Raw genomic sequence first — 288,358 nt, 5'->3', positions numbered from 1 at the left:
TTCTCAGTCAAATCTTAGTTTTAACTTAGAGTCGGAGCATGGATCTGATATCAACCGGAGTTGGGAAGCAGCTGGCCCAGGGCCTTCTGTCCTCCCAGGCTTTGGGGCTGGCAGTCTTCTGCTCCTGCTTTGGACACTGGAGTCTTTTCCCAAGCTGCTTATGGTTTCTTCTGCCTAGATATCATCCCTCCTGTTTTTTCTAAGACTCTCTGCCTATTGTATGGATTTTCTTTCCTTTTACTTCCTTCATAAACTATCCAGGTTTTCCCAAGGACAGAGTTGCCAGGTTTATCATTTAAAAATAAAGGCTGCTTAATTAAATTTGAATTTCAGACAAACAACAAATCATTTTCTAGTATAAGTATATCCCATGCAAAATATGGAACCTATTTATATTTAAAAAATACTTTGTCACTTACCTGAAATTCAAGTTTTATTGGGCACCTAGTGTTTTATCTGCCAGCTCCCCCAAGGGAGCTTTGAAAATCTCTCCACCTTTTATCTTCTCTAAAGGGAGGAGGTAGGGGGCACTTAGGTGGTTCAGTGGTTCGCTGTCTGACTCTTGATTTTGGCTCAGGTCATGATCTCAGGGATGTGAGGTCGAGCCCTATGTCGAGCTCTAAGCTCAGCGAAGAATCTGCTGGAGATCCTCCCTCTTCCTTACCTCTCCACCCTCCAACTCGCTCTCTCTCTTTTTCTGTCTAAAAAATAAATGAATAAGTAAATAAACAAAGTGAGGAGATAGAACAGTAACCAATTTGAAAGAGAAAGAGAAAAATACAGGGAGAAACAGTCACATGTTAAGACTTCATGGTATCATCCTGTTAAAATAATTGTTGAATGTATATAAAGTGCTCATTTTCAAGCAAAAGAGAAATCTTCAATGGCAAATAGAAATTTTGGTAATCTCTCATAGGTAATTTGTATTTTCAGGGAAGTTGGTTTCAGCAGAGCTGGGAGGTCATAGAGAGTTGCAGTTAAGAGTGCAAGTTACAGAGTCAACCCTTGCCTTCTAAGCCTTATGCCACCAATAACTAACTGTGTGACATCAGGCAGCTCTCTTTTTTTTTCTGGGCTACAGTTTCCCCCCTCTGCAGATGGAGCTAATAATTGTATTCACAAAACAGGAATTTTTATGGGAATTAAATCATGTCTTGGGAGATGATAAGTATTCAATAAAAGGTTATTTGTCAGTACTCCTTCTACTACTAAATGGTTATCTCTAGTCAGTGTGTTGAGCATGTCTCTGGGAAACCAGGAAGCAACTTTTACATTTGATTATCAGAATAGTTGAGAGGATCAATGTGGTTGGAGCTGGATTTTAGACATATGGATGGTATGAACTTTGCCCCAGGTGCCCCTAGCCCAGTTGATTACCACTCACTTGACATGCATGTGTAATACACAGTTGCACAGAATAAGTCTTACTCTTCTGAGATCCAAGTGAATAGGACTCTTTTCACATGTATACAGGGTCTTTATCAAAATCAAATGTTGTTTTTAAGTGGAAATGTCTTTGCTTTTTAAGAAGTATACTGAGGGGCACCTGGGGGCTCAGTTGGTCAAGCGTCTGCCTTCAGCTCAGGCCATTATCCCGGGGGCCTGGGATAGAGCCCCACATGGGGCTCCCTGCTCAGCAGAGAGTCTGCTTCTCCCTCTTTCTCTGCTACTCTCTTTGCTTATGCTCTCTTCCTCTCTCTCTCTCTCTCTCTCTGTCAAATATATAAATAAAATCTTAAAAAAAGAAGTATACTGATGAGGTGCCTGGGTGGCTCTGTCGGCTAAGTGTCTGCCTTCAGCTCATGTTCTGATCTCAGGGTGCTGGGATCAAGCCTGGTGTTGGGCTCCCTACTTAGCGGGAAGTCTGCTTTTACCTCTGTCCCTCTTTCTGTCTGTCCTTCTCTCAAAATAATCAAATAAAATCTTAAAAAAAAAAAAGTATACCGAGAACAGCATGGGGAAATAAATGACCCCAAGACTCTATGATTGTGCTGACTTTATTTTCCAAATAAATGAAAAGAAAGACCGATTTTCTGACAAAGGAGTATTTTATGAATTTTAAATTCCTGCTAAAATGTAATCTTTTGAACACTTTTAAAATTAAATTAGCAAGTGTCTTTTATTTAGAATTTTGGAAATTTAAATACATAAGTAATCCTTGATAGTTATAGAAGAAAAAGCAGTGAAAATAAATACAGTAGGAAAAGAATCTGATTTTATGGAGATAAGCACTGTAAATATTTTGCTGTAGACATGTGATGTTTTGCTAATAAGTATATCTGTATAGTATATAAATAGAAACCATTCATATGTATTTATCATAAATATATGTTTATATTTAAATTTAATACTGCATATTATAGACAGTATACATGATGTATGATATATAATATAGTGTTAATTATTAAATATTGTGTAATAATAAATTTATTAAATAAATATTTAAAAATATGTATATGTAATCAGTGATTATATCTTATACAATTTTTAACCTGATTTTTAAAACAAGATTTAACTAGGTCTTATAAGTTTATTTTTTATATATAGGGGATATTAATACAAAAGAATACAATTATCACAGACAATCTGAAGTGTTCTGAAATGCATAGCTATATATAGGTGAATTTGCTCATCATGCTTCAAATGGTGTGCATAATATTTTAGCAAGTAACAAAACCACTGAATTTTTCCTAAGATGGTATGTCAAGTGGCCATAATTTTGTAATACAGAAATAATAAGAGAAGTTAATGTTCCAGTTAAATGTTAATACCATTATTCATTTTATTCATCTATTTGATTAGCCAGTTAGGTATCACTGGGGGCATTAGAGGTTCAGTGTTCATAGTGGCTAACCAAATGGGCATGGTGTATGCTCTTACAGAGCTCAAAAATATAATGGGGAAGGTAGATAATAAATAGGCAAACAAATTAAAATATAATAAAAATCTTTGATAAGGAAGAAAATAGTGTTCTTGGATTATAGATGATAATCTAGCCTAGGTTAGTGAACAGGGTAGGCTTAGGCATAAAACAGAGATAAGAAGTGTTGTATTTGTTTCTCAGCATTCTAAATCTCATCAGAAACCAGTGAGGAAAGTTTGCAGATATAAATATGAGACTCAGAGGAGTTAGAAAAACATACCAAGTTAATTCTAGTTGTGGTGTGGGAGAGCATTTTGAAGTGTATATTTTTGTTGTTTTTACAGCTTACCCACTAGAGCCAGTCCTGACAACTGGGGTTTGTGTAATGCCAGAGTAGCCTGGACTGATCCCTGGAGGTTAAAATCACCAGATGTCCATAATTAGTAGTGTCAGGCTCCAGTTAATCTTCCTTTCCCGTATTTATTTATTTACAACACGGCTCTGAAATGTATTTTTTAAAATATTTTATTTATTTATTTGATAGACAGAGATCACAAGTAGGTAGAGAGGCAGGCAGAGAGCAGGGGAAGCAGGCTCCCTGCTGAGCAGAGAGTCCAATGCAGGACTCAATCCCAGGACCCTGAGATCATGACCTGAGCTGAAGGCAGAGGCTTTAAACCCCTGAACCATCCTGAGATCATAACCTAAGCTGAAGGCAGAGGCTTTAAACCTCTAAGCCATCCAGGCGCCCCTGAAATGTATTTTTAATAAGGTAGAGAACTGTTGGCTTTAGGACAAATTTTAGAATGTTTGGAGCAATATACTTTAGGATTTTTCATAAACATGAATTTGGGCAGCTAAGCTTTTGGGAAGAAATAAAGAGCAGAGTTCAGAGGTCATCAATGCTACTAAGCTCCTTGGATACAGGGATTACTATGTAGGGCAGATCCATGTGCTTAGACAGCAGGGGGGCAGCACATAGAATCAGCACCCTGTAGAAATACTGCCACCTCCCCAAGCCCAATAGGAATCTAACTAAGGTATGCACCTAAATGGGTCCTCATATCCTATCGGTTTAGTGGGCTTTAGAGTACCTATGACCAGAACTAGTATCTTCCTTAGAAACTGTCCTAGATTATCTATAGTCTGTTTTAACACAGAAGTTTGAATAGGAGATGAAGGCTCAATATTTTGCTCTGTATGACAGCATAATCATGGTGTATTTGTCTTAGGTAACTTCTAAAACAGGTATTTTTGATTTTCTACCATGATTATAAACAAAAAGAAAACCCAATCAGTAGTTTGTCTAATTAAATAGTATATCTTGTTGAATCCTGAGGAAACAGATATTATATATGAATGACCAATGGCTGTACACTATCTGAATCCTGGAGGGTATATTTCCACCTGGAGAAGTCTTAGAAATGGTGGCTGTGGATGTCCTCAGTGGACTTTGCCCTCCTCTCTTGCTGTAGTTGGGGAGATTGAGGAGGAATCCTTAATACTCACTTTGGCCAGAATGCCTATGGAGAAGTCACCTCCCTTGTAGAGTGCCATCCTGCTGCTATTACTGAGAAGGTCACAACCGTTCATTAGCCATCAAGCCCCTTGCACTGACATCTACGCAACTGAGACACTTTCATCTTAATACTAAAATGGTTAACGAAATCTTTAGGGCCTAGAAGTGTGTCTTAGAAACCCGAACCTTCTTGTTAGTTGAGGGCAGGGCCAATGGGATTTTTTTTCCTTTCCTTCCTTCCTTCCTTCCTTCCTTCCTTCCTTCCTTCCTTCCTTCCTTCCTTAATTAGAATTGGCCTTGAAAACTGAAAGACCATTTATTGCTATAGCCTGGAAGACACCTGAAGATGAGCTGGTAGAATTCACTGTGTCACAGTGATTATGGACCTAGAGAAGTTGGGTGTTAAAAAAAAAAGTAGCAAATTCCATCCCAGGTCACCTTTAAGTAGATATTATAAATCTTTAAATACAAGTTACTTTTCTTCTCCGTGGGAGGCTGGTGGAGATTGCTAAGGTGACTCCCATTTATAAGGGGCTGGCGTGAAAGATCCTGGCAGCTATTGTTCCTGGTAATCAGTTCCTTCTCTACTGTCCTGAAATTACTTTCAAGGTAGTTCATAAACAGGTTTACAGTTATTTTATGGCTTGCTGTTTAATAGTACCTCCCGAGTCTGAATTTTGCTCAAGATTTTTTACCTTACCAACAGGGCTTAATTTACTGGTGCTATTAGACATGGATACCAAGTTGGAGAAAGCAGTGAGGTAGGTGTTTTCGTCCTGCACAAAGTGTATCTCTGGGTTTTTAAGCTCACATCTGTTACCTTGCATTTGGTAAGAGCCAATTCTGTATTTTTCTGAGGAAGAATACAATGTGATTTAATTCTAGTACCTAACCAGTACCTGGTATATGGTTGGCACCCAATGAGTATTTGTTTATTGAAAATTTATTAAAAAATTTATTGGTTACTTACTCTGACTTGGCATCATGTCATACACATAAAAGCAGTCTAGTCAGGCCACTGTATGTCTATGGATGAATGAATGACTCCACTCAAGGTCATTATTATCTGTGGAGGACCTCCCTTTACTCAAGTAGTGGTAGAACTACGTGGAATCAGGAGAATGAATGTTGGATGAATGGCTAACAACAAAGTCTAGATAAAATGCCCAGGAGGGAGAGAAGTAATAGTGGTAAACTTCATAGAGGTTATCTCTGTGTCCCGACAAAGTATGTTACCAACTTTAGAGTGCTGTGCTTGAATGTAAATGACATCTGTCACCTCACTCTGACACCAGCACTCAGGGAAACATTTAATATGGGAGCTCTTCATGTTTATTTCCCCAACATCATGAAAGGTTGAAATGTTTCTGTGTTTTGAATCACAGAAGTCCTTCGTCTTGAGTCTGAGTTTCAGCTGAGTCCCAGAACCTCACAACAGAGATCACTTTCTCCATAGAATAATGTGAGTTGTTAAAAGAGAGGAGAAAGAGGGAGAAGGTAGAAGAGAGAAGGAGAGAGGAAGGAAGACAGGAACAGAAAACCCTCTTTGTGATGACTTCTGGAATTCTCTAAATGGACAATAATGATGGGGTGTTATGCAGGATTTGAAAAAATGATGCAAACAAAGGATATGTGAAAACAGAGTCATTTACTTCTGATCTAATGGTAAATGAAAATATAAAATATATGTATATAAAAATATTTATAAAATATGTAAGTATTTACAAATTATTTAATATTTAGAAACATTTATAAGATATATAAAATATGTATTACCTATATAAAAATATGTGAAAAACAGTAACAACTGTGGTGAAACGCATACTTAGATTTATTTACTTAGCATTAAACGTTTTGTTATAGATCATGGAGAAATGTTTTAGCTCCTAATTATGCAGCACTGCTGATTCCATTTGATTGTGCTTATAATACCAAGGCATTTTGTGAGAGTATTCCGAAACAGCTAGTCTTAGCTGGTTCAAGGTCACGCAGTTCAACCCTGCATCCATATCCCATCAGAGGCAACCTAAGGAGAACAAAGACAGAGCTGACTGCTCCAGGAGGCACCACAGTGTTGGGGTACAGAGAGCTCAGTCAAGGCTGTGAATAACTCACGGGAACTGTGGGAAAGGCAGCTAGGGATAAACTTCTCCCACTATAGTGTTCATTGGCATTATGAAGCTTCAGGGATACAAGTTTACCTAAAGTCAAGTGTAAAGAGATGCCATGTTGGGATGTTGTATCATCTCTTGCCGGGATATGGCTGACTCTGCATTAGAATAAAACAAAAACAATAGCAACTAAATTCTGTTTTCTATGTCTTCCAAAAGAAGAAACCAGCAGTAAAAAATCTCTCTTAATAAGTTCAACTTAAAACACATAGTAGATTTATAATACAAGTAAGTTATTTGAGTAATAATAGTAATGATGAAGGCCAGACTAAGTTCTTATGATAGAAATGGTATATTTATAAAACATTCTTTTTATGCTTTCAGATCTAATTAAGCACTTAAAAATAAAAGATGTATTTATTTGTTTTTGAGGCAGAGACAGAGAAAGAGAGTAGAGGAAGGAGCAGATGGAGAAAGAGAGAATCCTCAAGCAGTCTCCATACTGAGTGTGGAGCCCAACATGGGGTTCAATCCCAGGACCCTGAGATTATGACCTGAACTGAAACCAAGAGTCTGACACTTAACTGACTGAGCCACCCAGGTGCCCCTAAATTAGCCCTTTGATATTGCATGGCAAAAAACTCTAGAATCTTTCTTTCTTTCCAGAAGAGATTCAAGGTTTCTTCTTTGAGCACAACTTTAATTCTTATTTTGGATCCTTCTGGAACACACTTATACATGAAAGTCTTAATCCTGTTGGTGCCAACAAGGCTGAAGTTGATGCTCAACTCATTGTTAAATGAAACAGAAAAATCCCTGACTTCTTTCTTCCTGTCTTCATAGTAGCAACATATTGGCCTCTCCATTGGGTCTGTCAGAAGTGACTTGGCTTTACCATGGTTAGGGTGACTATGCTGCTCCTTTTCGGATCCCTTCCTCTTAGGAGAGTGCAGATTTCACTTTCTGCTCACCCTCCTCACTCCCCCACTTCCGTGCACACTGGATTCTGTTTATTGTGTGGTCTTCAGATGCGATGGTGTGGTGTGTCTCTGTGGTCCAAGCACCTGCACTCCTTCTTTCCTTGGAGGTGACTTTGGAGTGGAGTGCATTTCAGCCCAGTTTCATTTCTGAAGCAACTCACATCTCAAATTCTGCCTTAAGTCACCTTAACCCAATTTAAAGCTTTCTTGTCCTCACAGCTTTTATAGATAAGCAGCATATGTCTTGCCTAGCCATCAAATCTAATAAGAGCAGACAGTCTTGTCTCTCTGATGGTTCCTGTGTAATCATCCCACATCCATGCGTCATCCAACATAGAACCTTTTGTCAGGTTAGGAAAGTGAAATTCATGAGTTTAAAAATAGAGGACATCCTCTGTGGAGTTGCAGCCACAGCAGAGATAGACTGTCTTCAAAAGGGGAAGACACAAAAGCGTCCTGGCTGATGACAGCAACACAGGATGAGCTGTGGACTCCTTTGGAGGCCAGTATCTAAGACCAACCGTCCATCTGGCACTGACACCAATGTCTTGGGCACTGATTAGCCTATTTCCTGGGCTGAATATTGCCCTTTTCCTGAACTCTTCAAGTGCTGTGCTTGTTGCTGTGCTTTAGACTCAAGAGTGTCGTAGATGTGCTTTTTGTGGTTATTGCATTGGCCTCCTTTGGTTCAGATGCCACAGTGGTGTCCTGATAAGAGAAACATTAAGGAAGAATAAGCAAAAATAAATAACAAATAAATAAAACAGGATGGAAATCACAGCATAGCACAATTGCCATTAGGATATTAACTCCATAAAGAGGGCTTTTTTAAGTGTTAAAAAGATACTATGTTAGCCTGTTGTACTGTCTTTTGCCAGTTGATAGCTGACTCTGAATTAGGATAAAGCGAAAACAATGGCAACTAAGCTCTGTTCTCTAGTATGTTCTCCGGAAGAACAGACCAGCTATTTAAACATTTCATTAATAAGTTCAACTTGTAACACATAGTTGATTTATAATACAGGCTTGTTTGAATAATGATGATGATAATAAAGGTACTTAGGATGTTATAAGCTAAGTGTTTTCAATGTAAGTCCTCCCTAAGGAGGCCTCTGAGGAAGGATTTACCATCCCCCCTTTATGGATGATAAAACTGAAGCTTAGAGAAATGACTTTTTTGAGAACACAGCTATTAAGTGCAGACCTTTTATGCATCAGCTGGTGTTTTATCAGGGAAGCAGAGTGACTTCTGATGGTGCTATGGAATAAATAACTTACTGCAGGGATCAGATCTTTGTCAAGTGTGAAACTTGGTGAAGTCTGAGGGAGGCTGTTGCCTCTGCATCTCTAGTCAGGGGCTTGAAGTCACTGGTGGTAAGTGAAGGGGATTTATTGTAAGGATGTAGAGATATCTTGTGGAACTCTGGCCCCAACAACTGCTTGGAATCAGTCATTGGCAAGTCATCAGGAACCAATGTGCTGGTGCGTTCTCTGTCTCTGTCTGTGTCTCCTTCTCGTTCTTTTCTTCCCTTCCTATCCCTCTCTCTCAGCATGGCCTTTTGTCTCTTGTTTCTCTGTGAGCATCTGCTATACCTTCTCTTCCCAAAGGCTGACGTGGTTTTCTTTTTTGTGCCTTTGGTGAAAGGTGAACACTTACATAGCTACCAAATGTATAGATTTTATATTAAGTGCCCAACAGAGAATGACTTGGGGCCATGAACCCTAATCTAGATTCTAGGGATACAGGATCTCATTGACCCAACATGGATCAAGTATCCAGTCAACTGTGACTAGAAAGGAGTACAGTGAGGACAATGAGGGTCATGAACGGGCAGCTACTTTCAAAAGTATCAGGTTACAGCTAGGATTGTTCTGGTACTATGTAAGAATGAGTTGTAGGAAGCAATGATGGAAACATGGAAAACACTTAGAACACTATCATATCTACTTGTTTCTTTCATTTAGGTCAGTGCAACAGTGGTACAGGTGGAGAGAAGTGGTGAGATTTTGGGTATTTCTGAAAGCTGATTTGCCTTGCTTCTGTAGCAGTCTCCTGAAACTGATCAGGTGAGAGGGCTAAGATATTACTTTTAAAGCCAATGTATTCATTTCCATTGAAAGGTTGCATTGTATCTGGATTTTCATGGTTTTCAGATAATGATAAAGTGGCTATAGAGATATAATCTGACTTCCACTTTCTGAATTCATGAAAACTGAAGATCAGAGAGATCAAGGGATTATGAAATATCTCTTTTAAATTTAATTATATTTTTAGCCATAATCTCTCATCCAAATTGCACAGATCTTTTAGGAATGTATTTAGAAAAGAAACTCAGTGATCAGAACTACACTTGACAGATTGGGTTAATCTTCAGTTTTTCAAGTGAATTGGGATTAAGCTAAATTATTCTCACTATAACTTAAAATAACTACTTTCTCTACCAAAAAGAGCAAGCATTTAAGTTGACAATCTCTTGGTTCTGATTCTGCAGATGTCTCTAGTTTGAACATACGGTGATTGTACTTACCACCTGTGCAGAAATTCTTGCAAACACTGGGGGATTTGAGACCAAATGTCAGCTCCAAGTTTGATATTTATTGGCTTCAGTAACTCTTCCTCATAACCTTCTCTCAACTTAAAATAGTTTAAGATTATTGTATTTGTCTGAGTGTTCATAAGAAAATCATTACACTGTGGTAGAGAATGGTATTTGAGCAATTGTGATCACTTGTTTCAATTCTGGAATATTATACTTTTCTTCGTCATCTTGGAGCTTTCTAAGCCACTAGCTCCTCTCCTTAATATTTGTAATAAATTTTTTTGTGTGTTTTGTTATTTTCATTTTTATAATTTCATCATCTTATATGAGTTTAAAGTCATTTACAAAAAGAAAAAGAGTAAAAGATTCTCCTTAGGCTCCAACACATTTAACTTTTAGTACTGAAATACTTTTATGCTGTTCTTATTTTATTGCATCTATTAATATTTATGTACAGTTAAATTCCCTTATAATATTTTCCAAGAGACCAAGCTTTAATATTATAGGCAGAACAATGTGAAATGTGTAATACAGTGAAAGTGGAGGCAATTTACAATGGTTAGCCTGCAGGTAAGACACTTCTTAGCATAATACATCGGAAAAAATATATCTCATCTTATTCCATAGACTTGAAATGACCACTATAATAAGGCAGGTTTGGGGAAAAAAAATGGTTGCTATATAAGCTTTAAAGAGAAGGTGGAAAGGAATTAATAGAATCAAGGGCTGAAATGGAATACATTGATTGGATGTTTATGGACTCATTTTGGTTAGGTGTTAAAAAATTTTGTATTTGAAAAAAATTTTTTTGTATTTGATCAAAGGGGTAAAGATATATTCCAATGAGTTGGATTTTATTTTTTTTTGTTCCTCTTTCTTAAATGTTAAACCTGAGTTGTAGGCATATTAAATAGTTTGTCCAAAGTGGCTTAGCAGTGAATCACTAAAGGAACTAGTATTATTTTATTTTATTTTTAAAAAAGATTTTACTTATTTGAGAAAGAGAGAGTGCATGTGGGCAGGGGGGAGGAGCAGAGACAGAGCAGGAGAGAGTCTCAAGCAGACTCCATGCTGAGTAGGGAACCCAATGCAGGGCTCCATCTCACAACCCTAAGATCATGACCTGACCTGAGATCAAGAGTCGGACACTTAAATGACTGACCCACCCAGATGTCCCTTAAGGAACCAGTATTAAGAACAAAGTGTTATGTCCTAATTCTTAGCTTTGCCACTATGTATTTGTACCACAGCAGACCAAGTGACTTATGTGATTTTTGGCCCATACTAGGTACTCAGTAAACACTTGTTGATTGAAACACCAAGCCACGGTTTTCTCCTCTCTAAAACCGGAAACATAAAATCTACCCACATAGTGGGGAAAACTTATGATCCACGTGAAGACAGTTGGAAGAGTTTCATGAGAGGGCAAATGAGTCATTTTAGGGATTTAGAATTTTGGTTCCAGAGCTCACTTGCCATGCTATTTTAAAGCAGAATGTACAACAAGAGAGGATGAGTCCACTTGTGGTTAGTCAGTATATATGGTTGTAGAAGATGACTGAAAATACCATGAAAGTTGTGGAAAGGAAGAGATTCCCTGAAGAAAAGAAAGGAAGAGCAGAGGGTGACATGAGCAAAGGCCATGGCCCTCTCTCTGCAGCGGGAGTCAGGGGGTCGCCTTGCCCCTTCGCTTTTGAGTTTTGTGGTGCTCCGCTTTTTCTTCTGCTTTTAACCTGAACATTTTCCAAAGGCAAGGCATCACGTCATGGGAGGTTGTGGGTTCACTGGCCGGTTAGAGTGCTGCCTTCATATCTCATTGCCAGCATATGGTCTATGGTGAATAACCCTTCCATTATTTGCACAGCTGTTGAGTAATATTACGTTAAAACATTACATGCACAATTATGTTCAATTATATAAAATGAATCTATTTTACCTAATGCTTATTCTCTAGGGCTTGCGTATCTTTAGTTACAGGAAGTTGAGTACAGAGTAGCAGATGGTACAACACAGTGTTTGTCAGCTAATAAATTTAAATGTCATGGCAGGCTACATTTTTTAGCACATATATCTATATATTTTAGTCAAATGCCTCAGCTTGCTTTTGAAGTACAGGAGCAACGGTACCAAACTTCACACATTTGTATCTTTTCTCAGTGCGATGATGTGATCGTGGGGCAGGAGGGCAAGTGGCATTAAGCCATAGCATTTTCTTTGTACTTTGGCCTCTCTGTCTTCCCCAAGGACACCACCTGTCAGAGGCACTCCTGTGACATTGCTCTCTGTCCTTTCTCTAATACTGCTCCTCTAGTTCCCAGTTCTTGCCACATGATAGTGATGCCGCTGTCACATCGCTCCTTCAGCCCTGTTTCCCTGCCCTGGCTGGGCGGGCTTTCGGCTGCGCTTCTCACATTGATTCCGGCAGACCCTTCCGTGGTGCCCTGGTAACCCTGCACTTTCAATCGGCATCCTGTCACTTTTGCGATGTTCTTCCTGTTCTCTTGGCTCGGGCTTTGCTTGGGGGAGGCAGGTGTTGATGTTTGACATCCGGACTAGGGGATGGTAGAGATGGTCCTGCTCACACTGAGAATGCAGAACGCCTTTCCTCCGGTCCATCCCCACTGCCTTCTGCCCTGAATGGAAGTCCTTCTTCCTTACAGACTGCTTTTCTGGGAGCTTGGGATTCTTACACTTTTCAGGCCATCCATCTCTTTTGAAGCTGTCTGGCCAATGGGACTCAGACTTCACTTCTTGGAGACTCAGGGTTTACCTTCTACTTGGATCTTAAACTTCCAAGAGAACGGCTTGCTTTTGAAATCATCTTGTTGCTTCCGGCCTTCAGATTTGGCAAATCCTTCTTCATCTCTGACTACATGGACCACAAGCTTTCCAAGCTCACATTGCCTTTGAAGTACACCAGAGAAGCATCCGGGAGAAGCTCAGGTTTGCACTGTAATCAATAACAATGTGTCTGAACCCCAAGCTGTGCTAGGCAGTCTGCCTGCCTCTGTTCTCTCTCCCGTCCCTGAGACCCTCTCAGAGCATCTTCAATGCGGGAATCACGGTACATGAGGACATTGACTCCATCCCCTCACTCTTCTTTAAACTACATCTGCTCTGCTTTATGGGTTATAAACAAAGCTCCATGGTGGGGGGTGGGGGGGGGCAGGACAGTGGGATGATTAAGAGCCCAAACCTTGGTGGCAGAGGTCTGGGTTTGAAGTCTGCTTCTGTCACAGGTTAGTTCTCTAACAGTCAAGTTTGTCCTTATTCCTAGCCTCAGTTTCCCCACTTAAAAAATGGGGATAGTAAATTCTGCCTCAGAGAAATGTTGTGGAAATTAAATCATTTCAAGCGCTTACCATAGTGCCTGACACAGAGTAAACAAAGAAATAAACAGTAGTTACTATTTATTACAATGAGGTACAATTCATTGGGAATCAGAATTTATTCCTTTGCTAAATCAATATATTAGGTTAAGAATGCTAACCAACATTCACTGAGCATGTGTGTGTGGCCCTTTTCTTGGGATACCTTCATTCTTCCGTGGAGTTTATATTCTAGAATTCTTGCAGTTATCTCAGGACTTCAGTGGACTTCTGGTGCATGAATCCCACCGTTTGGGTTGAGGAGTACGATCTCAAGTTCAAATGGGGCTCCACCACTTCTTCTTGTATGGTTTTAACAACTCGCTTGTCCCATGTTTTGGTTTTCTTATTTGATAATGGTGAAACTAACACCTTCCTTTTAGTGAGACAATAAAACTGAAAATGCTTAATACATGGTAGGGAGTATTACTACTCTCCGAACCCCACCCACTCCTTCCTCTTTTATTTCCTCCTTTACTTCCTCAGTTTCTTTTCTATCCAAACTCACTTCTAAATTTCTGAAATTCCTGAAATAGTGCTGTAAGTTTCTAGACTTTAAGTAGAAATTCCATACACTTTCAGTTAGAAGGATCAATGTCTGTTTAACACAAAGAGGATTAAACCTCATGCTCAGAGAGGGCAGAGATTTGACCTTGACCTTGTGTCTTTGTCCAGTGAGTAGTGCTTGTGAGTTAAATGCGCAAGGATGGTAGTAAATGCCTAATGGAGATTGCCTTTTTTTTTTTAAGTTAAACCTGTATTTGCATCTTCTTACTCTGCTCCCAAGTCCTAGCACATGCATTTCTGTATATTATTTTTAATATGGATAAATTGAAAAGAAAAAATAGATAACTATGAGATTTTTTTTCTTTTTTTCTTTTTTCAATCAGAATGGGTAGCTGTAGTCCAGAGGTTTGAATGGGTAGCTGTAGTCCAGAGGTTTGAAGGTTATGTGATGTGTTGTCCATGACGTGGAATCATCTAGAAGTCTGCTTTGACTTTTGCCTCATCCTGAGTACTGCCTAAGCACCGCCTTGTGTTTGGAGCTAACAAATATCTACACCCACATCACCAAGCTTTTGATTTTGTGGAGAATCTCCATTCACGTGACCTTGATGTTTTCAGCCAACTGTCCCAGGCTGTTAGCTTCCTGGGACTTCTGGCATCTGGCAAGCATTGCTAGTTTATGGTTGCTTCAGCTGAACGTGAACCTACATTTATTAAATAGAAACCTCATATTCAAACTTAGCAGTTTTGCTACAGGAAGGCAAGTCATTTCTTATTCCTGGCTGGGGATTTGGGAGGATATTAATTTTTCTATTATTGTTCCTCTCAGACCTTTCTTGCTTTCTGTTTTTAATAAGAGTTTGAATAATACTTTCAGTCTCCTCCCATTTCCTTTGGAAAATGTTACACCCCCCCCCCCCCCTTAAGGCTATGAATAAGTAATGATGGGGGGGAGGCATTGGGACTTGAAGCTAGGGAAGTTTGAAAGGGAGCAGTTCCATTTCAGTTCACTGGGAGACTGGTGAGTTGCTGGGGTTGACAGGGCAGTTGGACAGGGAAGCTTGGTCTGGACCAGGAAAGAGAGGAATCTAATGCTAGTGGAAAGGAAGCCTTGGCAGCATGAGAAGTCAGGACAAAAGAGACTCAGACCCAGACAAGACTGCCTTCAGAGTGCCAGTCTCAGAGGTACAGTCTGTGGCTGGAGGAACTGGGCACTGCCTTCCTGATGTTGGTCATAGAGAGCAAGTGTAGAAATGACCCATGAGGTATAGTGTTGAGAGGACATCACCTGGCATCAGTAAGGATGGGAAAAAGGCCGAGGGAAATTATTTGCCAGTGCCTTGATATGAGCTTAGGTTTGAATCTTTTGTTGCTATGTTCGAGAAAGAAATAGTTCTTTTCATCGTTCACAGACATTCTCCTAGCAATGTGCTTAAAAATTGCAGTGGCAGGAGACAAGAATATCCCCTGATTGGAAAGGCATAGTACAAAATACTTTAAGAGCCATTAAAAGGTTTATGCTTTGACACAGGGATTTCCCTCCTGGGACTGTCTTTTAAAGAAATAATCTGATGAAGGGACAAAGCTTTATGCACTATGATATTCACTATTGCATTGTCTGTTTTGGAGAAAATCTGAGAATTGCTTATAAGTCCAGTCCTAGGAAAGCATGAAATAAACTCATCAAATCAATGGACTGTCCTGAAACCCTTGCAAATTGTAATTGAGGGCTTTGTAGTAATAGTGGAAAAAATATTTGTAACACAAAAGGAAATCTAGTAAATGGTATTATACCTATGTCCAAAAGTGTAGCCTTTGTTACTCATGGAGAGCCAAGGATTAGAAAAACAAAAGTAGCAATTTTCTGAGTGCCATGGGAAAGTAGGTGATTTTCTGTTTTTAGTGTTCTTTAATGGGTATGCAACTAGAGTTGTTATTGTGTTTTTTTTTGTTTTGTTTTTGGTTTTGTTCTTATTTTTGTTTTTTGACCATGCTAAAGAGAAAGTAGGGGTTAGGTATGTGAACAAAACTTTTAGTGATTCTTGCTTCTTGAACTGGGCAACTAATTGAGATTTTGTGTAGTCTATTCAGCTACTCCTTGTTTTTGTTTTTGTTTTTGTTTTTTTAAGAAGCTAGAACCAGTTATTGGGGGAATTCCAGAGAGTTAGAAACAAAACCCCTTGGAGAGTGAAGCAAGCATTTGTGTTTAAATGTAATTGCAGCAAAAGGACACTGCATGTGGGGCAAGGAGCAATTTTCCAGAGGGAAAATTTGTTTTTGTTCTTGGAGATGTCAGTGAGAATACCACACAGTCTGCTAGATGTCAGCTTTATCTGAGGACAATATAATGGATAATGGTTCAAGGTTGACCTTGAACGTCCTTGAACGTCCTTGAGAATGTACTGAGACCCAAGGCTAACTCTGGTTGATGTAAGTGTAGATTCCTCTAGAGATTTTACAAATCTAGATATCCCAGTTATTGGGGAGTCATGGTCAGGTATATCTCTGAGCTGAAAGATTATATGCGCTTAGGGACAAGATTAGGTCTTAAAAAACCACCTAGGAAAGGCTGGTTCCTAGTCCAACCAGGAATATTGTCCACAGTATAAGCAACTAGAAGGAAAAGAGGTGAGAGGAGGTGAGAGAAGCTTTCTTGGAACAATGATCACCTTCATTCAAGGAAGTGTAAGTGGGGATGGACAGAGATGATCCATGTTTAGGAAGAAGGACTTGGAAGATCCCAGACCCCTCAGTGTGGGGTGAAGTAAAGCATGGCAGAGGGGGTGGGCGTGGTGGTAGTGGCTGTTATAATTATTGTGTTTCCTGAGGACACAAAATATACTTGAGGCAACACAGAACCTATGAGAAACCTGGGCCTGACATCTGTGAGTTGCTCCTCTAGGTCTGCTGTATCAGAAGTCTTTACCTGTACGCAGCCTGCGCATATATGATTGTACCATCATTTAAATGAACCCCTCCCCCTTTATGTGGCCCCCTCTGTGTGCCCATTAGGGGAACGGAGAGGAGGGAGCAATTAGATCATCTAGGTTAACAGTTTAATACCTTCACTTTTTTGAAAGAAACTGAAGTTCAGTAAAAGAAAACAAAACAAAATGCATTGAGCTGTGTTGGATTCCAGGAAAGTGAATCCTCAACTCCTCGCCCAGTGGCTGCTTGCCTCTGTCAGTCTTCGGTACCAGCCTGACAGTCACCAGGAGGAACTGGCATCTTTAGTGTTTGCTGATTAAAAATGTGGTTTCGGGAAGATGGGCAAGAGGTCTAACGTCCTGGGATATGCTGTGACCAGAGTTGGAGACAGAATGAGAGCCGAGATCTGTATTCCCCTGATGAAGCACAGCACAGGTGTGGGAGGCAGTCAAGTGACCTGGAGAGAAAAGAAAGAGGGGAAATCAGGGTGGTAAATGGCGATGGAGGTGCCATGGAATCTTCAGGGCCCTACTGGAGCATGAAGACTGAAATACTGATGGCTCAGGTTTAGGAAAGGTAGAGTTTGAAATAATAAGCAAGCATCCCTATCATTGGTGCAGCAAGACTGTGGCTCAGATGATCTGGCTTATAATCCGGAAGATTCTCACCATTCATCTGACCTCCTAGGGCCTGGGTTTCCTTTGGGATCTGAGGTGATGGACACTGGTCTTCAAAGAGAGGGCTTGGCCTCCTTTGAATCCTTTAAGGAAGACTCCTTTCCTCTCTTTTCCTTCCCACTCCTCTCTCTTTTTTCTTTCTTCTTTTTTATTCTTAGCCTTGCCCCAATTTGTTCTTCTGGTAGATACGATCACAGATGGGACCAGGATCAATTGTAGGCAGGAGGCCAGAGTGAACGCTGGGGAGAGGAGGAGGCCTTCTGTGGGAAATGTGGAGCCAGGAAACACGGGCCACGGATGGCTGGATTTCCATGCCCTGCGTTAGGCCATGGGATCGCACCATGAAAAGGTGAGCTGCAGACTTGATGAGAGCCTCTGAAAGCCTGGAGGAGTGAAAGGAAGCCAAAGGCCAGGCTTTGCTTAGTTAGGGCAGTGCTGAGATGGCTGTTGGCACAGTGCACTGGCAGGTTCTGGTAAGCTCATTTGGACAGCAGGAGAGAGAAAGCAGAATGTATTCATGAAAGGAGAACAGCTCCTGGTGCTTAGCACAAAGGGCTTTGTGTGCCTCAAGAAACGCTCAGACTGCTGGGGAGCCAGTCTGGACCACTGTGGCATCAGCCCAGTGAGTGGGATGAGCAGCGGATTGGTGTGCCTGGTATAGAGGCATACGAAAGCTAGAGGCAGACAATGCTGCTAGGAGTCTTGGCAGGAAAGCAAGTGCAAAATCCAAGGGAAAAAGTGGTCAGTCCTTCTGAAGACAACCTATGACCTCTCTTCCAGCACCCACCTCTTCCTCAAGGACTGACTTGCAGAATAACAGTTTCCTACTAGGGTGATAAATAGGTTGATAGAAAGAAAGATAGACAGACAGACAGACATAACACACCTGCCCCTATACCTTCTTGTGTTTCTTGGCCTCTGCATCTTGCCCCAAATTCAGGGTAGAGGCACAAAGTCTCAGGGAATGGATCCCTTCATGACAACCTGGCTGTAATGTTTCCCACTATTTCAGTGACTGCCACCAATTTCAGGAAATAATATCTAGTTTCTTCTGATATATGAGTATTTAGCAGAAGCCTGTGGGCTAGAGTTAAGTGGCTCAAGATAAGGTGTGGGAGTTCCACTGATACCACTGATACAGGCTACGATGTGACAGCCTCTTTGACTAGAACACAAAGGGGCCAAGGATATATGGAGATGGAACAGTTGGAGGTGGAATGTTGAGGGTTGGTCCTCCTACTGTCTACATCATATCTCACCCCCAGTCCTCCTGGTGAGTACAGCTGGGATCCCGGCAGTAGACAGAGGGAGTCTCTAACTTGCAAAGGAAGCAGGCCCATTCCTGGCAGGTACTGAGTTCTCTCAAGGCTGTAAATCTAACACACCAGGAGAGTGATGTTTATTTCCCCTTCTCACCAATAGAGGAACAGAAAGAACAGCTTTAAATGTAGGTCAGTAGGAGTCTGCTGGAAGGAAGGGAAGAACCGTCAACCCTAAAGAGCAATAAAGGCCCTTGTTTTCCAGTCTCTTCTGGACTTTGGACACTTGCATAGCACTGACAACAATAATATCTCCCCTAATTGCTCTTAATTTGTGCAATGCTTTTTCCATGTAGTATCTCGTATTATTTTTCACAATAACCTGATAAAGAAGGCATTATCATCTTAATCTCATACTTGATTAATTGGGACTAGAGAGGTTCTGTAAGTTTTTCAAGGTCATGCAGCTAGTAATTGACAGAGTTCTTCTTGGAACTCCAGTCAGTCTGAGTCCAGAGTCCGTGTTATCTGATCCAGTATAGAGCTCGGCCTCTCTTAGCTATTTATGTTCCTGACTCTGTCGGTCACCAGGAGAAAAGCACAATACTAGCTCAGAGCCAGTAGAAGCTCCTCTGGGCACTGGGACGATTGTATACCCCACTTTTGGAACACCATCTGAAGATCTGGTCATCATGTATCTTCTTTACTCTGAAACACCAGAGCAGTCCCCAGCACAGCAGCTGGGATAGAAAAGAGCTCATAAATTGTTCTTGGTAAGGAATGAGTGAATCAACCAGCAGGTGAATATTGCCTTTGGGAATAGTCAACGAGAATCATGCAAACATTTGAAGGATTTTCCACGGAGAATAAGGTTTCTCTCTAGACATTAGAAATAGACTGGCATATGGGCAGATTTTGGTTTCCTGCAAAAGAATAATTTCTGAGGACTGGAGTTGTCAATGGAGGAAATGGGCTGCTTCTGTTCCAATACTTGTCATGCATATTGGAAAGATGATTTCTCTATAGGCAAGGATTTGAGCAGATGGTCTCCAAGGTCCTCCTAATATTAACAGTCTAGTGTACAAAGTCTTGAAAGTGGATGTCATATTTTATGCCCTATCTAGCTAAGTGCTTTGGTAGAATTGTCGATTGAATAAATGAATGAATGAATAAATGCATGAATGAAGCTGGCCCTTGGGGCTCACTGCAGTAACCTGGAGTAGGTGTGTGGAGCACATTCTCCTCATCCTCTCCCCACATACTGTGACCTCACTTCCAACAGACAAGTCTGAAACTGCACTGCTCAGTATGGCCCTCCAGCGCTGAGGTGTTCTCAGGCACTTAATGCAGACTGTAAGGAGAGAATCAAAGTGGTGGGGCCAGGAAGGTCTTACAGCTCTTACAGGGGTGCAGTTTCCATATTGGAGGTAGGCATTTCTATTCCAAGGCAGGAGAGAGAAGCACAGCCTCTGGGTGACACAGCTGGATTGGCCTGGAGGAAGGAACAGGTGCACAGAAAGCTGTGTGCATGGCAGGAGTGATGGAAGCTAGAGAGTGGGGTCAGGATCTTATTGTCCTTGGGGTAACACCTGATGTTCTGGAAAGCCTTTTATGGAGATCTTCCTCCTCCACTTTCCAGGGCTCAAATTCTTTTTTTTTTTTTTTTTTTTTAAAGATTTTATTTATTCATTTGACAGAGAGATCACAAGTCGGCGGAGAGTCAGGCAGAGAGAGAGAGAGAGAAGCAGGCTCCCGCTGAGCAAAGAGCCCGATGCGGGGCTCGATCCCAGGACACTGAGATCATGACCTGAGCCGAAGGCAGCGGCTCAATCCACTGAGCCACCCAGGCGCCCCTCAAATTCTTTTATGGGGGAAAAAGCCTTCATTGTACGTTGTACATCAAGAGCTTAAAATGTCCCAAGCAAATGGCTCTTGAACATTATCTGGTTCGAGTGAAGGTGAACCTGTCTGAGGTACGTTGTAAAGGAGAGAAGTGGGGAAATGGAATATTCTGCACCCCTCTGCGAATTGGAGGAGAGAATACGTATACGGCAGGATGGCAGGAGCAGTCAAGACTTCCGAGGATGAATTTTTCTCACAGTATTGCCTCAGGTAGAAGGAGAGGGTTGAGATACTCCAGTTTGAAAAAGGTTCCGTAGGACTGACTAAAGAGGTGGAAATTTAAAAATGGTTTATGCTGCAGGATTTTCTCTGAAATGTTGGCCCTGTAAGCTATGGCTGGGAGATTTTGACCACCCATCAAGGATCTCATGGATTCTTGAGAGCCCTGTGCCCAGAGAGCATCTTCGATGGTCTCAGCAGATAGTTCTGTCTGGTCTCTGCTCTGGCCTCCCTTTATTGGAAGCACTCTGATCACTTCCCTTTCTCAAGGAGCACTTATCAGGCACCTACAGTGGCTTTGTATTGCCCACCAAAGCAAGTCTAAAAGCTTTTCCTGGCCAGAAAATGTAATTTCCTTAGAAAATAGAAATGTCTTGTAACAAATTTTTTTTAAAAGATTTATTTATTTATTTTAGAGGGGGAGGGGCAGAATGAGAGGGAGGGAGTCTTAAGCAGACTCCACGCTGAGTATGGACTCTGAAGGAGGGCTTGATCTCATGACCTTGAGATCACGGCCTGAACCGAAACCAAGAGTCGGACACTTAACTGACTGTGTCACCCAGGCACCCCAACAAATGTTTTTCTTAACAATTTTTTTTTTTGTTTTTTACAGATAGAGTCATAATTTTGATTTGCATCGATATGGAAACCCTATATCTGATACAAAGTATGATTACGTATTTAAGCAAATGTTACGAATGATTGGAATATCGATTTCCAAATTTAACCGTTTCCTTTCCAAGGTCAAACCATTCACACCAAATCACTGAAACTATCCCCATCAGGGCATTCACACAGTTAAGCCTTTTATTCTGGCTAATGGACCTCTAAGACTTCCAGTGGTAAGCCCTTTGCTGCTCAGGCGGCAGAGGCCTTCCATCCCCTCTCTCACCTGGCTGAGTCTGGACTGTCCTTCACACTACACTGCTCCATGCTGGTTGGCTTTTTCCTTGATCAAGAGTATCATCCCGGGTGCCTGGGTGGCTCAGTGGGTTAAGGCTCTGCCTTCAGCTCAGGTTATGATCTCAGGGTCCTGGGATCGAGTCCCGCATCGGGCTCTCTGCTCAGCAGGGAGCTTGCTTCCCCCTCTCTCTCTGTCCGCCTCTCTGCCTACTTGTGATCTCTCTCTCTCTCTCTCTCTGTGTCAAATAAATAAATAAATAAATCTTAAAAAAAAAAAAAGAGAGTATCATCCCTTCCTTTTTCTGCTCTCCAGATTATCGTCAGCCCTCACATTCTACCTGCTATCCCTCCCTGCTTCTGAGAAGCCTGCAGCGAGTCCTTAGTGTCCCTTCCCCTCGGCTCCTTTTTCATCCTAGTGCGCAGTTTCTACCACCCACTTCAGACTGGCTTTTTTCCTCCTTTCTGGTGCACACTGAAAATCCCGATGAGTGTTCTTCCCTCAGTGGAACAAGGGCACTTTTCACCTGGGGCTGTACTTAGCAGCCGTGCTTGGTGCTCTCTTCACGTGCACAGAAATCAATTAGTCTAACTCCTGCCCACCCTTCGTCTCCTTTCTTCACCAAGATGCGGGAGGGGCGCTCTTTACCTCATTGGTACACTGGGAAGAACAAAGGGGATGCAGGCAGCCCCGCTCCCCCTCCTTCTGCCCTGCCCCGCCCTTATAAAACCTAGCTACAGAGAATATTAATTCTTCACTTTTTCTCCAGGGAAAAATCTTCAATTCTTTGGGGAGTAGTGTGCAAATCTGCTTAATCTTGTGTTTCATTTTCCAGCATATGTGGCTTTCTCACTAAGTTACATCCTCCACTTTCATTTATATTGATAATAAAGGTAATATTTTGAGCCTCAATTTGCCATCTTATGGCTTTATCTTTAAATTTATTTAAGGCTCAGATGAGGGAAAGGGGGTGTTACCTATTAGAGACCTTAACACCAGGAAGTGATGGCCTTGGCGTATGTTCGTGGAGGCAGGAGACAACTATCATTCAGAGTGTGTGGTGATGGAGGCAATACCTCCCTAGGATGCAAGGATCTTGGACTTCTCCTGGCACTTCATAAGCCCATATGATGGGGACAGTAACAATAGGTAAGGCTGTTGATGGAGAGAATACCTAACCTAAAATTTATATTCTTAATCATTTGAAACCTGATCCTGGTCTCTCTGCTTCTAACTTGACTACAGGGGTCTAGTATTCAGATGGGCTGGACGTTGGCACCTTTGGCCATGGTGTACTCAAAGGCCAGCATCTCCCAGTGACCTGGGCCCACTTCCAGTTTCAAGAACAGCCTCTCCAAACAGCAAAACCTCTTGATCTCTTTTTGTCAGAAAGAAGAACTAAATGCACACAGTGCCAAAACCAAGATACCACTTCTGGCCCGGATGTTTGAGCAACACCAAATGAATGTTGCTGAAAGTTCTGTCTACCAAATGACCCTATCTGGGAGGTGAAGGTCCATTCTTGAGTAGTCGTATCCTGAGGCTGAGCTCATTCAAAATGATCTGAGATAGAGCTCAGAGGAACCAGGATCAGAACCAAGATCTCCGGGGGTGCCTGTGTGGCTCAGTTGGTTAAACATCTGACTTCAGCTTAGGTCATGATTTCAGGGTCCTGGGATCAAGCCCTGCATGGGGCTCCCTGCTCAGCGGGGAGTCTTCTTGTCTCTCTCCCTTTGCCCTTCCCCCCTGCTTGTGTTCTCTCTGAAATAAATGAAAATATCTTAAAAAAAAAAAAAAGAATCAAGATCTCCTGATAATAGTGTGCATATTTTCCTCTCTGTGTACTGCCTTTTTTGTACTATGGACATAGCTTCTTTCATTTTTGTTCTTGTTCATAGCATACTTTTAGATTAGAATTGGGCATTGTGCTAGTTCTCTATTTTTGTGTCACAAGTTACCAGAAACTTAGTGATTTAAAACAACACACATTTACTATCTCAGTTTTTGTGGGCCAGGAATTTTGACATGGTTTAGCTAGTTCCTATGCTCAGGGTCTCCCAAGGCTGCAATTAAGATGTTGGATGGGCTGTATTCCTTTCTGGAGCTTAGAGTCCACTTTCAAGTTCACATGCTTATTGGCAGGGTTTAGTTTCTTTGTATTCATAGGACTTAAGTCTGTTGTCTTTCTGGGTTGTCAACCAGGAGCTGCTCTTAGCTCCTGGAGACCCATTTCATTGCCTTGGACCCTCTGACAGTGTGGAAGTCTACTTCTTCAAGACCCGCAGAAGTATCTCTCTCTTCAGAAAGGGTTCAGTTCCTCTTTTAAGGATTTCCTTCTGATTAAGTCAGCCCTACCCAAGATCATATCCGTTTTGATTAGTTCATAGTCCTCTGGTTTGGGACCTTAGTTACATCTGCAGAGTCCTCTCACCTTTGCCAGATAATATAACCTAATCACAGGAGTGTCATGGGGTCATAGACATGACCCATACCTGTGTCCTACCCACATTCAAGTTAAGGGGATCCTTCAGGTTTAGGGAGAGAGGCAGGGATGTTGGCGGCCAGGTTAGAATTATGCTACCACAGGCTATAGATTGAGGAAGACTTCCTATGAGAGGTGATGCCTGAGCTGTGAGTTACTTGAGGATACATTATTCATGCTTCTTTTATTTAAATCTCTAATGCATAACACAGTGTCTAGTACATCATTAAATTGTAAGTTTTTGTTATGGAGTTAAATATACATACCAAAAAACCACCATGAGCATTTCTTAGAGATTTGATAAAACATTTCAAGCTGTAGGAACTACCACAGGGTCAGGTTTAGGAAAAAGCAAGGGAGAGATTATGATGCTTCTATGACAGTTTGCCCTACGTCATTGCCAGTGGGTTCAGAGACTGTCACCTCCAGACCTGGTTACTGCTGCCCATAGTATCACTTTCTAAAGCATCCTGGATACAATCTTCCCAGCAATCTTTTGATGGAAAACCCAAGGATTTCTACTGCTGACCCAGGTGACAATTTCTTGAATGGTCACTGGTTTATCTTGGCTCTCAGATGCCTCTGTATCCACTGATGTCCTGATACATCATGGATTATTACCCCAAGAATCAAGTGATACTGTTTTTACCATTTCTAGAATCCTTGAAGGAGAATTGGGATTACAGTTACTGTTCTCTAAACTTAAAATGAGCTTCAATCAAGAGGAGGAATGAAAATTGCTTAAGTCAGACCCCACAGCTAAAGGTAAAAAATGCCTAGATTCTCTGAAAACTTTAGTTTGAAAGCATTTCTAGTGTTCAGCTCAGCTAAAGGGAAGGGTGCTTTGTTACAGAATACAATGACAGCCCTGGAAAATAGCAGCCTCTATGGCTTGCTGACACTGGGAACATAGATGTAGGAGGGGGAATAGTTTTATGAAAAGCTACCTTATTTGGAAAAGTCTTGCTTTAAGTAAAATAGAAAAAGGGCCCTGAGCTTTGTAAGTTTGGAAATGAATAGAAATAGATATTACTCGGCAGACCTACCTAGCGTGTGCACGTGGGGGCCAGGAGAGGAGGATGGCATGGTGCTGTTTTTTTCCTCCACAGGGTTACAGATAGCTCAATCTGATAAATGTTTAGTTTAACTGTTGATCCACTTTCTATGTTTTTTCTGTGTCCTTTACTCCGATTTTTTTTTGCCTTTTCCAGTAATTTGTGTAGAAATAATATTATAAATGTAGCACTTTATTAAAAATAGAAATGGACACACACACACACACACGCACCACTTCAGCATGATGGATATTTAGGAAACTCCTGAAATGCAGCATCTTTGTTCCGTGTGTGTGAGAGTATGTGTGTGTGTGAGTGTGCATGCATGCATGCATACACACACACTCACCCATGCTCTGGGTCGAAGTCCTAAGAATTTCTGCTCTGCCTCAAGCAATTATCTGTCTTCCTAACCTCAGTCTTCCGGGTTCTGGCTTCTTTGCATGTTGTCTTGTGCTCTCCTTCATGGGAACCTCATCTCCTTAATCCAGTTTCATTCCCAAATGCATGCAAGTGCTCCTGAGTTTCATAGACTTCGAGGCATGGTTTTGGTTGGTCTTGTTGTATGGTCTTCACACTGAGTCCCTCCCTTCTCTCTGTCTTTTCCTGCCATTGTCTACCTCCTGAATTGCCTTAGAAGCTCCAGATTCCTCCTTCCGTCATTAAGCTTTTTTCTTCTTCCTCTAAGCCTCGGTGCCAGCTAACCCTTAGTTCTTAGTTTGAGTAGGGAGAGGTGGGTGCCACTTCCCACCCGCACACTTAACAGAGGTTTTTTTGTTTTTTTTTTTTTTTTAGACTTATTTATTTGTTTTAGAGAGACAGAGAGAGAGGGAGCACACATGTGCACGACGATTGGGGGTGAGGTGAAGGGAGGGGGCGAGAGGTTCTCCATCAGACTTCCTTCTGAGCGTGCAGCTACACAGGATACAAGGCTTGATCCTATTACCCTGAGATCATGACCTGAGCTGAAACCAAGAATCAGATACTTAACCAGCTGAACCACCTAGGCATCCCAAAGTTTCTTTTTTTTTTTTTTAAATCCTTTTCCTTAACATGCATTCCAGTGTCTGCTGTTAAGATTAAAACACTTTTCCAGGCTGATATGTTTGATGATATATATTATATGAGTATGTAAATATGTATATGTACAGGATACATATACATATATGAGGAAAATCCCAATAGAAAAACGGAAAATAGTCTCTTTCTCTGTCACACACACACACACATACAAAGGAAATACATCAAAATGTTAACAATGGCCATCTCCGAGTAGTGGGATTATGGGTGGTTTTTGTTTGCCCTCATCCTTCACTGCATGCTATTTTAACATTTATGTATGTATTACTTCACAATATAAAAAGCAATAAAAAAACCTCTAAAATGTAACAGAAAGAGTACAATGAGATACCCATAGAGCCTGCTTGCTGTCCATAGAGGTACTGCCCCAGTAAGCAGGGGAGGAGAGAGACCTACTTCTGACATAGCCTGTTGTGGCCTCCGGAGACCATTTCTCCACTTTCCATTCAGGAAGACAGAAAACTGACCATTGGCTTGACAAGTGGAGATCGTTGGTGATCTTGAAAGAACTGTTTAAATGCTTTGGTGGGAAAATTCTGATTTCTAAGTGGTTTATATATATAGTCTGCGAGAAAGTTGTTGACTTACTGTCTCCTAGGAATAGTAAGTCCCTTTAAAACCTTGAGAATATGAAACATCTTTATCTTTATTTTTCTGGATATGAAATTCGTATAATGTGGTCCACTGGAGTTGGTAGATAGGGCAAAATGGCCTCGTTGTGGGTTTTGGGATGCATAGAAATTTTTTCCTTAGGGAAAGGCACAGCATAACTTTCTTTCCTATAGCTGATACTCAGTGTTTATTTTTCTGTCACTGATGAAGGTGATGGTATTGATAAGTTGGCAAAATAAAATTGGACAGCTTTTGTACATGTAGGCACCTTGCATTCTGAGATGCCAGTTTCCTCTTCCTATGGAACAGAGTTTTTCTAAACTTGCCCTTAGGGTTAGATTCATGACTTCGCTGTCCTTGGTAGCACCAGCCAACTGGTCCAGTTGATCACTAAGCCATCCATCGTGCCAGCTGAAGTTCCTGTTTTGGGGCATTTTTGCTGTGATGTTATATTTAGGCAGCTCTCCCTCAACTTAAGGGAAAGCGGGCTTTTCTGCCTCAGGTAAAAAGTCACTTATTGGACCATTGTTTTTTCCACTCTGATACAGAGGTAGAAGCTGACCATACGCCATGGTGTCAGCTATGCAGCTAGGTCCTTGATCAGCCAACACGACACACAACAGGTTGAACAGGAGTGCCTACAGGTGTTTGGGGAAGATGCCATTGGGAGGAGACAAACATTTTATTTATTTCCAATTTTGACTTTACCATTTCCCCCTCCATCTTGAAAGTTAGGCCTAAAGATAAATCATCTCATTAGGCAGGGGCTACAAAAAGGTTATTAAAGATATTCTAGCATTTGACTTGCTTGGGAGTGATAGAATCCCAAAGTGAGCTAACCTCATTCTCTGATGCAAAAGCCCAAACCCAAGAGAATTACGGTGCTGCAAAAATTATGTAGAGAAAACCAGCAGGTGGCGCTGCTGCTCCATGTGTCTCTTCTGAGGCCCACAAATGTGCCAAGAGAAGAAAGTTGAATTTCAAATGGCGAAGTGTTTTGATGTCTGTGCAAGGGTCTGCTAAAAAGAGGAGCCCCTTGTTGTGTCAGTCCGAAGTAAGCTCCTTTTGGAAGGGGCTTAGCTCTTCTGACTTTGGAAACTGAAGACTTAGCTCCACCAAAAACAAACCAACAAACCAACCAAAAAAACCCAAATGAAAATCAGAGGGAGATTTGCAAAGAGCACAGCTTTCAATTCCCCCATGGAGAAATAAGGTTAGTGGTCTGGAGACAGCAAGCAAAAAGCAGCACAACTAAAGACGTTAGCCTCGGAGAGCCCTGAGGTTAATGTGGATGATAAGAGCCACAAAACCCTACTACATGCTAATTTGGTTTGTTAACTTATTTTTTTCCTCTGGACTGGATGAAGAATTCCCTTGAGCAACAGAGGTTTTTGTATCAGGAGATTAAGTAGCATAGAAAATTACAGCCCTGAATTTATGCCGTTTAAGTTAAGGTGGTGTCAGCGTTCCTATTTTAAGCCATTATTTTCAAGGGTGTGAGTTTGCTGGGACATACGGATTCAGTCCAAGTATCTCCTCAGTGCAGGACATGCGCAGTGTGGTAGACTCTCGTAGACAAGCAGAAACACTACAGGGGAGATGGGTTATAGGAGCTGGCTCCCTCTCACTCTTTATTTTTATTTTTATTTTTAATTAACATAGAATGTAGTATTAGCCCCAGGAGTAAAGTTCTGTGAATCGTCAGGCTTACACACTTCACAGCACTCGCCATAGCACATACCCTCCCCAGTGTACATAACCTCACCACCCTTTCCCTACACTCCTCCCCCTGGCACCTCTCAGTTTGTTTTGTGAGATCAAGAGTCTCTTACGGTTTGTCTCTCTCCCGATCCCATCTTCCCTCTCACTCTTAAACAAAAAATATAACAGAAGTGAGTAAAAAAATCCACTGCGGAAATACGTAATGAGTTAGAAAAAATGTTGCAAGAAGATTTGGAGCGCAAAGACTTAGTGCACATGTGTGACAACAGAATTGACAAAACACACACTTACTAGCTTTTAATGATAACTTAGGCCAGTGGTCTATGAACTGAGATAGATCTCCTTGAGACTGTAATGGCCCTAAAGGGTATCTGGGTAATAAATACATATTTTCAGAATTGGTTAGCCCATGGCCAGGAGCGTTACTCGGGAAGGCCCACTGGCTGGGTTATATGATAACCTAGCAGTGATAAGGGAGGGAAGGTAATAAACACCTGCAGAGGTTTTATTACGGTTCAGACTCTATTCTCTATATTAGTTTACTCCTACAACAATGCCTACAATAATCCCTGTACAATAGGATTTATTATTCCCATTTTAGAGATGAAAAAAAACACTGCTTCACTATTTGAGGTGAAGCAGCTTTCCTTGTGTATTCAGTTGGCAAGTGCCTGGGACTCAAACTCAGGATTATCTGGTCTGAGGCTCATAATTCCTTCTACAATAGCATCTCATGTATCTGCTCCTTAGGAGATATTTCATTTCCTTTCCATTGATCATTGTTTTTGACAAGGCTGCCTAATCTGAGTTTCCTTATCTATAGAATAAGGGTAATATCATCACCTTCTCAGGGCTGGTGTGGAAATCTCTCAGCAGAGGGCCTAACACACAGAAAGCACTGCACATCTGCTCCCTATCATCATTATTACTATTATTTTAAATATTTATTTTATTTTGTTTTTATTTTTTTAAAAGATTTTATGTATTTATTTGACACAGAGAGAGAGAGAGAGATCAAGTAGGCAGGCAGGCAGAGAGAGAGGAAGCAGGCTCCCTGCTGAGCAGACAGCCCGATGCGGGGCTTGATCCCATGACCCTGAGATCATGACCTGAACCAAAGTCAGAGGCTTAACCCACTGAGCCATCCAGGTTCCCCAGATTTATTTAATTTAGAGAGACAACCTGTGCACAGTGGAGGGGGGGCGGCGGGTGGGGGAAAATCTCAAACAGACTCTATACTGATTGTCGAGCCTGACATGGGGGTCGATCCCATGATCCTGAGATCATGACCTGAGCTGAAACCAAGAATTGAGGCTTGACTGACTGAGCCACCCAGGTGTACCTGCTGTCCACCATTATTGCCATTACATTTGAGATGAAATAGAGAACAAGGCTATGGTAAACAGTGTGCTTTGGAACTAGACCTTTCAGATTTAAGGGAATTATGCCACAGAAGTGTGAGTTTCCTCAATTTTCTCAGATTCATGAGGTGTAAGAATAGAGTGCATACATTGATTTTCCAGCCAATAAGTAGACAAAGACCAAGAAAGGAAAACAGGCATGGAAAATTGCATGTCAATACTCAGAGAAACGAGGTGATTGTGGCAATTGAGTGGAACCCAAAGAAGTCACGTATGTGATTATTGGCTGCCCTTAGGGTATCAGGACTGTACCTGTCTTCATGGTCTTTGAGTGGACTGGGAGGGGTCATGTAGATATACCTTCATCTCAGATCAGTAGGGGCCATTTAATTAATTAATTTTACTTTTGATTTCCTGTTTTTAAAATTTAAATTCTATTAGCCAATATATAGTACATCATTAATTTCTGATGTAGTGTTCAATGATTCATCAGTTGCATATAACACCCAGTGCTCATCACATCACATGCCCTCCTTAATGCCCATCACCCAGTTACCCCATCCACCTCTGCTCCAGCAACCCTCAGTTTATTTCCCAGAGTCCAGAATCTCTCATATTTTGTCTCCCTCTCTGATTTCTTCTCATTTGGTTTTCCCTCCCTTCCCTATGATCCTCTGTTTCTTATATTCCTCATATGAGTGAAACTTTATAACTCTCTTTCTCTGATTGACTTATTTCACTCAGCATAATCTCTTCCAGTTCCATCCATGTTGATGTAAATGGTAGGTATTCATCCTTTCTGATGGCTGAGTAATAGTCCATTGAATATATGAACCACATCTTCTTTATTCATTCATCTGTTGAAGTCCTTCAACAGTCTTTCCCAGCTCAACAAATCCTTCTCAACTTCTTCCACAGTTTGGCTATGGTGAACATTGCTGCTGTGAACATTAGGGTGCAGGTGTCCCTTCATTTTACCTCTGTATCTTTGGGGTAAATACACAGTGATGTAATTGCTGGGATAGGGTAGCTCTATTTTTTAACTTCCTGAGGAATCTCCATACTGTTTTTCAGAGAGGCTGTACCAGCTTGTACCAGTGTAAGAGGGTTACCCTTTCTCCACATCCTTGCCAGCATTTTTTGTTTCCTATCTTGTTAATTTTAGCCATTCTAACTGGTGTAAGGTGGTATCTCACTGTGGTATTGCTTTGTATTTCCCTGATGCCAAGTGATGCAGAGCATTTTTTCATGTGTCTGTTAGCCATTTGTATGTCTCCTTCGGAGAAATGTCTGTTCAGGTCTTCTGCCCATTTCTTGACTGGATTACTTGTTTTTTGGGTGTTGAAGTCCGGTGAGTCCTTTATAGATCTTGGGTACCAGCCCTTTATCTGTTATGTCATTTGCAGATATCTTCTCCGATTCCATAGGTTGCCTTTTAGTTTTGCTGACAGTTTCCTTTGCTGTGTAGAAGACTTTTATCTTGCTGAAGTTCCAATAGTTCATTTTTACTTTTGTTTCCCTTGCCTTTAGAGACATGTCTTGCAGGAGTTGCTGTGGCCGAGGTTGAAGAAGTTACTGCCTGTGTTCTCCTCTGGGGTTTTGATGCTTTCCTATCTCACATTTTGAATTTAATTTTGCATATGGTGTAAGAGATTGGTCCAGTCTCATTCTTCTGCATGTGGCTGTCCAATTTCCCCAGCACCATTTATTGAAGAGACTGTCTTTTTATTTCCTGCTTTGATGAAGATTGGTTGACCATAGAGTGGAGGGTCCATTTCTGGGTTCTGTATTCTGTTCCATTGATCCATATGTCTCTTTTTGTGCCAGTACCATGCTGTCTTGATGATCAGAGCTTTGTAATACAGCTTGAAGTCAGGCATTGTGATGCCCTCAGCTTTGGTTTTCTTTTTCAACATTACCTTGGCTAGTCAGGGTCTTTTCTGGTCCCATACACATTTTAGGATTGTTTGTTCCAGCTCTGTGAAAAATGTCGATGGTATTTTGATAGGGATTGCATTGGATTTGTAGATTGCTCTGGGAAGCATAGACATTTTAACAATATTTATTCTTCCAATCCATGAGCATGAAATGTTTTTCCATTTTCTTGTATCTTCCTCAGTTTCTTTCTAGAGTGTGGTTTCTAGAGAGTAGTTTCTAGAGTGTGGATCCTTTATCTCTTTGGCTAGGTTTATTCTTAGGTATCTCATGGTTTTTGGTACTGTTGTAAATGGAATCAATTCCTTAATTTCCCTTTCTTCAGTCATATTGTCAGTGTATAGAAATGCGACTGATTTCTGTGTATTGATTTAGTATCCTGCTGTGTTGCTGAATTGCTGTATTCTAGTTCTAGCAATTTTGGGGTGGAATCTTTTGGGTTTTCCACATGAAGTATCATATCATTTGTGAAGAGTGGGAGTTTGACTTCTTCTTTGCCAATTTAAATCCCTTTTATTTCTTTTCATTTTCTGATTGCTGAGGTTTAAGACTTCTATTACCCTGTTGAACAATAGTGGTGAGAGTGGGCATCCCTGTCATGTTCCTGACCTTAAGGGAAAAGCTCTCAGTTTTTCCCCATTGAGAATGATATTCACTGTGTAGGGTTAGCTTGTGTATTTGAGATTTTTCTAATTTTTTGAGAGAGCCTTGTATTGCAATGTACTTCCCTCTTAGGACTGCATTTGCTGTGTCCCAAAGGTTTTGAACAGATGTGTTTTCATTGTCATTAGTTTCCATAAATTGTTTTAAAAAATTTATTTATTTATTGGACAGACAGAGATCACAAGTAGGCAGAAAGGCAGGCAGAGAGAGAGGAAGGGAAGCAGACTCCTGGCTGAGCAGAAAGCCCAATGTGGGGCTCGATCCCAGGACCCTGGGATCATGACCTGAGCCAAAGGCAGAGGCTTTAAGCCACTGAGCCACCCAGGCGCCCCTAGTTTCCATGAATTTTTAAAAATTCTTCTTCAGTTTCATGGCTGACCCATTCATTCTTTAGCAGGATGCTGTTTAATCTCCAAGTGTATATTTATCCACAAGGTCCACCGCCACTGCCTGTCCTGATTATGGTGAGGCGGGAAGTGCTTCTGTGGAGGTCATCAAGATGCTTTGGAGGCAGAGTGCCTAACCAAGGGGATTAAGATTAGGTTTGCAGTCTGGAAGGAGGAAATCTTTGGTAGGGAAAAAGGAGGGGAAGTAGTAGAACAGAGACCAGGAGAGGTAGAGTAAGAAATAGAGAAGAGTAAGGAGAGGGATGTGTGGTCAAGAGTGGAGGCAGAGAATGAAAACTGGCCACAGGAGAACCTGCCCAGGTCTTATGTTTTCAGCCAGTTGTGAAGGAGAACATTTCTGCCATGGTTTCAACCTCACAAGGACTGTGTGCATGCACACACAAAGCCCATGAGCTTTAGAAAGGAGAAAGCTCAGAGAAAGAGACTGCCTTTACATGCCCGACAGTGTGTAAAGGGGCTTCTCCACTCATTAAACTAATACTAGTACAACACCTCTTCCATTTTCCCCATATTAGGCACGAGGAAAGGAAGATCAGTCTTAGGTCACAGAGCTAGTAAGAAGCTGAGCAAAGGTTTAAGCCTACCCCTAAACTTGACCTCTTTCTAACTAGGTCGATGGTAAGTAACCTGAGTTTTCATGGTCTTGCAAGATGTTGATAGCAGCACCTTTCTTGGTTATGAGAATGAAAATGGACAAGATTGCCTATATATAAAGCCCCTGCGGAGGAATTGTGCCTAGTAAATGCTTGAGAAATGTGAGTTTCTCTTCTCTGCTTCATTAAGCAGTCAGAATGTAGATGGCCAAATCCCTCCCAGTCACTTCCCAAGCTGGGCTTGAATCAAATCCTTGTACTTTGGGGGAGCAGGTTTTTTTTTTTTTTTTTTTTTTATGGGAGAAACACTTTAATTTTATGAAATAGCTTCCAAGAGACCTGGGGAGGTTGCTGAGAATCAAGTTCTGTTTCATTATAAATAAAAACAATAGAAGCTGCTGGACAAGGCAGGGTAATCAATTACAGGTGACTGTCAGGAGTTGGATTTACTGGGAAGCAATCTAGAAGCACAGCAATATTGAAACACAGTGTGAATTGTGTGTTCCTTAATGGCTCTGGCCCTCTGGATATGGGCAGATGTGTAGGATATGGGCTTCCTTTAAACTACATTATTCCACCTCCTGAGGGATTTCAATTCATCTCCAAGAGCTCATCTACATACCACGCAGGTCGCCACTGGTAGAAGTGTATCTCCTGAGCGGACGGTAGTAAGATTCGTAATAAGGAATCAACTCCTGTTTAATGCAAAGGAAACACAGAAGCTAAGTAGAGAACTGCAAATTAACACCATCTAGGTTAATAAGGCCAATGTTGACAGAGTTTAAAATTGCTTCCACAATTAAAGAACCCACAGAAATCTATATGTTTGGGTCTCCGCGAAGACACACCAGATAGTGATGAAGATTCTCTTGTTTTTTTTTTTTTTTTTTTTAAAAAAAAAAAAAAAAAAAAAAAAAGCTTTACTTCATACATTTTTAAAGGAAAGGGAGTGGTGTGAAATTACCAGAACCAGGTGGATACTTCCTCCCTCGTCTCTGGCAGCGACCTGTTTGCAGAGTGGCCTGGTAACACCATGGCTTTCCCAAGCACATTCAACTAAGCCTTAGCACAGGGGCTCCTGGGTGGCTCTGTGGGTTAAAGCCTCTGCCTTCGCAGGTCATGATCCCAGGGTCCTGGGATCGGACCCCACATGGGGCTCTCTGCTTGGCGGGGAGCCTGCTCCCCACCCCCCCATTCTCTGCCTGCCTTTCTGCCTACTTGTGATCTCTGTCTGTCAAATAAATAAATAAAATCTTAAAAAAAAAAAAAAAGCCTTAGCACAATTCGTGGCCTGGAGGAAGACAGCCTTCCCCCTCACCCCCTGCACTGCCCCCAGGGCTCAATGCTTTGCAGATTATAAGTAGCTATTGTTCTGTGGTGATGAACCTGCATTTAGCCGTCTTATACTCAGTAGAAGACTTGAAAAATCCAGTGAAGGCCATTGAGTGGCAGAGTGTGTGTTCCCACCAGCTTTGCCACTCCCCACCAGGGAAGGTACCTAGGGTCTTTCAGTTTTGGACTCAGACTTAGTGACAGTTTCTGTTCTCTGTTGACTAGAGACTCTTGCTTGGTAGCCATGACAACATCTGAGGGTCCCACCTGTGAGACACCATAGACATGGCGGGGGCTGGCCCTGACCCCTCTTTCCTAACAGAGCCTCTTAACAAAGAGTTTATTTGAATTGACTTACTTAACTTTTTAAAGTAAACATCAAATCAGCACCTTCGTAAGGAAGTGGACCCCCCCCCCCCATTCCTGGTATGCTTTGGGTCTTTTCTTAATATTTTGTCTTTCTTATGTATTAGTATTCCATTTGATTTTTAGATTTCTTTAATATAGTGGAATAAAAATAATACGGTGGAAAAAATAAAAATATGGTGGAATAAAAAAAAAATCTATTTGTTGCTGCCTATTTACTACTTTTGAGCTCCAAAAATGTGGGAAAGCTTTTGTGGGGAGTATGTTTTTATTATTTACCTGAAGTTGAAATTACATATTGATTGCCCGTGGGCCAACTCTGACCTGTGAATAATTTTTTTCATTTTTTAAAAATGATTATTATTTTAATTGGCGCTGACAGTGAGAATTAGGTGAGCTAGAGCTGAATGTTCTCCATCTAGCCAGTTTCTACCTCTTTTTATTCTCTCCCTGATGCATTTTTTAGTGTATATATATATTTTCTTAAGGTAAAGAAAATATTCCTCTGTACCTGCAGCCATCTCATTCATTGTCTCTCATGCCTCTTCCTGCAGGCATTGAAGCTTAGGATCCCTGTTGTAAAGCCTAATGGTAAGAATATGAGAAGCAAGGGGCAAAGAGTGAGTTACTGTGGCAAAGAGCAAGTTACCGTCCCTCTTTCCAGGCTGGTCCCCATCCCCAGCTGCCCTGAGTATTGGCTGCTCACAGCTCACAGATCCCCTTCCTGTCTTCCACATTGCTGGCAAAGTTACTGTCCTTTGAGACTCACGCCTGTCCCAACACACACCCCACAGCCCCCATAGCCAGTGACTCATTAACCCAGGATGCAAAGGTGAGAAGAGCTTTGCTGTGCAGCTTTTGTTGCAGAGTTCCCCGGGGATGGCACTAAAACAAGGCTCCACCTGAGGACTGGCTTGGCTCCGCTGCTCTCTCCACCCCATCCTGCACCCCTCCTCCCTGTCTCCTCAGGGCACCCTCCGTCAATGCCTTGTATGAAAATTCCTGCCTAAATCTTCTTTGAGAAATCCAGCCTGATGAGAAATCCAGCCTGATGAGAAATCCAGCTGTCTGCAAAGAGCTCCCGGGGGCAGTTGGTATCCTGTGGTTAACCAGCTCAGGTTTCCTGATGGGACAAGACAGAACCAGTTTTGAAACAGAATATTCTAAAATCCTTGAGCCCCTTCCTCCCCAGAATAATTCTGATTCCAGGAGTGGTAAATTCATTTTTACCTCTCATCCAGTACTATTAGATTAGGATTTCCTACTTAGAGGACTGTATTGGAAGTGATTCTGAAGTGACATGAAATGAATGATGATAAGGTCTGTTGGTCAGAATGTGCAAGAGGGTGGCACGCACACCCTTCCTGTCCTTTTCTGCAAGCCTCAGCTTGGGCGCCATTCTTTCAGGAAGCCGCCCCTGAACCCTCAGTTAAAATGAGATGCCCTTTTTCTGAGCTTCTGTAGCAACCTTTAGTTATCTATATTGTCACATTTCCCAAATTGCATTCCTTTTTTTTTTTTTAAAGGATTTTATTTATTTATTTGAGACAGAGAGATATATATAGAGAGAACATGAGCAGAGGGAGAGGGAGAGGGAGAAGCACACTCCTCCCTGAGCCAGGAGCCTGACGTGGGGCTCTATCCCAGGACACCAGGATCCTGACCCGAGCCGAAGGTAAATGCCCAAGCATCTGAGCCACCTAGGCGTGCCCCCCCCATTGCATTTTTTTTTTTAAAGATTTAATTCATTTATTTGACACAGATCACAAGTAGGCAGAGAGACAGGCAGAGAGAGAGAGAGGGAAGCAGGCTCCCCTCTCAGCAGAGAGCCGGATGCGGGACTCGATCCCAGGACCCTGAGATCATGACCTGAGCCGAAGGCAATGGCCTAACCCACTGAGCCACCCAGGCGCCCCACCCCATTGCATTCTTAATATTTACTGAAATATAACTGACATATGTATTTAACTTATACCATCTGATAGCTTTTGACATGTGAACAACCTGTAAAACCGTGCCCACAGTTGTGATCATCAACATTTACATCCCTTTTAAAAGTTTCCTAGGCTCCCATGTGATCCCTCCTGACATTCCCTTCCTGCCCCTCATACATCCCTGGATACCCCAAACAACCACTGATCTGCTTTCTGTCACCATAGACAAGTTTGAATTTTATTTCATTTTATTTATTTATTGTTTTATTAAATTTTTTTTGAGAGAGGGAGAGGGAGGGGAGGAGAGAGGAGAGGGAATCCTAAGTAGGCTCCACAGCCGGCATGGAGCCTGATGACATGGGGTTGACATGGGGTTGATCTCACCATCTTGAGATCATGACCTCAGCCGATATCAAGAGTTGAACACTGGGCTGACTGAGCCACCCAGGTGCCCCAGACTAGTTTGACTTTCAGAGAGTTTATTTATATAAATAGAATCATTCGCTACATGTTCTTATTTTTTGTTTGGTTTTTTTGACTCAACATAATTATTTTGAGGTTCATCAATATTGTTGTGTGTACTAATAGTTTATTACTTTTTATTTGCTGAATAGTATTCCATTGCATGGACGTGCCACAATTTGTTTACCCACCCACCTGTTAATGAACATTTATATTGTTTCTAGTTTTTTGTTATTATAAATAAAGCTTCTAGAAACACTCATGTACATGTTGAACAAATGAAAAGGCAAGCCACTGATGAGAAAATAATTGCAAACCATGTATCTGAAAAAGGGCTTTTATCCAGAAGATACAAAGAACCCTTAAACCAGAAATAGAAAGATGGCCTAATAAAGAAATGGAAAGAGATTTGAAAAGACATGTCACAAAATAAGATACGGAGATGATAAATAAGCCCATAAGGTGCTCAGAATCACTGGTTATTAGGGAACATTTTAATCAAAACAAGATATTCACTACACAGCTATTTGAAAACAGCTTGGAAGTTTCTTAAAAAGCTGACATCTTCCATATGATTCAGCTGGTTTTTTTGTTTTGTTTTTAAATAGGTATTTACTCAAACAACTTTGATTTCTGATTATTTGGATTTTTTTTTTCACTAGAGTGAGGTGTAAACATCTTAAAAATTGGAACACTTTTAAAAGTTTTATGTTATTGTTTTATTTAATGCATATATTCCTAGAGTCAGCTAGCATGTGTGGAACCTGACAGTTTGGGAGTAAGTTTAATCCTTTTATTGAAAAGTGAGTAGTGGAAAATATTCCTGAATTTCAGTGTCACTGGAGGAGGTTTATCATTTTCAAAAACAAAGGTGAGAACATAGAATTGTACCCTTCAGGCTCTGCCATGGTTTCCTTTGCATTTCTAGCAAGAGATTTTCTAGGGTCCCATACTTACTGACTACTACTCATTGCCTATCCATACACTTCCCAAATCATAGTGAACATCTGTAGGCTCTTGACCTGCCTGGTTTCCTAGTTTTTATGTGTAAAAGCCTGTGAGTTATTTAAGGGTAGAGTTTTGATTTATTTTTGCTTCTCCTCATAGCTTCCGTTTAACAATTTGTACATATATTTCCTCAACTAAATAAGGCAATTGCATGAATTAAACACAGATTGACATCCCAGGCATGTCTTTTATGTTAGGAAATATGGGAGCTATAAAAGAAGTAGACAATTATACTGCCTATATTCAATTTGTCAAGAGTATTGGCACTATCTCTAAGATTGGACTCTGAAAATTTTTGAGCAAAATCTAAAAGCTATTTTCCTCAGTGTAAATATTATTTATGCACATTATAGAACACATAGAAAATATGTTAAATGCAGTGTTAGTGGAAAAGTAAATGTGGTGCAACACCTTTCTGGGGGACAATTTGGCAGTCTACCAAAATTTTATATTTATCCACTTTTTTCCTAGTATCCTGATTTGTATAAGATCATCCTACAGAAAATGGTAAAAAAAAAAGCCTACCAGGCTTTCTCCTATGCACTTTTTAGTTGTAACTATAGGGAGCATGATTTTGTATCCAATTTTTTCATTTAACATGAGATTATTATAAAATAATCATTTCCTTGTGTTATTTCAAAGTCTTTTGCTTATTATTTTAACAGATAGTGTTTTATTAGTTTCCAGTGTACAGTATAGTGATTCAACATTTCCTGATGCTCATCATGACAAGTGTATTAATCTCCATCCCCTATTTCACCCATCCCCCACTAACCTACCCTCCAGTAACCATCAGTTTGTTCTCTTTATTTAAGAGTCTTATTTAAGAGTCTGTTTCTTGGTTTGCGTCTCTCTCTCCTTTTCCCCCCTTTGTCCTTTGTCTTATTTCTTAAATTCCACATATGCGTGAAATCCTATGGTATTTGTCTTTCTTTGACTGACTCATTTCACTTACCATTGTACCCTCTACCTCCATCCATGTTGTTGAGAATGGCAAGATTTCATTCCTTTTTTTTTTTTTTTTTTGGCTGCACAATATTCTGTTGTGCGTATGTATCACCCCTTTATCCATTCATCAACCAGCGAACACTTGGGCTGCTTTCATAATTTGGTTGTTGTAAATAATGCTCCTATAAACATAGGGATTCAGGTATCCCTTTGATTTAGTGTTTTTGTTTTCTTTGAGTAAGTACCGAGTAATATGATTACCGGATCATTAAGTAGTTCTGTTTTTAAGTTTTTGAGGAACTTCCATACTGTTTTCTGGAGTGACTGAAACAGTTTGCATTCCCTCCAACAGTGGGCTCCCCTTTCTCCACATCCTTGCCAATACCTGTTGTCAGTTGTGTTGTTGATTTTAGCCATTCTGACAGGTGTGAAAAGATATCTCATTGTAGTTTTGATTTGTTTTTTCCTGGTGATGAATGATGTTGGGCATCTTTTCATGTCTGTTGGCCATCTGAATGTCTTCTTTGGAGAAATATCTGTTCATGTCTTCTGCCCAGTTTTTAATTGGACTTTTGGGGGGGTGTTAATTATATATGTTCTTTATATATTTTGGATACTAACCCTTTATTGGATATGTCATTTGCAAATATCTTCTTCCATTGAGCAAGTGTCTTTAAGTTTTGTTGATTGTTTCCTTTGCTGTACAGATGCTTCTTATTTTGATGTAGTCCCAATAGTTTATTTTTTGCTTTTATTTCCCTTGGCTCAGGAGACATTTAGAAAAAAGTCTCTACTGCTGATATCAAGTAAGTTACTGCCTGTGTTCTGCTCTAGGATTTTTATGGTTTCAGGTCTTACATTTAGATCTTTAATACATTTTGAATTTATTTATTTGTTGGTTTAAGAAAGTGGTTCAGTTTCATTATTTTTTATGTAGCTGTCTAGTTTTCTAAACACTGTTGAAGAGGCTTTTTCCCATTGCATATTTCTTACTGCTTTATTGAAGAATAATTGGCCATATACTTGTGGGCTTATTTCTGGGTTTTCTGTTCTGTTCCATTGACCTCTACATCTGATTTGTGCCAGTACCATACTGTTTTGATCACCACAGCATTGTAATATAAAGAAGTCTGGAACTGTGATACTTCCAGCTTTTCTTTTCTTTTCAAAGATTTTATTTATTTATTGACAGACAGAGATCACAAGTAGGCAGAGAGGCAGGCAGGAGGGGGGTGGAAACAGGCTCCCTGCTGAGCAGAGAGCCCTGATGCAGGGCTTGATCCCAGGACCCTGAGATCATGACCTGAGCTAAAGGCAGAGGCTTAACCCACTGAGCCACCGAGGCACCTCTGCTTTTCTTCTTCAAGATTTGTTTGGCTATTGAGTGTCTTTCATGGTTCTATACAAATTTTAGAATTGTTTGCTCCAATTCTGTGAAAAATGCTATTGGTATTTTGATAGGGATTGCATTGCATGTGTAGATTGCTGTGGGTAGTAGAGACATTTTAACAATATTTATTCTTTAATTCATGAGCATGGAAAGTCTTTCCATTTCTTCGTGTTTTCTTAAAATTTCTTTCATCAATGTTTTATTGTGTTCAGAGTATAGGTTTTTTACCTCTTTGGTTACGTTTATTTCTAGGTGTCTTCTTATTTTTGGTTCTGTTGTAGAGATTCTTTTCTTAATTTCTTTTTCTGATGCTTCATTATTGTTGTGAATAGAAATGCAACAGATTTCTGTACATTGATTTTGTATTTCGCAACTTTACTGAATTCGTGTATCAGTTTTAGCAGTTTTTTGGTGGTCTTTTGGGTTTTCTGTATAGACTATGATGTCATCTGCAAATAATGGAAGTTTTGCTCCTTTCTTACTGGTTTTGATGCTTTTATTTCTTTTTGTTGTGTGATTGCTGTGGCTATAACTTCCAGTACCATGTTGAGTAAAAGTGTTGAGAGTTGAGAGACATCCTTGTCTTCTTCCTTACCTTAGGGGAAAAGCTCTCAATTTTTCCCAGTTAAGGAAGATGTTAGCCATAGGTTCTTTCATATGGCTTTTATTATGTTGAGGTATGCTCCCTCAAAACCTTATAATTGTTTGTATTTCTGTGGTATTGGTTGTTATTTCTCTTTTCTCACTTGAAATTTAATTTGAGTCTTTTTTTTTCTTCATAAGTCTGGCTAGAGGTTTATCAATTTTATTGATTTTTTTTTCAAAGAACCAGCTCCATGATTTCAATGATTTATTTGTTTATTTGTTTTAAGTCTCTGTAGCATTTATTTTTGCTCTAATCTTTATTATTTTCTTCATTTTGTTGGTTTCAGTCTTTGTTTGTGTTCTTTTGTAGTTCCTTTAGGGGTAAGGTTAGGTTGTTTATTTGAGATTTTTCCTGCTTCTTGATATAGGCCTGTATTGCTATATACTTCTCTCTCTTTTAGGACCACTTTTGGTTCATCCCAAGGGTTTTGAACTGTTGTGTTTTCATTTTCATTTGTTTCTATGTATTTTTTTATTTTTTTAATTTTCTGGTGGACCCGTTTATTGTTTAGTAGCATGTTATTTAACCTCCACATATTTGTGGTCTTTTCAGGTTTTTTTTTTTTTTTTTTTTTTCTTGTGGTTGACTTCTAGTTTCATAGCTTGTGGTCAGAAAAGGTACATGTTATGACTTTAATTGTCTTGAATTTGATGAGGCTTGTTTTGTGGGCTAATGTGTGATTTATTCTGGACAATGTTCTTCATGCACTTAAAAGAATGTGTACTCTTCTGTTTTAGGATGGAATGTTCTGAATATGTTAGTTCAATCTATCTATTCCTTTGTATCATTCAAAGGGATTCTTTCTTTGTGATTTTCTGTTTGCCTGGTGTGTCCATTGATGTAAGTGGGATGTAAAAGTCCCTTACTATTTTTGTGTTATTATTGATTAGTTCCTTTGTGTTTGTTATCAACTATGAATACATATTTATGATTGTTATATGTTCTTGTTGGGTTGCTCCCATTATTATTATAAAGTGTCTTTCTTTATCTCTTACTACAGTCTTTGTTTTAAAGTCTATTTTGTCTGGTATTAGTGTTGCTGTTTTGGCTGTCTTTTGACATTCATTTGCATGACAGATGTTTCTCCATCCCCTCACTTTGAATCTGCAGGTATCTTCAGGCCTATAATGAGTCTTTCGTAGGCAGCATATAGATGGGCCTTTTGTTTTGTTTTGTTTTATCTTAATCCATTCTGTCATCCTATGTCTTTTGATTGAGGTGTTGAGTTCATTTACACTGAAAGTAATTATTGATAGATATGTTATTTCTTATCATTTCATTATTTGTTTTGTGGTTGTTTTTGAAGATTTTCTCTGATTCTTTCTTGTTTTCTCTCATTCATGGTTTGCTGATTTTCTTTGGTGATATATTTGAACTTCTTTTCTTTATTCTTTGTATATAATTAGTGGTTTTTGATATATGGTTACCATTAGGTTTGTATACCACCTCTTTGCAGATAATAGTCTATACCAAGTTGACGGTTATTTAAGTTGGAACCCATTCTTTAGTCCTCGCCTCCCCACATTTCAGGTGTATGTTGCCATATTTTATATATTTTTATTTTGTGATTCCCTTGACTGATTTTATAGGAAATATTTATTTGTACTGCTTCTGTGTTTCTTACCTATATACTGTCACTTTTGATCTCACCTTTCCAATCAAAGTATTCCCTTCATTCTTTCCTGCAGGGTTCATTTAGTGGTCCTGAACTCCTTTAGGTTTTGTTTGTCTGGGAAACTCTTTATCTGTCCTTCTATTTTGAATGATAGCCTTGCTAGATAGAGTATTCTTGGCTGCAGATTTTTCCCATTCAGCACCTTGAATGTATCATACTACTCCCTCCTGGTTTGGGAAGTTTCTGCTGAAAAATCCCCTAATAGCCTTATTGGGTTTCAGTTGTATGCAACTGTCTTCTTTTGTATTGCTACTTAACTTTTTTTTCTTTAGCTCTGCATTTTGCCAGTTTAATTGCAGTATGTCTTGGTGTGAGTCTGCTTTTGATAATTTTGCTGGTGCTCTCTGTGCCTCCTGAATCTAGTTATCTGTTTCTTCTACCAGATTAGGGAAGTTTTCAAATTCTTTCTTCAAAAAAACTTTGGCCCTCTTTTTTCTCTCTTCTTCTGCGACTCATGTAATATGAATGTTATTACATTTGATGGAGTCACTGAGTTCCCTAAGTCTTTTTTTTAAATATATAATTCATTTTTTCTCTGTTTTGTTTAGCTTTATTACTTTCCATTAATCTCTCTTTTAGGTCCTTAATTTGTTCCTCTGCTTCTTCCATCCTGCTGATCATTACATCAACCATGCTTCTTATTTTGTTTGTTGAGCCCTTTATCTCTGTGTTATTCCTTATCTCTGTGGTAAGGGTCTCACTCATGTTTTCTACTCTTTTCTCAAGTCCAGTGAGTATCCTTATGCTTGTGGCTTTAAATACTCCGTCAGGCATGTTACTTATATTTATTTCACTTAGATCTCTGGCCACGGCCTTATTCTTTCATTTGGGCTAAATTTCTTTGTTTTCTCATTTTTGTCTAAGTCAATGTGCCTGTTTCTCTGTGTTAAGAAATTCAGCTACATTTCCTGCCCTTGAGGGTAATGGCCTTATGAAGAAGAGGTCCTGTAGTGGCCTACAATGTAGTATCTCCTAATTCCAGGAGCCTGGCACTTCTGGGAGTCTCCAATGTATGCTGTATGTCCTCTGCTTTTGTGTCCTGGCCACTTTATCCTTCAGGCCAGTTGTCTGCAGAGGCTCTTTGCCTACCCGGGCCTGAATGTTGTACATTTTAACTATGCCCTGGTCTGCTTGTAGAATGAGACCTGTCACCACTGCCACTGGAACTGAGGCTTTGCAAAATACCCTAGGTGAGAGGTGCTGCGTGAGTAGGGATTTGGGCTTGTTTTCTGGGGAAGAGGGCCTGCTGCTGCTGGGACTGAAGCAAGCTAGATTGGGAAAGGTGATTGCACTGGAGTTTGGGGGCAAGAGGCAGGGCTTGATGTAAGCAAGCTAGGTATTGAGTGTCTGTGCTACACTGGTTCCCACAGGTGGCTCTGTTTATGCTGTAGGATGCTGGAGGAAAGTGGTGCCTTTTAGTTCCTTTGTTCCCAGAGCCCTCTCCCTGTGAATGCTCTGGGACACACTCTGAAATGAGCAAAGAATCTTCCCACTGTGTGCTCCTGGTGCTCTCCTCTCCACTTTTCAGCTGTATGTCTCAGGGTTTTTTGCCTGCCTTTTCTCCAAGAGCAGTCCCCAAGAGCAGTCACCCACATTTCAACTCCAGGCTTAGGCCCTGCTGGCTGCCAGAAGTCATGAAATTCAGCCGCTCTATCTTTCTAAGTCAGTTGCTCTGAGGATTCCTCTTACCATATACACTCCTCTGTGTCATGTGTACTCCCCCGTGTGCTATCTGTCTCTAGCCCTTCTCTGCAACTGCAGCTGCATTTCTCTCCCAAATCACATCTATGCACCTCTTAACTCTTCTCCTCCTTTAGTTGTAGAATTTGTTCTGCCAGTCTTCAGGTCAGTTTCTGGGGTATTTAGGATGATTTGAGAGCAAGACCTAGTTGTATTCATGGGATAATGTGAGTCTAGGGTCCTCCTACCCACCATCTTCAACAACTGTCCTCTTTTGCTTATTTTTAATGCCTATATGAGTGTCTATCATCAGATGGTACCACAATTCTCCTATTGTCAGTTATTTGGTTTCTTTTGATGGTATGGGAGCAGCTTATAAATATTGCATGACAGATTTTTTAGAATGAAGCTTTTTAAAAAAATATACCGGGTTATTTCCTTATTTATGCATATCGTTTAATTGTTCTTTAGAAAGGTTTCCAAAAAGGGTGTGGCATTAATTGCACCCTCAAAAATGCATGAGTGTTTTTAAGCAAATTTAATTGCTTTCAGAAATTCACTTGATTCTGAGTCAAGTACTTGATTGTATGAAAGGATAGGCTAGAATAGGTGGTTATTTATTCAGTCCCTGACACCAGCTAAAGATCATCTTTCTGCTATGTGCATTTATTTTCACTGTTTGCTTATTAAATAAAGCAGAAGTTTAAATATAGCTGAAAACTAATGATTCTTTGCCACAGTTGATATTCCACAGAAGTTATGAGCACTGATCAAGGATCAAAAGAATCTTACAATTCTGTGCTTTAATTTTTGCATCAAAGCTTTCATTTGGCACTCAGACATCCCTAATGATATGAAAGTATGACAAGCAAGATCCTGATTAATTTATTTTCTCTGGTTTATACTTTCTCAGTGTTTGCAACATAGCTACCAGAATCTCCTGAAAAGTGGAATTAAAGGAACTTAATGTCCATCTTGCAAATAAACAAAGCCACCAGATTTCTAATCCAATATTTGCTTTCATCCAGCTTACATGGCTTTTCAGATCCATGAAGAGAGGGGTGCAGCTCTAATAGGGATAGATGAGATGGCAGTCATCAATACGGTGTGGGTTTTAAACTGCAAATTGAAAAAAAGGAAATAATAAGAAATGTAATAGGAGAAAGTGCATGTCAAGTTTTCATTTTTTCTTTTGAATATACGGTTGATTCTTACATTTGTGAGGGGATTCATATTTTTTTAGTTTTTTACTGGAGGTATTTATATCTTTATATTTTTATCTATCTATCCATCGATCTCTTTCACACTGCTAGTTTTCAAATGATTGCCTCAGCTCCGAATCTTCTGCCCTTTGCTGTGCTTTTTGATTTGGGCTGGACACTTCACTTTGAGAATTGGTGTGATGTTCGATTTTATCAGTAGAGGGGGCTAGAGATACACTACAGGCTTAGCAGAGAAAGGCTTTCCTGGTGTGCTTTTCTCTTCCTCCTTCAGCAGCCCCAGGTGGGTGGCCCTGTGGCCTTCAATCTCCCATGAGACTTTCCAGCAGTTCAGTAGAAGACTTCCTATAGACCAACAACAATCTATAAACACCCCAGAGAGCACTTTAATTAACCTAACTTTACCCCATGACACCCCCATGAACTTTACCAGCACCCCAACAATGTGACCTTCTGCAGATCAGCTCTAGCCTACAACACCCAGTGAAAGTTCTGTTTTTCAGCAGGTTGTAGTTGGATCCTTTCAATGAAGTCTAAATTTCAGGGGTGAGTTGGTGCCCTTCCAAATTTTTAGTTCCCTCTTTGTGTATTCTCTTTCACCTAAGGGTGTGATTACCCCCAACATTTGCTATCAGTCCTCTTCAGCTTGTTTCAGGAACACTTTTTACTAGGTAAGCATTTTGTATATAAACATTTCCCTGCTCAAATTTCTGGTGTGCTTCAATGACAAATAATTACTGAGTTCCTATTGTGTCAGACACTGGGCTTAGGTAGTGGAGACACAGCAGTAAAGAATACAGACATGGTTCCTGTCCTCCAAAACCCTGCAGTTTCCCTGCAATGAACAAGTAAGGTGTTAGGTGTGGTAGGGAAACTTCTTTTAGGATGAGAGTCATGGGGTGAGGTTACAATGTTCTACTTACACGAAGCCACTCTTCAACCCAAACTAGAGATCAGTAGAAGTTGGCCAGATTAAGAGGTGGAGGAGGCATGTTCCAGTAAAGGGAGCAGCTTTCTAAGGAAGAGCGTCAGAAAGGAATGGCAGGTTTGAAGACTGGCAGCTTGGGAAGTGCTCTTCTGAGGGTCTGGGAAGAGGGAACAACATAGAAGAAGCAGGGGTCCGATCGTAGAGGGCACTGACAACCACATGAGGGATTTTGACTTTAATCAACAGACATGAGAGTTGTTGAGTCACCAGAAGGTTGTTAGTGAAGCAAGGACATCGTGTTCTCTTGTGTTCTCCTAATTTAGGATGGTGGTTCTAAATTCCGGCTGCACATTTGAAACACGTAGGATACTTAAACAAACCCTGGGCCTGACCCCAGACCAGGCATGGATACCAGGTCTCACTAGTTTTCACGTATTTCTTGGTGATCCCAGTGTACAGGCAAGGCTTCAAACCACTGATCTTGGGAAATAAGACATTAGACTATTGCATGATGAGAGGGTTAAATAAAACCCATTTATTGGATGGTGAAAGTCTCCCAGACTAAAGATAATTTAAACTAATCTATAGTACTGCTTCATTATGTCAAAGTCATTTAGAAATCCAAAGGCACTGATTTGGCATTTTTGCTAATTAGGGAGTGGTTACAGGTGGCAAATATTTTTGATGTAAATTTGCTCAACTACTCACTCAAGGCAAGGATGGTATCCTAGGGGAGTTAGGCAATCTAAAATTAAGAAACACGCAGCATGGAAATTTCTAGTGAGTTTTGCTTTAGTTAAAAAACAAAAGGCTTCAGGTAGTTAAACAAATATTTGCAGAGCCAGTGAAAGAATGAATGACCTCTTTGTAATTAGATTCCAACTAAACGAAAAGAAAGGGAGCATATCGGCCACCTTTTATCTTGACTAAAATTAATTAAACATTAATTTCTCATCTGAGATTAACCTCCAGATAAACCAGCTCTTAGAGCTGTGTTTGACTAATTTATGAAAATCTATACTTGGCATAAAGGTGAGGAGTACCAGTACCTTTGATTTCATTTTTTTCTGGTACTAAAAGCTAACGTCAGTTTCAAAAGAATCTTAAGCACTTTCTTTGGCTGCACAGCTGTTTCTATTGCTTTCTGACATGCTGTGCTGACCTCCAAACCACACTGCTTACCTTACTTTAGAGACTGAATCAGATGTGCCACCTCTGGAGACTATGCAGGTTAAAGAAAAAAAATCATTAGGTTTTGCATTATAGAGGCATTACAGGGAACGAGGCTTGAAATCATAACGTAGCCACAGTAGACCAGCTCATCTCGCTCACATGGGACATGGTTCTTGTCTGCTGATTACGTGGCATGACAACTGATGCACATATGGATGGCCGTCAAGAGAGAATAAATTAAATGATTATCAGGGGTATTCTAGTCAATCTATAATGTGGCTGAAACATGAAAATTAATGTTGAAATTCCCATTCAATATTGAATCGACTTCTGAGCTACTTATTATCTATTCTACTTCTTTTGGCCTGCTATTTTAGAAGGCGCTGCATTTCTCTCGAGCAGTTGGTTACATGCTTGCAAATCTCCTTGAGTGTAAAACCCCTTGAGATTACAGTCCCAAGCTCATTAGAGAATGCTTTTCTTTTACTCCCATGCCTGGTGGGGGACTAGGCTCAGAGTTGAGCTTTGCAGTAAGTGCTTTTTCAATTACATTGGCAAAAGGATTGGATTGATAGATCATTCCATAAAGAAAACATGTGATTGAATCCGTGGTATCATAAAATATTACAATATGCTATAAAATAAGAGACCACATTATTCCCTGGGGTTTCACCATATCTTGTTTCACATTCACTCAGCTTTCTCATACATATTTCATAGCTAAATTACTGTGATATAGAAAGCTATGTATAATAGTATATGAATTAGAAAAAGAAAGTAGCAATCCAGCGTGGTCAAAACATAATGTATGCTATTTGGGTGGTACCTGAAAAACAAGAACTGTACTCAAGAACGGTCCTAATTGGCCCAACATGTAATTGGGGAACAGGATCTTAAAGACTGAGAGAATGAGGAATGAGGAAAACTTCCAGTGGCTCAAAGGAGGTTCAGTAAGTCTCTCACAGGGTTCTGCTGAGAATTACGTCCATTTACATTATTAGTGTCTATACTGAACTCCATTCCACTTCCAGGAATATAGTGCTTGGTCCTTCAACAATCTTCCCATCAGTTACATTTGATATTACTAGTTCCACTTGAGAAGGAGGTAGAGGAAAGAGAAGTGGGAGATATAGGTTTTAGCTTTGGCTGAACCAACTGAGTAATTGGGTGGCTTTGGGAAACTCACTGGCTTTTTTTTGAGGGAATGTAGAATTGGAGAGTCTGGAAGTCATCCATCCTGACTTCGTAGCCCAACAAAAAGCAATCTCTGCTACAAAGCCGTTTGTGGATTCAGCTTCCTGGTAGGCACTTCTCTTAAGAAAGTGAGGCTTATTATGTATGATACACCATTTCTTTTGCCAGACAGTTCCAAAGATTTAAAGGATTTTAATTATACTGAGTTGAAATCTTTTCATATATAACATCCATCTATTGGAGCTAGTCCTTTGAAAGATAGGGTTTGGCACATGGGAAACAAACTGTGAAAGTCAGTGATCATTATTAGAATTGTCGTTATCATCCCAGATTACCATTATCCTCTGGAAAAAAGAATCATCCTTGAAAAGCCACTATCACAGTAGAAAGAAACAATGTTTGGAGTTAGATGATTCCAACAGGAATCCTACCTTCAGTAATTAATCTGTATTAATTCTGAGCCTCAACTTTCTAATATGAACATTTCTATCTCATAAGAACATTCTGTGTAAAATGCTAGCATTAACATCTTCTTTCCTTTAGGTTTGGGTTCGGTTGCCATTTTTCGTTACAACCTTCTCATTCCTTACCACTCCCTCCTTTAATTTAAAAACCTATATGATACTGGCTTTGCAGCCTTGCAAAGCCTGTGCCCTTCCGTAAGTCATACCCATGTCCCCTCTACTGGCCATTATGAAACAACATTGACATTTATGGCTATGACTGATTGTGAGAGAAGACTTTATCTTTCTGCTTCTCTGCATCAGAAAGAATTAGCTTACCCATATTGGAGGATTAATGTGAAGATCTAGTATTATATTGCATGCGAAAAATAATTTTGGAAAAATGCAGTGTCATGTAAAATTAAGTTTCAATTGTCGCTATTGGCACCTCTTTTAAGAAAAAGAACCAAGTTGCTAAGGAAACCATGGTGAGGCAGTGAGGAGCAGAGACATGTTCTTTTCAACTGATCTGAGATGGCTTCATAAACTTTTGTGTCTCTGAATCTAATTAATGATCAACTTCAGGATTTATGATAATTTATGGTATGATAATTTATGATAAATTTACCCAATTTATGGTAACATGCAGGATTTCATTAGTTCTTTTCAAACTTACAGAATATTTCTAAGGGACCAGGTCTCTCCTCTAGAACCATGGAACTCTGAAATGTCTTCTCCTTAGATTCATTTACAGACTAGGAATCTCCTTTAAGTATCTATAAAAATGATCATTTGGGGGCATCTGGGCATTGTAGTTGGTTAAGCGTCTGACTTGGTTTCGGGTCAGGTCATGATCCCAGCATGGGGTCTCTGGAGATTCTCCCTCTCTCTGCCTCCTCCTCAAGTAAGTAAATCTTAAACAAATGATCATTTTCTGTTGCCAAAGCAAGAACTTTTCTCTTATTTGTTGAAATGCGTAATACAAGTTCCTTCAGGCTGAAACAACCCAAACAACCCTGTTTCATCCTTTTTTCTTAGTTTCAATACTAAGTGTTGTCTAGAACAAGGATTAGAACATTTTCCTGTAAAGGGCCAGATGGTAAATGTTTTTTTTAGGCTTTATGGGCCAGAAGTCCCTGCTGCAACTACTCAGCTCTGCTGTTGCTGTGAAAAGCAGCTACAGACAACAAGGAAACAGTTGGGTGTGGCTGGGTTCCAATCCCACTTCATTTACGGAAGCAGGTCGCTGGCTGTGTTTGACCTACATGTTGTAATTTGCCAATCCTGATCTAGTACATTGCTACTTAGTAAGGTGTGTGGTCTGTAGATTGTGAGTGTCAGCGTCACCTGAGATCTTGTTAGAAATGCAGGATGGCAGGCTCTACCCCAGACCTACTGAATTAGGACCTACATTTAAACAAGATTTCCAGGTGACTCATGTGCATATTCAAGTTTGAGAACCACAGTGGCAGATGAAGAACACAAAGGAGACATCTGGGAGCATATTGTATGTGCTTATTGGGGTGGGCTGCCTTCTCCGAATGTAACTTATGGGCCTTTTCCAGTCCTCCTTCCTTTGCCAGTTTTCTTCCCCTGGTACATTCTCACCCACTAACCGCATGGTCTGCTTTGGCTGTCAGCTTGCCTTGCCACCTCCGCAGCCTAGCAGCTGCTCATTCGCCAGGTTCTCTGTCCTCAGGGAGGGCGTTGGGAACTCGTCAGATGGAAAGGGTTTGCCCTGCTCAAAGCATTACTTAGTGTATAACCTGGACCCGTATATTTACACAATGCCTTTGCCCACTGCCGCCCCACCCGCGCTCCTGCTTCTGTACCCACCTCTTCTTTCAAGTGTTGATATCAATGGAAAAGCAAGCTCAAGGTGGTAAGGAGATTTCCCCCGTTCATATTTTGATACTGAAGAGCCTACAGTAATGATTAACACTTTTCAGTAAAATAACAACGGCAACAATCGGAAAAAATTCTAAGAGTGCCTGGGAGCAAAGCAATTGAATTGTTCCAGCATTTTCTTAAATGGAACCCAGAGGCATTAATTATAATGTATGTTTCTTCAGGTAAGTCTTTCAAGCAATTTGGAATAGGCAATTATGTAATTTTCCTGCTGTTCTCCCAACCCCCTTCTGTTTTATCCTTCATTATTAATATAGACACCTATCAGAATGAAGTGGCCCACACGCAACTTGAGGCTGATGCAAGTGGGTGCAAGTTGATTATTTGGTCTAGAAATCTGATTAAAACTCTCCCTACCCCAGGGTCTCCCTAGGTTGCATTAGCTTTTCCAGGGTGGATGCACTCTGCTGGGTCCTGCTCTCACCAGGCGGTTGGTTGCCCATCCCACACTTAAAACATCCAGCGACAGACATCTTATCTACCTGGAGCTTAGTGGCTCATATAATAGTAGGTCCTCACTGAATATTTATTGAAGACATGTCCTTTTTTCCTGGGCAGTGCTTGACACTGGGAAGAAATACCTTACTGAAATCTTTTTTTCCTGTAATTTCTACCTAGTAATCATTTCACCATTTTATGAAACCCTAACATGTGTTCTATTTAAAAAAAAGGGGGGGGGAGGGCAGTTAAAAAAAAAATCATTCTCATTTTCCGTGCCAGGCACTGTGTTTTCTCATTTAATCCTCACCATAAGTAGTTGCTCTTATTACCCCTCTTTTAAAGATAAGGAATCTGGGACTTCGAGAGGGTAAATTATCTGAAGTCTTACAATTAGCAAGTGAAGGAATGGAGGTTTGCAACCAGGCGGTATAACTGGAAAGGAAATGCTCTTAACCATTAACAATACCATAAGGCTCATGATACAAAGTTAGGGTGTATAGAGCTGTCTGATGACGAGCATGTTTAGAAACATGTAAGGATCAGCTGCAAAGTGAGTCCTGGATACTTGAAGCCCATGCACAGGAGGCTATTATGCGTGGGTCATCAGGAAAAGGCATTGAAATCTGATGCTGGCATCCTGTTAGTCCCACTAAAGTGTGGCAATGTAAAAATCCCCCCCCGTTTGTCAAGGGCCCCATTACAATCAGAAGCAGAGCTCTGGTAAATGCGTAAGTAGTACTGGTTCCCCATGGAGTTAGCTGGTAGAGTCGCAGTGATCACCCTTCACTTCCTCCTTGATAGTTCTGTCTCAGGGCTTTTCACCAAAGCCTCTAATGCAATCCCAGGATTGCCAGCTGTGCTCCTTGGTGTAAGCAATGCATTAATGGTGTGAAAAATTGCAGCTCGTAAGCCCTTCCTGGAGCAACCGTGGTGACAGTGACAGGCTGCCTTTTGCTGCCATGGGGTCGGGTCTCCCGGCAGAACGTATGACTCTTGAGAATTAGAGCAGCCTGGTTCACCTCAAATACATGAAAATGGACATTCCATTCAAATTTCTCTGGTCACAAGCCCGAGTATTTGCCTGGAGTCCTGCTGTTTTGGGCAGTTACTAAGGCCAGTGGAGCTGGGAGAGAGAGGAGACTGAACAGCATCTCAGCAACTCTGCAAAATCGAACCTGAAGGAGAGGTGAAGACAACACACTGTTTTTTTCTCTTCCTCTGATTGATAGTGACAACAAATCATTATTTATGGCTGAATGCCACAAAACTTGCCTTTCTGGATGGTGAAATAAGAGACATGAAGTCATTTGTGAAATCCACATGTGAAACAGACACAAGGTGGATGCTGTTGTGGCCATCGTGGACTGGCTTCTGGCAGAGGTGTAGAGTCTGGGCAGACAGGAAGAGGAAAGAAAATGGTGTGTTGCAGAGACCAGGATGTCTATGAAGGCTGATGGCACTTTGCGTCTCAAATGTCATATGTAAGCATGACATTAGAGTAGAGGAAGTTGCTGGTGTGTTTGGGTTCCAACTTATAATAACTTGTTATATTATAGTTACAATAACTTGCAACACTCATGGGAGACATCCCAGCCACTGCAATGAGTGTTTGTTTCAGTCTATCGACCCCTGACTTCCCCACACTTCCATTGCAGTCCAAACAGCCTTCTGTTGATAACTTTTAATTCAGATCCATTCCATCATCCAGTAGATGTTTACTGAACCCCTACCATGTGCCAGGTACTGGTCTCTATATAGCCCCACAGACAAATAAGATGGGACCCAGCTCTCAACATCTAGGAGGATGAAAGAGACAAAGGTATTGCAGGTCCTTAAATTACCTGAACAGTTTATATTTGGGGTAAGAAGGAAGAAGGGCTCAATTCTTTCTGAGTGGGAGTGGGATAGAGGCAGATCAGGAAGTCTTCAAGCAAGTATCTGTTTTGGCCTAGAGGTGGTTATGGTTCTGCAGTGAACTTTGCAAGCTCTTGCTCTGATCTGTTACATCCAGTCCAGAAGACAATCTTGTTTTCCTTATTTCCAAGTCTGTACTGAGCATCTACTTTGCGTCAGGCACTCTGCTAGGAAGTATGAATTTAGGAACTTACAGTCTAGTCTGGAGGCAGGTGTGTAATTACTTGTGTCTAGAGAAGAGAAGTGCACTCCAAGAAGGAATTAGATGGCTTTCACACATGTTGTGGTCTTGGTATATGTCTGGAATTCTTTTCCTCAGGCCCCAGACCTCCCTCTGCTTCATGATCCGGAGTCATTACTTATTGTACAAGTCATTACTTGGCACCTGGGATGATTGCATTTCCTACTTCAATGGGATGCGTGATTAGTCCTGGCCAAAGGGAATCGAGGAGGGTGATATGTGCACTTACAGGTGGAACTTTCAGATGCTAATGCCAGACCCTCAGAGATACTTGTCCCTCTGCCTTAGCATTTGGTACCATTGGAGTTGACGGCTGTTCTCTCAGCCTGGGTCCCTGAGTAACCATGACCAACAGAGGTCCCTGGTATACTACAGTGGACATCTAGGCTTAGCATGGAACTTGTAAGTCCCTGAGACTTTGGACCATTAATCATCCCAGCATAACCCGGATGTCCTGGTGATACATCTTTTTGGAAAGGCTGCCATGTTTCACTAAATAAGTTTGGCTTGTGATCCATATGTGTACATTGCTTCCTGTCCATACCCTTCCATTAAAAAAAAATATATCACACTTTAGTACGTATTTAACTGGTTAGCTATAAAAAGAGAGGAACCATATTTATCTTATTTTTTTTTTTGCCATATTCCTACAGTATAGCACAATGGTTGGTATATAGAAAATAAATACTGTTGAGAGAACGAAAGAATGAATAAAGGAACTGGGGATTGTTGTAAGAAATCATATGGTTTTGAAGGGACTCATCTCCTTACATAAATACTATACTGTGTAAAGTCTCAGGAGCGTGGCAGTGAATTCAAAGCATTTTTTCTCCCCTCTTTCCCCCAACTGCTGTCCCTTAATTGTCAATGATCTTAAGGTCAAATAATCCTGATTCCAATACAATAAGCTATAGTTCTCAAAGTGTCAGTTTTGTGGCACCTATTTGGTGCCACAAAAACAAAACAAAGAGTTCCCCAAATTTGAATTTTCTTCATCACCTTCCCCTGCGTGGGAGGAAGCGCTGTTCCCGGCCACCTGTCCTGCTTGGGCCTCCATTTCAGTTGTAAGCCTCTGACTGGACAGGCTCCCACAGACTCTAGACCACCACCCGTCTCTCAAAAACAGGTCTTTGATGAAGGGACGCCCCTCCCTGCACAAATACAACAATTAACTAAAGCAGGTAAAAGTGTGTCTTGGGAAGATAACGAGGTTTACCTCCGTGCCTGTATAATTTTGCCTGTGTGTGCCTGGTGCTCTAGCCTGGATCTCGTCCAGCTCACCCCAGGGAAAACAGAGCTGGTGTGCTCCATGGTGCTTTAATGAAGCACCTGGCTGGGTTCAGAAAACATCAAAGTTGCGTGAGCTTCAAAACAAGTTAAATTTTGGCAGCTGCGGTTTTGGGGGCCGTGTAGGGGACTGTTCCCCTCTCTGGTAGGTGAACTAGTGACAAGAGAGCAGGATCCACTGCTGGTGTGCGTCACACATATCCCCAAGCTCCAAGTGTTAGCTTTTTCTATACGGCCCCTTCATTTTTGTCTGGGACCCGGGAGGCCCAGGAGAGAGGCAAGCTGGACAGGCCTTCCACACTGGCTCAGTAGCAAGAGACCTCATTCTTTGAGGAGACTAGACAGTCTGGGATGTGACGCAGCAAGTGCCGAGTGGCCCCTGCCAATCACGTCCAGCCTCCTCTCACCTGTGCTTCTGTTGGCCTCAAGTTGACTTGACAGTCTGTTTGGCCTCAGGTATAAACTTATTTCCAGCTCTCCCTCCGAAGCCTGCTGAGCATTTATGCACAGAGGCCCTGGCTGCATGGCCGAAGCAATGGTCCGTGCTCGCTGCCGCCTCTCTTTGTTACGCTTGCTTCCAGTACATTCATCTTGTTGCTCGTTTTTGTTTCCCTATTTGTGATTGCCCGTGTTCTGCCGCTGTGTGACCACTCATCCTTATTTCCCAGTGACAGTTTGCCTTGGACAATTAGGGGCAAACAAATGTAAATAGCATGATTTATAGACCAGAGTACTAAGGGGGGGGGGACCCTTTATAACCTCCATAATTTTTAATCTAGAGATATGCTCACAAAATCGGGAAATCCAGAAATTGTCCATTTCAATGCTGTTTGCCGACAACTCGGAAGAACAGTTCTACATTATACGGAAGAGCATGCAGTAAAGCTGTGTCAACGTGATAGCAAATCCATCTGGGCCCATCTGCAGTGAGCGGGGCGCCCAGCTGGCGGAAGCGTGGTGCTAACGGAGGATGTCAGTTCAAGCCCTGTGTAGATCTGTGTGTTTCCCTGTATCCTATGACCATAGACAGAAAACTTTATCCTGGGCTTTACAGCTCCAAAAAAAGCCAGGGCGGGAGTGAGTATAGGAAGAAATAAATCCACATAGGTCTACTGAGACAGTGCTCACAACTGTGCTTGAGAAATTCAAGCCATGTGTCTATCAGTATCCTATGGTTATATCTCACATCAGTTTTTTGGATTCAGTTGATTGGAGGCTTCTGTTCAGAGTTCGTTGGTGATTCTGAGCCTGCTCCTGTGGAACCACTCAGTCAGCAATTCAATCCAAAGAACATTTATTGAGCGCCCTGTGTTTATGCAGAGCAAAGGAGCAACATGCCTTACTCATCTCCCCACCCCCCTGCCCCAGCTCTGAGAATGATGTGGGGCACAAAGAGTGTTTATAAATGTGTGTTGAAATTTCTGAACTACTGTCTGGAGAAGGAAGGCTAATACATAGTGAGCATCTGTGGGCTACCTGGCATGGTGGGCAGTGATCATACAGTGATGAATGGAACCATCTCGGCCTTTAGGAGTCCATGCTTGAGTCTTCCCTCATGGATTGCGGATGCAGATTATGTGGAAAATTTAGTACTGACCTTAGGTACTCTAAGGTCAACTTTGAAATTGCCCAGCTTCATGATTAATGAGTTAAAGGAGATTTGCAGAACCGTTTTGGCCATACTTTCTTTTGTGCATATACCTAATCTGTTGGAAGAAAGGAGATTGTAAAGCTCTAGCATGGATTTGGATATGGCATGGAAGCCTGAAACATACATCTCATGTTTTCCCTTCCCTTGGTTGATAGATGGCTTAGGCTGGGCCAGTACAAAAAACTCATTGACCAATCTGGCCTCTTTGGAAGAAGCGCTGATGCTCTTCACTGGGGTTGACTGCTAAGAGCACCCACGAACATACCATGGGTCAGGCACATACACTAAGCTATTGTTCAGTAGCTTTCTTGTCTCTTACCTCACTGAACACAGCTCTAAAAGAAGGCACCTGAGAAGCTCTGAGTAGTCCCTCCTTGTGCTCCCATGAGCATCTGCACATCCCTTTCCATAGAAGTTATCACTGAACAGCAATAATTTATTGCTGTGCCATCTTTACTTGGCTGCGATCTCCTTAAATGATCCAGACTGCTGTCTACATAGGTGGCCCAGGATTACCTGTGAAGGAGCTCAGGGCCATGAGGCTAATGGATGAAGCTTACGTTGGGAGAAGTAAAGCAGTTCAAACCTCTGACTTCCACTGTTTTTGGTTTGGTTCAAGCTGAAAGCACATTTCTATTTGATCACCTCTTTCGTACTGCAAATTTGCTGTGATCGGCCCAGGAGTCCTCTCTACCCCATTCTTAAAAAAAAAAAAAAAAAAAAAAAAAAGGCAAACAGGAATTAGCGTGGGTCCGAGAAAAATTGTGCACCAATAGAGCTTCATGCAGGGGGGTGCCATTCACACAGACTCTGCCACTACTGGTGTGCCCACCCTGGGAGGAGTGCCTCTTCCCTTCCCAGAAGTCACTCCTGTGTGCAGGAGGCAGGCAGTTCTCTAGGAGGAGAGGGAATACAGGAACTGATGACTACCATCTTAGCCAGATTTATACCTGCCCATATGTAGTACCTTTGAGCGGTTACTATGCCTCAGGGCTCCACAATATGGAGAGTCAGCAGGTATGTTGCACGATGTTAGTCCCACTCACCACAACTTACAGATATGACTTAATTTCTCACTCATGTCAGTATCTGCTTCAGGCACCCAACACATGGTAGGTAGTTAATGGGTGGCAGGTAGGACTCACCGGATGTCTAGCAGTTCCTCCCACATAATTGATCTTACATCGCTATGCACAATTAAGAATCATAAAGAAGAGAAGAAAGATTAAGGCTTAAGAATATGTGCAGATATTTGCTGCTTACTTATGGACTGGGTTTGCTGCTTTTTGAGCACTTTGAAAGGAGGATGAGCTTTAGAGTCATTTTTAGGTTCTGGCTTTCCTACTTACCACATGTATGACCTGGTACCAGTTTAGAGCCACCTTTTTCTTAGCTGAATAATGAGGCTAATATTACCTTGGATAAGTAAAAAACAGCCTGGATTTTTGTCCTCTTTTGTATCTAGTACCTAGTTACCCCTTCCCACCATGTTTGATTTCTTTTCCCCAGGCTTTTGGTAGGATCATGGCATGATGCTGAATTTTGATTTTTATCCTAATATTCGGATTGGCATTGTTGAGTATGGTAGCCACTGACCAGACATGGATGTTTAAACCCAACTTAATTAAATCAAATTAAAATTTAATTTTCTCAGTAACACGCTTCAAGTGCTCAATAGCCGTGTGCTGTTAGTGGTTACCGGACAGCACAGCTATGAAACATTTCCATCACTGTAGAAAGCTCTGTAGGTCTATAATGCCCTTGATACTGTTTATTTCTGAACATCTAGGTGTCACAGATCGAGTCCCCCAGGAAATGGACTCTGAGGTAGAGTTTTGTATTCAAGAAATTGACTGGGGAGTAGTTTTAGGAATAAATCTGGAAGGGAGTGAGAGAAATAAGATTAGGCAAAGAGAGAGGTTGAACTGTGAAGTGGTCACACAGGGAGCCTCAGCATATCTTGGGGGAAGTCTGAACCTGGGAATGCTCTTCAAAAACATCTAGAGTTCAGACAAGGGAGCCAGGTCTCTATACCCCTTCACCAGCAGTCATTGGTTGTTGGCTGTCCCATTCTCTTCTTGGAGCAGGGGCATAACTTGGGGGAAGCAGCTCTCTTTCAGTAAAGGGGGAATCCCAGGAAGAGGACCCAGCTATAAGCTGTCAGTTGCCAACACTACCAGCAGCCGAGGAATAGATGCCTCGGTCCTTAAGAGGCATGGGGTGCCACACCACAGTGTCCCCTGAATGGTCTCACTAGTGCTTTGATGTGCTTTCATGTTGTAGCTGGTGATGCCTGTGGATCTTATCTCTCAGCTTCTGCTTCATCAACTCTTTTCTGTTGCTTTCTGTCCAGTGTAACACAACTAAGGGATTATAAGTGAGAGAGTTTCTGAGACTCAGCATTCCTTCTGTCTTTCTAATTATGGTGCTCATTAAAGCCCAAAGCAAGTGGTGTTAGAGCCATGTATATGTTATCTCTATGAGTCCTACCTTCTCACCTTTAACGTAAGAACAAAATACGGAGAGACTAGAACTAATTTTGCTGGGACACCAGCACTGGCAGTGTCCTTTGGGAGTTTAACATGGAACGCTAATTGCAAACAGTTGACTCTAGATGATTGTGATTGTAAGAGAAACCAACTTAAGTTAATCTAAGCTAGAGGAAAATTTATGAGAAGGATACTAGGAGCATGCAATCTAAGAGCCACCCAGCTAGAATCTAGTCCATACTCTCAGTCCAACAATCCCATGTTTCCATGTCGAAAGAGCTCTGTTAGTGTCAGACTCCTGGCTACTTTCTACCCTCTCACTCACTCCTTCTTGGGAAGGGGTGATGTATTTAACGTATCTAACTAGATTTGAAAGAATACACTGGGCATGTTTGGCTCAACCTCTTCCTTAATTTTGAGACCTGTCTGCTTACAGAGGACGTACATTCTGCTCTGTTCCTTCATCCCATTATGGTATACAATTTTTTAAAATTTAAATACAATTAATTAATATAATATATTATTGGTTTCAGAGGTACAGACCTGTGATTCATCAGTCTCATATAATATCCAGTGCTCTTTACATCACATGCCTTCCTTAATGTCCATCACCCAGTTACATCCCCCATCCCCCCTCCCCTCCAGCAACCCTCAGTTTGTTTCCTGTGATTAAGAGTCCCTTATGGTTTGTCTCCCTCTCTGGTTTTGTCTTGTTTTATTTTTTCCTCTCTTCCCCTATGATCCTCCGTTTTGTTTTTTAAATTCCACATATCAGTGAGATCATATGATATTTGTCTTTCTCTGATGGATTTATCTTGCTTAACATAATACTTTCTAGCTCCATCCACATCATTGCACATGGCAAGATTTCATTTTTTGATGGCTGCGTAATATTCTATGACATATGTTTTAAGATGTCTGGAAGATATCTGCAGGGAAATAACTGTGCTGGGTGGGTCTGCCTAATCTGGGGTTATGAACTGGGAAGGCAGCTCTGTCCTACCTAAAGCCATGACAAACCATCTCTGAAATAAATGGGCTATTTTGAGTTTAACAAGTATCCTGAGTCTCCCAATTGGATCATAACTTGGGCAGGGAAGAAGATCTCTGTATTGGGCCTAATCAGACTTCTTTCCACATATACTCCAGTGCAGCCTTTCCTGACTCTTCATTCACATGACAGAGGATGGCCATGTTCACACTGTTCATTTCTAAAGCCACCTATAGCAACTGGCTGCCTTTCTTTTTTTCTGTTTTTTGTCTGTTTGCCTTTCTATCCCAATTCCAAAGTCATGTATAGAGTAACTTATTGACTTAACTTCGGACAGATATCCATCTTTGGTTGAAAAACTGTGCAGAACTGGGGGGAAGGATAAGTTTACATATTATGGAGATGACCTTTCTGGGTGGGGAAGAAAGTGAGGTCATTGTGACTGCCCAAAGCAGATCTGCCCACAACCATGGCAGAGGGTAGATATTTTGGACCAATTAATTGTTTTCATTATGTTGATCAAAAAGTGGCTGGTAAATCTGTTCTATCTTCATGTTTCTGTTGCTATGAATTTATGCTTTTTTGTTTTTATTTTTCATTTTTTATGTGTTAGACACTGTGCTAGGCATTTATTATGCATTATCACATAAAATAGGATGTAACTGGCATAATTTACATATAGCCAGATCTTATAATTATGATATATTAATTCCTTACAGTTATAAAAAACACCTTGCAGCATAATCCAAAAGAGCACTCAAAGAGGCTTTATAAGACTCTTTTAAAGATTTTATTTATTTATTTGACAGAGAGAGATCACAAGCAGATGGAGAGGCAGGCAAAGAGAGAGAGAGGGAAGCAGGCTCCCTGCCGAGCAGAGAGCCCTATGTGGGACTTGATCCCAGGACCCTGAGATCATGACCTGAGCCGAAGGCAGCGGCTTAACCCACTGAGCCACCCAGGCGCTCCTATGAGACTTTTTTGTACTGCTTTTTAAACTGAACTTTCTTTTTTTTTTTTTTTTTAATTTTTTATTTTTTATAAACATATATTTTTTATATACATATATTTTTATCCCCAGGTCTGTGAATCACCAGGTTTACACACTTCACAGCACTCACCAAATCACATACCCTCCCCAATGTCCATAATCCCACCCCCTTCTCCCCAACCCCCTCCCCCCGGCAACCCTCAGTTTGTTTTGTGAGATTAAGAGTCACTTATGGTTTGTCTCCCTCCCAATCCCATCTTGTTTCATTTATTCTTCTACCCACTTAAGCCTCCATGTTGCATCACCACTTCCTCATATCAGGGAGATCATATGATAGTTGTCTTTCTCTGCTTGACTTATTTCGCTAAGCATGATACGCTCTAGTTCCATCCATGTTGTTGCAAATGGCAAGATTTCATTTCTTTTGATGGCTGCATAGTATTCCATTGTGTATATATACCACATCTTCTTGATCCATTCATCTGTTGATGGACATCTAGGTTCTTTCCATAGTTTGGCTATTGTGGACATTGCTGCTATAAACATTCGGGTGCATGTGTCCCTTTGGATCACTACATTTGTATCTTTAGGGTAAATACCCAATAGTGGAATTGCTGGGTCATAGGGCAGTTCTATTTTCAACATTTTGAGGAACCTCCATGCTGTTTTCCAGAGTGGCTGCACCAGCTTGCATTCCCACCAACAGTGTAGGAGGGTTCCCCTTTCTCCGCATCCTCGCCAGCATCTGTCATTTCCTGACTTGTTGATTTTAGCCATTCTGACTGGTGTGAGGTGATATCTCATTGTGGTTTTGATTTGTATTTCCCTGATGCCGAGTGATATGGAGCACTTTTTCATGTGTCTGTTCGCCATCTGGATGTCTTCTTTGCAGAAATGTCTGTTCATGTCTTCTGCCCATTTCTTGATTGGATTATTTGTTCTTTGGGTGTTGAGTTTGCTAAGTTCTTTATAGATTCTGGACACTAGTCCTTTATCTGATATGTCGTTCGCAAATATCTTCTCCCATTCTGTCAGTTGTCTTTTGATTTTGTTAACTGTTTCCTTTGCTGTGCAAAAGCTTTTGATCTTGATGAAATCCCAGTAGTTCATTTTTTCCCTTGCTTCCCTTGCCTTTTGCGTTGTTCCTAGGAAGATGTTGCTGCGGCAGAGGTCGAAGAGGTTGCTGCCCGTGTTCTCCTCAAGGATTTTGATGGATTCCTTTCGTACATTGAGGTCCTTCATCCATTTTGAGTCTATTTTTGTGTGTGGTGTAAGGAAATGGTCCAATTTCATTTTTCTGCATGTGGCTGTCCAATTTTCCCAGCACCATTTATTGAAAAGGCTGTCTTTTTTCCATTGGACATTCTTTCCTGCTTTGTCGAAGATTAGTTGACCATAGAGTTGAGGGTCTATTTCTGGGCTCTCTATTCTGTTCCATTGATCTATGTGTCTGTTTTTGTGCCAGTACCATGCTGTCTTGATGATGACAGCTTTGTAATAGAGCTTGAAGTCCGGAATTGTGATGCCACCAACGTTGGCTTTCTTTTTCAATATCCCTTTGGCTATTCGAGGTCTTTTCTGGTTCCATATAAATTTTAGAATTATTTGTTCCATTTCTTTGAAAAAGATGGATGGTACTTTGATAGGAATTGCATTAAATGTGTAGATTGCTTTAGGTAGCATAGACATTTTCACAATATTTATTCTTCCAATCCAGGAGCATGGAACATTTTTCCATTTCTTTGTGTCTTCCTCAATTTCTTTCATGAGTACTTTATAGTTTTCTGAGTATAGATTCTGTGTCGCTTTGGTTAGGTTTATTCCTAGGTATCTTATGGTTTTGGATGCAATTGTAAATGGGATTGACTCCTTAATATCTCTTTCTTCTGTCTTGCTGTTGGTGTAGAGAAATGCAACTGATTTCTGTGCATTGATTTTATATCCTGACACTTTACTGAATTCCTGTATAAGTTCTAGCCGTTTTGGAGTGGAGTCTTTTGGGTTTTCCACATATAGTATCATATCATCTGCGAAGAGTGATAATTTGACTTCTTCTTTGCCGATTTGGATGCCTTTAATTTCCTTTTGTTGTCTGATTGCTGAGGCTAGGACCTCTAGTACGATGTTGAATAGCAGTGGTGATAATGGACATCCCTGCCGTGTTCCTGACCTTAGCGGAAAAGCTTTCAGTTTTTCTCCATTGAGAATGATATTTGCGGTGGGTTTTTCATAGATGGCTTTGATGATATTGAGGTATGTGCCCTCTATCCCTACACTTTGAAGAGTTTTGATCAGGAAGGGATGTTGTACTTTGTCAAATGCTTTTTCAGCATCTATTGAGAGTATCATATGGTTCTTGTTCTTACTTTTATTGATGTGTTGTATCACATTGACTGATTTGCGGATGTTGAACCAACCTTGCAGCCCTGGAATAAATCCCACTTGGTCGTGGTGAATAATCTTTTTAATGTACTGTTGAATCCGATTGGCTAGTATTTTGTTGAGTATTTTCGCATCTGTGTTCATCAAGGATATCGGTCTATAGCTCTCTTTTTTGGTGGGATCCTTGTCTGGTTTTGGGATCAAGGTGATGCTGGCCTCATAAAATGAGTTTGGAAGTTTTCCTTCCATTTCTATTTTTTGGAACAGTTTCAGGAGAATAGGAATTAGTTCTTCTTTAAATGTTTGGTAGAATTCCCCCGGGAAGCCGTCTGGCCCTGGGCTTTTGTTTGTTTGGAGATTTTTAATGACTGTTTCAATCTCCTTACTGGTTATGGGTCTGTTCAGGCTTTCTATTTCTTCATGGTTCAGTTGTGGTAGTTTATATGTTTCTAGGAATGCATCCATTTCTTCCAGATTGTCAAATTTGTTGGAGTAGAGTTGCTCATAGTATGTTCTTATAATAGTTTGTATTTCCTTGGTGTTAGTTGTGATCTCTCCTCTTTCATTCATGATTTTATTTATTTGGGTCCTTTCTCTTTTCTTTTTGATAAGTCGGGCCAGGGGTTTATCAATTTTATTAATTCTTTCAAAGAACCAGCTCCTAGTTTCGTTGATTTGTTCTATTGTTTTTTTGGTTTCTATTTCATTGATTTCTGCTCTGATCTTTATGATTTCTCTTCTCCTGCTGGGCTTAGGGTTTCTTTCTTGTTCTTTCTCCAGCTCCTTTAGGTGTAGGGTTAGGTTGTGTACCTGAGACCTTTCTTGTTTCTTGAGAAAGGCTTGTACCGCTATATATTTTCCTCTCAGGACTGCCTTTGTTGTGTCCCACAGATTTTGAACCGTTGTATTTTCATTATCATTTGTTTCCATGATTTTTTTCAATTCTTCTTTAATTTCCCGGTTGACCCATTCATTCTTTAGAAGGATACTGTTTAGTCTCCATGTATTTGGGTTCTTTCCAAACTTCCTTTTGTGGTTGAGTTCTAGCTTTAGAGCATTGTGGTCTGAAAATATGCAGGGAATGATCCCAATCTTTTGATACCGGTTGAGTCCTGATTTAGGACCGAGGATGTGATCTATTCTGGAGAATGTTCCATGTGCACTAGAGAAGAATGTGTATTCTGTTGCTTTGGGATGAAATATTCTGAATATATCTGTGATGTCCATCTGGTCCAGTGTGTCATTTAAGGCCTTTATTTCCTTGCTGATCTTTTGCTTGGATGACCTGTCCATTTCAGTGAGGGGAATGTTAAAGTCCCCTACTATTATTGTATTGTTGTTTATGTGTTTCTTTGATTTTGTTATTAATTGGTTTATATAGTTGGCTGCTCCCACGTTGGGGGCATAGATATTTAAAATTGTTAAATCTTCTTGTTGGACAGACCCTTTGAGTATGATATAGTGTCCTTCCTCATCTCTTATTACAGTCTTTGGCTTAAAATCTAATTGATCTGATATAAGGATTGCCACTCCTGCTTTCTTCTGATGTCCATTAGCATGGTAAATTCTTTTCCACCCCCTCACTTTAAATCTGGAGGTGTCTTCGGGCTTAAAATGTGTTTCTTGGAGGCAACATATAGATGGGTTTTGTTTTTTTATCCATTCTGATACCCTGTGTCTTTTGACAGGGGCATTTAGCCCATTCACATTCAGGGTAACTATTGAGAGATATGAATTTAGTGCCATTGTATTGCCTGTAAGGTGACTGTTACTGTATATGGTCTCTGTTCCTTTCTGATCTACCACTTGTAGGCTCTCTCTTTGCTTAGAGGACCCCTTTCAATATTTCCTGTAGAGCTGGTTTGGTATTTGCAAATTCTTTCAGTTGTTGTTTGTCCTGGAAGCTTTTAATCTCTCCTTCTATTTTCAATGATAGCCTAGCTGGATATAGTATTCTTGGCTGCATGTTTTTCTCGTTTAGTGCTCTGAAAATATCATGCCAGCTCTTTCTGGCCTGCCAGGTCTCTGTGGATAAGTCAGCTGCCAATCTAATATTTTTACCATTGTATGTTACAGACTTCTTTTCCCGGGCTGCTTTCAGGATTTTCTCTTTGTCATTGAGACTTGTAAATTTTACTATTATGTGACGGGGTGTGGGCCTATTCTTATTTATTTTGAGGGGCATTCTCTGAACCTCCTGAATTTTGATGCTTGTTCCCTTTGCCATATTGGGGAAATTCTCCCCAATAATTCTCTCCAGTATACCTTCTGCTCCCCTCTCACTTTCTTCTTCTTCTGGAATCCCAATTATTCTAATGTTGTTTCGTCTTATGGTGTCACTTATTTCTCGAATTCTCCCCTCGTGGTCCAGTAGCTGTTTGTCCCTCTTTTGATCAGCTTCTTTATTCTCTGTCATTTGGTCTTCTATATCACTAATTCTTTCTTCTGCCTCATTTATCCTAGCAGTGAGAGCCTCCATTTTTGATTGCACCTCATTAATAGCTTTTTTGATTTCAACTTGGTTAGATTTTAGTTCTTTTATTTCTCCAGAAAGGGCTTTTATATCTCTCGAGAGGGTTTCTCTAATATCTTCCATGCCTTTTTCGAGCCCGGCTAGAACCTTGAGAATTGTCATTCTGAACTCTAGATCTGACATATTACCGATGTCTGTATTGATTAGGTCCCTAGCCTTCGGTACTGCCTCTTGTTCTTTTTTTTGTGGTGAATTTTTACGTCTTGTCATTTTGTCCAGAGAAGAGTAAATGAAGGGGCAAGTAAAATACTAAAAGGGTGGCAACAACCCCAGGAAAATATGCTTTAGCCAAATTAGAAGAGATCCAAAATCGTGAGTGGGGAGAAAGGGGATAAAAAGAGGTTCAAAAAGGAAGAAAGAAAAAAGAAAAAAAAAAAAAAAAAAAAAGAAAAGAATTTTTTTTAAAAAAGAAAACACCTAAGAAAAATGTAAAAAATATATATATATATATTAGATAAACTAGTAAAAAATCGTTAAAAAATAAAAAGGTAACAGTTAAAAAAAAAAAAATTTTACCCGAAGGCGAGAAAAAAAAAAAAATGAAAAAGAAAAAATTAAATTAACTGCAAGACTAAAAAAAATCACAGGAAAAAAGCCATGAGTTCCGTGCTTGGCTTTCTCCTCCTCTGGAATTCTGCTGCTCTCCTTGGTATTGAAACCGCACTCCTTGGTAGGTGAACTTGGTCTCGGCTGGATTTCTTGTTGATCTTCTGGGGGAGGGGCCTGTTGTAGTGATTCTCAAGTGTCTTTGCCCCAGGCGGAATTACACCGCCCTTACCCGGGGCCGGGGTGAGTAATCCGCTCGGGTTTGCTTTCAGGAGCTTTTGTTCCCTGAGCGCTTTCCGTAGAGTTCCAGAGGACGGGAATACAAATGGCGGCCTCCTGGTCTCCGGCCCGGAGGAGCCGAGAGCCCAGAGCCCCACTCCTCAGTGCGCCCTCAGAGAACAGCGCCCAGTTACTCCCGTCTGCCTGACCTCCGGCCGCGCTCCGAGCTCACCGAGCCTGCGACCGGTTCAAGGTAACACGGAGCTGCGAGCTTACTGTCGGCTCTGTCTCTGTAGCCGGCTTTCCCGTTCCAATACCCGCAAGCTCTGCGACACTCAGACACCCCCGATCCTTCTGTGACCCTGCGGGACCTGAGGCCACGCTGACCCCGCATGGGCTTCGCCCTGGTTTAGCCTCTGGAGCGATGTCCCTCAGCGGAACAGACTTTTAAAAGTCCTGATTTTGTGCGCGGTTGCTCCGCCGCTTGCCGGGAGCCGGCCCCTCCCCCCGGGGTCTATCTTCCCGTCGCTTTGGATTCACTTCTCCGCCAGTCCTACCTTTCAGAAAGTGGTTGTTTTTCTGTTTCCAGAATTGCTGTTCTTCTTCTCTTCGATCTGCCGATGGATTTTCAGGTGTTTGCAATCTTTAGATAAGCTATCTAGCTGATCTCCGGCTAGCTGAAGCAGTCTCAGCTTGCTACTTCTCCGCCATCTTGACTCCTCCCTCTAAACTGAACTTTCAACTGAGTTATTTAAATGCCTACTGGATTTAGCCCATTTGATTAAATCATCTGGATCATTTGATTAAATATTTTCTTTAATCCATCTCCCCCCGTGGTCATGTGCTATTAAAAGTTTTGCTGGAAAATTATGTGTGGAGGAAAAAGAAAAGGGTGAAAAAGATATATCATGGAACATAGTCGAGGTCAACAGGTAGTATATACCATCCAGAAAGATTTCCCCATATTTAGAATCAGCCACCAGTATGTTTATACATATGGTAGCTTTCAGTGGCATTTCAGACCATTCAGATAATCCCTTACTCGGATTATGATGCTCTGTAATGAAATATATGGTCAAACCAGAGCATCCTCTCGGAGCTTACTTCAGAATAACTCATACTTCCTGGAAACCCAGAGCCAACTCAAAGCAGGTTCCCTTATTAATCATTAAGGTCACCTGACCTATGTCACACAAAAGGCAGGATATTGATGATGAGCCACCCTCCTGAGAAATTAATCTTCAATCAACATGTGTATGTGTGTTCTCTAGAAGTCACCATTGATATTTCATGGCTTCTTTTATTGTAGAACTGAGGGGCATGTTACATGTCAAGATGAAATCAATGTGAAATTGATGGGCTGAGAGGAATTTGGTCTTAAGGGCTTTGCAATAGTGTAACAATTAAGTCATTCTTCCCACTGCCTTACTGAACTATTTTATTTGCAGTAGCAAATTCCCCACATAAAATCCTATGTATTTTTTCAAACAACTCCTTTTTTTTCAAGTGATCTTAGCTTTGCCATTGTATTTATTGTTTTTTTTTGTTGTTGTTGTAACATGAATATATGCTCATTTTATAAAGCTAGGAAGTAGAAAATAAGAAAGATAAAAAATTATTTATTAACCTTACCACTATAACATATTAGACTGTTTCCTATCTTTTTATTTAGACTTTCCCCAAAACAAAATTAAGTTTATTTTGTATCTGTAATTTTGTTTCTGCTTTCTTCTTAACCACTGTTTTTAGCAGGCATTAATTGTATTGTTATAACTGCCCTTTACCATAATTTTTAATGATTGCTTAACTATTCTCCTTTTGTTGGATATTTCATTTGGTTTCAATTTTTCATGTTTATAAAAGATTACATAATTTATAGAATTATACTGATGATACTATGTGTGTTGGATATTAAAATCATATGTATATACTATATATATATATATATATATATATATATATATATATATATATATATATATATAATTTTTCCTTCAGGTTGATTCCCAGAAGTAGAATTACAGGGTCAAGTTTTCTTTTTAATTTTTGCTTCTTTTTGATTCAGGCCCCAAAAGATTTGCTGGATGCTTGAGAAAAATATACTCTCTTGGTATGAGATTCCTCTGAACAAATAAAAGCATGTTCTCTTCATTTCAGTGAACATGATTAAGTCCCTTTTTGCCTTAGACTGTTTTGAGATGCTTTCATTCTCCCCATCCCTACCCCCAACACACACAAAAACGCACACTATTCAATCATGGAAAATGGAAAGTTTCTCCTTATCTTGTCCTGGCTGAGGAAGAAATCTCCTGTCAATTTTGAACAATACACAGTTGAAAGTAAAAAAGTTCTAAGTGATTTTAAGGGTTTTATTTTGTTCTTTTTCTTTTCCTTAGGCAAGCTATACACATTTGCTATTGAAATTTACCACGTTAATGCCTGCAGTATTAGGAAACATGGTGGGCCCTCATGGGATGGAGGAAAGTGCACTGGACTTGTAATCAGAACATCTGGCTTGGGCCCTGGCACTATACCGCTTCTGTGTCTTAGACCATATAAGGTGAGTTCCTTTGTTTTCCTTTGTTTATGATCCATGGCTTTAGTCAGTCCCTTTGGTGACCAGCCTTCCCCTCCGCCACCACGAGCTAGCTATCACCACTTCCACTGTGCAGGTGCGGAGGCCAGGGTTTCACAGGGTGAAACAGTGACATGTGGCTAGTGAATGGGAGACGTTAGGAAGCTCAGCATTCCTGATCCCAAACATTCATTTTTCTCGTTGGTTCCTGTGGTGTTCTTATTACCTGTGTTTCATTGGACAAGTACTTACCCTCTCTGAATCTTACTTGGTCCCTTTTAAATTGTAGACAATTATATCTACCCCACAGGACTTTTGAGGAGATCCAATGAGATGATTAAAATTGAATGTGCTATTTAAAGCAAAATATAAGTGTTGGGAATTGAGTTCATTAATGAGAAAGGCGACTAATACAGTGTTTGCTTATGTGGCTCATACTGACTCCGGAAAAGTTTCAGATTAAGTTTTTTTAGTTCATATTTTATAAGTTTTTATTTTATCTGTTTTCCTTTTTTTTAAAAACAATGTTCCTCTAATAAATCCCAAGGAAATGAGATGCAGAAGCATTTGATAACGAAATGTTATGGTATTGGATTTAAGCAAAGCCAAGAAGTTTGACTTCTTTTCACATAAGTTTCTTAGTCTCATCACTATTGACATTTCGGTGGGATAATTCTTTGTTGAGGAGGCCTGGCCTGTATACTGTAGGATGTTTATCAGCTTTCCTGCTCTCTACCCACTAGATGCTAGTGATGTTCCCCTCCCAACTGTGACAATGAAAAATATCTTTACATATTGCCAGATATCACCTTGAGGGTGGCTATATGTGGGGAGAGGGGCCAAACTGAGAAGCTTTGCTCCCATTTGAGAACTACTGCTTTAACAGAGTGTGTGTTTTACAAGATGCAAATTTTGTTTACCATGATCTTGATGTGTTCTTATTTCCTAATATGTCAAAAGGATAATTTAGGAAAATTAATTCTGCAAAGGAAACTATCTTTAGCATTTATTTGTTGCCTTGGTCTATTCAAATTTTATAACCTAGTTACTAGATAAACATCATTGTTTTCCTGACTGCCCAAACAATTTTCACTGACTGCCAATACCAAGATCTGAACACAAGATTATAAAAAAACAAGAAATAAAGAAAAACAAAAATTCACACAATCACAATGAGAAGCCTGTTCTGGGGATAACAGCTCCTGTAAAATTTCCCATTTTTATTACAATTTTGGTCTCAGGAATGCATTTGTGTTGTGCCATTTTCAGTTCTTGTTACCATCATTGTCATAACAGGGAATGAGCCAAATTGCAATGCCTCAGATAGTCTGTCACTTGCAATAGTGTGGGGCCCTCCTCTGACCTTCTGTTATTCCAGAGTGACTAGGAGGCACAGTCGCTGACCAGAGGAGATGAAGCACTCTGGAGAGATCAAAGGCCATTGAGGCCTGAGTGGCTGTACAATTTAGCACTGGGGGTTCTATTCAGCAGTCTAAATTGCAGCTGGTCCATCTGTCCAAAGAGCGATATGGCACAGAGTTATGAGACATCACTTGGCTTAGCAAAAGGCAGTTCTCATCAAAGGAAAGAGGAAACTAGGAAGAGAACAAGTATTTCTTAACACCGACTATGCATCCCTAGGCTAAGAATTTTATGTGTGTGTTCACGTAATCTTCACACCAAATGTATGAGGTAAATGTTATTATATCCGATTTTTCACTCCTGGTAGTAAAGTAAGTTGCCTAAGGTCAGGTTGAGCTGAGATTCAGATGATGGCTTGGAAGTTTCTGTTGTTACTAAATTTGTGAACTTCCAGCCATTATATTCACACATGACCTAGTAATCTCATAATAGATATTATGGGGTTATGAAATTGATTCAGATATCTAAAACTTAATACATTATTTTGAAAAGTGGCTTGTTAACTTTGAGGAGCATGGAGGGAGGCCCCCAGCACCTCCAGACTAGTTAGTGAGCAGAGGACGAACAGTGGGGAGTAGGGTAGTAATTAAGAGCTTTCTTTCCTAAGATGTTAGAGGTTCTTTGCTTTTCAAAGAACTTGAAGTCTTTGTGGTGTTGCCACATAAGTCAGTTGGCTCTTTGTTCTTCCTAAAGTGAGATTCATTTATTTTTTAATTATCTTATCCAAAAAACATTTATGAAACTCTGTTAGGTAAAGGGGACTGAGCTAGGTGCTAGGAATGGGTATAAAATACGTTCCCTTCCCTTAAGGTAACCGACGCTCTTGTGGAGGGTATAAGAAATGTTTATTAACTTCTATATCAATTTCTATAAAACATAGGAGATCATTGAAAGAGATTAAGAAATGTTCGTATGACGGAAATGGATAGTTCAGAGAAAAGACATATACTCTTTGGCCTGGAAATCACAGCCCAGATTGTCAGAAGAGCACACTTACAAAATAAACTTTAGGTAAAGGTGAAGGTCACTGATGACTATCTGTTGATGACTCATTTCACTTTTCCAGCCTCCTGCCCCTGAGCAACCTAAGCTTGCTCCTCCTAGCCCTTGTTGGCTTCCTCCTTGCCTACAAGCTTGCAGGAGCATTTGCGTATTTATATGAGCTGATGCTTCTTCCTGCAGAACCCTAGCCATATTCCTCTTTGCTCACCTAAATCAAGTTCTTACTTCTTTGATTAAATCATTCTTGATTTCATTGCTGACCACACATCTTTTTCTTTAGACTTATTCTCTCATCCCATTTCTGCCAAAGGGGTTGTTTTAGCCTGTGAACCCTGGGATCCCTTCCCTGGCAGGTGATTGAACCAGAGGTCATATCAGGCCAAAGGGAAACTGATTGAGCCAAGCAGATTTTGTCTCTCAATAACTTGCACTAAGTGACATGAAGCCTCTTCCGTCATGGTAGAGATGGATCTAGTAGGTGAGACGGGTGCCATGTTGGGCCAAGGGGAAGAGTACAGCTGAGAAACAGAAGAAAAGCTAAGAGAAAAAGAGATAAGAGAGGACATGCAACCTCTGAGAACACAAGTTTGCTGACTTTTCAGGTGTACTTTTAGTTCACAGGTGGCTCAGTTCTTCCAATTTCCCTACTTTAGATTCCAAGAGATGTATAACCTCACGCCAATTGACTTGAGCTAATTAGAATGGGTTTCTTACCTTTTCAACGCAGTGGGCTTGGACCAACCTATCTTGCTACCCTGGTCTTCCCATTCTCTGACATCCCGTTTACTTACTCTGTGCTGTTCATTTTCTAAATCCATCATGTGCTACTTAACATTCTTATTTGGCTGCTTCTGTGGTGTCTGCCCATTTCCAGCAGACACTAAGCTCTTTCGGCGTACAGGCAATACCTCACACTCGGGAGGCCGTGTAACACAGTGGTCTAGAGACGGGACCCTGCCTGGGTTCACATGCCGGCATTGCCACTCTCCAGCCAGGACAGGCTGGGGTATGCTCGTTGACAGACAGCTCTCAAGGCTGCAGAGGCTTAACACCGTGTTTTTTGCTCCTATTAAATGTTCTACTCAGGTTGTCGGGAGGCCTATGATTATCACGGTCACTCAGAAACCTGGGCTCTGTCCCAGTCCCTACCTCTGTGATAACCACGCCAGAGCAAAGAGAACATGGTGGATCGAACAGTGGCTGTTAGAGATTCTACCTAAGTGCAATTCTATCACGGGCCTCCGAGGAGAACTGAAATATTTATGAGCAGCCCTTAGGACTTCCACAATTTCTTGCGAGGAGTGCAACTTGGGGCATGTTGCTTTACCTCTTTGTGCCTCGACTTTTTTTTCTTTGAAATGAGGATAATAATAGCACTTCCCTGTTGTGAGGATTAAATGTGATGATACATGGAAAGCGCTGAAAATAGCGTTCAACTCGTCGTGAATGCCATCAAAGTGTTTGCTGGTGCTGTTTGTAAATACTTAAAGTCTAAGTTACATGCTTGATTATTTCACATATTCACATCTCTACCCGTGAATCAAAACTTCTACAGATACCGGAGTTGGCAGGTGCCAGGAAGTTACTTACTGATCTTCTTTCATCTCTTATTCATGTGGGGACAGACATTTCAACCAGTGGTTGGCTGTGTTCTTCTCTTGCCTTATAGCTTCGCTTTCTTCTGAAAAATCAATCGTACTACAAATGCTAGGCCATCACTTTTGTACGGCAGCATTTATTCTGTCTCCTGCATAGAATGGCATTCTAAGTCACTGTCGATAATCCAAAAGAAAGGAATACACGCCAATTTATTAGCTATGCACGGTTCCCATTATCGCCTCGAGAAAATAAACTTAGTGACAAGGGCCACATCGAATATCTGCCGAGTCTGGCTTAGAAATTTTTATTCTCGTTGTCTGGGTAGACTGCCCTGAGTGACTTACCACATCCCCATCGCTACCGGGAAGGAGTTGTCTGTTTGCTCAAAGTGCTGTGCTCAGCATTGCTTTATGGGGAGAGCATAGCCTTACCAGCTGTAGAGGCCCGACATTACTTGCAGAGTTTATATTGGAAAGTGATCTCCTCAAACTGAGCCCTGGTTAGGGAAGAGAAAAAAGAAAAGGATGTGTCGAAAAGCTGCCTAGAATAAAAAATGGTCTCTCTTCTAATGGGGAAGAAATGTGGTTTGGCATCAATAAAGGGTAGATAAGATGTAGTGTAACCAATAAAATGCTGCTTCCAGCCTCATCCTGTGATCAAAGCAAGAGTGTGTTCTTCCAATAGCTCCTGGCTCGGGTATTTGGGTATTTGCTTTAGCACACCCACCAGGGGGCCTCAGTGATTTTTTTTCTTCTCTCTGGGAAGGATGGTAAATCGCACTTTGATCAGTTAGGACCCTGTCTATTTACATGGTGTCTCCCATTTTCTCTCTCTAAACACACAGTGTCCCTCCATTCTATTGAGGGCTCTGCCGTGCCCAAGGGAAGCAGGCACTTTACCTGCTGATTTGCGCCCCTTTGCCCTGCCCTGAACTAAACCTCAACCCCATTTAGCCGGCGGTTTCTGCTCTGATTCCTTGGGGATGCCGTGGCTCCTCATTCTTTACTTCTCTTTCAGTCATCTTTCGTAACATTTCCTCTCCCGCCATTTTGCTTGATCTCTACTGGTCTTGCTTGGATCTAATATTTTGCTTGAGTGTCATTCAGTTCAGTGGTCTGGGTATTATTTTGTTCTGTTTCTTGAGGAACAAAAATAAGGTAAGACTAAACCAAAGAAGGCGTGGGTGTCTCAGAAGCTTTTATTGGTGACACTCCCCTGATTCCTATGACGGCGTGGTACAAATGGGCTGGAAGTTAGAATTAACTAGTCAGCAAGTCACCCATTGACAGGTTTGATGGCCTTGGTGCTATCGGATTTACATACAACATTTTAGTTAACCTAGCAACCCAATTAAATGTTTACCATTATTATCCCCACTCTACAGATGTGGAAAAGAAAACCCGAAAAGCTAAGGGACTTGCTGAGGTCCTACAGATATGAACCCAGAAAGTCTGACTTTGGAGCCTGCTGTAGACTGTGTCCCCCACAAAGTTCCTATGTTAAGACCTAATTCCCTATGCCAGGGTATTAGGAGGTGGAGCCTTGCGGTGGTAACTAGGTTAGGAGGGTGGAGCCTTCATGAATGAGAAGAGTGCCCTTAAAAGAGACCCCAAAGAGCTCCCTTGGCCCATCTACCAGATGAGGGTACAGCAAAAAAGATGACCTCACATGAACCCAGAAATTACTCTTACCAGATACCCAATGTTTTGGCACCTCGATCTTGGACTCCTCAGCTCACAATGGGAGGAGAAAAGAAGGTAACACAGCCACTCTGAAGAACTTAAAGGAAGCCCTCCTCTCTCTTCGTGGCCTGCAGCCCTTTGGTAATATTGGAGACTGGAGGTTCTTGTGGTTTGGGGAAAATTAGAACAGACCTTAAATACAGTCAATTAATTGATGCAAATCACTTTCCTTTCATTAAGATTTAGGTAATGGCATATCTTAAATGACAAACCCTGCTATTTGTCATTTTCACTAAGGAAAACTCTCAGCGGCTTTCCACCGGTAAATTCCGAAGAGAAGCTGATAGGTTTCCCTCATTTAAATATAGCATAGATGCATTTTTAAGAACCTATTCCTTTTGGAGGGAGTGGAATTGACAGATCTGGACCTTGAATGCTCATTTGATATACTGATGCTCTATGGAGCTTGGCAAGGCAGTTTTTCAGCCCACCCTGGAGCGTTTTCTGTTTCCTTCCTTGGTTCTATTTTAAACTCTTACTTTACATAGTACCTGCAACCAAGGCCAGTGATTATCTTCCCCAGAGAGAAAAGTAAGAATATTTTCCTTCTAGAAAATTGTGAGATCCTTCTCCCTTCCCAACCCCATATCCAAACCTAAATAATATCCCCATCTTGCTTGCTTGAAATATGTATACTTCTTTGCCTTCTGCTCATCTTCCATGTTCCAACCATTGGGTCAACTTCATTTTTATTCAAAATCTTTTTGGTGAATGAAGCCTTGGCAGTGGTCAGGCTGGGGCCAGAGGTTTCTCTTTTGTGGTCATGATTTCACTTGTGAAGTTTACCTTTTGAAGCAGTATCTCAGCCTTCAGGAAAGAAGAACACCCACCTTCTGCCTCCCTTGGAATCTCTTCACTTTCATCCTTACTAATTTCTGTTATGTCCCTTTCATTAGCCTTTTTTCTTTTCCTTCTCACTTTCCTATTACCCTAAATCAGTGTCCATGAAAGAAGATGTAAAAAAGAAAGTTGTGTTTCCCACTGCTGTCTGTGCCCAGAGGGAACACATAGACAAGGCACTTGTACCAAAGGTTTCTTCCATAGCTGCTCATCGGATCTCTCTGTGGTACTGAGACTGAATATTGGGAAGCATATCAAATGTACTAGATTAAACATGAGCAATTTTTAAAAATGGAAGCATTCCTCAAATTAGACATTCTAATATGAATTGTGACTCGCTAAGACAAAAGATAACAAATACAAATCCTACAAACTTATACGATTGTATCTCTTTTTTTGCAATGGAGAGAGCATCTTATAAAGTTCTATGCAACACATTTTGGGAAGCACCGTTTAAGAATATTTCACATGTCATATTCCAAATGCTCCTTGGAGTTCTATATTATTGATATTTTAAAATTAAATCTCCTTGCTCTGGGATCAGACAGTGGATCTTCTCATAGCTAAAAAGACCTGAATTTACAAAAGGACAGAAAGCATAGCCCAAGTAGCACACTTTCTTGAAAATTATTAATTTTCCCACAGTGCTGTATATTACTGATGTAGTAAATGAGATGAACTCAGTGGGAATACACACATAAAAAAACTTTTATTTCCTTGACTTTAAAAATCATGACCTTAAAAAGGCAAGAGCATTGCTGTCTTTCCCACCTCTAAATTTGTTTTGTGTATACACTGTAGCTTTCCGGGTACTTTCACTTAGAAAATTGTGTCATGTATGGGGCACCTGGGTGGCTCAGTGGGTTAGGCCTCTGCCTTTGGCTCAGGTCATGATTTCAGGGTCCTGGGATCGAGCCCCACATCAGGCTGTCTGCTCAGTGGGAAGCCTGCTTCCCCTCTTTCTCTCTGCCTACTTGTGATCTCTGTCAAGTAAATAAATAAAATCTTAAAAAAAAAAATTGTGTCATGTATGGTAATTAAGACTATATATAATATAATATTAACATTCATAATCAATCATATTTGTATTTTACATGCATATTATTTGTTATATTTAAAATAGTAATAATCAATAATTATATATATATTTTATGACCGGTCAGGCCAGTATACACAACAAGTTCAATCTCACATCCTATTCACCTTCTCCCCTCTCTCTAGCAGGCTTGAGTTGTACTTTGGGGTCTTGTAATGGGGTATACAGCATGATATTCTTCATTGCTATTTCTTGGTTTAATTTCTCTTGTGAATCTTCCTATATCTTATAGGTTTAGAGGAAGGAGAAAGACTAGAGAAAAAAGAGAAAAGGTCTTTTCTTTGTCTTTAATGTAGTGTATATATATATATCATGTAGCTACTATATTTCCCATGATAGGTATCTAAATCTTGGCTTTTTTGTCTGGTACATTGATGGATTCTTTGGAGGATGCACGGGATCACTAGCCGTGCACCCAGTAAGGGCAGTGCACTCTCTAGTTCATCTCCTCTGTCTGTTCCTATTGCTCCTACTGCTGGTGGTGAACCCAAGGTCTCATACCTTGAAGATGGCCTACTTATCTTCTAAGGCATCCTCTCAATTCTCAAGAAATTCATGCATCCTTTCTGGGCAGTCTGTGTTTGCTTTGCTATCACATGCTGCTCTAGCCAGAATCCTACCTTTAGAATTCTCCAGATAAGAGGCAGATCCTGGGTTTATGATTGTGTATGTGAAATTCCAATGGACACATCAAACTCCTGAGAGTTCCTATATCCTTCTTCATTCAGGAGGGTGTAGTGGTTTTGGACTACAAATGTCTGCAACTCAGCAAACATCTAGGCATGGTGAGGGATGCCAGCTTCCCTTCATACAGGGACATTACTTTATGGACACTTTCTTAGACCCTTCTCAATCAGTTGATGAGGAGGGTGCCCTCTTCCCCGAAGAGAGGAGGGGGGATAAAGTCTTTGCACTTTTCATCTCAGAAAAATCTCCGACCAGCTCTCTTTTTTTCACTTTTTAGAATTCCTAGTTTCCCCTATTTGAAGCTATTAGGTCGGTGGTGGGGATTAATAACAGTCAAACTAGTTCTGTTATTCTTGGCAAGGATAAAAGTAGCATTCTTCTTTAGTGTTACCATCTATTGAATTTCAGAAGACAACATGAAAAGATTTATTCAGCATCCTGTAACGTGGGGAAATTAATTCCTAAATGCAAATATTCTTTGTACTGTTTTGTTTTGTTAGTAGTATATGATTTATACAGCAATTTCTATTGTTTAAAAATCTTGTTATTAGAGTCAATGCTGATACTAAGACCTACCTTTGTTGACATGTTGTGTTCTTGTATTCTTTTTTTTTTTTTTTTTTTTTTTTTATTTTTTTTTATTTTTTATAAACATATATTTTTTATATACATATATTTTTATCCCCAGGTCTGTGAATCACCAGGTTTACACACTTCACAGCACTCACCAAATCACATACCCTCCCCAATGTCCATAATCCCACCCCCTTCTCCCCAACCCCCTCCCCCCGGCAACCCTCAGTTTGTTTTGTGAGATTAAGAGTCACTTATGGTTTGTCTCCCTCCCATTCCCATCTTGTTTCATTTATTCTTCTACCCACTTAAGCCTCCATGTTGCATCACCACTTCCTCATATCAGGGAGATCATATGATAGTTGTCTTTCTCTGCTTGACTTATTTCGCTAAGCATGATACGCTCTAGTTCCATCCATGTTGTTGCAAATGGCAAGATTTCATTTCTTTTGATGGCTGCATAGTATTCCATTGTGTATATATACCACATCTTCTTGATCCATTCATCTGTTGATGGACATCTAGGTTCTTTCCATAGTTTGGCTATTGTGGACATTGCTGCTATAAACATTCGGGTGCATGTGTCCCTTTGGATCACTACATTTGTATCTTTAGGGTAAATACCCAATAGTGCAATTGCTGGGTCATAGGGCAGTTCTATTTTCAACATTTTGAGGAACCTCCATGCTGTTTTCCAGAGTGGCTGCACCAGCTTGCATTCCCACCAACAGTGTAGGAGGGTTCCCCTTTCTCCGCATCCTCGCCAGCATCTGTCATTTCCTGACTTGTTGATTTTAGCCATTCTGACTGGTGTGAGGTGATATCTCATTGTGGTTTTGATTTGTATTTCCCTGATGCCAAGTGATATGGAGCACTTTTTCATGTGTCTGTTGGCCATCTGGATGTCTTCTTTGCAGAAATGTCTGTTCATGTCTTCTGCCCATTTCTTGATTGGATTATTTGTTCTTTGGGTGTTGAGTTTGCTAAGTTCTTTATAGATTCTGGACACTAGTCCTTTATCTGATATGTCGTTTGCAAATATCTTCTCCCATTCTGTCAGTTGTCTTTTGATTTTGTTAACTGTTTCCTTTGCTGTGCAAAAGCTTTTGATCTTGATGAAATCCCAGTAGTTCATTTTTTCCCTTGCTTCCCTTGCCTTTTGCGTTGTTCCTAGGAAGATGTTGCTGCGGCAGAGGTCGAAGAGGTTGCTGCCCGTGTTCTCCTCAAGGATTTTGATGGATTCCTTTCGTACATTGAGGTCCTTCATCCATTTTGAGTCTATTTTTGTGTGTGGTGTAAGGAAATGGTCCAATTTCATTTTTCTGCATGTGGCTGTCCAATTTTCCCAGCACCATTTATTGAAAAGGCTGTCTTTTTTCCATTGGACATTCTTTCCTGCTTTGTCGAAGATTAGTTGACCATAGAGTTGAGGGTCTATTTCTGGGCTCTCTATTCTGTTCCATTGATCTATGTGTCTGTTTTTGTGCCAGTACCATGCTGTCTTGATGATGACAGCTTTGTAATAGAGCTTGAAGTCCGGAATTGTGATGCCACCAACGTTGGCTTTCTTTTTCAATATCCCTTTGGCTATTCGAGGTCTTTTCTGGTTCCATATAAATTTTAGAATTATTTGTTCCATTTCTTTGAAAAAGATGGATGGTACTTTGATAGGAATTGCATTAAATGTGTAGATTGCTTTAGGTAGCATAGACATTTTCACAATATTTATTCTTCCAATCCAGGAGCATGGAACATTTTTCCATTTCTTTGTGTCTTCCTCAATTTCTTTCATGAGTACTTTATAGTTTTCTGAGTATAGATTCTGTGTCTCTTTGGTTAGGTTTATTCCTAGGTATCTTATGGTTTTGGATGCAATTGTAAATGGGATTGACTCCTTAATATCTCTTTCTTCTGTCTTGCTGTTGGTGTAGAGAAATGCAACTGATTTCTGTGCATTGATTTTATATCCTGACACTTTACTGAATTCCTGTATAAGTTCTAGCAGTTTTGGAGTGGAGTCTTTTGGGTTTTCCACATATAGTATCATATCATCTGCGAAGAGTGATAATTTGACTTCTTCTTTGCCGATTTGGATGCCTTTAATTTCCTTTTGTTGTCTGATTGCTGAGGCTAGGACCTCTAGTACGATGTTGAATAGCAGTGGTGATAATGGACATCCCTGCCGTGTTCCTGACCTTAGCGGAAAAGCTTTCAGTTTTTCTCCATTGAGAATGATATTTGCGGTGGGTTTTTCATAGATGGCTTTGATGATATTGAGGTATGTGCCCTCTATCCCTACACTTTGAAGAGTTTTGATCAGGAAGGGATGTTGTACTTTGTCAAATGCTTTTTCAGCATCTATTGAGAGTATCATATGGTTCTTGTTCTTACTTTTATTGATGTGTTGTATCACATTGACTGATTTGCGGATGTTGAACCAACCTTGCAGCCCTGGAATAAATCCCACTTGGTCGTGGTGAATAATCTTTTTAATGTACTGTTGAATCCGATTGGCTAGTATTTTGTTGAGTATTTTCGCATCTGTGTTCATCAAGGATATCGGTCTATAGCTCTCTTTTTTGGTGGGATCCTTGTCTGGTTTTGGGATCAAGGTGATGCTGGCCTCATAAAATGAGTTTGGAAGTTTTCCTTCCATTTCTATTTTTTGGAACAGTTTCAGGAGAATAGGAATTAGTTCTTCTTTAAATGTTTGGTAGAATTCCCCCGGGAAGCCGTCTGGCCCTGGGCTTTTGTTTGTTTGGAGATTTTTAATGACTGTTTCAATCTCCTTACTGGTTATGGGTCTGTTCAGGCTTTCTATTTCTTCATGGTTCAGTTGTGGTAGTTTATATGTTTCTAGGAATGCATCCATTTCTTCCAGATTGTCAAATTTATTGCCGTAGAGTTGCTCATAGTATGTTCTTATAATAGTTTGTATTTCCTTGGTGTTAGTTGTGATCTCTCCTCTTTCATTCATTATTTTATTTATTTGGGTCCTTTCTCTTTTCTTTTTGATAAGTCGGGCCAGGGGTTTATCAATTTTATTAATTCTTTCAAAGAACCAGCTCCTAGTTTCGTTGATTTGTTCTATTGTTTTTTTGGTTTCTATTTCATTGATTTCTGCTCTGATCTTTATGATTTCTCTTCTCCTGCTGGGCTTAGGGTTTCTTTCTTGTTCCTTCTCCAGCTCCTTTAGGTGTAGGGTTAGGTTGTGTACCTGAGACCTTTCTTGTTTCTTGAGAAAGGCTTGTACCGCTATATATTTTCCTCTCAGGACTGCCTTTGTTGTGTCCCACAGATTTTGAACCGTTGTATTTTCATTATCATTTGTTTCCATGATTTTTTTCAATTCTTCTTTAATTTCCCGGTTGACCCATTCATTCTTTAGAAGGATACTGTTTAGTCTCCATGTATTTGGGTTCTTTCCAAACTTCCTTTTGTGGTTGAGTTCTAGCTTTAGAGCATTGTGGTCTGAAAATATGCAGGGAATGATCCCAATCTTTTGATACCGGTTGAGTCCTGATTTAGGACCGAGGATGTGATCTATTCTGGAGAATGTACCATGTGCACTAGAGAAGAATGTGTATTCTGTTGCTTTGGGATGAAATATTCTGAATATATCTGTGATGTCCATCTGGTCCAGTGTGTCATTTAAGGCCTTTATTTCCTTGCTGATCTTTTGCTTGGATGACCTGTCCATTTCAGTGAGGGGAATGTTAAAGTCCCCTACTATTATTGTATTGTTGTTTATGTGTTTCTTTGATTTTGTTATTAATTGGTTTATATAGTTGGCTGCTCCCACGTTGGGGGCATAGATATTTAAAATTGTTAAATCTTCTTGTTGGACAGACCCTTTGAGTATGATATAGTGTCCTTCCTCATCTCTTATTACAGTCTTTGGCTTAAAATCTAATTGATCTGATATAAGGATTGCCACTCCTGCTTTCTTCTGATGTCCATTAGCATGGTAAATTCTTTTCCACCCCCTCACTTTAAATCTGGAGGTGTCTTCGGGCTTAAAATGTGTTTCTTGGAGGCAACATATAGATGGGTTTTGTTTTTTTATCCATTCTGATACCCTGTGTCTTTTGACAGGGGCATTTAGCCCATTCACATTCAGGGTAACTATTGAGAGATATGAATTTAGTGCCATTGTATTGCCTGTAAGGTGACTGTTACTGTATATGGTCTCTGTTCCTTTCTGATCTACCACTTGTAGGCTCTCTCTTTGCTTAGAGGACCCCTTTCAATATTTCCTGTAGAGCTGGTTTGGTATTTGCAAATTCTTTCAGTTGTTGTTTGTCCTGGAAGCTTTTAATCTCTCCTTCTATTTTCAATGATAGCCTAGCTGGATATAGTATTCTTGGCTGCATGTTTTTCTCGTTTAGTGCTCTGAAAATATCATGCCAGCTCTTTCTGGCCTGCCAGGTCTCTGTGGATAAGTCAGCTGCCAATCTAATATTTTTACCATTGTATGTTACAGACTTCTTTTCCCGGGCTGCTTTCAGGATTTTCTCTTTGTCATTGAGACTTGTAAATTTTACTATTATGTGACGGGGTGTGGGCCTATTCTTATTTATTTTGAGGGGCATTCTCTGAACCTCCTGAATTTTGATGCTTGTTCCCTTTGCCATATTGGGGAAATTCTCCCCAATAATTCTCTCCAGTATACCTTCTGCTCCCCTCTCACTTTCTTCTTCTTCTGGAATCCCAATTATTCTAATGTTGTTTCGTCTTATGGTGTCACTTATTTCTCGAATTCTCCCCTCGTGGTCCAGTAGCTGTTTGTCCCTCTTTTGATCAGCTTCTTTATTCTCTGTCATTTGGTCTTCTATATCACTAATTCTTTCTTCTGCCTCATTTATCCTAGCAGTGAGAGCCTCCATTTTTGATTGCACCTCATTAATAGCTTTTTTGATTTCAACTTGGTTAGATTTTAGTTCTTTTATTTCTCCAGAAAGGGCTTTTATATCTCTCGAGAGGGTTTCTCTAATATCTTCCATGCCTTTTTCGAGCCCGGCTAGAACCTTGAGAATTGTCATTCTGAACTCTAGATCTGACATATTACCGATGTCTGTATTGATTAGGTCCCTAGCCTTCGGTACTGCCTCTTGTTCTTTTTTTTGTGGTGAATTTTTACGTCTTGTCATTTTGTCCAGATAAGAGTAAATGAAGGGGCAAGTAAAATACTAAAAGGGTGGCAACAACCCCAGGAAAATATGCTTTAGCCAAATTAGAAGAGATCCAAAATCGTGAGTGGGGAGAAAGGGGATAAAAAGAGGTTCAAAAAGGAAGAAAGAAAAAAGAAAAAAAAAAAAAAAAAAAAAGAAAAGAATTTTTTTTTAAAAAAGAAAACACCTAAGAAAAATGTAAAAAAAAAAATATATATATTAGATAAACTAGTAAAAAATCGTTAAAAAAGAAAAAGGTAACAGTTAAAAAAAAAAAAAATTTTACCCGAAGGCGAGAAAAAAAAAAAAAATGAAAAAGAAAAAATTAAATTAACTGCAAGACTAAAAAAAATCACAGGAAAAAAGCCATGAGTTCCGTGCTTGGCTTTCTCCTCCTCTGGAATTCTGCTGCTCTCCTTGGTATTGAAACCGCACTCCTTGGTAGGTGAGCTTGGTCTCGGCTGGATTTCTTGTTGATCTTCTGGGGGAGGGGCCTGTTGTAGTGATTTTCAAGTGTCTTTGCCCCAGGCGGAATTACACCGCCCTTACCCGGGGCCGGGGTGAGTAATCCGCTCGGGTTTGCTTTCAGGAGCTTTTGTTCCCTGAGCGCTTTCCGTAGAGTTCCAGAGGACGGGAATACAAATGGCGGCCTCCTGGTCTCCGGCCCGGAGGAGCCGAGAGCCCAGGGCCCCACTCCTCAGTGCGCCCTCAGAGAACAGCGCCCAGTTACTCCCGTCTGCCTGACCTCCGGCCGCGCTCCGAGCTCACCGAGCCTGCGACCGGTTCAAGGTAACACGGAGCTGCGAGCTTACTGTCGGCTCTGTCTCTGTAGCCGGCTTTCCCGTTCCAATACCCGCAAGCTCTGCGACACTCAGACACCCCCGATCCTTCTGTGACCCTGCGGGACCTGAGGCCACGCTGACCCCGCGTGGGCTTCGCTCCGGTTTAGCCTCTGGAGCGATGTCCCTCCGCGGAACAGACTTTTAAAAGTCCTGATTTTGTGCGCGGTTGCTCCGCCGCTTGCCGGGAGCCGGCCCCTCCCCCCGGGGTCTATCTTCCCGTCGCTTTGGATTCACTTCTCCGCCGGTCCTACCTTTCAGAAAGTGGTTGTTTTTCTGTTTCCAGAATTGCTGTTCTTCTTCTCTTCGATCTGCCGATGGATTTTCAGGTGTTTGCAATCTTTAGATAAGCTATCTAGCTGATCTCCGGCTAGCTGAAGCAGTCTCAGCTTGCTACTTCTCCGCCATCTTGACTCCTCCCCCCGTGTTCTTGTATTCTATTCCCAGGAGTGGCACGTGCAGGTGAGAGGGCATTTCCAACTGTCCAGCTCTTGCAACTTTCTGGTTGAAGCCTATAGTTAATTACTGCTAAGTGTTTAAAAGTGAGTTTATGAAACTTTTAGATTATACCACAGCACATATGCACAGGAGTTAGAATAGTAAGCACTTAGTGGATTTTATATTTAATTTCAGTAATTAGACAGTTCTCAGCTAATCATTTTTAATTTTAGCTGTATCATCTGTATCCCCTTACCACTTCTATGACCCGGCTGGGCTGGTTTCCCATACTCTTATTCTCTCTCTCTTTTCTCTCTGTTCTCTCACTTTGTTGTTTGTTTAGTCGCAAGTCTCCAATAGTGTCATTTCCTGCTGGGTTCTCCAGCTGTGAGACATTCCCTCAAACCCCCACCCCTTCCCCAGCTGTCTCTATGGGCAACATCAAACTGCTGATTTTAACACATTTGGTTAGCATTTAGCAGGGGCCAGGGACTCCTGTTAACTTCTAAAATGTGTTTATGATGCAGAGACACATTTTGCTCCTCATTAAGCCTTTGACTAAAGGGAAAAATAAAGGGGTGTCGAGGTGTGAGATTCTAAACAACCATCCCAGAAAAGGGTAAAAACCAGTCAAATAAGTAATACAAGAATTCAAAGGAACCCAAAACCCACAGCTCTGTTTCTCATGAGCTGGGAGCTAACATTGTTTTGCCTTCACTCAGGCTGGGTTGTCTACTGGGAAACTGGCAGACATACCTGTTAGGTGCAGGAAACCCTGAAGTGGACAACACCAGAAACTCCTTTTATGAAGGCACCAATTTTCATGTATTCCAGTATCCTGGAGGTATGTTGAAACATTCACAACATGCAATGGAGAGAAAGAGACCCTTTGTTAGCTTCATTCCAGGAGGAAAATTGAGATGCAGCTGGGAGGAGCTGGAAGCATCCAGTCAGCAAGATAGCAGGGAGAATTTATATGACATGACAGCTTGTGAACATGCTTGCTCTAAGACAGACACAGTACTGGTATAAGCAAGGCAGGATGTAAATGATTTTTTAAAAGCAAGTGTTGGCCTGGATTTTGACTCAAGATGGTGCCCCATGTATCCTGGTATTCAGTGAAAGTATTCTGAAGCAGTGAGCAAGCCTCTAGTCCAAAGCTTGCTACAGAGTAAGCCCTTAATACATTTTTCCTGACTTGCTTGCTGTTTTGTAGCATTCCTAGCTTGGCATACAAGGAGGATAATGAAGTACACAGGGATAGAAAAACTTCTGCATTAACTTGATGGCCACACCACAGATAGCAGGGGTTAATAGCAGGAACATCCGTAGAGTTCATCCCTGGTAAACCAGGTCATCCCTGATCATAACATGTCCAGAGAGATCCAAGAGCTGTGAGAGTTCCCAATAAAATCCAGCACAAGTTTACTCCAGCTCAGCCTCTCCATCTCTCCCCAAATGGGTCCGTTCGTGTCCTCCCAGAAGTGGGCGCTAAACCAAGTTACAAGTGTGAGAGGCTTATTGTGGGAGATGCCTTTGAAAGAGGGAAGGAAAGGAGGCAGACCTAGTCAAGGAAAGCCTCAGACCTGGAAACAATTTTGACATCTGTGGAAAAGTTGGGAAAGAAGGAGGTTTGGGTAGCCCGGAAAAGTTTTGACTATGCCCATAAGGAGGCCCAGTGCAGAGTCTTGCTTTTGGCAGAAATGGCCTGTCCCTAGGACTTCCACCTTGCTAGGTCTGGCTGGCAGTTGCCCCAGAAGAGTGTGGCCTTGGTGTGAAAACTATGGTGGATCACTAAGGTGAAACAGTTGGAGGCTGTCAGCTAACTAGAACGTTTTCTTTAGCAGGGAGGTCTGAAGAATGCACCTCATCACTGCCAGACTATGAGACTCCAGCCTCTTCACCCCAAAATGATGCTATCCTAGAACCAGATTTCTGTTGTCCCCAGAGAGACCATCAGACCCAATCTCATTTTGCCTCGTATGCCTCTTTACCTTCTGCACTATCAGAAAGTTCTCTCAAGAAATCCATTATTGTCCAAAATGTGACACCTATATGATGTTCCAAATCTTCTAATGAGACTCTTTTACTACTTCTGATCCATCCAAACCCTTTCACCTCCTTGTTTGAACTCTCGGAGTGTTATAAGGTAAATGTCCCTTATGTTCTCCTCTTCTGGAAGTGTCCTCCTCACTTTGTTTTTCTAACGAACCTGGCTCATCTCAAGGACATGTCTTCCTTCTCAAGGGGTGGTTATATTATTATTTTTGTCTCTTATGAATAGATAGTGAGTATGGAGGGGAGTGGGATATACTTAACTACTTACTCCTCATTTCTTCTTCCAACACATTTCTCCCTCTTCCTTTCTCAAAAAAGCATCTCCTTGAAAGAATCCATCAGAACATTCCCCTACTCACCTTCCCTGTCTTCATCTCTCAAACTCTTGGTCACCCTTTATTCATTGAAGATGTAGCACTATTTTCCTCTTCACCATCACTTCTGTTATTTTGGGGATATTTACCATTCATTCAGCTAATCTGTCTGATACTCTGACTGCTCAGTTGGATGAATTGTTGCTGTTCACTAAGTCTAGCCTCCTCACTCTGCACGGGATCCTTCCCTCATGTACTCATGAGAAGGACTCTGGCAATTATTGCCTTTATTCTGCATTCAAAATGTGTCCACTTACCACTGGATTAAGTCTTTCTGTTGTTTTATTTCTTATATTAATGATGTAAGTAGTTCTATTAAATATTTTTTCACCATAAAGTCCCTGTCTTGACTCACACTTTCCTTAGCTATCACCCTATTTCTCCGTCCCCCCCGTACAGCAAAATGCCACATTAATGTCTTTATGTTCTCATTTCTCTGTAGCTTTGTAGATGTTCCAATGGCTTTCATTCCCTCTACTTTACTAATCACTCATACTGATTTTTCTGAGGTTACTAAGGTCCTCCATGTTGCCAGACTCAATAATGACTTCTCTTGCCTCATCTTAGTTGAGCTTATGAGAAAAAATTGACATAGTTTACTATCTCCTTGTCTTCAGAACATTTCCTTCACATAGGTGCTGGATCACCATTTTCACTGACTCTGCTCAGTCACATTTTCGGGCCAATTTTTCAGTTTTTCCCAGCTTTTTTGAGATATAATTGACAACATTGTGTAAGTTTAAGATGTATAACATGACGATTTGATGTATGTGTATATTGGAAAGTGATTATAGTAAAGTTAGTTAACACATCCATCCCCTGATGAAGCTATTTTTTGTTTGTGGTTATAACATTTATGATCTACTGTTTTTGCACATTTCAGTTTTACAATATGGTATTGTTAACTTATTACAGTCCTATTACTGTATGTTACATTTTTAGAACACATTCCTCTTATAACTGAAAGGTTTTACCTTTTCACAAACATCTTCTCATTTCTTTCACTCCCCCCTCTGAACCCCACAACCTTCAGTCTACTGTTTCTGTGAGTTTGATTTTTTTTTAGATTCCATGTGTAAATGAGATCATGGAGTATTTGTCTTTCTCTTACTTCATTTCACACAGTACCCTCAAGGTCCACCCATGTTGATGCAAATGGCAGAATTTCCTTCTCTTTTATGGTTGAACACTCTTATATTGTATATATACATATATTCTCCTTCCTTTTTTGGTATTTAATGTCAACATATTCTGGGGATCAGTTCTTGGATCTTATGTTTCTGTTTACACTGAGTCCCCAGGTGATGTCATCCAGACTCTCCACTGATCATTACAGTCTTACAACTAAGGACCACTCCACCAGAGTATGAAAAGTACCATAGCCAAACAGCGTCTTTAGTTTTCTTCCACCCTAACATGGGGGCACATGGGTGCACACACACACACACACACATATTTGTACCTCCTGCATTCATTCTTCCCGTAGGAAATGGCACCACATTCCTTCAGTTGCCCACGCCGAAAACCCAGGGCCATGCTTAATTCTTGTCTTTCCTTCACAAACTATATCCTTATGCTTCATCAGTAAAACCAGTTGGTTTTAGCTTCAAATTATATCCTGTGTTAGGGTACGGAGTCGACTACCCCTCAATTAGACAGAGAACACTCTCGATAATGCAAGTCACACAGTGAGGTTTATTTCCAGCTAGCTGGGGTCCAAGTATCCGCCCGGCACAGTGGGTGTCAACAAGGACCCCGAACACTCAAAGCCAAGGGTTTATATAGCATTTTCAAGGCACTTCTTCATGGCTACATATGTATCTTGTGCCCCACTTTGACAGTATAACTTTGTTTACACTTTTGCCACCTCAGCATCACCCTGGCGCCATCCTGGCAATTAAGTGAGATTTAGGTTTAAAAGAAATTTAACTTTATTTACATTTCCTTCTTCCTCAGCCTCCTTCAGTTTTATGGTGGGGAGGGCAACCTTAGGCCTTGAGGAACTGAGCCCTTTGTCTCTGGAAATTGGGCCATTGAAGAGATAGCCCTTTTTGTTGTAAATCACCAGGACATTTGCAAACCAAGGGAGACTCCTGTCTTGCAGGATTGTGACCTCTGCAAGTTAACTATTTGTTTTTCTTTAACATCTAGTCCCTGTGGCGCTACCGCCTAACCGCCCTGGTGGTATATGATTAAGTTGTTTTTTAGGTTTAAGCTACTTTCTCTTATCCCAAGTTACATGCGCACTGTGGGCTGGTTAGGGACACTCAGTAAAATGGCTTCCCAGCCTTCAAGATGGCCATTCTTATGCTAACCCACTTCTACGAGCAAGGTGCTGGCTTTTGCTTTGCCAAGATGACTGTACTTATTTCAGGGCTAGACTCGAGGTGGGTACAGCCTTGTTTTTCTTGGCCTCCACACCTGGAGCTGGTTTCCAGGACTTGTTTTTAAGTCCCTTAGGGGAAGGGGAGCAGGGACAGTTTAAGGGTTAACCTCAATGGAAGCCTCTGGCTAAAATAAAAGTATAAAATAGGTCCTTACACCTGAATTTGACCTCTTTAGCCATCATTTTTCTCCTAGACTATTCCAACTGTCTCTTCACTTCTCTTTCCTTTTCTCACTTTGACCCTCACTACTGCTTATTCTCTGCATCACAAATGGTGATTCTTTAGAAATTGGAGCACTTTGTGCCCCTATAGGGATCACTGTAATCATTCCAAGTAAGTACTTCAATCTAGTTGAAAGCAAAAAGTATTAAATTTAATAAAAGTTTACATTGATCTTTCCATTGTTTCTTTCTTTTTATGTCTTAACCTGTGCCCGTGCTCGCCCTAAAGCCTTGACAGATCTTTACGTTGCCAAACCCACTCAGCCTTAACCTCTTCGGTCCTGACTTCGCCTTTCAATCTAATATGATTCTTCTGAGCCCAGGCTGGTTGCTAGATCATTTGTGCCTCACTGTATATGGTTTTTATCTCTTTTAATATTTTAATAATTTTTTTAAATGATTCTTTTTATGTGATGATTTTCTTCTATTAGACTTTTACCTTCTTATATGCTCACAGTTTAACTGGGTATCTGCCATGTAGTAGGATACAATATATGTTTGAAGAATAATTAAGTAAATAATTTGGCGTACAAAATCTCTGCCTCTATTGTAGAAAGAATATAATCAGTCAGCACCATATTGACTAGTTTCCTGAAAGCAAAACAAAAACAAAAACAAAAACAAAACCAATCCATTTAGGACTAGTCACTAAGGGCACCAAAGGTTGCCATTTCTTTATTAATGGAATCAGCAAAATGGAGAAGGAAAACACTCATGGAATCTAATCAAGGGTAATGTCTACTTAATGAGAAAATCCCAAGGTTAATCATATACACTTTGGTTATAAAGAAATAACTATAACATTTTCAGCCTTTAAAAACAAAGGGCATGAATCTGTTTGCAGACTTTTAACAGCTATTTTCTTATATTCTGTGGCTCCATTAATAACTTGTCTTGGTTCAGGGTAAAAATAAACCAAAAAACAAAAGCCATATGTTCGAAATAACCTTTCATTTCAAAATTATTACTAAACTATAGACTCATTTTCCATTCATTTTTTAAAAACAATGTCTGCCATGTGTAGTAAATAGTATTTTAATCTTTTCTACAGAAGCATGAGTGGTGTGCACACTAAGGGGTAATTCTGTAGGAATAGACTTTTAAATTCAATTCAGCACTTTTATCGAGAATGGAGAAGCTTAAAAATTAAGCCAGCAGGCATCCAAAGCCTGAGAGAACACTACTGGATGCATTCTTAATTAGAGCCAATAAAGTGTGTTTTTAGGGAGAGCTTTCCCGCAGAAAGCTCAATGGTAAAACTCAGAAGAAGCAAATTAAATTCTCTATATTAACTGCTTGGCACACTGCTTCTCAAGGAGTTATTTAGCCCAATATGTGAGTTGACAAAATTTTACTTTCAAAACTCCAAATAACCCTGAGATAAAGCACCTACTACTTACATATTTTACCCAAATAAAAAACAATCTATACTAATTTCAAGTCTTACGAGGTTACCAACAGAAAAGGGAACACTTGAGCAATAATGATGAGTTATAGGATAGAAGAAGGATCAAGAATTTCGGATTTTGTTTCCGTGACTACTTTTTTTTTTTTTTTAACCATTAGACATACTTATGTTATGACATGGAATATTTGTGTGATTTAGTGTATGTGTTTGTGTGAGCATTAAAATAAGGTCAGGAAGAATAAAACAATAGATTCTAAACTGTCAACAGTGAATCCATCTGGATAGTAGGCTTGCGAATAGGGAGATGAGATGATTCTTTTAAAAAATAATATCCTTATTTTTAGTCTTTGAGCGTGTATATGTACTTTATAATTAAAAAATAGTAAACTTAAAAAGATAAAATAAACTTAAAAAGTTACCAGTTGATTTCTGGAAAATCCTATTTTGGAACTCATTGGCACCTAGTTCAGAAAACAAGTACACAGGTATGGTTCACAGGAGGTTGGACCTGAGAGATGCTGAGAACTGTATTTCCAATATGGTATAATAGGTAGCATTTTAGGTTTTTTTTTTGAAGACATAATAGTGGTGTATCAACTCTGCAGTGGAAATATTTTCAGGTCATAAAATACAAACACACCTAATGACTTAAATGTAAACTCATATAGACCATTGTGTGATCATTGAGACTATTTTAGACTGAAAGACCCGCGGATCCCCTTACCCAAGAATCCAACACTGCCACTGGATGCAATCAGCAAGAGGTTCTTTATTGTTACGCAGGCGCCTGTGGGTGGTCAGCGCGCGCCTGCGGGTGGTCAGCGCGCGCCTGCGGGTGGTCAGCAGCTCCTGCTAGCTGAGCACACCCGGCTGGGGTGGGGGAGGGGTCTTTCAAGACCATTTTAAGTGTAAAAGGTATTCAGAAATAGACTGAACCGACTTAGTTATTTGAAGGTATATGTTATATCTTAACCATACATTGATTCATTCATGAATCTAACAAAAGATTTTTAAAATCTTATTTCTGAATTATCAACACTCTGCATATAAAGTGTGCTCTCCTGTCTTTAAACATATGAATGAATAAATAATTACTAGTCACTCATCAAGGCTTATTTTCCTCTAGATGCTTCCTTAAAGTCCTTCTTGAGGAGGTATATTGAAAAAGTTATTTTATTTATTTATTCTGCTTCAAATATCGTAATTTGCACTCCAGTGACACTTAATGAATATTTACTTGGGGAAAACCTCAAAACTATTATCAAATCAGGACTATTTAGAGGAGAAAGCTGAGGTGCAACAGCATGGAGGTCTTCAAATATATAAAGACTGCTTGAGGGAGAAAGATTAGACTGATACCGTTGGAAGTGGGCTTGTTTGTTTGTTGCCATTTAAAGCATTATTAAACCTGTGTGGCACAGTCCGTTAAGTGACTGACTCTTGGTTTTGGCGCAGGTTGGGGCCTCATGGTTGTGAGATGGAGCTCTGCATCTGGCTCTGTGCTCAGCAGAGTCTGCTGGAGATTCTTTCACCCTCTCCCTATGCCCCTCCTGCTTCAGCTCTCTCTCTCAAATAAATAACAAATCTTTAAAAAGACGAATGTGTTATTAAACAGCACCTTGCAAGACAACATGCATATGTAATTGGAGACTTGGATGAGAGGATCATTTTTTTTTAAATTGAGGTAAAATTGGTATGTAACATTATATTAGTTTCAGGTGTACAATATAATTTGATATTTGTACACACTACAAAGTGATCACCACAATGTCTAGTTACCCTCTGTCGCTGTACAGTTGACCCTATTTTTCCATTTTGCCCACCTGTCAACTCTCTTTCCCCTCTGATAAACACCCGTCTGTTCTCTATATCTATGAGTTTTGTTTTGTTTGTTTTTTTGTCTTGTTTTTTAAATTCTACATATAAGTGAAATCATATGGTATTTGTCTTTCTCTGCCTGACTTTATTTTACTTAGCATAATACCCTCAAGGTCCATCCCTGTTATTAAAATGTCAAGATTTCCTTCTTTTTTATGGTAATACTCCATTGTCTATATATCCCACCTTTAACCATTCATCCACTGATGGGCGCCTAGGTTTTCAAATATCTGGGCTATTGTAAGTAAAGTTGCAGTGACCAAAGGGTTGCATATATCTTTTTGAATTTGTGTTTATGTTTTCTTTGGATACATACCCAGAAGTAGAATAGTTGATTTGCATGGTAGTTCCATTTTTAATTTTTTAAGGAACTTCCGTACTGTTTTCCATAGAGACTGCACCAAATTACATTCTCACTAACAGTGTACGAGGACTCTCTTTTCTCCACATCCTTTTCAACAGTTGTTATTTCTTTCTTTCTTTTTTAAAATTTTTTTATAAAAGCCATTCTAATGGGTATGAGGTGATATCTCATTATGGTTTTGATTTCCATTTCCTTGATAGTGATCTTGAACATTTTTTCATGTGCCTATTGGCCATTCGTATGTTGTTTTTGGAAAACTGTCTAGATCTGCCCATTTCTTAATTGGATTATTTGATTTTTTGAGTTGTTTGGGTTCTTTATATACTTTGTATATACCTTATCAGATAAGTCATTTGGAAATATTTTCTACCATTTGGTAGGTTACTTTTTCACTTTGTTGATGGTTTCCTTTGCTTTGCAGAAGATTTTTAGTTTGATATAGTCCTTATTTATTTTTGCTTTTGTTGCCTTTGCTATTAGAATCAGATCCAAAAATTCAGCGCTAAGACCAATGTCAAAGTCCTTAACTGCCTATGCTTTCTTCCAAGAGTTTATTTGCTCATTTTTAAAAGATTTTATTTATTTATTTGGAGAGAGAAAGAATGAGAGAGAGAGAGAGAGCATGAGAAGGAGAGGTCAGAGGGAGAAGCAGACTCCCTGCTGAGCAGAGAGCCCGATGCAGGACTGGATGCCAGGACTCCAGGATCATGACCTGAGCTGAAGGCTGTGGCCCAACCAACTGAGCCACCCAGGTGCCCTACGAGTTTTTGTTTGTTTGTTTCAGGTCTTCCATTCAAGTCTTTAATTCACTTTGAGTTAATTTTTGTTTATGGTATCAAGTTTCATTCTTTTATATGTGGCCGTTCAGTTTTCTCAATACCATTTATCGAAGAGACTCTCATTTCCCCCAGTGTATTCTTGGCTCTCTTGTCATAAATTAACTGACCATATATGGGTTTTTTGGTGTTGGGGGGGGTGCTCTATTACGTTTCACTAATCTATGTGTCTCTTTCTATACCAATACTATACAGTTTTGATTACAATAGCTTTGTAGTATAGTTTGAAATCAGGGAGCATGATATTCCCAGCTGTGTTCTTCTTTCTCAGGGTTGGTTTGGCCATTCAGGGTCTTTTCTGGTTCCATACAAATTTTATAATTATTTGTTCTACTTGTGTGAAAAGTGCTGTTGGAATTTTGATAGAGATTGAGCTGAATCTGTAGATTGCTTCTTGTTTCTTGAGGTAGGCTTGTATCACTATAAGCTTCCCTCTTAGAATTGTTTTTACTGCATCCCATGATTTTGTATTATTTTATCTCCATTTTTATTTGTCCCGAGGTCTTTTTTGATTTCCCATTTGATTTCTTCATTGACCCACTTGTTGTTCTGTAGCATATAGATAATCTTCATATGTCTGTGATATCTCCAGTTTTCTTTTTGTAACTGATCTCTAGTTTCATACCACTGTGGTCAGAGAAGATGCTTGATTTGACTTCAGTCTTCTTAAATTTATTGAGTCTCGTTTTGTGGCCTAATGTTATCTATCCTAGACAATCTCCCATGTGCACTTGAGAATGTATATTCTGCTGCTTTTGGAGGGAATGTTCTGTATATATCTATCAAGTCCATCTGGTCTAATGTGTCATGTAAGATGTCATGGCTGATGTTTCCTTATTGATTTTCTGCCTGGTTGATCTAGCCATTGAGGTAAGTACATTAGTATATTTCCCACTATTATTGTGTTATGTCGATTTCTTCCTTTATGTGTATGAATATTTGCTTTATATATTTAGGTGCTCCTATGTTGGGTGTATAATCGTTCACAAATGTTATATCCTGTTGTTGGATTGACCCTTTCATCATAATTCAGTGCCCTTCTTTGTGTTTTATTACACTCTTTGTTTAAGGTATGTTTTGTCTGATATTAATATAACTACACCAGGTGTATTTTTTTTTTCCATTTGCATGACATCTTTTTTTATCCCCTTACTTTCAGTCTGTGTGTGTCCTTAGTTTTGAAATGAGTGTCTTGCAGGTAATATGTAGATGAGTCTTCTTTTTTTTATCCTTTTAGCCACTGTATCTTTTGATTGGGGAAGTTAGTCCATTTACATTTAAAATAATGATTGATAGGTATGTGCTTATTGACATTTTGTTAATTGTATTCTGGATGTGTTTTTTAAAAATATTTTATTTATTTATTTGACACAGAGAGAGATCACAAGTAGGTAAGAGAGGCAGGCAGAGAGAGAGAGGGGGAAGCATGCTCCCCGCTGAGCAGAGAGCCCAGTGAGGAGCTCAATCCCAGGACCCTGGGATCATGGCCTGAGCCAAAGGCAGTGGCTTAAACCTCTGAGCCACCCAGGGCTCCCTGTATTCTGGATATTTTTATAGTTCCTCCCTGTTACTTTCTTCTTCTCTTGCTCTCTTCCTTTGTAATTTGTTGCTTTTCTTTAGTGTTTAGTTTAGATTCTTTTCTTATTACCTTTTGTTTATTTAGCATAGGTTTTTGCTTTGTGGTTACCATGAGGTTCACATGTAACAACCTATATATAGAGCAGTCTATTTTAAGTTGATAGCAATTTAAATTACTGCATTCTAAAAACTATATATTTTACTACCCCTCCCTCCATGTTTTGTTTTGATGTCATATTTTACATCTTTTTATGTTGTGTGTCCCTTAACTAATTGTATAGTTAATTTCACTACTGTTGTCTTTTAACCTTTATATTAGCTTTATAAGTGATTAATCCTTTACCTTTTTTATATATTTGTCTTTATCAGTGAGATTTTTATTTTCATATGTTTTCTTGTTATTAATTACTTCCTTTTCCTTTCACCTTAAAGAAGTCCCTTTAGTATATATATATTTTTTTTTTTTTTTTTAAATTTTTTTTATTTATTTATTTGAGAGAGAGACAGTGAAAGAGAACATGAGCGAGGAGGTCAGAGGGAGAAGCAGACTCCCCATGGAGCTGGGAGCCCGATGTGGGACTCGATCCCGGGACTCCAGGATCATGACCTGAGCTGAAGGCAGTCGTCCAACCAACTGAGCCACCCAGGCGCCCCCCCTTTAGTATATATTATAAGGCTGGTTTAGTGTGGATGAACTCCTTCAGCATTTGCTTGTTGGATAACTATCTTTCAGTTCCGAATAGACAGCCTGCTGGGGAACAGTATTCTTGTTTGGAAGTTTTTTCCTTCAGTGCTTTAAATATATCATGCCACTTTCTCTGGTCTGCAAAATTATGTTGAAAAATCAGCTAACAGTCTTAAGTGGGTTCTCTACATCTTTACATGGGAGATGGTGAGTTCAGTGTTTTCCTATACCACCATCTTGGGCTGCCTCTGTAAACATTTTAATGAGGATTAACGTGTGAAAAGCTCCAGGGAGATTTCAGTTTATAATGTTAAGGATGCTTTGGGATATGTGAGTTTCTACTCACTAGAAGAACCTAACAACTGTGAGATAATCTGTTGAGCAAGTTGAGGAGAGCATTTCCATATCAGATGTTTGATTGGAGTGGATGGCTGTAAGGTCTTTTCTAACACTAGAATTCTTTGGTTAAATAAATGAAGAATATGTGATTCCCCCAATCCACTTGAGGATAAGCACTGGGTGCTTTTAAACTGTGTCTTCCCAGAGCCTTTCTAGAAAGAATTTCTATTTTCCTAAAGGTTTAGGTAAGTGCAAAACAAAGGAGAAACATTACTTAGAAAAGGCACTAATATTCCCTGATTTCTTATAATAAAACATTTTAAATCTGTCATGCTTTTAGACAGCTCTGTATAAAGTTTTACTTGATACTACTCCAAAAAAACCATGTATGTGAATGAGATGGAGAGTAAAGATGGAGTTAAAGGTTGGGAAGTTCTTTAAGGGAGGAACACGGTAAAAGTCAATTTATACTGTCTTTTCCATTTTTATAAATGAGTAGTCATATGAATCTAAGAGCTGTTGCTTTATTTCTTTGATGAAAGTGTTTTCCAGATATGCCTCTTTAAGTTCATACATATTAAATGGACATTAAAGAAAAATGATTAGCTTCTACGTGAATAGAGAGCTCACAGTCTTTTCAGGATTTCAATCTAATGTTCTGGAGAAATTTCACATGAGTTTGGGGTTAACTATTAACCACCAGTCAACTCTCAATGTTTATGCTATAATTAGTTTGCAAATGATTATAAGCAACAACTGTTAACTTTTTCTTTTGAAAGGCAGTACTAAAGAGGAAATAACATTATTATTTATAACATTCTATTCAAGTTCAATTTCTATGTTAAATTGCCACTGAAGAATTTAAATCGACTGCATTTATGTTTATTGCATAGCATAAACCATGTAAACAAAATAATACCATGTGCTTCAAAATAAGTACCTACTAATGTAATAAGTACCTGAAGAAATATCTAATTATGTTTTATGAACTCATAATGGTACCTGTGGTATTTCATTATTTTATTGCTTAAATAATCAATTACCCTTTTTCTCTGAAAATGAAAAAAAAAGGAAAATTGATGCAATTTCAATGGTAAGCATTCAAAATTCTAGCTAACCTATTGATATAATGAGAACAATGAGTAAAATATCACAAAAAGTAAATATAAAAGACAATTTTGAAATTCTTCCAAATGAAGAATTTGGAATTCTTCCAAAATGAAGAAAATTTACAGCAAAGACCAATGCATTAGGAAGGAAAAAAAACCTACATGAGTCCCTGTAGTTCTGAATAACTATTACGTTGCAGATAGTTTCAATTAATATGTGGAAACACTTGATAAAGTCAATTGCAGAATCAAAAATACATATGAATGAACAATACCGGAAATTTATTGATAGAAATATCTTTATGTCTTATTTTCATTAGATGATACATCATTTACTAGTTGTTTTAATCAAAAAAAATAGATTTTTTTTTCTTTGTGACAGATGAAAAATGTGATGAAAAACATTCCACGAGATATTTCTGTTTATAATTCTGATGGAGTAGCTTGTTGCAGATCGTTGCTATCAGGACAATGAATAAAGTTGGATTTTTAAAAATCTGTATAAAGCCGTAAGAGCGCTGTTAAAGTAACCAGTTCTGGAGGGGCCAAGATTGTGTAGAAAGGGGAATTGGAGAGAGGTGAGCTGAACTTCTGTTGCAACCTCTGTCCTGGGGGCATCTGCTAATTGCAGATAGGAAGTATCCAAGGTTTTCCTAGGCAGAACAGCTGTGTTGAAGGACAAAGTAACGAAGAGAGGCTTGGGTGGTCTTACGGGGCTGGTGAGACTAAACTGAAGACTTTGGGGGCCAAGATCCCAGTGAGAAGGGAGGAGTGAACAGACCGTGATAACTGCTTCAGGATATTTGTTGAATTTGCAAGTGACAAAGGGACAGGAGACAGGCCTTTCTCAGGACCCTCCGAGAAAACAAAGCAAGGTATTTCAGAAGTCTGAAGGCACTAATGTGGATAGATTCAGGATTCACCAGGACCCACCAGATGTGAAGCCCTCTCCTGGTGAAGACCCTAATAGCAGAGGTGAACTGGAGGTAAAAGGAACTTTCCAGAATTGCTTCCAGTTCTGATTGAGTTTTGTCTCAGAGGAAAGCGTGAATCTTTTCTGAAGGAAGATAAGATATGGAGACTGTATGTATTTTCTTACAGATCGTACCTGACATTCAATAAAATATTATTATATGTGCCGAGATACAGGACTATAACCTGAGAGAAGATAGAAGATTATTAAAAAGAGGTTTTTTTAAAAAAATGTATTTATTTGACAGAGATCAGAAGTAGGAAGAGAGGCAGGTAGAGAGAGAGAGGAGGAAGCAGGCTCCCTGCCGAGCAGAGAGCCAGATCCCAGAACTCTGAGATCATGACCTGAGCCGAAGGCAGAGGATTTAACCCACTGAGCTACCCAGTGGGTAGCTAAAGAGTTTCACAGGACATTCAGATATTGGACTTAGAAACACAAGGTGCTAAAGTAACTGTGAGTAATATATCCCCAAATAGAAGGAAATAAGGGGGAAAACAGATGATATGGAGGATCTCATCAAAAGGTCTTAGTCTTATTCTTTTATTTTTAAATTTTTAAAAATTTTTTTATTTTTTATAAACATATAATGTATTTTTATCCCCAGGGGTACAGGTCTGTGAATCACCAGGTTTACACACTTCACAGCACTCACCAAAGCACATACCCTCCCCAATGTCCATAACCCCACTCCCCTTCTTCCTACCCCCCTTACCCCAGCAACCCTCAGTTTGTTTTGTGAGATTAAGAGTCACTTATGGTTTGTCTCCCTCCCAATTCCATCTCGTTTCATTTATTCTTCTCCTACCCCCTTAAGCCCCCATGTTGCATCTCCACTACCTCATATCAGGGAGATCATATGATAGTTGTCTTTCTCCGCTTGACTTATTTCACTAAGCATGATACCCTCTAGTTCCATTCACATCGTCGCAAATGGCAAGATTTCATTTCTTTTGATGGCTGCATAGTATTCCATTGTGTATATATACCACATCTTCTTGATCCATTCATCTGTTGATGGACATCTAGGTTCTTTCCATAGTTTGGCTATTGTGGACATTGCTGCTATAAATATTTGGGTGCGCATGCCCCTTCGGATTACTACGTTTGTATCTTTAGGGTAAATACCCAGTAGTGCAATTGCTGGGTCATAGGGCAGTTCTATTTTCAACATTTTGAGGAACCTCCATGCTGTTTTCCAGAGTGGTTGCACCAGCTTGCATTCCCACCAACAGTGTAGGAGGGTTCCCCTTTCTCCACATCCTCGCCAGCATCTGTCATTTCCTGACTTGTTCATTTTAGCCATTCTGACTGATATGAGGTGATATCTCATTGTGGTTTTGATTTGTATTTGATGCCGAGTGATATGGAGCACTTTTTATGTGTCTGTTGGCCATCTGGATGTCCTCTTTGCAGAAATGTCTGTTCATGTCCTCTGCCCATTTCTTGATTGGATTATTTGTTCTTTGGGTGTTGAGTTTGCTAAGTTCTTTATAGATTTTGGACACTAGTCCTTTATCTGATATGTCATTTGCAAATATCTTCTCCCATTCTGTCAGTTGTCTTTTGATTTTGTTAACTGTTTCCTTTGCTGTGCAAAAGCTTTTGATCTTGATGAAATCCCAATAGTTCATTTTTGCCCTTGCTTCCCTTGCCTTTGGTGATGTTCCTGGGAAGATGTTGTTGCGGTTGAGGTCGAAGAGGTTGCTGCCTGTGTTCTCCTCAAGGATTTTGATGGATTCCTTTCTCACATTGAGGTCCTTCATCCATTTTGAGTCTATTTTTGTGTGTGGTGTAAGGAAATGGTCCAATTTCATTTTTCTGCATGTGGCTGTCCAATTTTCCCAGCACCATTTATTGAAGAGGCTGTCTTTTTTCCATTGGACATTCTTTCCTGCTTTGTTGAAGATTAGTTGACTGTAGAGTTGAGGGTCTATTTCTGGGCTTTCTATTTTGTTCCATTGATCTATGTGTCTGTTTTTGTGCCAGTACCATGCTGTCTTGATGATGACAGCTTTGTAATAGAGCTTGAAGTCCGGAATTGTGATGCCACCAACTTTGGCTTTCTTTTTCAATATCCCTTTGGCTATTCGAGGTCTTTTCTGGTTCCATATAAATTTTAGCATTATTTGTTCCATTTCTTGAAAAAGATGGATGGTACTTTGATAGGAATTGCATTGAATGTGTAGATTGCATTAGGTAGCATAGACATTTTCACAATATTTATTCTTCCCCTGCAGGAGCATGGAACATTTTTCCATTTCTTTGTGTCTTCCTCAATTTCCTTCATGAGTACTTTATAGTTTTCTGAGTATAGATTCTTAGCCTCTTTGGTTAGGTTTATTCCTAGGTATCTTACGGTTTTGGGTGCAATTGTAAATGGGATTGACTCCTTAATTTCTCTTTCTTTTGTCTTGTTGTTGGTGTAGAGAAATGCAACTGATTTCTGTGCATTGATTTTATATCCTGACACTTTACTGAATTCCTGTATAAGTTCTAGCCGTTTTGGAGTGGAGTCTTTTGGGTTTTCCACATATAGTATCATATCATCTGCAAAGAATGATACTTTGACTTCTTTGCCAATTTGGATGCCTTTAATTTCCTTTTATTGTCTGATTGCTGAGGCTAGGACTTCTAGTACTATGTTGAATAGCAGTGGCGATAATGGATATCCCTGCCATGTTCCTGACCTTAGCAGAAAAGCTTTCAGTTTTTCTCCATTGAGAATGATATTTGCGGTGGGTTTTTCATAAATGGCTTTGATAATATTGAGGTATGTGCCCTCTATCCCTACACTTTGAAGGGTTTTGATCAGGAAGGGATGCTGTACTTTGTCAAATGCTTTTTCAGCATCTATTGAGAGTATCATATGGTTCTTGTTCTTTCTTTTATTGATGTGTTGTATCACATTGATTGCTTTGTGGATGTTGAACCAATCTTGCAGCCCTGGAATAAATCCCACTTGGTCGTGGTGAATAATCCTTTTAATGTACTGTTGAATCCTATTGGCTAGTATTTTGGTGAGAATTGTCGCATCTGTGTTCATCAAGGTTATTGGTCTATAGCTCTCTTTTTTGATGGGATCCTTGTCTGGTTTTGGGATCAAGGTGATGCTGGCCTCATAAAATGAGTTTGGAAGTTTTCCTTCCATTTCTATTTTTTGGAACAGTTTCAGGAGGATAGGAATTAGTTCTTCTTTAAATGTTTGGTAGAAATCCCCCGGGAAGCCGTCTGGCCCTGGGCTTTTGTTTGTTTGGAGATTTTTAATGACTGTTTCAATCTCCTTACTGGTTATGGGTCTGTTCAGGCTTTCTACTTCTTCCTGGTTCAGTTGTAGTAGTTTATATGTTTCTAGGAATGCATCCATTTCTTCCAGATTGTCAAATTTGTTGACATAGAGTTGCTCATAGTATGTTCTTATAATAGTTTGTATTTCTTTGGTGTTAGTTGTGATCTCTCTACTTTCATTCATGATTTTATTTATTTGGGTCCTTTCTCTTTTCTTTTTGATAAGTCGGGCCAAGGATTTATCAATCTTATTAATTCTTTCAAAGAACCAGCTCCTAGTTTCATTGATTTGTTCTATTTTTTTTTTTTTTTTTTGGTTTCTATTTCATTGATTTCTGCTCTGATCTTTTTTTTTTTTTTTAAAGATTTTATTTTTATTTATTTGACAGAGAGAGATTACAAGTAGGCAGAGAGGCAGGCAGAGAGAGAGAGAGAGGAGGAAGCAGGCTCTCCGCCAAGCAGAGAGCCCGATGCGGGACTCGATCCCAGGACCCTGAGATCATGACCCGAGCCGAAGGCAGCGGCTCAACCCACTGAGCCACCTAGGCGCCCCTATGCTCTGATCTTTATGATTTCTCTTCTCCTGCTGGGTTTAGGGTTTCTTCCTTGTTCTTTCTCTAGCTCCTTAAGGTGTAGAGTTAGGTTGTGTACCTGAGACCTTTTTTGTTTCTTGAGAAAGGCTTGTACCGCTATATATTTTCCTCTCAGGACTGCCTTTGTTGTGTCCCACAGATTTTGAACCGTTGTATTTTCATGATCATTTGTTTCCATGATTTTTTTCAGTTCTTCTTTAATTTCCTCGTTGACCCATTCATTCTTTAAAAGTATGCCGTTTAGTCTCCGTGTATTTGGGTTCTTTCCAGCCTTCCTCTTGTAGTTGAGTTCTAGCTTCAGAGCATTGTGGTCTGAAAATATGCAGAGAATGATCCCAATCTTTTGATACCGGTAGAGTCCTGATTTAGGACTGAGGATGTGATCTATGGAGAATGTTCTATGTGCACTAGAGAAGAATGTGTATTCTGTTGCTTTGGGATGAAGTTTTCTGAATATATCTGATGTCCATCTGGTCCAGTGTGTCATTTAAGGCCTTTATTTCCTTGTTGATCTTTTGCTTAGATGATCTGTCCATTTCAGTGAGGGGAGTGTTAAAGTTCCCTACTATTATTGTATTATTGTTGATGTGTTTCTTTGATTTTGTTATTAATTGGTTTATATAGTTAGCAGCTCCCACTTTGGGGGCATAGACATTTAAAATTGTTAGATCTTCTTGTGGACAGACCATTTGAGTATGATATAGTGTCCTTCCTCATCTCTTATTATAGTCTTTGGCTTAAAATCTAATTGATCTGATATAAGGATTGCCACTCCTGCTTTCTTCTGATGTCCATTAGCATGGTAAATTCTTTTCCACCCCCTCACTTTAAATCTGGAGGTGTCTTCGGGCTTAAAATGAGTTTCTTGTAGGCAACATATAGATTTTTTTTTTTTTTTATCCATTCTGATACCCTGTGTCTTTTGATTGGGGCATTTAGCCCATAACATTCTGGGTAACTATTAGATATAAGAATTTAGTGCCATTGTATTGCCTGTAAGGTGAATGTTACTGTATATTGTCTCTGTTCCTTTCTGATCTACCACTTATAGCCTCTCTCTTTGCTTAGAAGACCCCTTTCAATATTTCCTGTAGCTGTTTGGTGTTTGCAAATTCTTTCAGTTTTTGTTTGTCCTGGAAGCTTTTAATCTCTCCTTCTATTTTCAATGATAGTCTAGCTGGATATAGTATTCTTGGCTGCATGTTTTTCTCGTTTACTGCTCTGAATATATCATGCCAGCTCTTTCTGGCCTGCCAGGTCTCTGTGGATAAGTCTGCTGCCAATCTAATATTTTTTTACCATTGTATGTTACAGACTTCTTTTCCTGGGCTGCTTTCAGGATTTTCTCTTTGTCACGAAGACTTGTAAATTTTACTTTTAGGTGATGGGGTGTGGGCCTATTCTTATTGATTTTGAGGGGCATTCTCTGCACCTCCTGAATTTTGATGCTCGTTCCCTTTGCCATATTGGGGAAATTCTCCCCAATAATTCTCTCCAGTATACCTTCTGCTCCCTTCTCTCTTTCTTCTTTTTCTGGAATCCCAATTATTCTAATGTTGTTTCATCTTATGGTGTCACTTATCTCTCGAATTCTCCCTTCGTGGTCCAGTAGCTGTTTGTCCCTCTTTTGCTCAGCTTCTTTATTCTCTGTCATTTGGTCTTCTATATCACTAATTCTTTCTTCTGCCTCATTTATCCTAGCAGTGAGAGCCTACATTTTTGATTTCACCTTATTAATAGCTTTTTTGATTTCAATTTGGTTAGAGTTTAGTTCTTTTATTTCTCCAGAAAGGGCTTTTATATCTCCTGAGAGGGTTTCTCTAATATCTTCCATGCCTTTTCCAGCCCAGCTAGAACCTTGAGAATTGTCATTCTGAACTCTAGATCTGACATATTACCAATGTCTGTATAGATTAGGTCCCTAGCCTTCGGTATTGCTTCTTGTTCTTTTTTTTGTGGTGAATTTTTCCGCCTTGTCATTTTGTCCAGATAAGAGTATATGAAGGAGCAGATAAAATACTACAAGGGTGGCAACAACCCCAGGAAAATATGGTTTAACCAAATCAGAAGAGATCCCAAATCGTGAGGCGGGAGAAAGGGGATAAAAAGAGGTTGAGAAAGAAAGAAAGAAGAAAAAAAAAAAAGGAAAGAAAGAAAAGAATTTAAAAAAAAATAAAGAAAAGTATAGAAAAGAAAAAATATATATATATTAGATAAATTAGTTAAAAAACGTTAAAAAAGAAAAGGGTAAAAGTTAAAAAAATTTTAGCAGAAGAAGAGAAAAAAATGAAAAAGAAAAAATATTAAATTAACTGCAAGACTAAAGAATTATAGGGAGAAAGCCATGCATTCCATGCTTTGCTTTCTTCTCCTCTGGAATTCTGCTGCTCTTCTTGGTATTGAAACCACACTCCTTGGTAGGTGAACTTGGTCTTGGCTGGATTTCTTGTTGATCTTCTGGGGGGAGGGGCCTGGTGTAGTGATTCTCAAGTGTCTTTGCCCCAGGTGGAATTGCACCGCCCTTAGCAGGGGCTGGGGTGAGTAATCCGCTCGGGTTTGCTTTCAGGAGCTTTTGTTCCCTGAGCACTTTCCATAGAGTTCCGGAGGACGGGAATACAAATGGCGGCCTCCTGGTCTCCGGCCTGGAGGAGCCGAGAGCCCGGGGCCCCACTCCTCAGTGCGCCCTCAGAGAACAGCGCCCAGTAACTCCCGTCTGCCTGACCTCTGGCCGTGCTCCGAACTCACTGAGCCTGCGGCCGCTTCAAGGCAACCCTGAGCTTTGAGCTCACTGTCAGCTCTGTCTCTGTAGCCAGCTTCCCCGTTCTAATACCTGTAAGTTCTGCAACACTCAGACACCCCCGATCCTTCTGTGACCCTGTGGGACCTGAGGCCATGGTGACCCCGCATGGGCTTCACCCCGGTTTAGCCTCTGGAACGATGTCCCTCAGCAGAACAGACTTTTTTTTTTTTTTAATTTTATTTTTTGATATTTTACTTTTGTTTTCTTTTCTTTTTCTTTTTTTTTTAAAGATTTTATTTATTTATTTATTTGACAGACAGAGATCACCAGTAGGCAGAGAGGCAGGCAGAGAGAGAGAGAGAGGGAAGCAGGCTTCCTGCGGGGCAGAGAGCCCGATACGGGGCTCGAACCCAGGACCCTGAGATCATGACCCGAGCCAAAGGCAGCAGCCCAAACCACTGAGCCACCCAGGCGCCCCAGCAGAACAGACTTTTAAAAGTCCTGATTTTGTGCTCCGTTGCTCCGCCGCTTGCCCGGAGCCGGCCCCTCCCCTCGGGGTCTGTCTTCCCATCGCTTTGGATTCATTTCTCCGCCAGTCCTACCTTTCAGAAAGTGGTTGTTTTTCTGTTTCCAGAATTGCTGTTCTTCTCTTCAATCTGCCCATGGATTTCAGTCTTATTCTTTTAATAAAAAAGAATTAAATAGAAAATTTAGAGTTGAAAAATATAATAACAAATTTTTAAAATTTTAGAAATCAGTAACAGATGGTTTAAAGAAAAGCCTGCACATGAGAAGACAGGATAAGGAACGTCAATAGAAACCACACTGAATCTCAGGAAGAAAAGGAGTGGAAAATCCAGGAAAAAAGCATCAAAGACATGTTGACTTGGTGAAAAAGATTTTTGTACATGAAACACAAATCTCAGAAGGAGGAGATAGAGATAATGAGGCAGGAGAATGTTTGAAGAGTTAAAGAATATAGCAAGGAAGGAAAATTACAGTCTAATTTGTCTCAGAATTTATTAAGCTGAGGAGATTTGGTTTGTACACTTTTCTGTATATCGGTTACCCTGAAATAAATAATGTAAAAAGGCCAAATACATGTCTTATTGCAGCAAAATTTGACATTTTATTCTAATGATGAATTCATTGATGCTACTAAAATTCTTGCCATATTAGCATTTAACAGAAGAATTGAAACAGAATCACGAAAGTTTTTAGTTTTTTACTTCTGACTGAAAAATTGTTGGTTTAAAATTTTTACAGTATAAAAAGTAGAAGGTATAAATTGAACAACTCCCTGTAAATATCCCATTTTGTTTGTCTCTGTGCATTTATATTTTTTGAAACAAAAATATGATCAAATCAAACAAATTACATATGATGTCTAAATTATGTATTGCATTAAAAACATATTCACAAATTAGTTACATATTTACTTCAATTTTATCAATAGATACATAATATTCCATAACAATTTGGGTTGAAAATATTTTTCCAGAAAATATTTCTTCTTATTAAAAAAATGCTATTTTCTCAAGGGAGGTAAACAATATTCTCCATCTTCCTGGATGTTTTTACTTCCTCGTAAATGTGATTTGGGGGTAGTTTTTCCTTGGTGGCAATAGTACACTTAGTTTTTCATCCATTCAAGTATATTTATTTATTATTAGTTCCCTTGTATATGTCAGGCAGTGTGCTAGGTAGTGAAAATAAGAGTAAATGAAAAGATGTATTTGTTGTCCTCATGAAATTTCTGTCAAATGGGAACACATCCAGGGTCAGGAGGGGTGATATGAGGAAGGTATTTCCTAAGGAAGATTTAGAGTTTAAGTTTTCATGGGAATAGGGACAGGGAATGGGTATGTGTAGGCTGGGAGAGGTGATTAAATTCACCAGAAGCTATTTCCTATAAATCTCAAAGCCTCCTCCTACAGTAAAAGCTCAAAAGGAAACAATTTTTCTAGAAATGTAAGGTGCCAGTGTACATATGTTGTTCTCTCATCGAAACTTAACTGACTGTATAAACGGGTGAATGATTTATATGTAATGAGGATATAAATTTCATTTGAATAAACATGTTCTTTTTTCCTCTAAAGAATTTTGGAGCATTTATTGATCAAAAGTCGTAAGAACACGACGTCCTAAATCAAAAATTTATTTAAAAGTCTGATTTAAGACAGCCTGTTTTGAGAATAAAATTTCCAAATATTCCCTTATTTTAAAATGTACAATATTGTATGTAGTCTACAAAGAAAATGCAAGTGATAAAAGTAGAACACTTATGAATAAAGGGCGGGGGCTCCCCTGTCCTGCATTCTGGGGAGCATGGTTTGGCGGTTGTGGCACCTGTCCTCCAAGGCCCAGGCCTGGGGCGGAGGGGGTGCGGAGGGGGTGTGGGGATGGGGGGAGGGGGTGAGTGCCCGCCGGAGGCTGGGCGGGCAGGGCCAGCTCCCCAGGCAGTGAATCACCGCGGAGCTCCGTGTAGTCGGCCTTCACAGGACCAGGACCTGGTGTAACCGCATGACAGCTCAACCCACAAAAGGAGACCATTTCAAGCATTTTCTTATCTTTTCCTAAGAGGGAAAGCTCGAATAGTGAAATGCCTTCACTTAGAGCTGGAGAGATGCTACTGTTTAGCTGAAGGTCACACAAGCATGCAGAATGGTGCTCCAGAACCTGTTGTAACAGGCCACTTCAGGAAGCGATCCAGATAAAGCAGATGCTCCATCACTTTCTGTTTCAGGGCTGGGAGTGAGAAACAGCAACGCAGGGAGGAGGAGAGACCCGAAATAAGATACAACTGCTAAGTAAGAGGAGAATTCGTCTATGACACCTACACTTTTAAGATGCATTCTTTGATCACTTATTTATCCCCCAAAGCCAGTGAGATTTTAAATAAACAATTCATTATGTGTTTGACAAGGTGTTTGATACTTCCTATAAATTATATGGTGGAGATCTATATAGTAAGTTAGTACTAGAGTTGTTACCATTACTTTTTTTTTTCTTTTTTACCATTACATTTTTAAAAGCCAACTAACTTGGTTATGATTTGTTTAGCTCTTTAGTGTACTGAAATGGTGAACTATATTAATTTCCAAATGTTAAACCAACCTAGCATTTCTGGAGTAAGTTCCACTTTATCATGATATATTGTTCTTTCTACATATTGCTGGATTTGATTCGCTAATATTTTATTGAATATTTTCCACCCATTTTCATGAGGGATATTGGTCTATGGTTTTCTTGTAACTGTGTTATCAGGGTAATGCTGATCCCATAAACTAGTTGGCAAGTCTTCTCTTATTTTCTGTAAGAGTTTATATGGAATCAGTATTATTTCTTCTTTAAATATTTGACATTCTTTATTAAGTATTTATCTGAAGTGAAAGCCGTTTGACTTGGAGCTTTTTGCAGAGTTTCCAAGTATGAATTCAATTTCTATAATAAAAAACTATCTTTTTCAGATTATCTTTTTTTTTTTTTTTTAGTGAGCTTTAATAGTTTGTATCTTTCAAGGAATTTATCCATTTCATCTAAATGGGTAAATTCATGCACATATAAAAGCTATTTGTAATATTTTCTTATCCTTTTTTTTTTCTTTTAATTCTTATCCTTTTAATATCTGTGGGAATCTTTGTGAGGTCCCCTCTTTTATTCTTTATTTTATTTTTAAAGATTTTATTTATTTATTTGACAGAGAGAGACATTGCGAGAGAGAGTACAAGGAGGGGGAGTGGGAGAGGGAGAAGCAGGCTTCCCATGGAGCAGGGAGCCCGATGTGGGGCTAGATCCCAGGACTCTGGGATCATGACCCAAGCGGAAAGCAGACGCTTAACGACTGAGCCACCACCAGGTGTCCCTCCCATTTTTTATGTTAGTCACTTGTGTCTTTGTTTCTGGCTAGCGGTTTATCAATTTTAATTGATTATTTTTTCAAAAGCCAGCTATTTACATTTATTTATTACTAAACTCTTCTCTTTCTAATTTCACTGACTTCTGCTCTATTATTATTTCCTTCTGTCTTCTTGCTCTGGGTTTAATTTATTGCCATTTTCTAGTTCTTAAGGAGAAATCATAGATAACTGGTTTGAGGTCTTTCTTCTTATTTATGAAAGTATTTGATATTATAAATCTTCCTTGAAATATGGCTTTAACTGCATCCCATACATTTTGACATTGCTTTTTATTCAATTCAAAATCTTTCCTAATTTCCCTTGTAACATTGTACCTTTGCTTTTGACCCATGGATTATTTAGAAATGGGTTTAATTTTTCAGTATTTGGTGATTTCTGGCTATCTTTCTGCTATTGACTTCTAGTTTAATTCCGTTGTAATTAGAGAATTTATCTATGAGATTTTACTCTTTTTAGATATGTTGAGGTTTGTTTGATGGATCAGAATGTAGTCTGTTTTGGTGAATGCTTCATGTGGACTTGACAATAATGTATATTCTGCTGTTGTTGGGCATATTCTATAAATGTCAATTATATCAAATTAGTTGATAATCTTGTTCAGATCTTGTATGTGCTCATTGATTTTTCTGTCAACTTGTTCTATTGATTGCTGAGAAAATAATGCTGAAGGCTTCAAATGAAACTGTGGATTTTTTCTATTTCTTTTGTGTCAGGTTCTGCTTCATGTTTTCCGAAGCTCTACCAATAGGTGTCTAGATATCTAGGGTCGTTACATTTTCTTTTATCATTTGAATTGCGCCTCTTGATCCCTAGTAATGTTCCTGGTTCTAGAGAATGTTGATTGTTTTTGCTGTTGTTGTTTCAGCAAGTTATTGATCTGTTTATCTTAGTTTTCTTACACCTTCTGTGGGAGATGGTTTCTATCCAGTTCATTGCTCTGATGCTTTGGGCCTGTTGTGCACATGTGCCTCTCAGATGTGCTGTGATTTGAGATGTGGTTGGAATCTTCTCTCTATTCTTAGAGCCTGTGCTTTTGCTATTTGGGTCTCTCTCACACCTGCAGGCTCAGGGGTGATCTGAGAATGGTCTTTAGAATAAGGGTATCCCCTGCTTTAGGTGTCACCTTTCTCAAATTTTCCCTGCATTCTCCAACCTTCTAGGATCTTTATCCCATTTGTCTGGCCTGAAATATGAAGTTTTAGCCCCCTGAATTACTGCTGAACCACAGTTGAATAACCACAGAAAAGTTGGTTTTCTTTTCCAACTTCTGACTTTCTCTCCAACTGAATGCCTTTTGTGTACTTTTTCGAGTCCTCAGATAGCTGCTTTCTGTGTTTTGGTAAGTGGTTTTACTTGTAATCAGAGGCTAATATAGGCTGTAGTGGAGTCTCCTTACCATGTTGGAGGAGAACCTTTACTTTCTCCAAAGCAGGCTGAAAATGCTTTGTTACTATAGATTATCAAGAAAATGGAAAAGCCTTCCAGATTTGAAGAGGATTGAGAAAAATCAGGATCTGTGGAAAGCCATATGGGCAAGGAAAAAAGAAGATACAAGCAGGGCTTTGCATTTAATTGCTTTTTCCTATTTTTCTGCCCTCCCCCGCTCTAAGGAAGTTTACTGATTTTTGCCTGTAAAACTATTTGAAGAAACTCTGAACCCAGTATTTTCACAAAGGATATAAATCTACTCTTCTACAAAGTCTGTTGCCCAAATTTGAAATTGTTCACTCAGTTGATGTATTGCCCCTGCAGGAGCACTCTTTCATTCTTAGGGTGGGAATTGATTTTTCTTCTCTTATTTTGTCATGTGAGACTACTAAGTCTATTACAACCTCAGAATTTTCACACATTATTTAAAAACCTGTTCACAATGTGAGAAGGTCTTGCATAGGCTTGCCTATACCAATGTGTAAAAACTTCCAGCTGCCTTTGAAATTGTGAAGACAGCAACGTTCCTCATTAAGGGTACAGATTAAGGTCTGAGGAAAGCAGGAGCTTTCTACCCACATTTTCCAAAATTTTGAATTTTTCTTTATTTAAAGCCTTTTTACCCTAACCTCTAAGTTTATGCATGGAAATTAATGGGGTTTTCCTATCCATAATTATAATATTTGCTTACAAAAAATACATCTAGGCTTTTCAAATTAGTGAGTTTACCTACCTGTTGAAGTTTCTGATTTATATAAATTAGTGATTTTTGAATAAGCAAATCTAAATATTTATACTTAAATACTTGCTTGCACAAATCCTGCATACACTAAAGTTAGATGACCATTTAAAGACTGGTTTGGAATTCCTCTAAGTTCTAACAATTTGTTGGTGGAGTCTTTTTAGGTTTTCTACGTAGAGTACGATGTTGTCTGTGAAGAGTGAAAGTTTGACTTCTTCCTTGCTGGTTTGGATGCCTTTTATTTCTCTTTGTTGTCTGAGTGCTGAGGCTGGGATTTCCAGTACTATGTTAAGTAATGATGAGAGTGGACATCCTAGTCTCGATCCTGACTGTAGAGTAAAAACTCTCCATTTTTCCCCATTGAGGATGATATGAACTGTGGGTCTTTAATTAAAATACTATCTGGCTGATCTATACTTTTCAGATTTAGCTTTGCCACATTCATGTCTGTGTTCTATTCAGTTACTTTCTCCTTCCCTTCAGTACCCCCTTCCTTTGTCCACTTTCAGTGTGGGTGGACTATTTAAAACTTCCTTATTCTGTTAGTGAAATAAATTGAAATGTCCAAAAGGAAAATCAAAGTTAAAGTATGCTGGCTTTTTCTTCTTCTTTTTCTTTTTTAAGATTTATTTGTTTTAGAGAGAAGGAAAGACAAAGACAGGAGGTGCGAGTAGAGGGAGGGGCAGAATGAGAGAATCTTCAAGCAGACTCCCTGCTGAGTACAGAGCCAGATGCAGGACTCAGTCTCACAGACTGTGAGATCATGACCTCTGGAACCAGGAGTCAGATGCTTTACTAACTGAGCCACCCAGGTGCCCCAGTGATGGCATTTTTATAGCGTAGTTCATGAACTGGGTGTGTGTGAGAATCCACAGAAAGAAGGATGAGAAGATGCACTGATCTCCTGTCTTCTCAAAAGGGTATGTCTGGGCACAGATGGCCCTATCCTGGGGATAGAATTTAGGAAGCCCCCCCCCCCCCGCCCCGCCCCGCTTGCTGTGCATTTTTATAGAGCAAGTGTGAGAGTTGCATTGTCACCGGAGACATAGATTGAGACAGACTGCCGAATCATCTGGGCTTTAGTGCCAGTTGCTGATAGCATTTATTGGTGACCTTGGGGGTAGTTGAGGTCATGTCCAGCTTCTCCTTCCAGGGGAAAGGCAACCCCCAGTCCCAGATAGGTGACTGCCATGTAATTCAGAGAGAGCACTAAGGGGCTTTAGACATTCCTGCTTATTCTTCCATATCTATTTTCAATATACATAATTTTCAGATAATTCTGGACTTACAGGAAAGTTGGAAAGTTAGTTGCTAAAAAGTGAATAAACATGACACCCCAGAATTCATTAGTTGAAACCTTAATCCCCAATGTGATAGTATTTAGAGATGTGACCTTTGGGAAGTGACTAGGTGTACACCCTTATAAAAGAGTCCCTAAGAGCTACCTCTCCTATTCCACCATGTGAGGATCCAGTGAACAAATGCCTGTTTATGAATGTGGAAGTGGGTCCTCACCAGATACGAAATCTGCTGGCACCTTGATTTTGGCCTAGTCAGCCTCCAGAACTGTGAGAATCATACATCGTTGTTTAAACCACCCAGTCTATGGTATTTTTGTTATAACATCAGAAATAGACTAAGATGAAAGTGCAGAGAATTCCTATGCATTCTTCATTCAGTTTCCCCTAATATTAACATTACTTTGATATATTTGAAAAGTGAAGAAGTTAATTCCTATTAGCTGAACTTTAGAGTGTAATCAGATTTTGTCAGTTTTTCCACAAATATTTTGTTCTGTTCCAGGATCCAATCCAAGATGCTATATTGCATTTAGTTGTGTCTATTTTTATGGTAGAAGGATGAATATTGTGGCCATATGTCACTGAAAATGCTCTGATCATAACCTCTTAAGCATACCTCATAAGCAAAACTGTATGTAAAAATGAAATGATTGGAAAATTTAGTCAAGAATATACTATGCTGACACTTCTCTTTACAGATTTATCTATTCCTGGTGCCAGGTCTTGATCAGAATTATTGGAGGTCAGGGAGTTATCTTTATACCATCCATTGTACTTAGCACAGTGCCTTGTGCACTGGAGACATGCAGAACATGTTATGAACTTAATGAACAAATGAATGTCACTCCCTGAAGCTTACTCATCATAAGCTAGACTAATGTGTCAGCATTTCTCTACTAGTTTATTTTTAGAATTCGCATGGTGTCCTGATGAATCTGTAGTTTCAGAACAGTATGATTCTTACAGAAAAATAGAAAATATTCCATCCTTTTTTTTCTAATAAACTATAACTTGACCCATCATTCATACATATTCTAGGTTTTGCTGGATATTACCAGTCATCACCACTACCTCTTCCTCTTTTTTATTTATTTTTTAAGAAAAAGTAATGTATTCTGTGAGACTTCAAACAAATGGATGTTCAGGAGTTTTTACTTGGCCTCTCCACTTAAATGAATGAGGTTTGCTTGTAGAGTTCCAATGAGTTAAGTTACAAACCTGAGGAGATGACAGGTGAAGTAAGTAGTGATCGAAAGTAGTACTAGAATCTCTTTCTGATAACTAGGTATGTATATTTATAAATGGTGCTGCTGACACTTCCTATAGACAAAGATACACACACACACACACACACACACACACACCATCTCCAAATCACTGATCTGTCAACACATTTTGAAAGAAGCTCCTAGAATGAATAAAAACAAGGCAAGGAGCCCATTTAAATATGTGTTTTCAATACAGAAGTCATTGGCCACATGTAACTATTTAAATTGACTCAAAAGAAATATAAATACAAATTTATTTCCTTAGTTGCACTAGCCACATTTCAAGTACTCAGTAATTGCACGTGGTGAGTAGTGACTATATTGGACCCCAAGAACATTTCCACTCTCATAGAAAGTTCTGTTGTCCAGGGCTGCATTTAAACTACTCGTGAGGCATCTGGCACCATTTGAAGACTAAACTTAAATGATTGTGAAAACAGTAGATCTGGTTCATTTGGTTAAGTTTAAATATTTTACTTTAATTCTGCTTAGGTTCAGTCTGAGCAAATACTTCTAATGGATATGAACCCCTCTAGCCAGTATATTCTATTTATTTACTTATTTATTTATTTGAGTGAGTGAGAGCAAGAGTGTATGTGTGAGTGAGCGTGAGCATGAGCAGGGGGAGGAGAGGAAGAGAGGGAGAGAGAGAATCTCAAGCAGACTCCACGCTGAGCACAGAGCCCAACACATGGCTTGATCCCAGGACCCGGAGATCATAATCTGAGCTCGAATCAAGAATCAGATGCTTAACTGACTGAGCCACTCAGAGAGGGAGAGGGCATTAGGAAAAATGTGTGTGGATTTTTCTAGACTCCGCTTACACATTTTCCTCTTATGATTCAGCCATTTATCCTTATACTTTGCCATAATAAATCTTAGCCATTAGCACAACCATATCTGAATCCCATGAATCTTTCTAGATGAATCTCCAAACATTGGATAGATTTTGGGAATCCTGACATACTATCTTTAATAGAATTCCTGTTTTTTATTTTGTAAAAGAATGATAAAGGGGTGCCTGCGTGGCTTAGTCATTAATTGTCCACCTTCCACTCAGGTCATGATCCTGGGGTCCTGAGATCAAGCCCCACATTGGCTCCTGCTCAATGGGGTGTCTGCTTCTCCCCCTCCTTCTCTTTCTCCCCTGGCTTGTGGTCTCTCTCTCTCTTTCTGTCAAGTAAATGAATAAAAAAAAAATCTTTTTTTTTAAACATTTAAAAAATTTATTTGACAGAAAGTCATCACAAGTAGGCAGAGAAGCAGGCAGAGGGGGAGGAGGAAGCAGGCTCCCTGCAGAGTGGAGAGCCCGATGCGGGGCTCGACCCCAGGACCCTGAGATCATGACCTGAGCTAAAGGCAGAGGCTTAACCCACTGAGCCACCCAGGTGCCCCTAAAAAAAGAAAATCTTTGAAAAATAAAAAATGAAAGAATTATCAAAAGGCTTTTATTGTGGGCATCTGAAAATTCTACAGCTCAAATTGAGACAGACTTAAATTCCATCCAGACTATCAGTGTTTTCCCGAACTGCCTAGAGACAGTGAAATAATATTTAATGTATATACCAAGGTATCCAGCACACAGTAGGAATTCAAATGATATTAGCTGTATTTTTCTTTCTCTTAATCCCTTTACCTCTGCTCCAGTAGAATTTAATGTTTTTAAATGGATAGACATTATGAGACATTTATGTTGCCTGTTTTCTTTGTTAGAAAGCACATAATATATTTAAAAGTTAGATCATTATCCAGGTTTGTTCTTTTGGCATCTGGTGTTTAAGGCAATTTCAGTTTCACTCCAATTTTCTTCATCACATGTTCCTACCAATTGAATTTCGCTTGTTCTTTTTAAAAGGAGAAACATGAAACACAGAGAGGGATCATTTTATGGTTTCAAAGCCAGCAGGGTCAACCAGGAGAGCTCATAACTGAAATCTAAAATGTATGTTTTTTCTTCATTGCGAGCCAAAAAGAAGAGACGAGGCCGTGACCTAAACCACTAGCCCTTCTGTTGATGGAGAATGGTAGACACTGAAGCACTTACTAGAGCAAAAGTTTCAAGTCTGGGATGTGGGGGAAGGCCTATAGCACTTAACCAAGGAAATAAGTCATTCGAGAAGTTTCCCTTTCCTAACACTGTGCCCAGTGACTTTTAAGATTTTATTTTGAAATGTGCAGAATAAATGCAGTCCATAATTAGGGTCACTGACCAACCATGATCAAAATACTGTAAATGGTAAGGTTAGAGACATGCTATGTGATGCTCAGCCTTCAGAATAGGGGATTCTGGCCTCTAACTGCACAGTTGACTAATGGCCCATCTCCATGTCCAGCCCTTCCCACGTGCAGAAACCTGCCTCTCCTGTTTGAATTCGAGGCCATATCTTCCCACTGAATACTGGTATTTCCATACGACGGTAGTGTCCCACTGAATACTGGTATTTCCATGTGACGGTCCCTTACTGTATGCAAAAATGAATTCAATTCAGAGAAAGTATCAGCTTTTAGAGAAGATCTTTAACGCAGCACCTGTTATACTGAGGATGCCTGCATACATGATCTAGTTCCATATCTGAGATACGATGTCATGCTCCTGTAGAGGCGCTGGTCTTGGCAGTAATATGGAGGCTGTGAGAAAAGCATCAGTTAAGCATCTTGGAATGTTCTATCTGTGGTCCACTGCCTCTGCAGAGGACTCATGGATCACAATGGTGACTATTGGCCATCTTCCACCTTTGTGAAGCAGTCTCATGTAGGAAATGGGAGGTCTTCATCTTTGTCCCTCTGCCATCCCCAGACAAATTGTAAGTACCTTGCAGTCAGCAGGAAAATAACTCAATCTAGATCTCCATTTTCAGTGTGGCTTCTTTGATGAATGATATAATTATAAAAAGGGCTGGAAATACTCAAACTCAGTGCTGCAAATTCTGAGCCCAACAAACACCCAGAGGCCATCTCTCAAGTCTGAGGCTATTTGTTCAATGCTTTTTGCTCCTTATCTGTTCCTCCTGCTGCTGTTTCTTTTGGCTTCTTCCTTTCCTGTTGATCACACATTGACCTTTCTGATGCTGGACACTTATAAGCCCTGTAGCTAATTTCAGATGTTATTTCCCCTTCTCTGACTGCAAAGTTACCAAATGGTCTGTTTCAAAAAACACTGGCCAGGAATACATCTAGTTATCTATCATTTGCTCACACATGCAGCTTGTAACACCTCCATTCTCTCTGTGTAGACATTATTTTCACACATTATGACCTATTGGCTCAAAGAATAGGAGGGGGTAGATGCAGGTGCAGGAGAAAAAACAACAACAACAACAGAAAAAGGTGGATACACAATTTGATGTTGCCCTGAGCATGTTACCATGAAATTACAATTGTACATCTACAGGAACTGTAGAATTTTTCCAAACTGGGATACTGGTCTACCACCCTACAGTCATCTGTGACGTGGCTGAGGTTAGTTAGATAGAGCTGGGAGGAGTGATGCAGATTAACATTTGCTGAAGATCTACTATAGGTCCATTATTTCTTAGTGTGCCCATAAGAATGTGTTACTGGTGAGAGTGGTTATTCAATCTGAGATTAGCACCTGAGATGCCTATGAGAATAAGTGTCTACACATCAGAAAAGGCAATACCCTAGGTTAGAATGCCATTTGTTTTTTATTTTATTTATTAATTTATTTTTAAAGATTTTATTTATTTATTTGACAGAGAGAGATCACAAGTAGGCAGAGAGGCAGGCTGAAAGATGGGGAAGCAGGCTCCCTGCTGAGCAGAGAGCCTGATGCTGGCCTCCATCCCAGGACCCTGGGATCATGACCTGAGCTGACGGCAGAGGCTTAACCCACTGAGCCACCCAGGTGCCCCATGCCATTTGTTTTTTAAACAAGTGCTATACAGACATTTCTAAAGCAGTGGAGTCTTTTTTCTTCAAATTAAATAGTAATAATTACAAAATAAATACCACCAAGCATGTGTTTTATGGACATCCTTAAAGTAAAAATAGGGTTGGAGCCTAAGTCCCATCCACTCTTCTTGGAGGGCCCGGAGATAATACCCCAGGACCCAGGAGTTTTGTGGACCACAAGAAATTATATGGTCTGGTGGCAAGAGAACAACTCTCAAGGTAGAGGGACTGGGAGTTTGAATTCCAGTTCTGCCGCTACTACCTCTTGATCTCAGCAATTTATTTAATTTACCTGAGCATCAGTTTTACAACTTCAACAAAATAGGGGGAAATATTGTATATATGTCAACAGATAGTTATAAGAAGTGAATGTGATATGTATTGACGTGGCACAGACTAGTTATTTCACAGATGTTAGTTGTCTTTCTCCCTTCCTTAGATTAGAATTAGAGGAGGAACATTTGTTTAAGTGTAGGGGTGGTATTTGAGAATGCGATTTTGAGCACTGCCTTGGACCTTCTTTCACTGATGACAACTGGTTTAGGTAGGGTTAGGGAGCTGGCCTAGAGAAGAGAAGAATGAGAGCTGGTCACTAGATGAGAAATGGGAAGAGGACACTTGGGGGACAAGGAGAGATAGCTAATGGGAACCAACCGAGCTTAAGTCCTGAGAGGGTCTCCTTATATTATGAAGTATGGGGGACAATGAAAAGTATCTGCATGAAAAAAGGAGCATTACAGATGGACATCCAAGGGAAGGGGTCCTGATTAGATTGTAAATCATAGATTTCCAAGACAAATGTCTCTACTTCACATTGGAGAGCAAGGGGATAGACCAGCTTTATCACAGAATCATAGAACTTCTGAGCTGGTAAGGAGTTTATCTTTCTTCTGGTCCACCTGCCTTGGTTTTTAGAGGAGGAAACAGAGGCTCTGAGGTGAAGTGGCGAGCACAGAGTCCCTCTATAAGGGACTGACAGGATTACAGCCGGATGTGTCTCCTCTGCAATGTCTTGCCTGCTCCTCCAGATTTTCCTCTCTCCAGATTTTTCCAGGTCAGACAGAATACAATTCCATAGTCTCCCTTAGCAACTTGTTATAGCATTCATGGTCCAGAATATAATCCTCAAATAAGAAATTCTGCTTTACATATATTTAAATCTCAGCCACTAAACATATTTTCTGATCTTTTCTAAAAGCCACTCTACCTATAATAACTTGACTACCTTAGATAAATTTAGTGGTGTGTTAAATGCAACAAATCCTTAGACATGAGGAGCAAATTCGTATAGATAGATAGAGGAGTTTTGATAGAGAATAATATCACGTTTCAGACCCCATGCCAAAGAGGGGCCATAGCAGTATGATCAGGAGCAGGAATGTTAAAATAACTCCCCAAATTTAGATGTACTTTAGTTACAGTCAACGAATGTATTCTGGTGAAGGCAGAAAAAGCACAGAGGCTACATGAAGAGTTTTAGAAGAGACTTGAAATTTTATAAAAGAAAAAAAAGTCATATGAAATAAAAATACTTGGGTATAAGAATCACAGAGATTTAAAAATCATGCCTGTTATAGTTTGAGGATGCAAACAATAACCTGGAGGGATGGGGGTTGGTAGCACATTGATACGATTACTACCTTCTAGGGGAGGCTCTGGGGAATGTATTCTGTAATAAAATTCATAAGCAACTAATGCACAAATCAGATGTCTCTTTATTAGTTTTTAGTAAAATATATAATTATCACAGAAGCCAGAAAACTTAAGCTTGTATGACATATGCATATTCTCCGTGAGTGTAGTCTGTACTTTATGCCTAAAAACCAAATAATAACTAAAAAGTGACCGTGGGAGCATACACTCACTACGAAAGTTATTTGGGTGATCTCAGTGGCAGTTTCATCAAGCTATGACAATCTGATGAATTCATCTCTCGCCTATAGTGTTAGTCTCAATTTTGACCTGATAACTATATTCATAGGTAAGGGACCATTTTTCCTGGAGGGTGTTAGAAAACACTCTCACTATTAGTGTTGTAAACTCTCAAAAGTCGAACATTTCCTTTATGATCGATACATATATATTCCCTTCTCATTCATTGATTCAAAGAGTATTTAATGAGTACCTACAACTTGTCAAGCATTGTGTTCATGCTGGGCATAAAAAAGGGAGTAAGACAAACATAGCCCTATGGAGATTAAAGTCTTATGTCCTACAGAGATTAAGGTCTAGACCTTGAAATTGAAGTTATGAAACAAACAAGTGACCACAGAGTATAAATGATATAGTAGAGGAAGTTCAGGGTACTGTGGAAGCCAGTAAGAGGGACATCTGAGACTGGGGGAGTCTTCCCATAGGAAGTGATATCTTACTCAGGACTTGAAGGTTTTGTAGAGGTAATTTGGCAATATTGTGCCAAAAGTTTAAAGCTATGTCTATATTTGACACTGTAATTTTAGATATTTATTCTAAAGAAATAACCGTAGATATGTAAAAACATATAAAACAATGAATTCTGGGACACTGAAAAGAGATTTAAAAAATAAATAAAAATTTAAAATAAAGATATCAAACATCCTAGGTCTTGGTTCTATAAAGAGAAAAATTGGAAATATATACATATACATATATGTATACACATATATATATATATATATGTATATATATGTATGTATGTGATGAAAGACAGACTGCGCAACTAATACAAATATTATTGTCAGAATATCTAATGTCTAAGTCAGGAGTTAACAAACTACAGCCAGATTATGGCAATGGCCTGCCATCTGCTTTGTTTTTTTAACTTTTTTATTTTGCTGTAACTATGGATTCATAGGAAGTCGCAAAGATAGTACAGCATGTATCCTTCACCTGATATCCTTTGCTGGTTACAGCTTACAAATAACTACAGTACAAGGTCAAAACTGGGAATTGACATTATTAGTACAGTGCGTGCATAGATTCCTAGAATCATGACCACAATCAAGATATAGAACTATGACATTAGCCAAAGAAATCCCTTGTCCTCTTCTTTTATAGTCATACCCAACCCTTCTCCCTTACCATTTCCAAACCTTGCTCTTCATCTCTGTAATTTTGTCATTTTGGAGCATGTTACAGAAGTGAAATAATAACTTATGAAATTGGCTTTTTTTTTTTCCCACTCAGCATCATGTCTTTGGATGCATCTAAATTTTACATGCATTAGTAGTTCAGTTCTTTTTAGTGCTCAATAATATTCTATGATATGGAATATAACGTTTTGTTTAACCATTCACCTATTGAAGGACTTTATGTTCGTATCCTGTTTTTGACTGTTACAAATAAAACTGCGGTGACCGTTTGTGTGTAGGTTTTTGTGTGGACATAAGTTTTTATTTCTCTGGGATAAATGCCTAGAAATATGATTGCTAGGTCGGAAGGTAAGTATATGTTTAGATGTTTAAATAACTTCTAAGTGCCTATACCATTATATAATCCCCTGAACAATGTGTAAGAGATCCAGTTGCTCTGCATCCTTGTCAGCATTTGGTATTGTTATTATTTTTTTATTTTAGCTGTTGCAATACATCTGTAGTGATATCTAATCTGGTGAGATTTTTGTCAGATTCATAATTTGTACTACCACATGGTTTTGATTTCTGCAGCTATAAAACATGTCTTAAAATTGGACAGAACGATTTCTCCCACTATAGCCTTCTCTGGAAATTGTTTTCTGGTTCTTTGCCTCTTCATATAAATTTCAGAATAATTTTATCTATATCTGCAAAAGGAATTATGCTGGGACTATGATGGGAGTTATGTTAAACCTGTATATCAACTTAGGGAGCATTGAGATCTTAGCTATGTTGAGTCTTTTAATCCATGAACACAATATGACTACTACCTGTGTTTGTAAATAAAGTTGTATGGGAATGCTGTCATGCCTATTCATTTACATACCACCATTTACATATTGTACATATTTACATATTGCTTTCTTGCTTTAACAGTGGAGTCAAATAGTTGTGACAGAGACTGGCCCAAAAGCCTTAAATATTTACTCTCTGACCCTTCCCAGAAAAATTTGCCAACCTCTGGATCAGATAAATATTTATGCTATACTGTCAAGTGAAAAGAGCATCTTACAAGACCATATAAATGGTATGGTACCATTTTAATTTTAAATCTTAATTCTAATCACACTTACATGTATATCTATGCAAAGTAAGATGACAGAAAGAATTTTTTTTTTGACTGAAAGAATGTAAAACAAATTTTGACCTTGGTTCTTTCAGGAAAGTAGTATTAATGGTGATTTCTAAAAAATTTCTTTGTGGGTCTGTCTTCCACTTTCTATCCTAGGTAGCTAAAAAGAACTTCACAAGTTAAGGAAGAATTCTCTTTTCAAATCTCTCTCACCAATCTTATAAGACTTTTTCTTTTCAGGTTGAAAAAGACTTTGAAATTACAGAAGATATGACAATCAGCTGTTTATGTTAGAGATATTGAATGATGCTTTTCCAAAATGCCTTTTCAAAGTGTGGATTTAAGCATACCCAACTAAGGTTGATAAGCACAGATAAGAAAATGTCATAGATATTAAGAGTCTTAATTCTTGGCTTATTTTTGATAATAGCAATGGAATGAGTTTAAACTCAATAAACAAACACTTAAGGTTTATTTACCCGTTAACTGCATGCAAATGCAACATAAGCCTGAACGCCAAGGTGAACAGTTTGGTTACTGCTGAATGACCATTTCAGATTATGGATACTGGCAAAGTGAACACTTACATTTTTGCTGCTCTATCCATTAATTATTACTGATGGCAGGTTAACATAGATATAGACAGATCTAATAGCAAGTCACACCATGAGAGTTAGCTGCTACTTGAGAAACTGAGTGTATGGCATAAAATCGAGTGATTATAACTATGCTTTCATCTGGAAAGGGCTCTGATAAGGTCATGAAAGACCAAAGAGGTGTTTGGAAGGGACACAGGTAACTGACGGGTTAATAACCAACTTCCCAAAGTCACAATGCACCTCAGGTGACTCCACTCTGTTCCAGCGGTGATTATTTCTTAAACCCTAATCTTGATTTTTAACCATATTATGCAAGTATTCATTTATATGGTATGAATTAAAATAAATTAACATTACTTTAATAACTCTAGGAATTATACATTAATAGTTCCCTCTTCATAACCACTGAAGAAAATTTGTATGGGGAAAAGATATGCAATTCTAAAAGGCTCTGATCCTACTCAGGAACAGGCACAAATCTTCTTAAATGAAAACATGTTTATTATATAAAGGCTGCAGATGCTCAGAACAGCTTGTCATCCCTTTGCTTTTAGGTGATGCCCACACAGCACTAAGAACAGCAGAGATCTGGCAATTTTCTAATTAAACGTGATCAATATTGACAACCAAACGGCATCATTCTGGCCCTGGAGTAGATTTTTGGGTCACAATTATCCTATTTGTCTGTCTACATTGCACACATTAGCTGGATAAATTGGCTGATCAAATCTCCACTTCTGTAATACCAGCCTGAAGGAGAGAGGTTTAGGGATATGCACAACAGTAGAGAATGAATAAAAGGTGTCCATTCGTTCATCCATTCTCTTAACAAAGATTGATGACTGCCCTCTTCCACTGTGCTTGGTATATGGAGATTACAGTAATGGGTGAGGCATGGCTCCTTCCCCATAAGCGGCTTAGAAATTATGATTAAAAAAAATAGGATGCATAATTGTGAAGGTATAAGGCAGATATGTCATCAGAAATATATAAATGCTGTACTGTAGGAATTTATGGGATTAAGGCATTATTTCTGTTTGAGGGGATTAGAACGAGCTTTCTGGAGGAAGTGACCTTGAACAGGGACTTCAGGCAGGATGCAGGTAAGGCAAAGACACAGATAGGGATGCAGAATAATTAACTAGAATAAAGGTGGAAAATTTCCCCAAGAGGGTGGAAATTAGTGTAGGGTTTCAGGCGTGTTTTGGGGAACTCAAGGGCAGACATGGAGCCAGGCCTTAGGGAGAGATTGGTGTCAAGGCTGGGAAGCAATTAGGAACTCGAAGTTCTTTTACTTGGGTTTCTTTTTTTTCTCTCGATAGACTTGCTTTGTTTGCTTCTCCATTCACACGGTGGACTATAGCCACTCCCAGCTCTTTGATTAAAAGATAGCAAAGAGGGGCTCCTGGGTGGCTCAGTCAGTTAAGCATCTGACTCCTGATTTTGGTTCAGGTCATGATCTCCGGGTTGTAAGATCGGGCCCTGCAGTGGGCTCTGCTCTGGATGGGAACCCTGCTTAAGATTCTCCCTCTCCCTCTGCCCCTCCCCTTCTTCCCACCTCAAACATGCACACGCCTGCTCTCTCTCAAAGAACTAATAACTAACTTAATAAATTTTAAAAATATATAAATAAAACATTCTAAATAAATAAATAAAAGGCAGTGAAGAGAATCTTCTTGCCCTATGTTTATGTCAGTCTCATGAACCACAACAAGGAGAATGAAGTCGCACATAAACCTAGTTTCCAGGGGAAGATCTGGAAGTTCCTTGCTAAGGGAAGATGACTTACATGCCGGTCAGGTGTTCCCTAATGAGGATGTACTGTGGGTGTGTGGGGAATTGTAGAACAGTACGACTCAAGTACGGGTTTGGAAGGGCTGTTGAGGAAAAACAATGAAGGACTTCGGGGAATCACTGAGAAGAGTAGTAATATGAAGTGAATGTTCTGGATAAATTAATTTGACTGCACTGAGTATGATAAAATGAAGTATAGATTTCCTTTTGTCTTATTTTTGTAGCCATTGATCTCACTGCATTATGTGCACCTTTGTAAGCCACTTCAATTCTTTGGAAACAAGATGAAAGAGGATACAATAATTGTCAATTTTTAAAAAAGAATACGGGTGATAGGTCATAAAAATTCAACTTAGAATTTGTGTTATCCACGAATTTGTTCTGTGATTATTCATTGTCACTAAACCATTCTGAGTTCAATTTTTCTAGTTTTAAAAAAAACGAGTTTCAATTAGAAAAATCATTCTGTGTGCCCTTCATTCCACGTGCCCCATCCAGATAGTAGGAAAGTCCTTGGCTCTTTTCCTTCTGAGCTTGGACCGGGCATCAGAATCTTTCTCCATTCTCCAGGCAGCTCATAAACACCAATCCACTGTAGGCATCACTGGAGGCCAAAATATTTGCCATCTCTTGACTATGATTCTAAAATGCTAGGTTTTCATAATATCACAGGATGCAGATGGAACTTTTTGCCAATCCCCTTGTTGTACGGATGAGAAGACTGATACCCAGAAAGAGTAAGTGGCTGGCATAACATCACACAAGCTAGTGAGGTATAGCCTGAGATCAGATTTTTCTTTTAGGAATTTTTTTTTAAGATTTTATTTATTTATTTGACAGACAGAGATCACAAGTAGTCAGAGAGGCAGGCAGAGAGAGAGGCAGAAGCAGGCTCCGTGCTGAGCAGAGAGCCTGATGTGGGGCTCGATCCCAGGACCCTGGGATCATGACATGAGCTGAAGGCAGCGGCTTTAACCTACTGAGCCACCCAGGCACCCCTCTTTTAGTAATTTTAATAAAAAATTGTCTTTGCTGTTATAATCCTTCCTCTATGTGATCATTGATTGAGCTTTGATTTGGAATTAGTCTTTTAAATAATGCAATTGAGTTACTGAGGGTTTTTAAAAAAATTTTATATTTTCTAACAAACTGATGAAACGTAACTACTTGAATTCACTTTCTCTGGTTAATGAAATGTGATTTTTTGTGGACCACCACTGACATTCTAGAATTTAGCAATTAGGCAAAAGCCATGTTTTTAATATTGTGAAATTGAAACTTCAACCAGCTTATGAATTAGCAAATCTGGGTACGTATTATATTGTACTTGGTGTTCTGTTACTCTTATATTTCTCTTCTTGCCTGCGCTCCCTGATTTCTCAGCTGTCGTGGGAGTGCAAAATTAGAATCCTAGAGATGCAAGATTTTTAGGTCACCTGATCTGGTCGTTGGCATCCAGGGAGATGAATTTCTTAGTCAACCAACACAGGAAACTACCAAACTCTTTCTGAATGAACTCAACAGATGCAGACCAGATCAGGATCATATATTCCCCTTTAGTACAGACATTTGCTTTAGTTTATAAACCCCTTGTAGGTGATACTCATTCTGCTCTGTTGCCATTATTTGTTCACTGCTTTAATCTCCCCTTGGAGGCCCTTGAGGACAGGAATGTATGTCTGTCATTGCTTAGAGTATCCAACACATATTAGGAGTTGATAAATGTCCATTGTTTAATGAACAATGCAGCTGCTCATTGAATTCTGTTTTGTTATGAAGTATAGTAGAAGCTCTTTGCTTTGGCTTTGCCCCTTCAGAGGGGCCCACATCCCCGGTGCCCCAGCACAGGGACTAATACAAAATGGCCAATCGGGAAATATGTGCTGAATGAAGAGATGAATAAAAGATGACTTCACAGCTCTTGAAAGTCTCCTCGCATGTTCCTTCTTGTGTTATCCCTATTTTTCCAATTTGTATTGATGTATTGAAGATATTTTTCCCTGTATGAACCTGTTCATGCCCTGTTAAACTTCAAAATATTAGTCAAACTAGAAGACATAATAGGCATAGAATCCCAATTATATCATAGCTTCTTGTGCGGGGGCCTTTCCTTATATTGCCAATTAAATTTAACAAGCAGTCTTGAACATCTCTGTGTATAAAGCACAACAGATGGGGCAGATAGTTAAGGAATTTTAGTGGAGGAATGACTTGCCCAAACACCCTGTTGGCCCTTCAATATGACTAATCTTTGCTAAGTCCTTGACAATCACCATGTTTCGTCCATGTCTGGGCTTCCCTCTCCTGTTGTTGCTCTCCGTAGGCATCCTGGCTATTGGGTCCAATATCCCAAGAGTGTGAATCCTGACTACTACAACTGCCTACTACTGCTGCCTAGTTGTGTGACCTTGGCCAAGTTTCTTAATCTCTCTGTGTCTCAGTTTCCTTGTCTGTAAAATGGGCATGCTTACACTTAAGGGGTTTATTGGTAGGAGTCTGTGAAATTAGGCACACAGAGTGCTTACCACAGTGCCTGGTACAGAATGAACACCAATTGTTTTCGTTCCTAGTATAAGAATGCTTTCAGTCTGCATTCCCTCATTCCCTAATGTGTGTTGAAGGCCCAGCTCAAATGTTGCTACTGCTATGAAGATTTCTCTGCTGTCAGCCAACCTGATCCTTCCCTTTTCACATCTCTAGTGTGTACTTCATTCTACCTCACAAGCACTCCCTTGTTACAGGGCAGTAGGCAAGGTTTCCTGGTTTTCCAGTGGCCTGGGGCACACAGTTTAGCACTTGGCTATAAAGATGTTTTCCTGGCTCTTAGCTATAGACAGCCCACCAAACTGTGGACAGATGACACACACAAATTCCAGGTAGTGGTTACTCTTAGGGATGGAGGATGAGAGAGAGAACGGAGATGGGAAGTGAAAGTAACAGAGGGACTTCCAAGTACAATGCTGACATTCCCCGAATTGTTAGTGGTTGCTTGCAGGTGGGTTGTGTTAGTTATTTTTTTATACTCTAGAATATAATAATTTTGTATGTATTTAATATACATTTTTTAAAGTAGAAAAATGCCAGGAGGGAGAGGAGAGTAGCTATTTTCTGGCTTTTGTAAGCTAACAAATGAAATTAGACCACAGGATGCTTGGGGCAGTCCAAATTTATACCTTTCTGCCTGAAATCCCAGGGGAATTACTTACTGATGGCCCCTCCTTCCATTCTTTGATGGTCTTGGTTTGGACCATATAAGGTCATCCTAGTTACAAAAGTACAAGGAGTACTTTTCTAAACACTTTATCTAAGATTGCAAAGGACTAGTTCCCAAAGCTGGAGCAAGGAGTGGAAGAAATGTAGAGGACCAATTAGGGAGTTTTCTTCATCAGTTTTTTCAATATTTTTTTTTCTAAAGCAGAATTTTTCCCGAGTTTATTTCTTTTCTTTTTATTTTATTTTATTTATTTATTTGACAGACAGAGATCACAAGTAGGCAGAGAGGCAGGCAGAGAGAGAGAGGAGGAAGCAGGCTCACCAATGAGCAGAGAGCCCGACACGGGGCTCGATCCCAGGACCCTGAGACTACGACCTGAGCCAAAGGCAGAGGCTTTAACTCACTGAGCCACCCACGTGCTCCTTGAGTTTATTTCTTTTTAATCATTGTTTTCCCTAAGGTATCATTTGCAGATTCTTCATCTTATTGGCCACTGCTCTTGATGTTTTTCCATTTTTTTCCCTGGGGTCTCCAGAAATAAAAATGATCTTTCAAATGTTATCTATTCAAAGTGGATTAAAGAGGCTCTCGGGATTATAGAATATGTATATAAAAAGGAAATAAAAGATCATCAAGACCATCCCAATTGGATGGATATGGTAACTCTAATATTAGGCACCCTACATAAGAATCATTGGGGAAATTTGCTCATTTTTGGAGATTCTCATTAAATTGCTCTGGGCTGGGGTGCCCAAGTGGCTCAGTTGGTTAAACAGCTAACTTTGGCCCTGATCATGATCCCAGAGTCCTGGGATCAAATCCCCCATTGGGCTCCCTGCTTCTCCCTCTCCCTCAGCCTGCTGCTCTACCTACTTGTGCTTTCTTTCTCACTGACAAAAAAAAAAAAAAAAAAAAGTTGGGCTGGCACCTGAAATGGCAAACTGAGTTTCAGCAATCTCCAGTGATTCTGTTGCTGGGCCATTTTGGGGGAATCGCCAGGGAGCCCACTGGTTCTCAAATCATGGGCCAAGACTTACAAGAGTGGGGAATGCAATTATCTTAGTTATTCTAAATGCTGCCTTTCCTCTTATCAAATAAATATCACTTGTCCCCCTCATATTTAATATTTATCAAACCTATAGATGCTTTTGTGATTAAAACAAATACAGTGTTCAGAACTTGTTCAATTCATAATAGCTATTTGTCTTTTTCTCTCCCCAACAAATAACTTCAAAGAATACAAACTATCAAGTATAGATCTGACACCTTGTTTTAGTTTATAGTTGGGTCCTTATACTCTGAAAAAGTGAAGACTCATTACAATTCATTTAACTTCACAAATAAGGCCAGATAAACCAAATGTCACCAACCTAGGTCATGGCCTGTGGTGTGTGCTGGTAAATGTTTAATAAGGAGCTCTCTGTACAGAGTGGCGGGCAGTGGGGAATGAGGGGTAGTAAGAAAGCCCAGATTTGTAAAGTTTGTCAAATTTCAGTAATGTAAATATTTTTACCATGGCTACCAATGTGACTTTATTTGGAAATGGGACAAGATTCACTTAATTGGCGCTTGCTGAGCCGGGGCAGGCTGGCTCCAGCAGACCATGGGGTAACTGAACATCTAGTTTTCAAGACTTCTAACTTAATGTTCCTTTCATTACTCTGCAAATGAAGCTGGCATGTTAAGGAGCTCTGGTAGCACATTATTTCGGGAATCAGGGGCTAGCGTTTTGTTTATCAACTCTGGAGCCACATAAATGTAAAATCATCCATGTCTGAATCCCTGTGGGGTTTCCTCTTGCCTCCGTAACACTCTCTTCTGGCCTTATGGTTGCCTATTTTGGCTCTCCAGAAAATCTCCATGGACTTTGCCTTCCTTCTTAGCCTGGTTCTTCTGGTATAGTCTAATTTATCTTCAGGATAGCCGCTTACCAGATCTCCACTTTGGTGAAGGTAAGTCCACTTAACTGTGATTTTGAGGTTTCATTACATCTAGTTTCGCTGTGGTTGTGGGGTGTCTTTGACAAGCATAGACCCTGTTAATTTTTATTAACTGTCCATAATATGGTGATTTCCAAAGTGGATTCTAAAAAGCAATACTCTTTAACGATGTTCAGTGAAGCAAAGGGTTTCCTGGTTGAAGAGGAATGGGAAATGTGGGGTACTACGGTATTATCACTGTTGCCCACACCTTTGGAAAATCCAGTCCATATTCACAGATTAATGTCCGTGAACAGTCTTGTAGACCGATGTACACTTACTTAGGTCTGGCTAGCTTTTCCAAAGTTTACTGAAGCGCGGACTCTTTCATCAATGACCCCTATTTCAATCCATGGACTATGCTTTGGGAAACGCTGAACCAACAGTGTACCGCAGCATTGGACTTATGACATTTCAGAATTTACATTTCATGTTGGATTACTCTCTACTTGCCCGCATCTGAGTGATGGCTCCCTTTGTACCATTTGAATGGCCAATGGACAAAGACTGACAGACGGTGAGATCAGTGCCTGACCTCGCCCTTCAGGCTTCCGTGGCCAGCTCTTTCCATCTTCTAGGATTCCTTATACTCCTCCCTTACATGTCTTACTCTGCATAAAAGAAAGGTCTTTTTAATATAAGAATCCATTTTTACATGGAAAAACTGCCAGGCCATACTTTTGTTTTCTTTCCTCCTGTCTACCTGACGAGAATGGGTGACGCAGAATGGGCAGATGTATGTGAGGATAAAGAAGGCAGGGTAGTAGGAAACAGGGCAGTAGAGGACCCGGGCAGTCAGGTAGAGGAATTTAAATGTGAAGATGGGAAGAAACAGGACATGGAACCGCTGCCCTCTTCTTTTTGCTCCTGAGCAGCTTCTTCAAGAGAAGGAAGTAGTGACTTTTTGGAAATAGCTTATTTATAATGCATTTGTTTCTTTCCCTTAGAGGATGACATGGCTTTAAGTTTGAGCAACACCTAATGTGACCCAGGTGACTTCAGTAAACCTGCTACTGCCGCTCACTCTCGTGTTGGTAATCCCGGACTTTGCCTGTTTCTCCTGTGGAGCTCCCTTGCCAGATTCACCACAGCCGAGCAACTTAGTACTCAGCCTCAGCTCCCATGGCAATAGCCATGAATTTCCTCATTGAATGTGGTGATATCCTTGGAGAATCAAACCTGCCCAAAAGGAACAAGAAGGTTACTAGTATTTTTTTTTTTTTTTTCATGAGTGCCCAGTGGAATTATATCATTGCTTTGAATTTCTCTCCATGAGACTTCTTGTCTGGGGAATATCTACTCCACAATTGATTAAATCTGTGTCTGCAGGGAATAGAAATACTTTACCAACCATCATTGCTCTGAATAAGAGTACCTGTCCCCAGAGCCAGTGAGAGAAAGGTGAATGTTTGAATGCTGTGTCTTGCATTGCCTCGGTGCACCCGTATTTGCTTTGAAGGAAGCTTGCTGTCGTGAATGCCACCTGCCTCCTCCCCAGCCAGCCTGGCTGTTTATGATTGCCAAACATTTCATCTGCAGCCTGATCACTGCCAGCCTTCCTGTTCGAATTCCTAAAGCTTCTCCAGTGAGGTCTCATTTTTCTTTTTAATCTGTATTTATAGTAGGGTCATGGTGTACTCACCTTTTTATGGGACTTCCTTGGAATTTGCTCTCCTGCTCAAACCTGGGAGCAAAAAACTGGTTCTTCATAAGAAGCCATCTAATTGGGAGAGTAAATGTTGAAACCCTCTTAATCTTTTCCTTCCCTGGTGCCTTAGCTATTTCCCGGAACTCCCTGTGGAACTTAGATGGAGACCGTGGTTGGAATTTCTAAATGATTATATTACAAACTGTTGAGTCTGGTACTCCCCAATGACTAGCTGAGCTGAGTGCACAGGTGTACTCAGTACACAGGGCACACAGGTGTTCTGAGTAGGTTTAATCACTTCCGTGTTTTCTCTACCTACTTATCCTCAGTCCTATATTAACAGCTGGTCTTCCCACCCACAATGCATCTGGAGGCACGAAGTGGGCTCAGTTGGACACGTTTATTCCTGGTAAGAGTTTAAGGCCTCTTTCAAATTATAATGATCTTGTTTTCCTTCTCGATACTTGAATCTCTGACTCTGTTATCTGGTGCTTACTATTTCTTTTGGGTTCCGTGGCTTTTGACCGTTGGAACTTCTCTCTGGCTTATAAACTGTTTTCTATCCTAAGCTCTTATCTGAGTATTCTCTCTGACTTCCACACTCCTTGAAATTTTGGATGAATGATGTTCACGTTAGTCCTGACCCATGGGAAATGCTGCTAGCTGGGTTGGGCCCCTTAACCTAGGGAGAAGGGAGTTTTGAAATTTTAGAACCAAAAGTCCTGAGTTTTTTTTTTGCTTGTTACGAGCCTACGGACAGTGGATGAGACTTCTGGATAACGTGAGAATGCAGCTCATGCCCCACTGGCAGCACTCGTGGTTCAGCCTGTAGAAATAAAGTCGGAGCCACTGAGGCTTCATCTGCAAATACTCTGGGACCAAACATCTACCTTGCCTGCCCTAATACTGCTATTGACTTTGCCGCTAAAGAAATTGAAGTACGATTCTAATGGATGACCAAGCATCCACCTACAAGTTCAGCTCCATGTGAGGACTCAAGGTTTTGGGTCTTGTGAACACTACAGGTCATCATTGTGTGTCGGGGGTGGAGGGTTGAGCAATACATCATTGCCTTCCAGTAGCCTGGCAGTATCTCCTTGTGTTGGTGTACCAGGTTCTAGCCTGTCTTATGATTAACCATGGTTGCTGGGCTCGAATGGAATTGTGGTGAGCAATGCATTTACCTAGCTAAATGGAATAGAAGGTTGGCTTTTGTTTCAAGAGCTTTTATGCTCTTTTTGTTTATTCTGCTTACATCTTTAGTTCTTCATCTAAGATTGGGGGCATCTGCTGTCATTCTGTGTTCTTTTTGGCTTGAAGGATTTTTATAGGCCTTTTTGTGACTAGATTATAAGTAATCACCTGTTTGCCATGTGGGGGGGTATGCAAATCTGGCACTTATTTTCGTTGGATAGATGGTGGGCAATGGGGAGGACACACTGAAGCTATGGCCTTGGTGTTAAGATAGCTAAAGCCCTTGGATCCACCTGGAACCATTAAAATTGCTAACGGCAGATATTGTACGTCACATGATAAGGAACTCAGGAGAGATCTGAACACAACAGAGGAACCTCATTTGGAAACATCTAATACTTCTCTGACTTGCCTGATAGGTTTTTTAAAGTAAAAGGTAATGGGAGAAGTGAACGAAGTTTAATTAGGAGTGGATTAAAAGAGACTTTTTTTTTTTTTGTAAATCAGTTTTTTGCTCGAGATCATCCTAGGTTTACCTGCAACTACAAGGCAATAGTATAGACATCCCTTACTCGCTTTTCCTAGTATCTCCTGATGGTAACATCTTGGAGCATTCTAGTATAGCATCACGACCAAGATACTGACATTGATAGAAGCCATTGATGTTTGGATTTCCCAATTTCACTTGCAGCCCCTTGTGTGTCTGTGTCTTTGTCTATATTATAATCCATACAGTTTGATCACTGGTGCAGGTTTGTGTATCCACCACAGTCAAGACCTCAAACCATTCCAACACTGTAAGTATCTCTTGTGTTGTCGTCATTAGCCATCCCGCCTCCCTCCTGTCCCTATTCTCTACCTTCCCCAGTCCCAGGCCTTTTGCAACTACTCCTCTGTCTTCCATTTCTAAAAATAGGCCACTTAAAAAATGTCATACAAATGGAATCATACAGAATGCAATCCTTTGGATAAACTTTTTTGTTTCTAATTCCCTAATTCCCTGGAGATCGAGCCAAGTTTTTGTGTGTATCAGTACTTAATTCTTACTGCTGAGTAGTATTCCACAGGATGTATGAACCATGGTTTACTTAATCACTCATCACCTGAAGGATATCTGGACTGGTTTCTGCTTTTGACTATTATAAAATGGCTAGGGACGTTTATGTGCAGACTTTTTATATGAAGATAAGTTTTTATTTCTCGGTGATAGATGGTCATGAATGCCTTTGTTGGGTTGGGTAGTTTGGATGTTTAGTTTTTAGCAAACTGCCAGACATTTTTTTTTTTCCCAGAATGACTGTATCATTTCACACTCCCACTGCATCCTTGCTGACATTTGGTATTGTCAGTATTTTTTTGTTGTTATTGTTGTAGCCATTCTGGGAGGCATGTAGTGATATCTCATTGGGGTTTTAGTTTACATTTTAAATAATGACTAATAATGTTGACCATCTTCTTGCATACTTACTTGCCATCAGCATATTTTTTTCATTGCACAGTCTCTTCATGTCTTTTGCACGTTTTCTAATCCAATTCTTTTTCTTAATTTATTTTTTTATTTATATTCAGCATAACAGTATTCATTATTTTTGCACCACACCCAGTGTTCCATGCAATCCATGCCCTCTATAATGCCCACCATCTGGTACCTCGACCTCCCACCCCCCTGCCCCTTCAAAACCCTCAGATTCTTACAGTTGTGTTGTGAGAGTTCTTTATATACTCCAATAGAAGCACTTTGTCACATATGTGGTTTGCAGATAGCTTCTCCCAGTCTGTAACTTGTCATTTCATGTTCTTCATATGGGCTTTGGCAGAGAAAAAAACTCAATTTTGATAAGGTTCAATTATCTTTCCTTTTATAGATCATAATTTTAGTGTCAAATCTAGGAATTCTTTGTATAGCCCTAGATCCCAAAGACATCCCTCCAGTTTTTTGGTTTCATAGTTTCAGATTCTAAGAAGCCTATGATCCATTGTGAATTATTTCTTTATATAAGATGTAAGGTTTAGGTCGAGATTTTTTTTTCTTCCCTTTTAGGGATATCCAATTGCTCCATCACTATTGCCAAAACAGAGGATTCAATATAAAAATGGTTTAAATTAGCATCAGCAAAATGTTGTTCTTTGATTTGGGCTTGAGATGCTGTTATGCTGCTCATAGGTGCTCATGTTCATTGTGAGGTTTTTAAAGATCTTTGTAAGATCCTGTAAAGGCACATTATGATGAACTCTAACATTTCATGGAGGACATTACTGGTAAGGGTTTCCAAGTGACTGGAAGCTCAGGCATGGAGTGGCCTAATAACCATTCGCTGTAGAACATGACCCTTTCATAACAAGATTGAGCAGAGGGAGATAAATCCCTGGTTTGAATTCCAGAAGGCCATAAAGAGCTCAGGAGGTGACTGCAGGGTGAGCAGACTTCTAGCCTCAGGGACTCTCAGAGTCTGATTCCCCCTCCAAGTATTCTCGGGTGCAGCCTCCATGTCTCAGAGGGGACTGGGCAGTTAAGCAGCATGATGTAGGTGACAGCCAATAGAATAAAAAACTCTCTTCAGGAATCTCCTTGGGCTCTTGGTTTTCTAGAATTTCAAGCAATGAGCATACCCTAGTATAAAGTATCCTGGCTTCTGTTACTTCCAGTTCAAAGGTCTTTCCTCTCAATTGTCAAAATGAAGGGTTATAGGAAAGTATTTTTGCAACTCCAATGCTAAAAAATTTCGGGATCAGTCAAACCAACATGCACCATTATTGACTGAGAGTCAAGAAATGCCTCTTTTTGGAAAGATCTCCATTTAATATCCCTTTGGACCATTGCCACCCAACCCATGTACCAGGGGAGCAGTGAGCTGCATGGGAAGCATTAACAAATTAGAGCTCCCTGTTCCAGAGTCTAGTCTAGGACTCACTGGCTGGAGGACTTGAAGTAAAGCCCGACTTCTTTGTACTTGAGTTTCCCTTTCCTCAAAATGGCAGTGAGATTTGTTTTACTCATTTCACAGTGCCATTGTGAGGCTCAAATTAGATAATAAATAGGAAAGTTCTAAGAAAACCTTATAGTTTTCCAGATTAAGAAGATCCCTGATGTACACACAGAGCAGGCTTCCTTGCCTCCTGAAGAACCCTGGCTACTTCCTACTTCTTCCCTCCCCACATTGCACACCATAATCTAATTAAAAAGAATAAAACACTGAAATAACAACAACAAAGAACACCCCAAACAAACCCCCAAATAAAACACTATTTGGGGGGAATATAAGTAAAGAGATAGACAATTATAGTTTTACATTTTTTTAGATTTTATTTTCTTAAATAAATTTTCTTATTTTATTCTATTTTCTTAAAATTTCTATTTCTTAAAATATTTTATTTATTAGAGATAGAGTGAGAGCACTCAAGAGCATGCAAACAGGGGGAGCAGCAGGCAGAGGGAGCCTGATGGGGGGGCTTGATCTCAGGAACCTGAGCCAAAGGCATAAACTTAGCTACCCAGATGCCCCTATTTTATGTTTTTTTAAGCAGTAGTTGGCCTATCCTAAGTCTTGGCTCACTTGGTCATTTTTTATTCTTTTATGTGAACATGGGGATGTGTTGGGGGACTTTAAACACGTGATATGTTGTATTTTTCCCTTATTTTTCCCCTTGTGACATGTGAAAATCTAATTACCCAGCACAGTAGGGTCTGAAAATCTCTGGTTCAAATACATCTATCAGAAATAACTTTCTAAAGTATAGTTCTTTTAAGACTGCATTTTTCAAGAGTTCACTTTATTAAGTGAAATGAGCGTGGCCTACAAATATTAGCCATACCAATTTTTGAAGTAAGTTTGACAGAAGACCTTTCCTCTCCATAAGGAGTTTTATCTAATCAAATTTTCTTAATGTGGCCTGCATCTGGTGCAGTCACAGAAACTATGAACTCCCCCATCTTTACTTTTCATTCCCCCTGGGTGCCTCTAACACAGTGCAGCACTGGCCCTTTAGATATCTGAAGTCGTGATCTGAACAAACATAAGCCAAGACTGGGAAATGTTAACACATCACATGGGCATTTGAGTGGTTGTCCCCTCTGCCTTCCTTGATGCTAAAGGGATCCAGGTTTTGGCTCCAGCTTAACCATGAGATCAGTCCTGTACCCACTAAACTGACCCAATACCCTTCCGTCAACTGACAGCAGCACTAAGAACAGCCCCCACTCGTGTGGTATACACGGCATCATACATACAGATTTCACAGGCGCTCAAAATGCACCCAATAAAGTCAGCTCTTCTGTTCACAAGCACTTTTTGTAAATAACTGCACTGAAAGCAGTTTGAAACTTTTTCGCCTCTTTGTTTTGCCTCCTATTTTGCTGCAAGTACAGTTAGACTACAAACCATAAAACAAATAAAAATTCTACCAGGGAGACTCCTGCTTGGGTGGTGATTAGTGGGATGTAAAACTGAGAGAGAGAGAGAGAGAGAGAGAGAGAGAGAGAGAGACACGAGAGACAGACAGGGACCAAGACAGGGAGATGGGGACAGGGATGGAGACAGAGTGGGAGACAGAGGTGGAGATGGAGGCAGACACAGAGACGGAGACCGGGCCTAGGACAGAGGGAGCAGGACAATGGGATTGAGAATGTAAATACAAGTCGAAGTCAATAGAACAACATCTCTAAAATACTGAAAGGAAAAATTAAAACAACTTTCAATCCAAATTCTATACCCAAATGAATTTTTACCATGAAAGAAAGTTGCCTTTGTAACTCCTAGTTTTGTGCAGGTAAGTTTTGACTTGGTATGGTATTCCTGCTGCCTGAAGAGCTTAACATTCCTTACACCGTAGGTCTTCTGACACTCAATTTTCTTTTTGTTTCTTTCGTTAGCGTGTTAGATCTGTGTATAAAAGTCTGTTTCTGTTTCATTACTGCTCAGTGTGGCCACACCAAGCCCTACCTTTTGCAGGAGGAAGAGGTCCTGTCCCTGCAGCAGGGGTGAAAATTGCCTCAAGGCAGGCTGCTCCATATCTTTCCTACATGTCTTATTTCTTGTTCTTGGAATGCCAGTCCCAGGAGAGCAGGAGTGCTCCCAGCACTTAGTGCAGGACCTCCTCTTGGCCACCCTTTCCTCTACAGCCATCATCCTACTTGGTGGCAGCTGCACCCTGGCCCTCTGCGGGCCCTTCTGCTGCTCGCACCATTCATTACCTCCAGAGTCTTTGCCATCTGCCGCTGCCACCCACCCCTGCTGTGGCCTTGTTGGTGGAAGGTTGGGGTGAGCAGGTGACAGTCCTGTACTGTCCTATCTGCCCCCGAGGGCACAGTGAAGCAGTCAACTCTGAGGAGACAACTGGTGGTAGAGAGAGAAGAGGTGATGGGCAGGAACAGGACAGTGGTGACACGGGGTAGGATTATGTCAAGGACAGGACAGGAAGACGTCATCAATGAGCTGAGGACATCAGGACTTTGTGGAGGCCGGGAATGCCCTTCAGAAGGAGGAAGTGTTGCTGAGGAAGGTGGTGGGGGGAGCCTGGCAGGGAGGGGTGGTTGGGGACAAGGGCGTGTGTGCATTTATATTTAGTAGAATTCCTGGTGAGCTGATTGGTTGGGAAAATACTTTAAATTAGCAAGGAGCTATTTAATAAAGTAAAGAAATGAAATAATTATTGTATTTTAATTATTTTCATTAAATGAAATAATGTATACCCTGCCCTGGTACTGTCCCTAGAACATTGGAGCCACACAGTGAATACTGTTATTATTAACCGCATAAAGTTGGAAATTAAAGACCTTTGTTGAAGGAGGATTTACCTGCCTTTCTAATTTGAATAAAGAAGTCTACATATCCATGACCTTCTTGGCTCTTCTGGGGTTTATCTACTCTATGTGAATTCCATGACATTATTTCCTGGAGTTTAAGTTCTAATTTGCATGCTAGCCAGACACAGATAAATGCGTGTATAGAAAAGGCTTGAATAGTTTTCCAGATATTCTAATTATTCATCTTGGTGATTTTGTTTCAGGAAAAATTCCTCAAAGAACTGAGTATCATCACCACTTGTCAAAATTAAGTAAGCTCTGAATGTTTGGTAAGCTATTGGCTAGTATAAATAAAGCAACTGTTACGGAAATAACAGAAAGAATAATGGAGCCCATATTAAGTTGCCTGTCTGCTTCAGATTTTTCTTCTCTCACAGTCAGCTTTTCTGACTTACAAAATTCTTACTTCCAGAGCACAGATGTGAGCATGTCTCCTCTCCAACCCACATTCTCCAGGGGCTCCCTATTGTCAAATGGCTTGGTCTGACATGCCTGGCACCCCTTCCTAGCCTCAGCACTTACAATGCCCCTCAGAGACCTTCTGTCCTAGAGAAACTGAGACACATTTTATGCCATGTCCCATGCTTTCCCAGTGGGAATCTTTAAATTCTACCCATGTTTGAAGGCACACTTAAAATGGCAATTCTTTGAAGCTTTATGTAATTGCTATGCATAAATCTAGGGTGATAATTCCTATCTCTAAACTCTCAAAACACTTTACCTGTCTTGTACCATACTGTGCCCACCTGTTTGTTTTTCTTCTTTCCCTCCCTGCTCTGTCCCTCTGTCCCTCCTTCTGTCCTTCCTTCCCTCCTTCCTCATTCTGTGTATTGACTAGGTTACATGCTCTGCACCATGCTGAGCATACAGCAAGGAATAAATCAGGAAAGATCCATGTTCTTTTGGATATGACAGGTTGAGGGAAAGAGAGCCACTGATCAATCAAAAAGTGTCTTTATAATTACAAAATGAATTGAATAGCACCAAGGAAACTACAGAACTACCTAAGCTAGCTCAGCAGAGGACTGCAGTTAGATTTTACGTTTTTAAATTTTTTTTAGTGTAAATCAAGCATTTTATTTTTAAAAATTTATTTTTATGCATGGAGCACTGGGTATGGTGCAAAAACAATGAATACTGTTACACTGAAAAGAAATTAAAAAAAAAAGATGACCAAAAAAAATGGAGTTGACAATTGTAAAAAAAAAATTATTTTTATTGACATATAATGTATTATTTGTTTCAGAGGTAGAAGTCTGTGATTCATCAGTCTTACACAATTCACAGCACTCACCATAGCACACACCCTCCCCAGTGTCCATTACCCAGCCACACCCCGTCCCTCTCACCCACCTCCATGTAAGACTCTTAATCTTAGGAAGCAAACTGAGGGTTGCTGGAGTGGAGGGGCTTGTAGTTAGATTTTGAAAGACAGAAGGAATTTTGGTCTGGGAAGTGGTGCAGATCTGCAGCTAGCCAAAGACACCAATAGTCCTACTTTCAGACGTTCTAGCCCCCAACCTAGTGCTAACCAGACTGGCTCTCCTGGAGAGTTCATAAAAAACCGACTTAATTTTCTTTGGTGTTCTTCCATCTGCCTAGGCACAGAGCCCCTTTCTCAGTTGATTATCGATCTATCCAAATTTCACTCGCTATGTCTATGGTTTTTCCTTCTCCCTGTCTGCTTTCTCTCTTATAAATCCTGATTTTGCTTTTGGTAAAATGAAATCTGTTATTACTCCTTTATTATTGGTTTCCTCTGCATATAAGCAAGTTACATGCAAATAAATAAATATCTGCCTGTTAGTTAACTTTTGGCAGAAGTTACCATTGACTACACTTTGATTAGTGCCAGGCATGGTGTGAGAGTTTTAAATATGCTCTCATTTGATTTTCACAATGAAACTCTAAACTCCGTGATTATTCTTTTATCATCAAGATGGAAACTAAAGCACAGAAAGGTCAATCAAGAGGATGAATACTTGGATCTGGTTCTAGTTGATTCCAAATCTTGTGCTTCTAATCAGGGTGCCATGGATTCCCCAACTGTACAAGTTCCTTGAAAGGAGGGAAGCTATTTCATCCATACTGATTTCTGACATATGAGATGGAAAAATCAGGTAGAAAAATATACTTGATACCATTATATTTTAGAAATATGGGGACTTATGTTACTATTTAAAAATTGGGCTCTCAATCTGAAGGATCCAAATCCATTCAAATACCAGTTTTCCATAACTAAAATGAGTCTAGTTCATAAGCAATAATTCCATGTGATTTTTCAAAGAACTGTTTGATTATATTGTAAATATGTTTTTCCTTTGTTTTCCCTCAGCACATTTTTAGCGAATAGATTTTTAACCTGATTTTCCATCCAAGTGTCTGTCTCCTTCCTTCTCTTCTCTCTCCTTTATTTTGGACCATCTCTACCTTCTTCATTTTTTTTCCTCCTCCTTTTCCCGCCTTCTTTTGTCCTTTCCTTTCTGTCCATTTTTCATCGTCTTTGTCATTCAATACATGATTCCAGGAGCAGCAAAGTAGTCGAAATTCCCAGGAATACTAAGCTTCTTTGCCTCCAAAAAAAATGGTTCTCCAGGGGCACCTGGGTGGCTCAGTGGGTTAAAGCCTCTGCCTTCGGCCCAGGTCATGATCCCAGGGTCTTGGGATTGAGCCCCACATCTGGCTCTCTGATCAGCGGGGAGTCTGCTTCCCTTCCTCTCTCTCTGCCTGCCTCTCTGCCTACTTGTGACCTCTGTCTGTCAAATAAATAAAGAAAATCTTTAAAAAAAAAATGGTTCTCCATGCATTAACATTCCCATAGCTGAGTTCAGTAGTTGGCATATGTGTTAACTTATCTGAATAGTGTAAGTGTCTCCTGTTGAGGATGATTCCTAACTTTATTAGGAAAGGAGTTTTGTTTCCTAAAAACAATTCAGAAGTACTGCTTGTTCTCCACCTGAGAGAATTTCTAAAGCCTTCAGAAACCACTCCATCGTGAATGAAAAATGAAGGTATCTGATAAATAGGTAGACCTTGAAAGCTTAAACATTGAGATGCTTATCTTATTCTAAACTATGCTTCAGTAGAATAATCTGATTAACTGCCAAGGTTTGGCAATTCCTGTTCCAGTCAAGCCAGAATATCTCTAAGGAATAGTCACTTAGCTGTCGTGTTGGTGCTGTCCTTCAAAAATTCAAAATGGTAGAGACAGAAAATACTTTGAAAAAAGTTTGTAACGTATATTTGTGGGCGTATATTTAGATGTACACATGCGGGATTAAATTTAGACATGAGGGCATCATGAGCAGCCTAATGAGGTGACCACTCCTTAAAACACTATTCTTTAAATAACTATTGTGCATGTGTTTTGTAGTATAGAGCAGCATCTAATTTTCTGTTAATAAATATTGTACTCCTCTCTCTAGATTCAGAATAAATTTATTGTACGTATTAGATAAAATAATATTTTAAAACTTATTGTAACTGTATTTCATTCCATTGTTTTTAATTATTTATAATTTAGTATTTCTTGGGGTGCTTGGCTGGCTTAATTAGTAGAGCATTCGACTCTTAATCTCAGGGTCATGAGTTCAAGCCCTATGTTGGGCATGGAGACTACTTAAAAAAAAAAATCTGAGTGACCATAATTTAATGTTTCTTCTTTCTTTTTTTTTAATAACAGTTCATATTTTATTTATCCTTATAACTTAATTATTTTTGAACTTTGATCTTCATTTTTTAATTTAAATTCCTGTTAGTTAACATACAGTGTAATATTTGTTTTGGATATACAACAGAGTGATTCAACATTTGCATATAATGCCTGGTGTTCATCACAAGTAAACTCCTTAATTCCCATCATCTATAACCCATCCCCCCACCAACCTCCCCTGTGGTAACCATCGGTTTGTTCTCCATGGTTAAGAGTCCATTTCTGGGTTTTCCTCTCTCTTTTTTCTCCCTTTAATCATTTGTTTTCTTAAATTCCACATATGATTGAAATCATAGGATTTGCTTTTCTCTGACTAACTTATTTCACTTAGCATAATACTAACACTATCCATTTTGTTGCAAATGGCAAGATTCCATTCTTTTTTTATGGCCGATCATTATTTATATATATATATATATATATATATATATATATATATGAGATCAGGGATATATATATATATATATATATATATTTATATCTCCACATCTTTATCCACTCATCAGTGAATGGACACTGGTCTGCTTCCATTATTTGGCTATTGTAGATAATAATACTATAAACATCAGGGTGGATGTATCCCTTTGAGATAGTACTTTTATATTCTTTGGGGAAATACCAAGCAGTGTAAATTCTGGATCATAGGGTAGTTCTATTTTTAGCCTTTTGAGGAAACTCCATATTTTTCATAGTGGCTGCTCCAGTTTGCATTCCTAATAGTGCAAAAGTGTTCCTTTTTCTCCACATCCTCACCAATACTTTTCGTTTTTCATGTGGTTGATTTTAGCCATTCTGACAGGTATGTGGTGATATCTCATTATAGTTTTGATTTGCATTTCCCTGATCATCAGTGATGTTGAGCATCTTTTCATGTGTCTGTTGGCCATCTGGATGTCATCTTTGGAGAAATGTCTGTTCAGGTCTTCTGCCTATGTTTTAAATAAATCATTTGTTTTCTGAGTTTTGAGTTATATAAGTTCTTGATATATTTTGGATACTAACCATTTTATTGGATATGTCATTTGCAAATATTTTCTCCCATTTGGTAGGTTGCCTTTTATCTTTGTTGATTGTTTCCTTTGCTGTGTAGAAGCTATTTATTTTGATGAAGCTCCAATAGTTTATTTTTGCTTTCATTTCCCTTGGCTCAGGAGACATAGAAAGAGGTTGTTATGGCTGATGTCAATGAGATTATTGCCTGCATTCTGTTCTAGGATTTTGATGGTTTCCTTTCTCACATTTAGGTCTTTAATCCATCTTGAATTTATTTTTGTGTTTGGTTTAAGAAAGTGTTCTGGTTTCATTATTTTGCATGTTGCTGTCCAGTTTTCCCACCACCATTTGTTGAAGAGTCTGTATTTTTCCCCACTGGATATGCTTTCCTGCTTTTCTGAAGGTTAATTAACCATATAGTTTTGGGTTCATTTCTACATTTTCTATCTGCTCTATTGATCTATGAGTCTGCTGTTGTGCCAGCTGATCATTATAGCTTTGTCATATAACTTGAAGTCCAGAACTGTGTTAACTCCATCTAAAACACAATGATCCCAGGGCGCCTGGGTGGCTCAGTGGGTTAAAGCCTCTGCCTTCGGCTCAGGTCATGATCCCAGGGTCCTGGGATCCGGCCCTGCATCGGGCTTTCTGCTCAGCAGGGAGCCTGCTTCCCTTCCTATCTCACTGTCTGCCTCTCTGCCTACTTGTGATCTCTGTCTGTCAAATAAATAAATAAACTCTTAAAAAAATAAATAAAAACAAAACACAATGATCCCAAGACTTCAGGATGCACCAAAAGAGGTCCTAAGAGATAAGTATATAATAAATACAGGCTTTCCTCAAGAAGCAAGAAAAACCTCAAACAACCTAACCATACACCTAAAGGAGCTAGAAAAAGAACAACAAACAAAGCCTAAAGCCAGCAGAAGGAAGCAAATAATAAAGATTAGAGCAGAAATCAATGATAGAGGAACTAAAAAAGAAAAAAAAATCAGTGAAACCAGGGGTTCATTCTTTGAAAAAAATTAATGAAATTGATAAACCTCTAATTAGACTTAATAAGAAAAAAAGAGAAAGATTCAAATAAAGTTACAAAGAGAAAGAAAAAATAACCAATACCAGAGAAATACAATTACAAGAGAATATTATAAAAAGCTGTATGCTAACAAACTGGACAATGTGGAAGAAATAGATAAATTCCTAGAAACATGTAAACTACCAAAACTGAAACAGGAAGAAATAGAAAGCTTGAACTGATGATAACAAGCAAAGAAATTGAATCAGTAATCAAAAAATCCTCCCAACAAACAAAATTCCACAACTAGATGGCTTCACAGGCAAATTCTAGAGTTAATTCTAGACTTAAGACCTGTTCTTCCCAAAGTATTCTAAGAGAAGGAAAACTTCAAACTTCATTCTATGAGGCCAGCATTACCCTGATACCAAAGCCAGATGACGACACCACTATAAAAGAGAACAACAGGCCAGTATCCCTCATGTTGGATTCAGTTTGCTAGTAACTTTTTTTCTCAAAAAAATTTTTTCTCAAAAAATTACTAACAAACTGAAACCAATACATTAAAAGAAATCATTCACCACAGTCAAGTGGGATTTGCTCCCATATTGTAAGGATGGTTTAATATTCAGAAATCAATCAACTTGATATACCACATCAATGAGAGAAAGGATAACCATAAGATCATTTCAATAGGTGCAGAAAAAGAATTTAACAAAATACAACATCCATTCATGATTAAAAACCCTCAACAGAGTAGGTTTAGAGGAAACATCCCTCAACATAATAAAGGCTGTATATGGAAAACCCACAACTAATATCCTCCTAAATGGGGGAAAAACAGTGCTTTGCCTCTTTGGTCAGAAACAACAAAGGGATGTATACTCTCACTACTGTTATGTGATATAGTACTGGAAGTACTAGCCACAGCAATCACACAACAACAAAAAAATAAAACCATCCAAATCAGCAAGGAAGAAGTCAAACTTGCACTATTTGCAGATGACATGATATTCTACATGGAAAACTGAAAGACTCCATCAAAAAACTGCTAGAAGTGATAAATTCAGTAAAGTCACAGAGTACTAAATCAATGTACAGAAATCTGTTATGTTTTTTCTTTTTTTAAAAGAAGATTTGTTTATTTAAGAGAGAATGAGTGTGCAAATGGGAGGAGGGTCAGAGGGAGGGGGAGAGTCTCAAGCAGACTCCCCGCCAAGCTTAAATCTAAATGCAGAGCTCGATCTCACAACCTGAGATCATGACCTGAGCCAAAACCAAGAGATGGACGCTTAACTGACTGAGCCACCCAGGCACCCCTCTGTTGTGTTTCTACACACCACTAATGAAGCAGCAAAAAGAGAAATTTAGGAATCGATACTATTTACAATTGTACCAAAAATAATAAGATACCTAGGAGTAAACCTAACCAAAGAGGTAAAATACCTGTACTCTGAACACTATAAAATATTGATGAAAGATATTGAAGAAAAAAAAGAAAATGTAAAGACATTGCATGTTCATAGATTGGAAGAACAAAAACTGTTAAAATGTCTACACTACCCAAAGCAATCTGCACATTTAATGCAATCCCTATCAAAATACCACTAGTGTTTTTCACAGAACTAGAACAAACAATCCCCAAATTTGTATGGATCCACAGAAGACCCTGCGTAGCCAAAGCAACCTTGAATATTTAATGTTTCTTAGTCACATTCACTAAAGGTAGAAGTAATTCACAGGTTTGTTTAAAATACTGCATTTGAAAATGTTCTTTTTTTCTTTCTGGTTTCTTTTTGGCTAAGCATTTCTAATTTTACTGTGGTTTTAGTTTTCCATTCTTATTAGAACGGAAAATTTATTGGAAAAGCATTGAAATTTTAAAAATTTAGATAAAATATCATTTCACTACAGCATGCAATATATTATACTTTTCTATGTTTTAGGTTTTTCTTTGATTTTATTTGATAGTCAACTGATTGCTTTCCATGTTGGTGGTTTGGCTTCATAGGCATGGAACAGAAGATGGTTATACTTGTAGACTTACAGCACACAGTGGATAGAGTCTCCAGAGCTGTGAGTTTTTTCATTAATTTCAACCAATTTGAGATTGTTTTACAAGAGCTGAGAGAAATTTTCACATTTTTCTTCTTCAACATGGCAAAGAACATTTTAGACCTATGGATTTAGAAAAAGAAGTTGAATCTGATAGGCTCCTCAGAGATTGTATGATCAGGCTTTTTTTGTGTTTCAGAGAAAAAGAAACTCAAGCTCAGACAGGTGAAGGAGGCTTCTCAAACCTGAAAGAAGTTGCCCTATTTTATATGCAGAGGACAATGGTTTTGTTGTGGTCCTTTTGGATTTCTTTAGTTTTCATGCTTCAGTGGTAGTCAAGGGCATTTTTGAGGTGTTGTGAAGCTTTTGAATGTCTGTTCTTTGTCTTATTCTGATGGAGTACTTACCTTGAAGTCTGAAAGCAAGATGGGGGAGGAGATAGAAATTAAACAGAGTTAGTCAAGAATTACTTACATTATTACTGTTATAAACACTATGAAGAAGAAGTAGAATACTATGAATATGCATATAAAAAAAAGAGGGGTCTGACCTTGTCAGGTGGACTAGGGAATGTCTTCAAGAGGAAGGCAAATTTAAGCTAAGATCTGGAGGATAATGGCATTGTCCAACAAAAGGAGACAATTCCATTAATAATAGTATCATGAAAAACATTGACTAGTAGTGGGAATGTAGGATTTGAGTCCTTGGGTTGTGATAATGACTGCCTGAGGGAAATTCTCTCTTTTAACAAGACATTGAGATTCTCTGTTCCTCACCAGTGTTTTTCCGTACAATGAGGATAATAATGCTATTAGCATATTATACTGTTAACATAATATTATGAAAATCCCATGTGAAATAGTACACATAAATTGCCTTAACCCATGCCCAGCACACAGTAAACAGTGACAAAGAACTGTCCTTGTTCTAGCATTTTGCAGATTACAAACTGCTTGTATGGGCACCCTATGTCCTTTGATCACCAATGCTTCCCTAGAGTACTCAGTTCTCGGGGCATACTGGTGGGACTCTCTTCCATCACAGAGTGCTGTGATGCTCTTGTGAGAAAATAAGTGGACACTGTGAACCATGAGAATCCCAGAGAAAAAACACAAACATAGCCTGGGTCTTAGGGTCAGGAGCCATGAGAATCCCAGAGAAAAAACAGACATAGCCTGGGTCTTAGGGTCCCAAAGAATATTCAAGAATCCTGGAAGTTTGTTAATACTTAAATGCTAGTACAAAGCGAATACAAAGCTAAAACAAAGCGAAGGTCAAGCAAAGCTTTATTTCGCACCAAGCATCAAGAATCAAGCTGACCGTTCAGGGCCATCTCTTGCAAAGAGGCGACCCCTCCCAGCCTCACAGACTAACTTTTATAGAGTAAAGGCCATGTGGTTGAGCCTGGCCACACATAGGTGGCCAATTGAATGACAATTCACCCTATAGTAGCTATTTGAACTAGCCTATCACTCTGGTCAGAATTAGCGCCCAAAAGGCAGGGCCCACATTCTTGGGTGGTTAGGAAGGTGCTTTCCTGATTGGATGTGTCCACCTGGCTTGGCTCATCCTTGTATTCTGGGCTCTGTTACCTCCCCGTGACCTGACACGTCCTAGTATATGGGCTCTGTTATCAGGGGCTGGTCAGTCATATATTACTGGTTTGCCAGACTAGTTTCTAAGTAAGTTTTTCTGGGGCGGGGGGTGGGGCACAGGGTCAATCTAAGTTTATTGCAGAAACAACAAAATGGCTCGTTCTGGCTAAGTAGGCCCTTAACAGTAGTAGCTCATGAAGAAAGGAAACACACATTTAAAGGACCAGGTTACATGAAAGATTTTGACAACATGACATTTAGGATTTAAGTGCCCCTCAGGAATCATGTCCTCGAACTGTTCAATAATGATGTAGGATGGGTGAGCAAACAATTGAGTGTTCCTCTGAAATAATCTCAGCAGGAGCACGATGTTGTAAATTGTCCTCTCCCCCTCCCGGTTCATCGCTGTACCGTAGCTGTTCATTGTTGTCCATTTCTTCCTTTACAGCTATAAGTCTTTGACCAAGTCACTTAGCATCTTCTGACAATTCTTAAAAGATCGTCTAAAGAAATCCAGTGTAAGACGGTGTGGCTATTATACTAACTGTAAACTAAAGGCTGCCCTTTCTATTGTAAAGAACATCCTTTGCCCCACACGCATTTAACCTCCTTTTATCTGGTATTGCAACTCCTCTGAGGGTAGCATTTATTGTCACAACTCTAGAGCATTTACCTTTGGGAGAGTTTTGACAGTGCAAAATATTTTACCCATTGAATCACATGTGATTTAAAAAAAAATGATTTTATTTATTTATTTGAGAAAGAGAAAGCACACAAGCTGGAGATGAGAGGCACAGGGAGAAGCAGACTCCCTGCTGAGCAGGGACCCTGATGCTCCATCCCAGGACCCCGAGATCATGACCTGACCTGAAGGCAGAGGCTTAACCGACTGAATCGCCCAGGCATTCTGACAGGTGATTCTCATAACAGACTTTCCCAGGTTTTAGTTAAGGAAATTGAGAATCTGAGATGTTCAACAAGTTCTCCAAGTTCATATAGCTGGTGAGTGGGGGAGCCGAGACTTGACCCAAATGTTTGCCTCCACATAGAGTGCACTTGCCACTAAAATGTGACTTTTTTTTTTTTTTTTTGGCCTTGTTTTAAACGCTTGTACATAAAGGCAAAAGCAAGCATTTTAGAGTTGTAAGACCAGTAAAACACAGAAGACTTTCACCGCTGTGTCACCGAGGATACCACTCCATGCAGATTCTATTCCAAGGGCGTATTAGGCTTCAGGGGCCAGGCAAAAGGCCATCACTGCTGAGTGGGAGAGAGAGAGAGACTTGAAGCAGTCAGTGCTACAACCAGCTGACCCACTGGGACTCTTGGTGCGATCGACTTAGACTTGGCCACCATTTCCTGCTATACTGTCCACATAGGAGAATTCCCCAGAGGTCATGGGGCAAATGTCCTCCTGAGGCCTTTGGAAGATTTCCAGTCCTATTGAAAAAGACAGTCTCTAACCATTTCTCATTTAAGGCAGCCACTGACAAGTTGCTAATGATTCCCTTAGGGTCCCTCACTTCAGGCACTTTAAGGATTGTTTTACTTGAACTTGAATCAGGGTTTTTTTTTTTGTTTGTTTGTTTGTTTTTTTTAAGAAAATCCAGCTTACTTTTTACCACCCTCCTTTGGGATTAAGTTAAGGAAACTAAAGCCATTATCTGCTTGTGGCTTTGCTGAATCAATGAATTTTACTTACTATAAACCCACATGAAGTAATTCTTTTTCATGAAAAGATGGCATAGGCAGTTTTGAGCTTCGAGTTTTGAAGAATACACAGAAGGCTCTCTTACACAGATAAATTAGAGCTGGCATCAAGGCAGCGTTCATGAGCTGTGAAGGGGTTTTTCCACATCCGACCCATGGAAAGGCAAGAAGGACAGATTCTATTTAAAGTGAAATAACAAAAAGAGGGTCTAGATGAAGACAGAATTAAGAACATCTAGAAATCACAGAAAACAGTCTTTCTCTGAATGTTTTCTACATTATACCTTCCTTCAGTTGCCTGAGATACCTGTTGTTCAAAGTCTGTACAGATTCAGTGATTTTTGCTTTTCTGGGACAAACACAATGAACTGCATACTTGGGTGTATCTACCATACCTCCTTAAATCTATGACCTCATGGATTCTAAGATGTACCGTATTATATTAATGTATCGCTGAGCAAGAGAAAAAAATACTAGCAGCTGGTCCTACCAGTCTCTTCTGACTTTGACCTATATGTCATGTTTTCTATTGGTCTTGACTGTATCTCTTGCCTTTATTCTATTGCTTGGCACTTTAGAGGTATATACATTTCTCTGGCACATGTTCCAGTAACAAAAGTAGCACAGCTTCATCTAAGGAACTTGTTTGCCCACAAGTTTCAATCATTATTTTGATAATAAGTATTTACTTCATGAGTAATAATAAATTTGCTTGCAGTGGTTCATTTTAACAGAATGACTCAGTTTCAACAATGAGCAGCAGCGTAGGCTTTTGAAGACTGACCAGTAATGCCATTTGATCAGTCTCCACTGCTCCTGGGCAACAGTAATAGCAAAGATGCCGTTGATCATAAGACACATTCCAAATGTGGAAAAGTTAAAATGTGAAGAGAAAAAAAAGTGTGATTAAGAATTGATGAACTATGGTGGTTCATCAGCCTAAATTGTCAAGAGAGGAGAAAACCTTCCAGCTATAGGAATTTCAGGTCCAGTGACAAGAAAAACTGTCTCAGTAGGCTAAACAAAATTGTAATATTCCCCTCAGGTTGACTAAACTTTAAACATGTTTCTTCATGACTATAGGCCCTGACATCCCTTTTCTTATTGTGTTTACTTTAGAAAACTTGAAATTATAAATTCTTTCTTTCTCCCTTTAAAATGTGAATCTCCTACAACCACAATTTCTCTTGTCAAGGACCATCCTTTTAAAATGTAATCATCTCGGGAGATAGTCCCTCTTCTTCCCAGTCTCTGGTAAGAGAACCTTACCTCCATGGGTACCAGTTAACTGGTCTGATCGCAATGACCAACCTCCCTTATAAAATCTTTCAGTACTTTTCCTTTAGCTTACTCCCTCTTAAAAATTCCCCACTTTTTGTTTCAGTTGACTTGAGTTTGATCTCTCTCCCTTACCATAATAGTATAAAGTCTTATAAAATAGTATAAAGTAGTATAAAGTCTGTATAAGTCTTCCTTGCCTGTTTAATTGACACAGTGAAATTGTTGTTTTATGCTAGTAATCCAGTTCTGAAGAAATGACCAGCATTAAAATGATCCTTCATATGTACTTAGCATATCCATACTTTGACTTGTTTTCTTTTTCTTTTTTTTTCTTTTGTTTGCTTTCGTTTCCCGTATAGTGTATATTTTCTGAGTGTATGATACCAGTAATGTATTTTCCTCTGTAGTATTTCCATGTTGTAAAGGTGGAGTGTAAGTGTACTGAGAATTATAATTCATGATTAGAACTGGCCATTTTCATTGTTTTAAACCATAGGAATTTAGAGGTGAGAAATTCTTTCTAATCCAAATATCTAATTTTTCAGTCTAGTATTTTGTGGCCGAGATTAACGCTTTCCTCAGGATCACACAGGTAGCTTGCAGTTGCTCAAGAACAATCTAGTGTTGTTTCCACTAAACCAATGATAACCAATATTGAGCCATGCATTAGGCACCTGGGAAGCTTAAAAAAATGCTAATTCACGTTTAAAAATCAGAATCTCTGGTTGTGGGCTTAGGCATTTACAGTTGGTAAAATCTCACTAAAGTGGTTTTTGTGTTTCTAAAGTTCATCTCAATTATAGCCAGGTTTGAGAATTACCAGAAAATACTGTGTCCCTCTGCATAACAGACTAAAATCTAGCAAGAAACTAATTACTAGTCTATATTCTGCACAGAGGAGCAGAAGGTTAAATTTTGAAAGATTTCTAGCATTTATATACTCACAGATTGTCATTTTTAAATTACCTGACAGTCATTCCTTCCATTGCTTTCTTGCCCTAGAAGTGTGTAAAAAATTGCATGTGGTACCACCACTATTTGACTGGTTTTGGCAGCTCACAGAACCTGGGAAGATGGCCTTTGTACCAAAACAAATAGCTCTGGATTGAACTTTGAAGATGGACTGTTCACATGTCTGTCGTGTTACAGATCTACTAGACTGCTATTCAGGTGATAGGAGATTTTTCTGTGGGTGAGAAATGCTCCATGAGAATGTGAGCTCCTAGGAAGAAAGGAATTGTATAAATGCAAATGATTATTTTATTATGCAAATAAATGAGCCTAATACAGTAATAATTGCAATTAAAAAGAAAGCTAGGTCCCTATGCCCTGGAGAGCAGTATCTTTGTAAGGAAATTTAACAAAGCCTTTTATAGCTGTTATTACATGCATTAAGTGCAAGGTTTTGAGTAAGAAGCAAACTTTTAAGTGGGTGTTTTTTTTTTTTTTAATCCATTAGACATAAATTAAACCAAACCAGTAGATTGAAGTGTCTCCTCCCTCTTCCTCCCACTCCACTGTGGGCCTAACCTTAATTTGCTGATGCTTGCAGTATTTGTACTGCACTGCTGTCTTCTGGAGCAAAAGCAATGCAACTGTGATGATTCAGGGAAAGGATTAGAAACTATATATTTTTAAAGTTTTCCTTTATGAGCAATTTAAATTGGCAGGAAAAACACAATTAAGCAATTTCAAAGGTGTAATTTTATGGAGATTTAAACACTACATCTCTAAACAGTGCTTTAAAAAAAGAAATTTGTAATTAAATTTTTCTATTATTTATAGCTCTAATCTTTGTGAGACAGTGGTGAAGAAAATTGCCAAGAATGTGATTTTTACTAAGCATGCTTTGAAAGTTCCCAACCTAAAAATGTCGAAACAGAGAAAGATCGAGAGAACTAGGGATTTCAGATGCGAAAAAGAAAAGAAATAGCCCCTTGCCACCATTCTTGAGGTCCTTAACTAAGTAAGGAAGTCCTACAGACTCCGTCCCTCAGCAGCTGATGGAAAAAATGTCTTTCCTGTGAATTAGAGAGAACTTGCCATTGGTACTGCAAAAGGAATAGGAAATTACTGGATGTCTTTAACCCATCCATTTTCACACCCTATCTTTGTAACCTTCCAATGCAAGGTTTAGTTTTTAAGTTATCTCTGACAGCATCAAGATCTGCTTCAGTTACCTAGTGTACGGGGAACCCTTAGTTTTTGAGAGAGTCTATTCTATTGCAGAGCTTTGCTTATTGTAAAATACTTCATTCATTCATTCATTCATTCACTTAGAGCGCACACATGTGTAAGCATGGGTGGGGGTGGGGTGGAGAGGGGTATGGGGGAGAGGGAGAGAGAATCTTAAGCAGGCTCCACGCTCAGCCTGGAGCCCAATGTGGGGGCTCCATCTTACTACCTTGCCATCATGACCTAAGCTGAAATCAAGAATTGGATCCTTAACCAACTGAGCTACCCACGCGCCTCAGAAAATACTGTAGTATAGCAATAAAAACCTTTTCTACTTTTTAAAAAAAATTTTAATTTTTCTGAAGTTACCCCCTTCATAATGTTGCTTTCAGTGTCGTAGGTGGGAGGTTAAAATCCTCCATGGTGAGAACATTTAATCAAAGAAATCTGCAAAGACTGTTCCTCATCAAGGAATCCTTGGAAAGCTGATTGTTCCGTGTTTGCCAGCACACCACAACCTCTCGAGCTCAGCAGAGCAAGTCTGCTTCCTCATCTCTTCAACAGCTTTTCAGACACTTGTAGCAGAAATCCAAGCCGTGCATGATAGGAAGAACCATGGCAGGGTCTCTTACTGGGTCTACCTAATCTTAGAAAGGTATATGTGTGCTTGTCTGTGTATATGTCCTCTTCTAAGTTACATTGTTTGCCTTACTAAATTGTTTCAGGAATCAAACAGAATGATATCTGCAACATGCTTAGCACAGGGCCTTGGGCATAGTAAGACCTTGGGTGCTGTTTACTATCATTACCTTTAGTGAGGGCTTTATTGTTCCAGAACAGTCTGCTTACACTCCTGTCCTAGCCAAGGAGGTTAAGAAATAGTGCATCTTAAAAATAGCTTTTGTTTTTTTCCAGATTGTTTCGTCTGAATAAAATGTACACAGTTCTGATTAGACACCAAACCTAGGAATACATTTATTTCCAACTTCAAGTTAAATACTGTGTCTTATTAGGATACTTTGTGGATTGTTAGGATCCCCATCCTTGGGTCTCTCCCTCTTCTCTTATAAAGAGAGTTCTAATCTATTGGAAAATGCCTGTCTTAATATAATCTGTCATCATAAGAGCATAATCTCTGGTCTGAGGAGAGACTCAGGCATGCATCGTAATTTCCTATACTACTCTTTTTCGACCTCTCTGTTTCTCAGAGCCTATAATCCTCTTGGCCCTCTGTTCATGAATGGCCTACCCTTCTTTTTTTTTTTTTTTTTTTTAAAAGATTTTATTTATTTGACAGAGAGAGATCACAAGTAGGCAGAGAGGCAGGCAGAGAGAGAGAGAGGAGGAAGCAGACTCCCCGCCGAGCAGAGAGCCCGATGCGGGACTCGATCCCAGGACCCTGAGATCATGACCTGAGCCGAAGGCAGCGGCTTAACCCACTGAGCCACCCAGGCGCCCCTGGCCTACCCTTCTTAAAGTCCTTAGGACTCAAGCCATTCTCTCCACCAGAAGAGGAACCCAGCTGTGGTTGATGACATACCAAATGGCCCTCAAGTTTTCTTTTCCTGATGTATCTGTTCCATATAACCCTCACCTTTTGAGTGTAGGTATGACTATGGTTGTGATGGGATAGCAACTTGGGGATTAGGTTATATTACATGGCACAGTTGACTTTAAGAAAGGAAGATTATCCTTTGTGGACCTGGCCTAATCAGGTGAACCCTTAGAAGGCCTGCACTTTTCATGAAGCTTCAGATTTGAAGTATGAGATGGATTCCACGTGATGGAGATTGACTGTTTCTGGCTTTGGAAATGGTAGAAGCCAATTTTCAAGGGCCAGAGACTAGTCTTCATGAGCTGAGCATGAGCTCCAGCCAGCCGCCAGCCAGAAAACATGATTGCAGATATGTAGCATCAAAGAAATGAATTCTGTCAACAATCTGAATGAGCTTGGAAGTTCTCCCTTGGAGGCTCTAAAAGAGGATTTGACTGGCCTGACATCTCGACTTTGAGACCCTGATTAAACAACCCACCTTAGCCAGAATGGACTTCCGATTTATAGAACTTTGTGACGATAAATGCATATTGCTTTAGGCTGCTAAGTCTGTGAGGATTTGCTGTGCAGCTATAGGGAACAGCAGCTCTCCTGTATCTTCACAGTATTATCTTCAGCCTAAACAGCTTCAGTTTGGTCACCATATTGTCAGGTTTTCTCATGAACCCTGGGTGTTTTCTTCTGGATTTTTCTTACTTCTCCAGTGTTACCTCTGTTATGCCGTTGAATCACTGCATATAATCTTCATTTCCTTTGGCTCTGGCCAGTGATCACAGGTAGGACATAGACAAAATGATCCAAGAGCTATTCCAAAATGTGGGAAATAAACCAAGACAAAAAATTCTGAAGAGGCATGCACAAATTAAATCAACATGAAAAAGTGTAAGTCTTTTCTGAAACAAGCCAAGATAGGAATAATTGAATAAAAAAGCCTCTGGCTAAAAGTTAGACCCATCTCTCTACTAGGGCATTCTTGGCATGGCCATGTGATTATATTTATGTTGGTCTATTCTGTGAACCCCTTGTAGGTGAGGGACTGGGTTCTGTTCATCTCTAAACCTCAAGGATATTACTCAGTATATTATAGGTGCTCACTAAATGTCTTCTATGTCTGCCTGAAACAGAACCATTTGCAAATGACAGGATTTACAGCTGGCTGGGATTAATTGAAGTTTTTCTCTAGACTTGAAAAGGAACAAAGAGAACTATCTGTTCAGAAAAGATGTGAAGGGCTGAAGAATGTACCAGAGAGCAAATGCTTTTTCAGAATCAGAAAGCAATTTTTATGAAGCAGGAGGTGTTGGTGAGCTCTTTCCGGGTGGGAGATGAAGAATTGAAGAGAAATAAAAATGAGACACCTCAGAATTTGCCACAGAACAAACAAGACAGGAGGTAATAACAGTGGTAGTTTAGAGCTGCTCTCAAAGCCTATTTTGTCTCGTTGGGGAAGGGCACCGTCTCTCTGTTGAGAGGGACTGGGTTATACACACAGACATAGCCAGGGGGATTTGTCCACAGTAAAATAGCCAAACTAATATTAAGAGAAGAAAATCTACTCACAGCTGAAAGATAAATGGAACAAAGAGAAAGAAGCCGAAGTGCTTCGGGCAAGTCTAGGCTCCCCTACAGGGAACCCAATTAGTACTTTCCTGACTTGGGCTGGCAGTTTCTCAGAGCACAGTCTGCGGAACATCTGAAGGAAGCAGGCGGTTGAGGAGTAAAAAGCCAAACCTAAACTGATGTTGTTAGTTGCAGGGTATATACTGCATGCCTATGGGTAATAGTAACAGTTTCATAATTCCTTAGTTGGGGAAACTGAGGCTCAGAGGTGATATGACTTGCCAAGGGTTGCCGAGCTGATAACGGTTACAAAGGAATGTAAGTGAGTACAAGATTTAGCTGTCAATCTCTGTGTTCTTCAGAATATCAAATTGTCTCTCTATGGAGGAAAAGAGAATAGAAAAATATTTAAGCATTGTGAAATTAACGCCTCACCTTCCTCTCTGCTGTAGGAATCAGATGAACAGATTATTCTTGAGAAGTCATCCAGTTTCTCTGGGAGGGAAAAAACATGCAATAATCTATTCAATTATGACATCTCTGACTGCTTGACTTCTATAATTTGAGTACCTAAGATGGATTATAAGATACTAAGACTGGGACATTTCAGGAAATACAGAAAATCTGAGACTCTTTGTGCCTGCATATTCACTTATTTAACAGATACTTTATTTTATTTTAGATTATTTATTTATTTACATATTTATTCATTTGAAAAAGAGCAAGGTAGAGAGCAGGAGCATGGGGAGAGAAGCAGAGGGAGAGGGAGAAGCAGACTCTCCAATGAGCAGAGACCTCGAGTTAGGGCTCGATCCCAAGACCTTAAGATCATAACCTGAACAAAAGGCAGATGTTTAACTAACTGAGCCACCCAGGCACCCCACAGATATTTTAAAAAATATTCTTTGCCAGGCAGATACTAGGAAATTTTCCACAAGATTCTAGGACATTCTCCTTTGTCAACCAATTAGGCCAGGTTTTTAAAATTGAAATTTGGCTCATAAATTCCCACTTTCTCTGATGCTAGTCCTGCAGAAGTCCTGTTCCTAAAAATAGATGTTCTCTACTTTCCATATTTCCTTCTAAAAGCAGTTGTGTTCTCATTTACTGTTGAAATGTCACATTTAACTTGAAAGCAAAGATTACAGTTGTGTTTGTTTTTAATAACCGCCAGGTAATAAGCCACTGACTACCACCTTTTATTACAGAAAATATCAATCAGTTTGAAATATTTATTTTACATTTTTTTGAAAATGAAGAATGTACAATTCACCTTTGAGGCCGGTCACTTAGGAAATTTTTGCTGGGTAATGAACAGTGAATATCTGGTAGAAAAAGTTGTTGTGATTACTTACTATCTCATTACGAAGTATTGCATTGTTTCTATTGCCAAGTAATGTATCATTTGAGGTAATGTAATCTACAAATCCTTTTAATGAGACAGACTCAAGGTGCAAAACTACTCAGTGTGCAAAACTGAACAAATGAGGGGCGCCTGGATGGCTCAGTCAGTTGAGCATAGGCTGGGGTCATGGTCCCAGGGTTCTGGGATCGAGCCTCACATCAGGCTCCCTGCTTGGAGCCTGCTTCTCCCTCTCCCCCTGCTGATGCTTGTTCTCTGTCTCTCTCTGTCTCTGTCAAGTAAGTAAATTTTTTTTTTTTTTTAAAAGTGAACAAATGAGGAATCCACTCACTGCTACCCCATGCCCTCTGGCAGAATTCTCAGGATAGCTGGATTGCTATAAGTGATACATTATTTCTCTAACATAAGGATAAGAAATCATCCATAGAGGTTATACTATTTTCTTTCCCTACTCTGATGTATCAGCTTATTCCATCGTATGCCATCACGCTCATCACTACGTCCCTACATCATCACACTCTTTCCTCCCGGGTGACAGCAGCTCATTTTGGAGAGCACCATTCAAATAACAGATACTGATTGCAAAAAAGTTACACATATATGTGTAAGGAAGAGATCAAACATAACTCATAATCCACTACCTCAAAATAAACATAATTAGCATAGTTGAAATTTTTGTGCTCGTTGTGGTTAGTTGGGGTGTGTGGGTATGTGTTTATGTCTGCAGTCTTTAAAATTGTTTTAATCTCAACACTATTGTTAACTGGATTTTTTTTCCATTTCTATTGGGTTATTAGTATAAAGAGAAGCTACTTTTAATCATTTTGTACTTATGTTTATTAAATATAAACTTATTTATTAATTATAAACTTACATATAAAATGTAAATATAACTTACATTTTACTTAGCATCCTACTATGCTTTCTTGTTACTTTTAGTTTTTTTTTGTTCTTTTAACTGAATTTTCTTGAGTTTTCCTGGCATACAGTAAAATAATCTATAAAAGTTTATTTTCAATATTTAAATAAGTTGATTCATTTCCTAATCCTATAGCATTTTCTAGAGCCTCCAATATAAGATTGAGTGAAATTGAAATAAATATATTTAACGAGTGTAGTGCAATGATATTGTTAAATTGTCATTATCCATTGGATTTAATTCTATGTACGGCTCGATTCATGGCTCACCACCGATCTCTTTATCTTTCATCCTCCTCAGTCGTTAAAGAATCCCTCCATTCAGCAGATAACTTTTAATGTGCATGAACTGAATCTGGTTCCTGACTCAGTCTAGTTCTGTCCTGGTTATGATTTTTGTATGGTTACTCCTTTCTCTCTATTGGTGGCAGTAACTTTCCCATCAGTCTCTGTAGTTAAGTGGTCCAACAACAGGGAATCTGGTTTTAAGGGTTAAAAAATCTAGACGTGTCTTAATCCTGGGATTCTTGTATGTCTGTATTGATGATTCTAGGATTACCAGACTTCTGAGTCCTTGATCTCTTTGCTACCTGACTGTAATTGTTCAGCCCATTGGCTAGTGGTTTTAGTCATAGGGTTGAGAAGTCACTTATGTCCCTTCCTACACCACTAACCATTTGCTTTTCCATCACTGATAGAATTCTTTGTGTTGTCTGCTATGTCTGTATGCACTCTGAAAGTCTAGATACAGTATCTTAGCTGTGATAACACTGTTGGTATATGAAAGTCGATGAAATATTCAGGAGGCAAAATCAAGTAATGGACATTAAGTGCCTGTATTTGCTTTTGACACAATTGTGAAACTGAAGCTATCAGTTTCTCTGTCTCTATGTCTATAAATGAAGAAAGCAAAACCAGCTTTTTTTTTTAAAGATTTTATTTATTTATTTGATAGGCAGAGATTACAAATAGGCAGAGAGTCAGGCAGAGAGAGGGGAAGGGGAAAAATCTCCCCGCTAAGCAGACAGCCCGATGTGGGGCTCGATCCCAGTGCCCCGGGACCAGGACCCGAGCCAAAGGCAGAGGCTCTATCCCACTGAGCCACCCAGGCGCCCCCAAACCAGCTTTTTGTGAACCTTGAAAGAGCCTTTTCAGTTATCTCTTCATATTTATAGCACCTTTTGTATCTATGGCCGGATTTCTGTGTGTCTCTGTCTCTGTGTTGCTCTCCCCCAGGACCTTTTGAAAAAGTTAGTGTGTGATTTTGTGTGCACTCCAAGGATATCTTATTTAGACATACCTACCTTTCATTCATTCTTTTTTAAAAAATATGCTGTAGGCCCAATGTGAGATTTGAACTTATTACCCCAAGGTCAAGATATGCTCTACTGACCGAGTCACCCAGGTGCCCCCAGATATAACATTTAAGGTGAAGGGAATTTTATTCTGTGTTCTAAGTGAGTTTTGCTTGTGTTTTTTTTTTTTTAAACAATGCTTATATAAGAAAGTATGAATATGTATTGAAAAGAAAATTCAGATTGAATGAGAATTACTACTTTTGGCTTATCTTGAGTTTTCTGTCCTCTCATTAAGACCTGAAAACTGGTATTCTGAATGCATGGTTTATTTTCTCATCTCTCTTGAAGGAAATAGAACAATTTTATAGAAATGCACAAATGAGCTAAATCAAGGTGAGGAAAACCTTTGAGTGGCTGGAACAAAGTGTAAGCAGACCTTAGAGTTAAGCCCTTATCTTAACTTGCAACCCAGCTGGACAAATGTTAGAGAAAGCAGCTTCTTCTCTGAAGTAGGGAGAAACATTGAACCCCTAACAATGAACTCCTTATACTGGAGTTAGGAAATTCTGTTCCTAGGCTAAGATACCTACCCAAGAATTAGCACCAGAAAAAAATGACTCCGTGCTACAGAGAATACCTGCCTCCAAATTTCCCTACTTTGACCAAGATAGTCCATTCCTTCCTGTGTGAGTTTACACGGTTTTCTAAGCAAATAAATTGAAATACATAAAAAAACATTTTGGAGGAGGTTAATGAGTACATTATAAAGCCTCTTAAATTTAAAAAAAAAAGTTTGTATTCAGATTGATTTATAGGGTACATTTAGTGTTTCTATCTGCTTAGGATAAGAGAATTCGTGAGTTTCTAGACCTAAGAAATGTAATTCTTATGCTTTAAATGCCCTGGCTTTTTAAGAATGCTCCAGACCCTTATTGAAACTATAATTCAGGGAGACAAAATCTTAGCTGTGAGTTAAATTAAAAGATATCATTAGGTTATTGTAAGTGATACCATCTTATAAAAAACAAAACACTGAGAGTTTAGTATTAAGACTTAATAGAAGAATTGTCTTGATGAAGTCCCAAAAGTTTATTTTCGCTTTTGTTTCCTTTGCCTTCATCAAAATCAAAAGCTTCTGTACAGCAAAGGAAACAGTCAAAAAAACAAAGAGGCAACCCATGGAATGGGAGAAGATATTTGCAAATGACAGTACAGACAAAAGGTTGATACCCAGGATCTATAATGAACTCCTCAAACTCAACACACACAAGACAGGCAATCATATCAAAAAATGGGCAGAAGATATGAACAGACACTTCTCTAATCAAGACATACAAATGGCTATCAGACACATGAAAAAATGTTCATCATCACTAGCCCTCAGGGAGATTCAAATTAAAACCACATTGAGATATCATCTTACACCAGTTAGAATGGCCAAAATGAACAAGACAGGAAACAACATGTGTTGTAGGGGATGTGGAGAAAGGGGAACCCTCTTACACTGTTGGTGGGAATGCAAGTTGGTGCAGTCTCTTTGGAGAGCAGTGTGGAGATTCCTCAAGAAATTAAAAATAGAACTTCCCTATGACCCTGCAATTGCACTCCTGGGTATTTACCCCAAAGATACAGATGTCGTGAAAAGAAGGGCCATCTGTACCCCAATGTTTATAGCAGCAATGGCCACGGTCGCCAAACTATGGAAAGAACCAAGATGTCCTTCAACGGACGAATGGATAAGGAAAATGGGGTTCACATACACTATGGAGTATTGTGCCTCCATCAGAAAGGATGAATACCCCACTTTTGTAGCAACATGGACAGGACTGGAAGAGATTATGCTGAGTGAAATAAGTCAGGCAGAGAGAGTCAATTATCATATGGTTTCACTTATTTGTGGAGCATAACAAATAGCATGGAGGACAAGGGGTGTTAGAGAGGAGAAGGGAGTTGTGGAAAATTGGAAGGGGAGGTGAATCATGAGAGACTATGGACTCTGAAAAACAATCTGAGGGGTTTGAAGTGGCGGGGTGGGTGGGAGGTTGGGGTACCAGGTGGTGGGTATTATGGGGGGTACGGATTGCATGGAGCACTGGGTGTGGTGAAAAAATAATGAATACTGTTATGCTGAAAATAAATAAATTAATTTAAAAAAAAAAGAAGAAGAATTGTCTTTTTCCTGATTGTATTTTAGAGTAAAAAGTGAATATTCTTGTCCATAAGACTTGGGACCATTTATAATACTTTCCCCCCAACTTTTTTTTTTTAACCAAATTCGTTTATTTAAATTTTTCATACTCCTTAACTGAACTATTTCCAAGCAATTTCAATGGTTGTCAGCTGTCTTTTCAACACTGTGTTTCACATGTGGCCCCAGACTCCTCTGGTGAGGTTCTTAGAGCCATATGTATAGCTATGTTGCTTTTTGCAATCAACACAAAAGTATAATAACAATAATTAACTGCTGTTGTTAATATTTTATAGAGGCTGAAAGAAATTCAGAGGAAAGGGATAAAAATGAACATGGAATTAATGATGTAAGCTATGGGCCAGTTATTCCACATGAAGCTATGCAAAAATCATTCTGAGATCTGTTCAATTTCACCCATTTGTATGTCCTTTACCATAGTCAAGCATATTAAGACTAGAGTGTAGTGGATAAGCAACTATTTATCATAAATAGCACGTGTGATTGTTTTCAACATGCAAATCTCAGGGTGGTGTGTATGTGTGTTCAGATGGCCTTCCTGTGCTTACCACATCAAAACATGACATTTATTTTGATAGGGTCATCTTCCCTTTCCATGTATTCAAAGATAACCACCCCCTCTCCAATGAGTACTAATTTATTTAGTGTCTGACAGTAATTTAGCAGGATGCATGTGAGACACTGGATATTATTAGTAAATGTGAGGACTTCTACCTGTTTCAAAGTTCCCATGCTAGAATCTGATCCGTAAGTTAAGTCTGACGAAGGCTAAGATAGCAGTGAACTAGCTCAAGCTTTAGAGGCCCAACTGACCACCAGAAATAGTTCTGGATAGGGGTGCCTGGGTGGCTCAGTCAGTTAAGCATCAGCCTTAGGCTCAGGTCATAATCCCAGGGTCCACATGGGGCTCCTTGCTCAGCGGAGACTCTCTGTGCGCTCTCTCTCTCTCTCTCTCTCTCTCTCTCTCTCTGTGCGCTCACTCTCTCTCTCAAGTAAATAAATAAAATGATAAAAAGTAGAGAAATAGTTCTGGATAATGGATTTTCTCTTGACTATTTGTTGGCTAATCACAGCAAAGTTGGCAAATGACGGAAACACTTTCTTGTGTCTGGGTAGAACTTCAAGGAAAAAATAAAACCATCATTAGAGAAAGGTGACTTGGTTATTTAAAGTTAGCTGCCATGATCCATGGGAATTTTTCCCTTGGTTAGGCTGAAGAGAAAAAGTCCAAGTTGACTAAAGAATTTTTGATCAGCCTTCTGCTCTTGGACTTCCTCATCCATATGATGTAGAGTTCCTTATATGTTACTATGCAGCGAACATCCCAAGTGGATTCTCAGTCAATTATACAGAATCAAAGATTAAAGCCCCCATGTTCAACCTAGCTCACGTGGGATCTGAGTTAGAAATAAAGGGGAACTGAGAGCTCAGAGAGAAATACTGGATACTTAACCAAAATTCCAAGGATAGGTTACCAGGAGCCATAACTCAGACAGATATATTCTACTTCTAAAATAGCAGTGTTTCTTAGAAACACCTCAAATAATGGAAATTGCCTTCCTCAGCAACTCCATCTCTACTGTTCAAGGGCTGACTGTATTCCTTGGTAGATTTCCTTTCTTTTTTATGGATGAGTAACAGCCTAGTGTTTGTGTGTGTCTATGTGTGTGTTTGTACTTCAACTTCTTCATCTGTGTGTCCATCTGTGGACATTTATGTTTTTTCCATGTCTTGGCTATTGTAAATAATGCTACAGTGAACACAGGGGTGCAGATATCTCTTTGACATAACGTGTTCCTTTCCTTTGGATATATTTCCAGAAGTGGAATTGCTGGGTCATATGCTAATTATATTTTTGATTTTTTGCAATATTTTCATATTGCTTTCCACAGTGACTGTACCAATTTATCATCCCACCAACAGTGCACATGAGGTTCTCTTAACTCCACATCCTTGGCAACATTTGTTAAACCATGTCTTTTTGATTACAGTTATTCTAACAGGCTTGATGTCATATCCCATTCTCATTTTGATTTGCATTTCCCTGATGAAGAACGATGTTGAACATCTTTTCATGTACTGGTTGGCCATTCATACAGCATGGTTGGAAAAATGTCTATTCAGGTCCTTTGTGTATTTTTTTTTGATAACTTGTTTTTCTTGTTATTAAGTTGTATGAGTTTTAAAAATATATGTATATTACTTTAAATGTAAAATGTTTTATGTATTTTTATACATTTATATATACATTATAGGATATTAACACCTTATCAGATATATGGTTTGCAGTTCTTTTTTCCCCATTCTGCAGATTGCCTTTTCATTTTGTTGGTGGTTTCTTTGCTGTGCAGTTTTTTAGCTTGATGTAGTACTACTTGTTTATTTTTTATTTTGATGCTTGTACTTTAAGTGTCATATGCAGAAAATGCTTGCTAAAATCTGTATCTGGGAGTTTTTCCTTATGTTTTCTTCTAAAAGTTTTGGGGTCTCTAGTCTTCCAGAATTTTTTTTTTTAAGATTTTATCCATTATTCATTTGACAGAGAGAGAGAGAGAGAGAGAGATCACAAGCAGGCAGAGAGGCAGGCAGAGAGAGAGGAGGAAGCAGGCCCCCTGCTGAGCAGAGAGCCCTATGCGGGGCTCGATCCCAGGAACCTGAGATCATGACCTGAGCTGAAGGCAGAGGCTTAACACTGAGCCACCCAGGCACCCCATAAACATAGTCTTATGTTTAAATCTTTAATTCCTTTAAGTTAATTTTTATAAATGATATAAAATAGGGGTCCAGTTTCTTTCTTTTTCTGGTGATTATCCGGTTTTCCCAGCATTACTGATTGAAGAGACTGTCTCTGTCTTTTCTCCATAGTTTATTCTCAGCTTCCTTGTCAAATATTCATTAACCGTGTATGCCTGACTTCTTTTGGGGTTCTTGATTCTGTTCCATTAATCTATGCATCTGTTTTATACCACTACCATATTGTTTTTATTATTATAGCTTTATAATTTAGCTTGAAGTGAGGAATTGTGATGACTCCTGCTTTGTTCTTCTTGCTTGAGTTTGTTTTGTCTGAGGTGGTTTGAGGTTCCACATGAATTTTAGAATTGTTTTTTCTACTTATGCAAAAAATGCCCTTGAAGTCTTGATAAGGATTGCATTGAATCTGTATAGAATCTATATAGATGGTTTTGGGTAGTATGGACATTTTAATAATACTGATTCTTGAATACAGGATACCTTTCCATTTATTTATATCATTGATTTCTTTGATCAGTGTCTTACAGTTTTTGGTGGAGATGTCTTTCTTCTTGAGTTTTGACTATTCCTAAGTACTTTGATGCTAAGATTTTGATGCTGCTATAGACAGTTTTATTTTTTATTCAGATGATTTGTTGTAGTGCATAGAAAGGCTACTGAGTATTGTATATTAATTTTGTATCCTGCAATTTTCCTGAATTCATATTGATTAGATAAAACTTTTTTTTTAATGGAGTCTTTAGGATTTTCTCTGTATAAAATCATGTCATCTGCAAATAGAGGAGCTTTTGGTTCTTTATTTACAATTCTGAAACTTTTCCTTTCTTTTTCCTGCTGATTGCTCTGGCTAGGACTTTCAGTACTGTATTGAATAGGAGTGGTGAGGTTGGGAAGGCTTTTCTTATTCCTGTTGTAGGAAAACTTTCAGTCCTTCACCATTGAGTATGATATTAGCTGTGGGCTTACTATAAATGGCCTTTATTCTTATGAAGTATGTTCCCTTTATTCTTAATTTGTTTTAATCACAAACATGTTAAATTTTGCCAGATGATTTTTCTGTGTCTACTGAGATGATAACTTCTTTTTTTATTGCATTAAAGTGATGAATGAGAGCTATTGATTAGTGTATTTTGAACTACTCTTGTATCCCAGGGATAAATCCCACTTGATCATGGTCAATGATCCTTTTAATGTGCTGCTGAATTATGCTTTTATATTTATCATGGATATTGCCTTGTTTTATTTTATTATTATTATTATTTTTTTTTGTGGAGCCCATTTCTGGCATTGGTGTCAGGGAAGTGCTGGCCTTATAAAATGAACTTGGGAGTGTTTCCTCCTTTCCAATTTTTAAAAGAGCTTGGAAAAAGTTGACATTAACTTTTGTCTCTAAATGTTTGGTAAAGTCCATCAGTAAAGGTACCTGGTACTGGGCTTTCCTTCATTGGGAGCTATTTGATTACTGATTCAATCTCCTTACTTGTACTTGGTCTATTCATATTTTCCATTTTTTTCCTGATTCAGTCTGGGAGGTTGTATGTTTCTAAGAATTTTTCTGTTTCAGGTTGTCTAATTTGTTGGCTTATGGTTGTGTTAGGTTAGCCTCATGATTCTTTGTATTTATGTCATCAGTTGTAATGTCTTTTTTTTTCATTTATAATTTTGATTTGTGTTCTTTTTTTCCTTTGGATAGTTTAGCTAAAGGTTTATCAACTTTGTTTACCTTTTCAAAAAACTAACTTAGTTTTGTTAACCTTTTCTATTGTTCTTCTGTTCTCTATTTCACTTACTTCTGGTCTAATCTTTATTATTACCTTCCTTCTGTTACCTTTCAGCCCAGTTTGTTGTTGTTCTTTGAGTTCCTTAAGGTGAAGAGTTAGATGGAGATCTTGTTCCTTAATGTAGGGATTTATTGCTATGAACTTTCCTCTTTGAACTGCTTAAACTGCCTCCCATAAGTTCTGGTATATTGTGTTTCCATTTTCATTGTTTCACCATAGTTACTTATTTCCCCTCTAATTTCTTATTTGACCCATTAGTTGTTCAAGAGAGTGTTAAACTTTCATATAATTTGTGGATTTTCCACTTTTCCTCTTGTTACTGATTTCCAGTTTTATACTTCATGTTCAGAAAAGATCCCTGGTCTGATTTTTGTTCCTTTTCTATTTTCTAAGGCTTGTTTTTGGACTAACATATTGTCTACCCTAGAAAATGTTTCATGTGTGCTTGAGAAGAACATTGTATTCTGTTGTTGGATAGAACATTTTATATATATGTCAGGTCTATTTGGTTTATGGTGTGTTCAGATCCACTGTTTCCCTATTGCTTCTCTGGATCTGGATCTTTCATTGTACAACTATTACTGTATTTCAGTTTATTTCTTTTGTTCTGTTAGTTGTTGCTTTATATATTTAGGTGTTCTGACACTGGGTGCATAAATATTGACAATTGTTATATCTTGTTGATGGATTAGCCCCTTTATTAATATAATCACTTTCTCATCTCTTTTTATCATATTTAGTTTTTGTCTGATATATATGTGTACCTGATTTTACCTACCCTGCTTTTGTTATTGTTGTTACCTTTTGCTTGAAGTATCTCCTCTCATCCCTTCACTCTCAATCAATGTGTATCTTTAAGGCTAAAGTGAATTTTCTCTCCTGCCTGATCAGAATGGGAGGGCCATTTAAAGCAGCCTCCCTGGTGTTCCTACTCAGGGCTTTTGTTTGGGATGGGGCTAAGAGCTACACTCCACTGTGGATGAAGCTAGGAATTAGCTCCCCTGACTTCTTGGACCAGCTCCAAGGATTGTTCTAGGTGTTTTGGGTCAGGCTTTCTGGTTGGTGTGGGAGTTATACTCATTAATGGGTTATAGCCTTAAAAGGTACTATTTGTGGCCTTGACTCAAGCTGACCTGTTCCCCAAGTTCCCTGGCTGAGCAGTGCCACTAGCCTGGTTCTTTTAGACCAGTCATTTCTGCCTGCCATATCCTCTGCTTGAGCAGGGCTAAGGAGCTTTGAGGTATTCTGGTGAGCCTTTCTGTAGGGGGCATCCAGGAGCTATACTCACCAGTGAGCTGTGAGTCAGTTCTCTCCTGTGCAGGGGGCCAGGTGTGACAAACCTGGCTCTAGGGCTGACAAGGTTCTTTGTTTGAGAACCCAAATCAAGCTGACCTACACTCCCCCTAGTTCCCTGGTCAGACGGTGCCACTGCCTTGGCTCTGCAGATGAGCAAAACTGCTGCCTGGGACTACTTACCCCGGTGTTGCCCGTGGGAATGTGTTCTGCTAAGATCTGCATCCTGGCTGTTACAGCCTTTCCTCCTTTCTCCATCACAATCAGATTCCCAGTGAGTGCTCCATGAGGTGAGTTCAGAGTAGGAGCTCCTAGGAAGTGACCCACATCCTGGGGGAGCTGACCATCTACCCTAGTCTCTGTGGTTTTTGTTCTGTTTTGTTCTGTTTTTAAATGGAGGAACTGTAGGCTCAGGGCAGACCTCTTGGTGTGGTGCTGACCCATCCTGGGGGACGGGCCATGTGGTCAATGTGTGGCTACTCCTCTTACCCTTCTAATGTAGCCTGACTTGTTCTCTGAGGTGGAAGCATTGCTTCAGCTCTGCATTTTAGGATTTTCTCAGTGTGTCTTGTCCATGAACTACAGTTAATTCTTTTGGTGAAGGGGACCAAAGTCAGGGAAGGGCTATGTTGTCATCTTGGTGACATCACCTTTGTTATTTATAGATATTGAACTTTGGTTTTCATATAATCTTCTGTGTTATGAAACACTATTCTTCTTTTTATTTTTAACCATTTAAACACGTAAAAGAAATTTCAAGTTCATGGACCATACAAAAGCAGGAAAAGGCCCCCGGGCCGAGGTCTGCTAAGCCATGCTTCAGCTGAGTATTTCTGAGTTGTTCTTTGACAAGTTTTTGAAGAGTAGAGAAATATAGGGAAACAAAAGGAACTTACAGGGAAAATCTCTAAAATTAGCTGATTGTGTGAAAAGAAGGATTGCTGGCTGGGAAATGTTAGCCATGAGGACACTCTTGGCCAAAAAACCCCAAAACAAATAAAAACAAAACAAAACAAAACAAAAATTAAAAAAAAAAACCCATAAAATGGGAAGGTAATGAACTGCAAAATGAGTTAGGTATATTTCTCATTTTTCCTTTTATTATTTTTTTTATTTGATAGATTTCAAGCTTCACAATAGAAACTGCTATCACCTGCTTATCTCATAAATAGGGTGTAAAAGAAAGAGTTAGAAATACTATTTTGAAGTCATCCAGGTCCTCTGGTATACAAACACTATAACATATTTATATCTTTCTGATGGACTTTTTACCTCCTATGCTAATAGTGAATTAGATTTTTGTTTCAAAGCAGCCAAGCAGCAAAAGCTTTTCTGAAAAACTGAGACGAACAGTGCCAGCGTCTTGTGAATGATTTGATCAGGGATTTTGTAGGAGGAGGATGAGGAAATAAATGAATCTTTTTGAGTAGCTACCATGAACCAAATATTGTGCTAATATGTGTTGAATTCTTGGTATAGTGTTTAGCCCAGAGCCAGAAAAAATACATCGAATAGAGCAGGTATTATTATCATATTATCATATAGCCTATCTTGATCTTAACAAAAAAACCATGTGCTTGAAATACTATTCCTTCTCTTTCACATTTAGAGAAAAACAATGCTTGTGAAATTAACTTATTTTTCTCATGGTACATAATTAGTAAATTGTGGCACTGGGTACCTAGTATGCTCTCCATAAATATTTGCTAATTTTTTTTTTTTTTAATTGTGGTGAGGATACCTAGCATGAGATCTTCCCTCTTGACAATTTTAAGTGTATAACACAGCATTGTTAAGTTTAGGTACAATGTTGTACAGTAGATCTCTAGAATTTAATTGTCCTGCATGACTGAAGAGTAGTTCTCAAACAGGGAGATTTTTAATTTTTAGAGCAGTGAATCTACTTGATTTAAAGTCCATTCTTTCTAATTTGAAGCTTTCTTGCTTCAACATGGCACAGAATATAGACTATCCAGGTGATAATTTTCATGCTAAAGTAGCTCCTGGATGTGCTGCCGAGGTCATAGCCAATGAATCCAAGAAAAGAAATTCATTAGCAACTAAGGGAGAGTGAACTTCTTGACCCAGAATAAATGATGCTGTTAAGGGATTAGCAGTGCCATGCATAGAGTTATGATTAGCTAAATAATTGGTGACACTTAACATAGGGCTTTTGCCAAGAGGGGAGAAGAATAACACTATTTGTTGTTCATATAATTAGATTTTTCACCTCAAGTGAAAAAGCAAATGGAGCACAAGATGCGGGCAGACCGTGAAGTGGCTGCTCAAAGGTGATGTGGGTCTTTAATTACAGGACTTATCAGATGTAGGACTTTAGACATACACAGGCAGTGCTGATTTGAATTCAGAAATGTTAAAACCTTTGAGACAGCCTCTTACTGGTCAGCTCTGCAACCACTCCGGCCGCCAGGAAATGTGAATCATTTATACTGGCACTCGATGAGAGTGTGCAATCAGATCCCACTTGAGGTGCCTTTAAATAATTCTGCTTCACCCTGGAAACTTCTGTCAATCAGTAATTGGGGCTGCCCTTCCTTCCCGCCTTGCTCTCTTCAGCTTGGCAGCAGCTAAACCTTTGTGGTCAGAGATTTGCTAATGTATGGGCTCAAAGGCACACATTTCATGTTTCCTGTGCCCTCTCATTTCCTGTCTCTCAAGACACTACCTCTCGAAGGATCCATTTCAGTGTTCCTCATAATTGCCCTACTCCAGAGACAGTGACTATGAGACTGGCCTCTCATTTTCTAAAATATGATCTTTGACTGCCTTGTGTGAGTGTCCTGGAAAATCATATCTTTCCTTTGCAGTATAAGCACCCAAACGAAGAGGAGTGGGAGATGAGGAGAGAGGGCAATTCTGTACTTGGGGTGTGAGGTGAGGGAAGGGAGTGTTTTGTGTTTCCTTCAAATAGGGTTTTAATCACTATCGATCATGGGCATCATTTCCTATAGCTTCTAAGTAAAAATGTATTTTCTGATAGACCCATTTAATTCCAACAAATCACCTTTTTGAAGTCTCCTAACTAACAAGAAACTAGAGAGTAAATTTTTTTGGCTGACATAAATAATACTCCTTTTTTACAGTTCCTAAATTTCTACTTTTCCTATTTTTAAATTACTTTATTGTTTGTTTGTTTTTTTAATTGGGAATCCCTTTGTTTCCTGCCTTTTCTGATGTCTCTTAACTTTATCTTGTGTGTGTAAGCTCATATTTTAGCATGAGTTGCCTCAAACACTTTCTGAAAGTGGGACTGAATGAAGCATATCCTTAAAAGGGTAAATCCCTCAGACTAAAAAAGTAAGATCTAGAGATTCAAAATAGATATAAAAAGCCCTTCTCTGGTTCTGCTTTAACGTTATTTTTTATGGTTGGCTCGGAATGGTTTTTGAATAGTGGGCTTATATTTAACAGCAAACAGGTACCTCATAAATTGGTTTACATAATCCTGGGTTTTATTTTAAGTGCTGCTATCTGCAGATGTGAGCATAGAGGAAGTTTGGTCTTTTCATCAGAGAAAAGTCTTAGGAGAATTTCCTGAGCCCTTGGATGAAAAGTCATGAGGACAGGGTCAGAGATACCCAGGTAGATCCCAGCACATGGCCCTCTCTCCAGAGCTCTGTCAGAGAGGAGGGTCACCTGGGCCAGACCTCCTTTCAGAAGTGTCCCTAAGGGGAGAAGAAGTTACCGTGAGTAATATCGCTATAGCTATGTCATACAGGTGACCTATATAACGGGCCCCAATGGGGAAGTGGTTTCTTAGGAGAGTTTGGTGACATTATGAAGTAGCAGATCTTAGGAGGATGAGAAAAACATCCTTTCTCTCTTTAAATTTGATACTTTCTTTTCCCCTTGATTGCACCTTTGGTTCATTCTGTTGGCCTTTTACTTTGATCAGTGATGGAGTTCCAGACTGACTGAACAATCCCAGGTTTGCCTTGGAGAGGTGGAGTCGATCACTGTTGTTCTGGTTTAAGTATGAATAGCCTCCGCTTTCACTTTCAAGGAGGAGCTGCCATACCTCCACCAGTCAGTGAGGCGGCATCTGTGCTGATAATGGGGGGTGGCGTGGGGGGAGAGGACTGGGTTTGGGGAGAAGAGGGACACCCATGCTATCACCCCTGTCAGCTGGAGTATGTGTCCCCGGGACTGCTGTCCTTTTCAGCAGTGCCCTGTCAGTGGAGCAAAAGTCTGCATTGCCTCTGCATCGGTATTATAATTGATTATTTAAATCAAAATTTTAAGAAGGGAAGAGGAGGAGTTGCCTTACGTGCCACAAGTCAATCATAGTGAGCACCTGCTAACGTACCCCCTCTTCTACCAACTCTTGGCACTGGTCATGTCAGCCCGCTGGGAGTTGTCACTCTTTCAGCTCAAGCAGTTACTTACCACTTAAAGCCTCTCTCCCTTGTCCCCTTCTTCACTCCTTCTCAGCCAGCATTCTTCAGGGCTCTAGCAGAGAGAGAGAGAGAGAGAGAGAGAGAGAGGCAGGCTGGTCTCTTCTGGGTCCCACATAGACTGACTTAAATGTAATAATGTCACTCAAAAATAATTTCATTTTTTAAGGGAGGCAGAAATATATACAAAAGCATACCCCTCCAAAAAGACATTTTTTTTGCCATTATACTCATTAAAGCCTTACCCATTTCATTGCCATGTAGCTTATGTTTTATACTGAAGACAACTGACTCATGTCAAAATAAAGGTTCTAGAATGTTGTTAGGACCTTCCAGTGAAGACTCTCAAACTCTGAAAAGGGGATTCTATAATGCTGCTTTGGGCTGGTATGCTGTTAAAACATGTTTGCCGTAAGTATTGCCCTATTCTTAAGACAAATTCATACAAAGAATTAAAAGGTCTATCTGGCTTATAGCTAAATTCATCCAGAAGCTCTGTTAAGGCAGAGGTTTTCAAACGCTCAGGACAAGTTCAAGTTTTAAGGATTTCATGGGGATTGCAAAACATTAAGGGATTGAAATCGTTGGAATAGCATAGCATTCAGAGTATCTTTAACGATGTACTCTCCACCTCAAGCAAATCTTAGAATATGCTTTCTCAGTGTGCTCGATTGTGATACTTTGATTAAAAGTAAATTGGGTTATAAGTTAGTTAAAATGAAGTCTGAAGACCTCAGAGGAGTTGACATCATTCCAGAAGGAAGAAGAGGAAGAACACATTTAGATAGATTTATCTGGGGAAAGTTATGTTTAGTCAATAACTGAGTCATTACTTGCCCGGAGTCTGAAATCTTTGAATCTAAGAGCATTTCTCCCGTAAGAAATCACCAGAGCCCCCTTTTAAAGGTGGTTAACTACTCAGCATTGTGCCTGAGGGGATTGCTTGTTAGCTGTGTCTAATTGGGAAATTTTCTAAACTGAAGTGATTTACTTAATGTAATAATTTCAAACAGAAGAGTTTATTTCTGATTTCACCTTCGATTATGACATCTTTGGGGATGGATGGCTCAAGCATTCTTAAGCAGTAATGATGAATGAGTTACTGCATTCACTAAGCAAAGGGATCCTTCTCACACAGGATTAACCAACATTCATTGAAACAAACCATACACACCAGGATCTGTGTTAAAAACACCGCAGCACAAAGTTCAGTAAGGGACACTGCCTACCTAGAAGGATAGTACAGCCTAGGGGAGTGGGGGGGGGGGTAGTTGAAACTAGAAACAAACAATACTGCCTTCTGTTAAATGCCCTAACAAAGGACCAAGAACAGAGTAGTAGAGCTCAGAGGATGCAAATACTTATTCTGTTTGGGTAATAGTAAGGCAATTTTCCCCTGAGGAGGTGGTGTTTAGCTGCCTCCACACCCCCCACCCCAACCCGGGCAGAAAGGGAGATAGAGAGAAGAAGAGGGATATTCAAGGCAGGAGGAGGAGGATGGACCAGGCCCAGAGCACGGAGAGGGCCTGATGCTTTTCATTACAACAGTGACAGTGGTACCTTGGTCCAGAGATGATGGTGGAGGATAAGACGAGAGCTCTTGTTAGCCAGGCTGAGGGGTTGGCCTCAGTCCTGTATGCAAGAAGAGCAATTGCTTCCTTCTTTAAGTAGAGCCAGGTGGTCGGACAGGAAACGTTCACTGAGGTACAGTTACCACTGTCCCCTAAATCTACTCTGTTTCTCTGCCTAAATTGAGAAGATTTCATCCTTTTTGTCACTTTGGGTTATAAATAATCAGAATCTCATTAGCCTAATGTACCATGAATCAAAATTTCCACATCTCATTCAACGAAGGGCATCTTCCTTCACCACAGTTAAAACCTTACCCGGGTGCAGAAGGGAGTGGGCTGGGCATGGTTTCAGAGCCCGAGACTGGCACAAGCGCCTCCTTAAATCTTGCACTCTGCTTGCCTCACCTAGCTCACCACATCCCAGTTCCACTTGTTTTAATTTTTCTCCCATTTCTTGCTCAGCCCTCTTCTCCTGTTTACTGTGCTGTTTCTAGCTGCTTCAATGTTGGGGAAAGGGAGTGACGGAGAGGACCACACATGCCTTTTACCTAGATAGTACACTGCATCTTTCTTGACTGTTCATATCCTTTGGCAGAATGGACTTCCAAGTGCTCTTTTATGGTCTAACTTGGTGGATTCTTCAAAGACCTCTGGATCTTAGAAATGGACAATTTTCAGACGTGTGTGTGCCATTCTGTAGCTGGGATCTTTGACTCCTCCATAGTTCCTATACCAATTACACAACCCACATATGCAAGAGGATTTACCCTGAAGCTAATGGTGCTTAAGCCTTAGGGCTCCTCCCGTGCACCGGCTCCTACCAAGGCCCCGGGAAAGCCCCTAGCAGTGTGTTCACATGGTCATCTGCTTTTGTAAAATTTGTAAGAGTAAGCTATTTTAACGCGCGCAGTTACGACTGAAACCTCCTTCCATTCTGATTTTCCCCCTGAAATACCTTTTATCAGGTAAACTTGGAGTGTTTGTAGCTATTTAGCAGAGCTAAGGGAAAGTTTGATGTGGGGATTTATTTAGCAAGGATTTAGTGGGATATATTTGGGTGGTTCAAAGGCTATGAAATTTTGCGAGCCATTCAGTGTGAAATGGCTTCCAGAAATATTCTAATCACTCATGGTGACAGGAAGGTACAGGGATAGAGGATTTGTTTGTTTGTTTGTTTGTTTTTTGTTTTTTACTTGAAGTGTCCTATGGCACCTAGTCTCAGAAGCATGTGGATAAAAGAGAAAGAACAAGATTTGAAACCCGTAAGGCTCAGAGCTAGCAAGTATGAAATTCTTCCAAATATTAAGGGTGAGAAGGAGAATGGTCACAGTCTCCCAAATTTCATGACAATCCTGAAGTTTATATGGCATCATCAAGATAAGATTTAAAGCAGAGAGAGATTTTCTTAACTAGGAAAAATTAAAGAAAAACAATTAAACCACACCTAAGGAAAAACTAAATAATTTTTAAATTTTCTCTTCTATTATTGTCATATGGAACCAAAGATAGGCAGCCAAAAATTTTAGGAGAAGAATTATTATAGAAGAATGTCATATAATTAATAAAAATATTATTTTCAAGATTTTTGGTATTTCTGACGTTTGCCAGCTTTCAAAAATTTGTGTTTTACTGTTCTTAATTTTCTCATTCTAAATGAGTCTTGACTATGGTGCCTACATAGATGTGTCAAAGAAGACCTCCCAAATTACATATATTTGAGACCCCACAAAACCTAGAATCCTACCTTCTCACTGGCTTATGTTCTCTGGTGGGTGTCCTTCTGGGAAGTAGTGCTTTCAAGGTGACTTAAGCTCTCTGACTTTCCATGTCACTTGGGCCTCAGGAAATACTTGTCTCCAATACTTGTCTTGCTGAGATAGGGAAGGGTGACTTGCTTCAAAGAGCTTATTTTCACTGAGCTCTGAGAGCCAGGCCAGGGAGTGCAACGTGTTCTGCTCATCAAGCCCGTAGCTGGTTGGCGAGAAAGCAGAGTGCCTTCTGGCAAGGACTCTCCTATCCCCCATCCTGTCCTCCACACACACAATGTTGCTTTTGATGCCACTTCCACTTACCTGGAGGCAGAAGGGAACAGGGGATGGGAAATCATTACACTCTCCCTCCTAGGTCTGTAACTAAGTCACTTCAAATAATTCTGCCCTGATTGTTCTCCGCAAGGATCCTGTAGCATCCTCCGATGTGCATGCTTGGACCAAGCAGACGTAACTGGTTTCCCTTTCTCGGATAGGCAATTCCTGTAGGCTGTCTAGCACCTCTTGTTAGAGCATGAAGGTGCTGGTTACTGTTCACCCTTAGTTGCCCTTTCAAGGGAGGCAAATTTGGGGCAATGACTTTTTGTCCAAATATGCACAGCTACCATGACCCAAAGGCTTTATGGGTTTTCCAGTAATCAGGTCAGGAATCAAACCAAAAATTCCAGGCAGATGATTGGATTCATGCTAAAGCATTTAGGATAGGAAGAAAGTGGGTGGGCCCTGCAAGCCCCAGGCTATTGGGATGGTTGCCTAGGACGTGAGGGGTGGGGTGGTGTGGCCTACGAGATGAGGTGCGGAGAGTTGACGTTTGGAAAGCACCATCTTGGGACCTTTTCTAGGATGTTTCATTGTTTCCCCAAAGGATTGATCATAAAATCTGGGACAACATGGATGGACCTAGAAGGTATTATGGTAGGTGAAATAAGTTAGAGAAAGACAAATGCTGTATGATTTCACTTAAAAATGTGGCATCTAAAATACAAAACAAATGAACAAACAAGACAGACCCAGGCAACAAACTGATGGTTACCAGAGGGAGGTGGGGTTGGGGCAGACAAAATAGATCAAGGGGGCTAAGAGCTCCAAATTTCAAGTTACAAAGTAAATAAGTCATGCAGGTGTTATGTACCACATAATGAATATAGCCAATAATATGGAAAGAACTTTGGTGACAGATGGCAACTAGAGTTATATCTTGTAGTGTATAAAAATATCAAGTCATGGGGCGCCTGAGTGGCTCAGTGGGTTAAAGCCTCTGCCTTCGGCTCAGGTCATGATCCCAGGGTCCTGGGATTGAGCCCCACATCAGGCTCTCTGCTCAGCAGGGAGCTTGCTTCCTCCTCTCTCTCTGCCTGCCTCTCTGCCTAATTGTGATCTCTGTCAAATAAATAAATAAAATCTTTAAAAAATTAAAAAACAAAAATATCAAGTCACTATGTTGTATACTTAAAACTAATAGCCTATTGTATATTAACTATACTTTAAAAAAGATTTGAGACAGCTCTTCAGCCTTTACTAATTTTCATCTTCCTTTCTTTATACATTATACATTTATGTTTATATTGTCTTTCTCTTCTTTATACCTCCTAAAAGTCTAATTTTGTACTTCTACAAAAATGTTAGGAATCTGCATTAATCTCTTTGGGTAATTGATAGCCAGAACGTAATATTTGCCCTCTGAGTTACTCCCCCTCAAACTTGTCACAGACCTTGACCACTTCCAACCCCAAACATCTTTCCCTTTATGAAAAGATTCAATGGCAGAGGGACCAGGAGGCCCTTCATGGTCTGTTAATTAATTAATTAATTAAAAATTCAAGTTTGTTAACATATAGTGTAGCATTGGTTTCAGGAATAGAATTCAGTGTTTCATCACTTGTATAAAATACCCAGTGCTCATCCTAATAAGTGCCTTCCTTAGTATCTGTCACCCATTTAGCCCATCCCCCAAAGCACCTCTCCTCCGGGAACCCACAGTTTGTTCTCTGAACTACAGAGTCTCTTATGGTTATGGTTATGGTCTCTTATGCCACCCTTTCTGTTTTTATCTTATTTTATTTTTCCTTTCTGGTTTTTAAAGAGAATACTAAGTATGGAATGTGGAAATTGGGATTATAGTGATGGATTTTTCTTTGTTGTGCTATCTTGGAATGTCACTCTCTGTGCTTTGGTTTGCATTCTCTTGGTTAAAGTTCAGAATATCAACATAGTTGTTTGAAGGATGAAAGACAGCGAGTGGAAAAGACATGGGTACTGTGCTTACCACACTGCTGCTTTCAAAATGCTTTACTGGGCTGACCTCCTTGGATTTTCACAATGAGCATGGGAAATAGGATTCCGACTATTACACATGTGGTCAGTGGGACAACGATAGGTAGAGTGAGTTGGCTAAGGTCACTCAGCTAATTAGGGACAGGGTCAGGACCATGATTCCAACTTCCCAATTCACATTTCTGTGTGATGTTCTTTTCCTGAAAAGCCTCTGGACAAAGAAACAGAAGAGATCAGAGCAAATGGAGAGAATGGGCAAAGTAGAGTGAGGACAGAGCCAGGTTGTCGACTAGCTTGCTTCATATGACCGGGAAGACCTTGGGTAGCTGGGGCAGTGGGTGTCAGTTTTGGTCTAAAGAAAGTCCCTTGGAGAAACAGCCACGGTGGGTCAACCACCAGCAGGTCCTCCCTAAATGAGACAGGGAGATATCTCCCTAAACAGAACAGAGGAGGTGTTTTAGGGACAATTCAGAAGGTGTCCTGTCCTGGGGTTGAAACATTTAAACAAACGTTATTTTATATCTTTAGCTGAATTCTTGGCTTTGATAAATGCTCTTCATATTGTGATTACATAAGGTGAATTTGTTTTAGAGTCATTAGGTAGCATAAAATGTCCACTGCTGTGTGTTGTTAAAGGAAAGGACATCCAGCATGAGATTTTGCCATCACTTTTCTTTACCCACCTGTCTGTTGGGTCAAGTAAGCTACAGCTAACAAGATATAATATGATATAATTGGGCGATTTTTTGAGACCAACATTTGGGGGTGTAACACAATATAAAGGGAGGTTTTAATTCTTTAATCAACTCTCTAGGTATTCATTTCTTACTCATCTTTCTAGTTAACAGTCCCAGAGACCATGAAGACTTCGCATCTCTGAGATTAGGTGACTGTTAATGCCTTTGTAGTTCTTTAACTTTGGAAGTATTAGCATGCATAGGATATGAGCAAATTTAACAAATTACTTTTGTTGCTTTACTTAGAAATGTCTGAAATCTAAAGTTTTATGAAACTGCATGTTAGCTATTATGCAAAAAAGGAGTAATTTGTTTTATGGACTGGCAACAGTAACACTATTACAATGCATTTTCAATATTTATGGTAAGTCTTTTTCATGGAAAATAAATATGTTACCAATTTTGTATTATTATAGTAATATTTTGGTCGGTCAGCATTTGGTTCAGTATCTTGAGTGAAGTACAGGAATATATGTCCTCAGAGTTTTGAGTTACTTATTTATGTCGTGAAAACCAATATGCACATACCAATATTTAAGGGCAGGGCGAGAAAAAGGCTTTGGGATGCTTATCCAAAGGAGTGCTAATGAATAGAAATGAAGGAAGGGGCTTCAGTCTCCTTACTGTCACATAATTGGGTAACACCAATGCATTCTCAAAAGTTTTGATTTAACCAGTATTTTTGTGCACCTACCAGAAAATGCTTCACAGGAGCCCTGAAGAGTCCAGGTGGTTCCGTGTAGAATGCACACTACACGTGGGAAGAACAGTGGGTAAAATTCTGGATGGAATGGGGCCTAATGATACAGGATTTTGGACATTTGAACTTTATTCTGAAGGTAGTGCAGAATCTCTGAATGCAATGAAAAGGACATAGCAGGAAGATTAATTCAGAATCAGAGCATGTGGTCAATTAGAGTATGGTAGAGACATTAACAGTGTATTAACTCACTTTTAAGGTAACAGTAGAGTAGTATACGCCTGTAGGGACGCAAATCCAAGAACCAGAAGAAGGACAGAAGTTTTGTGAATTGAAAGGTTTTGGTTGGGAGATAAAACCAATTATAAAATATGTAGGTCCTAGGGATATAATGTATAGCATGGAGACGACAGTTAATAATACTTTCTCCTATATGTGAAAGTTGCTGAGAGGGTAAAGCTTAAAGTTCTCGTCACAAGGAAACTTTCTAACTAAGCTTTCTAAATGGTTGTAGGTGTTGGCAAGATTTAGTGTGCTGATCATTATACCCTTGAAACTAATACAATGTTCTTTGTCAATTTCATTTTAATTAAAAAAGTCAAAGGAGGAAGCATCTGGGGAATATGGCAAGTCATGTGGGTATTGATATAAATTTCATAGTAAGTGGAAAATGGGCTATTTGTCTGGGACGTGGCAAAGAAGACAGCACTTTAAGGTATACATTTGGAGACTTATATGGGGTGAAAAGAGCCCTGGACTTAAGTGAGAGGGTTGTTTACAGACTTTGTCACTTTCTTTTCTTTTCTTTTTTTTTTTTTTTTAAGATTTTATTTGTTTTGAGAAAGAGAGAGAGAAAGTGCAAGTGTGGTGAGCAGAAGAGGCAGAGAGAGAGAATCCCAAGTGGACGCCACACTGAGTGTGGAGCCCGACGCCAGGCTTAATCTCCCAACCCTGAGAGCATGACCTGAGCCGAAACCAAGAGTCAGATGCTTACCTGACTGGGCCACCAACGTGACCCCAGACTTTGCTACCTTCTATCTTTGAGACTCTGGGTCCGTGACTACACCTGAGTTTCTCCATTTTCTCCTCTATAAAATAAAGATCAGTAGGTTGTTGGGAGCATTAAAGGAAAGGCTGTGTACATTCTGCCAACATCTAGACAAACCCAAGGTGCTATTTTGTGTAAGAGAGCCGAGGTGAACAAGGGGAGGAAAGCTGACGAGATTGCCAGGGACTGAGAGCAAAGAGATGGGTGGACTCTCTGGGAACATGTGTGCAGAGGCCTGCAAAAGAGTCACTGGCGAAAGGACTGAGAGGATTTGTCTAAAGTGGGGGATCTCCTTCGTGTCCCCAAAGTCGAGAGTTTCAAGAGTAGGTAGGAGGTCAGTGCCACATGATATCAGTTTAATAACTTGAAGGTTACCAGGGATCCTCAGGAAAGTTTTTCAGTGAAGGTGAAACAGCAGAAAACAGGTAAACAACATTACTATAGATCATTAGTGCTTACCTGGAGACAAAGCTGCTCCCTCTTCCTCTCTGGAGCTCTCTGCCTGATACCCTTGGTAGTCAGGTAAGAGGCTCAGGAGAGATGGTGGGAGGGGCAAGAAAACAAAGGCTTTGTAACTGATTTCCCTGCAAATGAGTATGTGATACCACTTATTTTACCTTTACTGTTGTATCCATAATTACATTCATAAGCCATTTACTTCTCCATGTAAATAATCATTCCAAGAGCCAAGGGTAGAGTGCACTGAAATAGTAATTTGTTTTATTCCTTTTCTTAAAAAGATTTATTTGTTTATCTGAGAAAGAGTGTGTGAGTATGTGCGAGTTGGGGGAGTGGTGGAGGGAGAGAAACTCAAGCAGAATTCTCCTGCCGCTGCGCATAGAGCTGGGTGCAGGGCTGGATCTTGTGACCCATGAGATCATGACTGGAGCCAAAACCAAGAGCTGGAGGTTTAACCAACTGAGCCAACAGGTGCCCCATGTTTTCTTCTTATTTTTCACCACACTCCTGCTGCTATTTTCTGTATGGCATAGTTCTTTATATTTTGGATATTAGTTCTTATAAGCTCCCAGAATCCTAATAGCCTTTATGTTATATTCTTCATGCCTCTCAGTCAAATCGAAATACTTTGCAATCTGTGTGTATTTGTAGTAGTGGTGCTATGGTTGCACATAGTCCCATGGGATGATCTGCTCTACCTTCCTTATATGCTTCTCATTCTCATGGAATGATTTCCTTCTATTAAATCATAATGAGCCCTTGGTGAACTCTAAAGTGAGAAGTCACCATCTTTTTCTGGCCAAATTGTACCCTAAAAGAGGAAAATAAACTCAAGTTTTTGAAAGTTCCATAAAGATTATAAAAAATATCTCCTGTGTAGTTAATAGCACTTAAGATGAATAAAGTTTTGGGGCACCTGAGTGGTTCAATGAGTTAAAGCCTCTGCCTTTGGCTCATGTCATGATCCCAGGGTCCTGGGATTGAGCCCCGTGTTGGGCTCTCTGCTCAGCAGGGAGCCTGCTTTTCCCTCCTCTCTCTCTGCCTACCTCTCTGCCTACTTGTGATATGTCTGTCAAATAAATAAATAAAATCTTAAAAAAAAAAGATGAATAAAGTTTAAAAAGTTTAAAAAAGTCTGTGTTCTTGTGTTCTGTTTATGATGTTTTATTAAGTTTTGGAAATCTGTACTCTGAGAACCATGAGAAGCCAAAATTCATTTTCATATGAAGAGAAATTTGAATTTCTGTTGAATTTGTCTTTTTGTCCTTATTAGGGGTAAATCTCAGAGAAAATTAGCATGGTAAAATATACTGTGTTTGGAATTTTCTTCTGATCATGTCTGTATCCTAACAATGTTTAAGATTCTACATATGTTGGTCAGCTTGACTATGGTTAAGTCCCTTATTGGGATAGTTTTAAAAATGTCCATTTTGGAGCACAAGTTGTACAAGTGAACTGGCTAATATACATATGACAGATAATGGTCTGTCAAGTCACATGCATTATCCCTCATTGATTTTATTAGTTCATACACCAGATAAATGTCATCTCTGGTAGTGCATTGTCTCTGCTTATCTTTACAGTTGTTAGATGATTTTGTGGCACAGATCAAAATGATATCATATTCTTGGAAGGAATATGAGACTAGGAGAGGTAACCTAAGGACTTCAATATCACATCTATGCTGACCCAACTATGTATGTGACCTGGGGCAAATCTCTGCACCTTCTCTGGCCTCCTTCAGTTTCTTCAACTATAAAATGAAAGTTTGACTAGATCATCTCTAAGGCTCCCTGGTGTTTTTGTGAGCCCTGGGCTTTTCTTCACAGAGAGTGCCTACAGGCTGGAGCACTCTCATCTCAACTGTTTGAACATCTCCTGCATTTTGGAATTTTTGGATTTTTTTTTAGCCCTGGTTCTCATTAAATGAATTAAACCGCCTGAAGTGTCTCTGAACCATATGTTTCCCTCTACACCCAGGGATCCTCAGGGGGCCCTACTCAGATTGCTGTAATTCAGGTATACCCACTAATCAGTCTGCACAGTCAATTCTCTGGTATTCTTTTGTACTTTCAGAGAATCTTGTTACAAGACGATGCCTACACAAAATGGTTTTATTCATTGTTATCTCATCTTAATATTATCTTATTAATAGGTCCATGGGCCCCTCAGTCTCCCAGTCTCCCCCATCTTCCATTTGTAGTCTTCAAGAGACTAATGAACTCATCCTTCAAGGGTATAGCTGCGTTTCTTCCCTCTTGGAGCAGGTGTTGTCACAGAGGCCACCAGAGCCCATGTCCTTCAGCATGTTTACTTCTGCTATAGGTAATCCACTCTCCTAGGGCATCTTGGGCTCTGTTACAATTGAGAGTAGATGAAAAATGATTAGGTAATGGAAGGGATTCCTAAACTCCTTTTCTAGACACACTGCCTTCACTTTTTGGTATCTTAGTTGTCAATACCCATTAACTTTTGTATTAATTCAAACCCTAGATATATTCTTGTCTCCATAGGAAGCTGCATATTTTCTCTATGAGCTCTGCTGTCTTTCAAGCCTCTATTACTGTAAGGGCACCAAGAGGAGATAGATACCCTTTAAATGCAAAAAAAGAGATCGCTTTCCCCAATGTCACCAAAGATCCACCAGAAACTCCCCCAAAGATGTGCCCTAGGTGATAGAAATCTCATGGTAGGTCTTGCCTTCTGTCACCTTAAGATGATGACATTTTAGTCACACTCTTCAGTGTTATCTGCCAGCCTATACTTACCCTTCTCCAAGTTCATGTCCTCACTTTTCAACTGTTGATATAGAAAGAATGAAATTTTTGTGCATATCTTAATAACCACCTTAAGTTTGGTCATGAGGTTATATGAAACCATATTTCTAGATCCCAAGAAGGTAACAAAAGGCAGAGAGACTCTTCATTTTTTGTCCCTCAAAAGAACTTACCTTTTCGATGATCTTTTCCCTTTGAGTCTCCCTTTGTTCAGTTCGGACCTTGCAGAGCAGAGATGATTGATACAACTCTTTGTGAGGCAGCCTTGCCTGGTCAATCAATTTACTGGATTATAATTTACTCTGTTTTTCTTTTTGTATTCTCTACCCTCTATTCAGTCTTAGATCTTTTTTAGAGAATCATTTGTTCTCTCTTGGGCCAGAATGTTTTGAGGGGAATGAGGCCACTCTGCTGTAGTTCTCATGGTAGTGATGGTTATTAACAGCTAAAGTTTCAGGGCCATTTGTTACCTGAGCTCATGATTACTTGACAGTGTTGGTGTGTGTGGGCACAAGTATGTGTATGTCACATGTCTCATGTGCGCACGCTGGAGCAGGAAGAAGGAAAACTAAGGATAAAGATATTTCTTAGACATGTGAATATGTGTTTTTCTGGAAGGTAAATAAAGTTTTATGAGATTCTCAAAGAGATTCATGTACCCCAAAAGTTCACATCCACTGTTAAAACAGAATATCAATCTGGGAATAAAGTTCTGGGTTACAAGATCCCCTGGTATTTTCCCTTATGGAACTTTCCCTCTGTCATAAACTATAGAACATATGTTTTTACTTTTACTAAGAACAGTAAAAATTTATGCCTATCATCCCTTGATACCTTGACCGACTATAATGAGAATTGGTATCTATATCCATTCCAGTCAGAAATAAAGCCTTTTGCTGGGTCACTTGGGTCATTTCTTGTTTCTTCTGCTCCCTGCTGTCCAGATACATTTTAATACAACTAGGAAAAAGTGAAAAAAGCAGGAATTTGTAGACTGGTGATAGATCTCTTAGAAACCTTCAAAGAATAACATGTAGGAGGTAAAAATTTGAGTGGAGCTTTTACCTTTAAGGGCAACTTTCAAGAAGGGAGTTGATGGTTCTCCCCTCTTTGTTTTATCACATTAGGAGAAAAAAATCACCAATTTCTTTGTCAGACTAATTCTGTCTTTTCTGTCTTTGTCTCAGTCATGCCTCTCTCTTGAGAAAGAGAAATAATTGCTGTGTAATGTGCATGCCTCAGTAAAAAATAAAGAGCAACTATTTCTAAATGTATGGTTAGGCAGTAGGGTCTCTGAAACCATTTGCAATCTTTTAAGATTACTTAAGGTCCAAAGAGAAAAGTTCAGAAGTTCTAATCTGGCCAGAACCAGTGCAGAGTTATATTGGGTCTTATTACAAATAGCTTGTGATTAATACTTCTATAACCTATACTAGACGTAGGCAGTTTAATCAAGATGGTGCTCCAGTATGCTACTGTTTTGTCACCTTCAAGACTGAACCAGATTTGGGCAGACTTAGAACTGTAAAGAGAGCAAGCTCATTATATTCAGTATGAAGTACAACTGCCAGAGAAGGAGCCACTACAAGGTAGATGTGTGCTGCATAATTCCCAGAGCTTTCACAGGGTTGAGAGATATTTGAATTCGACCACCTAGGGTGGAAAGACTTGGTAGAACCTGGGACTTTCAGTAAGGACTAAATGAAGGATCACTTTTTTTTGTCATAGGGCTTAACTATTCCTAGAGTGCTACCTTAAATCTGCCTTTAAGGTATTAAAAGAAGGCTCAAAAAAATTGAGTAGAAATCTCTCTTGCAAAAAAAGTAATCCTCTTTAAAGGAAAACAACAAAATCCAGAAACTCTGTAACATAAAGATATACAATTCCTAGTGTATAATACAAAGTTACTAGAAATACAAAAAAAGCAGGAAAATTTGACCTATAACTAGGAATGAATACACTAATAGAAACAATTGGAGAAATGACAAGGATGATGAAATTATCAGACTTTAAACAGTATTATAAAAATGTTCAGTGAGTTAAAAACATGAATATATATATGAGGAATGGAAGATATAAAAAATAACCAAGTGTAATTTCTAAAGCTGAGACTCAGTGATTTGTGGAACAATGTCAAGCAAGCTAACATGCATGGAATTGGTCTTCCAGAAAGAGGGAGTGTCAGAATAAATATTAAAAGAAATACTGAGAAAAAATTTCCTTCTTGATTAATACTGAACACATAGAACTCTGTGAATCTAAAAGAATCTAAGCAAGGACCACCTCCCCCCCAACCACCAAAATGATCTGATTGTTGAAATGCAGTGATAAAGAGAAAAATCTTAATCGAAGGGGGTGGGAGACACTTTTTATAGGGGGGGACAAAGATAGGCAATGTTGACTTCTCATTGGGAGCCATGCAAGCCAGAAAACAATGGAATGTCTTCTCCACAGGCCTGAAAAAAAGGAAAAAGTCAAACTAGAATTCTGTTTTGGTTAAAATAAATAAATAAATATATAAATAAATAAAATAAAAAATATATATATAAGAAGGCAGAAAAGAGACATTTCTAGACAAACAAAATCTGAGAGAACTTCCTACTAGCAGACCTGTACCTCAAGACACATTCGAGGAAAATAATATGAGATGAATAGCTGGATCCACCAGAGAGAAGAGTACTAGAATGGTTAATGTGTGGATAAATAGAAATTTCCAATTTTTTTGTTTCTTTAATTTTTTCCCCAATGTTTTTTGTTTCTTGAAATTATAATTGTTTAAGTCACCAATAGTGTATTGTGGGGTTTATAACATGTAAAAATAAAAAGTATAACAACACTAGTGATAAGTGGAGTTGGGTTATACAACATGCTAGTAAAGGGTTCTTCCATTTATGTGAAGTGATACAACATTAGTGAAGGAAGACTGATTAGAGTTCAAATGTATATGATAAATCCTAGAGAAGTGACTTAAAATAAAAACATTAAACTATAAAGCTAATAAACCAATAGATGGGATAAAATGGAATGCCAGTAGTACTCAGCCTGATTCTCCTCTTCCCACTCTCCCCCTACAAAGAAAAGGCTGACAAAGAAGAGGAAAAGCAGTAAAAAAGTCATGATGGTCTCTCTTTCCTCTGTGAATTTAGAATTCTGCTGACTGTTTATCTGTTGGGAAATGAATTCATCTTCCGGGGGCTGTTTGAAAAAGCCGTGAAGAGGAAAGGAAAGGAAGAAGAAGGTTGCCTTCCATAGGGCCCACCTGAAGATGGAGAACCTAAGTTTGTGGTAATGTTATTCTGCATGTTGTACCCTTTTCTCCAGTAGCTTTTAGCCATTTGGATAAAGGGAAGGGAAGCTAGATGATTAGGCTGATACAAGGTTGGCATGCTAGGGGCACCTGGGTGACTCAGTCAGTTTAGTGTCCTCCTCTTGATTTCGGCTCAGGTCATGATCTCATGGATTGTGAGATGGAGCCCTTCCTCAGCCTCTGTGCTCAGTGGGGGGTCTGCTTGAATATTCTCTCTTTCTTCTCCTACCCTCGCTTTCTTTGGTTCTTTTTCTCTCTCTCTCAAATAAATAAAATCTCTAAAAAAAAAAAAATGTTGGCATGCTAGGAAGCACAACAATAATGAAACTGTAGGAGTTGACGACATTAAATGATGGTGAGATCTAGGCGAACTATGTGAGGAAATTCGTTCACTCTGGGGCTCAGAGTTTGAGAGTATAAAGAGCTCAGGTGCTAGAAGTTGTACTAAGGTCAAATAATAGGTATAATAGAGCGATAGAAGGAGACGAGTGAGGGCACACAAACTGAGTGTAGGAAACTAAAGTTTAAGGTTTCAGAGGTGGGACAGTTGGGGGTGAGGTCAAGAAGTGAAAAGCCAAGTATCTGTTGGTGGATGAGGTTGTCACTAATTTTGTGAGGCCAGCCTGCCTGCTGAATGGTCCACAGGCACATGGATATTACTAATGATGGTGGTGAGACATGAGATGAGTTGAATAAGGTGACTGCAAACCAGGTGCCAATAGCCTATAATCAATAGTAGGTATTTTCAGGGCGTAAGAAGTGTTCTTATTTTTATTTTAAAACTAATTTTAGGGTTTCCTGGGTGGCTCAGTGGGTTAAGCCTCTGCCCTGGGCTCAGGTCATGGTCTGAGGATCCTAGGATCAAGCACCGCTTTGGGCTTTCTGCTCAGCAGGGAGCCCCCCCCCCCCCCGCCTGCCTCTCTACTTGTGATCTCTCTCCTTCTCTGTTGAATAAAAAATAAAATCTTTAAAAGAAATAAAACTAATTTTACTTTATTTTTAAGTTTATTGAGGTATGATTTACATATACAAAGCTTTATATGTGTATAAACTAAGTTTGGGAATAAGTGAGACCCTTAAAACTACTACCATCAAGGCTATCAACTTATCCATCATCTCCCAAAGTTTCCTCCTGTCTTTATTATTATTGTTACTTTGGGGGGTGAGAATACTTAATATAAGATTTATTCTTGGGGCACCTGGATGGCTCAGTGGGTTAAAGCCTTTGCCTTCAGCTCAGGTCATGATCTCAGGGTCCTGGGACTGAGCCCCACATCAGGCTCTCTGCTCAGCGAGGAGACTGTTTCTTCTCTCTCTGCCTGCCTCTCTGCCTACTTGCGATCTATCAAATAAATAAATGAAAATCTTTAAAAGAAAAGAAAAGAAAAGAAAAGATTTACTCTTTTAGCAAACTTTGAGTATACAATATAGTATTGTTAGCTGTAGGCATTGTGCTGTATAGTGGATTTCCAGAACTTTTTTATCTTGTGTAATTCAAACTTTGTACCTCCCTCCTCCCCTAGCAACCCCCATTCAACTCTGCTTCTATGAGTCTATTTTAGATGCCACATGTAAGTGAGAAAATCTAGTATTTGATTTTCTGTGTCTGGATTATCCCTTTTAGCATAATGCCCTTTAGGTCCACCCATGTTGTTGTAATGTCAAGGTTCCCTTATTTTTTAAGGCTGAATAATATTGCAGGCACATAGCACATTTTCTTTATTCATTCATCTCTTAATGGGCATTGGGTTGTTTCCCAAACTTGACTACAGGGAATAAGGCTGCAGTGAACATGGGAATGCAAATATCTCCTTAATATCTTGATTTCTGTTCTTTTGGATATTGGATATTTGGATCTCCATTCACTCAAATGAAATTGCTGGATCAGATAGTAGTTCTATTTTTACCTTTTTTTTTTTTTTAAAGATTTATTTATTTATTTGACAGAGAGAGATTACAAGTAGGCAGAGAGGCAGGCAGAGAGAGAGAGAGGAGGAAGCAGGCTCCCAGCTGAGCAGAGAGCCCGATGCGGGACTCGATCCCAGGACCCTGAGATCATGACCTGAGCCGAAGGCAGCGGCTTAACCCACTGAGCCACCCAGGCGCCCCTATTTTTACCTTTTTGAAGAATTTCCAGACTGTTTTCCATAGTGACTTTACCAGTTTACATTCTCACCAACAGTGCATGATGGGTTCCATTTTCTCCATATCCCAGAAGTCCTTTTTTATGCCTAATGAGGTCTAGGATTTTAAACTCCCTGTGCTCTGATCCAGTCAGCCAAACAAACCAGCCAAAGGAACTCAGTAAGAAGTGAATATCTGTGATGAAATAACAAGGGGGAAGATCACTAGAAATCTCTTTATGGATAGGATTCAATAGCTACTAATGCTGATCGATACTCTCTTTACAATAGTGCGTTAAGAAGGGTAACAAACAAATGCATCACTTCTGCCATCCATTATTTAGAAACTGTAGAAGACGGTAGGATTACGAACACCAACATGTACACTTGGTTTTATAAGGGTTGCCGTGTAAGGTCAGGAAGGTGGGGAGGAGCACCAGTGTAGACTGGCAGTTGGCTAGAGTTACTATGTGATGTGCTTTTGGTTTGTTCAGTGAGGTTTGAATTCTTAGACTCACTTTACAGATGGGGAAGCTGAGACTCAGAGCACAGACATCCTCTCCCTGCATTGTGTCCAGCTGTTGTGGAAAATGGAATTGCCTTTATATTTGAAAAAAGCAACTTTTTATCCAGATAAAATAGATAAAATTGTTTCTGCAGTGACCTGAGGCTTTTATTCACTCTTTTGGTCATTGCAGTTAGAGGTCTGCAGAGTGAAGGCAGTTATCGCTAGGTTCGGTAAGGGTCTCCATAGCTTTAAGGCCTTGAGGTAATAATTTCTTTTTACATTCATTTGAAATGTTCCACTGAACTACACAGAATAACAAATTGACAATTTAGTTCTGATTTCTGACCTTTTTCTATATGTATTTCTTTGTTTCTTACTGATCTGAACTGTGTTTATTTTTCACATACAATATTGATATAAACTTGTGGTTGCTTGCTTTGGTGGTTGGCTCCATGACAAATACTGATGGTTTGCTGGCTATTTTAATAATAAATATCTGCCAAAAATAAGTTATTCATCTTGATTCTGTTCTTGCATTTTTTGCGTATAGATAATAAACCATAGTAATTTGTAGAAACATTTTGTATGGACAGCATTCAGTTTAGGCCCAAGAAAGAATAACTTTTGGAGTTAAACTGTTACATTATTTTATGTTTATTACTTAATGCAGTTCTCAAGTATTAATCAAAGTCTATAGCTCTCCTGTGTCTTTCTCTTTTACTGGAGCTCAGTATTTTGCGACAGGAGGGGATACGCCACTCACTTCTTTCTTTCCCTGTCCTTTGCATTCAGACCTATATCTTTTCTCAGGCAGGGCTAGTGTTCTTCTCTCCTCTACCTGTAATCCTGTAGTAAGCAATGCTCCTCATTCTTCAGAGCAAAACCATTGGAGATGGGCGCCAGGGAGGGATGTAGATTACATACCTCTGGTTACTATAAAGAATAAAAAAAAGTAAAATGAGCATTTATTGAGTTCACATTGATTCTGTCACTATTTTAAATTATTAACTTATATTTCATTAATCCCCATGTCAAATATATTCTGTTTTATCTCAGTATTACTGAGAAAAACTGAGGCGTGGGGGGGGGGTATCGGATTTCTAAGCACATTATTTTATTTTGATCACGCTGTATTGCCTCTAAAAGAGTTGGTAGTTGAATATGTAAGTTTGGAAATGAAAAAGAATAAGATTCTGAGAGTCCTGAGGGGGAGAAAATTAATGGAAGATAAAAGTTGACAATGTGAGCAACTATGAAGAACAATAATAATACAGCATAAAAGACAAGAATTAGTAACTAAACTGCATGGATTTCATTAAGGGATTAGACATGGTTCTCATTAATCTGAGTAACATTAATAAGTAACATTAATATGAGTAAGAGTCTACTGTCCTGTTTGATCAAATACAAAGTCCTGGTTCTAACTCCAGACCTGCTAAATCAGGAACTGTTGGAGTGGATCATTGATGATGATGGTCTATGTTATGTATTTAAAAGACATTGAAATATAGCAAAAAATAAGGTTAAAAAAGTGAAATTGATTTTTCAGTTTACTCATCAAATATTGAATGAATTGAACCAGTGATATCCCCCATGCTCAGGCCATGCTTGGTGCACTCCCAGTATTTCTGGGGCCTTGTCGTTAGTGAGATCAGGATTCCTGGCTTCTTTTTCCTTGGTCGCAGCCTCACTAGGCCACATGACCACCTGGCACCAGGTCTCTGCTGCCCTCTCATGGCCAGGTGCAGTACTAGATACATCTTGATGGGGTGAGAAAACTTGATCAGGCTTGGCAGTAGAGACTTTGAAGAATTAGACTAAGGTAGTAAAGCTGCGAATAAATTCTGATTTTGTTTTGGAGAGAGAAGAAGGAGTAAGTGATAGGCTTCCTGTTTTGTGCTGGTGGTGTAAGGAGTTGAGATGGAGATGGAGGCCTTATCACTGAAATCCTAGGTCTTTTTTTTTCTCCATAAAAAGTGAATTACAAGAAGAGATGGCATGACAAACAGTATTTTTACATTTATTTTTATTTTTATTTATTTTAAAGATTTATTTATTTGACAGAGAGAGAGTTCGTGAAAGAGCACAAACAGGGGAAGCTGCAGAGGGAAAGGGAGAAGCAGGCTCTCTGCTGAGCAAGGAGCCCAATGTGGGGTTCCATCTCAGCACCCTGGGATCATGACCTGAGCTGAAGGCAGATGACTGAGCCACCCAGGTGCCCCACTAACAGTATTTAAAAAGTGGAGTAGAACAAGGCCACCCCAAAAGGTTTCAACTTAATCTGATCAATATTAAATAATCTAAGAACATTGATGGATCTTTTATGAGAGGTTCCCAAACAGTGCTGTTGATCCTGAAGATAGATGGAAACAAGAAAGGAGTCAGGAGTAAAGATAAGACCATGTACTCCTGATTTTCCAAAAAAATAAATATAGAAAACTCTGGAATATGACCTAATAAATGCTGATGGACCCCTAAGAAAAGCTTCAAAAAGGTCCTTAAAAGTTGTTTGAGACCCACTTAGAAGGAAATGATGATCACAAACCATGGGAGTGTTGGGAACAATTTAGGTCAGATACAAGTTCACTTCCTCCTTTTATAAGACTACTAAAATAGTGTGCAAGGGAGTTTTAGATCCAGAACTCCTGTGCCAGTGCATTTGTATTAAGTCTTAAAAGTCATAGTCCATAGAAGTTTTAGACATCTTTCTGTCTTGGTTTATTAAATTCCCTAATCTTCCGTCCATCTTCAGTTAGATCAGGGGTTGCAATGTTGAGAAAAGTAGAATGTTCACAGGGCAAGTGATCATTGTGGCCTATTTAATATGCCTGTCTGTCAAAACAGACAGAAAAGCACAAATGGTTACGTAATTATCAAATCAGTTCTGGCATCTCTAGTTGGAAATGTGAGTGAGGTTTCCCTTGCTTAGCTAGTTCCACTTTATATTTTTTTAACTGTTCCGTGCTTCATTTGTTAACTATTTGTTTCTATTCTCTAAAATGAAATGAACAGATATGCATACTTTAAAAAGTTCAAAGAAGTGTGAAATTGCAGATAAAATATGACTGGGTCCTCAGTCTCTAGTTCTCTTCAAGAAACACTGTTGTTACAGTTTTAAAAGTTTTGTGAAACAAAAAATACATTCTTCCCATAGTATTATACATATTAGATCAGATGATCTGTACGTACTTTTTTACGTCTTCCTTTTTTGCATTAAATAATATGTTCGGTATCTTTTCATACCAATACGTATGAAAATTCCTAATCTATCATTTACATTTATGAAATATTCTATACTTGTGGTGTTTGGTATTTTAGCCACTAGCTACATAAATACCTGAAGTAAATAAATGCTTGCAACTTGTGGCCAGTTCAGCTGAGATGGGCTCTAAGTATGAAATACATACTGGATTAGAAAACATTAGTATAAAAATATATAAATACTTCATTAGCAATTTTTACCTATTGATTACCTAATGAAATGATATTTTGGATATATTGAGTTACACAAAATGTTATTAAAATGTTTCATTTCATTTTTTTAAATGAGGCTAAAGGAAAATTCAAAATTACATAAGTAACTCACATTTGTGGCTTGCATTATATTACTATTTGGAAGTGTTGTTATACATTAAAAATAGTACATACGTTATAAGAAATAAAAGATGATTCATATATCTAGGGTTATTTACTATTCAGGGGGAAGGCACTATTGTGACTGCACTTACTGCCTGTTGAAATGTATTCATACTGGCTGAGAGGCTACTGATCTGAACCTCCAAGTGCCCATCCCTCCCACTGTCCCTGCTGTTTGGACTTCAAACTCTCCAAGAATTCATCTCCTAAAGATAGAATGCCTGGGAAGCCTTAGGCTTTGATAAAACTGCTTTAGCAGTTGTCCTTTTCGATTTGCTGAGTAGTCAGACCGTTCAGATGATTGCATATTTTGAAGATCTAACCTGATTGTATTTACAACCTAGTTTAAGAAAAGATGACTGACATTACTGAAGCCCTTAATGTAACTTTCTTATTAGTATTTTCATTTTACTTCCTCTTCCCCTCACATAGAGCTAGTACTTTTTCTTCATAGCTTTGCTATAAAAGTTGCACCAATAAATGATTAATTATTTACCTTTGTTGGTTTCATATCTATATATGAATGCAGTTGCAATGTGTATATTTAACTTGTTTTGTTCATTCAGCATGTCAATGAGATTTATTAATGTAATTACTTTTAATTGTTTTTGTTCCTTTGAATAGTATTCTACTTTATAAATACATTATATCTGTTTTGTTATTAGTGGGCATTTTTTGTTGATTTCTAGTCATGCTGCTATGGACATTCTTGGATATATCTGTCTGCATGTTCAAGAATTTGTCCTGTGGAGGGGCCCCTGGCTGACTCAGTCCAAAGAGCATGAGACTCTTTATCTCAGGGTTGTGAGTTCAAGCCCCACATTAGGAACAGAGATTATTTTTTTAAAAAATGAGTAAACTTAAAATAGAATTTTCCCCTGTGGAGTTCTTCCATTTTTATTTTGTATCACTATCATTGTGAAATACATTTTATAATGCATAGAACCCATGTGCCCATACTTGTATGTGATTAATTCTTCTCTCTGCTCTTTTTTCCCGTCATTTTCTGTTTTCGTTTTATAGCGGGACAAGTTCAAACCACACTCCTCTTTGAGTCTGTTGGCCGTTGGTAGCCTTTCGTTGTTCCGTATAAATTTCATAATAGGTTTGTCAACTTTCATGGAGGTCCTCATCAGGATTTTGATTGAAATTGAGTGTACTGATTAATTAGTGGGCAATTGATATTCATCCTTCAGAAATTTCTAATAGTTTTTTTTTCAAATAATCAACTGTTAATTTTGTTGATTACCTTATTCTTTTTTTTTTCTTTTTTGCTTTTCATTAATTTCTCTTCTTAGCCTCTGTTTTTACTTTTCTTTGCTAACAAGCATTTAAAGCTTGATGCAGGGCACCTGAGTGGCTCAGTCGTTAAGCATCGGCTTTTGCTTGGCTCAGGTAATGATGCCAGGGTCCTGAGATCGAGTCCCCATTGGGCTCCCTACTCAGTCGGAAGCCTGGTTCTCCCTCTCCCACTTCCTCTGCTTATATTCCCTCTCTTGCTGTCTTTCTCTCTGTCAAATAAATAAGTAAAATCTTTAAAAAAAAAAAAAAAAAAAAAAAAAAGCAGGGCACCTGGGTGGCTCAGTGGGTTAAACTTCTGCCTTCGGGCTCAGGTCGTGATCTTAGGGTCCCGGAATTGAGCCCACATCACGCTCTGCTCCCCACCGCCCCGCCCCTCTGCCTGCCTCTCTGCTTACTTGTGATCTCTTTGTCTGTCAAATACATAAATAAAGTCTTTTTAAAAAAAAAGATTAAAAAAATTTAAAAAAATAAAAGCTTGACTGCATCATTGAGGCTGTTGGTGCCACTTTGTAGTACAGTCACGTGACTCTCCTTACCTGAGTCTTACATTTGTCTTCCAGCAGTTTGCCAGCCTGGCTGTGCCAACAAAAAACACGCTTGAGTGTGTCCTTTACTTAAACGTGTGTCACACAGTGTTCTCCTTTGTCCATCTTTTGTCTTTCTCTTATCTCCCACCTTTCATGTTTTGCTAAGAAATATTTGGCAATTACTTCTGAGCTAGCTATCTTAAATACATTATTTTAGGATTTTAATATAGTGCTAAAATTCTTTTAAAAAATAATTGATGTGCCCTTCAACATCAAAGTGCATTTTTATTAAAAAGAATAACATGCCAACTAAAGTCAGTTTATCTCAGCCTTGAAAGTGGTGTATTTACATTCAAAAGAGTCTCAGATATGTGGAAAATTCATCATATCTGCAGCACCCTGCTTTGTATTGGCTAATAAGAGATCTTGAGGCTGGTGTTGTCCAAATCTGAATGTTGTCACCATGGGGAGAAAAAAGAGAGCCCTTCTCTATCTTCTTCATGATGAAGTATTTCAAACTGGCCATCACTGGTCCTTTGAGGGAGCAGTCTGTTGATACTCCTGTATTTTGAACAGCTGCTCCTGATTCATTTCCCATGGCTCAAAATTCTCTACCAATTTGACTATCAAAGTGGAAAAAAAAATAGTGCTGAGGTTGAGCATTGAGTACCTTGAGACTGAATATTCGTATTCAGTGTTTAAATAGTAGGTGTTTTATATGTCTGAAGTAATTTAGTTCTCCTACCAGCCTGTAATTTGGCCCATTATTGAGATATCGAACTATATTCTCGGAAATTAAATTATTTGTCCCAATTTCCATTCTTGATATGGTTGCTAGAGTGGAAGACTGGGGCATCGCTGAACTGGTGTATCTGAGTAGACCGTTTTAACTCAGATTATGAAAGCTTTTAAATGATAATTCTTTATCACTCCATGTCTATTGAACTTTAGTGGGAAAGAAATAAGGATCATTGTTAACCTCTTCAGGCCTTCTTTAAGTAGATGGAAATAATCAAATTTATCTCATAGGCTGTCAGTTATTCAAATTGGATCAAATGCTTTTCTCATTGATTAGGATGGCTGTTCTCTGTGGAGTTCGTTGAAAGATATAAAGTTCTCGGTTCAGAACTTGGGTGTTGATTTCCAGGTTTGGTATTGGAGTCATCCAAAATGATCTTGTCAGTTCATGAGAAGTAGTCTAGTTCTTCGTTCTCTCGATGAGCATCTCCACCAGGGTTATTATTTTTTTTTGGCTGTGCATCTTTCAGCGGGATGGATTGGAACCTCTTCTGTTTCCAGTTAGTTCATGTATTCATGTTATTACTAAATGAGATATGGATCAACATCAATTCTATTCCTATTTCATGTCTAAGAAATAGTATTTATTGAAAGGGAGATGGGAATGGAAGTGTTGTTTTAACAGTGTCACTCACTTTAAAATCCTTTTGAGATATATGACAAAAAAATCACATAAGGATCATCAAAAATACTTTTTATGAACAGCTGTCAACTGATAAGTTCTTCAGTCAATCTTGCATGCAAAGAATTGGAAACTCTTTGACTTACAAAAGAATTTTTAAAAAATCCAGTCATTGGAGTCATTCATTTTCTCAATACTAATACCAATATTTAAATCATCCATTTGTTTGACATCCTGGAAACTGTTAGAATTGGGGCAATGAAACATAGTAAAATTAGAGATGGGTGAGTGACAAGACTCACTATGTTGAGCTTTAGTTTCTTTCTCTGTAAAAATGAGATAATGGAGTGCCTGTCTCTTATGATTATTATGAAATATATAGGGGTAATGATCTATCATTGTAATGATAAGAACCTTTCAATAAGTGGTAACTGTTACATGATGAACTTGGACTTGATGTAGGTGGGCAGTCTTACCTATGGGTGAGCGCAGCACAGCACTGAGATTTTCAAGTACAGTGACTATACAGAAACAGTACCATCAAGATCTTTGGTATATATCACATTTGGAATAGAATTTCATCTAGTTGTAGCATCCAGTCTCTTTGGGGAGGAGATTGGCAAAAGCAGGTTGGGAATCAGGAGTGTAGGAATATGGGCTTAGGCTAAGAAAACACTCATTTCTAGCAGGGATAGGAGTTAGGAGTACAGAGGAGAAAACAGGGCTAGAAATTCAGATTTAGAGGTGACACCAAAGTGTGGAGGTTTAAGAGATGGCTACAGATAGGTGGGCAAAGCCAGGTTTCATCCTTTCCCTACAAACATGCATGCATACGATACAGAGCCTAGGAAAGGGATGGCAGGTGAGGGTCCTCTTTGGTTCCCTTTCCTGTGTGTTGGTAGGGGATATCTGGAGTGATGAGAAGAGTTTTGAGGCCAGATGAGGGTTTATGAAAGGTAATCTTCTTGGTGGATGGGACTTTTTTGTCATGCCAGGCCTATAGAAATAAAACTAATATTGCTGATGGTGATCAGCTTCCTGATGAACTCTGTTTTGCTTAGAACTGGCTTTGGTAAGTGTATATGATAAGTTCAATGAAAATTAAAGAGCTTCTTCAACTTCTGAATTCCTTAAGTGGGAAGCAGTATAGTATAGTATTGCATGCATTTAAAAAAAAAATCCCTAGTAGTGCTCACTCCAGACTTGCACATAGAGCACAAACTGATCAATGGCTATCACTGATTATATTAGCTCTCTGGGGTTGCGTTAATGAAGTACCAAAATGTGGGTGGCCTAAAAAACAGAAAATTGCTCATATTTCTGGAGGCTAATACTCTAGAGTCAAGGCATTAGTGGGGATCATTCCATCTAAAGTGTGTGAGTGAACATCTGTTCCATGACTATTTCCTAGCATCTGATAGCCTCAGATGTCCTTCAGCTTGTAGGTAGCATTCTGTCTGTGTCGTCACATCATCTTCTTTCTGTCTACCTCTCTCTGTGTCCCAATTTTCTCTTTCTGTTGGGATGCCAATTGTATTCATTAGGATGCACACTAATGACCTCTTCTTCACTTGATCATCTTCTCTATAAAGACCCTATTTCCAAGTAAGTTCATATTCATTCACAGGTCCTGGGAGTTGGGACTTCACCACATTTTGGAGAATATAATTCAACCCATAACTCTGATAGATTTTTAAGAGATCGGCAACTCACGCAGCCATAAAAACACCTGTTGGTTTTTCTAGACAGTGGAAATTCCTGACTAGGAATTAGCTTTTGTGTAAGCTTGACATTTGTCACTTGCTGGCTATAATACCTCAGCAAATTCTTCAACAGTTTTAATCTGTTTACTTATCTCTACAATGGCAGTACTATTTTGGAGGTTTGTTAAAGATATTGTAATAGATGAGACTATAGGTACTAGTGACTTATAAGCTATTATACAAATACTGTAATTATAGTTTTTATTAATGCATTATTTTGTGTTCTGTCATTCCTACAGTATTCCAAGCACTAAGTAGAGAAAGTTGGAAGTTGGAAGGTAGTTAAAAAGACAAGTAGAATTAGGGATCATTATCTATGTAATTAGCTCTTGAATTAGCAATTGATTTCATTATAAGCATTAACATGGTTTGAGAACTGGTTATCATAAACATAATTTATTTTTATTTTTTTTAAAGATTTTATTTATTTATTTGACAGGGAAAGATATCACAAGTAGGCAGAGAGGCAGGCAGAGGAAGAGGGTGAAGCAGGCTCCCTGCTGAACAGAGAGACCAGTGCGGGGCTTGATCCCAAAACTCTGGGATCAGAACCTGATCTAAAGGCAGAGGCTTAACCCACTGAGCCACCCAGGTGCCCCTATTTTTATTTTTATTATTATTTTTTAAAGATTTCATTTATTTATTTGACAGAGAGAGATCACAAGTAGGCAGAGAAACAGGCGGGGGGCGGGGAAGCAGACTCCCTGCTGAGCAGAAAGCCTATGTGGGGCTTGATCCCAGGACTCTGGGATCTGGACCTGATCCAAAGGCAGAGACTTAACCCATTGAGCCACTCAGGTACCCCAATAAACATAATTTAAAATACATGTTTCACAGTTTCATATATGGAATGATTTTCTTTATCAACATAAAGAACACTGAGAGCCAAAACAACTTGAAAAATACTTGCAGTTCTTTGGAAGAACAGTAATATATTAAACACTCACTGTGGAAGGTAATATACCACATTAAATTTTATGCATATATTTCTTCTGTCAAAACAATATTGGTATAAGAGTGTGCGGGTCAAACTAGGTTCTATTTTGGCCAAATGAATTTCCTTAGCCTTTTATTCTGCATGCTTGGTAAAGGTTTTGGGGGCTGACAGATTGCTATTATGACCACTGCAGACATTGAAGAATGACTTAGGAGAAATAGCCACGGCTCGGGAGAGACAAATAGCTTCCTGGGAGAAAGAGATTCATGCGAGGGGTCATTAGCACATATTCAACTACTTGAACCTCAAATATGTGTAATCAGTTCAGTATCTGGCAGAATCAGTACAGAAATTTTTGTTTGTTTGTTTTTATTATTTTTTTTCCCAAATCTCTCCTATTTCTTCCCTCTCTCTCCTTCTCCTTCCACTAATCCTCACACAAGCCCCCTTCCATTTTCTCTCTAGGCACCAAACAGATAGAAACCAAGAGAAAATGAGCTCAGTTCATTACCTCGTCCCTGGACCACATCACTTTATCAGCATGGTCTGCATTAGTTTTAAATGGATACTAGCACACATAACCATATGCAAGACTGTGCAGTGTGACTCTGTGACTACTATAGTTAACTAGTTGGTCTTCGGTAAGTATTTAGTGGATAAAAATTATGCCAGGCACAATTCTAAGTCCAGAGGGTGGAGCCAGAAACTGGACAAATACCCTTCAAGAGATCTGTGGTCTAGCGACTAGACCACAAGAGTGTACCAGGGTAGGGTACACTAAGCAGATAGTTATGATAGGGTGTTAATATTGCAACAACTGGGGATGTACCGGGTACTGTGGATTAGAGAAGAAATACTTTACCTAGACTGGGAGATGGCTGTAATGATGGGTAAGAAAGATGTCCTCCAGAAGCATTTTTCACTTGCACAATTTTTTGAAGATGTTAGCCTAGCAAACTGAATTATCTTCTTCACTATAGTATGGGAGGAAAGGAACATTCAGTTTTCAGCTGTTACTGAGAAGAAATATTAGATCCTAATTTGTTTGTAAGTTGGACATGTTCTGAAGGAAACTGTAACTTGGCCTTTTTCAATGCATTTGCCTTAGCAGCCAGGGTGAAGTATGACCTGTGTATGGGAAACCCGTCTTCTGAATTGCCAGGATCTTTTTGTAGAGATAAAATGATCTTTAGCCTCACCAGTAATAAAGGACATTCAAATTAAAATAATGAATGAGGCTAACGATCTTTTTATCTATTTATTTTCAATTCAGGTTTCACCTTTGGTAATTGATTTGTCTTTTATATTCTGGCCCTTACAAAATTATCTTACTTGCTTTAAAGAATTCCTTTATATTTTGATTACAATCTATTATCTTTTAATGTATTATAAATACCATTTTTTAGTCTGTTGTTTGCTTTTTAATTTTGATTATGGTCCATTTGTAGGACAGAAGTTTCAGTTTTAATATGGTCAAATTCAGGAGTCCTTTTCCCCTTTCATTTTCCTTTTCCTCCTTTACTTTCTATGTCTTGTTTGATTTTTTACAACATTTAGCTCTTTAATAAAGAGGTAGTAAACAAATTATGATGTGTTTTTTAGTTAAACACTGTGAAAGATAGTCTCCAAAATTTTCTTCTAATTTTAAAATTTTGTTCTTTTTACTATGACTTTACTTTTTTCTATGGTTAGAGATTGGATATATTGGAAACTTGAAAATGATCCTATATTATGACAGGGCAACTGTCCTTACAGGAATAGTATCTAATGACATCCTTATACTTTTACATAAGGTATCATGAACTCATTGTTTTTATTTTACTTTAATTATTTATTTCATTTATTTGAGAGAGAGAGAGCACAGGTGGGGTAAGGGGCAGAGGAAGAGGGAGAAATAGACTTCCTGTGGGGAGCTGGACATGGGGCTTGATCTGAGGACCCTGAGATCATGACCCAAGCCAAAATCAGATGCTTAACTAACTGAGCTACCCAGCCACCCTATGGACTCATTGTTTTAAATAAAGCAATATTTTAAAAAGGAAAATAATGGAACAACCTAAATGTCAAAATGGAATGAACAATGATGGGTGATAAATTCACATGGTGTAGTAGTATACAGAGATTATAAGGAGAGAAAATAATCAGTGCAGATTTCAAAAAAATAATAGGGTGAAAAGTAGTCAGTTAAAGAAAAGCAAGCTATGTATGATCCTTTTTCTTATTAAGTTTTTATTTTAACTTCAGGTAGTTAACATACAGTGCTGTGTTAGTTTCAGGTGTATAGTATAATGATAAAATAATTCCATATATCACTTAGTGCTCTTCATGACAAGTGGACTCCTTAATCCCCATCTTCTATTTCACCCATCCCCCCACCTGCCTCGCTGCTGGTAACCATCAGTTTGTTCTCTATAGTTATGACTCTGTTTCTTGGTTTCTCTCCCCCCCCCCATCCTCAGTTGTTTGGTTTTTTTTTTTTTCTAAATTTCACATATGAAAGGAATTATATGGTGCTTGGTCTTTCTTTGATTGACTTATTTCACTTACCATTAATAATCTGTAGCTTTGTGGCTTCATCTATGTCATTGCGAATGTCAAGATTTCGTTCTTTTTTAGGGCTGAATAATATTTGAAAGAGAGAGAGAGAGAGAGAGAGAGAGAGAGAGTGTGTGTGTGTGTGTGTGTATCACTTCTTTGTCCATTCATCAATCAATGGACACTTGGGCTGCTTCCATAATTTGGTTATTGTAAATAATGCTGCTATAAACACAGGTGTGCATGTATCCCTTTGAATTGGTGTTTTTGTACTTTTGGGTAAATACCCAGGAGGGAAATTAGTGGATTATAGGGTAGTTCTATTTTCAATTTGTTGAGGAACCTCCATACTGTTCTCCACAGTGGTGGCACAGTTTGCACTCCTGCCAATAGTGCAAGAGGGTTCTCCTTTCTCTATATCCTCATCAAAGCTTATTATTTTTTGTGTTTTTGATGTTAGCCATTCTGATAGGTTTGAGGTGATACCTCATTGTCATTTTTATTTGCGTTTCCCCGATGATGCATGATGTTGAGCATCTTTTCATGTTCTGTTGGCTATCTGGATGTCCTCTTTGGACAAATGTCTGTTCATGTCTTCTGCCATTTTTTAATTGGATTACTTTTTTGGGGTGTTGATTGTATACTTTTATCTATTTTGGATACTAACCCTTTATCAGATATGTCATTTGCAAGTATCTTCTCTCATTCAGTAGGTTGTTTTTTAGCTCATTGTTTCCTTCACTGGGCAGAAGCTTTTTAATTAAAAAAATTTTTTTTACAATTTTATTTGTGAGTGAGAGGGAGTGAGAGAGAGTGAGCACAAGTGGGGAAAGGGGCAGAGACAGAGCAAGAAGCAGACTTCCTGCTGAACAGGAAGCCTTACATGGTTACTTACATGGAGCTCGATCCTAGGACCCATCATGAGCTGAGCTGAAGGCAGATGCTTAACTGACTGAGCTACCCAGGTACCCCAGAAGCTTTTTGAGGTAGCCCTAATAGTTCATTTTTCTTTTATTTCCTTGCTTCAGTAGATATATCTAGAAAAATGTTGCTGTGTTTGATGTTTAAGAAATTACTGCCTGTGCTCTCTTTTAGGAATTTTATGGTTTCAGGTCTCACATTTAGGTCTTCAATTCATTTTGAATTTATTTTTGTGTATGGTGTAAGAAAGTGGTCCTGTTTTATTCTTGTCTTATGTAGCTGTCCAGTTTCCCCAACACTATTTGTTAGAGAGACTGTCTTTTTCCCATTGCATATTCTTTTTTCCTTTATTGAAGATGAATTTATCAGTTCATTGTAGGTTTGTTTCTGGGTTTGCTATTCTATCCCATTGATCTATGTGTGAAAAATACTGTTGGTATTTTGATAGGAATGTATTAATTGTGTAGATTGCTTTGGGTAGTATAGACATTTAAACAATATTTGTTCTCCCAATCCATGAGCAGGAACTGTCTTTCCATTTCTTTGTGTTCTCCTCAATTTCTTTCCTCAGTATTTTATAGTACAGGTCTTTCACTTCTTTGGTTAAGTTTCTAGGTACTTTATTATTTTTGGTGCAATTGTAAATTGGGTGGTTTTCTTAATTTCTCTTTTGAATGCTTCATTATTACTCTATAGAAATGCAACAGATTTCTGGACATTGATTTGTATCTTGCCACCTTACTGAGTTAATTTATGAGTTGTTATAGTTTTTTGGGGGAGTCTCTAGGGTTTTCTATATATAGTGTCCTATTTTCTGTATAGTGTCATATCATCTGAAAATAGTTTTACTTCTTCCTTTCCAATTTGTATGCCTTTTATTTCCCTTTGTTGTCTGATTGCTGTGGCTAGGACTTGCAGTATTAGGTTGGTGGTAAGAGTGGAATAAAGATGGTGAGAGTGGAATCCTTGTTTTGTTCCTGACCTTAGAGGGAAAGCTCTCAGTTTTCCCCTCATTGAGTATGATATTCACTGTGGGTTTTTCATATATGGCGTTTATTATGTTGAAGTCTGCTCTCTGTAAATGTATTTGTTGAGGGTTTTTATTATGAATGGATGTTGTATGTTGTCCAGTGTTTTTTCTGCATCTATTGAAATGATCATGTAGTTTTCATCCTTTCTCTTATTGATGAGATATATGCTATTGATTGATTTGTGACTATTGAACTATCCTTCCTTCCCAGGAATAAATCCCACTTAATTGTAGTAAATGATTTTTAATGTAATGTTGGGTTTGGTTTGCTAGTAATTGGTTGAGAATTTTCACATCTATGTTCATCAGAGATATTAGCCTACAGTTCTTTTTTTAGTGGTATATTTATCTAGAATTTGATTTTGTGTCCTGCTACCTTACTGAATTCATTTATCATATGAATTTGGAAGTTTTCTTTCCTTTTCTCTTTTTTGGAATACTTTGAGAAGAATGGGTATTAACTCTTCTTTAAATGTTAGGTCCTTCTGCTGAGTTTGGTTCTTGTTTATTGTTCTTTTTCTAGCTCCTTTAGGTATAAGGTTGTGCTGTTTATTTGGGATTTTTCTTCTTGAGGGAGGCCTGTACTACTCTAGACTTTTAAGTTAGAACCATTTTTGCTGCATCCCAAAGATTTTGAATTGTTGTATTAGCATTTTCATTTGTTTCCATGTAATTTTTTATTTCTTCTTTGATTTCTTGGTTGACCCATTCATTGTTTAGTAGCATGTTATTTAACCTCCATGTATGTGTGTAGTCTTTCCAGGTTTTTTCTTGTGGATGAATTCTGTTTTCATGATGTGGTCCTCAAAAAAGATGCATGGTATGACTTTGATCTTATAATTGTTTTATCTTCTTGTTGGAGTGTCCCTTTTATTATTGTATAGTGTCCTTCTTTGTCTCTTATTACAGAGTTTGCTTTAAAGTCCATTTTCTCCAGTGTGAGTATTCTTACCCTGGCTTTCTTTTGGCATCCGTTTGCATGATAAATGTTTCTCCATCCCCTCACTTTGAATTTGTAGTTGTCTTTAGGTCTGAAATGCATCCCTTGTGGGCAGCATATAGTTGGATCTTGTTTTTTTAATCCACTCTGTCACTCTGGGTCCTTTGATAGGAGTGTTTAGTCCATTTACATCCATAGTGATTGATAGATATATATTTATTGCCATTTTATAACTTGTTTTGTATTTGTTTCTATAATATTTCTTTGATGCTTTTTCCCCTTGATCTCTTTCATGGATTGCTTGTTTCCTTTAGTGATGAACTTAGATTCCTTTCTCTTTATTCTTTGCATACCTATTACTTGTTTTTGATTTATGGTTATCATGAGGTTTGCATATAACCTCTCCTGTATTCAGCAATCTATATTAAGTTGGTAGTCCCTTAAGTTTTAACCCATTCTTTACTCCTTTCCTCATGTTTTAGATATATGATGTCCTATTTTACATTCTTTTATTTTGTGAATCTCTTGATTGATTTTTACAGATATACTTACTTTTCATACTCTAATTTATGGTCTTTACTTTTCATCCAAAGGGTCTCCTTTAATATATATATATATATATATTTTTTTTTTTTGGTAGGGCTAGTTTGTGGTCAAGAGCTCCTTTAGCTTTTGTTTATCTGAGAAACTCTTTATCTCATTCTATTCTGAATGATAGCCTTGCTGGATAGAGTATTCTTGGCTGCAGATTTTCACTCTTAGTGCTTTGAATATGTGATGCTGCTCCTTTCTGGCCTGCAAAAACGTATGCTGAAAATCCACTGATAGCCTTCTGGGGATTCCCTTGTATATAATGATCTTCCCTTCTCTTGCTGCTTTAAACATTTTTTTCTTTTTCTCTACTTTTTGCCATTTTAATCATTATATGTCTTGGATGAACCTCCTTAGGTTGATTTTTTTTTTTTTAAATGGTCATCTATTCTTTTTTTTTTTTTTAAGTATTTATTTATTTGACAGATGGAGATCACAAGTTGGCAGAGAGGCAGGCAGAGAGAGAGGAGGAAGTAGGCTCCCCACTGAGCAGAGAGCCCGATGTGGGGCTCCATCCCAGGACCCCAGGATCATGACCTGAGCCGAAGGCAGAGGCTTTAACCCACTGAGCCACCCAGGCGCCCCTAGGTTGAATTTGTTAAGGCATCTCTGTGCCTGGGTATCTGTTTTCTTTCCTAGATGAGGGAAGTGTCCACCTATTATTTCTTCAAATAAAACTTCTGCCCTCCTTTTTCTCTTTATCTTCTGGGATCGTTTTAATTCTAATGTCTTTACACTCCATGAAGTTACTGAGTCCCCTATTCTTTTCTCAGTTTGTAAGATTCTTTTTTCTCTCATTTGCTCAGCTTGATTAACTTCCATTATTCTGTCTTCCTGGTCACTAATGCATTCCTCCCCTTCCTCTAGCTTGCTATTTATTCTATCAAGTGCATTTTTAATTTTGTTTATGGTGTTCTTCCTCTCTGATTGGTTCTTTTTTTTATGTTTTCCATCTGTTTGTTAAGGGTCTCACACAAATAGGTTGAAAGTGAGAGGATGGAAAAATGGATTTTATGCAAATAGTAACCAAAAGAGAACAGGGATGGCTATACTAACATCAGACAAAATAGACTTTAAAGCAAAAACCTACTTAAATCAGAAGATTACAAGGGACAAAGAAGGACATTGTATGTTAATGAAAGTTGCATACAGCAAGAAGGTACAACAATTACAAACAGTTATGCATATAATATACAGACCATCAAAAAATTTGAAGTAAAAATCAACAGAATTAAAGGGAGAAATGGGTGGTTCTGTAATAAGAGTTAAAAATTTCAGTATCCCATTCTTAATAAGGAAAGAAAAGCCAAATGAAAGATAAGTAAGGAAATAGAGAATTTAAAGAACATATAAGCCAGTTAGATCTAACTTATACAGAACATACTACCCAACCCGACCACCACAAAATACACTTTCTTCTCAAGTTCACATGGGACATTCACTAGGATAGATGATTTATTAGGCCACAAATTTGTGCCTACTTAATTTGTGGCCTAATAAATCATTGGAGTTTAAATGATAGATATAACACTAACTATTTTTTCTGACCACAATGGGATAAAGTTAGAAATCAATGACAAAAGAAAAGCTGGAAAATGCACAGTTTTGTGAAAGTTAAACAACATTCTCTTAAATTGCCAATGAATCAAAGAAAAAATCTAAAAGAAATTAGGAAATATTTTGAGACAAATATCAGCAAAAACATAACATACCAAAACTTACGGGACATAGTAAAAGCAGTGCCATGGTGAAAATTTATAACTAAAATCTTTACCTTAAAAAAAGAAGAAAGGTCTTAAACCAACAATGTAACTTTACAACTTAGGGAACGAGGAAAAGAGCAAACTAAACCTAAAGCTAGCAGAAGGAAGGAAATAATAAAGACTAGAGCAGGTAAATGAACTATAGAATAGAAAAAAATATATAGTAGAGAAAAATGACTAAAACCAAAAACTGGTTCTTCAAAAAGATCAAGAAAATTGAAATTTAGCTAGAAGGACTAAAAAAAAAAGAGAGAGAGAGAGAGAGAGAAGTCTCAATTACTAAAATCAGAACCCAAAGTAGGGACCAACAGTTAGGTTTGTACCAGTTATATGGGCCTGTGACTTTTCTCAAGTTTGACCATCTGGTACACAGCCATGGTACAGTAGTTGAGTCTACATTTGCTTATCATGCTGCTCTCACTCAGCCTGGCCCTGCTGCATAGTTCAAGCCTTCTTTTAGTCCTTAACACTTGGTGTTTTAGGAATTTAACTGAAGCAATGTGGAGAACATAAACACGTGAAGGTTTTATTATGGATGCAGATGGGAGTGGCTTTGGTATGTGTGGGACAGAGCACTGTGATGGCACTATAGGTTTGAGGGAAGTCTTGATGAATTTGGAAAATCCATAAGATATGTTTTACTTAGCAGTCACATGCTCACCAAAAAAGTTTTACTGCTAAGTGAAACATATCTTATCCACATAAAACATGGATTTTCCAAATTCATCAGTACTGCTTAGCAGTCCTGCTATTTGTTAAATTATGGAATTTGGAAAATCCATAAGGTATGTTTTACTGCTACTGTTACATCTACAAATAGTATAAAATTCAAAACACATGGATAAATAGGAGGTTTGTCAAGTATCTGGGGCTGGGACCCATGCTGAATATACTACAGGGACAGCTTCAGCTCCAGTGGGGATAGTGATACATTGATGTGCTTCTTACCAGGCCACCAAGCTGTAGAATGTATAAAAAGAGAAGATCTAACAATAGTTTTCTAAAAAGTGATTTCAGGAATTCAAAATACTTTCCAAACTTCTTTAGGGCTGGATTAAATGTGGATTAAGTACATATGTAACACATTATGAACAACACTGAAAGGACTTTCAGAGATCCTCTGTAAAATGGCCCCTGTAAAATCTTGCAGTTGTTTCTTATTAAACTGCCTTTGATATTTCTTTAGACATCCCCAAAGCACTGAAAAATCATCCTATTATGCATCAGTGGCATATGTAATGGTGACATCATTGAGGTATTACAGTGATTGGCTCTTTTGGGAGGAAGAAGTCTTGCACTCTACAGAGCTGAGGCTTCCAACAAGTAAGACCTTGAGAGAGAATTCCAAGGGTGTAGTGAATACTTCAAAAGGTTAGGAATTATCAAAGTAAATGGAATAAAAGGGACCCAGACTAGTAACAAAAGGGGGAAAAAGGCTTATGCTGACTACATATGATTTATGGAATTGTTTTTAATTCAAAAGTAGCAACAAAAAGGCCTGTAGAACCTTCATTTATGTAACCACCAATTGCAAGTCAAACATGAACACTGTGTTAGGGTTCCCCAGAGAAGCAGAACCAACAGGAAAGATTTTAGATACAGGTGTAGAAGAAGAGATTTACTATGGGGATTACCTCATGGAGGCTGGGATAAGCCATGATGCAATCATCTGTGTGCCATCTGGAGAAGCAGGAAAGTGATATAATTTAGTCCTAGTTCAAAGGCCTGAAGAGGAGGGGAGCTGATGATGTAACTCCCACTGGAAAGCTGAAGGCCTGCAAAGGGGTGGGGTGGACACCTGGTGTAAGTTCAAGAGTCTAAAGGCCTAAAAGCCAGATCAGATGTCAGAGGTCAGGAGAAGATGGGCATTGTAGCTCAAGTAAAATAATAATTTGCCCTTCCTCTGTCCTCAACAGATTGGGTGTTGCCCACCCACATTGGTGAGGCATATCTTCTTTACTCAGTCTACAGATTCAAGTGCCAGTCTTTTTGAAACATTTTCACAGACTTCCAGAAATCGTGTCTTACCAGTGGTGTGGGCTTCCCTTACCTAGGTCAAGACAACACATTCAATTAACCACTATAAACACCATTCCTTAAAATCCTAATCATCAGATCTGTTCCTATGAGGCTGCCATTTTTATTTTGTATCAACATTAGTGTCTTCTCTGTTGTCCCCTACAACCCAGAAATTATATTGTCAGCTACTTGTGCTCTCTATTAACTGCTCTCATCATTCTTTCCATATATGAATGTGGTTCGCATCCCCCAATCATAATCCAATGAATTTTCCCACAATTACTACAAATATGCCTATCATTGTTAGAGTTTTCCTAATCCATTTCAGAATAAATGATTTTCATATACTAGTATCTTTCATTTTATTTCCAATTGCTTAACATTATGAATCAAATGAGCTACTCTTTAGGTACACAACTGACCTTTCAGATTGACCTGTGACATGTTTCTCTGGGGAAAGATTTATGGATGCAATTCTGACAAATTCCACCAAATCATACCTTTTTTTTTTTTTTTTAAATCATAAAACTCAAAACTAGTCCATTTGGGGTACTATATTTTGTTTATTTTGCTTAGGATAATTTACATAATTTGTATTAAGAGATTAAAACTGATTTGGACAAGTAAGAAATTAGTTTTTACCTCTCCATTATTTTTGAGTAGTTCAAAGGTAGGAAAATTCTATAATGAATCTTGAAATTTCAGTTTTGTTCACAGTGTTTTACATACATGTTTTACATATGTATCTCCACTTTTTTGTTGTTACAAGCTAGCCATAGTCTTAGATTATTTGACTGTGGGGGGAGCTTTGAAATCTTCTAATTCATTTCCTTTATGAAATTGATAACTATTGTTTTCTTCCTCCCACTATTTGTTTGGATAATAGCACCATAGATTTCCTTTGTTTGGTGAGCATGTGACTCAGTTTCAAGTCAAAGTGAACATGGATTATCTTGGTCACATTTTTGGGTTCAGGAGTTTATGTGAGCTCATCAGGTCAATCAAAGCTTATGAATGAATCCTAGTTCTAGGAGTTTTGTTGAAACTGTTGAGAAATGCGTTCTTATCTCTCGCTATTGTTACCCAGCAGATGGGCTATAAGCCTGGAGTTTTTCCAAAGACTGCCTTTGTCTCTCCTTGAGGAGGACCTTTCTGAGAATGAAGCCAATAGAGAGGAACACTGAGCAAAGGAGAGACAGTTAACTGTTACACCCCTCAAGTACCTAGATTTGGCCTTTCCTGAGGTCTGCTACTAGATATTTTGACTACATGAGATAGTTCAAATTTTTTCTTTATTTAAATTATTTTGAATGGGGTTTCTATCACTTGTAGGCAAAATAGTTGTGATATCTATATATCTATATATCTATATATATATATTTTTTTTAATTTATACAAAGAAACTAAGACACAGAAAAATAATGATTTGCTTCAGGTTCACAACCCTGGGTCAGAGTCTAAAACTGAATCCTTCCAAGCCAGAGCTGTTTCCAGTTCACACCTTTCCTCTTTAGAAAGGGGACTGTTACATTCCCCATTTCGGGAGCTGACCATTTTCCATCTTGCTGTATGTTCATTTTGCATTCACTGATTATACCAACTTTCTTGTGTCACACACAGAATAAAGTTCCCAATTGTTCATGCTCTTGACACAGAAGGTAATAGATTGACAGATTCAGATGGAATTTAAAAATGTCTTTTATTTTTGGATGTCTGTCTAGTTCAGGAATGAGGTTGAGCTTTGATAGGATACCTTGTAAATAATTCTTAAGTGGAATATACAGAACCCTCACTTTGCCAAGTCTATGGCAGCTATTATAAATTGAGAGGATGTGCTTTCTTCTACCTAAATGAATTTTTAAAAATCAAATGTTAAATCTTTCTTCTAATATGAAGACTTTGAAAACTCTCCATTAGAAATTCCAAAGCAAAGGAATTCTGTATGACTTACTTTGATGAGAGTATGACCACCATGTTTAATGGTCTAATTCTAAATTTAGGAAAACACAAGATACTATCCTACTAGGTAAAAGACATCTGAGGCATAATTAAAACAAATCTTGGTTTTACGCATGTTCCTATTCTTACAATAAATATTGATTTAGTCATTTTAGGCTGCCAGTAGGCTAACTCAAGAAGAGAAGTATTCAGTCTCTGTGGTATTTGAAAAAGTTGGCCTTGACTTGGAGATAAGTATTGCTGAGGATTCTTGCTGCTAGATTTATGATCTGTGAGTGGTTGGGAGGCATTCAGAATATTAAAGTGAATTTGTCTTTGATAGTGCTTGAGTTTGTTCAAGCCAACAACTAAGGTTGCCGTTAGAACATTTCCTGCTGCCGTTCTGCCCTTATAATATCAATCTTCAAGGTGATGTCAAGACGGCACTAGAGTTGAAATGAGTCAGTTGTCTCTGAATACACTAGGAGTGCCCCATGCAAAAAAGAATCACAGACAAATGAACATATAAAACAAAAATTCTGATCTTAAGAACTTCTATTTCCCATCCCATGTATGGTTGATGGAAGGCAAGAAACAGTTTTCATTAAAAGAATTTTTCTTACACATTTGTGAATAAATCTGCTATTTATTTCAAATGCCATTTGAACTCTTTAGAAGATAGATAATTGGTTTATTAGTCATTGTTTTTAAAAATAGCTGAGGCCATTCTTTTTGAATGGATTTGGTTTTGATAGACGTAGTTTTAGTCTTTCTGAACTAATATATAAATTCTACCTTCTGAGTTGGATGTGACATTTGAGGGCTGTCAGTAACAGTTAGTTGGGGATTCATTCAGGTTAGGCAGAGTTGCAGTCATTGGTGGGGCAGACTTAGATGTAGCCACATTGCTGATGTGTTGGGTTGTTGAACTGAGAACTACATTTTAGATCAGGGTGTGCTTTCACTTCACATAACTCAGTCCCACATGCAGTTTCTTGACCCCTCTCCTGTTTCTTATTCTTACCATTTTCTGAGTATCGTCTGGAATAGAAATACAATAGCTTTAGGATTGACCTACATCCCATTTGAACTATTCAGAATGGGGAAGTAAAGGATGATTTCATCAATTTCTGAGTCTGAGGACTCATGGAAACAAGTGCTGTCAGGTCTGACAGTTTTCTTTGAGCTCACTTAGTAGGGGGGGTGGAATTAGGAGGAATATTTCATGTCATTGAATCCAGTTACTTAAGGATTAGGAATTGTTGGTTGTGTGTGTGTGTGTGTGTGTGTGTGTCTGTATTTGTGTTTTATGATATTCAGTGAAGGAATTTTGGAAGTGGCTACCACCAAGCCTCTTAAAATATAGCTTCATAGTTAGCATTTACTGAACAGGACTTAGCTAGCCCAAACACTTGTGAACAATTTCTCTTTTTCTCTGCCCCCCCCATTCATGTTGGTTCCCTAAAACCTAAAACACTCTGAAAATATATTGATTTCCTAATAACAGAGGTGGGACACTGCTGTACACAAAGGATGGGAACCTTCTTCATCACTGATTATCTTAATGGATAAGCCATCTCAGAAGCTGCACTTATTTTCGAGAAGACAAGAAGCAAATGATATCCAAAGAACTGTCTTTTATAGTTTGGCTATCTTGGGAAGGGCAGACCCTACAATGTACAACACCAAATCTCAAACAAAACAAACAAAAGGAAATGTCTCTTAAGTTCCTGAGAGAGGAGTAGTGCAGATCAATTTTGCAAGACCTGACAAGTAGGCTTGCTCACTGTGACACATCATTTTCCCAGAAAAATGTTGCTTCAAGAGATACTTTGGAGAGTGCAGGAGGCAGTCTGTGGCTTACAATGAAATCAGTTGATCATTCAGGCTCTAAAGGTTTAATGACATCTTCAGAATGCCTTTCTTTGCTTTGGGCACAGTGTTGCTGAAAATTACCTTCAGCTGTTTGCTGATATATGCAGATCTTTGTTAATTCTGGGTAGCTGGCATCATGGCAAATTGGGAAACTGAATTGCTCTAGTAATTTAACATTTTGGCCAACTGTTAGACACCTGCTTTCTCCCAACGTTAGGATCACCTCTGTGTGTGTGTGTGTGTATGTCTGTTTATGTATGTGTGTGTCTTCCTCTCTTCTCTGTCTTCACTTTTTCTTGAAAGTTTTCTCCTCGGCTCTCTCTGGAAAGCAAGGACTTTGAAAGGACAAACTTGCTTGATTTTTGACAAGGACCCCTTGGCAAAAATGTGAACCGTGTATTTGGTAGATGTTTTAGAGTCCAATTGTAGATCAAGGAGAAAAAATATATCAATCAGAGCTGTTCGCCAGTGGACCAGGATATTGTAGATGATTGTGAGTTCTCCCGGTGTTTGGACATTCAAACAGAATAAGTGAAGCGAAGCTTTCGACAACATGGATTCTGCCCTGCTTTAAAACTCTGGCTTCGCCCCATGACAGCTGTGTGACTTGGGAAAATTGTTCTCTTCAGGAAACTCAACCCTCACATTGGTCAATCAGGGACAGTAATACCTACTGCACAAGGTAATCGTGAACGTTACACGAAACAAAGTAAATAAGGCTCTTTGTGAAGTGACACGTCGTAGGAGACTGAACTGCAATTGTTAGGGCCACTGATTACAGATACTGTGGAAAGGGTCTGGTTTAAGTATCTGCTGTTCTTTTAGGGAATAATTATCTTTCTGATACTTTCATTACCCTGTCTCAGGAGTTTCTTTTAAGAATCCATGGTAGTACCTTGTCACTTCTTGTCTAATAAAGAATTTTGGGGAAGAGTTAGCCACCTAAACTTTCAGAGTTAGAAAGTGTTAAGAATTAACTGAGGTAGTAAGAGCACATTTTATTGTCTAGCACTTTGGATTTCGTAGAAGTTTTTACATGCAATGTTGAACACTTCAGACATGGACAATTTGAAAGAACTGTGTAGTGAGCACCCACATTCGGGCATCAATATTTTACTATACTCATCCATCACATATCCATCTATTTATACCTCTACCAATTTCAGGTGCATTTAAAGACAGTAGCAGATACTAGTACACATAGCCTTAAATATGTCAGTATCTATATCATGAATTACAATTCACTGTTTGTTTACAGTACTTTTATTTAGACGAAATTTATACACACTGAGATGTATATACATCTTAAGGGCACTATTCTACGACTCCTGACAAATGCTTACACTTGTGTAGCTTCCACCAGTCAAGATATGGAACATTTCCTTCTCCCCAGAAAATTCCCTCTTCCCCCTTCTGAGTCATGGGATTTCCCCCATAGGCCATCTCTGTTCTGGTATTTTGTTCATCATATTTTAGTTTGCCCTGTTCTAGAACCTCATATCAATGGAAGCCTAAAGTGTGTCCTCTTTGTGAAAGGATTCTGTCATTCGGCATAATATTTTTGAGATTTATTCTTTATGACAGAGTAGTAGTTCATTATATATGAATATACCCCTGTTTAAAAAATATTTGCTGTTGATAAACATCTGGGCTGTTTCTACTTTTTGGCTGGGATGAATAAATCCATGAAAATTCTACAAGACTTTTTTTTTTCCCAATTTTTTCTTAAAGATTATTCATTTATTTATTTGACAGAGACACAGAGAGAGCGGGGGAACATAAGCAGGGGGAATGGGAGAGGGAGAAGCAGGCTTCCCACCAAAGAGGAAGCCCGATGGGACCTCGATCCCAGGACTCTGGGATCACGACCTGAGTTGAAGGCAGATACTTAATGAGTGAGCCACCCAGCTGCCATATAAAAACTTTCTGTGAACATATGCTTTCATGTCTCTTTGGTTAATACCTGTAATTTGTAAGACTCATAGTTGCTGCACTTCCTCTTCAACAATTGGAGTTATTTGTCTTTTTATTTTTAGCCATTCTGGTAGATGTGTAGTAGTATCTCATTATGGTTTAGTATGAATTTCTATTAAATGATAATATTAAGTACTTTTTAATGTACATATTGGCCATGTTATATCCACCCCCCCGCCCCCCACCCAGAGTGTCTGTTAAAGACTTTTGTCCACTTTTTGAGTTAGGTTGTCTTTTATTACTGAGTTAGGGAGTGTTCTTATGTATCTTCTATGCCAATTCTCTGTCAGATAGGTGTTTTGTGAGTATTTCCCATTCTGGCACTTATCTAATTACTTAAGTGTGTCTTTAGATAGGACAAATGTATAGTTTTGATGAGGTCTAAAATATCACTTTTTTCCCTTTATGGTCATTACTTTCTATGTACTGTTGAAGACACATTTCCTACCTCCAAGTGATAGCTCTATTTCCTTTTAGAAACTTTCTAATTTTAGCATTCACATTTAGGTTTATAATGCAGCTCAACCAAATTTTTTGTGTATGGTGTGAGATAGAGGTCAACATTTATTTATTCCATATGAATATGTAGTTCTTCTGACATCATATGTTGTAAAGATTTTGATTTCCTCATGGATTTCTTTAGTGCCTTTGAAAAAAATCAAATGATCCTATAAATGCTAGTTATTTTGTTCTTCTGAACATTTTATCAATGATTAGGTAAATAACATACTGTCCTATACATTTGTAGAAAGTTTGCATCAAGCTGAATTTGTATTCCAACTTTATTCTTCTTAAGGTTGTTTTGCTATCCTAGGTCATTGACATTTCTATGTTAATTTTAAAATTAGCTTGTCAATTTCTATAAAAATCCCAGTGGAATTATTATTATGATTGCAATGGTTTTGTAGATCATTTTGTGGAGAACTGACATCAAGTAATATTGAATATCCTAATCCATAAGTATGATACTTCTCTCCATTTATTAAGGTTTTTTTTTTTTTTTTAAATTCACTCTCAGCAAAGCTTTGTGGTCTTCCTTGCAGTGAAGTCTTAAAGGTTTTCTGTTAAATTTATTCCTTAGTATTTATGTTATATTTTTTGATGTCTCTGTAAATGAAATTATTCTTTTAATTTTCCATTTGATGCCACTAGTATATAAAAACATAATTTAGCTGGAGATTCCTTAGGATTTTCACAACTGTGATCGTGTAATCTGTGAATAAAGAGAGCTGACCTTTTCTTTTATGGTCTTTCTTTGTCTGGCCTTATTGCACTGACAGGACATCCAGTAAAATGTCGAATAAATGTGTCAAGAATAGATATCCTTGCTTTGTTCTAAGATTCAAGAAGAAAACCTTAAATATTTCATCCTTAAGTATGATTTTAGCTCCAGGTTTTTCACAGATGCCCTTTATATGATTTAGGAAGTTATCTTATATTTCTAATATTCCTAATCATTGAGATGCTCCATTATGACATTAGATTAGGACATTAGATTGTGTCAAATGTTATCCCCTTACCTTTTGAGATGAATGTTTGGATTCTCACCCTTTTTTCTATTTATATGGTGAATTACATGATTGAGTTTTGCATGTTAAACCTACCAAGTGTTTTTGGGGCAAATCCTCCTTGGTAATGATCCAGTTCTATTTGTATATATTTCCAGAGTTGATCTGAAAATAGATTATTGAAGATTTTTATGTTCATAAATATAAAATAATTTTTCTCATTTTAAAAACTCCTTTAAAATAATTGAATGGTTAAAAAATAATGACATGTCATGAAAGTTATGGTAATGTAGAATTAAAATAGACGACAGTGGTTCAAAGGTTAGAGTGTAGTTTTTATACTTTCATAGAGGTCATACATTTTACATGACATAGTATAATTTGAAGTAAAATTAAGATATGTTAAAGATGCATATAATGAAGTATAATATAACCATTGAAACATAAAACAGAGGTAAAGCCAGTTAGCCAATGGAGAAAGCCAGAACTGTATGAAATACTCAGTTAACCCTAAAGAAGACAGTAAAATAGGAAAAAAGGAACCAAAAACCAGAAGGGTGAAGTAAAGCACAAATAACAAGATAATAGATTAAAGCCTAATAACATTCATAATTATATTAAATGAACATGGTTAGAACATTCCAGTTAAAAGACAGAGATTGTCAGACTTGATAGAAAAGACCCAATTGTATTCCACAGGAAACCCACTTCACTGCCATGATACTCTGTTACAGTCTTTACTTTAAATAGTCATACGTATTTAAAGAAAGTAAAGGAAAAGTTAAGTTCTTTTAATTGGAAGTTTCTAGATTGAATGAAGTATATCATTTTTTTTCTCCTTTATGCTTATTGTTCTCTGTGTCTCATTAAAGAAACATTTGCCTCTCTCTCCAAGTGGCACACAGGTATTAGAGCAGAAGCCACAGTTTCTGGGGATAAGTCCCGTGATACTGTCACTATATCATGGGGAAATTGTGCCTATGGGAGTGCTATGTTTACTATTAAGCACCACAAAAATGAATATGAAATGTCGTTCCTTTTAGAAATCCTGGAATGTAGCCATTTCAGGAGGTATCTTCCCGTCAGTGGCCATTAAGCCACCAGGAGGTTAGGAATGGTGCCCTCAGCACCTGGACATTCCTGCTCTGGGAGATTCTAATCCAGGTGTCTGATTTCTGTGCCTGCAGCCTTTTTTGGTTGCCAGGGCAGGGTCTCCAACGGCAGGTGCTAAAAGATGACCATTTCTCTCTCTCTTCATTCTAGTCCTATTCCCTAAAGTCTCTGCCATTTAATCAAGCACAAGGTAAAATGAAGTGTGTGTATATGAATGTGTACAGCACAAGTTTGGGTTAGTGTGCCCTCCTCTATCAGAGGAGTAAGCATTAGCTAGACCTGGAAGTAGGAGATTGGGAAAAGGTAAATGGAGAACAGCCTTCAGTGCACACAGTTCTTTTAAGTCCCTTTGGCTATAGCATGGATTGGGGGTGTCAGTGTCTGTTTTTCTAAATTATAGTTTAACAGAGAAATGATTTTTGGTTTTTCTTTCCTCATTTAGATGTATCCTCTCTTCAAATAAAGTTGTATATAAAACATTAATAGATAAAATCTGACCTGCTCTGTAAAACCAAGTAAATGGCTTAGGGTTCTACTCAGCCTTCCTCACAGTCTGAAAGGTTAACAAAGATTATTTATTATCAACGATGGGAGAGAAATCTAGTTAAAGCCACATTGCACTATGTTCACTTAGCTGGATGAATCATTGTAAAACAAGCATTATATTCCTAGAAACATAACAGAAAAAAAACTGATAAATTTACCTACATAAAAGTTGGCAATTGTGTGATGGCAAAAAAATAAAAAATAAAGAGAATAACAATCTATGATACAGATTTTCAACATAGAAGACAAATGGTTAACTCTGTTAGTTCACTAAATGTTTATACAAATCAGTAATTAAGTGATGGGAAACCTTAAAAGGCAAAGCACCTAAAAGATAGTTTGTAGAAAAAAAAATGCAAATAGTTAAACATGAAATGAAGCTCTTTATTCATAATTAAGAAAATGCACATCAAAGCAATGAAATTCTATTCCCCTTCCTTCCCATCAGATGGGGAAAAACTAATGTTTAATGATATACAGATGGTAATAAACAAAAATGTTTAGTGTTGAGAGAGTGGATAACGGGAACCCTCATACTCGGTTGGTGGGAGAGAGGGGGTATAACCTTTGTGGAGAGAAACTGAGCAATATCTATGAAGCTAAGAATGACCTAGAAGTCCCTTTGTTAGGAATTTATTTTATGGGTATGCTCGCAAAAACATTGCGGTGATCTGTCTTTGGGAAGATAGGGCCTTTCTTCCATACTCCTGAGGCTTTGTCCTGTGCTGGAGGGAGAATCCACCACCATCGGACTGGCCGTGTTTTGACTCTCTCATTCACTCTTGATGGGAGGTGGAGTGACCTGTTCTGAGAGTTTGGAAGCAGAGACAGACCTAGGTAGTTCTGCCTCATCCTTGTTCCCTTCTTTTGGAAGCTGGCTGCCTGTAGGAAACACACATTCTACTCTGCCTCTCCATCTTGTAGATCTGGGGTGTGTGTGTGTGTGTGTGTGTGTGTGTGTGTGTGTGTAGGGGAGTAATGCTTACTGGGTGGGTAAATCTAATTCTGGGTTACATTATTAGAAAGTTCTGCTGCAGAGCATTTTAAGCCATAGTCTCTCCAATACCAGCTTTATAGTGATGAAAGCAGCATTTTGGTCTCTGTAGCCTTAGTCTTTATTTTTTCTTTCATTCGGTTGAGAACTAGCTTGGGACAAGAAGAATAACCTTGTGAGACGTAAAAGGAACAGAATCCCAGGGATGAAAGGAACCATTCAGGTTTTTACCTTGGCAGATTGATGTGGCCTTATCCTGGGCAGTGGGTTACTTTTCTAGAGTTTTGCCCTATTTTTAATGTCTGTAAGTGGAATCCAAATGTTGGTTTTTGTTTGTTTGTTTGTTTGTTGTGGAATCCATAGGTTTTAAGACTTATTTTACATGGTGTTTTGACTTCAGCAGGATGAACCAGCTTGTGGCCTCTTTGTCCCCTAGCTAGTGATGATTTTTACAGGGGCTGCAGCAGCCTTCCACGAGCACTCCTGGGTACAGGGAAAATAGGGCCTCCACAGATGTGCCAGCCTCAAGAAGCACACACACCCCTACACCCACAGTCCCCCCAAGTGAGCTAGTTTTGCATAAGCGGGATCATTTTTGCAATAAATCCAGACTCCCCTACAGCCAATGTCAACTGAGCACCTATGGATATTAGTGATCCTAAAGGAACTGTAGGGTGCGGATACTTAGGTCTTGGTCGCTATGCAGATAATAAATGAACATGCACCCACCAGAAACCCTGATTCATTCAGTTATTTATGTGTCTGAGGTTGAAATAGAAATAAACTCTAATCTCTATCAGAGGATCTTCTTCTCTGATCAGGGTACTCTTTCTCCCATTATCTATGCCTGTGCCTCATCAGAGCACATCACGATAAGACAAGGCTGCCATCTTTCTTGTGGCAGTGCTGTTGTTGGTGTGTATATCCACCTGTGAAGTGGCCTTCTCCACCTCCCTGTCCAGACTTGTCATCATCTTCAGGCCCACGTCATGTCTTCTTTCTTTCTTGGAGCCTTTTTTTTTTTTTTTTTTTAAGATTTTAATCATTCATTTGACAAAGAGAGTGAGTGCACAAGCAGCGGGAGCAGCAGGCAGAGGGTGAGGGAGAAGCAGACTCCCCGCTGAGCTGGGAGCCCAACATGGGGCTCCATCCCAGGACCCTGTGACCATGACCTGAGCCGAAGGCAGACCCTTAACTGACTGAGCCATCCAGGCGCCCCTCCTTGAAGTCATTCTTGATTGCCAACACTTGTCATCTTAGTTCTTTAAAAGGAGAACATTATGACAACAAATCTTGTGTTGTTCACTAATGTTTCTCATGTGTTTGCTTTAATTTATTACAGACCAGAAACACTGTGGGGACAGGATTTTACTTGTACTTTCTACCGTCCTCTCCTGGTGCTAAGAAATCAGAGTGTTCTGTCATTCAGAAAGTACTCTAGGATTACTGGGTAGTTTATAATTTTATAACCGAATGGATTATGAACCAGTGATACTAATTAATAGTTAAAAAGTGAAATTTTAATTTCACTAACCCTTTCCAGGAGCTAATTTTTATTTCCCTTAACAATATTACCTATCTTTCTTTGGTTATCAATTTCATTGCAGATTTTCATTGTGTGTGGCATTCTGAATTCTATTTTTCACACCCTCCCATATCATCATGAATACCTCCATATATCTATATAATCTTCAAAATTATTATTTTTGTTGGTTGCATAATTTTCTAGTTTGTTAATAGGCCATAATTAGTGTGCCATTTTCTTACTGTCGGGCATAAAGATTGTTTTTAGCTTCTTGCCACAATGTACAAATAACATTTTCAAATGTTTACCTCTTTGATTTTGTTATATTTTATAAATTCCCCGGCTGTTGTCTGATTTGATAATAAGTGCTCAATAAATGCATGCTGTTGATTTTGTCCCCAGACATTTTTGAGTAACTTTATAGCCTGAGTCAGTATGAAAGTACCTCATTTTTCTTTGATTAACAAAGTCTAAAAAACAAAGTGCTTACAAGTTATTTATTTTTTTTTCTAAGCTCCAATGTCTAGCTTCTTTGGAAATGTGGAGGTACTGGAATCTGTCTGACAGGATGTATGTTTTCCCCTTGGGAACCTCAGAACATCAGACGTAACAGCAATGAAACCACTCACATTTGGATGGCAAGGATGAAATTTTCATGCAGAAAATCTTGTAACCCAAAATGGCATTGTCTCTGCACTCATGGTGAGCATAGCAGCGTGTCCAGGGAAATATGAATTGGTCCCTCACGTGCCTTCATCTGTTGTTCAGATTCTGCTGTCCATTAAAAAAAACAGGAAATTATGTTGGAATTTATCATGGGCTTACTAGCCTACCCTCCTTTACAAAAATAATCACCAACTATAAAACCATGCAAGGATTGAAACAGAGTGTGTGACACTCATATAAAGATGGTTGTGATTTAAGAGACAGGAAATGTAATTATGCGCTGCTGAAGTTCTTGTCCTTGCTTATGCAAGGGCACAGTAAATATAAAGTTGCCGTACCATAGGGAGTACAAAATGCTGCTGTAACTTGCTGAAGAGATCTCAAGACTCAAACCTAAAACGTCCCCCCTTCCTGACAAGGCTGTTTGTGGACTGTCACAGATAGGTTTGTATGTATTTTAGGTGTATGTCACTGAATGAATGAGTAAATGAGTAAGAGCCAGAGGTACTATCTCCAAAACCCATGTAGAGGTAAGAAGGTCTCTGTGTCCTTTACCTCCAGGATTCCTGGGTAATGTCTTTCCCATTTTGTTCTATTACGAATCCACCTGCATATTCAGCAACTAATGAACTAAAAAGGAAAAGGAAAGAGACCTATGCAAGGACACATAAGTAAATGCACCCCATAGTTTCTAGAATGAGTCATGAGGCTACAACTGCTGTTAGGGATTTTTATTTTGCATTATTAGCCCACATTCTCCTTTTCCCTCTCTAGTATTTCAGATGGTTAAGGTTCCTTGCCTGCTATGGTAATCTAAATACTATTTCTGAAAGACAAATTTTGTGGTGGTCCTACGTAAGTGTAGTTTGAGAGGGTCTGCCATTAACATTAGCAGAGTGGTAGAGGAGGTGATTTAGGATATCCTCTGGGCTCAAAATCTTTGTGGCCCTCACTTTGTAGCAACAACAATATCTGCCATAGTTGTTAGCATTTGTCACCCCAGCCAACCTCATGACCTCCTTTTTTGCATAAGCTATATAGTTTCAAAATGTCTATACAGAGACTTAGCTTTCGTTTAGTGGCAGTGTTCTCTGTGCCCCAAGTAGAAATGTCCCTCGCATAGATGTTAAACCTGTGGCTTGTAGAGTGCTGAGCATGGGATCAAGCTGCAGACATTTGAATGTGGACCATTAAGTGTATCATCAGGAAGCGCCACCCACACTTTTACTGTTTGGTTCTCAGATGTGTTACTTTGTTTGTGGGTAAAAGACATAATATCTTGGCCATTAGTTGAGGTATATACATATGTTACAAGACAGGACTCTATCTTTAGAAGATATTTCTCCCAGCGAGGACTATCTCTGCATCCAATGATCTATTTAAACATCCTTCAGTATCAGCTACTTTTAGATGATGGGGTACATACTAAGATCTCTGACTTTACACAGGGTTTAGGATGGAGAGCCTGGTTGTCATAAAAGATTCCTGTAAAGAATTTATGACTGAGTTGAGAGTCAAGTCATGCGAAGACATTTGCCAGATGAAGGGAGGAAGGAGCGAGAGTGTTTTGGGCAGAGGGAATAGAATATGCAAAAAACTTGTGAGAGAAAGGGTAATGTATTTGAGAAATTTCTAAGTGGATAATAGTAACAGTGAAGCAGAGAGATTGAAAAAAGAGAAGTAAAAAACCAGAGTGGAGATAGAGGCAAGGGGTAATGCATTCAGAGCTTTAAGAATCATGTAACATATTTTTGGCATTTATCCTAAGAATGATAGAGAGTGATAAAAAAAAGTTCTTGGTGTGTGTGCGTGTGTACACAGAAGAGGAAAAGGGTTAACATCATCAAATTTGCTCTATAAAGTGCTCAGTGTCGCTATGGCAGGGAGAGCACATTGTAAGGGCACCAACAAGGACAGAGGGAGACTAGTTGGGAGGCAGAATGATCGTATGAAGAAAAAAATGGTGTGAGATTGGGATGAGTGTTCTCTGGAATACTCTGAAATTCAAAAATTCTCTGGAATTCATGGTATTTTCAGAATATAATATAATTGATGACATGGAAATAGACACAGTTCTCCAAGGATGGAGAATAGAGTGAGGGCCAAAGGGCTAAGTTTGGGACCCGGGAGGCTTGAAGACTTGATAGTGCAATGGCGGAGGATAAACCTGGAAAGGGGGCTGATAAAGTCAGGTGGGAGAGACTTCTATTGTGGCAGCCAAGGGACATAAGTGTTTTAAGTGATGGCTGTGGTCAACAGTGTGAAACGCCAGTGAGAGAAATTAAGGAAGAGCCATGCTGAAATGTCCCTTGGACTTAGCATCAGACGGGCACTGGTGATTCTCAGCAGGAACTGTTCTGATGGATGGATGCACGTGGAAGAAAGAATGGGACATAACGAAAGGGAGACAAAGGGGCAAACAAATTATTTGTAGAATTCTGTGAGGAGTAAGAAGAAGAAGGAGATTAGTTCCTGGGGAGGTGGGGGTGATAGGGGTTCCTGGGTAGGAATGTTGTTTTAGCGGGAAACTTCTGTGAGAAAGGGTATTTGATAGTGTGAATTGAAACAATGCAGGGATAGGATTTAACGAAGGAGGGGCTGGACAGCTCCTCTATTGTGCTGAAACAGGTGACTTAGATATGGGAGTCCTGGGAGTGTGGTATCAGGGAAACCAAGGAGTTCCCATCTGATGGCTTCTAATTTCTGACAGTAGAGGTTATCTGCTGAGAGTGAAGAGAAATGGGGGAGTGGGTGGGAGATTTGAGCAGAGTTGTGAAATTGCTGTTAGGGAGGATGGAAGAGGGAGATGATCCTAAAGGGAAGCAAAGCAGGACCGTCAGGCATCTGAACAGGTAGGCTGAGGGGTTGATTATGGTGGATCCAGAACTAAGTTCAAATGTATGTATCTAATTTTGTGATTTTCACACCGTGTCTAGCAGGCCTTATGTTGAATACTTAAGATGTGAATAAATATTTTGCTAAAAAAAAAAAAACAAAAACAAAAACAGAAAAACCTTAAGGAATTCTGCCTACTATATTTCTCACTGGGAAATTCACAATGTACTTAATGGTGCTGTGTGGTCTGTAGAAATCTTGAAGTGAGTAAACTTGCTAAACTTTGCTTAAACCAGTTCCTTGCAGGGGAGGTCTTCGGGATCTGGCTTGTGCCTGATGATCTTGCCCCTTGGCATCTCCCAGCCCACTGCTTGCCTCCCCATTCTACCGGACTACTCGCCTTTCTTTAAAATCCCACTGTTCTTTTCTCAAATTCTTTGCCCAGAATGGTCCCTTAGCCTGGAACATCTTTTCTGCCACCCACTTTTCATATGACTGCCTTGGGATAGAAATCTCTTAGGCCAGGATGCTTGGGTGGCTCAGTCGGTGAAGCGTCTGCCTTTGGCTCAGTCATGATCCCTGGGTCCTGGGAGCAGGGAGCCTGCTTCTCCTTCTGCCCCTCCCCAGCACTCGTTCTCTCAATCACTTCCCCCCACCCTCCCCCACCAACCCCTCACTCTTGCTCTCTCAAATAAAATCTTTAAAAAGGGAGGAAGGAAGGAAGGAAGGAAGGAAGGAGAAAAAAAGAAAGAAAGAAAGAAAAGAAAAGAAAAGAAAAGAAATATTTCCCAGGATTGCCCAAACCTTGTTTCAACTGTGTGTTTAATTTGAGCTCCTCTTCTCTGGTGCTAGCATCCTAACTCTCTCCGTGCTTGTAGCCTCCCCCACTGGACTGTAAGCAACTTGAGGCAGGGAGATTTGCCTCCTTGAGTGTAGCTCCGTGGCATTGAGCACAGGGTTCATACATAGTACACACTCTGTGAATGACTGGGGGCCGGGGGTCCTTCTGCTCATGTTGGGCAGGGGAGGGGACGTGCATGGTCGCTAGGGGTGCTCCGTCAGGGGGCTCGGGCCCTGGGGTGACGTCGCCGAATTGGCAGGCTCGGTGCTGGTGCTGGAGCCTTGCATTTCTACAGTTGGTTTCTGCCGTCGTTACCCTACATAGAGTTACATACATGCCCGTACCCGCACGTGCGTCTCAGAGCGACGGCAGCTGTCTGTACGCACAGATGTGCCCACAATTTGTATTCTCTCCTTTCTCTGCCTTGACTTCTCTCTCCTCCATCTGCCCCAGATTCCTTCTGGAGTTATGGCTGTTTTCAGACGCTTCATATTCATCTTGATCTCTTTCCCTCCCTCTCTAACATTTCCCATATTCATTCCTCTGGGCCTCTCGCCCTTTCATTTTGTCTTTTATTTCTGCTGCTTCTTGCCAGGCTGCTTCAAGCGCCTCCCACCAGACTTTCAATAGGAGTTCGGAGGATGGCTTTGGCGGTGCAGATGTTCAGCAATGGCATTGTGCGGTGCCTTTTTTTTTTTCCTACAGGGACTAGATGCATACAGTGTTTCACTGCTCATTCTTTGTGATAGTACCGCACAGGCAAAATGTTAATCAATTATAGCAGCAGAACTAATTAAAAGGCATGCATTATACATCTTGTGGACACATTCTTCATTAGCATAGATTCTCAGCATTACACATTCATGTCAGAGGAAATTAAAAGGAGAAACTTAAAAATAAAAAGATGTACATACAGAGAACAAGACACCGTGGTTTTCCCAAGACTTGTGCCGAGTGTATGTCCTTGTGGATTCAGACGTCCTTTTAATTTTGTGTGTGATTTTAAAAAGAAAAGAACAGAGTCCTGTTTTGACGTACTTCAAAAACCCAATGATCCTTAAGATGATCAAGTTAATCCCACTTTTACTGCATCAGAAGCTTAGATAATACTCAGTGAGTAGGTTTCTAGAAATGGAAACAAGCTTTTAATTTAGCTCCTTGTTAATATTTCCTAATAGACATTCGTTTATAAATGGCTCAATAACTAGACCCGTATTTGCGATGCTGTTGCTTTCATTTCCACTCTTACTCCACAGGCCAGCTTGGTCAGTAGCGAGACAGGCGACAGGAGGGGTGAGGGGAAGCACAGCTCAGAATTTTCCTGTAGTCCCACCTGGTTATTGACTTCTTTCAGAGGCTGCACTGATGGAGGCTCTTTGTCAAGGTGGGGGCCTCCCACTCCTGGAGCGTGTATCCTCTGCGCTTGCCATGTTCTTGTGTGTTAGCCGTTCTCCGAAGTTGCTCTGTGGACGTCTTCACGTGGAAGCCAATTGGAGAGACGTATACAAGTGGTAATACAGAGATGACCAGGCATCCAGGGCTTTTCACTGGAGCTGCTGTGCCATGTAACATAATGATTGGGTCCTGCTTTTAACTGTGAATATTCATATCACTTGTTAGTCTCTTGCTTCCTTCTAAAATGGGATCGAGGAGCTTGACATACCCGTTTGCCTACACTCTCACTGGTGGCCTGTAACTTATTCTCCACTTAGGGGTCCAACTGAGATTTGGAAAATGTAAATTGGATCATGTCGCACCCCTCTGTGAAACATTCAAATGCTTCCCATCATTTAGAAGAAAACTTGAAGTCCTCTAAATGGTCTACCAGGCCCTACTTGGTTCGGCCCTTTCTGCTATCTCAATTTCTTACCCTGTATTTTCTAATTTGCTGTCATTATACTGGTATTTCTTCATTCTTGGAGCATGTCCAACTCACTTCCTGTTCAGGACCTTTGCACATGCTCTTCCTTTTCTCTGATAGTCACTTACCTCAGATGTAAGCACAGTTTGATTAGAAGGGACTTCTCTGACTACCTGAGTTAGAGCACCAGGTAGCACTTATGGCTACTTATTGTTATATTGTATATTTCTTTGATGTTTTCTCTCTATCAAAATTCAAGCTCCTATGGTGAGAGGTTTTATCTGTCTGGTTTGGGTTTTTATAGCACCGGTCTGAAGAGTGCCTGGTACATTAAAATATTCACTCTGTGATTACTGAGTAAATGAACGAGGGGATCTTCTTGCCTGCAGTCAAATGAATACTGGTATTTGGATTTAACCAGTAACCACTCTACAAATACTTCAGAAGAAGTATTCTACAAATAGCTTCAAAAGAAGCTATTGGGCATGTGCCTCGTAATGCAAGAACTCAAGAGGAAATTACACAGGACAATAAAAAAATATTGTAAACTAAGAATCTGGTAGTATTGTACAATAATTTAGGGTCAGGTAGAATCTAAGTGTATCTGATAGAAAAGGACAGAGTGACAATCTTTGTTATTCGTGCTTTTATCAAAACCTAGTGCATTTCCTGAGGTTTCAGGGAAAAGAGTCCTCTTCTACCTTACTGTTCAAACCCTAAATCAGTCTCTCTCTGGTATCACTGCCTACCAAAAGCCTCAGAAAGTTGCATTAAGTTTTGACTCAGTGATTCTATTCCAAATAATTTAGCTAAAGAAATAATTATGAACATGAATAAAGATTTCTTTCCAGAGACCTCTGATACACAGTCCTAAATACCCTACAATAGGTATTTATACCTGTTGAGGAATTAGAGTACAATTAGGGGAATTCTATGCAGACATTTATGATGCAAAGAGATTCACAATAAAATGCTAAGTGAAGCACCTGGGTGGCTCAGTGAGTTAAAGCCTCTGCCTTCAGCTCAGGTCACGATCTCAGGGTCCTGGGATCGAGCCCCGTCTCGGTCTCTCTGCTTGATGGGATGCTTGCTTCTCCCTCTGTCATCTCTCTCTGCTCAAGCTCTCTCTCTCTTTCTCAAGTAAATAAATAAAATAAAATAAAAAATAGAGGTAAAATTTAAGAAAAATGCTAAGAGAAAAAGAAGTTTATGAACCAAGAGACATCTGTTAAGAATCCATATGTACTACATAGAAAAATTGTTTTGTGCTTATGTTGATTTAACCACATAAACGTTAACAGTGTATTCTCTCTTTTTGAGTTACTGGAAATTTTAAGTTTTCTATTTTCTGTTTTTTAATGGTCCTATAAAGGGCATTTACTCTTTGCATAATTAAAAACACACACCTACAGTCCCCACAAGAAGTGAATGATTTGTTAAAAAGCTTCATGCAGGTAAGGCCCTACTGCTTGTCTGTGAATATGCTTCCATGTGATATGTCCTGTCTTCTTCTTTTTTTTTTTTTAATTTTATTTATTTGACAGAGAGAGATCACAAGTAGGCAGAGAGGCAGGCAGAGAGAGAGAGGGGAAGCAGGCTCCCTGCCAAGCAGAGAGCCTGATGTGGGGCTTGATCCCAGGACTCTGGGATCATGACCTGAGCTGAAGACAGAGGCTTTAACCCACTGAGCCACGCAGGTGCCCCTGATGCCTTTTTCTTTTCTTTTCTTTTTTTAAAAAGATGTTATTTATTTATTTGACAGAGAGTGATCACAAGTAGGCAGAGAGACAGGCAGAGAGAGAGGGGGGAAGCAGGCTCCCTGCCAAGCAGAGAGACCGATGTGGGGCTCAATCCCAGGACTCTGGGATCATGACCTGAGCTGAAGACAGAGACTTTAACCCAGGCACCCAGGCACCCATGTCCTGTCTTCCTAGACTATGTACTCACTTATGTGACGTTCGTTTACTGAGCACCTACTGTAGGCCAAAATCCCTAGGAGGCTGTCCCTCTACCAAGGGGATGTTGATGTCCAACAGGCCTTCACCACCTTTGTAAGAATTTCCCTGGGACAGGGGAGAGACTTTGACTTTCACATACCACGTTATCTTTTTTTTTTTTTTTTTCCTTGAAGATATTTCTGAAATGGCAAAAGTCTGCATTAGCCTGATCCCAAGGCTTTTCATTTTGGGACAGTCCAGTCTCAGGAGCTTTTTTTTTTTTTTTTTTTTGCTCAGGAAAGCAGCTCCTTGGAAGTAAACTTGAGCATGTGGCCCACAGCAGTTTTTTGCTGAGGCCTTCCCCTCCCTGGGTCACTGGACTGAATGCCTGGCCTAGCTTCTCACAACAGAGCTGAAACACACTGTTTCCCGTCTTACGAGGTGGACAAAGGCAAGAATAAAGTCGTCTGGAAGACTTTCACACAGACAGGTAGCTACAGAACAAGCCCTGACTCGCGGTCCCCTTTGCCAGGGTCCGCTGTCACACAGATCCTCCCCCTCCCATTGTAGCTGCCTGGGAGCGAATGATTTAGAAAGAGGCCAGATAGCAGCTCCCTTGTTCCTCATCTCCCTGAAAGTGTCCTAGAGTGTAGAGTCCTTTCTCTGAACACGTGACCATACAAGGACTGTGCAAAGAGTACTATGCGCGGAAACACTCCGACGAATGAAAGTAGGCTACAGCACAGTGTCAGAGGTGAGGAGACGCACAGAGAGTCCGCATGGTTTGGCCAAGATTGCAGAAGCCCACATGGGCGGTCGGCCTTGTCCCTGCTTAACATGCAGGCATTCATTTGGGAACCTAAATAATATATTAAGGTTTCTGTGTTGGAATCTCTCTGTGTCATTCTGCTTCTCTGTCCCTGAATGAGAAGAATTTCCAGTGGCATGCTTACCTTGCCTCATTCAACACTAGCAGGCGGCCTCTGTGAATGATGATTCCCGGGAGCTGGAAGATGGTTTTCATCCTCCTGGGGGAGGTGGTTGTGATGTGTGGGTCAGAGTTGCCACAAAGTGTCCATCTGCATCATTCATCTCCCTCTTTCTCCTTCCCCAATTAGCAGAAGTTTCCAGACTTAAACAACACCCAGCGATGCTGAATGAGGCCAGCCCACCCCAGTGTTTCATTTACCCCAAGATTTATCTTCCTTCCATTAAAACACTGAAGTTCTGTAGAAGAGACAAAGGTAATTTCCCATAAAAAGCAATGGCGTTTCCTCTACTGGCGGGTGGCACAACTTCTGTTTCTTTCCTTTTCCTTTTCCTTTCTCCCCCCCTCCCCCTCCCCTCCCTTCCCTTTCCTCTCCTCCCCTCCCCTCTTCTCTTTTCTGTACTTCTGTTTTCTTTGGTTTACATAACCAACTTCCCCAAAGACGTTTCATTACCATGGGGACAGAAGATGTTTGAAGGTGAGGAGCAACGATATTTTCCCCTGTGTTGGTTGCGATCATTGTAGCTTCAGTGGAACCAAAGTGCTCCTTTGCCCATTAAGGCAGTCAAGCTTTGTCTGTCTGTTTGTTTGTTTAGAGATTTTATTTATTCATTTGACAGACGGAGATCACAAGTAGGCAGAGAGGCAGGCAGAGAGAGAGGGGGGAAAAGGCTCCCTGCTGAGCAGAGAGCCCGCTGCGGGGCTTGATCCCAGGACCCTGGGATCATGACCTGAGCCGAAGGCAGAAGCTTTGACTCACAGAGCCACCCAGCCTCACCAAGGCAGTCAAGCTTGTAGAAGTAGGTAGCAGGGTACGCTGCACTATCATTTCAGTTAATTCCAAATTACAATAGCATTTTCAGAGCATCTCTCATTAGATCCACATTAGTAGAAAGAGAGTTCACCGGGATGGATGTTGTTGCAAAGAATATCAGGGATCGGATAAGGGATCCGATCCAGGGGAGCTGCAGGGGGTGGGGGTGGGGTGCAAAAGATTTGTTTCAAATCTCAACTGAAAGCCAAGGGAGCTCAGGAAGCTGAATATGTTACAGGGCAGCAATGATCGTCAGAGGCCTCCTTGTGAAACGACAAAAGTTTTGTTCTACTTCTGAGAGGGTCAGAGTTGGGGGCAGAGTGGTGGAATGGAAAGAAGATAGATTTTGGGATTGGCATCAGGTGAAAATCCTATGAAACAAGAAAGAGAGGGCCCACCTCTCGGACTTCGAGGAAGAGGAATGAGCTTTTTGGGGTCAAGTTCCAGGTACGTGGCAGACACCAGGGAATTGGCATCTAGTATTTCCTCTCATTTTTGGTTCTGCAAATTTCTCTGAGGACCACTGGACTGGGCTGGGAGTAGCTTTCTTTAAGAAAATGAACTTTTGAAGATGCCGCTCCCGTCAGGATCGCTACCGAGGATTTTCTCAGAACCCTTCGCTGAGGTCCTGACTGAGAGAGTAGGTAGGTTGTTTGTGCTCTGGGAGCTGTGTTGGTGCCCCATCACGAGAGGTCCTGAAATACACCACGGAGAGAAGGAGCAGGGAGAAGAGGAGGAAGGAGGTGGGGGAGCAGAAGGGAGTTACCGTCATAGCAACGGAAGGTGGTAAATTGCTATTTTAAAACGTAGCTCATCACTTCGGAAAGACCAAAAGGAATGATAAGATGATAGTAACTGTGCTTTGGAAAGATGGGAATATAAGATTTTTTCCTCCAATCTCTTTATTTGCCCACTTTTCTACAGTAAGCAAGTACAAATTACTTTTATAATTAGGAAAAATAAAACCCCTTTTGAATTACCTCGGTGTCCCATGTCTCGTCCAGGACCTTTGAACGAGTGACGTTTGAGGAGGCTCGCTAACTAATGGTCAGATGAACACGAGGAGAATGGGAGGGGGGGTGGGCTAAAAAACCATTGGTGGCCTTGACTCCTTTAGTGTTCACAAGAGGCAAAGGTCATGGTGTTTCCTCTGAGGGTATCTAGCCTAGTAAACACAAGTCTAATCTTTGAGAACGTAAAATTGTTTCATAGGAAGATTTTACTCTTTTCCTCTGACGACTTTTCGATTTCCGGAAATGTTTTTATTCCAGTAGGGACAAAGTCCTTGCAGCCCAGCTTCAGACTCAGTGTTTGGTTCACTGGGAACATCAGAGAGCATGAGTATATTGGACAGATGTTGGCTTATCACCCTAAGCCTGGCCCCTTGCTTCTTAATATCTGCAAACCCAGCAGGAACAGCCACAGGAGGACAGGTGGGCATCTGAGCAGTTTTCAGTTTGGGGACTTCTCTTCTTCAAACACACAGTTGGCATTTCTACATTTTATTCACCAGAACTCTTCAGGTCAAGCAGATGGTCATGGCAAATGCTGTTGTGCTGGTTCATACAACAGCACTTTGATTACCTTTTCCACACTAAAATAACTATGGAGAACAAGCCACTAGCCCATAACTTGGCTCCCATGGGTGAGCCAATCTCATCCGGAGGATGGTGCAGGTGACTCAGACTGTGAGTAAATTTTGGATCATGAGGTGAATATTGTCCTACCTTTTTCCTTGACATGGACTCTATCTAAGGCTTTTTTTTAGTAGACGGAGACAGAGTCACAGTCAAAATAGAACTTGAAGTGTTTGAAAGGACAATCAGACAAAGATGGGGTATTCAGAAAGAAGTTAACTAATGTCATTGAATAAGAAAAATTGAAGAGGTTAAGTTTTTTGAGAAATGGTAATAGAACTCTGGGGGTATTGTGAGAAATCAGAAGCTCTTTAAAAACTTGGGGGCTGTAGAATGAAACGGCATATGTAATTGAAGAAAATAACTAGGCCAGAGTCTTAAAAGAGTCTAGGAGTAGTAAAGGAAGTGAAACAAGGACAGGAATCTTTGCTACTTGTTGAAATCCTTTTTCAGTGCATCTTGGCTTGTTGATATCAACTTTCCTAACTTGTCTTCCTAATATTATATACCACCTCTCGTGCTCATGACCAAGAAAGATGATGTAGCATTTTGATGAATCTGCAGAAATCAACTTCCATGGACTGAATAGTGCCAAAATCATATGTTGAAAGCCCTAACCCCCAATGTATTTATATTTGGAGGTAGGATTTCTAGGAGGAAATTAAGGTTAATTGAGGTCACCCAAGTGGTGTCCTAATCTGATAGGATTGGTGGACTTTATGAAAAGAGGAAAACTGTCTCCCTCTCTCCATGCGCATGCCACAGGGAAAGGCAGGTTGCATGAGGACACAGTGAGAAAGTAGCCATCTACAACCCAAGGAAAGTGCTCTCACCACACTGATGCTGCCAACATCTTGATCTGGGACTTCCCAGCTTCCAGAACTGTGAGAAAGAAATTTGTTGTTTAAACCACCCAATCTATAGTATTTTGTTGTGGCAATCCAAGCTCAGATACCAATGTGGTTTTTGGATTTTTTTGGTGGGGGGCAGGGGACAAGGAGGAGTTACTCTAAATTATTATGCCAGAGATTTTTTCTTTTTAAATCAAGCTCAGTTATACACCTAATTTTTTTAGAGTTTTCTTACTGATGGAAAATGACCAGGAGATATTATTTTTTATTACTTGAAGTAACATTTTGCACTGGGAAAGAAAAAAAAAAAAAGAAGTGATGTTACTGTATAGCCTGAAAGGTCTTCCTTCATACCTGTTTGTCTTGGGTAATTCCACAGTCATCCTTGTACTTCAGATCCCTGAGAATGGGCTCTTCCTGATTTCTTTCAGTTCTTAATATTGAACAATTTTATTTGATTCTTTCCCAACTATATGTGAAAAAAGAATTGAGCAATACTGATGAATATAGAAGTCTAAGCTTCGTTATCATATGATTAATAGCAAAACACTACTAATGAAACATTAAAAGATGAAGAATAAATGCTACTTTAGAACATTCAAAAACCAAATACAATTTTTTTAGGAAATTATTTTATTTTTGTGTCTCAACAGATGAAATTCATAACCTTGTTTTCTGATAAGACAATTCAAACATACAAATCAATTACAACAATGTGCTTATCAGCTCCCCCCCCCCACCCCTTTATTTTAAAGCAACTGACGGTTATGAAGGACACCAGGACAATAGGGCTTAGCTAAACAGTATGGCAATTAAAAAACGGCCCTCTAAGAAAATAATTACAATAGTCGTTGAAAAGGATTTGTCCTTTGAGCAAAACAGACTTCATTAAAAGAATCATCATGAAGTGGGGATGATTATAGCTTCCCTTCCACCGAAAGGGAAAAGGGGATGTATATTAAAACAATGGTACAGAAAGCTGGGGAGTCAGACTGAAAACAACAGAAAGCCCTAGGCAACAAATTTCTCCAATAAAATGCATCCCCTTGAAGATATCCATTCAAACTCTTGAATCATATTGAAATAAATAACTGTTCCCCTACCCCCAGCACCTGGAAGTGAATCATTTTATTATCCTTTGTTAACATTAGTTTAATAATTTTCCCAAGCCAACAACTCTCAAAGAGAGTGGGGTTTGTGATAAATCTTGTAAAGGTTGCATTAAAGTTAAACCAAGCCAATCGATGGCCAATGCCATTTTAGATTCTGCTTGTAAAGGGAGTTGATATGACCTGGCAGACCTGGGACTCCCAGGGGCAGAGGGGTTTGTACTCGATAACTTTATCCAGCCAACTCTAAATCCTGTAGCACCTTTGTAATAGGCCCCCAATTCTACATACCATCCCCTCATGCTTTCATGGTAAGCCTCACAGCACCCTTGTGAGGTAGGTAGTGTTATGGTCCTTTTGAGAGATGGGGATGCAGAGACGTTAAGTAGCCTGTTGGTAAAGAAATGTGAATCCAGGGACAGAGCCCTGGGGACTCTTACCCCAGATCCTTGTTTTTTCAGTACTTAACTATTCTGACTCCCTGAGAGTGGATCATTAAAGCAGGTAGGTCCTTAAAGCCAGATTAGCATCTGGCTAGTTGGACACTAAGGCCCATCTCTAAGCCACATGATTTGGATGAAAGAAAGAGAAGTAGGTTGTGATCACCTTGGACATCAAAGCAGTTAAAGTGGTGAAATGCAGGAATAAAGTTTGGACCACAATTTGATAATGACTTTATTCATCGATGTGTTGTTGAGTTACTATGATAATGAATACTCAGTAGATGTTGCATGATTAAATGGATGACTTAGATGGATGGATGAATGAATGAATGAAAGGAGATTGTGCTTGGATAAATGGAAAATTAAAATTTCTACATATTTTAAAACAGAAGCTGGAGAAATCTGATTCGCAATTTCTAATCAAGGATAAAAAGGAAAGAGTTAAGTAGATTCCTGAATTTCCTGTGGGCATGTATTTGAGCTTATATTGGCAGCATTTAAAAGGATATAAACATACAGACATTTAAAGTTATTTTTTAATAAGGAATTTGTGTACTTATTGATTTGGAACCTGAACTACAAAGACCAGTATTAGAGGCAGTGATACATACATAAATATGATCTATTTTCCTTAGAAGTAAAATTATCTTGTATATACCTATTTTCTCATTGCCATTTACTTGAAAAGCTTCTGCTATCCAGTTCTTAACAAATACTATTCTTAAAATATATTGAACTAGGGGCGCCTGGGTGGCTCAGTGGGTTGAGCCACTGCCTTCGGCTCAGGTCATGATCTCAGGGTCCTGGGGTCAAGTCCCGCATCGGGCTCTCTGCTCAGCAGAGAGCCTGCTTCCTCCTCTCTCTCTCTGCCCGCCTCTCTGCCTACCTGTGATCTCTGTCTGTCAAATAAATAAATAAAATCTTTTAAAAATATATATATATATTGAACTAAAACAATGAACTACTCTTCTCTTGACTAACCAGTTACTTTCTGTTTCTGTGAACTCATTTTTTTTTTTTTTTTTTAAAACTCCAAAAGACTCAGGATTGGAAAGAGCTTCCATGTATTGAAACCAGCAGTGCCATGGAAGGATCTTGAGACCACAGAAGCAGAGGCAACCGATCCTGCAGGTGTTGCTAAGATAGGAGAGCTTTTATGAATCAAGACGGCGGAGCTGGCTGGGTGGTCACTTTGCATCGCACATTTGTCCTGGGCTCCAGTGAATTCATTTCCAGGAGGATGTTTGTTTTACACTGAGGCTTAAGAAACTCTGGATGCCATGGTATGGATTTATGTGTGTGTGTGTTCAAGGAAGTGTTTAACTTTCATGAGAGCCCTGAATGTATACAGCAACTATAATCTATTCATCTTTCATACATCCAGCTAATAGCCCGGGGCTAATGGAATAGATTCAATGTAGAGAATTGCCTCTGTGCTCTGGTACTAGCATACTTGAGCTTGAATATGACAGGTCACGGTGCAGTTAGAAAAGGCTCATATAAATGCTACCTCTGCCCCAGAAGTGGGGGAGGGAAGTCTGGTAAATATATGTATTTCTGAATGTGACAATGAACCAAATTAGTGACTATATTCAATATAGATGTCACTTTTGCAATCACATATAAGATTTGGATCTACCAAGCAAAGAGGTAACCTGTAGAGGAGTATTTTGGTTTTTAATGGAGACTCTGCTTGGATTTTCATCTCTCAGACCTGGACTCCTTAGTGATTGAGTTCTCTTCTTAGTTTTCCTAGTTAGAGGCTAAGTAGAACAGAGAGAATCCTTAGATATGATACATGTTTTCCGTCTGCCTTTTATTATTTCTCTAGATGGTTCTTAGTTACAGGTGTGTGTATCTGGCAGTAAAAATGCCTGTACTACATAGATTTACTGACATGTCCCAGCATTCTGACTTACCTGGTTCAGAATATTATTGAATGAGAAAATGCCTATGTAGCTATACCAACAGATTTCCTTCTCAGTCCGCATTTTTTGATAGAAGGTTATAATTTTTGCATTTTGTTGTTTATAAAGTTTATAAGGGTTGATGAAAAGCACCATGGTGACAAACCCTAGAAGCCAGTGTTTTTAGGATTTCCACAGTCACTAGCAGAATTTCTAGGTGAATTTCTCTAGAAATCCCACTGAGGTTTCCTCCTTAGCTTGGCTTCATGCCACATTAATCTTCATGTCCTAGGTTTTAGTTCTGAAAATGAAGTAATTAAGAAAAGAATATCAGGTTCTATAATAAACTTATCTGCCTTAAAAGGAGTAGGTAGGAACTCAAAATATTTATTTCGACTATATTAAATGACACAGAGAAATTTAACAGCAAGCCCGCTGGTGCAGTATGCTCAAAACTGAGGAAGGGGGTGGGTGGGGGTGGGTGGGAGAAATTCAGAAGCAAAAAAATTACAATGGGCTTCCAAATGTACAAAGCAGCACGTGGCCAGTGTGTCTTTTGTAAGTAGAGCCCAAAGACAGGCTGAGTTAAAAGTACGTTTAGCTTTCATTAAAAAGTCTGACTTAGTGATTTTACTTTCTTCCCATTGTTCAACAACAAGTGCTGAAGTACTAGAACCTTCTTCCTGATCAGTGTGTTTAGTGGCCAACCCAACTTGTGATGTTGGCAGAGGGGTATACTCAACACATTTGAAATTCCCTTCAGGGATCACCTACTTTAGTCATGTGAGTTTAATAGTATAAAATGAAAGTCACACTCTCAGAGATGGGACTCTTTTCCAAGCAGCTCTGGCATTACTAGAGAATCTTCAGGGAGAAGGAGATCCCTCTCTGGTGGCAAGCTCTTCATTTTGCAATTAAAGAAGCCAGCAATCTGAGAATTCAAGTGTTTGCTGCTGAGTAGATGTGAATCCTGGGCTTTCTTGTCCTTTATCAAGACCTCCTGTCAGCTTGGTGCCTCCTCCTCCACTTACTCCTTCTTCCTTGGAAGGCATCTAATAAGCCATCAGGGAGGAAGATGGTATCATGGGATGACAGCTCCTTGAGCACGGCTGCCTGAAGCCCATTCCCGTCAGGACCAAAAGTGAAGAGGGAGCACCTTCATGTTCAGCAGAAAGATGGCAGAAGTGCAGTTTCTATATTTTTACTTTTCACTTTTTAACACTAGATAGTCTTCTCTTCCCCTTGTTTCCAATTTGCCTGAAGATGAGCAATCTTTTTAAAAATTTGTTGTGCCTTCCTCTCCTAGAGGATGTCTTGAATCACTGATAGTTGGCTGAGTGAAAAGTAACTGAAAAACTAGATGTTACGTGTATGGCTGCTTGGACCCTTTGTGCCTGAAGTCATGCCCATTACTTGCTCATGTAAGCAAGTCAAATGAATTTGGGATAATTTTTCAAGTGATACAGGATTTATCTTCACTGAAATTATCTTTATAGTGGGTAAGTATTACATAGATTTGGATAGCCGGCAGATCCAACCATGGCCCCTTGGTAATTTTGCGTAAAATGAACCTAATAGCTTCTGATTTTTGCTCTGAGTGGTCTCGACCTACCCTGGCATTAGAATCAGATTCCACTGGATTAGCATCTGCCTTGATTGAAAATTATTAGATTATTTGATATAGTAACAGTGCTAAAGATATATAAGCAACCTCATGTTTCCAGTAAGGCTCATAGAACCTGCCTCTCTCAATAAGGAAATATTTTCTGATGTATGACTCCAGTCACGTTTTATTACATTTCATTACTTAATAATATCCCAGTGGATTTAACTGAGATGTCAGACGCTTAAGCCCTTTACATCTGTAAAGAAAACACGTTTGCTTAACTTATTTTACATACTAATAAAATAAGTTAACCTGGTTTTACATGTTAAAAAAAAAAACATGCGCACAACAATGAATCAACAATAGTCAATCAGACACAAACCTAAACTGAAATACTTCTGTCATTAGCACTAATTTTTTGAGAACAAAAACAAACTATCAGGCATTAAGAAAAAAAAAAAAGCCCCCAAAACAAGATCTGTAGGTTGTTTCAGCTTCCAATCATAGGATGTTCCCAGAATAAGATTTTGATAAAAAAAAAAAAAAAAAAAAAATCAAAGAAAAGCACAGACACACATTCTGGTTTTTGTTGTTGTTGTTGTTGTTGTTGTTTTGTTTTTTTTTGGTTCCCTCCTGCTCAAGCATATTAGTCTTTAAAACAGTTACATTTTAAACACTTAAAAAATCAAACCACCCTCTCCCACATATTTATATATGTATATATAAACAATAGTTTTAAAATTATGATTTGGGGGATTCCAAACTGTATGGGAAAAAAAGTAAGACAATTGACTTGCATATCAAGCAACCCATGTGTGTAATACACCTGATTTTATAACTATGGAGGAAAAGAGTATGTTTTCTTCCAAATAGCCTCTAAACAAAGTTTGTGGCTCAGTTCCCATCTCTGGCTATCACATATGTTTGTATATGAGTCAGTGCCTTGCTAAACACATATCGTTATAAATAACGTGAGAAGTTTTTTGGCAAGTCTGAGTTAATCTCCTGCTTAATCATTACTTGTTGATTATGTGCTATTGTAGATTGTACTGATTATATTGTAGTGGAGATTAAAGATATTAAAGCAATTTAGAATAGGAGGTGTGTACCAAAATGAAAAAAGTTAACATGGCAACCAAATTGCTGGATTTTTTTTTCTTGGTCCTATAGAGTAGACATAAAATCTATGACCCATTTTCAGTACAGAACGTTATCTTTTGAACTTTATTGGAACTAATACAGTTAACCAATTTAGCAGAATGTAAATGTGCATTTCTGTTGTCTTCTTAATGGCTATTTTGCATATTAAAGGTAAAGCCTTCCTTAAAATATGCAGTATACTCTTGATTATGCCAGCTCTTTTCTCATTCTGCTGAGGCTATAAATAAAGCTTCTATTTAGGGCTGGCATTATATCAACCCACCTGCTTCTAGAAGAGAGGGAAAAAAAATCAGAATCACTCCACCTGCACAGTGCTGTCAGCTTGTGATTATGTGAATGGTAAGTCTTAACTTTTAAAGTGTTATGTGAGATAGGCTCGAGCTTTTTTTTTTTTTTTTTTTTAAAGCAATTTCCAGTTTAACAATTACCCTAAAACTTCTGAGTACCAATGAAAGCAGACTTATCCCCAAAGAGAGCATTCATTGATGAGGTGTGACAGCGGCAGGGAGATGACACTGCAGAGGAGGGCAGAGCTGGAGAATGAGAGATCATTGCAATTGTGGTCTCAGGAAAGGAGGCGGGAACGTGGGGGATACCAGAGCTTTCCGCTCTGTGGGCTGTCTCAGGGGACTTCGTAGTCCCCGCTCACTTCCTCCTTCCCACCCAGCATCTTCTCCCCGGAGATAGGGGCGGGGGGAGGGAAAAGTGACATTAAAGACCTTGGCCAACTGAGATGGGAAGTCTGAGGCACATTCAAGTGTGTATTGATCAGATTCCCATATTTTGAAAGAGGAACATCAGTACCAGGCCTGTTTTAGAAAAACAAACCTTTGACAAACCTCTTAATTATATATATTTGCTGCAAACATTTTATCATAGGCCAAGCTAACACAAGGTAAGCAGTTTTCATTCTTTTTTTTTTTTTTTTGAGAAATACAGCCACATTTACTGCTCCCAAAACAAATGAACCAATTTCAGATTTGAAAACCTGTCATTGTTGATTTAAACCATAGTTGACTTGGCTAAACCTTGCAAATCTAGACTTTTATTGCCCTTAGGCCCCGTTTTTATTATATGACTTAGGTAAATAACGTAGCAAATCAGCTAGCATTTTGATCTTGTAGACTTCCGTTGTGAAGTCGCCACACTTTAACTACAGTAAGAATGAGAGTGTTCTCTTGGGGATGGCTTTTGAAGGAGCTGAGGGGACAGTAAAGGGAGAGATTCATCAAGTGTTTGCCAAAATATCAGGAAGCACCGTCTGGTGCCTAACCAATGCGTGTAATTCTGAAATCAACAAGTCAGATAATATTTCAGTCCTCCAGGCTTCCCACACACAAGGGCAAAGTAACTCAAACTCTTCAATCAGAAAGTATCAAGGAGTCTACCAGAAAGGTAGCTCCCCAAGCCATTGGTGGGAAATCCATGGAAATAACCAGGCACAGGATGTACATGTCCAAAGGGGACTGTTGCTAGATCCCAGTCCTAGTAATAAAGAAGGATGTATCTTTACCTAAGGACCAAGCAGAATGAATGGCTTTGGCCCCAAAGGTTTTGTTACTAGGTTCACATGTCACAAAATCCATTTGGAATAGATCGTGTGAGTTACATAAAGGTGACCGAGACATGGGAAATAGGGATAAAACAGAAACTAAATTTAAAGAAGAACATAATTTAGGATTCTTTCTCAGAAGACCTTAACTGTAAATTTTAGCAACAGAGGAAATAGAATTAAAATGGATCCAAGTATCTCTCTCTAACCTTTCTTTAAACCCTCGATAATGTCTTTTTGTCAAGTCTTAGCCTTCTATGCTGAAAATGATGTATTTTTTTCTTTCCTAGAAAGCCTCAAGACATATTACCTGTTGCTGAACAGCTTCTGAGCACAGTCCCTGAAGTTAAAACAAATGTCTTGACCCAGAGATGAAGGGAGAACCCGGAAGGGTAAGTTAATTTACATGGGACTGTACTCAATTTTTCTTCTCCAAGATCACATCCTCTCTTTAGTACGTTCTAAAATATAAATATATTTGTTCCTACTTGAGTCATGGCAAGTGACAAAAGTCAGGTGTCAATGCAGGTGAGATTTAAATAATCCTTTTTCTAAAAAAATCATAGAAGATTACGTAACTCCTGAGCTTCTCTGAGAACTGAGGAGAGCAAAATATTTGACAGAACAATGAAAAAAGAATCGACCCTTGACTCTGTAGAGCAAATCCTGAATGCCTTCATACTACTGGGGAGTTGGTGGTGAGAAGCAAAATTTCTGAGAAACTTGAGCAAACCTAGAAATCTGACCCAAGTCCTCAGGAACTAGGATGTGTAAATCTTGGCAATTCTTGGTTTACATTTTCAGATTATGAGAATATTTGAAAAGCTCATAACTATAAATGCAGTGAAAATGAAATGAGGTTTAAGTAAGTGAGTACTTACTAGGAGAATTTTGACAAGTAGAAATCCCTCACCACGAACACAATAAGTCAGATTGGTGAGTTACTTTATTCTGGTAATATGCATTTCAGACATGGATCAATTCTTTCAGATTATTAGGGCTCTAGTTAGAGAATTTGTTCTTCTAGAGATTTAATGCCTGGAAAAAATAAACATTTATTTGAAAGTGATGTAGACACACACACACACACACACAACTGAACTGGTCAACCTAGAACTAAGTGCTGAGCCAAACAACTGTATTTCTTCTTGCAGCACTTTAAGACAAATCCTCTAGGAAGAGACTGACTCAGAGAGGTCTAGTTAGGAGAGAATTTGGTCCGTGTGCTCTCTGAGCTGTTATTCTCTACCTTGGTCAACTTTGCTCTAATCAAGAGGTAATTTAAAGCCAAAAGAGAAAATTCCTTATGTGTAACTCCATACTAAGCCCTAGAGCTAGTTAACGGAACCCACGTTCAGAGCTTTACAGATATACAAAGAAACCCAAGATCTGCACTGCTAGTGAGAATGGAGAAAATTAAGTAGCTATTGAATTAACAATAAATGCATTACTGTGATGTTTCTGGCAGAAAGTAGTGAATTCTCCAAGAAATATCTGGCCAATACATTCTTATGACCAGATCACGTTTGCAGGTGGTATTTTTTTTTTTTTTTATTTATTATCTGTTGGAGCCCAATTCAAATAGTAGTTTTGCTCTTAGTGGTAACACTGGTTTAGGAATACTTTGGAAAAGCACAGCTTTAGTTCATTGTCAACCAAACTGGGTTTGTCAGAACTCCAGTGTTTCAAAATGCTAATAGTTACATCAGAAAAGGAAAAGCTTTGCGCTCAAATAAATTATAGAGAAACCCTAAGGTGAGCAATATTAAACAGAATTCTTTTTTATAGGACTTGCAGAGAATTCATTAGGCTCATGTAGGTTTAAACATCAAGAGGTGGTTAAAGAACACAGCATTTTTCCAATTTAGTAGTCTATCCAATCTCTCTTTTGGAAGAGTGCTTGCTGATATCTCAAATACCTGTTGTTCCACAGATCAGAGCATGGAAGTCCCTAAAAGAGTGAAGTCTCACTTCTTCTAATGGAATAATCACAAAATCTTTTCACTTAATCTTTTTGTGGATGGGTTCATTTGAACTTCGTTTCATTTACTAAGCTGCTTTTGGTCAACTTTTAATTTAACAGAAAAGAACAGCTACAGTCACAAAGCCCTTTTATTAATTGCTCAATGTTTTCTCTTGTTGTTGGACAATGAGTTGCAAATACAACAGTGCAAAATGAAGATGAAGTAGTTTCTATTACGTCGTGGAAGACTAGCCCACCACTTTTTCTTTTCAGTTTGAAAGACCCCATCCCACCTGCACATGGGAAATAGGAGTTACAGAAAAGTCTTGATTTGTAATATTGGATATGTAATATGAAGTAATTTCCAAAAGTGGAAAATGAATTTCTAAAAGATCTATGATAGTCATTAGGAAAGTCAAATGAAAAATGACTTAAAGAGGCAATGCTTCAATCTTTCTGTCTCATTTCCACCCTTTATTAAGGGAGAAAGGGGTTTAACTGTGCTCCTATCCAATCGGCAAAACGATTTCTGGACCTGTCACTTTTTTATTGGGGTCAATTTAATTTTATCGAAGCTCCTCAAAATTTCAAATGATAAAAAAGAAAAAAAAAAGCCAGCTTTTTGAAAGTCAGACCCCCAGGCGGTATGTCAAGAAACAAACCTCAGAAACTTCCCACTCACTGTCCAAAAGGGGGCTCACTTCAGGTCCCTCTCAAATGAACAAAGAATGGACATTTCCCATCTGTCCTTTGCTGATTAAATAGATCACATTTCAGGAATCCACTCTGCATTCAGTGCTTTCTCAGATATGAATATATGTGTTGAAAGCCATTCACTGAACATTTAGCCAAACAGAATTATGTCTCATTTGAACCAGATCACTGGTGGTAGGGGCAGGATGCCATTAAAAGACAAACAAACAAACAAACAAACACTATCATGTTTTAACTTTGAGTAACAGTCATTGATACAAACTGAACTGGACAGAGATCCTTGGGTCAGAGGGGTCAAAGTACCTGCACAATTTAACCCATATGTAGGACTCTCGAGCCTGGTTTTTCTCTCTACTCTGTTGAGAATAGAGAGAAAAACCAGTGCTTTTTAATTAACCTTGTTTCTCCTCACCTCTTTAAAAATGAGACGGATTCCTCTTGTGTACACAAGACAATTCTCAAGCTAAAAGGAAGCAGGGAAAAGCCCTGAAGTTACCCATTCAAGGTAATACTGTATGTACAGTATATGTCTGAATGGAAAACATCAACGTGGTAGCTGGTTACTTCCTGTGACTGGCAGCAGTCCAGGCTTCAGACAGCTATCACTCTAGCAGATCCTCAGCTGCTTGTCTGGGTCACCCTGGTTTGTGCTGGCATCGGAGGAGAACTCCTTATCCACATAGCTTTTGCACATCCGAATCCTTGATCTCTGCTACAAGGTCAGTATTACCCTATGAGTATAGATAACAACTACGTGCTCTTCCTATTAACCCATTAGCAGCAACTGATGAAAGGAAAACCAAGTTGTGTTTAAACGGATGATCTTCCTCACAAACACCTACTTTGCATTTTACAGGTACAACTAAGTGGCACACAACCTTCTGGAGAACCCGAGGGCTTTGTTACAGTAAACTGGTCCAGGGTGATATCACAAGTATAAAAAATATTCCATTCTGTATCAAAACTAGGCACATGCCTTTATTTATAGTAACAGAAGTTAACAGAGTTGAGCAGTTTTGCCTTGGGCCCTATTTCTTGGCATCCTATATCAGACAAATGCATGGTCCCACATCTCTCCGCCCATAACTCCAGGGATCTAGTCTCGGGGTCATCTCTATGGAAAGGAAGGTGAAATCACACTTGGATCTATAGTGGTGAGTAACTAAAAGCACAACCTCTCATTCATATTGCTTTAAAACATATACAGCATATGTTTCAAAAAAAAAAAGAGTAAAGAATATATTGATTTCATTGTGGTGTTCAACCAACAATATGGTATGATGCAAGGCTTTAACAAATGAGAATCATAGATACAAATTTTTCCGTAGAGTATGTTTTTGACAAATGTGTCTTTTTAATATGTAAATCCTACATTGTAGGTTGTTCCTTGTTTTTTTCTTTTGTTTTTGCCGTGGTAGAAAATGTTGAGTAACTGTCCATGAGCATGAGCCAAAGGTTCAGGTTCATTACTGAGATCCCCAGAATGCCGATATTTGCAATGCAAACAATTAGTATCCCACTGTGAAGGGCTCCGACACGTGTCTGCCTGCCTCCCTCTAGGTGGAGAGTCTCCATGAGAAGTCCTCCTGCTCCCATGGACCCTGCTTTGACACAGGGCAGCTGCACGAGGCCACCTTCTAACCTAGTCATTGATTGTGCCAGCTGTCTCACTGGTGACCAACACCGGCCCAGAAACAACAGCGTGAGTGCTAGACCCTCAGATCATTTTCATGTTGAACCTTCTGGGTCCAGCCACCTCCCCTTCCACAACAGCACCATTGTTTTTTCGGGGCACATACTCGAGGTCAATGCTGTTTTTATGCTTGCCTTTCCCTCGGCTCCACACAAACAGGAGGAGAAAACAAAATAAAACCACTCCCAGGAATGTGAAACAGCCCATGGCCGTAGACACCAGTATTGTTTTGAGGTCCAGGGAGAAAGTGTTGGCATTGGTGCCGTTGGACATGGTGTCGTTGGAGTCTGTCATGTACATAGGGGTCCTGTTGGCATAAAGGAAGCGGTCTGAGGTGAAGCCTTTCACCGTTAAAGAGGCCGTGTAGGTGTCATTCCCCGCCGCGTTGCTGGCGATGCAAACGTACATCCCGCTGTCTTGATCCTGGGCAAAGCGGATTTCCAAGGTGCCGTCGCCCAACACGGTGGCTCTTCCGTTGGACTTGGCAGTGATAAAACGCCTCCGCGGCGTCACCCAGGAAATGACAGGCTGAGGGTCTCCGTCCGCGCTGCATTCGAGCTGGACTGTCTGCCCTTCGTCCACGAGCAGATGCTGCAGCTTCTTTTCACGGATTTTGGGTTTTTTGCAGGTAAAGTAAAAAGAAAGGGCAGTGCTGTGGAAATCCTTGAACGATCTCTCGCGGATGGTGTCGGGGCCGGCGCACATGGGCTGCTGGCCCCCGAACTGCAGCGTGGGGTGCCGCTGCAGGATCCACAGGAGACGGCAGTCGCAGGCCAGGGGGTTGTTGTTGATGCTCAGGACCTCCAAAGCCCTAGGGGAGGAGAAGACGTTCTCTTCCAAAGTCTCCAGTAGATTCTGAGACACATTGAGCACACGGAGGAAGCGGAGCCCTTGGAAGGAGTGAGGCTCAATGGTGCGGAGCTGCGCGCCCACTATGTGAAGCTCCTGAAGGCGGATCAGGTCCGAGAACATGCCGGCTTCGATGGCGCTGATGGGATTGTAGGAGAGGTTGAGGTGGGTCAGATACACCAGGTGTTTAAAGGCGAGGAAGGGGACTGTGGACAGGTTGGTGTTGGTGATGGAGAGGGACGTGAGGTTGAGACCGTAGAGGCTATTGGCAGGCATCATATCCAGTAATGGCCAATAGTCGATCTCTAGATGTTTCAGGTGGAACAGTCGTTTAAAGGCATACACAGGCATAGTGTTGATATTGAGATGCTTCAGATGCAGGCTAATGAGGCTGCGGAGGTGGGAAAGGGCTTCTGTGGGTACTGCCGTGAGGTTGCATTTCTCCAGGGTGAGCTGCTCCAAGCTAAGCAGTCCGCTGAAAGCCCTGTGTGATATATAAACCAAATCGTTGTCCCCCACCTCTAGAGACTTCAGGTTGTGCAGGTCCTGGAACATGTAGTCCAGTAAAATGACAATCTTATTCTCACTAATGTCCAGCTTGGTGAGGTTGGATAGCCCCGTGAAGACCCCTAAAGGGACCAGTTTCAGGCGGTTGCCTTTGAGGCGGAGGGAACGAAGGTTAAAGAGATTGTTAAAAGCTCCGGGCTCCACATTGGCGATGATGTTGTCACTCAAATCTATCTCCTCCAGCAGAGGATAGGATATGAACTCTTCAGGGTTGACACTCTTCAGCCTGTTCTTGCTGAGGTCCAAGATTTTGGTCTCAATGGGAATGCCCTCTGGGATGGCGATCAGCCGCCTTCTGTGGCAGCTTACGGATTTGTTCTGGGCAGAGCACTCACAGCGAGCAGGGCAGCCAATGGTGGATCCCATGAAGAGTAACACCACAGCCAGACCCAGGAATGGCTGCCAACATGATATGGCCGTGTGAAGCATGACTCCACCTCTTAGTCTACACCTTGGTCACGGGCCTGCAGGAGAAGGCAGGAAGAGAAGTTGAGTTAGGATATGGATAGGTAGGGGTGCCTGGGTGGCTCGGTCATTAAGTGTCTGTCTGCCTTCGGCTCATGTCATAGTTCTGGGATGGTGGGATCAAGCCCTGCATCCTACTCCCTGCTTGGCAGGAAGCCTGCTTCTCCCTCTCCTACTCCCCTGCTTGTGTTCCCCTTCATGCTTTGTCTCTCTGTGTCAAATAAATAAGTGAAAAAAAAAATTTTTTTTTTTTAAAAAGGGACATCAGTAAGGCAGCAAGTGCCACAGAAATGACCATGGATTGGGAACCACACCGATTTGGGATTAAGCCCGAGAGCTGCCCTTATTAGCCACATGGGGTAGATTGTTGCACCTCCCTTTATGTTGTTTTCCTTGGCTGTAAAAGGAGGATGGCAGTAATAGCATCCCAGAATTAGGATGATGTCGATATTTAACAATTATAAAAAGACTACTACACTGCCTGGCACAGAGCGTGAGGCACAACACCACACCTTTCACAAAAGGCTCTGTTTTGAAGTCACACTCAAGCAAAAGAGGTCAGTGGCTAAGAGGAAACGTTCAGTTTGAATCAGTGTCTACAACTCTAATGCTGGGATATCATCCTCTGCTCAAAATGAAGTTAAGAGAAGCTTCATTTGATATCAGGCTCTTAGGTTCAAAGTACAAAGTTACATTGAATACAAGAGGCTGAGGCTTCATTTCCGTCATGTATAAGCTTTCTACTAAAAACTGCCAGTTAGAAGGTATACATCCTTCAGAATTCTGTTAAGTCTTCATTTATGCCTTCATAAATTTTCTCATTAAATTTATGCCTTCATAAATTTTCTTTTTAGAGGTAAGTGAAAAAATCCTCAAAATCCTTGTATGCTTTGTGTTTATTATAGGAAAGAGACAGAATGAAAGCACCATAATGGCTATGATGATGAAAATGCTTTAAGAGTTACAATTTTAAGAAAAAAATTTTTAAATAATAAATGAACTGTCCTTTCATATTCACATTCAAACCCAGTGAACATCTTAAACTGAATGTAAATAGGTATCAGATGATACTGGAGGGGAGTATGCTTTAACAGTAGATAGGCAGACCCTGAACTTACTGTTCAACTGAATAGTAAGACGGGTTATTCTTGAGCTTGGCTTCTCTACATGAGATCCTGAGGGGGACACTTGATCCACAAACACCATATTTTACACAAGTCTCATTAGTGTAAAACAGTATTTTCAGATAAAAAGGTATCTGATCAACTTTGGTATTCACTCCTAAAAGAGCCATTGAAAGTACAATTCTCCATTCACAGTGTTTACATATATGTCTGTATGTCCATGTAAAGCTATATCTACATATAAATAAATATTTCCATAAAAACATAACTAGGATCAAACCTAATGGTGAATCACTAGAGAAGTGCCCCTGAATGAACAAGGCAAATATTCAGACAGTGCTCCAAAATCCATTATTTAGGAACATAGGAGTTGGTATTATTAGAAAGGACCTGGTAAAACTAGCATTGTTTGTAGATCAAACTATTGTTTAAAGTACCTGAAGAATGATTAGAATAGGAGAATAAATTAACATGGTACAAAACATTTAAAAAATATCTTCACAAATGATTAGTCACAGGATCTCAGAAAAAAATTAAATTCTTTAGAATAAATTTAATGAGAAATACACAGAATATGACACTCAGCCCTACTAAGAGAACAAAACTTAAGAGATGTAATAGATTCAGTATTATAAAGACACTGTTTTTCAGATCCAAATATATCTCTGATCTATGTATATATTGAGAAATTCAAAATTACTTTCTTTGAAAGAAGACAAATATGACAGTAACCAGAAATTAATTTAACAGTAGTAACGGCAACAGACACTACATATCTTGTAGGGTTGTTTTAAAATAGTACGCTACATGAAAATACAGTCAATGAAACAAAGTAGAGAATTAGCAAAGTATATTTGAAAAGTTAGTATAGGTGAAAGGTAGCATTTTAATTCAGTGAGAAAGATACAAATGATTAGCTAGATATTTAATGGGAAAAAATAGACAACTTCACTTGGTCCAATAAAGTAAATTCCAGATGAATTGAGAATGAGAATGCATGAATAGATATTGTATTAGAAGAAAATTCAGTAATTTTATAATAGAGTTGAAAAGCATTTTCTATGAATAAAGCCAGAAACCATGAAAGAAAATGATCTATTTGGCTGCATGCATTAAAAAAATAGCATAACCAGCAAATAAACAATATACACATTGAATACCCAAAGACCATGATCAGTCTGGTATTAAATAGCTTTTATTAATCAACAAGGAAAAGAGGTAAATGTCAATAGAACATGAGGCAATGAATGTAACAAACACTAAGAACCGCTAATCAGTGTAGGAAGAGATGATCAACCTCACCAGTAAGTGAAGAAATGCAGGTTAAACAACAGGAACATATCATTTCAACCTAAATTTAATCCCTATTTTTACCCAGAATTAGCAAGAGTAGAAGGAACTGATGGAGGAAATATGAACAGGCACAGCTTTCAGGAGGCTCAGGGACAACAGTGAGGAGGTTACTGGATACATTAAACTTAAAGACATGTAAGTTCAGTATGTGCTTCCCTTTGAACCATTTTTCCCCTAACTTTGAATTTTTAAAAGCCACTTTATTGAGGGATGACTGACACACAAAAATTATATATTTAATGTACACAAGTTGAGGCACTGGGAGACAAGTAGACAGCTGTGCATCTATCACTACAGGCAGTGCCGTAAACGTACCGTCTGCATCCGGAAGAGGGTGGGTCTGATGAGTCAGATTTTTATTCTGAAGATCTACCGTAAGGAAATAATTTGATTAATGTGCACAGATGTTTGGTACAGGTTCATCGGGGTTTGGTTGGCTCGTTTTGTTTTCTTATCTTCCTAAGGTGGAATCCGAGAACATTGATTTCAGACCTTCATTTCTAATATAAGCTATTAAAGTTATAAACCCATGAATTGCTTAATTGCATTTCAGAAGTTTTTATGCATATATATATATATATATATATATATACACACACACATATATTAAACTCAATTTTTTTTTTTTTTTACTTTATGCTTCTTTTGACTGATGGATGGCTTAGGATAGAGCTAGCTTATTCCAAGTATGCAGTTAGATCTTCTCTAGAGTCTTACTGTATTTTTTAAACTTAATTCTGTTGTGGTCAGAGAATTGCTCTGTAGCATTTCAATCCTTTGAAACCTACTGAGATTGTTTTACGGATCTTTTATTAGTAGAAAGGGTCCATCTTTGTCTCTAGTAACACTCCTTGTCTTCAACTCATTTTGAATGATTACTGTAGCTACTCTAGCTTTCTTGAGCTTCGTGTTCTCTGGATGTATCTTTTTCCATCCCTAACTCTCAACATACTTGGGTCTCTGTAGTTAGTTTCTTTTATAACCAGCAGGTGTCTGGTTCTTGTTTTTCAATCAGTCCCATGATCTCTGCAGTCTCTGCCTTCTGTGAGATTGCTTTGTCCACTTATACCAAATATAGTTAACTAAAATGATTGCATTCCAGGGAGCCATTTTGCTATTTGTTGTCTATCTGTCACTATTTGAATTTTTTGTTTCTTTCTTGCCTTTTTCTATTTTAATCTTTAATCTATTTAATCTTTAATTTCAGTTCTTTAGCCTTTCTGCCCATGTTTATGTATGTTATTTTTATTTGTTGTTCTAAGGATTATAGTATACATCTTTAATTTATCATAGCCTACCTAGAAGTGTCATCAAATTGTTTCAGGTAAAATGCATAACAGCCTGGCAACAGTTTATTTCCATTTTCGCCCCCTAGCTCCCACAATCATCCTCCATGGAGAGAGAGAGAGCGAGTTCTAGACAAAGAAAGTGGGAAGTACAAAGGCATGGAAGCGATGGAAGTCCTCTGTGATTGGAGAATTAAAGTCACCCAAACTGGCTGGAGCAAATACAGGAGAGAAACAGAAGAGAGGCCAAAGAGGTAATTAGAGGAATGATTTACAAGAGGCTTGTAAACCGTGATAAGCTGTTTTCACTCTATCCCGAGGGCAACAGCAAGACATTAAAGTGTTTTATGCAAAAGAGTGATATGATCAGATTTATATTTGGGGAAGATTAATCTGACTGCAGCATGAAAAATAGATTTGCAAGAGGGAAAAAGTTGAAACTCCTAAAGCTGTTGCATTAATTCAAGCCAGAAGAGAAGTGGTCTCGATTAGGGTCATAGGAATAGGCTTGGGTAAATGGACAGATTGAAAATGTGTTCTGAAGTAGAACAGAGAAATGCTTTAGTTATGGATGGACTGAGAGGGATGTAGGAGAGGAAGGTGCCAAAATGATTTCTAGCCTTTTTGTCAACTGGATAAGACTTGGTGTCATTCCCCGAGAGAGCAGGCTTAAGGGAAGGTAGAGGATGAGGAATTCCTGGCTTCCTCCCATGTGCATATCAGTGGGCCAGCACGTGTGTGTTCACTGGGCAACTTAATGATGTTTTTACTCCTTGAAAATAACATTTTTCAAATACTTTTAAAGTAGAGCAGGGAAAAATGTATTTTCTGTTGCATTTATAGGACTCTGTGTTCAAGGCAGAAGTTTGATTACACACTCTGTAGTCTTCAGTTTATTTTGAATTGATGGTAAAAAGTGAGTTTTGTTGTTTTTGTTTTGTTTTATAAATTCTGCTAGAGAGTTAATCTTCTCTGGCAGAGTTTGGCCAATCTGCACCTCACCAGCTAGATATGGAGATAACTGACATCCTGTTTCTGATTTATTTCAGTAATGCTTTAGGGAACGTTTATTTTATTGCTTGGATCCCTGAATCTAGCTAAGTATGTCTAATATAGGGAATGACAGTAGCTAATTCAGTCATAGCTGCAATTTAACCAGAAAGGAGCTCAACTAAGATGGAGAGTATCTGGAATTTTTTCCTTAAATTTTTGTTTGTTTGTTTGTTTCAGAGTTAAGGACCATCATGAAGAAGGATGGATAAGTACTTAGCAAGCAGGCAGCGGACAGGCTCCCTTCAGATCTGGAATACCTTTCCTGCTCTACCATGGTGTTTCAATGAGGCAAAAGTAGGTACTTTGGGGCCCTATCTCATCATAGTTCTTTGATGCACTTTGGAAACTGTGGAGGAAGGTTGTGCTTTATTCTCATCACAAATATTTTCCAGTTTTAGTCTTGAAGGGCCAACTGCTGACTCCATTTAGCTTTCACTGTTAGCAGAAACCTTACAATCAAAGCTTTCTTGTCATGTCTGACTGTGACCAAGGTTTGATAAGATGAACTTTGTTTCATTAAGAATAAAGCAGGAACTAAAACCTGTGGGGAGCTGACTAGGGCCTTTCTATTAGTTCTGATCAAAGGGCCTCTCGGGTACAATGATTACACCTTTCTAAAAGTAGTATGTGAAGTTGGGTATTTTCATACTTATACTTTTTGTGCACTGTGTATTTATTTAAAAGCTTGTCCTATTAATGTAAGAAACACAAACAAAAACATCAGGAAGTAGACTTGAAAGAACAGAAATAATGAAAATTTGGACCCAGAAACACCTGGCTCCAAGTCTGTTTGCCATTTGTTGGCTGTGAAACATAGGTAGGCTGATGATGGCTACGATTCTTAACGTCTCTGTTAATTCATGAGACTAAAGCAAAATAAGGTGAGGGTTAAATAGAGTCCATGTGCAGGGGCACCTGGGTGGCTCAGTGGGTTAAAGCCTCTGCTTTCGGCTCATGTCATGGTTTCAGGGTCCTGGGATTGAGCCCCACATCGGACTCTCTGCTCATTAGGGAGCCTGCTTCCTCCTCTCTCTCTGCCTGCCTCTCTGCCTACTTGTGATCTCTGTTAAATAAATAAATAAAAGAGAGCCCATGTGCAGTGCCTACCACATAAAGATTAGTGGGCATTAGCAATTTTTTTTTTTCAAGGTATAATGGTTTGGTTTGTTGAGAAGGCATGCTAAAGGAAGACCTGGATTTCCTAAGTACAGATTAGGTGAATATTGGAAAAAGAGGTCCTCAAACAGATGACACAGTGATAAGGAGAAATGGAAAAGCTTTAAGCAACCTTTATCTAAAAACAAAAAAACAAGCAGTAAAGGAAAGAGATGATCGTTGTCCTATGCTGTTTAAAAAGAACGTTTATAAAGGAGAGAAATAGCTACATTGATAGACATTAAGGTAATGATAAATTGTTTATTCTGGGAATTCTATGATTAATTTAGTTCTCTAACTGGCAACTGAGCAAGGGAGCAAAACAATAAATGGAGAGAACAGAAATCTCTTTAAACCTTCACACTAGCTAATGGCAGGATTTTTCTTTTTCTTTTTTTTTTTTTTTCCACGAAAGCTATTTCCCAGTCGGGAGAGGTGGGTGATGAGGGAGGTAGGTAAGAAAAGGAAAAGATGTAATGAATAAAGGAGTCTGAAACTACACCTGAGGTGATAGCTGTAAATTCAGAAATACTGGTCTGTGCTAAAATCAGGTCCTGAAGAGTTGTGAAAGTTGTTTAAAACATCTGAGAACTAAGAAATCAATTTCAGTGTAAGTCTTAAAATTCACCAGGGTTACCTAAGTTCTTTGAAGGACCCCAGGTGAACTTGAGATTGAACCCCAAGGTCCTTAACCTGGCAGGAAAATTGGATATGAACTTTCTACAGAATAAAATTTGTCCTTCTACATGATCTCCAATACCTTCTAAAGCATTGTATTTGTACCTTTTTCTCCCAACTCAGTTTTGGTAAGGTAGAAATGGAAACTTTGAATATTGAGGGCCAACTTGAACGCCAGATTTGGAGAGGACCCATGGTGTTTTCTGTTACAAGCTAACTATTTTTTATTTAAAAAAATTATTTTTAAAGATTTTATTTATTTGACGGAAAGAGAGAGAGAGAGAGAGATCACAAGTAGGCAGACAGGCAGGCAGAGAGAAAGGGGAAGCAGGCTCCCTGCTGAGCAGAATGCCCAACTTGGGGCTCCATCCCAGGACCCTGAGATTATGACATGAGCCGAAGGCAGAGGCTTAACCCATTGAGCCACCCAGGTGTCCCCAAGGTAACTATTTTTTTTTAAAGATTTTATTTATTTATTTGACAGAGATTTATTAGAGAGGTAGGCAGAGAGAGAGGAGGAAGCAGGCTCCCCACTGAGCAGAAAGCACAATGCAGGGCTTGATCCCAGGACCCCAGGATCATGACCCAAGCCGAAAGCAGAGGCTTTAACCAACTGAGCCACCCAGGTGCCCCAAGGTAACTATTTTTTAAACAAAAATCACAGACATAATGATTAATCACTCAGTGTCTCATGCAGGTAGGTGAACAGTTACCCACCATTGTAGATACCTCTCAAGTAATTGCACGCAGATTGCCAGTTCTGTCAATAGCTGAAGATAGCATTCTGATTGCCAGTTGCTTGGATAGAGACTGTTAAAATCTCACATCATCTATATAGGCTTCCAACCAAATGATAATTGCAAGTATCTATCTGTATGAAAATTAGCTATTAATATGATTTAATGCAGTGAAATTAATATAAAATGGTCATTCAACTAGTAAATTGAACAGGCAGGATCTAGATCTAGTTCGATAGCATCTTAATTTTTTTTTCCCTATTGTCCCTTTATAATTGACTCAAGAGGTAAAAAGATCAGGAAACTTCTTATTTAACTGGAGCTTTCATAGGTAAGTTAGTATGCACTTGGACTGGCAGATTTTAAAACTGGTTCCTTCTATGGAGCAAAATCTGGGGCTTTTGGGGGACTCACATGATCAAAGGACATCTCAGATGTAGTTCCCTTGATTTGGAGGAGTGAATCTCTCTTGTGGGCTAGTGGAGTGGTCTTGCCACCTTCCCTAGGAACCGTCACCTTCGGTTAGTTTTTGCAGGGGTCCCGTTACCTTCCCAGCTGGCATTCTTGAAGGGACCCAAGACAAGCCCTGTACTGGCGCACTCATGCATGTTGCCCTCATTTTGCATGGGGAAAACTCGCTTGCCCAGAAGAGCCCTGTCAGTGCAGAATAATCCAAATCCAACAGCCACCTCTATGCTGCCACAAAAGAGGCTGTCTAGCCTACCATTTATTCTCTGGATTTCCCAGGAAGAAGTTGGAAGTCAAATCATGCCCTTTACTACAGTGGAAGACTAGTAAGGGTTCCACACAGCCTGTTTGAAGTACTTTTGTCTCCATTGCAGGAGAAGCATCTTTCTTGCTCCTTGAGTCATTTGCGAAAGGTCATATAGCCCTAGTCACCTGATGCCCCCAGACCGAGAACTCGCCGCTCGGCCTGTGTCAGTGGCTCATGTGCGTGTATCTGTGAGTGAGGCGTGAGCACAGCGCCGGCCGTTGGATTTCAACAGTAGCTTCCGCTGGCTTCCCACCGTGCAGCCCAGGAGCCGGGGCCATGGCCAGAGACGCGTTTCATCATCCACGTGGCTCGTTGCCTCTGCATCTCGCCCTGTCCTGTCATCTGTCCCTGCCAGGGCACTGCCGTCACTCGGCTCTCGTGTGCCCTGCATCCCACCTGAAGTGGGCTGGGTGGGCAGGCGCTCTTCCGTTCTCTTCCACAATCTACTGTTTAAGAGTGTACACGTTGCGCTGTTTGTGTCTGACCCCCTGACTTGTAGCCAGCTTGTGTAAGATCCCTTGCAGAATGAGAAAGTTCAAAAACAAAACACCACCCAGTACTCACACCATCAAGTCAGTTAGAGAGTGTACGACTGTATTAACATGGAGGCCTGCCTGGCTACTTTTTTAACATATTGTTAAGTAATATTAAAATCATGTCTTTCTTTTTGAAAGATGGAATACATTAGTACAGCAGAAAAAAAAAAAAAATGGAGCCCCTATTTCTATGCAGAATTTTTTAGTTTCATGGGCAGACATCTTATCCCTTATCCCGTGCTGCTTCCATCCTTTCTCATATAGTACCACTAAATAAAACTCATCTCCGACAACTATTTAAGTAACAAAAAAGTAACGCTTCCTTTTAAAATTTCCCCATCTTTCCCCCTGGGCTATGCTTTGGTGTCTCTCTTCATGGCTCTGAGTCTGCTTTCTACTGGACTGTATCTATTTCAAAACATGAGTTCATTTGGTATTCAAGTGACTAGTAAACAATTAGCAGAGCTTGTCCTAAGTCATTAATTAATAGTTTCTGTTTAATCTTTTCTCAAATTGGAGAGCCCTCTATTCTTGTGATTATTTTCATCTCTTTGAAATGCAAATTATTTGCTCTTCTCCCACAGTTCTGAGTCTTTGGCCTACATAGAAATACTTGGACATACAGAATAGGCACATTCTACTTAAACCTTTTAAAGAGAAAAACGCTTTTTGTCTGCCTTTGAGATCTCTCTTTGAAATTAATATTATTAAAAGGTAGTTGGCTTGAGGTGCTGAGGGCCTCACAAATGTGATAGGTGATCTTCAGATCTGCAAGGCAGTCTAAGGGGCTGGCTAAGAAGACAGGTGTACAAAATAAAAATAAGTTTAAGTCTTAACTCTATCTTTAAAATGGGAATTACAGGAACTATCCCACAGAGTCCTTGTGAGAACAGAATGCCATGGTGCATATAAAGTCAGAGTTTTATTAGTGGCTATTATTAGTGTTATTATTTGGAGAAATGGCAGATCATATCTTTAGACATACAAAATTTCTTGGTTGACGGGAGCACTAACCACCTTTCCTGATGGACACAGCCACCTCCATGGCAGCCTATCTGCGGGCACTGGAGCAGACTATTAAGATGAATATTAAGGGCTGGTCAGTATCTCGGAGTCCAAATGAGAAAACTCAGGTAACCATGATCTCGGGCAGACATTCCTGCTAATATGTCACTTAAAAATCTGTTTGAAGGTAGAGTTAGAAAGAGCTATGAAATGTGTGCCTCCCTTGGAAGTTAAAAGAAGAGAAGGTTGCCTGCCTTTCTGCCGTGATTGCTCAGTCCTCATGATCCACTCAGGCCGATCTCAGTGAAATGCCTGAGCACGGAGGACCACTAATTCTCTCTCATAAGATTAATAAATTTTCCTTGGGAAAATAAAATCGAATGGAGGAGCATTCTGTTAGGTAGTTCAGATTCTTGAATACTATCTGTTGTTCTATGAAAACCTGGACTCTTTTGAAGTGTGGGTATTCACGAATGAAGGGGAGTCTGACTGGAGATTACCTGGTTTTAATTAGTTGGTGCTGAAGGCACCTAGACATTTTCTTTCTTATTTAAAGCTGTTCAGACAAGATAGCTGTCTTAAATCCCATCTGGAACATTCTGGAAATGAGCAAATATAAATTTCTGCTGGCTTTTGTAACAGATAAATCCTGCACTCTCAGGGGCTTAAACCAGTAGTTTATTAGTTCTGCTCCACTAAAACACTGAGGGACTTGTGCCTGTATATATTCTGTCTCCCCACTCTTCTAGATCGTGGAAGTCCTTTCTATTCCATACAGAGAAAGGAAGAGGACTCCGGGTAAGAGAGCCTGACCTGACACTAGCACTCATAATTTCTGCTCACATTGCATTAGCCAGAACTCAGTCATGTGGGTACATGTAACCACATGGGGGGCTGAACAAATACAAACTGATATTAAGTATCAATCTAGTATATAAAGAGATATTGAAGTTTCTAGCATCTATCTAAAATATCATTGATGCAATTTTGCATTCGGCTGCTTTTTTTTTTTTTTTTTAAACTTATCAAAGAAACAAACATAATCATGTCTTGCCACATTAAGATTCAGCTGGGCATTTATTGATGTACCCATCTGTGTCAGAATTGCATCTAAAATTCCCATTTACTTATTCTTAATTCATACTAAATCTTTATTAGGTTCCTAAGTGACAGGAATTGTATCATTTTTCTAACTACTTTCTAGATTAGAAAATGAAGACAAAATGCAGTATTTAAAAACAAAACAAAACAAAGCTATACTGTAAACAGACAAAGCAAGAACATGTACTTTTTATATCCCAAGATATTCATAACAGATTTTAGCTTCCAAGTAGGTATTTGGAGGCTTTCCCTTATTTTAGCAACTAAGGACTGCTAAGTAATTGCTTACAATCCCTCCACTAAAGAGTGAGAAACTATCAAAGAAAAAAGTGTACTTAATTCAGTTCAACAAACACATATTAGGTAGCTTCTATGCACAAGGCAGAGCTGGGGAAACAGGGAGGAGTAAATGCAGTTCTTGCTTTCAGACAGCTCGTAGTGTAGTAGGGAAGTTCTGGCCAGTAAACAAATTGATATTAACATCCTTCACCCAAACTGGAATCAAATTATAACTTTAAACATCACAGATATGTTTTATTACTTAAAAATAAATTGAAACTGAGGGTTGCCGGGGAGAGGGGAGTAGGAATAGGCTGGTTGGGTTATGGACACTGGGGAAGGTATGTGCTTTGGTGAGTGCTGTGAAGTGTGTAAACCTGGCAATTCACAGACCTGTACCCCTGGGGCTAAGAATACAACATATGTGAATAAAAAATTTTTTAAAAATAAATTGAAATATCACATAAAACCACATCATGAAGAAATAATTTGCTTATCTGTGATTCGTCATCTTAAATTGAGTATTAATTCAGGCATTAAAACTATTGTTACAGTAAGGAGATATTTAACTTGAAAGATTTTTACATAGAAAATGTAAGCTGAAAAAGTGAGATATGAATTTGTATCTGTACCATGAATATAAGGAAGGGGAAAATACCTGTATACATTGAAAGAATGTAAAGAAATACACCAAAATGTTAAGTACCAGAATATCTACTCTTTGTAGCACAACCTATCAATTCTGTTTTCTTGTTCAACAAATGTTTTCAATGTGCATTATATTACACTAATTTTGAAAAAACAAGAACATAAAAGCATGATGCAAACCCTTTTGAAATTCAGTCACAGTAAACCTCTGCACTGGTGGATAACCAGTCTGCAGACATGACCTGCCATGGCCTTCACCAGTTATTTAAATGGTCACCTTCTTAAAAGAGGGCGGAATGCCAGTCTCCTTTTTCATTCCTGTTTGTTTTTGTCATGAATATTGTAATGCTTTGTTGCGACCTTGGGCTTTCCCACCATGTGTTCTGTGTGTGCTTGTCCTGTGTGTGCTAGTGGAATCTGTGCTCTTGGAGTTGCACCTGTGTGCCTTCTTGGAATAGCAGTTTCTGACCACGGTATCCCCAGACTGAATAAGTTAGAGAGAAAGGACTCAAAGTCATGGATGCTGGAAAGGGAACTACATCCGAGCCTCAGCTAGATCTGCACAGTAGCTCTTTCCCTGTATAAGCGTGCTTTTGATTGCCTGGGAGTCTCCTGAAGGAAGAAGCGTGGAGGACACTGCTCTTTTGCTCAGCGCGGTAGCATGGGCAGTGGAGGCAGTCAGCCTCTGCTCAGAGGGGAGAGCAGCAGCACCATGTTTGCCAGTGTCACTCCTGTGACCACTGTCATCACTTTTGTGGAGTCTGTGTGTCCCTTGTCCTACCATTTACGTATAATTTTAAATGGAGAATCAGAATGGAAATTAATAAATGGAAAGGAATTAAAAGTATCTATAATGGAAGCAAAATATTGTTCTAAAATTTCTTTCCTTCCAACGCTCGGCACTAGAGACTTGCTCTCCATGTGGGCAGGGAATGTGGAGTCAGAGCTGTTCAGACTGAGTCCCCTCACTGTAGTCCGAGCACAGACAGTGAAGTTAAATGGGGATAACTTTATGCCTATTAATTCAGGGTTAACAACCGTTTTGTGCCACCTAAAACCAGAGATCCACATTGGAATGCATCCCACACTTTGGGAAATATACGAAAGCCTTAAATGGAACGAGCTTCCCACTTCTAATATTTCATTTGTCAGGATTCTGAAAAGAGCAGTAGGAGAGTCAAATATCTAACAATTGCTGGACTAGACACTCACACTCCGCCCTCTGTCTGCACTCTCAGCTTCCCACGCTCCTGTCATTCTCCCAACCTCTCCTTCCATCTTACTGCCTGGCCTCCCTTGCTACAGATAGAGTCTTAGTGAATATTCTTATTTCTAGTGAGGGAACAGCATCTTAATTGATTTCTTGGTTTACTTCTCTCAGTTGAAAATATATACAAAGGGATGAGGAACTTACATATACAGGAATATGTGTGTGCGTTTGAATTGATGCCCGTGTGCCTCTTGGGAAATTATATACACGCACTTGCTCTGTGTGTGTCTGTGTATGTACACACACTATCCATGTTATAAACTGTATAGAGTATAGTGTATGTGTGTATATACATATAGATACCGTGTGTAGTCACACATATTAGGACAGCTTGTATGTATTTGCCAGTGTATTTGTATTTTGGTAAACATTTCTAGAATCATAGGGAATCACATTATCTTAAGTATTATATTTACCCTCGTGCAATATGCATGCTAATTATCCTCATCTGGATAAATTGTCTTGAAGGAAAACTAATAAATGGCTTAGCGAACTGAAATTTTCATGACAGAAAGTCAAAAACAAAGTATGAAAGAGCTCAGCATATAGAAGAGCTTGCATAAGGTAATGGAGTCTAGCAATTGTTATTTTTGCTTTATGAAAAACCGTGTCATTTGAAGTTTTAGCTCAGCCACTTCAAGGGTATAATTTATATGTGAAATCTTGAGTAATTATATGAAATCTTAAGAAAATTGATTTAAACTGGGCCTATTATTACCTAATAATGTATGGCCAGATTTTTTAAAAAAGCAGCATTAACTAATTTCTGGTACAAATTATTTACAGGCCTTGTGATTGTACAATTCTATATTTCAAAATAATGATAATAAAAATTTATGACATGCTTTACTTTAATATGCGTTGTATTATTCAGTCCTCAAAACACCCTCCCCTGCATAGCACCTGTTATTGTTACCATTTTATATAGATGGGGAAACTGAGCCTCTAAGTGAATTTACTTGTACAAGGTTATACAACGAAGAAGCAGTAGAAGTAGATTTAAACTAAGGTCTTTCCTTGGATCTAAAGCCTGAGTTACTCTGTTAAAAACAACTCCAAGTGAAGGCGGTATTATCTCTGTGTCCTTACAAGAATATCCAATTGAGACTGAGGGAAGTCTGAGAAACTAGATCAAGGCCAATCACGTTGCGAGTGGTAAGGCTAGGATTCAAGCCCACGTCTGTCACTGACTCCCTAGCCTAGCTGAACTTCCTCTACCCATCTCTGCACATAGAATCTACCATAGCAGAGGAACAAAGAACTGCTGTCTCTCAACATATCTAGTACATTAAATAAGTAACATTCATTATGTAATGTATTGGTTTTAGCTTTACTAACCTCTCATAATGTTGGATTAATATTGCATGTTCTCAGCATGGCGAAACTCAAAGTGGGAAGTAAATCTGTGTCTGCTCTGGTGATCTAGGTTTCTTCAGGGAGAATGACCACAGAATATACCACCCAAACTGGGACACTTCTGTGAAGGGGTGGGGCACCATTCAGAATAATGCTGGATAACATGTGAGAAACAGACTGTACCAGACAAAGGAGGATATATGGCCACTGTCCTGGGAGTGTGTCCATTTCCCTCCTTATGGTCTTAGACTGCTATAGTCCATGGGTTCCAGGGTTCCTCTGTAACACTTTTTCTACTGGATGCTGACCTCAAAACTAACTGAGTACTTTCAGTGTAAATCTGAAAACAAAAACAAAAACAAAAACTTCTTTGATCGTAATTGATTAATATAGTTTTAGGAAAAAATTGTCTAAGATCAAGCAAGAGATCTGGAGTTAGAATCCAGCAAATTCTCCTGTCTTTTGAGAGCTATGATATCTTTACAGTCAGAAGACTATAAAAGTAAGGAGTTTGTATTTTAACCCCAACAGAACATCACTGATTTTTGTGTTTTGTTTTGCTGTGAGAAAAGTGATGCTTATGAATTGTTAACTCTTGAGGAAATACATTGCCTCTGACTCTCAATTGTTGTTCTGAAGTCCAACATGCAAACTTTTGTATAGTGGGCTGGGCTATTTTCATATCAACCATGTTATAATTAGGGGCTGAGTTCATGCTCAAAGATTTGGAATTCACAACCAATTATCAAGAAATCATAGACATAATGGTCTGCCACTGAAACAGAGACACATCATGGCAACAGCACTGAACAGCTCTAAGGCTTGATTTTGCAACTGCTGATTCACTCTGTTAATCCTGGCATTTAAGCTCAGGGAGCCTGTTTCCTACGGTCAAGGATAATACATGTTTTTCAACAGTTTGTTGAGATTTTTAAATGAGTTGAAGTATGCAACATATTCGGCATGGAGGGAACCGTTAGCCAGTCTTGGCTCTCCCTTTCTTTTTACTTTGAATAGCAAAGTCACCCCCTAAGTTTTATAATGACACTGTATAATTGCATTTTTCACATCAATCACATAAAATGTCACTTTTTCTCTTCCCTTCCTCCATTTTCCTTTTCTTCATTCTCTTCCTTCTCTCCTACCGCCTCCTCCTCCTTCCTCTCTTATTTAAAGATTTAAGGTAGCTAACATGTTATAAAATGTTCATACTGTACATGAAAAATTTGACAGAAATTTGACCTTCTAAAAATTAATCATTATCCAATTTAATTAATTAGCCATTTAATTAAGCATGAGTCATGTTTTTAATGCCTTTGTGCAAATGGGCAACAACAATTTTTTCCTCTGGAGAATGAAATTTTCTGTAGCAAATACACACATGAATAGTGACTTTAGATAAAATGCTCTTCAAAATTAGTTTGATTCCTTAAAAGTAAATAAATATTAGGACGTGTAAATAAATATTAGGATGTGTAAATAGTTAAGTCCCTTACTATCCTTAGATGGAAACTTCTGGGTTAGTGTTCATGTTTGCTTTTTGTTTTTTGTTTTTTTTGACTCTTGCCCTCTGGCCTTCAGTAATAGGTTTTGGAATAGAACCAAAATCACAAAGGATTTGTAAAAAGGGAATGAAGGTATGTAGGTAAAAGAAAGAGGGAGTAGTCAAAGAATCAAATTCCTTTGTCTTAGTTTAGGAGATGATGAGGGCATTTAAGGATTTATAGTATGAATTTGATTTTTCAGTACTTTTTAGCATCAGCAGCTGGGTTCCAGTAATTGAACACTGATTACTGTGTAAAGAAGTGAAAAATAGATGTTAATTAGATAAAATTGCCTGAAGAGAACAGCTACATTTGAGAAACCTGGGACATGAGACTTTCTGCAAGTCTGTTTAACAAGGGAACAATCCCTTTCCTCATCTCAAATCTCCCTCTCTCTCTCCATTCAAAAATCCTCCTGAACATCTTCCAACAACTCCTGTCATGAACAAGTCATTGCTCCAGAGTCCATGGCTTGGGGTAACACTCACCCAGACCTTGTGATTCCAACTGGATTCACCCTTACCCCCCAACATCCTTTCACCAGTGAGGCCAATTTAAAGGCTCCAGTGTCTTTTTTCATGCAAATGGAAACTGTGATATTCCCAGGGAGTGAGTTGGCTTTGTACTTTTTGGTCCTGAGAGGTGGAAGGTCCCAAGCTGCCAACATGGGGATTCAGAAGTGATGCTGCCCAGAACTGTAGTCCTCAATGATGGGCCCTGCCCCCCACATAGGTTCCTCTCCATTCCAAGTGGGAGAGCTTTTATTTCTCTGCACTTTTCAGATAGGGGTTTCACAAGTCTGTAGAGAAAACTTTTCAGGGTTGGGGGGGGGGGATGTCAGTATAGTTTTGTAGAATGATAGCAATGTGCGAAAACATAGAGCATAATCAACTTCCTATTGTATCACCAAAGGTCTCTCAGTTCTATTGGGACAACATGAGAGCCCTTGAAAAACCTTGAACACCATCTACACCATGCTAGTCACCATAACTGTGTTCATTCCCACAGGGTATTGCATGCCTCTATTGAGGGATTTTCCTGGCACCAAAAGTTGAATTCTTGACCATCAATAGTTGGGGTTAGCAAACTGGGAGTAGGTTACCAACATAAGGGGTTAATATCCAAAATATATAAAGAACTTACACAACTCGGTACCCCCAAAACAAATAATCCAATTAATAAATGGGCAGAAGACATAAATAGGCATTTCTCCAAAGACAACATATTGTTGGCCAACAAATGCATGGAAAGATGGTCAACTTCCCTCATCATCAGGGAAATGCAAATCAAAACTACAATGAGATATCACTTCATACCTGCCAGAATGGTTAAAATCAAAACCATAAGTAACAAGTGTTGGTAAGGGTGTGGAGAGAAAGGTAACCCTCTTGCACTATTGGTGGGAATGCAAATTGGTGCAACCACTAAGGAAGATGGTATAGAGTTTCCTCAAAATTAAAAACAGACCTACCATATGATCCAGGAATTGCACTACTGAAGGAATACAGAAACACTAATTCAAAGGGTGTATGCATCTCTACATTTATGGCAGCATTATTTACAATAGCCTAATTATGGAAACAGTCCAAGTGGGTCCATTGACTGATGAATGGACAAAGAAAAGGTGAATTTTATACACACACACACACACACACACACACACACACAATGGAATATTATTCAGCCATAAACTGGAATGGAATCTTGCCATTTGTAACAACATGGATGGATTAAAAGTGTGTCACGCTAAGTGCAATAAACCAGAATAAGAAAAATACCATATGATTTCACTCATAGGTGGAATTTAGCAAAGGAACAAAGGTAAAATACAAAAAAGAGACAAATCAGAAAACAGACTCTTAAATATAGAGACCAAACAGATGGTTAGTTACCAGTGGAAAGGTGGGTGAGGTATGGGTGAACTAGGCAAACGGGATTAAGAGAACACTTAACCTGATGAACACTATGTAATGTATGGAATTGTTGAATCACTACACTGTACACATGACATTTAGTATCACGCTCTATGTTAACTAAACTGGAATTAAAAAAAAAATTGCAGGGAGTAGGTCATTCAGATAGTATTAAAAGCATTTAATTTACTCATAAATTGAAACTGCAAGCATCACTAATGTGAGTAAAGAGAAAGTTCCTTGCTTATCATTTTAGGGAAAGAAAGGGCCCATAGGTTGAGATTATTTTATACATTTGCCCTATTTTGTGCAGGGAATTCCAAGCCTATTCAATGCTAGAAAATTCCAAAATGAGACTTGATTTTAGTAAATGCAATGAGAGTCAAAGACAGGAAACTCAGAATCACTACATCACCTTATCAAACCTACCCCAGACACACTCCACATTCTTCATTCTGTTGCCAGAGGACTTATTACAAATCTTGACTTCTGATTGGCATTCTAGGGCTCTAAGAATGAGGACCTTAGGGCACCTTTTCCTAATCATGTGTTTAGCTTTAGGGACATTAACTACAGAAATAATTATTTAGATACTTAATAGCAAAGGGATGAGAGAGAAATTCTGTGTGTCTAATCCACATTTTTGGTTAGTGGCAAGAATTCAGTGATTAACTTTCTATTTAATGTGCCAGTCTTAGTAATGTGCTATTTAAAATATCTTTCTTCTTAAAAGTCTCTATTAAGGAAAAATGTGTGTATTTGGTTTGGGGTAGAAGACCTACTGGAATGGTGGTTGGTGGTTGGTGTTTAACAACCTGTTCTCCAAAAGAAAAAAATCTGTTTTTTACTTTTTGCTGATTTTTATGTAAGTACTCCCACCAGGGCCAATTTCCAGTTCACAATGTGTTATCAGCACATTTATATAATATGTGAAAAATTAACAACTGACTCCTGCAATTCTCATGTTGGATCCATCACACAAAATAAATGCTTTGAACCAAATAGCTACACACACACACATACACGCACATTAACTAGGGCAATTTTTTATATGTTCTATGCAATTTTCTGACTCAATTTTATGTGGTTCACTATACTTTTAAAAAATTGTTATTGGGGACAGGGGTGCCTGGCTGGCTCAGTCAGAAGAGCATGTGACTCTCAATCTTGGTGTCATGGTTCAAGCTCCACACTGGGTGTAGTGGATTACTTAAATAATATGTTTTTAAAAATTGCTCTTGGGTACAACAACTGGTAGGCCTCATTTTACAAAACAGTTTCTATACAGCTGCAAGAGATTCGAAAATTTCTCAAATTGATTACCAGAGAAACTAACAAAAGGACCTTTCTGTGCATTTCTTAAAATGAAAATTTTTCTGTCAAAAAAAGTACATATTTGTCTTTTGTGTTATACATTTCCCATCTGGGAACTATGCAGGAAGCAAGAGAGGCTCTCAGTCAAATTTGATGCTAGGATTTGAAAGTCAGTGTCTTGAGGACTGGAAGACAGCACAGACTGGTGGTTAAATCCATGGCTTCTGGAGTTAGGCCACTCCTGCCAATTAATAAATGATCCACCTGAATGGATCAAGTTGGGGAAGTTACTAAACCTGCCTACCTCAGTTTTCCTTCTGAAACCTGGGATAATAGCATCTCCCTTGTATAACTATCTGTAGGCTTAAACCAGTTTGGAACAGACCCTGCAACCTAGTAAAGACCACATATTGCTGTTTTGGTGGCCACCTAGGTTTTATTTTGAGAAGATGCTTAAGGAACAAATGTCGAGCTTCATCAGTATTGCTTTGGATCACTGGTGCTCCAAGTAGAGGAGTCAGCCGTTTGGGTACAAGCCCCACAGGTAATTCCTGTACTCACTCGAATGTGAGGACCACTGTTCGAGATTACCACCAGAAATTTCTGGGCTCTAGAAGAGTCAATGTTCTTTTCAGAGGAGTTGACTGCTCATCTGAAGATTACCTGTACCAGAATCACCGGTGGAGTTTGCTTAAAATAATCCAAATTATGAGAAAATACTTAACTATGTCTTTGTCTGTATGTGAATAAAATAGACCTTGAAGAATATTAAGATGATACTGGTTCCGGGGAAGCTGGGTAGACGAGAGGCAGAAGTAGGAGAAAAGAAATTTGTATTCTTCTCCTCTTTTGCATTTCAAATGACACACAATTTAAAAATTAAATACTGACGTTAATAGGCCTATAATCATATTATAAATCCATAGATGTGTGGGTTTTACCCAAAGCATACTAAATTAGAAACCAGAATAGAACCTGCCAGATCAGAATCCTTGTGGGAGATTTCCAGAATCCCCATGTAGTTGCCTTGGTTATCATGGTAACATATGGGCAGAAACCTACCCATTGCTAATTTCCATAAACTGGGTAAAAACTCCCACCATGGTCAAATTCCAGCCGTGCTAGAGGTTTGATATTTCATGGACTACTCTCTCCACTAGACCAATGGATGAAAGGACATGTCTCCATGTTTGGATATAAGAAGACATTATCATGGCTTATGCCATGATGTGCGATCAGGCTAGGAGCTAGGAGCCACGGGTTCTAATGCAGCCCTACCGCTAACTAGAGAACTGGGTAGGACCCTGGCATTTTCTATCCCTGAGCTTCCTGATCTATCAAATGAAGGCATAAAAAAACTGTTCTATGGACATCACTGGGTCAAATGAGATTAGATCTGACACTATTTCTAAAGCACAAAGTTAATGTAAAAGGTAATTAAATCTGGCATTGACTGATTGCACATTATTGACATTTTAATAACATTTAGAATCTAAGTTGGTGCAGAAGTCCCTTACAGAAAAAAATGGGACACGAGTTTCTAAATAATTTAAAAATTGTACAAAACTTATGTCTACAAATCTATTTCCCCCGATCAGAAAACGCAGAAGATTAATTGCTTGTCTTTAATCCCATTCAGGTTGCACAAAGTATGTGGATTTTATAGTAGCTCTATTACTATGAAAGAGTTTATTATTCCAACAGAACTAGACATATTTGACTTAAATTGATCTACAATGCCCTTGCCAAAAGAAAAGCATTCACTTTATCTGAATTATTATTAATTAGCTTCCCACAGGTTGTAAATCGCCCCGTGTAAACCTGCCCAAACATGAGGTGGAAGGAGATGAAGTGATGAGCTTGAGCCGTGGCAGGAAGTACAGGCTCCGTGCTTTTCCTTCCTGGCACACAGCCTGCCTCCCTGTCATTTGCTGCCGCAGATGAAGCTGGCATCTGTCCAGTACTATAGGGAGGCTGCTTGGCCTCCTCGCAAAGGACACACTCCTCAATGCCTCCGACTCAAGCAGAACTGAACTCGTTCTGACCAGACATTAAATTCTTCTCTAAGTTTTTTGTTTGTTTGTTTTCTGTTTTGTTTTTAAGTGGATGTGGAACCCAGCTTGGGGCTTGAACTCAAGACCATGAGATCAAAAGCTGAGCAGAGATCAAGAGTCAGCCGACCAACCAGCTGAGCTACCCAGGTGCCCCAGCTGTCTCAAAGCAGAGACTCTTCTTTGCAACAGAATGGTTGCCTCGTGATTTAAATTAAACAACTCATTTCTACGTAAGTAGGTCTGGTATTTACTTTTCCACAGAATAGATTGAGATCAAATGGCCTGAACAAAGAAAACCCCTTGATACTAAACTGAGAACTATAATCTATCTGCCAGACAGTGTGCGGGGTTCTTCGCCCATGCCGTCGGATTTACTCATCGCCTCTCTGTGGAGGAACCACTGTTATCCCTTTTGACACATGAGACAACTGATTCTCGGAGCCCTTCCGGAATGTGCCTGATGACACACACAGGCTGTGTGTGGGTCCGGCTCTATCATCTCTACTTTTATCCACTGTGCTATATATGGTGCCTTCTTTCCAAAAGGAGACCAGTCAAAACTTTTACCTTCATTTTTTTAAAAGGATGAAGTTGTAGGAAGGAGATTCACTAGGTTGTAGGAAGGTACAAATTTAAATTTTGTACCCTTTATAGAGTTCCCAAGTGAATACACGCTAGGCCAGCAGTCAGCCTAGCTGGGAAAGAATTATTTGTGTGACAGTAATATACTATGAGTTCTGTCACTCCCGTGGTATTTTACAGAACCTTCTGTAGACTTTTTTGATCTAAGTTTGGTTCCAAGCACATATATCTCTGAGAAATCCCGTGAGAAGATCCCACTAATGCAGCAACAAAGATGCCTGTTCCAAGCGACTTTTTATGTAAATCAGGAAAAAAAATGAATTGGAAGCAAATACCTGAAAATTCTTAAGATGCGCTCTTTCAATAATTATGTAATGTTCATGGAACTACTGGGTAGGCAGCAGGATAAAAATTTGGACTTTGTCTACATTTTCACGAAATGGAAGACCCGGAGGGAGAAAAGATGCTCGCGTGCACACCACAGAGATAAGGCAGGAAGAGGCATTTCACTCCCACTCCTACTCAGAAGAGTGGGAGAATTAAACCTTCCAGGGCAGGCTTCAGCGGCTGGGAATAGTCACGCCCTTTGGATAACGAATTCAGTACTCCAGGAGGTCAAGAACTCTACTGGGCACCCAGCAGTTTTTTTGGTGGCGGTTTACCCTTCTCAGTAGAAAATTATTTCTTGCTTTGGCACTTCCCCGGGTTACCATGCCTCCCCAGCTACTAGGATAAATAAAAATAAACTATTCAGGAGCATCCATGACAAATGATAAAATTCTAGGGAGAGCTCTTGACTGCATATCCTCAGAAGACAAGTATTCTTGGAAATAAAGGAATGGGAGTATGAGAAACAGCCACATTATCACTATACGCTTTTTAAATATTTACTACTGTGTTAGTGAAATATTTAAAGTGATGATCTGAACTGCTCCCCCCCACACCCCCCCCCCCCCCCACCGTCACAGGGGAGCCTGAATATGTCACCATCTGATCCAACTGCCTGACAATCTCACATTGCCACGGTGCTTTCCAGAAAACAATTCATGTCGAAGAGCGAATGCGATGGTTTTTATTTTTAATAGGAAAGAAATAGATCTCAAATTAAGTAAGTGCTGAGCCTAGGCATTAAGAGAGGCAGCAAGCTGTTTGCCCCAGATTCACGCTCTGCAAACAAGCCCCAGTAGGCTTCTCTGAAAACATCATTTTTGTGTCAGTTGAGTGTGTGCCTGACTGCTTTTAGCTCCCTCTTCTTGGCTCGGGTCACTGGAAAGAACACCTAATAAAAGAACCCCTGTGCCCCGGCCACACAAGGTACATTGTCCCTTGCACGCTTTGCCCCTGGGATGAGATTTAAAAGCTCTTCATCTCCAGATTTAGCTTGAGCGGGGATTTTGTCCTGAATTCTAGAAATTTTGGGGCTTTGTTAGACTCTAAAATGAGTCCTCTTTAGCCAAACTATAATTCAATGCACTAGATACCTTGGAGGGACATTGAGCATGTGGCGGAAAGTAGACTAAGCAGGTCCTAACAGCTAGATTTTATCTCTTAATCAAGTGTCTCCTAGACTGATTCATAATTTTCCTTACAATAACATCTCACAGCAAGGGCTGAGACACTGTCAGGGAGCTCTATCTAACCGCCACACACACATTTTACTAAATCTAACAAGACAATGTTGAAAAGCAGAAAACAAAGAAGAGTATTCGATTCTTTTGGACACACGATTGTTTTGACTGAGAGCGCTATATATGCTACCACACCCCCACGCTGCGCTAAGGACTTTGCGCATCTGCTAACAATGCTAAGAGAAAAATGGTGGTACCCCGACTTGATAGAATAACCCAAGGCTGAAAGAAGGGAAGTCATGTGCTCAAGGTCACACAGCTAGTAGGTGGTGGGACCGGAACTTAAAGGTTGGTCAATCCTGTTCTAAACTTCATGCACTTAATTGCTGAACCAGACATAGGAAATACACTTCACATTGTGAATAATGCGAACCTGTGGGAATGGCCACGTTAAATGGAGGGTTGAGATGGCTTCTGGGGCTAAGTATAGGGACTCACCGAGGAGGAAAATCAACCCATCAGCAGTGCAAAGTTAGCGGCAACCCATGTCCTTGGATTTGCCCCCCCTTAGTTCATTTTACTGTCCCTCAGTCACTAATCCCTCTGTCCTCTGACAGTCTCTCGTGAGTCTCACACTGTGGAAAGGAAATGCAGTAGGCGGGAAGACCTGTGGTTGGTATCCTCCTGCCCTACATCTTACTTGGTGATCTTGGAGGCAGTCATTCTGTTTCTTATAGAGAATTTGAAAAAAATAAAATTGGATAGTCTTGGCTATTCAAGGCTTTATGTGTAAATACATATTTTAAGATGATCATACCAACTGAGCAATTTTTAAATTCTTTCATGAATTTTGTCTTACGTTGTTTTAGTCTTCTGTTAGTAATCTACCTAAATGAAAAGAAAGAGGCTAGAGGTACAATAAAATATGTCGTCTTTACATAAAGCAGAATCTTGCATTTACTTCCCCTCTAGCTCACCTCGGCAACGCCACAAAAATTTGGGAGAGCATTCTACTATGATCCTTTGATATTCATGACAGCAATGAAATAAAGTATTTCCTGGTTATAATAAGTGAAAAAATTTCTATTATCACATATTAAAGGAGAAAGGCTTGCAAAGGAAAAAAAAAAACAAAAAAAACCCCAAAAAACTAAAATCAACTCTTTCTCAGATTTAAGAAACCAAACCCTTAGTATATAGGAGAACTGATAAAAACCAGTGTTGTTTTATGTCCATAAGAGTGTGGTTCCTCAAAGGAGAAATCCCATCTCAGGTGGGTAGTCGTCTCCATCACTCACTGATTAAGGATGGTGGATTCCAATTCCATCCTGTGTTGCCCTATGAGAGGGACAGAGCCTGGTGTCCATCCTGCCTATTTCCACCCTCTGCAATTTAGAGTGTTTCAGCCAGTACTGGGGTGGGGGGTGGGTGACAGTTTTTGTCTTGATACTGGAAGGCAAACTTGCAAAGGAAGGACTCCTGTGTGGTCACAAGGAACAAAGTAGTAAGTGGTCATAAAGCCGCTTCAAAGCACAGAAGAGAAAGGCCTGTCTTTCGCTCTAAAGTCCTCAGACCAGCAGGTGCCAAGTGCCTTTTGGTGCCATCACTCATTCATTTCCCTGGAACTGAACGAGCAAGAAAATTTTATTAGTAACCCATTTTGCAGGTTAAATCTGAGGCCCTCCACGGGAACGCCCTTTCCAGAAAGACCTCATAGGGCACAGCCATCGGAGGCACAGTGGCCCAGATGCCAGCCATCCGGTATTACATGTTATTTTGTTTGCTTCTAAGTTCAAGAGACAGAATGTATTGCCATTGCCTTTAAAGAAAATATCTTCAGTGTTTTGACCACCATTGACAAAATGATTAGCATGCCCTTAGCGATCTTTATGAAACAACAGATGTGTGCCTTGGCATTTTTCCAGCCCTCCCTGTGTCCTCAAGCCTAATATTTGTTTTTCATTAGTTGTTGTGTTTCTCATTTCTCATCCTGTGTGAGGGGGCCGCTTCTTGGCCTTGCTGTGCAGTTGCTCTGCTTTCAGATAGAAGAGGTTGGCCTGCTTGGGCTGGGTGAAGATATTCCCTCAGCCCTGGCACGTGTCCTCTGTGAAGAGGCTTTGGCAGCTGGGGGAGATAAGAAGGCAAAAGGAGAAGGGTCCTTAAGGGGTATTTTCTTGATGAGGACTCCGTGTTCATGTTTAGCTTCTAATGTGACATAATGAATTATGAACTAAAAGTAATTGGAAGATTTGTGCCCTCAGTGCAGAGCAGAAGTTTAATGTATAAAAGCAAACCACGGGTCAATTAGGCGAGTTGATCAATATTTATATTGCTCTTTAAGGAAAGGAAATAACCCTGATAGATTTTCCTTGAAATTGCTGATGAGTATGTATTTGTAGTCAACACATGGAGCTTTTCATTGATCTCAAATTAAAATTTTATTAATAAGTCAGACGCCCATCTGTATTTTTCCAGAAGTTCCCTCGAAAAGCCAGTTCATACTACTGCCTCCTGTTTCTCTCCCTCTGCCCCCATCCCCGGCTCTCTGAACCAACAGTTAAGTATCTGATATACGCTAACCGCTTTCCCATCCCTATTTCACTCAATCCTCCTAAAAACATCATAAGACAATACTATCATCATCTCCACTTATAGATAAGAAAACTGAGGCAGGGCAAGGCTAAGTAACTTGCCCTTTATCCCACAGGAAATAAAAAGCAAAACATGGACTCAGGCAGATCTGGTTTTCTCTGGTCCTGAGGGTCATGTCATTTCTGCCACCCCATACTATCTCCCAGAGGCAGAAGGAGGTCATTTTGTAGCATGGCCTTCCTTGAGTGGAGAAGACGGGGAAGGATAACGGATGAGGCTGAGAGGAAAGGCACCCAGACCAAGAAGCCTCAGAACCATCTTAACCCCCGCCCCGGGGAGGGCTCTGGGGTGCGGCTCCTGCCTCACACAGAGAGCAACTTCATGTCCATCTAGATTAACAAAGAGCCAACATGTCAGACGGGGCCCCTACCACCTCAACTGATAGAATTTAGCACACACGACCCTAAAACCTTTCGAGATTCGGTTTGGTCCCTTGGTTTTTAGAGGCTATAAAGCAAATACAACAGCATTTCGCACAGGATTTTTACTCCCTGACTGTTTGGATTGAGTCTCCTTACTTTGTTCAAAAGCTGGCTTTAGACATCCAAGCATCACGCGCCACGTTAGACAGTGTGAGGTTTAATCAATAACATTGACCAGGAAGGAACTCAAAAGCCACACTGCTTGCTTCCATGCTGGATACATGGGCAAGACACTTAGTTCTCATCTTGTGTTTGATCTACAGACGCTTTGTGAAAACACCCAACTTTTCCTTCCCGCATATAATTTTAAATTCCAGATTGTGTTGTGTGCTGTGGGTTCTGGGGCTGCTGTGGCGATCCGCTCCCAAAGTGCAGGGGTTTCACCTCAGAAGCATCTTTAAGAAGATTACATGAGAGGTCAGAGTCCTGTCTCTGCTCCTCTTCTGCACATGGGGACCCTGGTCCCACATGCGTGGTCAGATGCATAGTCACAATCTCCTCATACATACCCCTCGCATAATTTATCATCAGGTGACTGCCAGGAATCAGCTGTTTTGCATAAGGGAAAGGCCAAATACTTCAGGGGCTATCCTGTGAGGGATTTGCAGAAATGTGAAAACTGCTCCAACTACTGACAACACACTGGCGTACAAATGAACACAAAAGCACATGCATGCCCCTGCACACCCACAGGCACAGACACACATACACACACACACACACACACACACACACACACACACACTCTTAATTCAGTGCTGGTTCTGTTGTAAGAACATTCCAAGCAATAACTCGGTTCCCCTAACAACCCAGTACGGTACGTTCTAGTTTCTTCCCACTCTGAGATGGGTCACTGAGGCATGAAGAGGTTAGGTGACTTGCCTTATCTTGCTCACCAGCCTAATAAAAATAGCAAAAGTGGGGTGTTCATTCGAAGCAATCCGGGCGAAGAGGATGTATCCGTCGCTTCTCTACTGCTGTCGTTTAAGATGTGTTCTGAGAGCGGAGAACCTAGGTGTGAGTCTCAAATCCAGCTTGTGATCTTGGAGGAGTCACTTAGTGATGCTCAGCCTCAGTTTCCTGTCTATAAACTTAACAGTAATGTCAACCCCACACAATAGTGGAGAGGACGTTATCAGAACATAAGGGTGCTGTGTAAACTGCAAAGTGCTATGCACGCGGCATCAACCAGCCGTGGAGGCAGCACGCGACACAGGCTGTGTCTCTCCTATGTTGTTTGCTTTTGTCTGTCCCACAATGGAACGGACACATAAAAACACGTAACACTTAACAGTTTCTAATTACATCCAAGCAGATCTGGAAAGCTCTTCCTAAATCATGATTCTAGCAATAAGTGTATGATGACACCGTTTCAAGTCTCAGAAAAATGGGTAACTTACTTCAGAGCAATGGAAACAATTTTTTGGCCATCTGGCTATGGAAAATATAGGTCACTTAGAAGCTCTATAACTCTCAGCACTAACTTGAAAAATATTAGTTAACAGTAGAGATCCTGTCATCATCAAACCATGAAACTGGTGGAGAACAGTACTTTGTACCATCAAATGGGAGGACTAGAGGGGCTCATCAATCATTCAAAGCCCGTGTGACCTTAGCAGCAAAGAGGCTCAGTGAGGAGGGAGGAGACCAAGGGGAATAGGGCACAGCACCCTAACTCTGCATTCAGAAAACCAGGTTCATGTCTGGCATCCATCCCAAAGTCATGGATGTTTACCATGTGCTAGGCCCTGTCACCTCAGTACAAGAGCTCCAACGCATAGAAAGATCCGGTTTGTATACTCCTGGGGCTCTCCTGCTCCGCCCGGTAGCGAGATGACCTTATGTCAGTCATTCATCTTACCAAGAAAAACCTTGGTGTCCAACCAGTAAAAGGGGGCAAATGAGTCAGAAGGGTAAAGTCACCTTTTAAAGTTCACACAGCTCACTGGTGTCCCCACAAGCATGGGACGAATACTTTAGACTTCCAGTCCAGCCTTCGACGACAGAGTTCATCATTCCTTCTGCAATTTTTAGCAGAGCTTGCTGCATTTGCTTAAATCTGGCTACAGTATGCTAAGATATAGGTAGTTAGTTTTTGTTCACATTCTGCTAGGGTTTACTTTTCATTGCCAATGTTCTCTTTTTTTCCCCCAAGATTAGAAATGATTGCTCTTAAAAAAAAAAAAAAAAAGTAAAGATAAGCCACTCAATGGATACATTTTTGCAAATATATATCTGACAAAGGGCTTTAATCCAATTTATAAAGAACTCTAAATGATTAACTGTTGAGTTTTGTCAGATTTTTTTTTTCTTCTCTCTCCTTTTACCCATTAGAAATTTCTGGCAGGGTCTACATCAGAGCCTCCCCCTCTTTCTCCTCCAAGATGGGTATAGTCTGGGCTAGTTCCTGGGATGTTGGTGGGGAACTGACAAAAAAATGGGCAAGGGAGATGGTGACAGAAGAAAGCAAAATCAAGAGCTGCAGGGGTTTTCCTAGGTCTGGGAAAGGGAGCTGTACTTGTGTGGGGCAGTAGATTGGGAAGAACCTAAAAAGGGATTTTAAAGTTTATTGCTGGGGAATTTCCTGTCCCCTTTATAATGAGTAATACTAGTTTGAGTTGTTTTAAAATTATTCTTGGTTGGGGCACCTGGGTGGCTCAGTCGGTTAAGCATCTATCTCCCTTCAGCTCAAGTCATGATCCCAGGCTCCTGGGATCAAGCCTGGCATTGGGCTCCAATGATCAACAGAGAGCTTGCTTCTCCCTCTTCGGCTCCCCCTGCTTGTGTTCTCCCTCTCTTTCTCTCTATCAAAAATATTTTAAAAAATAAAATTTTCTTGGTTGCAGGGACTGTGTTCATTTAAGTACAATACTGCTCTGAAACAGATCTATGAGGGTCGTAGGTGTATGAGCCTTATGGCAATCCCTAGCATCATCTTATTAGCTGTGGAAGGCTACATGTGGACCTTCCCAAAGCATCTTGAATGTGAGAACCAACCAGGCTCTAATAGGTAAGGTATAGCACAACTGGCTGATATCTATCAGGGGAAATGGTATCAGCAAATGGAATGGGTCCTCTGAACATGTGTCTTGTTATGTATAAATACCTACTTCAACACTTCCTTCAAAGCTGAGTTAGAAGGGAGACACACTTACCATCCGGTCTTCCATTTTTATGCTCACCTTGTGGCTGAAACTAGCCGCCAGTAGGCCTGAGCTTTGGGCTCTAGAATAATGTCTGGGAAAAATACAGAAATAGCTTTGATCTTCTCTGGGCTAAGGAGATGGAATTCGAAGGTACTGACAAAATCAGCATAATAAATCCACTCTATGTCTTTCTAGCTCTGAAGCAGATACCACAGCTAGCTCTTACCCTTTAAAATGTTACTTTCTAGAAGCAGAGTAGGATAGAAGATTGGCATTTACTGAGATCTACTAGTTTATACTCATCCTCTCTTTTTAAAATCACTGCAATGCCCAATGTGGTAGTGTTAGTAGTATTCCCTTTACAAATGGGGAAAGACTTAGAGAGCCTGAACGACTTGCTCAATTATAATTATGACAGTAGATGTTGAGGAAAAGATAATGGGGTGTTTAATTAGAAGATAAAAGCTGTAAACAAGGGTGTTTGGGGGGAGAGGTTGAACTGAAGTAAGCATTGCTATTTAAAAAAAAAGAAATTAGGCACATATGTGTCTTGACTGCAAATTATCTTAGTTTGGTAGTCTAGGTGTGATATAAATACATGGAAATGAGACAACAGAACTGTTATGACATTCTTCTTTCTGAAAGTGAAGAGAGGGTGTGTCTAACTGTAGCTTCTCACTCCTCAAGATGGGTGTCATAACATATCAGCTCTGTGCATCATGTGTATATAACATTTATTTATTTTTTTTGTCCCATTTTTAGTTCTGAATCTGCTTTGATGTGAAAGTGTGATAATTTTAGTCAAAATAGTATTTCAGAATTTACAATTATACAGAAGTAAATTCCCAGAGATCTGCTATACAAGGTAGTACCTATAGTTAACAGTAAGTTATTGTATACTTAAACATTTGTGAAGAGAATAAATCTCATAATAAATCTTCACCTCACAAAACAAACAAAGAACAAGCAAAGACAGAAGAAAACTTTTGAAGGTAATGGAAATGTTTAGAACCTGGGTTGTGGTGATGGTACCATGTCCAAACACCAAATTATCTAAATTATATGCAGCTTTTTTGTATGACAATTATACCTTAATTAAGCTGGAACAATAAGGAAATAAATGAGATCCTATTTTCCCTCTTAGAAAAAAAAATAAGTAGCTCCATGGCAAGGAATCAGACATAGGGTTCACAGCATACATCCAACATGAAAAGTTAGGATACCCCTCTTATTCTTTGATACAGGCAAGACACTGCAATCAGATCCTGGAAGTCCTTGACTTGAACCCTGGTCTTAACAGTCAGTTGTGCATCTTTGCATTTTTTATGACACCAACTCCCTGAGTCTTTGTTTCCTCATCTGTAATTGAGGATGATAATACTCAACTCTCAGGAGTATTACCGGTATTAAGTGAAAAAAAAGTTGAAAATACCCTTAGCACAGTGTAAAGCACTGAGTGGGAAAATTTATGGTTCTGAATTAGTCTTTATTATTGTTATTACTCTTACAATTTGTATTAGTTTACTAGCATTCTGTTGGTTGAGAGAAGATAGTTTGTATATGCAAAATCACCTTGCAATTTCCTAACACCTTCCAGAATATTTCAGTTAACAGAGCAGAAGAAAGGTAGATAACCTATCTGGTGGAAACAAATTGTAGTAAGGTAAAAATTGCAATGGTGAGAGGTTGATGGTAAAAATCAAACTGAACATGTTCTTTTGTCATTGACTGACTGGAACTGAGGATTTTCAATTCCCTCTCTAGCTTGAGAAATTTTTTCCCACTGGGAAACTTTCACACTGTATTTATAACAGAGGAGAGAGAATGTTATTCTCAGAAATTCCTCCTAGAAAGGAGATTGCATTTGGGGGGGAAGTATTTGGCTGGGCGGTAGATGTTGAGGCACGAAGGAGCCTGGTTTGGGCAGAATTATTATTACAAGACTTAGGTTGGAACTGGCTTTGGGAAAGAGAGAGAGGGGGGAAATAGCAGGAGAAGGTAAAAGGAAAAGACACAAGGAGATGCCCACTGCCTGGTCTGACAGCCCAACTCTGCCCCTCTCCTCACTATCTTCACTATCTTCACTATCTCCTTCAAAAAATGGGGGGGAGGGAGGGATAAAACCACTAATCACTAAGAAATGATTGAGTGGGGCACAGGGGCAGAGGACTTTTGAAGTAGTACCATGACCCATGGAAACGTGACAAAACAAGAGGAGGCATGGGGAAGTTGGCCATTGGTAGCCATTATGGGAAAAAGTTTAATACTCTCAGGCAGGCTACGTGTTGGGTTTCTGGGCACAATTTAACCAGTGTTTAGGAGCGGGGGCTTCTTGGCAGCATTCATTCATTCATTCAACAATATTTTCTGAGAGCCTCTGATGAACCAGAAGGGCTGAGGACCTCTCTGGCTTAGCACAAGAATGCAAATGAAGGAAGAGGGAAAGAGGTCTGACTTTCAGGGGAGGGTGAGTGAGAGGAGACCAGGACTGGAACAAGGAGAGCTTCCGCCTTGGGTACGTTCTCCCAAAAGGCTCTAAAACTAAGTGATGCAAAATCATATATTCTAAAATCAACATTTTACAACAGAAGTATGTGATGGGATGATGTTTTAGATCATGGTGAAAGGAGCTAAAATTGGTGAGATGCACACAAAGGAAGACAATCTAGGGCACCTTTTCTGAGATGCTCTATCACCGTCCAAGATGATAAAGGACACGACGAGAGCTCCCTGTAGAGCATTTTCTCAACTCAGATTCCGGAAGCCCTGCCCTTGCAGCTGTTTTGCATGGGCTGAGGTTGGGAAGTACTAATTGCCACTTTCTCACTCCATCTCACTTACGTGAGCGTGTGTACATATTATCCTTTCTACATCTCCATCTCCTGCTTAATAGAGTTCAAGAGTCCACCTGAAAGGGTCTTTATGAGGATAAATGAGGTGACCTTTAAGCCAAATTTCTATCACGTGAGATTTTCTTAGTATTTATCAGTTTTGAATCTAAATGATTATATTTTCAAGATGGCTAAATACGTCTATCATCACAGAACAGGTTTTCTCTTTAAAAACTAACTGGTTTAAGTCTGGGTTAGAATTGCAACTTTAACTTTGTAAGTTCCATGCCCCCAACAGCTGAGATAACAGCTGTAGATTGCTGTTAGAGTAAATAAACAAGATATTTATTTTGAAATTGTTTACTTTGAATGCCTAAAAAAAAAAAAGAAAAATCATTTGGTCATGGGAGAAATGAGATTACATGTGCAGGCAACCCCTTGGATTTATACATGAATGATATTATCTATTGCTCAGACTACAGCCTTGGAAAAATATCACAAAGTCATGTGGAGCTATAAAGTTCAACTTACAATGGAATGAGGTGTCCAGCTTCATTTATGACTCTTACTCAAAAGAAAACAAAAACAAAAAAGCAAATTCAACTGACCTCCCACAAGACCTGATCTTCTCCAACTCTTCTCATTTCTGTCAATGGCACCACCAAGCATCCAGTGGCTCCCAGCAAAAATCAAGAGCTATCTTGATTCTTTTCTTTCTCACACTGTCCCACCTACTCCCACTAATTCATCAGCAACTTGATGGTGCTATCTTAAAAAAAAAAAATAAAAATAAAAATTGAGACTCTATGTTATCCTACTTCCACCACCACCATCCTAGTTGAAGCCATAATTCTCTCTTGCCCTGAAGACTATCATCGCCTCTTTATATCCTACCTCTATAGTTGCTTACCCATCAGCCCTTCCCATTTCCAGGCAGTATCCAATGCAGTATCCTACATATTTTTAGGAGTACCTGGGGACTCAGTCAGCTTCAGCTCAGGTCAAGATCCCAGGACCCTGGGGTGGAGCTCCACACTGGGCTCCCAGGGAGCCTGCTCTTCCCTCTCCTCCCTGCTCCCTCTCACTACCTGTCTGTCTGTCTCTCAAATAAACAATAAATAAAGCTTTCCCAGATCGTTGCTTGGCTTGCTCCTTCACTAAGTTCAGGACTCCCCTCAAGGGTCCTCCTACTATCCTTTGCTCTCACCCTGATTTATTATTGTTCAAAGCCTCTCTCCCTCCCTGAAGCTGGATTCTAAGTTTGTTTACTTTTGACCAGCTAGTTTCCCAATAGAATGTAAGTTCCATTTAGAGGGGGACTTTATCCAATCCACTGCCTCATTTTCAAAGTAGGCAGAGCGTTTTTAGTAAGTACTTGTTGAATGAATGCCAGACTGACCAGGGAGCGTGTTATGTGTACAGGAACTAGAGAAGGAACTACACCATGAATGGAAGGTTCTGGCAGGCACTGGGTGATGAAATGCATTGGGCAGACGGGAGATCATTCCAAAACGCCAGCATCATCCTTGTTTATGCAGCGAGTACATCATCATTATGTGCAGCTGGAACCAAAGACCCGTGACCAGAATAAAAAGATAGATCACTACGGGTCAAACACTGTACTGCACACTTGCATAGACACTCTCATTCAGTTCTCACCCCAGTGAGACTGATCTTCTTCTCATTTAGGCCAGATGAGAAAACAGAGACATGAAAAGGTGAATCAGTTGACCAAATTAAGTTCATACAAGACAGCGGTGAAGCTGGATTTGAACTCGGGTTTTGTGCCTTCAAGTCTAATATTTCCCCCCACTACCTGTTGCTTCTATATTGCTACCAATGTTAAGAAAGCACAGTAGAATGAAAGAGAAGAGATGACATCAAGAATGAAAAGGAGTCCCAGCTTTAGAAGCCTCAACCAAGGCCCATTTCTGCCCAAGTCCACTCCTGGCACCCCGGTGTGTATTAAGCCACCATCCTTTGCATGAACTATCAATAATTCTCATTTAGTGCACAGCACATGTTTCCTTCCGTTCTTACTCATCATATGCATTGTGCAATTATTAAGCTGAATGTTAGGATAGTGCCAATATTCTATCGTTTTTGACCTATAAAAACAGCAGTTCAGTATAACTGAACCTAATAGGATGAGCATTCCTAGAAGGCAGGAATCACATTTCCTGTCTCTTTGCCTCTACTAGTTTCTGACTGGGTAATATTTATGCTTGATGATAGTGGATATGCAATGGCCCTCCTAGAAACAGATGGAGGGCAAACATAACGGCCTATGTTTTTCAGCACATCAAGTATATTCTGTAAGTGTTCCTGGGCTTCAGTACCTTTGCAAGACACCATACCAATGGCATTGACCTCTCTAATTATTTTACTTGAGTAGAGAACCTCATCCACTAAAACTTCCAGTGCCCCTTCCCCTCCATAGTAGCCAATTTTAAAAAATTAGAAGAACACGAATAGGAAGAAAAAAATTAGTAATAACTACTTCCTATACTAAGCACTTTATGTGTATTATCACAGTCTTTGTAACAGTCCTGTGAGAAGATAGAATATCCCCATTTCAAAGATGAGATTAAAGTAGTCCTGTTTGAGTAAATTCTCCAATCTTATAAGGCTAGCAAGTGGCAGATCTGGCACAGTCTGGATGCTTAACCACTCTGATATATGACATCACCTCTGACAAGACACATCATGCGCTTTGCTCCCTACAGGCATGAACCTTTCAGGGTGTCATGGAAACAAGCCTCGCAGACTCACTCTGCTATCTGGCATCCATTTTTCCCACTGTGTCTCAAAACCCAGAACTGATTCTGATTTGCTGAAGAAGCCAAGGAGTTCAGGGGCACTGGTGTCAAGAGCCGCTTTCCATGGATAAGTAGCCTCTCTCAGCCTACTTCTCGCAAAATACAATCAGGCAGGTCAGGGCCATCACAGGAAACCTCACACCATGCAGCAGAGCCCACAAAGCATCAAAACTTGATGAAAAATAATGCAACTCCTAATTGTTCTAAGCTTTGCTTTTCTTTCTCAAAGTATTCATGTACAGTAACTCACACACTGAGCAAGGACTTTGGTTAAACACCAACAAACAAATAGAAGGGCTTGTCCACACTGAGGTGTGTGGCTGAGCTTGCCTACAACTTCCTCTGAACGGCTTAGAGAGAGGGTAATTTTTCTCTCCAGGATGATTCATTTGCAGCTTCGGTCTTTCTACCTCAGAGCAAGCATACGAGTAGGTGACCTCTAGGGTTGTCCCACAAGACCTCAAGACCTGTGCTCACACAATAAATCAAAACAAAAAGAGTTTGGAGCTTCCCTTGCATTCTTCTTCACTGGCAACCATCATTAGTGCAGTTCTTTCAGGGTTGGGCAGATGCCAAGTGTGAGAGCAGCTTTATTTTTAGAATATTGGAGCCCATTTCCCTGGAAAAGGAAGCAGACAGAGAGGGAGGAACCGACAACTTGAAGGGCAGCTTCGGACAGTTAGAAACACAAGTAAGATATTGATTATGCCAACGTAGGGATTATGGAACTTCACATTTGGCAGCCATTTCCGCTTGCTGTTTCTGCCACCTCACGGGACTCCTATGGAGACCAGAGCATTCCTGAAGACAAAAACTGGGGGAACATACCTTTCCTTTGTGTCCAAGAAACTCCACTAGGTATTTGCATTATTTTGTGGGGAACAGGCAGTCTTATTAACATCTTATGTATTTCAATTCCTGCCAGCAATCAGCTCAGATGTCTCCCATTTAAAAAAAAAAAAGTCTCTATTCCCAGTCTTTCTTCACCTTTCACACGATGCCAGATTCCAGTTGTTATCAAAACCATACACTCGCTTTCACAGCTATCTCCAGCTACACCCACACCCTGATGATGGGAAATTCCGACCCTGAGTATTCAGATTGATTTCAACTCCTTTTCTCTTTCTGTCAAGTTGCTGGCAAACATGATAATGCCAACACAGTTGGCTGGAGCCCACTCATCATATAGTTTGACTGCAAACACTCCTTTGTCCTTTGCCCTGACCTATTACCGACAACACTTTCTGTACCTTCTCAAGTGCTCGTATATTCTAACCTTTAAATACCAATCTCAGAGGGGCTATAGATAGGTGAAAAAAATAGGAAACCATTTACATCTTAGCCATAGAAACAACAGGTACATAAATTGTGATATTTTGGCTCGAAGTAATGTCTACACCCTCAATTTATTCAGCATTAATCTTTGAGCTATAGCCTGTGCAGACGGCTAGAGCAGAGGCAAAGGAATGATCTCTTGGTGGAAATAGAGGGTAGACAGGAAAAGGAAGCAAAAACAAAAACAAAAGCACCTACAAACTACAGTAGTTCTACAACATGGAAAATGTTTTAATCGAGTGGAGAACAGCGTGCTGGGAGAGAACAAAGGAGGGAGTGATCAATGCGGACAGAAAACTAGTAATTATAGAATTTTGTGTGATAACTAGAAAGGGGCCTAATGATATAAAGTGAAAACGAATCCATAAAATTGGATAAATACTACAGACACATATATGCATATGGAGATGCATTAAAAAGCAACGTTAGTTGATAGGTTAATGTGGCAGATTTCTGGTTGAATTTCCGTTTTACTTTCTCTTTAATTTTTGGAATAAATAAGAAATTTTATGAGGAAGCATGAACTAAGTCAATGGAGCGTAGTGGGAAACATCACTTTCTAAAAATGGATCTCGCCTAAATAAGAAGCAGCACAACAACCTGACAGACTTCCTGTAACTGGTGCACCAGGCTGATGTGCGGATCAGTCTCGACGCTTCTGAAAAGGCCACAGGTGAAATGACAGGAACTTTTTTTTCCTTATATTAACTGCAATAAGTTGTCATTAGATAGGGAGCCAACTGTAGAATCATTAGTTCTCTGGCTAAAAGGTATTCATTACCTGACCATGTATAACACAAAGGTTTTACTGACCAACATACTAAATGTATGGACAACACCAACATTTATCTAATTTTCTGGAGAAAAGGCTGATGTTTTAAGTATAAGTGAATTTGGGGTTCTTGTAGCATCCTACATCTTATTTGGCAACTTTTCTTCTTTTTCTTTTCCATTTCACAGGTATCCCAATTTAAGAAATAGACCTTTTCTTTTTTGGTAACTAGCATTTTGAGGCTGGATTGTGGATGATTTTAGTATTATCCTGGGTTCCTCATAAACAATGTATCAGTAGCATCTCTGATTTCCTCCTGTTTCAATCCTACTTATCATTAAAAGTACGCCTTCCATGAAGTCCTTCTTGTCAACAACGAACCCTACATTGATGATTGTTTCCCTTTTCTCCCCTCCTCCTGCCTCTTTAAACATAACTTAATAATTGGGCATTTCTTAGTGTCTATTTATGTGTACTAGCCTTTACTCCTATACTTAACTGTACCTTCCTTAAAGGGAGGTAATTTTTTTAAAGGGTTTTATTTATTAATTTGTGTGGGGGGAAGAGAGAAAGAGAGAGAGAGAGAGAGAGAGGAGGAGGAGCAGGCTCCCCACTGAGCAAGGAGCCTGATATGGGGCTTGGTCCCAGGACCCCAGATGACCTGAGATGAAGGCAGACACTCAACTAACTGAGCCACCCAGGCATCCCAGCAATTTTATCTTTTACCACTTAACAGTAGTAAGCAGCACAGGGCTAAAAAACATTAGAGCTCAACAGATACTTATTTTTTTAAACACTTGATCTATACTATCACAGCACACAGCACACATATCTATTGTTTTCAGCTTTAGTTGACAGGTGTATCAAGAAGCCTCTTGTGTAAGAATATATCAAACTGAATTTTTAATCTCCCAAAGAGAAATGTAATAGTCACATACTTATATTCAGCAAGATTCCTTGCAAAACCATTAGTTACGTCTGACACGCAATGCCTCTTGCTGGTTTTCTACCAAATTTAATCAAAGCCCAGGACAACTTTCTGCAACATCTGTAACTGGGCAGACCACACTGTCTGCCCAAGGTCAAGGCTAATTATCCACATATGCACCCACCTGGCAGATGTGAAACACTCAAGATATGGATGCACTCATTAATTGAGGGTCAAGCTGTTCTCGGCAGAACTCAGCAAAATTCCAGCTGAAGTATAATGGCATTCATTTTGAGGTAAAATTCCCAGGTCATTAAGCACTTTGAGATGTGATTCCTTCTGTACTAAGTAGAAGGATTTGAGTCCAGATGAACTCCAGTCTGGCTCTGTTCCAAAACTATGTGACCCCAGGGAGCCCCCTTCCCCTTGTGGAGGTCAGACTCCTGCCTTAGAAAACCTAAAGTTGTTTTTCTAATGCATCACTAAGCACAGTTTTTGCTCAGACTATGATGCTCTGCTATTTAATCGAATACATAAGGCTCACTTTTATTATGCACTCACTATATGCCAGGCAATATATTTTTATGAATTTGCACTGTGTACCAAACTGAACTAAGCCAGCTTGTGTTTAACCACAATGAAGATATCTTTGCTAAAATATGTCTGTTTGCCTTGTCTGAAAGTTACTGATAAAGCCAGCATTTGTTCTCTTAAGTTCTAATGGTTCTAAAGCAAGTTGCATATGACTTTACGGCTGTCATCTTCTGGGCACCAAGCAAGTCATTCATTTCCAAATTGTGTTCAGTGGAGTTGATACTCCTTTCAAAGTGGAGGCTTCCAAGGTATTTATTCTAAATGGGTTTCAGGAAATAAGTTCACAGAAGCTTTTTTCTGAAGTGGACATTAGTCTATGATTTAGTTGCTATTAAGAAATTAGAATGTGTTGGGGTGCATGAGTGGATCAGTCGGTTGAGTGTCTGATTCATGATTTTGGCTCAGGTCATGATCTTGGGGTTGTGGGATCAGCCCCACCTCAGGCTCTGTGCTCAGTAGGGGGTCTGCTTCTTTACTTCTCCCTGTCCCTCTGCCCCCCTTCCCTGCTCTCACACAGGTGCCTGTGCTTCCTCTATTAAATAAACAAATCTTGAAAAAAATTAGAACATGTTAGTTTTTTATAATACACTTTCCTTGAAACCTACTGTGGTAGCTTGTCTCCAAGATAATGACAGCTTCAATACCTTTCCCCCCATACACATGAAAGGGAAGGACCGCTCTTCTTCCCGCTTGAATCTGAGCTGGTCAATGATTACTTTGACTAAGAGAATACAAAGAAAATGGTGCTGTGCAACTTCTGAGGCTAGATTGTATAAGGCTTTCTAGCTTCTACCTGAGACTTTCTGAATGCCGCACTGGGGAGGCCAGTTGCCATGTAAAGTGTTCTGAGACCACCTAGATTGGGAAAGCCCAAACTAGCCATGTGAAGAAGCTTCAGGTAGAGGTGCCTGACCAGCTGTTCCATTCATCCCAGCCCAGGAAGTCTTCAGAGAACTTTGCTCTTGGCCTCATCTGACTGAAAGTGTACCAGGACCCAAGCAAGTACTACCCAGCTGAGGCCTATAAATAACAGCATGTGAAAAAATTAAATTATTATTTAAGCCACTACATTTTGGAGGTGATTTGTTATCACACTATATAAATGGAAAATATGCTAAGCTCAAAAGACCATAGGAGGTAGAAATTTATTTCTTATATACCTTAAGTATCTCAGATTCTACTAAAGGGTGCAGAGGAGAGTCAGGCCACAGTTCCCACTTACTTTGTGTACTGGTTAAAGATCTTGGCAGAATAAAAGAATAATTTAAGCATACTCAGGAATGCAGAATCAAGATGGAAAAGGTCCATAGAGCCAAAACTCAAATATATCTAGAGAAAGAAAGATGCATTGGGCCCTGGACTTCAGGCTATTCAGACATATTGATTTAGTAATTAGAAGAAAGAGGAATGGGAGTCTGAAAAGAACAAGAGAGGCCAGCGAAGAGAGGTCAGTGAAGCATTTCTTTGTATAGAAGATGACCTAAACTGGTACCTTATCTTACCTTAGACAAAGCTCCTAATGGCCCCAGAGCTGGGCCTAGGGAATAAGTAGAAACAAAGGCATTCAGTCCCTCAGCGGCCATATGTTGACTGAAAATCCAACCAACAAAACAACACAAAAACCCTAGACCAAAACCAGACAGTTTAGGTAGGCCATCGTCAAAAGCATAAAGTGCCTCCATGATAATGGATGAATGCCTGGGTGAGAGACTCTGGTAGAAAGACAAAGCAATGGTGCTTTGTGTGCAGGGACAACTGCACTTCACATGTGACTGCCTTCAA

The 288,358-nt window shown here is 39.5% G+C and overlaps 1 protein-coding gene and 1 long non-coding RNA gene across 2 annotated transcripts; one reads left to right on the top strand and one right to left on the bottom strand.

Annotated features, from left to right (window-relative positions):
* The first annotated feature begins 245,234 nt into the window (after window positions 1–245,234).
* LOC131812892 (uncharacterized) lies at window positions 245,235–252,856 on the top strand. Its single transcript, XR_009346536.1, has 4 exons — window positions 245,235–245,326; window positions 245,733–245,874; window positions 251,599–251,763; window positions 252,740–252,856. It is a non-coding gene; the product is annotated as an uncharacterized LOC131812892 (long non-coding RNA).
* On the bottom strand, window positions 245,867–247,737 carry LINGO2 (leucine rich repeat and Ig domain containing 2). Its single transcript, XM_059142864.1, has one exon. It carries the CDS (start codon window positions 247,708–247,710, stop codon window positions 245,890–245,892), a length of 1,821 nt encoding a protein of 606 aa, XP_058998847.1. The 5' UTR covers window positions 247,711–247,737; the 3' UTR covers window positions 245,867–245,889.
* Window positions 252,857–288,358: the final 35,502 nt, after the last annotated feature.

This window comes from Mustela lutreola, chromosome 12 (genome assembly GCF_030435805.1).
Source record: "Mustela lutreola isolate mMusLut2 chromosome 12, mMusLut2.pri, whole genome shotgun sequence".
Lineage (NCBI taxonomy): Eukaryota > Metazoa > Chordata > Mammalia > Carnivora > Mustelidae > Mustela > Mustela lutreola.
Note: the sequence above shows the minus strand (reverse complement) of the source record. Positions and strands in the feature narration are given on the sequence as shown.

Bases quoted from the DNA above. Each gene is read 5' to 3' on its own strand.
- LINGO2 (XM_059142864.1), bottom strand. From the start codon at position 247,710: ATGCTTCACACGGCCATATCATGTTGGCAGCCATTCCTGGGTCTGGCT.